The 236,080-nt window shown below is 44.7% G+C and overlaps 7 protein-coding genes across 15 annotated transcripts; 5 read left to right on the top strand and 2 right to left on the bottom strand.

Moving 5' to 3' along the window:
• Positions 1–6,228: 6,228 nt before the first annotated feature.
• Positions 6,229–22,411, top strand: LOC136655672 (protein FAM47E-like). Its single transcript, XM_066632270.1, has 7 exons — positions 6,229–6,591; positions 14,736–14,896; positions 17,651–17,801; positions 19,406–19,603; positions 21,091–21,252; positions 22,185–22,262; positions 22,391–22,411. The coding sequence occupies exons 1-7, from the start codon at positions 6,229–6,231 to the stop codon at positions 22,409–22,411; spliced, it is 1,134 nt and encodes a 377-aa protein (XP_066488367.1).
• Positions 22,412–25,556: 3,145 nt separating this feature from the next.
• JCHAIN (joining chain of multimeric IgA and IgM) lies at positions 25,557–30,925 on the bottom strand. Its single transcript, XM_066632537.1, has 4 exons — positions 30,768–30,925; positions 28,064–28,196; positions 27,419–27,499; positions 25,557–26,329 (listed from the first exon to the last, which is right to left on the bottom strand). The coding sequence occupies exons 1-4, from the start codon at positions 30,829–30,831 to the stop codon at positions 26,134–26,136; spliced, it is 474 nt and encodes a 157-aa protein (XP_066488634.1). The 5' UTR covers positions 30,832–30,925; the 3' UTR covers positions 25,557–26,133.
• A 10,960-nt stretch (positions 30,926–41,885) lies between these two features.
• On the top strand, positions 41,886–44,421 carry UTP3 (UTP3 small subunit processome component). The gene has a single exon (XM_066632349.1). It carries the CDS (start codon positions 41,946–41,948, stop codon positions 43,368–43,370), a length of 1,425 nt encoding a protein of 474 aa, XP_066488446.1. The 5' UTR covers positions 41,886–41,945; the 3' UTR covers positions 43,371–44,421.
• Positions 44,422–47,659: 3,238 nt separating this feature from the next.
• RUFY3 (RUN and FYVE domain containing 3) lies at positions 47,660–100,620 on the top strand. Of its 6 annotated transcripts, none has more exons than XM_066631821.1 (19): positions 47,660–47,757; positions 59,116–59,303; positions 74,755–74,928; positions 75,770–75,887; positions 78,364–78,465; positions 79,919–80,042; positions 81,173–81,234; positions 82,713–82,778; positions 82,884–82,953; positions 83,376–83,468; positions 83,966–84,049; positions 84,753–84,920; positions 86,694–86,791; positions 91,205–91,324; positions 92,803–92,905; positions 95,633–95,712; positions 97,568–97,595; positions 98,455–98,529; positions 99,232–100,620. In XM_066631821.1, exons 2-19 carry the CDS (start codon positions 59,126–59,128, stop codon positions 99,373–99,375), a joined length of 1,887 nt encoding a protein of 628 aa, XP_066487918.1. In that variant the 5' UTR covers positions 47,660–47,757; positions 59,116–59,125; the 3' UTR covers positions 99,376–100,620. The 6 variants fall into 6 exon arrangements, with proteins under 6 accessions (XP_066487918.1, XP_066487916.1, XP_066487919.1 ...); XM_066631819.1 differs by having other exon boundaries at positions 92,803–92,920; XM_066631820.1 differs by lacking the exon at positions 47,660–47,757 and adding an exon at positions 58,751–58,770 and having other exon boundaries at positions 92,803–92,920.
• Positions 100,621–105,162: 4,542 nt separating this feature from the next.
• Positions 105,163–120,264, bottom strand: GRSF1 (G-rich RNA sequence binding factor 1). 2 transcript variants are annotated; one of them, XM_066631776.1, is made up of 10 exons: positions 119,979–120,264; positions 118,342–118,495; positions 115,565–115,720; positions 114,169–114,312; positions 112,940–113,075; positions 111,543–111,721; positions 111,290–111,405; positions 109,533–109,668; positions 108,880–108,966; positions 105,163–106,916 (listed from the first exon to the last, which is right to left on the bottom strand). In XM_066631776.1, exons 1-9 carry the CDS (start codon positions 120,225–120,227, stop codon positions 108,905–108,907), a joined length of 1,332 nt encoding a protein of 443 aa, XP_066487873.1. In that variant the 5' UTR covers positions 120,228–120,264; the 3' UTR covers positions 105,163–106,916; positions 108,880–108,904. The 2 variants fall into 2 exon arrangements, with proteins under 2 accessions (XP_066487873.1, XP_066487874.1); XM_066631777.1 differs by having other exon boundaries at positions 111,299–111,405.
• Positions 120,265–124,973: 4,709 nt separating this feature from the next.
• MOB1B (MOB kinase activator 1B) lies at positions 124,974–163,651 on the top strand. Its single transcript, XM_066632166.1, has 6 exons — positions 124,974–125,049; positions 150,891–151,057; positions 154,077–154,170; positions 155,948–156,081; positions 158,517–158,680; positions 159,795–163,651. Exons 1-6 carry the CDS (start codon positions 125,036–125,038, stop codon positions 159,870–159,872), a joined length of 651 nt encoding a protein of 216 aa, XP_066488263.1. The 5' UTR covers positions 124,974–125,035; the 3' UTR covers positions 159,873–163,651.
• A 4,386-nt stretch (positions 163,652–168,037) lies between these two features.
• On the top strand, positions 168,038–181,235 carry DCK (deoxycytidine kinase). 3 transcript variants are annotated; one of them, XM_066632123.1, is made up of 7 exons: positions 168,038–168,100; positions 171,938–172,053; positions 175,226–175,419; positions 176,524–176,671; positions 178,540–178,655; positions 179,137–179,236; positions 179,685–181,235. In XM_066632123.1, exons 1-7 carry the CDS (start codon positions 168,088–168,090, stop codon positions 179,709–179,711), a joined length of 714 nt encoding a protein of 237 aa, XP_066488220.1. In that variant the 5' UTR covers positions 168,038–168,087; the 3' UTR covers positions 179,712–181,235. The 3 variants fall into 3 exon arrangements, with proteins under 3 accessions (XP_066488220.1, XP_066488221.1, XP_066488219.1); XM_066632124.1 differs by lacking the exon at positions 168,038–168,100 and adding an exon at positions 169,324–169,734; XM_066632122.1 differs by lacking the exon at positions 168,038–168,100 and adding an exon at positions 169,548–169,756.
• The last annotated feature ends 54,845 nt before the right edge of the window (positions 181,236–236,080 follow it).

The raw sequence follows: 236,080 nt of genomic DNA, 5'->3' as shown, positions 1-236,080 counted from the left end.
GTAGTTAAAAGCACACTTGTAAACAGTAAGCTCTGTGGGTCCCCCTACTCCTAATGCGATCAGATCCTTTCTGCCTGCCGTTAGATCAAATTGATGGAACCTTCAGAGCACAAACAGCTCTGCTCAGGTGTGCGACTTAGGGCACATTCCAAAGCAGGTCTACTTAGAAGTATGTCCTATTGTGTTCAGTGGGACTTACTCCCAGGAAAGTGAGGTTAGGATTGCAGCCTTACTGAGCATGTTCCAACGAAGTGGCTATGGGAGAGAAGCAGGGTGGTGGGGGAGACTGCTATACCCCACATTGGTAGTTGCAGGTATGCTATCTATTTTCAACATTGTTTTTCTTGACAAGCACCACTGCTGATAAAAGTGGCAGCAACAGCAGGTGTGACATACATAAAGTTGGCATCCTTCAGTCTTGGAAGACTATGGTGTCACGCTCTGAATGGTGGTTCTGCAACAGAGTGTCCTCTCCAGTGCGCGAAGCCTGGGTAAAGCAGGTATGGAGGATAGGCTGTTTCCCATGCAGCAAATCCCCCCTCTCCACGTCGCTGAAATGGTCCAATGGAAAGGCAGAGGCCAATACGGTTGGTTCCAGCGGCGTCGCAGGAGTTGCCAGAACGTGACTGTGTTCAGCCATGAACTGCCTCAGGGACTCCGGCTCCTGATTTTGCCTCGAGGTTGACTCCTGAAGCCTTTTCCACAACTGGATGTAGCCACAAGGCAGTGGAGGTTTGGGATCAGAGTTTTCCTTCTCTCAGATGAGCTGCCTTCCCAGGCTGATGAGTCCCATCTACCAGGTGGCTGTTTAGTCGCCTCTTACGACAAGTACAGCCAAACTGAGGGCCTATTCTTATCCCCAGCCCCCAGGGGAAATACATAAAGTATTTCTATATGATAAGGAGTGCAGAAGGTTGATTTTGGGATGGTTGCGCACTGAAATCCATACACACTGCAAATATTTTCACAGAAATTAGCAGGAGAGCACATCGCCAAGCCAAATTCACAGTACACCCAGAAGTAAATCCCATTGATGTATGCCCAGGTAAGTGTGCTTAAGATTGCAGCCTGGATCTTGTGCAAAAGCACCTGACCTGCAGCCAAGACTGAAGAAAATATAAATAACTAGCTCAGATACGTAAGGCACGATCAGCGCACATTAAGATTGCCACAGGCACCTGATGGCTATGTAAGCTTTAGCTTAGTTCAGATAGCATCAGGAAAGCATTCGCTCTGCATCAAAGCATAGTTCAGCAATGTGAAAACACCTGTATTAAATACCAATTTTTAAAATGGGAATTGGTTAATCTACTCCCAGTGCTGTTAAGTGGGTCCTGAAAGGAATACATCTATAAATAAATTTTGCAGGCTGACATATACTGTCTTTTTTATTTGAAACAAGGTTTGGTTCTGTTCCGGAAATAAGCCTATCTTTGGGTGAAACTACGCATGATACTCAGTTTCCTGTTTACCCCAAAGGAAGCTACATTCTGGCTTGGGTCATGCATCTGGGAGTGGGAACTCTGATCTCTGGCCTCACAGGTCATTTTCCTTGTCAGAATCGCCCCCTTCAAGCTGCTTCTTTGCCTTTGGGGACAACATATGTGCCAGTATCCAACCCAGATTGCAGCTTTCCACAGCTGCATTGAGTACAATACAAAACTGGGAGAGAGACATTCCTAGGATTGAGCATCACGTGTAGTTTGGCCCTCAGCCTGCTCAAACTTCCGGTCAGAAACCCCTGTCAAGTTGTACAAATGTGACAAAGCTGTGATTACATTCAGATCCCACAAACACGAAAACTTCCCCATTTGACTGTTCAGAACGGTCAGCACGAACTGTGAGTGCCTTCAACATCCTCTACTCTCTGGGACTGCAGGAAGCCCAAGGCAAGGAGGGATTTTCCCTATCAGGCAGTGTGTTCTGCTAAATGGTGGCATTATGAGAAATCAAGGTCACGGTTCTTTCCAGACAACTTAATTAAAAAGCGCAAGTGCTCTAAATGTAGCATTGATGCACTTTCGGTAGTACTCGTCCAAAGCTAGTGTTGGCAACCTTCAGTCTCGAAAGACTATGGTATCGTGCTCTGAATGGTGATTCTGGAACAGCGTCTAGTGTGGCTGAAAAGGCCGATTCGGGAGTGACAATCTCTTCCACACTGGGAGCAAGTGCAGTCTGTCCCTGGTCTGTCTCCCTGGCTATGGGCCTTCCTTCTTTGCCTCAGACTGTTGGCCAAGTGTCTCTTCAAACTGGGAAAGGCCATGCTGCACAGCCTGCCTCCAAGCGGGCCGCTCAGAGGCCAGGGTTTCCCACCTGTTGAGGTCCACTCCTAAGGCCTTCAGATCCCTCTTGCAGATGTCCTTGTATCACAGCTGTGGTCTACCTGTAGGGCGCTTTCCTCGTCCAAAGCTAACATCATGATATCTCCCACACATTGGTTAGATTGGGGAGGGGGAGTTGTGGACAAAGCTGCTGCCATATTCAAGACCAAAGCTTGAGGTTGCATTCTTCACTTTGGGTGTCCAAGGTCAGGTAGAGCTGAAAGCAGAATGCCTTGCTTCTGAAATAAAGAACACTGGGCCCAATCCTATCCAACTTTCCAGCACTGCTGCAGCCATAATGCAACCCCAGCGTAAGGGAGCAAATGTTCCTATACCCTGAGGAGACCTTTGTGACCTCTTCCCCACCAGAGGATACTGTGCAAGCCCAACTATCATCGCTGCACCAGCACTGGAAAATTGAATAGAATTGGGCCCACTGTTTCTTGGGCAAGGGGTTTTTCTTTGGGGGGGGGAGCAGTGTATTCTTCAAACAGCTTTAATTCTGCCCAGCCCACAGGTGTACACATTTGATCCCTGCTGTGTATGCAACATTGGGCAAAAATGCTTTAAAAAGGAGCCCTAAAACGACTAAAGTGTTACACGACAAGGCAGGGCTGAGCAATTTAACAGGGGAGTAGCTTTGTTTGTGCATGTCAGTCTGTGGCTCTGTGCTGGAGGGGCGCACTCAACCCCTACATAACAACAACAGAGTTGCAAAACAAGACATCTTGTTATTTTTTAGTTCAGCAACAAAACTCACAGTGTGGACACCAGCACAATTTTAATCACAGCTATGCCGGCTGTTTCATACTTCCTATTTAAGAAGCCAGCTCAGAAGGCCTCAGAATGAGACGGCCATGTGAGAGAGTGGGGAGAACCGTTTTAATTTTGCAACAGAAGCCTGCATGAGTGATTTGGTCTGTGTGATCTCTTCAGGGGCCTGAACAGTCCTTTTTCTTTTCCTTCATCAATTTGTTTTATGCCCTGGGCTTTTCCCATGAGTTGTTAATCCAAGCACAGATTGCTATGTGCTGCTGCTGTTGCATGTTGGATACAGTCTGGAGTTCTAACTCCAGAGTGGCGTAGGAATTGCAGTGGAGCCATTCTTTCTTTCACCGCTGGGGTAATAGGAGAGTACCAAAACCACATCAGCATCACTCTTGCTTTCCAAAGGCTTATATTCACATAGAGAATGTGTCCAGAGGCACTGTCCAGAGGTTTCCTTGTTAGCTGGTGTCCTGCACGGAATTTTACCCTCCATATATTCTTCTAGTGTTGATTTTATGCTGCTGTTGATTGTGTGTTTTGTTTTGATAAACTCTTGTTTTAATTTAATGTTAAGGTGCTTTCAAGGGCACATTGGTGTATGAGCTCCCTAGAAGGAAGGATGTGACAATGCTGACTGAAGCTATTCCTGGAGATTTTTTTTTCCCCAACATGATCTCATCTGGGAAATTCTCAGAATCCTTGTAAACCTCTCCAGAATTGCTTTTAATAGTCCATTGGCTATTTATTTATTTGTCTTCTAGATTAGATGCAGTCTTTTTTTCTATCCTGACAAAGTAAGCTGGTTCTGATAGGTGCTGATTTCTGCAGAATCTAGGCTGATTTTAGAGGGTTGGTAACCCTCATGTATGCATAAATAGTCAAAGGTGTGCATACTGTACATGCATAGACCAGAGCCATTTCACAAATTGCTTCTTATATCTCCTTGCAATTTCTAAAGAAGTCTGACACCTAGCATGAAGGCATACTATTTGAGACCCTTGATCCAGATAATCAAAACCAAGTTTTTTTCTTGTTGCTTTCACAATTCCATAAGAACATAAGATACACATAAAAAACACATAATTTTTTTTTACACAATTTTTTTAAACACTTAAAAGTTTGAGGAATTCTGTTTGTTGGTGCATGCGCAAAAAATGCTGCTGTAAATTACTTGCTGGACAGGATTTGGTTGCCCCAGCAACCAGTGCCAAACACATCAAAAGCACACACACACAGTGCCACTGGGAACACATTCAGCCATCCCTTTCCACCAAAGACAATGATTTGCTGTTTATGGAAACTCAAGAGCTAACCACACACTTAACTGGGAGCAACGTTTGATGCAAAATTTGCTCCCTTGTACCATCAATTCAGATTTAGCTGCCAATACCAGATTATGTGAGGAATTGGAGTATTTTTCTGGCTGGTATGTATTTTTCTTATTACAATTTTAGCTACTGATTGAAACGACTGCCTCAAAATTCAACTATGTAATATTGTTCTGTGAGACAATACACTGTGTCATGTTTAATTCTGCTGCTTGTAACCTATTGATTTGTTCTTTGTTTTTTAATTTTATTTTATTTAAAACAAAACATACAAAACACACACACACACAAAACACCTTAAAAATACTTCCTTACATCACAGCAATGGTGAAGTCACACACATTCTAGTTACTTATAATACATATCTAAATCTCCAGTTTTTTCTGTCAGTCACTCTTATCTCCCCTAATATCATCCTCGTCTATGTTAAATCTATATAAGATATCTCTATCAATCACCTTACCTTCTTTACTTACCCCTCTCATCTTATGCAGCAGGTTAATAAACACATTTCGTTTATTATCTATGACTTTCTCCATTTCACATTAAATTCTCTTTCCATATTGATCATATACTGACATGAAATTTTCAATCTTTACTCTAAACACTTACGTTTCAGAAAATGAAGACTTGTAAGGAAAAAGAAATTTTTTTAAGAGGCAACCTTCATCTTTATTGATTTGTTCTTTGGATGCATTATTAATATTTAATTTATAAAGAATGCATATACTGTAATATCTTTTTCCCCACTGGCATGCTCATATAGAATTTGAATGTTTGGCAACCTTCAGTCTCGAAAGACTATGGTATAAGCCTACAGCCCCCGGTATTCCCAGGCAGTCTCCCATCCAAGTACTAACCAGGCCTGACCCTGCTTAGCTTCTGAGATCATGGTATAAGCCTACAGCCCCTGGTATTCCCAGGAGGTCTCCCATCCAAGTACTAACCAGGCCTGACCCTGCTTAGCTTCTGAGATCATGGTATAAGCCTACAGCACCCGGTATTCCCTGGTGGTCTCCCATCCAAGTACTAACCAGGCCTGACCCTGCTTAGCTTCCGAGATCATGGTATAAGCCTACAGCACCCGGTATTCCCTGGTGGTCTCCCATCCAAGTACTAACCAGGCCTGACCCTGCTTAGCTTCCGAGATCATGGTATAAGCCTACAGCACCCGGTATTCCCTGGTGGTCTCCCATCCAAGTACTAACCAGGCCTGACCCTGCTTAGCTTCCGAGATCATGGTGTAAGCCTACAGCACCCGGTATTCCCAGGTGGTCTCCCATCCAAGTACTAACCAGGCCTGACCCTGCTTAGCTTCCGAGATCATGGTATAAGCCTACAGCACCCGGTATTCCCTTGTGGTCTCCCATCCAAGTACTAACCAGGCCTGACCCTGCTTAGCTTCTGAGATCATGGTATAAGCCTACAGCACCTGGTATTCCCAGGTGGTCTCCCATCTAAGTACTAACCAGGCCTGATCCTGCTTAGCTTACCATGTGCAGGTAATTACTTACCATGTGCAGATAAGCACATGTGCTTACCATGTGCAGGTAATTGTGACAAAAGCTCTTAGCTATCTTTTCCTCGAGAAATGGTACACCAGGCACTAGTTAAACATAGGAATGCCATTTTTTTAACCAGTTCCTGCAGTTTAGCCTTTAACATAAGGCTAATCGAGAAAAAGATTATTTCCCTGGCATGGACATGAGTGACGAGATAAGCGTCACTAGCTCAATTTTTGTATATCAGGCCACTGTTAAACAAACAAGATCACGAATAAAAAGGTTTTCTTTTTCAGGTTGAAGGAGAAAATGCCATTTAAGTACTTTCAAAAACACACCCGTAACAAGTCCAGGCTCTCAGATTCCTTGAACGGCCAGCGCTGGAGGTTCTTGCAAAGGGGCTCGGACGATTTCCACGAGGGCTTTCCTCCGCTGCACGACAGCTTCAGCACCCTGCGCTCCCGGGAGCCTCTTATTCTCCCTAGTAAACCTGAAGACTCTTGCAAGAGGCAGCAGAAATCCCAGAAGATGTTGCCCAAGCCCCTAAGCTACACCTCCAAGCTCAGTCCAATAAAGCAAGCTAGAAAGGAATGCATCGCTCAGGTGGAGTACTGCCTTAGCCAGCACCCTTTGGTGCTCTACTCTCATTTGGAAGAAAGCGTCCCTCCAGAGGTAAGGTATAAAATCTAAGTACCATTGGGAATGTGGCTACCATAGTAATGGTAGACGAACAGAGCATGGCACGTCTACTCAGAAATAAGTCCCATTGTGCTCAGTGGGATTGACACCCAAAAAAGTGTTTGTAGGATTGTAGCCTAAGTTTCATTTTCTGCAAAAATCACCATCACTATTTAAGCAGTGATGAAATTCATGTCTTTGATTTTGCCAGAGAAGAGTCCCTTAAAAAAAATCTCATTGCAAATAATGGGGTTCAACTAAGCTCAACAACAACAACAACAACAACAGTATTTATATACTGCTTTTCAACAAAAAGTTCACAAAGCAGTTTACAGAGAAAATCAAATATTTAATGGCTCCCTGTCCCAAAAGGGCTCACAATCTAAAAAGATGCCACACCAGCAGACAGCCACTAGAAAAGACACTGCTGGGGTGAGGTGGGCCAGTTACTCTCCCCCTGCTAACTAAAAGAGGAGCGCCCACTTGAAAAAGCGCCTCTTAACCAGTTAGCAGGGGTCAGCAAAAATGCTCCGCAAAAAAGCTCAGCAAGGATGCCTCTGCAGTAATGGTATCAAACAACCCTGGGAGGTTGGTGAGGCTGAGAGATAGTGACTGGCCTAAGGATACCCAGGAAGTTTTGTGGCTGAGCAGGGATTTGAACCTGGATCTTCCAGCCTGAGTTCAACACCACAGCCAGAACACGCATCCTGTTTAATTTGGAAAGTTCATCAGTTTGAACGGAACCTCCTGCAGTAAAGAAGGCTGACAGTGACTGGATCATTAGGAAGCTGAGAAAATTCCTTGTGGGAAATGCTCTTGCTTATAGGACTAGTTCACACTTAATAACAAGAGTTATCACCTTCTGAACTGTTAAGAGGGCACATAGCCAACACAAGACTAACTACCTGTCCAGCACTCACCTTTGCATTTAAAACATCCAAGACTGCACTGTGCAAATGAGTTCAAGACAAAGAAGACACCGTAACTACAAATATTATGTGGACCATACAGAGGGAGTCAAGCGTCACAATTTTTAGACTGGAGATTTTGTTCTCCTTAACCCATTTTTGCCACGCCCACAAGTGTACGCATTTGGTCCCTGTTGCATATATGTAACGTTGGGCAAAAATGGCTTGAACTAACCTGCCTACATAGTCACAGAAGAGCATTGCAGGTACCCATGTCCTTTGTCAGTTGTGGTCTTCCAAGGGGATTGAGTTGACCTTAACCAAGGAAAGATATCAAACATTTTCAGACTTACCAAGGCCCAGTGAGGAGCAGGCAAGGATGCTTCTCCAAGAGAGCTCTGATGAAGCTCTCTGTTTGATGATAGACAAGCCAAAGTTCCAGAATTTATGACACCTTCCAGCCCTCCCGATGGCTCTCTGATCTAGCAAAGAAGTATGCGATAAGAGAAGCAGCCTAGAAAATCTGAAGATTTTCAGATGCAAGGGAGGGCATCAGGATGCAGGTCTCTTATTGTCTTGTGTGCACCTTGAGGCTTCTGGAGGGCCCCTGTGAGATACAGGAAACTGAACTAGTTGGGTCTTTGGCCTGATCCAGTGGGGCTGGTCTTATGTTTTTAAGATTTTGTAACTGACTTTGATCAGAGTTTATTACTGCAATGCATTTATTTTGAGGAAGCAGGGTGTATTGTTCCTTCTAGTTGCAGTTCCTTCCTTACTTGTTTCCCATAATGTGTCCATAAGAGAGCCTTTGTAGGAAGTGAATGAGGAGTAGGAGTAGGGTGTCCTAGTGGGCAATCACATGGAAGGGACATCACATGGAAGAAAGAACAAATTTGTTCTCAACTGCCTCTGAGAGTAGAACTAGATCAAATGGGTGCAAACGGCAAGAGAGAAGATTCTGGTTGGACATCAGGAAGAAATTCTTGACTGTAAGGGAGATTCAGTTGGTGCTGAGAGAAGTGGTGGATTTTCCCTCATGCTTGACAGGTATCTGCTGGAGATACTAGGAGGATAATATCTGTCTGTAGTCCAACTACAGACAGGTGTTGGACTAGATGATCTTGTGGGAGAATAATCATGGTGGCAGTTCTACTGCTGTCTCCGCTGCCAAAAAGGTGGAGTAAAAAAATGCATAAGGGAAAAAAGACAGCCGCCACTGACAATGAATGATAAACCATATCTGAAGCTTTTGCAGAAATTCTCTTCCATGGGGGGGGGGGGGACGACCTGAATTTGCCCTATCCCCCCCAAATTCAAGGTTGAAAATTCTTCTATGATAACCACTGAAGTGCATACTAAGATAAAAGAGAGCCTCCAGCAACTATCAGAAATGCAAATATGGGGCCAAAATAGGGGTTTGGGGGAAAGGATCTGAAAAGAGGGACTGTCCTTGATCAGTAGGGACATTTGGAGGGTACCATAATATGCATGACCAGGGGCTGGACAGCACAGACCAGTGCAGAGATTTCACTGCTAAAGATGAATGTGATAGTGAAAGAAAGACATCCTGTGTCTACCCTGGGGGGATTCTCTGTGGGGTGAGAATCACATTGAGGGAAATTTATGTTTCTGGATCTCCCCTCATAAGCATACCGGGGGGAGGAGAATGATGAGTGCAGGGGATTTTTATTGCTGTTGTAACAAACAGAAAACAAAACTCAAGGGTGTGGGTATAACATCACCTGCTCATGATAGTGGTCTGATCTGATCTACAGCCTGTTTTTTATGCTCACTACTGCATTTTTCTCCATTTCGTGACAATCAGGCAACGTCCCAGGGGTCTGTGAAATTAAAAACATGGGTTTTGAATGAGTACCTTGAACCAAGAAACTCACAGCCCAATCCTATCCACACTTTCCTGGGAGTAAGCCCCATTGAAACTAATGGGATTTACTTTTAAGTAGACATGCATAGGATTGGGCTGTCAGCTTCCCAGTATAGTTCTGGGAATGAAGAAATTGACAGTGGCATTGTGTGAACCTCTGAGATAACTAATCAACTTCCACAGTTATGAGATGATTCTTTGCCCTGGGGTTAGGTCTCTTGTAATCTGGTGTGCTCCCTGGGGCATTTGGTGGGCCGCTGTGAGATACAGGAAGCTGGACTAGATGGGCCTATGGCCTGATCCAGTGGGGCTGTTCTTATGTGGGCAAACATACGGAGGGTTGTGAGGGTGGACTCTATAATAGCTGGAATTGGCAAAATGGCAGATAAGATTTTAGAACTTGAAATCCACAATCAACAGACCACAGCCCTACTAGCTCTCAGTGCAGAACCTACAGTCTAAGCCAGTGTTTCTCAAACTATGGGTTGGGACGCACTAGATAGTTTGTGAGCCAATTTCAGATGGGTCCCCATTCATTTCAATATTTTATTTTTAATGTATTAGACTTGATGCTCCCATGGTATGTGACTGTATTTGGGGAAATGTTACAGATCTGCACTTTTAATGGGCTACTATGTATATACTTTTAACAATGATAGTAAATGGGACTTACTCCTGAGTAAGGATTACAGCCTAGGATTGTTAAAAAAATTTTGTGTTTGATGATGTCACATCCAGTCGTGACATCACTTCTGGTGGGTCCTGACAGTGGGTCCCATTGCTAAAAGTTTGAGAATCACTGCTATACACAGTTACCTGTGTAACTGTGGGTGTACCATTGAACTAAGTAGGTTTACTTCTGAGTAGACATGTATAGGATTGTGCTGTAAGCTATTTTTGCAGAAATTACACCCCAACTTGTTGGAAAGGATATCTGGACAGAAGAATATAATCATATGTGATGGGCTTACCCAAAGATAGCAGTCTTTGGGGTGAAGGTATTAAAGGGAATTTCTCTATTAAAGGTAAGGGAAGGTATTAAAAGGAATATCCAGTTGTGGATATAGCTAAGCAACCATATTTCCTCCCTGTTTTTTTTATTGATTACAAATATTCCTACACATCTCACATCTTTTTAATTAATTTCAATTTAATTTTTTAATTTAAAAAAAAAAAATAATTAGCTTGATCAGAAATAGCTTTACACCGGAAGGTTGATGATGTGCTGTCTTTAAATTCTTGGTGAACTTTGCTTTGGCAGAGAAGCCAGGAGCAAGGCCAAACCAGATGTGTTCTGTAGTACTTGGTTCTCTTTATTTCATTTGTTATGCTACATCATGTCCAATTCCCCAGATTTTGGAGGGATATGATGGATTGAGTCATAGAAGGACCCAAATCCCATCTTTTTTGTGTGCTTCCTCCAAGCCATATATGGTACTATCTCTGTTTCTAATCACACTATGAACAGCTCTCGGTCTTTGGTCTGGATATTATCAGAACACTTTATTTCTCAGCTGTGTTTTGTATCTTATTTTCATAATTACAAATATTCAGATTTAATAGTTTTACAGAATGGGGTGTATTTGAAAGCTTCAGTAAACACATTTATTAAACTATGGGTGCAATCCTAGAAACCACTTCTAGGTGCCGGCCTGGGAGGGCCGCAAACATGCTAGAAGGTTTTGTTTATTTAGAAACGGTTTATGGGGGGTTTAAACAATCAGGATGAAAAACACGCAGGGGATAAATCACTAAAGCCCTCCTACTTCCCCACCATGGTTTTGTCCTGCTTTGCACTCTCTCCCCCCCACACACACACACTTGCTGTTTATAAATAAACCTAAGCCCTGATCTGCTAATCACATAATTAAGCGCACATCTAACTGAGCCTCAAGCTGTTCCTGGTCACTTTTTGTTTGAAGGGATTCTGTTCTTTGCTATAGGGCCAGTTCACAAATGATGTGGTGTTTCTGTATCAATACGCTTTCTTTGTATAGCATCATTTAGGAACAGAGTGGGATGTGTCAGAAGCGGTCCTAGAGGGGGGCAAGCGGGGCAAATGCCCCGAGTGCCGACCCTCTGTGGGCACCTCCACCAGCCTGGCCCCCCTGCCTGTTTGTCCTTTTTTTAAAGGGAAATGGACGGAGAAGGGGCACGCAGTATCGCTGCTGGAGAAGTAGCAAGATGCTCGTGGGTGCTCTAGTCAGCCCCCTCCTCTCCTCCGGCCTTGACCAATCCCTGGACGCCCAGGGCGAGGGGTGCGCTGTGAATTATAGTCCCTGGGGCAAGGACATGCATGGAGAGATGGGATAGGAAGAAGCGCTGGGCGCGAGGGGAAAGCAGGTGCCAGTTGTGTGAGGTGGATGAGGAAAGGAAGCTGTTCAGAACAGCCCGTGGCTTTGGGTGGGGAGACTGTGTGGGAGGCAGTCAGGAATTTCCACTGGCTGAGTATCAGCCAAGCAGCTGCCCTGCTTCTGCAGCCTTTCCCCCCTTCAGCCAATTTTTTTAAAAGCAGCAGAGTCAATTTGCAAGACCGCTCTGGTGCAGAGCAATATCGTTACAGAGAGAATGTCTACTCAGAAGTAAGTCCCATTGTATTCACTGGGTCTTACTCCCAGGTAATTGCATAGAGCAGTGGTTCTCACACATTTAGCACTGGGAGCCACTTTTTAGAATGAGAATCTGTCAGGACCCACCGGAAATGATGTCATGACCGGAAGTGACATCATCAAGCAGGAACGTTTTTAACAATCCTAGGCTGCAATTCTACCCAGGAGTAAGTCACATTGACTATCATTGTTAAAAGAATATACATAGTAGCTTCTTAAAAGTCCCAGTGTGTAACATTTCCCCAAATTCAGTCACATACCAGGGTAGCATCAAGTCTAATATATTAAAAATAATATATTGACGTGAATGGGGAACCACCTGAAATTGGCTCGCGACCCACCTAGTGGGTCCCGACCCACACTGGCATAGAGGATTGCAGCCTGAAAGTCAACTCCTTCCAATAAGAGCATTTTCTTCCCACTAGCTGCCTTCCTTGTTTGCTTCCACCCTTTCGAAGTAGTCATCCTCTGGAAGCAAGGGCTTGGGGCTATTAGCTGGAAAGGAATCCACCCCAGGCAAAGCCTAGGCAATGAGGGATGGGTAGTCTGGGGCAGCTTTTGAGAGAGACAGAAGTCCCTGGCATAGTGGAAAGCTGTTAGGCACACAACTGATACATATTAGAACCAACTAAAAAGTCAAAGCATGAACAAACATTCCTTTTCAGGTCATTATTGTGTTCGATGTTAGCACTAAAAAAAGGGGTGGTGGATGGGGAAAATTAAGGATGTTTCAGGTTGAAACTGCAGGGCGGGAGGAGAGGAGAGGGCAGCTCTTGAAGTTCTCTTCTGCTGCTTTTGACATGAGAGAATCCCAGCCTCTCCAACCTTGAACTTCATTAGATTCCCACCGCTTCTCCCTGGTGCAAAAAGAACAACTGAATTCTTGCCTGTCGTAGAATGTCACATGTTAAAGGCATAGGAGACGTGTGGGGATGGGACCCAAAGCAGGCTCCCACAGTAAGTGTGGTATGGCCTTGCTGGAGAAGCAGAAATTGTCCTGTTTGCCTCCTAGCCTAGGCTAGCCCTGGAGTTTCCTACCAATGTACTGTGTACATTGTAGGAAGCATGACCACTCTGCCAGTCAAAGCTGTCTGAGTGTGTTTGTAACTGGTTAGCTGCACTTTTGTTTTGTGTCTGATTTACATATCATATGAGGTCATGGTCATTTTCTGGGCATATTCCCAGAGGAAAGATCTGTCTTGATGTCAAATGCAAAACTAGAAACATAGGGACCTATACCCCAGAAAAGAAGGTTGTGTTTTATGACAGGCTTGCAGGATTAGATGCACTGATTTTAGTCCCAGAAAAATATCTTGTGCAAATGCACCATTCTGAGCTTTACAAATTTCATATTATAATGATGACAAATGGTATATCTAACTCTATGGACCCAAACACCTTTACCCTGTAAGTAAATTTAATTTACTTCAGTGTTGTTTCCAAATAAATGTGCTTAGCATTATGATTTTTGGGCAACTTCTTATGTTGGATTTTAAAGAGACAGAACACTTTAGGATGCAGTTGTCTCTGAGCGAATGCTTATGGTCAGATATTTTCAGAGTTCATAACGCGACTTAAGACAGAACTGCATGTGTGGGAGGTGTGCCAAGATTATGTAAAATATTCAATACCCTGAGACAACTAACAAAGTAATGTGGCACAAGTTTTTGTAAGCTGAAGTTATTTCATCTACCATTTTTACATTGCTATCTTCTGTCATACAATAATAATAATAAAAAAATTTAATTAATTAAATTGGGGGGCACTAAAACGTTTGTTTGCCCCGGGTGACAGATGGGCTAGGTACACTACTGGGGTGTGTTGCTTGTGAGGACCAGTGGGAGGACTGAAAATTTGTAGAGGTCATGGGGCAAAATTTACAGATTTCATTAAGGGCCTCGTGCCTTTCTCCCCTATAAGCATGGATATTCTCAACACTGCCCAACACAGCGTGATCTTAAGGTACAGATGCGTTTCATTGTCAGTAAGTGTAAAGTCATGCACATTGGGGCAAAAAATCAAAACTTCACATATAGGCTGATGGGTTCTGAGCTGTCTGGGACAGATCAGGAGAGAGATCTTGGGGGGGGGGTGGACAGGTCGATGAAAGTGTCGACCTAATGTGCGGCGGGAGTGAAGAAGCCCAATTCTATGCTTGGGATCGTTAGAAAAGGTACTGAGAACAAAACTGGTAACATTATAATGCCGTGGTACAAATCGATGGTAAGGCCACACCTGGAGTATTGCGTCCAGTTCTGGTCGCCACATCTCAAAAAGGACATAGTGGAAATGGAAAAGGTGCAAAAGAGAGCAACTAAGATGATTACTGGGCTGGGGCACCTTCCTTACAAGGAAAGGCTACAGCGTCTGGGGCTCTTCAGCCTAGAAAAAAAGTGCCTGAGGGAAGACATGATTGAGACATACAAAATTATGCACAGGAAGAATAAAGTGGATAGAGAGATGCTCTTTACACTCTCACATAACACCAGAACCAGGGGACACCCACTAAAATTGAGTGTTGGGAGAGTTAGGACAGACAAAAGAAAATATTGCTTTACTCAGCATGAGTGTGGCCTGTGGAACTCCTTGCCACAGGATGTGGTGACGGCATCTGGCCTGGATGCCTTTAAAAGGGGATTGGACAAATTTCTGGAGGAAAAATCCATTACGGGTTACAAGCCATGATGCGTATGTATCCCTGAGAAACACTTTCTGGTTCACATTTTTAATTCTTAGCTCTTCAAAGAGGTCCTAGGCATTCTGGACCCTGAGATGCTTCCCATTAGAGAAGAAGCTGATGATGCTGATATCGAAGAGAACCACCGTATTCCTTCTGCAACACAATCTCAGTTGGGAGTCAAAAGAAAGGAACAAAAAAGGGCCAAGTTGTTCAATTGGTGAGTGCCAAAATATACGCTGTGGAAGTAGGGGCAGTCCAGCCATGAGGCAGACCATAGTGCTTGCTTCATGCAGTGGGCTGGGGGAGGTAGCAAACTGGCAGAGGATGGTTTCTGGAGGAAAAATCCATTACGGATTACAAGCCATGATGTGTATGTGCAACCTCCTGATTTTAGAAATGGGCTATGTCAGAATGCCAATGCAAGGGAGGGCACCAGGATGCAGGTCTCCTGTTATCAGATGTGCTCCCTGGGGCATTTGGTGGGCTGCTGTGAGAAAGCTGGACTAGATGGGCCTATGGCCTGATCCAGTGGGGTGGTTCTTATGTTCCTGACACCTTGCCCACTCCAGCACCTGCCCAGCCATGCCACTCCCACATGCTTTTTGCTGTCTCTTTTTGGAAAAGCAAGTGAGATTGGGGATTGTGATTACCTCCTCCTCTAGCACCACTGCCAGAGAACTGGAGGAAAAGGTTAGTGGTTGTTGTGATCTTGTACCCAATGGCTGAACTGGAAAGAACACCACTGGGATGAAGATTGCTCCCTCCTTACCTCCTCCTTTCTTGATGGTGCATTAAAAAAAAAAAAGCTGGTGTGCAGAGAATCTTTTCCACGATCCCTTCCTGCACCTCCTGGTGTTGAAGACATGCCAGCAGGAGAAGAGGTAAGGAGGGGGTGGTGGTGATGGGAGGGTGTGCACATACTTGTGCATTTGCAACATCATGAAAGGGTGGCAAAATTGGGCCATCTCTGGCATTGCTCAATCTTTGATCAGGCCTGTGTGAAAAAGCACCATGAGCTTCCTGAAAACAATGAACTTAATGTAATGATGGTGCTGCAGCATCTATGGGTGACAAAAACGACAGAGAGATCTGTGACACCTCAAAGGCGAACAAATGTGTTAAGAACATAACACATTACACTGAGCACATCATTAACTGATGGAGTAAGCCAGAAGGGCCTTTTCCATGTGAAATAGCCATGTGAGACTAAGATCCATCCCAGGACCATGGCGCACGGGGAGAGGGAGTTAGCACTCGTTGAACCTAATTGAGTATCTGCCAACTTAATGTTCAGCAGGGCTAGGCAGGTGGGGGGATAATTTAAAGCACAGCTTTAGGGGTAGGGACTACATTTCCCTGTGTCTGTTTTATCCCCCCTTAAAGTTGCTTTGCTCCAGATATTTTTTATCCTGGTAGGGGTTTGTTCTTGGAACCACACTGAAGAAAATTAGTTGAGGCAAAGAATTTGTGGGGGCGGGGGGGAATTGCACATCCCTGTGATAAGAACATAAGAACAGCCCCACTGGATCAGGCTATAGGCCCATCTAGTCCAGCTTCCTGTATCTCACAGCGGCCCACCAAATGCCCCAGGGAGCACACCAGATAACAAGAGACCTGCAAGGCTTCCTGGGAATTGTAGTTAAGAACATAAGAGCAGCCCCACTGGATCAGGCCATAGGGCCATCTAGTCCAGCTTCCTGAATCTCACAGCGGCCCACCAAATGCCCCAGGGAGCACACCAGATAACAAGAGACCTGCAAGGCTTCCTGGGAATTGTAGTTAAGAACATAAGAGTAGCCCCACTGGATCAGGCCATAGGGCCATCTAGTCCAGCTTCCTGTATCTCACAGCGGCCCACCAAATGCCCCAGGGAGCACACCAGATAACAAGAGACCTGCAAGGCTTCCTGGGAATTGTAGTTAAGAACATAAGAGTAGCCCCACTGGATCAGGCCATCGGGCCATCTAGTCCAGCTTCCTGTATCTCACAGCGGCCCACCAAATGCCCCAGAGAGCACACCAGATAACAAGAGACCTGCAAGGCTTCCTGGGAATTGTAGTTAAGAACATAAGAACAGCCCCACTGGACCAGGCCATAGGCCCATCTAGTCCAGCTTCCTGTATCTCACAGCGGCCCACCAAATGCCCCAGGGAGCACACCAGATAACAAGAGACCTCATCCTGGTGCCCTCCCTTGCATCTGGCCTTCTGACAAGCGTGTGGCCTCTGGGAACCCAAGTGCCTCTGGGAACTAAGTGATGCTTTAAATTGCCCCCAAGCGGCTTTTGTGTAAAGATTTGACATGTTCACTTGCCATCTGCTGGACAGAGAGCCTTGATAGAGGGAGCAGAGGTGTCCTTTGGTTCTCAGTTCGGAGCTCTATGAGAGAGGAAGGGATAGTGGAACAGAAGTACACATATAGCTTACGAATGCCACCTTGTGGACTCCAGTGGTTGAGAGTTTTATCAGCGTCTATAAGGAACAGAAATCTGCCACTTTTTTTCCTACTGCTCTTGCTCCTGTAATGCAATCTGACAATACATTTTACTGGTGAAACTTCCTGGCATAGAGCTAAGTGGTGGAAATAGCTTCCCCACGTAATTTCTCTTGCGTAATATCAGGCTGGTTATAAACAGGATTTGTAAATAAAAGTGTGTGTGTGCGGGGTCCAATTGGCTTACTTTACAGGGTTTTTGCATTAACTACTCATGCAATATAATGTCCCTGAAGGCTTTTGCTAAAGCTAAACAGGTTTGGATTTTGTCAGGGCTTGGATGGGAGATTGTTTGGGAACCCTGTCTATATCCCACTTGGAGTTGCATCTTATTGTAAACCTAACATGATAAACCAATGAAGGTTAAGTTCTTTGTGCACTTATGAAAAGCAGTATATCAAAAAGAATTTGTCTTCTTTATTTGCATTCGAGGGCTAGAGGACCCTAAACTATACTGCCATGCAAATGTCTCCCACAGCAAAGACCCCAAAGGCCAGGACCCTTACACCTGGTTCTCCAAACAAAAAGTAGCAGCAAGAGAAAGGGAGGCCAGGCTGAATTACATTCCTCCCCTCGATGAGAATGTGAGGCAAGCCACCAAGGAGTTTTGCAGCTGGTTTGATTCTCTGGTGAGTAAAATGAGGTATTCTTGTTTCCAGCCCAGGTACGGTGCTGATTTAGGCTGCAGTTCATGGCTTTGGTCTTGTTGACTCTGTAATGAACACATGGAGAACTGTAAGAGCTGACCTGTTCTCTTTGGTCATGCTCTCCATCTCACAACAGTGATTCCCCACTGCATGTCTGGAAGACATTTCAGCACTGAGGGCTGAAGCTCAGTGGTAGACATTACATTTTGCATGCAGAGGGTCTGGGTTTAATCCCCAGCATCTTTATGTAGGGCTGGGAAAGACCTACCTGCCTGACACCCTGGAGAGCTGCTACCCACTAGAGTAGGTGGACCCGTGTTGAGACTTGCTATTAAGCAGCATGAAAGGTTGCAACAGAGCAGCTGCTCTGTGCTCCAGCGAACTTTTATGAAAGTTTGACTAAGGGCGCAGTCCTAACCTGTGATTTCAGTGCTTTCCAACACTGATATAAGGGCACTGCAGCTCCAAGGTAAGGGAACAAACATCCCCTTACATTGAGGAGGCCTCCGTGAGTGACACCCAACTGCAGGATGCAGCACATGTCCCATTGGCACTGCTACGCCAGTGCTGGAAACCACTGACAATCCTGGTGTCCTAAAATGCTTGGGGAGGTCCTGTTGTCCTCTGCTTGTGCCAGAAACTGCCTCTGCATTCATTTAGGTTATGCGATCGCACCTTGTCCTAGATGCCCTGTCCGCTGTGTAAAGTAAGAACACCAGCAGCAAGGAGCATAGCTTTGTGTTTGCCCTGAGGCTGTGGAAAAACCTCCAGGCTGAGGATTGGAACTATTTGAGGATTTGACTTCATCCCCAGAAATTGAGAGTGTTCTCATGCAAGACTATAAGGACATCCTTCTACTCCACAGACTTTAACTGGTTTAATAGTTCTCCCACATAAACCTGCATATCTCCTATGATCAACAGATAGGGCCCTGATCAAGATGCCGCTGCCATCTGAAGCCAAGTAGATGGTAGCAAGGTGCAGGGCCTTTTCTGGTGTGGCACCATATTTGTGTAATCAACTCCTGGAAGATCTAAGGACAGACCCCTCTTTATATGGTTTCCCTTGGGGTTTAACACATCTATTTTGCCTGACTTTTGAGTAGGGAGGATGCTCATAGAGACCCCTATATCAGCATGTATAGGCTTGACTCTGTGCTATTTTAATTACTGTTTTATATAGTTTTACCTGCTCCTGTATTGTTTTTAAATTATTTTTTATTTAATTGTATTTCTTTGTTTTACTGTTGTGTTGTACACCACTTTGAGTTTCAGGAAATGGGGTATATAAATCTTTTAAATAGATAGGTGGATAGATATTCATTCATTCATTCATTCATTCATTCATTCATTTTCTCTCTCCAGGGAGTCCTGAGAAAGGTAGTTCTGTAAGCCCGACTAGGAATCTCTAGTAGAGAATTCTCGGCAAACTCACCAAGTCCCAGGATTGTTTGGGGATCTTAATCAAGAAATGATCACCAAAACTCATTTACAATTGCGATTTACAAAAATGCATTCAAAGTGTTACTTTTTGCTGGAGAAGACGTGTATTGGATACCACCTCCTCAGTTTGGTTTATTGTTCCAGGGAGGAGAGAGATACAACATTGACGAAGCCACCATTATCAGCCTGTTTGATACAGGTTACGAAACCAAGCCTCCACTTTCCGTTCCGATACATGTCGTGGAATTGGACCATTTCCCTGCAGAGCTGAGGAAGTATATTGGAGTGCAACCTTCTCAAGCCTCCAAGGAAAGCACCTCTTGGCAAGTTGGCCCTTGCAAGGTAAGTGAACCTGGCTTTTACCTTTGATGGGGAGTGGCTGGGCTGGGTTTCATCAGAAGTTTTAAAAGATATCTGAGTTTAAAAGGATATCTTTTTTTTTTTCCTGTTAGTTCCTTTTCCTCCTCCTTCACCTGGGATGAGACACTAATGGTAGACCCCATCTGTACCATAAAACCAGTGGCAGAGACATTGTGGTTAAGCTTGCCCTAAGCAAATTTTAATTTTATTAAGGCTGAAATTATGTGCACCCTCTCCTGAGAGTCATTCCCACTGAACGCTGTTGGGTTTACTCATGAGCAAATAAAGCATAGGACTGCGCTGTAAGAAGAGGATGGCTGATATGAGAATGAGCTCATCAATTTGAGACTAATATTGCCAGGAGTTCGTCACTTCCATATACTTTTTCGGTTGCACCAATCCCTTACGTAGTTCCTTCCCTTCCCAGACCAGATTCTGGTGCTGCAACTAAGAAGGTCCTGTCCCAGCTCGTACCTGCTGTATTCCAAATACAGCAGCGGTTGGGTATGGAGCCAAGGCTTGGAGAAAGTTGGGGTATTTGTCTCTTCTCTAACTGCAGTTTTAACTGGTTCTCTCAAGGGGGCAGCACTACTTGAGTGGCAGCACGCATAGAGCTGGGAACGCCAGCTCAGAGGAGGGAGAGGGTGGCAATTTGCAGGAATAAACAGCAGGCAGGGATTGGTCGGGATGCTTAATGCTTTTTCCATTTTGCCACTGTTCCCATAACATCCCCCCCAGTTGCTTTTCCCCATTTGATGCAACAAACATGCACTTGCGAACACCGGCTCGTGGAGGGCTAGGATGGTATAGTGTAGTGGTTTCCAAACTGTGAGCCGTGGCTCCCCAGACAGTTGCAGAAACCAGCCAGGGGAGCCACAGAATCCTTGTGAAAAGCCTGTCGCCCTATACAATGTATAGATTTTAGCCCAATGGGGAGCTGCGGCCAATGGCTCAGTAGGTCAAGGGAGCTGCTAGCTGAAAATGTTTGGGAACCACTGGGGTAGCGGTTTGGGAGTTGAAACCTGAAAGAGCCGGGTTCGAATCCTTCAAATCTCCACTCAGCCATGGCGTTTCCTAGGTGAGCTTTGGGTAGTCACTATCTCTTACCCTCACCAGGGTTGTGAGGACTCTGTGAGGACAAAAGGAGGGACAGAACTATGTACACTACCTTGCGCTCCTTGGAGGAAGAGTGATATAGAAATGCAATAAGTAAATAAAAAAAAACTTTCAGGGGTTTCAAGTGGGGAAGGGTTAAGCAACTGCTTCTCCCTTCTTCGCTGCACATCACTCCTTCTTGTCTCACTGCTTTGCAGCAGTGATCAGGGTGTTTAGTGCCAGTCCGGTGCTGGCATTTAATTCCACCTCATATGCAGAGGGTCTGGGATTTTCAGAACTGCAAAGGATCCTGGGATGCCTGCCTTACAAGAGTCCAAAAGGAATTGAAGATGATTTGTTCACTGTACTATCAGGATTCACAGGAGTCTTCCCAACCTAAGTGGGAGAAGATCAGGTATGGCGCCTGGTACCTGGACCCAAAGTCTTGGAAAAAGCAGAAAGGGAATGAACCTTTGGAGGATCCAAGATCGGTGGATGCCAGAAGCAAGAATTCAAGGAGGGCGTTAGATGAAAAGGTATTGCCAGGTGCCTGGGAGGGTATTGACACTGGGTCTGCTTTGAAGATGCACGTGGGGGATATCTGTTGCATGTGCAGGGCCAGGTGCAGGGGCTTGTGGCACAGCTCACTTGTGCGGGGGCTTTTGGCACAGGGATGAGGTGGGCTACACAGAGGGGATGGGGCTGGAGAACCAGGGGTTATGCAGTAGCAGGAAAGGAGGGGGAAGAGGAGAAAGACCAAGGGCAATAAACAGAAGAAGTGGAGAATAGGGTTTCCAGGAGAAGGTGGCTGAATCTTTGCTGAAACAGGTAGGGAGTGAGCCCCCTGGTGGGCTGTGACACCCTTCCACTCTCCTATCGTGGGAGGTTTAGCCTCTTCTCAGCTCTTCTTAGCCTCCACTCTCAGCTGGCACTACAGGTGCTCAAAAGAGCACTAACCCTGGGTGTCTCCGTTGTTTGACGAGCTAAGTGATGGTTAAGAGAATCAACCCCAAAAATGAAGCCTGGGCTTAATTTATTTATTTTTCACATTTTGATACCGCCCTTCCTCCAAAGAGCTCAGGGCGGTTTACACAGCTGCTCCTCCCCTTTTTCTTGTCCTCACAACAACCCTGTGAGGTAGGGTGAGGCTGAGAGAAAGTGACTGGCCCAAGGTCACCCAGGAAGCTTTGTGGCTGAGGGGGGATTTGAACCTGGATCATCCAGGTCTAAGTCCACCTCCCAAACCACTACACCACCCTGGCTCTCTTCAGGCCTCCCCCTAAACTTGGGAAAGTAAACTCAGGCAGTTCTACTCTCACAAACCCCACTGGCACACTGTGTCTGATTTGCCTTGAGTTTCAAGACTTTATACGCTCCCGAAGAAGCAACCATTTATTTATGTCGGAGAATAAAAGGATGACTCGGGTGGATGAACCTCAGCCGTTCTGATCTCTGGGTGCTTTTGCAGGATGCTGAGATAATGCAGCTTCATGGAACGCAGGCCTTTAAAGAATTCCTTGATAGAAAAGGCTACAGAATCCCTGAGGTAAGATCAAATGCAGGTATCTGCCTATGCATCTATTGTCACTTTCAAAAAGCAAAATCTGTTGCAGGGCATGCACAGAAGGTGATGTTCATTTCACATCTGTTGAGGCATGTTTCTCTTTGTCCCAGGAGCATGAATGTCTAATGTAAAACCATTCTTTCTGCAACAGATGTGCTTAGGGTCAAACTAGATATGCATGCAAACACATCCTTTGCAATCCAAGAGTGCTTCCAATTGGAAGCTCCTCTTTTTTCCATTTTTGATGAAGACAGCTGATTGGGGGGGGATGACTCTGGACAGGACAGGAGGCACAGGGAGGGAGATTTTTATTCCTTCTCCCCATGCACCCCCAAAAGAGGCAATCTGATAAAAATTGGTGCCATGAGGCATGTTTGTGGCTTCTTGAGAGCAAACTGGGCTGGAGTGAAGGCTCATCCCAGCCTGCCAGCACCACATCCCATCCCTGCACCGGCCAGCTCAGGTAAGATTGCACCAGGTGGTGCAGGGGCATGGGGTGAGGGCATTTTGGGGCAGGGGGCAGGCACTACAGGGGACGAATCAGGACTAAGACTAGTGGAGCGGGCCTCCAACATATCCTAAACCCCTTCCCAGCCGGTCAGTCCAACATGGGGCTTCCTAGATTTGCACCAGCTATATAGCTGGTGCAAATCCAAGAAACCCCATAGGGGCAACTGGGGTTTTACTGCCTGCGTTGGCTCGGTCATGTCGTGAGAATGGATGATGGCCGGATCCCAAAGGATCTCCTCTATGGAGAACTCATGCAAGGAAAGCGCCCTACAGGTAGACCACAGCTGTGATACAAGGACATCTGCAAGAGGGATCTGAAGGCCTTAGGAGTGGACCTCAACAGGTGGGAAACCCTGGCCTCTGAGCGGCCCGCTTGGAGGCAGGCTGTGCAGCATGGCCTCTCCCAGTTTGGAGAGACACTTGGCCAACAGACTGAGGCAAAGAGGCAAAGAAGGAAGCCCATAGCCAGGGAGACAGACCAGGGACAGACTGCACTTGCTCCCAGTGTGGAAGGGATTGTCACTCCCGAATCGGCCTTTTCAGCCACACTAGACGCTGTTCCAGAACCACCTTTCAGAGCGCAATATCAGAGTCTTTCGAGACTGAAGGTTGCCAACGTTATTATTATTAAGGGGAAATATATCCCCTTACCCTAGGAGACTTCCAGCTGCCTCCTGTGCTACACTAGATGCAGCGCAGGCCATGTGTCCCAGCTACGCTAGTGCAATTTGGGATTGGGCTGCCCTGCATATATGAGCTCAGTTTAAAGGCTGTAATGCATATATTCTTATTAACATACTTCTTGACATTATATATTGGTATATAAATATTATATAATTATTTTTTGCCTCAGTTCTTGCAGCAGATGCTGGTCTTGCAAGAGGACACAGGTCCCAAAGTGGGAGCTTTGTGAATGCCAGGAATGAATTTCAGCCGTGCAAGGAGCTCAGAGAAGACTCACTGCCAAGAACAGGGAGAATGATATAAAAACTTGAATTTGTCGAGGGCCACAAGCTTTTCAACTTGGGTTTAATGGCTCGGTCAAGTGCCTTTCCTGATGAAAATATTTCTGGTGCAACAAGTTAAGCCATTTTTGCCCAACGTTGCATATACACAGCAGGGATCAAATGTGTACACCTGTGGGCCTGGCTGAAATGGGTCAACTGCCTCAGATCTTTTGAATCACCTCCTCAGGTCTGGATTGGATTGGTACAAAAGGTCCTTCCATTGACCCTCTTCCATAACAATATAGCTGTGTATGCTTGAAAAGCACAGAATTTAGAAAAAGGTGCAAAACTCAGCATTCATAGTTTTTTCAACAATAAAAAAGCAGGAATGCTTTACTGGTAGGCCCTGCACATGCCTGATCTCGTGTGATCTCGGAAGCTAAGCAGGGTCAGGCCTGGTTAGTACTTGGATGGGAGACCGCCTGGGAATACCGGATGCTGTAGGCTTATACCATAGTCTTTCCATGCCTGATCTCGGAAGCTAAGCAGGGTCAGGCCTGGTTAGTACTTGGATGGGAGACCGCCTGGGAATACCAGGCGCTGTAGGCTTATACCATGATCTCGGAAGCTAAGCTGGGTCGGGCCTGGTTAGTACTTGGATGGGAGACCGCCTGGGAATACCGGGTGCTGTAGGCTTATACCATAGTCTTTCGAGACTGAAGGTTGCCAACCAGATACTATTTATATCCCAGCCATCCAACAGGAATCTCAGGGACAAGCGTATGGGTGCTTTCCTCTCTTTTGTTCTCAACAAACTACCATGTGAAATAGGCTGTGGGATACTGATCTGGCCCGATGAGCTTCTTCCCTGAAGCGGGATTTGAACCTGTGCCTCACCAGCCCACCTCTGACCTTAGAACAAATACGCCATCCTGGTTTTCAATAAACAGATTATTTCAAATGTACAATGAATATACTGATTGACTGGACAGTTGTTATCCTAAATATGGCTACACAGAATGGGGAAGCACAAAACAGACTATTGATGGAGTAAACAATAACTGATTAGAGAGAAAGGAATAAAATAAAGGCCAGGGAGAAATCAGAGAAGTTTCAGGTTGTATCGTAGACTGCTGTGCAGGCCGTGGTGATAATTTTCCATCTTCATGCCAGGGGGGACGGGGACGTGGTGGAGCGCAAAATCCCAGAACAAAGTTGGCTAAAGACAGTTCTGGGAATTTCAGGTAGATAAAGACTACTCAATTATGCAAGAGATATATAGAGGGATGTTCTTTTCCCTCTCGCACAACACCAGAACCAGGGGACATCTACTCAAATTAAGTGCTGGGAGAGTTAGGACAGGCAAAAGAAAATATTCCTTTACCAAGCATGTAATTAATCTGTGGAACCTCCTGCCACAGGATGACGTTGTGATGGCGTCTGGCCTAGATGCCTTTAAAAGGGGATTGGACAGATTTCTAAACTAAAAAAGTTCATTACAGGTTACAGGCCAGGATGTCTATGGGCAACCTCCTGATTTTAGAAGTCAGCTATTTCAGAATGCCAGATACAAGGGAGGGCACCAGGATGCAGGTATCTTATGGTCTTGAGTGTTCTAAGGCAACTGGTGGGCAACTGGACTACATGGGACTTTGGCCTGATCCGGAGGGGCTCTTCTTATGTTCTCAGCATTATGATGTTGCTCTGTTACATTCCATGGAATGTTGTGAGTTTTTTACTTCTCAAAGATGCAACCAACTGTATCTAATTAGTAGTGCTGAATCCCAAGGAAGTGACCTGATAATGAGATATCATGAGATAATGAACGATATAACTTTTATTGACAAATGTGTCTTAGGAAGGGCTGTAGATAATAAGGGAGAATAGCGCTATAAAGTGGAAGGTGATTAAAGAAAGAAGGCATAACATCTGCTGACATTTGTATTAAGCACTGATAAAGGGGGGGCCTGTACTTGAAAATCAGGGGACACTATGAGGACATCTACACCCCAGACTTGAAATAGTTTGACAGTCATGAGGTCTGTAGTTCTGGGAGGATGCTTGGATGCTAACATGGAATTCCCAGCACCTCTACCAAACTACAGCTCTCAGAATTCTTTGGGGAGACTATGGATGCAATCCTAATCAACTTTCCAGCACTGTCATTGCTGTGCCGAAGTGGCATGCACAGCTTCCTGCAGTGGGGAGGCAGTCAAGGGGACCTCCTCAAGGTAAGGGCATGTTTGTTACCTTGGGGCTGCGTTGCAGCTAGGTCAGTGCTGGAAAGTTGGTTAGGATTGCGCCCTATGACAGCGAAACTGTTAAGGCCAATATAAGTTTTTGTGGTGTAGCTCATCTGCCCACAATGTCTTGCTTTTGCTTTTGCTCTCTCTGGTCTAATCAGGATAGCAGGAGTCGGGAGTTAGGGCTGTCTCAACAGTCGTGGTTTTCCCGGCATGGGAGAACAGGCATGTTGAGGTGTAGCATTTGTTTCTGTCGTAGGTGTAGCAGGGCATATCAGGATCATTGCACATGCTGCTTTCCCCAGCAGGAGATTGCGAGTTGCCTTCCTCTTGATCACACTTCTTGCAGCTAGGAGAGAGGTTGTAAGAGAAGAATGTTAGCTAATAGACACAACCAATGTGATTCCTCACCACTCAGTGGTGTGGCTATGGGGGGCCTGGTGCAATAAGTACTGCAGGAGCTGCAATGGACCTATCCAGTGTAAGTGCTCTCTCCCACTCGCCACTCTCCACTTGGAGCCACTTGGACTCTCCACTTGGACTCTTCACTTGGACCCACTCTCTACTTGGAGCCACTGGAGCCTCACTGTGGTGTGCAAGGGGCCCCTCCCCCTCCCTTTTGGAACCATTCCAGGTAAATGCCTCCATCTGCATGCTGCGGTGAGGCTCCCTCCAAAACTTGGTGCTTTGTCCCCCTCCTGGTTACGCCACTGCTGACACAGGTTTTTAAAAGATAAAGGGCACCATCCTAAGCAGGTCTACTCAAAAGTAAGTCCTATTTTGTTCAGTGGGGCTTACTCTCAGGAAAGTGTGGTTAGGACTGCAGCAGAAATGAATAACAAAAATGCTTCATCCAGCAAGGCGTCTAATGCCTGCTTTAGTCAGGACCCAGTCGCTTTGGATTGGAGTTGATAAGACCAGTGGCATTGCTAGGAGGGGGCGGGCCACACCGGGTGATGTGCAAAGGGGGGTGACATCACAGCACAGAAAAAAATTTTAAACCTTGGCATTTTCAAATAATAATGTCATCATGTTATATATCAATCAATGTGTAATTTCATGCAGAATGCAATGAAACAAATCCTGTTGGAATATCTCTATTCTATCAAATGTTATAGCCAAAAAACCAGCGGGTGTGGGGCAATGGTACATCACCACGCCCACCTCCTGGGACGTTGCCCTGCCCACTGCATGGGACGAGGTCCAACATAGGGTGACATGCTGGTCTCCAACACCAGGTGATGCAAACCCTAGTGATATCACTGGATAAGACTGACCTCCCTCCACTTGCCTTGGACAGAACATCAGTGCAAATGTGTTGGCAGAGAGCACAACCAGTGACGTTACACCCAGCTGCAGCTGCAAGTGTGCACTGAAATTATAACTACTTGTATTCCAGTGCTATTTAGATTTGTTGACTATCGAGAGAAGCCCTTACAGTTTGGAGAGCTTGTAGACAAATCTGGTTCTCACGGGTGAGGTGGGGTCCGAGATGTTCTCTCTTGCTGTGAGAGGAACTCTAGAGAAAGCAAATAAAAAAAGCTTACAAAGCAACCTGCTCCAATGAAATGCAATAGAAACTCAACATGTCACTTTGGAGTGATAGAGTTGGGCAGCTTTCCAGGCATTACTATCAGTGGCTGTGGATAAACTCCCAGCACCCAGAGGGGAGCCACTGCAAAAACAGCTGGTTGGCAGAGGAACTGTGACTTTATATATGAGGCTGCATGCACCATAGCATGTAGCACATGCCTCTATGACTGCAATGGTACTAGTGTGCAACCCAGACTAACCCTCTGAAATAGAGTATGGGAGAGAGAGAGAGAACCTGGGTGGGCTCTATATAGTATGGAATCTGGCTTCATCTTCCAACTTCCCTCTTTCTCCTCCTTCCTTCTGTATTGTGCTGATAGGGAAAATTAAAGGTTACAGAAGCTGCACCCAAAGGAGAAGGGAGATTTGTCTCTTTCCCCAAGTAAGGGAGGGACTGTGTCACCCTTGGGCTGATAAGTGTTTTGGTAGTACACAGAATATGTGAACGTACAGGCAGAAACAGGTAGGAGGGAGAGTGACTGCCACTTACATGATACGGATGTTTCTTTCCAAGACTTCCTGTTCAGGATTGTCTTTGGACGGGACGAATCGTGAAGTCACTTTTACGCACTGACACTTGTTATCCACCAGGACTTTCTCATCTTCACCCAACCCCAAAAATGCTTTAAAAAAAAAAATTGATTAAGAAATGACAATCAGAAAATTACTTGGGGCCATCTTGCCAGAAGTTAGAGCTCACATTGCTCCAGGTGATCGTGACCAAGCAATGAGAATTGAACCAGGGGAGGTGATACACACACGCATGAATGATACCAAGCAGGGCCTAGGAGAGGGGAATAAAGGGGGTAATTTGTACACGGGTCAAGGGTCATAAAGGGAGCCCAGGAGCCAAATTAGAGGGCTCAGAAATTTCCTGGGATCTGACATTTTCCTATCTACTCAGACTCGTCAGATGCAGTGTCAGAGAGATGATGTGGCCCTCCTGCCAAAATGTTTGGACACCCCTGCGTTAGAGACTTAGGAATGTGTTTGGTTTTCCCTATTACTGTATCTAGCTGCCAGTGACACATGGGTGGGCAGACCTGGGCTTGAGAGACTTTTCCAGCTGTCTCCACCTTCCCCTCACCCTGTTTCGTTCCTTCCTGCCCCCATTCTGTTTTACCTCTCCCCCTTTGCAAAGGGATCCAAAAGAAACCCTGATAACATTTGTCTTAGAGGCCCTGATCCCAAGATTAAGGGTTCAGGCTCACAATACCTTAAGGACCCCCTGCTGCTACACGAAACCACCCATCCTTTGGGATCTTTGGAGGAGGCCTTTCTCTACATGCCACTGCAGAGGCCCTAGGGAGATATGACTGTGAAAGGGTCTTCTCTGTGGTGGCCCCTGGGGCTTGGAATTTTTTTAGCAAGAGGGGTGTGAGAAGCCCCCCTTCTCCCACTGCCCACTTCTTGCACTGCCAAGAAGCTGCAAAAACTCCCTTGTTTCACCAGGCTTTGGCACTGTGATCATCACTGATGACTACTGCTCCTTAAGAAAGGATTAGTTTTTATGCAATCATTGGATTGCAGTATCAAGTGCTGTCCTGTGACTGTCCTTGTCTTGCTCCCATTAGAACTTGAGATGCCAGGGGCTGAACGTGGACCTTCTGCATACAAAGCAAGGGCCCTGTCCTGCTTCCTTTCTATTGTGTTCATAGTGTAGATTCTTACACTTTACTGTTGCAGAGCAATCATGAGCAGAGCTCAGGTCTCTTCCAATTCTACTCACCCCTCCCCATTCATGAATCTACTCCCTCCAGCCCAAGGTTGCCAGCTTAATTCTAACAGAACTTTTATAACAGTTCTGTATATGGACCAATGGACCAATGCAGAAATTTAGAGTCTCCCCAAGTCGCATTTCTGAATGGGGTGGGAGCATCTTAAGAACATAAGAACATAAGAAGAACCCCGCTGGATCAGGCCAAGGGCCCATCTAGTCCAGCTTCCTGTATCTCGCAGTGGCCCACCAAATGCCCCAACGGAGCACAAAAGACAACAGACACAATCTGTGTCCTGGTGCCCTCCCCTGCATCTGGCAATCAGAGGCAGCCTACCTCTACCTTGCACATACCATGACTTGTAACCATTGATGAACTTTTCCTCCAGAAATTATTAATTATTATTATTAACAGTATTTATATACCGCTTTTCAACTAAAAGTTCACAAAGCGGTTTACAGAGAAAAATCAAATAACTAAATGGCTCCCTGTCGCAAAAGGGCTCACAATCTAAAACGATGCAAAAGAATACCAGCAGACAGCCACTAGAACAGACAGTGCTGGGGTGAGAAATTTGTCCAATCCCCTCTTAAAGGCATCCAGGCAAGATGCCATCATTACATCCTGTGGCAAGGAGTTCCACAAACTAATTACAAGCTGGGTAAAGAAATCTTATCTCTCTAAGGCACATGAATACCATCATTTTGATTTGTCTTTTTTATGTGACTTGTTCTTTTTATTGTTAGCCACTTTAAGCACCTTGATTTTTGGAGGTGCACAAGCAGGATACAAATGTTCATGTAAATGAACGAATGAGCATGAACATTAAGGCACCATGCGCAGCCTGCCATTTCACACACAGAAGCTGCTGAGGTATACTTAGGACTGTGCCAGAATCTTGTCGGACAGTTAGGATTTTCTAATATAACTTTAATCAAAAAGCAAAGCACCATTTGGGTGTTTCAGCTGATGGAGGACCAACTACTGCAAAGTATATACATTCAACATACAGCAAACAGAGTGGAGCAATGTGGCTCAGGTCACAATCCTGACCACACTTACCCGGGAGTAAGCCCCATTTACTATAAATCTGAGTAGACACGCAAAGGATGGGGCTGTCGAATAGCAATGACCTTTGGTATGATATCAGGAATGCACTGCAAACATGGTTCTGTTTTCATCTATGAAGTTCAGGAGGCCAAAACACAAAAGCATCACTGGGCATCTGGTGAACACCATTTCAACACAGAGCCATGACGGTCCCCAAGTCAGCATACCTGATCATGTCCCTTATTTCAAAGCAAAGTAGCTAAACAGCACAAGAATCACTGGGAGGCATTCCTGACATTTTTAAAATGCCAGTCTGGCCACCCCAGGTAAGATGCCAAGGAAAACAAGGAACATTCATTCCAACACATCACCTTCCTAGCTTCAACAGGAATTTTCGGTTGCCTTCCTTTGACCTGTGCCACATACCTGCTCCGAGAACACCTCCCCAGAAGACGGCGAGGGCTCCAGAGAACACCCAAGAAGTCTTCATGCTCACTTCAGCCGTGCCCTGGTGTCAGCAAGTGGCAGAACAATGCGTTTCCTGAAAGACTGCGAGGGACAGCTGGTGCTGAACAGCAGTGTGCACTGTGGTCAGAGGTAATGAAACCACAGGCTAAGGTTGACTTGCTAATCAGGACAGAAAACCCCATTCTTCGAAAACTCTACAGGCGGGCCTATGATCGCGATGCTTGTTTTTCTGCCCTTTAGTTTTTGTTGTTTTACAGATTACAAAGATAGGAAAGAAATTAACAGAAGGCGCATGAACAAAATGCCCAAGGAAGAATAAATTTTACATATCACACACACACACACACACACACACAGAGGAGAGCTGTCATAACTATGATGCTGAGGTCTTGTCTCTCTCTGGATTTAAAAGGTGAATGTTGCCTGGTTATAGTCTGCAGGAGAAGCTAAGTTCACGGCTCTGCTCTGCAAGCCATCACTGGCTGAGCTCTGAGGTCTGGTTTGGCACGCACCGGTCCTAACAAGAAACCTCCTGCTGATGCAGCCACACCAATGGAGCACACACTGCGTCCTCCGGGAGCAGTCAGGAACATTTGCTCCCTTACCCCCCACTGGGCGAGCCTCCACTGCCCCAATGGGTCTTCACAGATTTGCACCATCTAGTTTGTTGGCACAAGGGAGAGAGGAGGGGAGAGGGAAAGGGATTAGGATCCTGGTGCACATCAAAGCTGGGATCCACTCCTCCCTCCCACCGAGTTTGGATCTAGGTCAGCCCTGGTCTCATTGGTTCTGGAGGTTTTTTCCCAACTTTATACAGCCTCTTTGCTGAAGACACTATCATTTCTCCCAAGACAACGCTATGAAAATTTCACTTCTGTTACAAGCGGGGGGGTGGGGGGTGGGTCCCTATCCCCATGGGACCCCCCCCATGGGAGGGTCATTAAAGCCATTAAATGGCATCAAAGCCATTAAACAGTAAGTTTTTTTGTAACTGTGTTGACCTATTTTGGGTTCTGTTTCTTACAGTGCAATCCAGTGTGCCCTCTGAGCTGGTGCGGGCATGTTTATGTTGACTCAAGAGCAGCGGCGTCACTAGGGTTCGCGTCACCCGGTGCGGGATGCCAGCACATCACCCCCCCATGCAGTGGGCGGGGCAACACCCCAGGTGGTGGGCGTGGAGTACCATCACTCCGTCCCCACTGGTTTTTTGGCAGTACCTTTTGACAGAACAAAGACAGAACACATTCTGCATGAAATTATGCATTGATTGATATATAACGTGATAGCATTATTCTTCCAAATTGTAATTTTACTGATTTTGATCACTAGTGGTGTCACATCCCCCCCCGGGCTGTCAACTTACTAACACCTTATTGCAGCAGTTCTCAAACTTTTAGCACTAGGACCCACTTTTTAGAATGACAATCTGTCCAAGACCCGCCAGAAGTGATGTCATGCTGGAAGTTACATCATCAGGCAAATTAAAAAAATAAGTATAAATAATTAAAGTAAAACAAATAATTAAATAAGGAGAAGCCAGCCCTGTTCCACCAAGTGAATTTCCTCTGTAGCCTGCCTGCAATAGCACACCCCCTCCAAAACCAGTAAGGTTTTCAGCCCTACCCAGTGCCCAGTTCAATTGAAGAACTTCTGTTTAAACCAGATCACTGTCAGGATACACCTGGCTTTGCAAGTCTCGAAAAGTTCACCTTATCAGCTGAAGCCTCTGTTTTGATCCTTTTTAGTGGGGGGGGGGGGGGAAGGCTGCCTTCTGGAGCGCTTGTTTAGCTGCAGGTGCATAGGATCAGGACCATTCTGGTAGCCTTGCACTCTCCTTCACCTGATCTTCCACACCAGCCAAGGCACGGTAGCTTACTCATAAGTAAACAGGACCGTGAGGCTTAGTTTCACTTTCCATAGGGCTCAAAACATTCATCTGCTTGGACGAAGGGACTTCCTTCTCAGGTGTTTTGGGGGGCTGCATTCAATGGATCAGAACCATTCTGGTGTTCTTGGATTCCTCTCAGCCTGCCCTTTCCAATGGACTAAGCCAGGTTCACCTACACGCGAGTAAATGGGTGATATGGCTCACTTTCACTTTCCATAGGGATCCATGCATTTTTTGTTCTTTTTTTGGCCATAACTTTTGATAGAAAGGAGATATTCCACTCTGTTTTTTTGCATTGCATTCCGCTTGAAATTTTTGCATCTGACGGTATATAATATGTTGGGGTTCCTCCTAACCACCGCGATTTTAGCATGTCACCTCCCCAAGTACGCGTCACCCCCCTGTGCGTGTCACCCGGTGTGGTCCGCACCTCCCGCACCCCCTAGCGACGCCACTGAGTAGGATGGGCCAGTGCAGAGGCTCACCCTAGCTCCCAAAGGTTGGATCTAGGCCCCACACATCATGGACAGGATACATTTCTGCTGGCCGGGACAAGTTGGCGTAGGGGGTGGGAGAGGCTGGGGGGACAGGGGTAGGGAGAGAATGGGAGGTGAATCGAGGGGGGTGGGATTGGATTCAGCAGTGCAGGTTGCATCATAACCCTGCTCCTTGTCCTAAGCAGCCTTACACGGGCTACTTGGATTTGTGCCAACGGATTCACTGGTGCAGATCTGAGTAGCCCCATTGGCATGACTGGGGCTCAACACAAGGTAAGATGAAAAATATCCCTTACCCTGAGTTGCCCTCCAGCCACCTCCTAACTTGCGCTGGATACAGTGCAGGTCAGTTGGTACGCTGCTAAAACTAAAAGTAATAATAGCAAATACACATAGAGCCTTAGAGTGTTCCTGCACAGCAGAAATTTCATTTATTTGGTCCTAACTTCTCTTAACAGTTTAATTTTGCCTGTTCATGCTCATGCAAGGCTCAAAACTCACGTGAGGTTTTTTCAGTTGAGCCTTAGAAGTCACAAGCACATAGATTTCATTCGTGCTTTCTATGGCCCAGCTGTCAAGTTCCATATAAGTCTTCAAGGACAGCGTTAAAAATACACTCCTTTCGACCACAGAGTAAATTTTGCTCTGAAAAATGGTTTCAGTGACTTTTTCGGTCATCAAGTTGATGCTTAAGAAAAACCGCAGTATGAAAAAAAGATCAGTAACAGAATATCTAAAGGAAGCAGATGCACTCTCAGGGGTTAATTTGTTCCTGGCTCAGCCCAGAACTTGCTTTTAATGTGGAGGCACATATCAGCATCACCTAGATTGGATTTCAGCTTTTGAGGCAAATAGCAGTCGCTGGTGGCCCCGATCTGGATTGGGTCTGTGACAGGTTAAACATAAGAACATAAGAACAGTCCTGCTGGATCAGGCCATAGGCCCATCTAGTCCAGCTTCCTGCATCTCACAGTGGCCCACCAAATGCCCCAGGGAGCACACCAGATAACAAGAGACCTGCAAGGCTTCCTGGGAATTGTAGTTAAGAACATAAGAAGAGCCCCACTGGCTCAGGCCATAGGCCCATCTAGTTCAGCTTCCTGTATCTCACAGCGGCCCACCAAATGCCCCAGGGAGCACACCAGATAACAAGAGACCTGCAAGGCTTCCTGGGAATTGTAGTTAAGAACATAAGAAGAGCCCCGCTGGATCAGGCCATAGGCCCATCTAGTCCAGATTCCTGTATCTCACAGCGGCCCACCAAATGCCCCAGGGAGCACACCAGGTAACAAGAGACCTGCAAGGCTTCCTGGGAATTGTAGTTAAGAATAAGAAGAGCCCCGCTGGATCAGGCCATAGGCCCATCTAGTCCAGCTTCCTGTATCTCACAGCGGCCCACCAAATGCCCCAGGGAGCACACCAGATAACAAGAGACCTGCATCCTGGTGCCCTCCCTTAAAGTTCCAGTACGCCCACACAATGGTCCCAATTTAGATTGGCTGCTATGGATCTTTGAAGGCCAAAGTGCTGTGCTAGTCCGGCCCTCAGAGCCTCAAAAGTAGAGCTGAAGGTGAACATGGGGTTTCCTTTCATGTGCAGCAGTATGAAGCTCTGCTCTAAGTCATGCGCAACATCCGATGAGTGCAGTGCGGCTCATAACTCGGTAGCCTGGCATGAAATGAGGAGGAAGGATATAGGTAGAACACGATGCATGGAGCCTTTATTGTGTGCACAGGAACTGGGAAGGAGCAACATGAAGATGATGAAATGCAATGTTAGACCCTGCACATGCCTGATCTTGTCTGATCTCAGAAGCTAAGCAGAGTCAGGCCTGGTTAGTACTTGGATGGGAGACCGCCTGGGAATACCCGGTGCTGTAGGCTTATACCATAGTCTTTCGAGAATGAAGGTTGCCAACCATCTCCCTGTACTGAACAGTATCTCCTGATCTTGTCTGATCTCGGAAGCTAAGCAGGGTCAGGCCTGGTTAGTACTTGGATGGGAGACCACCAGGGAATACCAGGTGCTGTAAGCTTATACCATGATCTCGGAAGCTAAGCAGGGTCAGGCCTGGTTAGTACTTGGATGGGAGACCACCAGGGAATACCGGGTGCTGTAGGCTTATACCATAGTCTTTCGAGACTGAAGGTTGCCAACCTAATGTTAGATCAAGGAGTCCAGGACTCTGACACAAACAGTTGCAACACTCACACCAAAGGAGGAAAGGATGGAAATCCTTTGTGTGTTCAGACTGCGTGTGAGAGAGACAATCAGGGGGTTTGTGGACTGATGATCAGGGCCAGGGTGCCAGAGGCCAGGGTTACCTATCCAATCAGACAACACAGAGGCCATTGGTGGATAAGCTCATCATGCACTGTTCTTCTGTACCTTGTTGCCTCTCAATCGTTCATGTCTGTTTGGGCCTAGGAAGGAGGTGGGCCTAGGAAGGCAGTGGTTTGGTAGCAGCCCTGATCAGGGCTGATCTGCCTTTATAGGTCAGTGCAGGCTTACAGAGGTCTGAGTTGATCCCCTGGGCATGCAGGGACTTACCCTGGGGGTAAAGTAACAAATATTCCCCAAGGAGGCCAATAAATAAGCATATTCAAATAGGATTGTATTGTCAAGTCAAGTCAAGGCAACCTTTATTAGGCATAAACATTTGGTAGGTGAAGACTCTGTACGGAAACCGTAGAGAGAATATAAACCTAAGTAGTACACAAATTATATGTGCAACCTTACGTGTACACACAGATACAAACGTACAATACATTTTACATACAAACATGTATTATTTAAAAAACAAAACAATCAGTTACTCTGCAGATGTTGCCAAAGATGTAATGTACTCAGTGATTACTTGCTACAGAAAGCTTGGCTTGATTCAAATTACTCAAATTTAGGGACTGTGCGACTGAGAGGGTTGTTTGCTCTACATCACCTGCTAGAAGGAATTGGATTATAGCTTTCTCAGAATGCCCTGTTTTAGCATGGAGCAAGGGAGAGAGAAATTGCTGTCTTAGTGCTTGACATCTGGGACAGTGCAACATAATGTGTGTGGATAGGATTGTATTGAATAAAATCCAGGGTGACTGGTGATTTAAACACCTTTATTTCAACCATCCTAATAATTGCACCTCCTTTCCTTTAGTCCCTTCGGGGAGAAAGGCGGTATTATTATTATTATTATTATTATTATTATTATTATTATTATTATTATTCAGTGAGAACCCCCAGAGTCAGTTACAGCCCTTCCTCCATCCTGCCCGAGGACAAGAGCTGCACCTGTTCTGCGGTGGTGTTAAAAATAAACTGGCACCTGCACATATTTTGCATGGAACCGTTGCTAGGTTTAGTGGGTGTCAGCCTGCTTGCATCAGATGCTTTCTTCCTTCCTACCACACTGGATGACTTTGAGTAATCAGAATATCCCTGCAAACTCTGCCGTGCTCCTTTCATGCGCAAGCAGCGAAGTGCACGATTAAAGAGAGTGGAGAGAGTACCTGGAAGGACACAACAGTATGTGACTGTTCATTCCAGAGGCATGTTGTTACCTGGGTTTCATTTAGGGGAGAAATATCTGGGGGCTAATGGTGTCTTTGTAATAGTGGCTTTGCTTACTTTATTTATAACATACAGGTTTGAACCTTGGAAGGAATTAGGTAGTGCATGCTCTTGCAAGATCTGCCTGGGTCTTCTAAACATGTCTGCAGCTGCTATCTGCCAGTTCCTTCTCTTAGCTTCCATTGCAGTCTCTCTCAGATCAATTTCTCTCCTTACCAGTGCAGGACTTTCATTTAAAGGGACAGCACAAGAGTTAATGCTGTCCAGAAGTCCCACTTTTCAAGGTTTCACGGCAGCACACAAGGAGCATGGTAAAGGTCTTGCTTTGTGCAGGGGTGGTCAACATGAGACGGCATCAGGTGGTGTTTCGGCTCACGCTGCCCCTTCTCCTGGTTCATTAGCTTCACAGAAACCTGGGCCCCATTCTCCCCTTGGAATTCCAGTCCACAGGATTTTTAGCTTAGCAAAAGAGCTAAACTACAATTCCATTGTCTAAGGGCACAATCCTAACTCCTTATGTCAGCGCTTTCCAGCACTGACTTAGAGGCAATGCAGCTCCGAGGTAAGGGAATAAACATTCCCTTACTTTGAGGAGGTCTCCATGAGTGACACCCAACTGCAGGAAGCTGCACATGTCCCATTGGCACCACTATGCCAGTGCTGGAAAGCACTGACATAAGGGGTTGGGATTGCGACTAAGACTAGCTGATCTAATATGGACGTTATAGCTCCCAAAACTCAATTCCCAATCCCGTAGCAATAGTGATTGGTGTAGAATATAGGAAAGGAAATATAAGCAATAAAAGTACACAGATTTTGTAGAATCCATAATGAAAGCTCCTTGAACTTATATCAGAAAATCAATAAGGTTACTGCTGAGTCTGGGAGCCTTGTTCAATGTGATACCTGCACATCTGCTCCTAGTCAATGGATAGACGACATTGCATATGGAGCTGCAACGCTGAGCTGGATCGTAAACCTTCTGATTGATTAAACATGTGACCCAGCAGATTGTTTTTAAAGGTACTTGCTTTTAAAAGAAAGAACATATAAAAACCCCACTGGTGACAGGTGCCATTTTAAAAGAGGCAACCCTGCCCCTTTTCTCTTAACCAGGAGGGAAAGAAGATGATGTCTGCTGTGACAAGTGTGTGCATCAACTAAAAAGAAGATTTTTCTTTACAATGATTGTTTTAATATGCATATCTATAGAGCCTGAATCAATTACTTAGTTGATTAAAACTTATATGATTATTGACTAAAGTGTCTTTAGCTTGGCTGCATTCCTAATGGCATTAAAAATGTAAGAACTGCTTTACTGAATCATCAGTATGCTGTTTCTATCAGTAGTGAGTCAGATGGAATTGCACTGGCACTGGAAAATTGGATAGGATTGGGCCCACAGTCATAAGAACATAAGAACGACCCCACTGGATCAGGCCACAGGCCCATCTAGTCCAGCTTCCTGTATCTCACAGCGGCCCACCAAATGCCCCAGGGAGCACACCTGATAGAGACCTGCATCCTGGTGCCCTCCCTTGCATTGGCATTCTGACATAGCCCATTTCTAAAATCAGGAGGTTGCACATACACATCATGGCTTGTAACCTGTCATGGATTTTTCCTCCAGAAACTTGTCCAATCCCCTTTTAAAGGCATCTAGGCCAGATGCCATCACCACATCCTGCGGCAAGGAGTTTTTGTGAGAGATTTGCCCGGTATTCTTCCCCTGACGTGCACGTCGAAACGGATCACAGCATGATCACTGTTCCCCAATGGCTCAGTAACATTTACATCTCTAGCCAGGCCCTGAGTACCTCACAATATTAAATCCAGAGTCACCAGTCCTCTGGTGGGCTTCATGACTAGCTGCTCTAAGGCACAGTCATTTAGCATGTCAAGGAATCCGGTCTCCTTTTTGTGACCAGAACACAAATTGCCCAGTCGATGTGAGGATAATTGAAGCCCCCATAATTTCAACCCTGTCCCTCCTTGTCACCTCCCTGATCTGTTTCCTCATGTCAAGGTTCCCTTCCGGTTTCTGGTCTGGAGGACGATAGTACGCTCCCAGTATTACATCACTCCTCAGGCCTGGTAATTTAACCCATAGAGATTCTATGGAATCGGACCCACCTTTGATCTCTACTTTGCTGGATTCTATCCCTTCCTTAACATAAATGGCCACCCCACCTCCAACACGTCCCTCCCTGTCCCTCCTGTAGATTTTATAGCCCGGGATTGCAGTATCCCACTGATTTTCCGCATTCCACCAGGTTTCCGTTATGCCCACTATGTCAATGTTTTCCCTAGTCACCAGACATTCCAGTTCTCCCATCTTTGCTTGGAGACTTCGGGCATTTGCATAAAAGCATTTGTACATGGAAAGCTCCAGGATGGGCTGCTTATTAGCTCCTTTATCCCTGAATCCTCTCATTGTGCCAAACTGTCTATCACATCCCATCACACTACCATTCCCAATTTTCTTCTCCTACTCTGCCTTTGCCTTGTTGTTCTCTAACCTCCCCATCCTCGTCCCATAGGGATGAGGAGTCCTGAACCAGATGCCCCTCGGCTCCTGTCGGCCTTCCCCCAGGGATCAGTTTCAAAGCTGCTCTGCCACCTTTTTAATGTTATGCGCCAGCAGTCTGGTTCCATTCTGGTTCAAGTGAAGCCCGTCCCTCTTGTACAGGCCCTGCTTGTCCCAAAATGTTCCCCAGTGCTTAACGAATCTAAACCCCTCCTCCCTACACCACCGTCTTATCCACACACTGAGACCCCTGATCTCTTCCTGCCTCACTGGCCCTGCGCGTGGAACAGGTAGCACTTCAGAGAATGCTACCTTTGAAGTCCTGGCTTTCAGCTTCCTACCTAATAGCCTAAATTTGGCCTCCAGGACCTCCAGGCTACACTTGCCCACGTCGTTGGTGCCGACATGCACCACAATCACTACCTCCTCCCCAGCACTATTCTACCAGGCTGTCTAGACGAGAAGTGATGTCCGCAACCTTTGCACCAGGCAGGCAGGTCGCCATGTGGTCCTCACATCTGTCGCAAACTCCCCTCTCTATGTTTCTAATAATTGAATCCCCCACTACAAGAAGCCCCCAACCCCCCCCCCCAAGGAGTATCCTGAGTGCGTTCGGATATGGGCCCATCTCCTGGAGAATGGGTCCCCCCTAGGGGATTGTTTCCCTCCTCTCCAGGATGACGTCCTCCAGCCCCAAGACTTCCCACCCAGGCAGCTGAGGAGCTGCACGCCTGAGGTTGGGACGAAGCCTGACCGTCCCCGTAAGTCTCCCCACGGTCCTTCTCTGCCTGCCTCTGCTTCTCCAGGTTGGCCACCAAGGCTTCAAGGGAGCGGATACGTTCCCTGAGTCCCTGGAGTTCCTTGCACCGAAGAGACACCCATGACTTATGCCCCAGAGGCATATAGTCATACATGTCATTAAAGTATTAGGACAGATTTGCTTGAAGAGTGATATAGTATACATACTATATACTATGTACATATTACTATAGTAATACAGTATTTACCAGAGAGTTGACAACAAGTTGAAGAATTCAGATGAGCAGTGCATGACAGTTTCTAAGGCCTCTCATGCATCAGGCTTCTCAGGAGTCAACTAAAAGCAGTACATAGAACTATCAGTGTCTAAGCCAGCCATTTTTAACCAGTGTGCCATGGCACACTGGTGTGCTGTGGATGATGTACAGGTGTGCCATGGGAGTTTGGGGAAAGATAATTTGTTAGTAGAGCCACTGAGGGATGCAGGCCCCTGCTATCATTGCGGTGTGCCTTGTCAACTGTCCAAAAACCGATACTGTGCCTTGACAATTTTAGTGCCTTGTCAGTGTGCCTTGACATGAAAAAGATTGAAAATCACTGGTCTGAGCCCTTATTAAAAGCTGAACTATCAACTGCTGCCACCTTGTGGCTGTGAAGTGAGCAACAAGTAATGAAAAGAAATACTTGGCTTGTTCTTGCAAATCAGTGACATTGGGGGATAAAAGAGTCCTGCAGGATCAGGCCCAGGGCCATCGAGTCCAGCTCTCTGTATCTCAGGGTGGCCCACCAGATGCCTCAGGGAGCACACAAGACAATAAGAGACCTGCATCCTGGTGCCCTCCCCTGCATCTGGCATTCTGCAGCAGCCTCCTTCTAAAACCAAGAGGGAACCTAGATAACTATCATGGCTTGAAACCTGTGATAGGACTTTTCTTCCCCTTTTCAAGGCATCCAGGCCAGATGCCGTCACCACATGCTGTGACAAGGAGTTCCACAGACCAACCACATGCTGAGTGAAGAAATATTTTCTGTGGTCCGTCCTGACTCTCCCAACACTCAATTTCAGTGGCTGTGCTCTGGTTCTGATGCTGTGTGAAAGGGAAAAGAATACCCCTCTGCCCATCCTATCCGGCATAACGTCTCCCCCTTATAATGTGGCAGGGAGTTCCACCGATTAATGTTTCCTTTGGTCTGCCCTAACTCCACACCCCCCCCCCATTCTGGGGGCTGTCACCTGGCTCTGGTGCTGCCCCCAGTACTTGGGCTGGGTGGGGGAGTCCATTGGGGTGAATGACTGTCCTGCTGGGGACAGCTGGTGGTGAAGGAGCTTCCTATTCCAGCCCAGCGTTGCATATGAGCAACAGGGATAAAATGTATACATTTGTGGCCGGGCAGGAATGGGTTAAAGCTTCCCAGGCTCGCCAACCTGACTGCGCATGCGCGCTTCGAATCCTTCGCAGCTTTCCTCCTCCCACAGGCAGGCCAGCCTGTGGTCTCTAGGAACCATAGAGAGGGGAGAGATAGAAGGGACCCATTTGCTGTGGACCATAGAGAAGGGAGAGGCAGAAGGGTCCCCTCCTCCAGGGACCATAGAGCGGGGAGAGATAGACGATGCCATTCGCCTGGGATCATAGAGAAGGGAGAGATAGAAGGGACCCATCTCTCATCTATATTGTCCCCGGCAAATCAACGCACCTGGAAGCGGGCGGAAGGAATAATGCGTTGCACACACATGGACCGGAAGTGCGTGAAACGCCATTAGAAAGCGCGGTCGTGACGCAACCTGTGCACATGATTGGCCGCTCTGTTTCGGGTAACCGAAAGTGGGGAAGGGAATGGGAGGCGCGCACTGACCTCCGACCCGGAAGCGGGGGCAGTGCCTTGCTGCCAGCAGGGGAAGCGCCATGGGGAGGCCGCGGCGGCGAGTGGCGCCCGGCCTGAGGGCTGCGGCGGCCCAGGAGGAGAGGATGGAGGAGCCGGAGCCCGGCGAGCTGCGGGTGGCCGAGGAGGCGGATGAGTTCCAGGAGCGGCGGCTGGAGGAGGCGGTGCTGGCGGCGCTGGGCAGCGAGCAGGAGAGCGGCGGGGAGGAGGAGGAGGAGGCGCTGCCCCTGCAGCTGCCCGAGGACAGCGAGGAGGAGGAGGAGGTGGAGGAGGAGGGTGAGGACGACGAAGATGATGCCCCAGACATGGACAGCGACCTGGAGGAGCAGCAGCCTGGTGGGGGCTCCGGCCTGCCCCACGAGCTGGCCTGGGGGCAGCGCAAGCAGCTCTACTACGGCGCTGACTCTGGTGGCAGGGCCCCCAGGCAGAGCCAGGAGGAGGCCGCAGCCGAGGAGGAGGAGGAGCAGGAGGCCCAGGCTGTGCAGAGGCGGCTGGCACAGGCCCTGGGCGAGGAGGACTTCGGGCTGGGCCTGCTGCAGGCCTTCGAGCGGCCCCGTGGAGAGGCATCAGGGCAGAGGGTCGCCCAGGACCTACAGGCCCTCTCTGCGAAGGAGCAGCTGCGGCTGCTGCGCAAGGAAGCTCCGGAGCTGCTGGAGCTGATGCAGGACTTCCAGGCCAAGCTGCGTGAGCTCAGGGACGAGCTGGAGCCGCTGCTGTGCCTGGTGCGGGAAAGGGCCATCCCCCGGGGAAGGGGCAGCCGCTACCTGCAGACCAAGTACCACCTCTACCTGAACTACTGCTGCAACGTCAGCTTCTACCTGCTGCTGAAGGCCAAGAGGGTTCCCGTCCACGGCCACCCGGTCATTGAAAGGCTCTTGACGTACAGGAGCCTCATCAACGACTTGGCAGTCGTGGACCAGAAGCTGTCCCCAGAGCTTCGGCTGCTCCTCGGTGGGTTGCGCAGCAAGGACGGTGGTGGGTTGACGGGCAGAAAGGAGTCCGTGGGGCCTGCCAGGAAGCTCAGCCATAAAGCCAGGCCCAGAACCGTTCCTGAGGTTGCTGGTGGTGAACTTGCCGAGGAGGCTGCTGACGGCTCAGATCTGGATGAAGAGGCAGCACTGGATTATTACAGGGAGATGGAGGAGAAGATAAAGCTCAAGAAGAAGAGGAAGCGCGAACAGGTGGGAGATGTGGAAGAAGTTGCTGTCGAAGAGGAAATGGAGGGTCAAAAGAGGGGCGCGACGTACCAGATTGTCAAGAACAAAGGCCTCACCCCCAGGCGGAAGAAGGTGGATCGCAACCCAAGGGTCAAGCACCGCGAGAAATTCAGGCGTGCGAAGATTCGCAGGAAAGGGCAGGTTCGTGAGGTCCGAAGAGAAGAGCAGAGATACGGAGGCGAACTGTCCGGCATCCGTGCTGGAGTGAAGAAAAGCGTTAAGCTTAAGTGATTCTTTGTATGATTTTTTACAGGTGGATGTGAGCACAATAAACCTTCCTTTGGGGAAAACAAATTCCACCATTTACTCACTTGATTTTTTTGGTCAAAGTTCAGGGTTACTTCCTTTCTGTTTAACTTCCCATTAACTCGTTTCTGCTCGGCCACCAGCTGTACACATTTGGTCCCTGTTCCGTATTTGCCACATTGGGCAGAAATTGCTTTGCTTTATCGTGTCTACCAAGTCACCCGATCTCCTTGCTTGTGGGCCCTCTCAATGGAACTTGGACCTGAGTCTTCAAGATAAAACTCATTCTGGCACACTGGGTCAGTCCTGTTTGCTAACAGATCCTTTGGACCAGGGGTGTCAAACATAAGACCCGGGGGCCAGATGTGGCCCTTGGAAGCTTTTTATCCGGCCCTCAGATGCTCAGCTGCTGAGCCATGCTGAGGTGTTACTGCTGAAAGGGCAGCCAACTTGAAAATTGAGCTCTCCCATATCTTGAATATGATCAAGATATGTATATTTTCTCTTCTATCATTTGCAGCTAATGATAGAATTAGCTGCTTTAATGACATTACTTCCTGCCTAATGACATCACTTTCAGACCTCAGCAGGCATCATGAATGCTATTTGGCCCTCTGTATGAAACGAGTTTGACATCCCTGCTTTGGACTGTGCTGGAGAGCATCCAAATATCAATAAAGCCATGATAACTTGAATTTTAAAGTCTTCATATAGTGACTGTTGACATTTTCAAAATTGGCTCTGACAAATATTGGCACGGGGTATGGAGTTTCATTGGCATAGAGGTCAATGTTTCATGCGTTCAAAATAAGTTGCTTTAAAGTATTTTCAGTGTGTAATGTGATCACTTTGTTTTTGAACAGCTTGTCTGAATGATATAATTCATATGACTCATGAAAGTGAGCCAAGCAGTGCTCCTTCCTCAACAGATTCTGGGGGATTCAAGCCCTAAATATCTGTATAATAGGGGTTCATTATCCTTGGTAGTTATATTGTATTTGGCTCACTAATGGAAATAAATTGTGTTTTGAAGGGATTGTGGGATTTTGTGTTTCTCCAGTATTTGAGATGATCAGAGAGGGACCACTTTGTACTTAGGATGCTAAATGAGCTTTCACACTCATTTTGTGCAATAGTATAGGAATCTTACTCCATATTTAAGTGGATCAACATGAAATGTGATTACTAGTTACTGCATTTATTTATATCCTGATTTTAAATTAGAAATATCAAAGTGGCTCGCAACACATTCGTAGGAATAACAATAAATCAACAAATTAAAAAAGAAGAGAGAAGGTAGGACCATTTCAAGCAGCAGAATTAAAAGCCTTATGGAACAGAAAAGCCTGTTCTCTTTTGCATACAGTGGCTCCACAGTTCATCCCCTCTACTGTTCTTTAACCAGTCTGAATGCAAGAATGACAAGTTCCTTAAAAGGAGTAATTAATCTGTATTTGGTGATTAATCGGTGGTTGGCATGTTGGATCTAGACTGAAGAATTTTTGTATACAATATTAAGTTATGAGGAAGATGGCAATTTGGGAAGTGAAGCTTTGTCATTTGGCTGGACACAAAATGACCTTATCTGCTTTCTCTTCATTTAAAGTACAAATGTGTTCCAGTGTAAATATTAGAAACCATGAGCTACTATATGGTTTATTTTGGATTCAATAGTAGTGCCTCCAGACAGGTTAGAGGTGGAGCCAAAATATACCTGTTCTTGATTTTCAAATATTGGCAGGTATGTTTTAAGTTCTTGATTACTGGTGTTTCGAAATACTTTTGTGGATGTATTAGGGCCTGTGCCATCATTAGGTCACAAGGCAGCCACCTAAGGCTCACGGTACTGCCCTTTGAAGTGCATAGTTTCATACAGATTAATTTGTTTAACCCATGTAAAAATGAAACTGAAAACTAATTTTTTATTTTATTTTAAGATAAATGCCACAATTGTGCTATGGAATATCATTAAGTATAAATCCTTATGAAAAATGCCTATGCTTATTTTATTACAAAATAGCCTGGCACCAGCCCTGGAAGGTATAGAAAATGGTTTATTTTAGGGATATTAACCCCTCAATATGCAGTTTCTGGTTTTGAAGTTTGATTTTTAGGGATGACTTTCAGTGCTGCAAGTGTAGCTGGGAGGGGGTTTATGTTTCCCAACAATTAGAGATTGGAAATTATTTTAGGTGGAAATGGTGTTGGGGAAACCAGCCACTCCAGAAAGGCAAGCCATGAATCTGATATTGGGGGAGGGTTACATATTGTTAGGGGGGAAGCTTAAATCCTCACTGGGTGATAATGCTTGAGAAATTCCTTTGGGAAGGAAGCGGATTAGTGGCTGGGAAAGGGATGCATTGTTCAAAATTTAGGGTTTGAGATTTTGTTTTGGAGAGGGGGGAAATTGCTTAGCAGAGGCATAACACTCTGTCTCAGAGCCTGGGGCAGTGAAGTCACAACACGTGACATCATGATGCCACTTCTGGGTTCTCCCCAGAGGATGGAGCACTTGCTGCAGCAGCTGTGTGCCCCTTTTCTGGAGGAGGCTCCTCTTTGAAGGAGAAGGAATAGGAGTGGTGTAAAGCTGCCACCATCTCCTCTGAAACAAGGGCAGAGCCTGAGTGGCAGTCATCTGTCGTCAACCCCTTGGTGTAGCACCTGGGGCTGGTGCCCTTCATGCTGCACTTTAGTTACACCTCTGGTGCTTACTGCTGCTGGGACTCAGTGTCTGGGTAGGTAATGCATTCTGCCATTTCCTAATCCTAAAAAGGAATAGGAACAGCAGCTTCCATGCAGTTGTCCTGTATGCCTGCAGCTTCCCGCATCTGAGCCTACACATACGATTTCCATATGAACCCACAATGTGCTGCATTTCAAAGATCCCAGTGATGTGTACAGGGGGATTCAAAAGTCCCATCACCCCCTCCCCATATGTAGGTGGTTCAAATGCGTGCCACCTATGAGTGTATCCGTTTATAACTGTATGAACAGAGGACAAAATCTAATGAAATGTGGCTGTTGGCAAGATGGGCAGCCCAGCCCTAAACTGCCTGGTACCCAGAGGAGCAGCAGCACCAAAATGGGTACTGCTTCAGGCAGCCACCAGAGTCTCCTTGGGGGAAGGAGACACTGGAGTGGGGGGGGGGGGAAGGTCCAAGCCCTGCAATGGGGCTACTCAAGTCTGTGCCAGCTATTTTTGCTGGCTCAGAGTTGAGGACTGGCCTGACGTTGAGGACTGGCATGTCTGCACAGAAGTAGGAGTAAGTACCTGGGGTTTACTCCCAGGTAAGTGTGGACAGGATGGCAGCCTCAGAGCCCAATTTTATGCATGTCTACTCAGAAGGAAGTCCCATTATAGTCAGTGGGGCTTACTCCTGGGGAAGTGTGGATAGCATTTCAGCTTTTGAACCCCATCCTCTGCGTGTCTACTCAGATGGAAGTCCCATTGTAGTCAGTGAGGCTTACTCCTGGGGAAGTGTGGCTAGGATTTCAGCTTTTGAACCCCATCCTCTGCATGTCTACTCAGATGGAAGTCCCATTGTAGTCAGTGAGGCTTACACCTGGGGAAGTGTGGCTAGGATTTCAGCTTTTGAACCCCATCCTCTGCATGCCTACTCAGAAAAAGTCCCATTACAGTCAAAGGGGCTTACTCCCAGGAAAGTGTGGACACAGTGGCAGCCTTGGGGCCAATCCTACTCAGAAGTAAGTCCCATTGTAGTGAATGGGGCTTACTCCCAGGTAGGAATGGAGAGGATTTCAGCCTCCGAGCTCAACCCTCTGCGTGTCTACTCAGAAGGAAGTCCCACTGCAGTCAGTGGGGCTTACTCCCAGGTAAGTGCGGAGAGGATGGCAGCCTGGGAGCCCACCCCTCTGCTCAGAAGGGAGCTCCACTGCGGTCGAGCGGCTTCCTCGCGGGTAGGAGTGGCGGGGCGGCCTCGAGACGCTCCGGAGCCTTTGTGGTCCCTTGAGGGCGGGCCCCGCGGAGCGCAGCGAGGCTCAGCAGAGGCGGGGCTCCGAGGGGGCGGGCGAGCGGCGCCAGCCAGCCAGGCGAGGGCGGGTCTATGGCGGCGGGGAGGCCGCCCTGCGGAGAAAGTTGCCCGCGCGCCCCGCCGCCGCCGAGGGGAGCCGGGGAGCGGCGGCATGGAGAGCCCCCCGGCCGCCGAGGAGCGGGAGGCGCCCCCCGACTCGCCGCCCTTCTTCCTCCTGTACCCGGGCCGCGGGGCGGGGGGCGCCGCCGCCTCGGCCGCCCGGCCCGGCCCGCAGCCCCAGAGCGCCTGGAGGGCCGCCCCGCCCGGCCCCTGCCCCGGCCCGCTGCCCGTCCTGCTCAGCTACGCCGCGCCGGAGCCGGGCCCGCGCCGCCCCTGCGCCCGTGAGTAGCGCGCCCCTCCCCTCCCCCCGCGGCCCCGCACCCCCACCTGCAGCCCCTCCCCCCAGGCGCCAGGTCTACTCAGAAGTAAGTCCCGTGGCTGTCGGTGCGCTTACTCTCAGGAAAGCGTGCGCAGGAGGCGGGTGAGGCAGAGCCTCCCCGCTGGAGTTCTTCGAAAGGCACCATCGCCCTGTGGGGGGAGGCAGGTGGGGCAGAGCCTCCCCACCACAGCCCTTCAAAAAGCACCGCCTTCGCCACCTGAGGTGCCCAGGCACCCACAAGCCACACGCTTGTTTGGGCACCTCACGCAGACTCTGGGGAGGCTCTGCCTCACCTCACATGGTGATGGTGCCTTTCAAAGGACTCCTGTGGGAAGGCTCTGCCTCACCTGCCTCTCCCCCACAGTGATGGTGCCTTTCAGAGGACTCCTGTGGGGAGGCTCTGCCTCACCTGCCTCCCCCCACAGAGTGATGGTGCTTTTCAGAGGACTCCTGAGGGGAGGCTCTGCATCACCTGCCTCCCCCCACATGGTGATGGTGCCTTTCATAGGACTCTTATGGGGAGGCTCTGCTGCCGCCCCCCACAGATTGATGGTGCCTTTCATAGGACTCCTGTGGGGAGGCTCTGCCTCACCTGCCTCCCCCCACATGGTGATGGTGGCTTTCATAGGACTCCTATGGGGAGGCTCTGCCTCACCTGCCTCCCCCCACATGGCAACCGTTCCTTTCGAAGGACTCCAGTGGGGAGGTTCTGCTCACCCCACATGGCAATGGTGCCTTTCAAAGAACTCCAGTGAAGAGGCACTGCCTCACCTGCCTCCCCATCCACCACATGTCCCTGATAGGATGGCAGCCTTAAGCACCAGACAGCCACACAGTCAGCTTGTGATCCCAATCCCTTGCAGCCTAACGTCTACATGCTTGCTTAGAAGCAGCCCCCACAGAGGCTTAACCGGAAGTCCAGTGCCAGGTTGCATGACATTATGTCACCTTTGGGTTCTCCCTGGAGGAGGATTCCATGGTTCCCCAGGCTTGTGTCCTCCACTCCCCGGCAAGCCACAGTTCTGTATGGGAACCACTAACATAGGGCATAATTAGTTTGTGGAATTTGCTGCCAGAAGATGTGATGGCCACTAGTTTGGATAGTTTTAAAAGGGGATTGGATAAAGTCTTTTTGATGTTTTTCACAAGGACGCTGCAGCTCTTCTGGCTGGTTTCCGTGGCTCCTTGGGGACCCATGGCTCACAGTTTCAGAACTACTGGCCTTACACATTGTGCCCACCCTGGCATAGCACCTGCGGCAGGTGCCTCTCATACTCCACCCTAGTTACACCTCTGAGCCCCCACATCGATGTAGTGTGTAACTGTGACTTTTTTGGTTCCCTTTCCTTTTAATTCATCATCTCCCACTCTCTTTCCTTTCTATGGAAATGTTAACACCACACCTTCTCATATTCAGTGATGACCCTGACACAGGAGTCCCATTTCATTCAAGCCACTCCATAGCCCAGTGACCTTATTTACACTGTGTGTTCATCATCCCTCTCTAAAAAAGAAAAAAAAGCACCCAAGGGTGCTTGACATCAGTGCAAACTAAGAAGCAGACAACTGTACAGCAAAGCAGTCTCATGCCCCTGACTGCCTGCCTTTTGCATGCTTATTTAGAGGTAACCTCCAAGTAGTTGTAGTTTGTAACTGTGATCTTTTTTCTTTTGGTTCTTTCCCTTTAATTCAGTGTTTTCCAACCTGTAGGTTGGGACCCACCAGTGGGCTGTGAGCCAATTTTTGATGGGTCACGAAAAGTTTCTGAAATATTTAAAAAAAATAAAAAACCACTTTGCAAGCACCTTTGTCCAGTTTGCAGAAGAACATTGCAGGAGTTGGCTGTCTGGATTGAGAGATTGGTCTTGCAGCTAGAATGCTAACCTGTACTATGAAATAACATTCAGGCCCACAAACTGAAATGCTGCATTTACAATCTTCTGTAGTAATTGGTGTGCCATAGATCTTGAGTGATCTCCCTCAAGCCTTAAGTCCCTAATTGCACATCTTGCACTCCACTTTTCTGGGCATCCTGGAATGACTGTAAAGGTTTGGGGGAACAGTCCTTGAACTCCATTTCTCTGGAGAGTAGCAAATGTCTATAGCATGTACTATACGGAAAGTCTCTAGCAGCCTCAGGAGCACAGGACCCTAATTATTATTAATATCAATTATAATTTAAAAAAAAATCACCAGATCACTTTTTTTGGTTTAAGAAAGCTATGTGGGTCACAATAGATTGTCCTTTTAAAAAGTGGGTCCTGGTGCTAAAAGGTTTGGGAAGCACTGCTTTAATTCATCATCTCCCACACTCATGTGTTAACTTGTGGAAAGGTTAACACAAGACCTTCTCATTCTCTGACCCCGACACAAGAATCTTCGTTTCCAATTCTCGAAAAATTGCTGCTTTAGAAGTTAAACCCCCTGCCCCCTATTGCTGAAAATAATAATAATCTTCTAAAATGTAAGCTTTACATTAAACTAGACTCGTGTCGCTCGGTTTGAACTTTGTGTCTGAAAAAAAGAGAGAAACAGAAAGGAAATTGTTCTGATTGTGTAATGCAGTGCATGGTGTGTAACACATGATGAATTCAAAGAACCAGAGTTTTACTTTGGGATTAAATACATACCTTTTGTGTTTGCTTTATTTTCCTCTAGCACGGGGAACTTATTTCAGGCAAGGGGTGAATTAATGTCAGAGAGAGATCAGTGGAAAGTTTAGAAAATGTGAAGGTCTGTTAACTGTAGAACTTAAACAAATCTGATATGTTAAATGTAAACATTAGTGCAATGTCAATGAATATTATCTGCTTTGAGCACTGTGTTTCACAATGGAAGGATGGGATATAAATATCTAAAATAAATAAAAACAAATGGACCTTTATACTGCTTTCTGTGACCCTGTTTCTCTCTTTAGAGCAGTGTTTCTCAAACTGTGGGTCGGGAAACACTAGGTCCTACAAGCTACTACATATATTATTTTAACAATGATAGTAGGTGGGACTTACTCCTGGGTAAGTGTGAAAAGGATTGCACTCTAGGATTGTTAAAAATTTTCCTGCCTGATAATGTTACTTCTGGTCATGACATCACTTCCGGTGGGTCCTGACTGATTCTGACAGATCCCAGTGGGTCCCAGTGCTAAATGTGTGAGAACTACTGCTTTAGAGGTTTGGGAGAGTGGGAAAATTGTTTGTGGCAAGGAAACAAATAGACTTTTCAGTGTCACTACATGGAATTGAGAGTCCTGTAACCATGAATGTACTAGAGTTCTGCCTTCAGTGTGGTTGTGATTTCTGTTGCCAGCATTCTTGGTACAGTGCCATCAATAGATACAGTGCTGTAGAATCTTGCAAGCAAGATCTGTCATGCCTGTCCTCCAAAGAGGTTATGGTCCGTCCTGTCATAACCTTTTGTTGTTTTTTGGCAGGCATTGCTTAAAGCTGTGGTTCATATGTGGAAGTTGGTAGTACAGTTTTTCTCCATGTTGATACCTCCTGCACTGTACTGTTAATGGCTCTCTAAAGATGGGGAAGAAATGGTGTTCTTCTCCTTTGCAGCTCTTAAGAGAAAGGGGTGTGTGTGTGTCTGTGTGTTTGTGAGAGAGAGACTCTCTCCCCAAAGGTATGTTGCAACACAGACTGTTCTTCCTACCACCGTTTTCTAAGAGTCCTCCTTTCATCCCTGCTAGCAAAGCAGTTCAGAAGAAAAGACAGACTCTCATTAAGTATGGAACATTGTTTCTGAAGATGTGTATGAGAATGGATTGAGAGAAGTGGGAGGATTAGTTCATGGTGGGCTGCGAAAGTGTGGAAGAAGAAAGCAGAGATTGACTGCAGTGCTGAAGTACCAGCCGAACTAGTCCAGTGCTGGGCACACCTTATTGCTTACAAATTCTTGAAGAGTTCATAAAAGTGTTATGTTAATCATACCATCCTTTTTGTGAGTCAGGCAATTATCTCTAATAAGCAGAGGAGGAAGGTGAGGCTTACTTGCCCTGTCTGAGGCATTCATGGGAGCTGACAGTTGCATTGGAACTTGGCAGCTCTTCTGTTGTCTCCTTTTCTACTAGGAGTGGCTTTATGTCAGCAGAATTGGACTCAGATTGCAAAATCCACAACAGATAAGAAGACACTCATTCATCACACTTTCTTAGTGTACAAAGCAATTCACATGTATTATTTTGTCCTTGCATCAATCCTGTAAGATAAGCAGGCATTGTTATCCCCAGGCTGAGAGGAAGCCGTTTGCTTGAGGCTCATCAAGCGAGTGGCAGGGCTGAGATTGAAACTGAGAAAGCACCAATTCACCATGGGCAGCCCAATCCCAATGGCACAGCTGTGCCAAAGCTGCCACCACTGTATCATGCTGGGGTAGAGAGGCAGCCAGAGGTCTCTTTCAACCCTGGCAGCCGCTATGGGTCTACCAGATCTGGACCAGCTGGTGCATATCTGAGTAGACCTGTATAGTGCTTTTAGGCCTGGAACGGGTTAGGATCTGGCCTCTGGTGAGGTGCTTTGTAAGAACCTTTTTGAAAGTTCTTATTAACAGCTGGATTGCCTCGATCGACATGCCTGTTGACACATTCAAATAACTCTAGGCAGGACAGGAATTATCTTCGCAGAAGCCATGCTAGTTCTCCTTCACCAAGGCTTCTATGTGCTTAGTAACTTTTTCTTATGCTTTTCACCAGTTTTTAAACGTCAGGCTGTTTTAATGTTTATTTTTATATTGTGTTATAATGAGGATTGTGTATTTGTATATCTGTCTTTGGTGTGGGGGAAAGGCAGGGTTTAAATAAATAAAATTACCCAGAACATGCATAAAGTTTGCCAGCTTGTAACTTCCCAAATGCCCCTTGGATCCTTTTTAAAATTTTGGTGTAACATTGGCTACCTTCCAGTCATCTGGCATAGGGGTTAATTAAAAGGACAAGTTAAGTATTTGTTGTTAGAAGCTCAGTAATTTCACCTTTGAGGCCCTTCAGAACTTTTGGGTAGATGATTTGTTAATAGAACCTTTTGCTTGTCACTTCTGACTCATTTCTTCAGATTCCTTCCCTCAGAAGAACAGGCATGGATACCTTCCTTATGTCCCCTGTAGTGGAAACAGATGCACATACTGTAATTTACTACATTCCTTTGTAATATCCTTAAGCTTTTCTTTTGTTCTCTCATTATTTAGTGGTCCAGTTGCTTCCCTAGCAGGTTTCTGGCTTTTGATGTTTTAAAAAAGTCTTTGTCTAGATGTAGTAAAATCATGCGCTCCCAATATTCTTTTTGTTTTGTTTGCACCCCTTAGTGTCCATTTACATTTCTGAGAGTAAGTGATGCAAAAAGAACATGAAGAATGCATGACTAAGAACAAGGAAGAGAACAAGAATATAGAATAAGTCTATACAAACAATGGTAGCTTAGTGATTGTGTAGCTGAATTATGCCCAGCAGCATTTTAGTGCTGAGGTCTTTGGACCAGTTTGTAGCCATTTATGACAGCTGTTGCCCCACAATAAACACCTGGCAGCTTCCTGAGGAGGCAGGTGACTGTTAGCTCTTGAAAACCAGGGAGTGAACATAGCTGTACTGAATCTATTAAAGATGCCTGTATTGCATTGTCTTCTGCAGGAGTGATTCTGTTTAACACAACAAAAAGAACATATTATATAGAAGAAGTTTCATGTTGCCTCCCCCATGCATACTGTTCTTGCTTGGGTATTGGCTCTGTGTGCAAATCAGAGTGACATTTAAGTACGTTTGACACTCTTGTATAAGAGCCTCCCCAGCCTTTTACACTTGTGTTGTGTTCCTTCTGTATAAAGTCTCTGGGCAATTTGTGTATGGTTCTTAGGTAGTCTTCTATCTTGATAACTTAAAGGGCCAAGCCTGCTTAGCTTCAGTAATATGTTTATGGCTATAGTTAGCAATTTTATTTAGGGAACATTTAAAAAATAAGTGAAAATTTATTTATATTGGCTTTATTAGTGATTTATTTCAATCAACCTTGGAAAGCAAAGGTTTTATTGCTGAAGATCTGATTGAGACCTTCTGATTGAGATTGCAGTATAAAACATCTGCAAACAAGTTATTTATTTTGAAAAATTTCTGTTCTCTTCTTACCAAAAGTTACTCAAGTTGGCTAACTATCAAAGCAAAATTAAAACTAAAAAATTCCGCAACTGAAAAAAGTTAGTTACATTAGGACATGCATACAATAAGATATTTTTGTGCTGACCTAAAGGAAGCAATTATATGTTGCTCATAATTGTCTGAGGGTCAGACTGTCCTGGATATGCTGATTGCAAACCACATTTATAAAATGTTTAAAAACAAAATTCACACTATTATGGGTTGAATCCAATGACTAAGCACCACTGATATTAAGAAATTAGTTGTCATAACTACCTGGCTTTGGTTGTAACCTTATAAGTTGCAATTTGGTGGTACCTCAATCACATTTAAAGAGGATTTATAATTTTCAAGGTGATTTCTGTTGGATATGCCTGGCCAGTGATGAGTATGTTTTGGTCATGTCTGAAAATGACAGATTTTGGAAGGACATCTTAGGCAAAATGTAAAGACATGACTATATATCTTTCTATGTAATCCTAAGGATAGTGTTTTGATCTTTGAAATTTAGTTCTGGAGGAAGATCTGGAGTTTTGAAAGTTTGCTAACTGCTGCCAGTATTGGATAGCTCCCTTTTGAAAATCTCATGTACCTGTATTGTGCGAAAAGAACTTTTACTCTGTTGTGCTGTGGGAAAAATTCTGTTTTGTTTTCTGTAACTTTTTATTTGTAGTCTTTTCTATGCTTTGGAACTTGTTTTAATCTTCACTAGATGTCAAGCTTAGAAAAGGGCTCTGTTTCAGGTGACCTCATCTCAGCCAGAAGACCAGGTGGAAACTGTTCAACTGCTACTGAAAAGCATTTGAAAAGACCATTGTCTTTTCCAGAGACTACCTTAGATACAAAATACTGTACACAGGCCTGGTAGAACCCTAGTCAGAAATCTCATTCAGAATATTATATTTCTCTTTGTAATTATCCTGATGACATATGAAAGATTTGTCCAAGAGCACCCAACTGAATCTGGAGTTGTGCAAGGGATTTGAACCTGAGACTGCTCTGTTAAGCACTTCCTTATGCATTGGTAAAATATTTTACCATTCACCTGTCATTTTGGCACTGATGCCATTGGATGTGCAAAATAACTGTGGTGGATTGCAGTAGTTTAAAGGATCTGTTGTTTGGGCATCAGCAAGATTTGGGAAACCTCCAGTCTGAAGAATGTCAGTTCTTCACCCTTTTGTCCTTCAAATCAGAATACTTGAAAGAACAAGGTAACTCTCCTTGGCCATATTTACACTTGCAGAGCCATTCTCTTTGTGTTTCAGTAATCTTCTCTTACTGGCTCTGTAAGCTCAAATGTTTCTTCTCTGACCAATTCAGAATCACCAGTTGCGACTACGTATATGTTTGGGGCAGTGCAGCCATTTGTGTGGCTGATGCTGGATGCTACACTTGTGTCTTGCCAAATTCCTGTTTTGAGCTTTGCCTAAAGGACTTATGCCCAAAACTAATAAGTTCCCCCAGTTTGACCACAGCTAGATCTATCAGACTGCAAGAACCTACCACTGTACCCCAGCACCAGCAGTAAGGAGACTAGTAGGTGACTGACTTGCCTGTAAGTCTGCAGGGTCCCTTCTTCAAGCAGCAGTCCTTTTGGGTATAGCAGCTCTGCCTCAGCTCTCAGCAGTCCATTTGACTAGTCCATTTGTGGGTGAGCCAGATCAGTCCAAAAGTCCAGGATGTCATTAGCCAGTAGCCAGGTAGATGGGACTCATTAGCCTGGGAAGGCAGCTCATCTGAGAGAAGGAAAACTCTGATCCCAAACCTCCACTGCCTTGTGGCTACATCCAGTTGTGGAAAAGGCTTCAGGAGTCAACCTCGAGGCAAAATCCAGAGCTGGAGTCCCTGAGGCAGTTCATGGCTGAACACAGTCATGCTCTGGCAACTTCTGCAACGCCACTGGAACCAACCGTATTGGCTTCTGCCTTTCTATTGGACCTTTCAGCAACATGGAGAGGGGGGATTTGCTGCATGGGTAACAGTCTACTCTACCCAGGCTTTGCACACTGGAGAGGACACTCTGTTCCAGAGCCACTATTCAGAGTGCAATACCATTGTCTTCCAAGACTGAAGGATGCCATTAGCCAGTCTCTTGGTTCATTAGCAGAGTCATGGGTCAGTCCATGAGTTAATAGCCAGTAAGTCAGTTCAAAGGGCAGAGCCATGTCAGTCCATGAGTTAGCAGTCCAGTTAGCCACAGCCAGTTCATTTAGTCAGCAAGCAAGTTTCCTCTCCCGCCTCCACTACAACCCACAAACCATTCCTGCATCAAGTACTCCTTATATCATTAGGGAACTCATTGCCTCTAGTGGCTGCAGCTGTGCAGCACACCCTCTGCTTAAAGCCCAGGCCTTAACCCTTAAAGGGACCACTGGTGACACCACATCCTATCTTCTTGTCAGATCTCCCTCAATTCCAATACAGCTTACCTTGTTAACAATCAGCAGTGTGGTATGGGGTTATATTTCTGACTTAGGCATAATGTTTTGGAATTCAGTCTAGATGAAATCCTCCTTGATGGAACGTTTGTGGAATATGTTATACCGCAGAAGTGTTTTCATATTGCTGGCAGTGTTTCTGGTAAAGACAGTGACCAGGCTTGCACTTAAGTGCTCCTCTTACAAACACCTTGGAATTACATGAAGGCTAATGCTAGGCTTGCAAGCTGGGTGGTGCTTATCTGGAGATACCATCTGACGGAAACAGCGTCTTCACTTGGAGCTGCTTGCAAGGTTTACCATGTTTTGTGTGATCACTGTGTGCCACCAGTTTTCACCCCCATATGGAAGTCCTGGTTTTAGACTATGATGGTTCTTTATGATCTTTACTTTGTGAACCAGGTGTTTTTTAGGGGCCTGTCTATTCATAGCAGTGCTTAAATGACCATTCTTCTTATTTTGTCTTTTAGATTTTTTTCATTTGTTTTTCTCTATGTACTTGCTTATTGCAGTCTTTATTCCCATTGACATGTGGATCTAGAATAGCACTTATTTTTGTCCTGTAGCTGCTACTTCTGCTATCTCAATCTTTGAGTGATAGATTCAAGTACACGCTGCTAAGGTTTTTGCATTCACACTTCCTGACATTAGAGGGAGGATTTCTCTTATCCTGGTTAATTAACTTTCAACCTTTTCTCCAAATTTCATTTCTCTTGTGGTATAGGGAACACTTTTCCTAGCTTCTAGGTCTGTGCTGTTTTTAGCTTTCCAGGGAGTTTCCAGCGCAGGGTAGCTGCTGTTTTTGGCTTATGTGAGTTAGTTCCAAAATGTTCTCCCTACGGCTGAGAGAGAAAACATATCTTTTATTGGTTACTTGTGCATCAAGTTATTTTCTCGTGCACCATGTTTTAATGTTAGTCCTTAATGCATTTCTTTGTGTTTACACAGTCAGTTGCTCATTCAGATCCTTCTGCAGTTTTGCCTGTAGTTTTAAAATGTTCCATGCTCTTCTTATCTTGTGTGTGCTGTACATACATCCACTCATTTGTGCAAGTTCTTAATTAAGATTTTTAAAAGGACCCAAGACTGATACCTGAAGAAGTTGATTGATACTGCCTGTCATCTATTAATGTCAGTCTGTTTAACCATCCAGATATTTATATCCTACTGTTAGTGCTGCCTCCAAGGAAGCTTACAATGGTTTAAAAGCACAATGCAATAATAAAACCCTCAGCCCAGGACTGGTCTTTATAGGATTTGGTGTCATAAGCGTCTGGGTTGGGTGGTATTTAGTAGTCTTCTCAAAACACACTTCTCAAAAGTGTGTGTTCTTTTGTATCCACCCAGTGCTAGTTTCTTCTTGGACCCAGCTTTCTTAACCCTTGGTTTTTGAAAGCTACACTCCAAGCTAGATGTTGCATGGCATTCATTATCTGTAACTAAAAACAGATGGGATATATCTACAAGAACTGAGAGAGACCCTGTTCACATAGTACTCTGCTGAGAAATTGTGAGTTGCATGAATAAATTATGAACCTGGCCTTATTAGATTGCATACTTAAGTGATAGTTTTGCTAGAGGATAATTGAGGCCTTCTGTAGAGACTTGACTGGCAATGTGGGGAAGATGTTGACAGATTTGCCGGGTCTTATCCAACATTTGATAGGCTCTTGAAAATCACAATGTACGACAATTGATAATGGTTTTTATGAGTGATTATATCGAGGTTTAAGATTTCAGGTAGTACTGCTTGTCTTATTATAAATCTTAAATGATTAGTGCTAGAAACATGTAGCCTGTCCCAAACCTTTGGAGGATTTCATCATGTTTGTGTCCTAAACATGTCTGGGGGAAAAATTAGCCCTTAGTAGCAGAAGTACTTTCTTCTGGGATTAAGATATTTGAATTTCTGGGACTCTTGCACTTATCTGAGGAACACTTTTGGGTGCGCTTAGCTTTGCTAAATAGTTGTGCTTAACTAGTGTTGGCTTTCCATACATGCCAACCATGGCTGGTTCTTACTTTGAGCTGGTCAGGAGTAGTTTTATTGTCTACCTTGCGACCGACCGGGGAGAAAAGAATGCATTGTGTTATGCCTCTGATGCCAGATTGACTAGCACAGTCTGAAAAGAGGCTGTGGATGCTGAGAGCCAGATCAGCTTAATTGCTCTTCCCTGCATCAGCAGCAGCATCTATGAAGCATCCTGGGAATTGCCTGCCCTACACTGAGAGCAAGCCAGTCACATGAGTCTGAATTTTCAGTTCAGTTCATTAGTCAGCCATTTTGGTCAACACCCTGCTTACTGCGCACAACCAATCCTTTTAGCACTCTGTACCTTGGCTTATCTGACGAGGATTGAGAGAGAGAGAGAGAGAGAGAGAGAGGCTGGCATATTTCAACCATTCTTGGGTACCTTTTCTCCTCTATTTTACCATTCTATGGATTCTTTAGAAAAAAGTCTCTCCGGGCACCAACAAAGAGAGCTGTTTTTCTGATGCAGAGGCCACATTTGCTGTGGTCTTTCAGGAGGAACGGCTTGTAGTCAAATTGAAGAAGAGGAAATAGGCAAAGAGACCACAGAGGAGAGGGGGTGCCTTTCCCCCTGCTTATCTTGTGCCTTTCTTTTCTCCAAACCGAGTGGGAGAATTGTCTGGGATTTGAGCAAATCCTTCCTGACCTAGCAAGGCATTTTATTTCTCTTCATCAGAAAGCTTTCCTTTTTTAGTTTTTATTTTCTTTTTATTGTTGTACCAGCTGAGTCATCATGTCTGCTCTGACGCCTCAAAGCGATATGCCAACCCCCACCACAGACAAGATCACACAGGCTGCCATGGAGACCATCTATCTTTGCAAATTTCGAGTGTCTATGGATGGAGAGTGGCTCTGCTTGCGAGAGCTGGATGACATCTCTCTTACACCTGACCCTGAACCTACCCATGAAGGTATGGTTGTGTTCTGTGTCTAGGGAGTCCTGCAGCCTTGTTGTTGTCTTCAGCCTAACGGGCTTGGGAGGGAACATGTATATTCTCACTGTTCCAGAGCTTTATGTAGGAGTATGGGAAGCTTTCACATTAGAATCACTTTGATACAAATTAACTGCATCTTCGTTATTAGATTCTTAAACAGCTGCTGGATTTCTTTTAAGAAGAATCTGTTTATTCCTTAAAAAAAACCCTTGCTCATTTTGAGTCCCTTTCCCTTAGGCTACCATCACTCGCAAAAAAAGAAAAAATGGGAAAAAAGAAAAAAAAAAAGATATAGCAGTATGAGATGGAAGTTGGGTATTTAATTCTCTTCCATTAATCTTAGCATTCTAATATATTTTGATCTTTCTTACCTTAAACACTGCTTTTAAAATGCACTTGTTTCATAAGGTGTAAAATACAGATGATATTTAAAAGATTGGGAAACTGCAAGGGCTCCGGTAGGTAGATATAGTCGCAGGTGATTCTTTAAAAAAACAAAATACTTGGAATTCAATTTTGGAATTCAAATGATACTTTATAGTGCTGGTTTGCCGAAGAAAGCAAAGTGGATTTACGGGGGAAAAGATAGTGGAGACAGAAAATAGAATGGTATGGTATGGGGGTACTGTAGTTCGGTTAACCTGCTGCAGGGGCTCTTTCTCATTTCAAAACAATGAAGCATCTGATATAGCTGGCTTAGAAAATCTAACTGTCAGTGGGGATACTGGCTGGTTTGCTGCTGAAGACCTTGCTGTGATCTAAAGGTGAGAGCATACACCATTTTGTAGGATTGTGCCCCAGCTAAATGACGACTGTGATGAGATGCTACTGCTAGTTGGCATTGTCACCTTTGGCAGCCTGAGTTCCAAGGCAAGATGTATTTTTCGTCTTGCGATACACAAACCGAATTGAGGCTGGTTCCCAAGACTTTCACTAGGGGGACTTGTCAGTGCATTTTTTTTTCTTTGTTCACATGTTGGTTCCCGTCTCTGACCCGGAAATGAAACACAGATGCATTATGCTGCATTGTCTCCATAATCCGCTACTGGCAGCCTTTGCAAACAGCCCAAAAGGCTTCTGCGACTTGACCTGCTATATGGATATTCAGTAGGATGCCACCTTCTTATATGGCAAATGCCCCAGTTAGGTACCCTGTACCTGCAGAGGTGTCTGGCCATATCGGCCTCCTGCTGTTGTACTTGTCATCTAAACTCCACTCTGCAGCACTTTGCAGGTTTTGAAAGAGGAAGTGTGGAAAACAAAGTAGAAAGTGGAGCACCTCCCTCTCCTCTTGCCCGTGCATCCTTTTTCATTCCCCCCCCCATAGGAGACCATACTTAGTGAAGCAGTGCACTGAGAAGGACAAGTGAAAGTGTGGTAGTGATGTCCATTGCAGAGGATGTCAGAATGAATGAAAGAAAGGTGAGTGGGTGTGAGGTGTGTGCATGTGTGTAAGAGATCCTTTGGGGCCTGGCCCTGCCTTGTTGGCAGCTACTTTACTGTGGTACTGACTGTTTCTTGTCAGAATTCCTGTGGCACCCACAGGCTCCACAAGTTGCTCTTTTATGTTTATATGACTTATACTTTTATGGAAACTAAAATAAGTCTTAAATAGTTGCCGCTTTATTATTATTTCTATAGTGTCATCAGCATTTGTGATACTGTATAGAATGCCTAAGCAAAAAAGACAGGTCCCTGCCATGAAAGAGAATCAAAATTTTGACCATAGAGAAGCAAGTGTAAGAGTGGGAGTGGAAGGGATAACAAAAAATATGTCATTTTCTATGTAGCACACATTCCCATTCGGATAACCAAAATTTTTTTTGCTATAGTGTGCTTTTCATAGAAAACTTGCAAATACAGTGTCGGGGACTGGAAAATCAGGTGGGCCATCTGATCTTTAACATGCGTTCTCGTCTAATTTTTGTTGGGTTGGCTGGATGTTGTACTCATTTCCTTTGCCTTCTTTTAACTTCCCTGCTAGTCATGCAGTAGTAGATGGTTTCTGGATCTTCCGTGACAATGTGGCATTCCAGCTAAGTTAGATGGGAAGGGTTAATTATTGCCAGCTTCTCTAGTGCTAAGAAAAAGGCACAAAGTCTTGGCTCTAAGTCCTGCTTGCCCCCCCCCCCCAGCACCTAATAAGATCTGAAATCATCACCAGTGTCCAGTAAATACTCATGGAATTCTCATGAGTCGTTGTGCTGTAGGAATCTATCACTTAGGACTTGTATACATGAGCTGATCCCAGTAGTGGCACGTTGAGGCTTATGGTGAGAGTTTACTCTTAATAGTCATTGCCTGTATGCGTGTTCTGCTCATCCCATTATGTGAGTTCCTTGTTCATTGATGTTTTCTCTTGTACACGACATTAATTGTAAGCACTCATATTACCAGCAATTCAGTGCACTGGTAGCTTAACAACCGTGTTTAAAACAAGGAAGAGGCTTTCCTTTCCCTGTTGCATGTACTTGGCTAATTGATAAATTGCTTGCAATGTTCTGCTCTGGGGGAGCCTTGATTGGCATATCTCTTTGTTCCTGCTCATTGTTTGCAGATCATATGGTCTGGATTATACTGGTTTAATCTTTGACATTTAGCATGTTTTAAAGGAAGAAGACTGGCCTTGCAAGCATTGGCAAATAGGTATTTACTAGGCTAGAGTCAATAGTAGACAGCTGAAAACTCTCTCTTTGTATGTGTGTGCAGTTCCCTCCCCCTTAAGAGCTCCTTGGTATTTTCTAGTTAGTCCAATTAGCTCTTGTTCTTCCATGATTAAATTACGTATGTTCAATGCATCCTTCAAAACACTGCATTTTGAAAACTGCTTGGGACTTTGGAAGAACTGACTTAGGGCCCAATCCAGATCTTCGTGCACCAGCTCACTGCCGGTGTGCACTGTCACAAATGTACTGTAAAGCATGTTTCTGAGCCTTACTGTGAGCCCATCGCTGGAGCTAGCCCAGTGCAAGCTCACGTTGGGCCCGTGGTCTGCCGCCTGGCACTCCGTGCAAAGTGCTGGGTGTTGGAGAGATAAGACAGGGTGGGGAGGAGGCGTTCCAGGGTGGGCAGAGGGTAGGGGGAAGGCACGGCAGGGGGAGGCAGTAGGGTGGGAGGGGGCTGAGACCAGCAGAGCGCTGGATCAGGAGCCAAATGCCGGGCCACATGACCCGACACATGACTTCTTAATTCTTCGCCTGCTAAAGAGCCACTGCAGAATTGAGTAGTCCCATTGTGGGGCTATTTTCCTTACCCAGGGTCGGGGGAAGAATGTCCCCTTCTTCTGAGGAGCTGCTGGCAGCTACCCAGTGTGCTCAGGATGCCACAGTAGCCATTTTGGCACGGCGGCAGCCCCATGCGCCAGCAACTCAGGATTATGCTGTCACATCACGGCACGAAAGGTTGCAGCGGTGTAAAAAATTGCTTCTGCGGCATCCTGAATGTGCTGGGCAGCCGCCAGTAACTCCTCAGGGGAAGGGGACCTTCGTCCCCTTCTTCAGGATAAGGAAAGTACACCCACAATGGGGCTACTCAACTCTGTGCCAGCTATTTAGCTGGTGCAGTGTCAAGATACCTCGTGTTTGGCCATGAGGCCCAACATGGGGCTCTGGACCCATCGGAGCAGAGCACTACCTTACCCTCTCTCCCCTGTCGTGCCTTTCCTCTCTTTCCTCCACCCTGGAACACCTCTCCCCAATGCTCCCACTCATCTCTCCACACCTGGTGCTTTTCAAATGCACCAGGTGGTGGTCCACCAGCCTCCAACCAGCACTGTCCCAGCATGGGCTTGTGCTGGGCCAGTGGTAATGATTGCAGGTGTGCCTTACAGCACATGACTTATGGTGAGCTGGCACACGCTTCTCAGGATTGGGCTCTTAGAGATTTTAGTGCATGTGCCACTGTCTAGCTTGGTGACAATCACTTTCAGTGCCCCACTAAATAACTGTGGCAGATCTGTGAAAAATGTTGGGCTTGGAAGGTGGCACTGAATAGAGAAAAGCTAATCAAAATGAAATCCCTATGGCTCCTCTCAGTAACTAATAACCTCTGAAGTGCATTAAAATTCCCTTTAACGGAATTTTGTGTTGATCTCGTTTAGGGAGAGTAAATATTTTTTTTCAGGAAATAACTTCCTTTTGCTATTGCCTTCATGCATTCCTTGTGACCGTTCTTGGTTGGATACTGTGGGAAGACGACCCTTAGCTATTATCCAGCAGGTCTCTTTTCATGTTCTTTGTGATAGCACTGCAACTCAGTCAACCAGTATTTAAAGAAACAAACTCCTTCTGTGTAATGCCCCAATTGCCTCTGATGTCAAAGATACAGTAGATATTTAGTCAAATGATCATTGTACCACTGCTCAATCATTTAGTTTTAAATGTGAATATATATTGATGCAGTAGTGATAGGATGTGAGCTATTGACTTTCAGTTGTCACTGCAAGTATTCGCCGTTCTCCTTTGGCGAATAAGCTCTAAACTGATAGTGGTCAAATAATTCAGGAGAGTGCCGAACTGGTTCTCTCGTCACACAAACTGAACCAGGCTTCCACAGTTAAACAGATGGATGTTGTGTGGGTCCTGCAACACCCTGAAGAGCAGTGTGTGAGAGAAGAGAGACACGTTGGGATATAAAGCGAGGCTCAGCACCACCAGTAGAAATTTAGGATCTGAAAGGTAAACAAAATAAAAGTGTCTTTAACCATTGCTGGAACAGTGTCAGTGGTGAAACGAGTCTTTTGTCCAGAGCAGGGGTGCCCAAACCCCGGCCCTGGGGCCACTTGCGCCCTCGAGGCCTCTCAATGTGGCCCTCAGGGAACCCCCAGTCTTCAATGAGCCTCTGGCCCTCCAGAGATTTGTTGGAGCCCACACTGGCCCGAAGCAACTGCTCTCAGCATGAGGGCGACTGTTTGACCTCTTGCGTGAGCTGTGGGATGATGGCTCCTTCCACTGCTTGTTGTTTCACGTCTGTGATGCAGCAGTGGCAGTGAAGGAAAGGCTGGCCTTGCTTTGTGCAAAGCCTTTTATAGGCCTTGAGCTATTGGAAGACCTTCATTCATTCATATAAGTTCATCTTTTATATATTCATTTATGTAAACTTATGTAAATTTATTCAAATTATAAATGTAAATTCTTTTTTCCCCCTTGGCCCCCGACACAGTGTCAGAGAGATGATGTGGCCCTCCTGCCAAAAACCTTGGATACCCCTGGTCCAGAGGCAGGAAGTTCCACAGATAGGGCTGTAGTGACAGCATTTTGCTGTATATCCTAATGATGACCCAGTCCTTTAATACTCCCTGTATGAGTTTGTGTTTGCAACAAAGTGTTTCAAAGGATGAGCTGTGGACTAGAGAATTTCAGTCTCAGCTCAGCTAGGAGCTTGCTGGTTGGCTTTAGACAAACCCAGGGTTGCTGTTTATAGAATGTGGTGTGTTGGCTACAGAATTCATCTTCTGATGAATCTCTACTTCTGTTTAAAGCTGGTAATATGATTGTAGTGCTACGCTTGAAGGTGTGTCTAGGTGTCTCAGATCAATTGAAGACAATTGATCTTAGAGGAGTTACTGAATAATGTTTCCAGTGAGGGCAAGGCCTTGTGCAACTCTTTGCCCCTCCTCTTGAGTAGACTGCAAAATAAGAAAAAAAAATTGAAATATGCAGAATTTATACAGGTTGCAGGATTTTGGTTACCTTGACACAGGGTTTTGGTTTTCATTTTGTTTCATACATTGTACCCATGACTTTATGATAATTCACTTTGTTAACCTTTGTTCCATACTCTGCTCATGACACAGGGATACCACTTCAAGCAGTTAAGAAACATGGATGGTGTGGTGGTTCTGGTGTTGAACCTGGAGGTTCCTGGTTCAAATCCCTCCTCAGCTAGGAAGCTTCTTGCTTAACCTAGCTTATAAGATTGTTGTGAGGACTGAAGGAAGGAAGGAAGGAATCACATACACCACCCTGAGCTAGTTGGAGGAAGGATGGTGTAAGAATTTGAAAAATAAAATAGTTAAGTCTTTGTAGTGGATACTGCTGTAGCTGTTGTATTGCTGTAGCCGACATGGAAGATGGGTGCAAGGCTCCTTGTGAGTTCTTGTTTATTCTAATGTTCCCTATCATGCAGGGTATTCAAAATTATAGCCACATTTAAAGTAGAACAGAACTACCGGGTTTAGTAGACCCTTGGAACATGAAAATGAAGTTGCGAATCAGTTCTGATGTATGGGAAGCCAGCTGCTGGTGAATGTGGAACGGTTAGGATTGTTTTCCAAAAGCCTACCGTTCTCTTTAAACAGAAGTGTCTCAGCTACTCACAAATCAACACGTGAGTGAGGACGAGATCATAAAGTTCCTGTGGGAGGGAAGCCACAGTGGGGTGTGTTCTTTGCTTTTTTTTTTCCCCCTTCCTGCTCTGCCTGTACTGGAAAGGAATAGTTTGACTCAGGTTTAGGACTCTACCTTCTTAATGCGTCTGAGTTAGGCCTTGCAGCAAGAAAGAAAATGTAAGTATGAATCCAGAATGCAAGCTAATGTTTGCCATAGTGGAGATTATGGAGCAGCACTGTCTTCTGTCCTCTTAGGACTTTTCTCTGTCCTCTCCCTCCCGCTTGATCTAATGACTGCAACACACAGTGATCTCTTGCTTGTGGAAGGGAGGCACACTGTGCAGTGTGGTGGTGTTTTGACCATGGCTGTGTAAATACATTTTGGCTGAAACCGAAGCACAAATGATACATTAAATTGTTCTAGTTTTACGCCTTACTCCTTTATTCTAAACATGGGAACAGATGTGTTCCTCTTCCTTGGGGGACAGGGATCCCTTTCTGGAAGATGACTCTGAAGAATAGTGTACAGCTTCCCCGAACACATTTTCCAGGCATGCAAGTTCTACGTCTAGTTAAAAGCATAGAAAGATAGACAGTTTCTCATTCTGCTTAAAATTATGTTTTTCTATTACTTAAAAAGAAAATTTTATTCTTTTTTCTTTCCTGAAATTCTGGTGTGTTGCTTTATTCAGACTACAACTGCTTTTTAGTTTTAAATCTCTAATCACTTTAATATGTATTTTGTACAACAAGCTCCCTTTCCGTTCCTTTCCTTAATTTTTCAATCTTTTCTTTGGATCGTGGCTTGCATGACGTCTTTTTCTTTCTTTTCCTTTCTTTTTTTGCTGTTTGCAAAGACTCTTGGGAGGATTTGACAGATTTGGTGGAGCAATTGCGTGATGATACAGAAGGTGCGTGCCACACCAACACCTTTCAGCTTTTATTTCCATTTCATTTTCATCTACCTTTTGTTGTCTTCCTTTGAGCTGGATCACCAGTTATTCCCCAGTGGTAGTAACTGTGGATCATACATATGCCTAACCATATTATGCTAGTTTTCCTTAGGTTAAAACATGCATTTTCTTTTGGCATCATATTTTAAAAGTACATCCGTAGTGTTGTGTTTTTTGTTTCTGTTTTTTTCATGATCTTTTCATAATTATCGGGTAACACATTCCATATCGCATCCCATGATCTTACTGTTCAGTGCCAACTTCTGGAGAATTTTGGGGTATTTGTGTAGGCACAAATGACTGCATCTCAAAGGTCTGAAATGCCCTGGAGCTGGCCTGGATGGAACTCTTTCACTGCTCTGCTTCACAGTCATTGTTTTGCATCTCCTCCTTAAGTAAAACAAACTTCAGAAGTTTGGATAAATGTGTGCCATTGTACCCATGCACCTGCTTACAACAGACATCTTACTAGTTGCTTTTGCTAACTTCTTTTAGCAGACACTAAATTTAACTACTTTGCAATCCAATCTCAGAGTTCCTCTGTTCTTTTTCCTGATACACTGCATCAAATTTTATTTGAATATGGATGGGTTAATTGAGTGCATGTGTACAATTGTGAATAATAAATATGGTTGTAGGACAAACTGCTGAGGAGGAGTAGTATGTATGGGGAATGCACAAAAATCAATTTGGATAATGAGGTGCATAACAGAAATAAAGTCAGCCTATGGGACCAATAATGGTCTTTTGGATGCACCCATAGTCTTGAACTAAGGGCCTGTTTACATATAATAGGAAATCACAGTTTCCTCCTATATGAAGGAGCCTGAGAAAATTGTGCCCTCCTTTTTTTTTCTCTCTTTCATTCTCTGATTGCACAGTTAGGAATTCTGGGCTATTAAGCCTAGACACATGTGAAGCTGGAAACTGTGGTTTAACGTTTTTTAATAAGCCAGAATGTTGAAACCAAGAGTAAAACCACAGCTTTGCATGAGCCGTGGTTTAAACAAGCGGGATGTTGCAGCTTTGTGATAGAAGGCCAGGAGAGAAATGCAAGTCTGTAGTTTTCCCTTCTGACAGTTGCAGACCTGTTGATTTAAACTAGGGGTGTCAAACATAAGGCCCATAGACCAAATGCAGCCCCCTAAAGCAAATTATCTGCCCCCCCTTTATAATTGAGCTCTCCCAGCTTGATAATGGGCTGTCTCTCATCTTGAAATTGGAACAAGATTTGCACATAATATCTTCTGTCATTTGCAGCTAATTGGTTTCTATGAGAACAAATTGCTTATTTGTGGCCATTATCTGCATAATGATGTCACTTCTGGATCTCAGCAGACATCATAAATGCTAGCTTTGGCTCTCTATATGAAACGAGTTTGACATCCCTGGTTTAAACCCTGCACTGACCTAAATTGGGTTGAATTTTTTTCTGGTTTTTAATAGCAAAAAGCAGGGGCTGTGTATTCCCTGCACCACATGAATATACCAACCATTGCCATCTCTGCTCACATGTGTCTTTGCACATCCTTTCCATGGATGGTGGGCAGGCAAATGAATGGGTGTACTTCCATTCCCTACTTACTAAGTGTGCACTATGTAACATCCTCAGTCTATGCCTTTCCTGTTTGAAATGAACAAGTGCAGGTATTGTGCTCTTTGCAGACAGCTTGTGTTCATTGCAAACTGAAGAGGAGTTGCATGCAGTGATCTGTGTAAATGCAGGGAAGGGGCTCGAAAATCTCCTGTCCTGACTACTTGGACAAAGCACCAATCAGGTTTAAAGAAGTGGTTTTGAGCTGTGGCTACCTTTTTCCTACTTCTTCCAGCAGCCACTGCTGTGATCCTTTACTGACTTGCTCCCTGCAAGTCTGAAGAGAGTGGAGCAGCAGAGAGATGGGTGGGGATTCGCCTGTGCTGTCAGTCCAAGGGTGCAACTTCACATGGACATTTCAGGTGGCCTCATGGGTGGATCTGGTAAAAAGGATGCACAGATAGAAAGGTTTGAACCCTCCTCCTGGCTCCTTGCGGCCGCTCTCCTAGATACTTCTGCCCTTCCACGTCCAGTTAAAATCTCTTTCCAGCTGCTATTTGACTTGCAGGTATCATATAGTTACCTGTAAGTTTTTCTCGACAGGTCATGTCAGCTTGGTGTGTATGAGGCTTTGAATCTGGAAAACAGCAGATGGGGGGGCGGAGTTTTACCTGCTTCACACAGTGCAGCAGTCTTGGTTGTTTTTTGGAGGGGAGGAAGCTGTCATTTGTTTAAACGAGTGATTCTAATCACAATCTTCCATGTCATATCTAACACTTTTAGTTGCCTTTAGACCGTTACAATTATAACATGATTTTTGCGCAGTTTATTTGAAAATAATGGCAGTTATTCACAGTACTTTGCCATTTAGAACATCACTTGTAAGGTTGAAAGGAGAAATGAGGATGTGTAGAAGAAGCAGAATCCAAGGAAGGAAGATGCAACATGTTCTGTGTCCCTTTCCTCACAAGGATTGTTTTCTAGGGCATCAAAATATATATCTGACTTAATTAAGGGAAGAGTGGTAAAAACATGATTCCCCCCCCCCCCAAAAAAAAACAAGGTTAAAACATAACCTTGAAGTGAAAAACTTAATGTCTTGGAAAAACTGTCCACCTGTTCCCACAGACCCGCACTGGGCCAGACTTGGCCCCAACTGAACACTACTACGGGGGCTTTCTGAAACCCGCAGAGGCAGTGAGGGTCTGCATGAGGCCTCTGCAGGCTTCAAAATGGCCCATAGGCTGAAAAAGCAACTTTAAAAAGGCATTCTTAAAAGGCATAAAACCAAGGGAAACCAGAAGTCGCATTTTTTTGACCCCATGGGCCATTCTGAAGCCCGCAGAGGCCTCAGGTGAACCTTCATGGCCTCTGCGGGCCTCACAAAGCCCTCTGGAGAAGACTGGAGCGCAGCTCACGAAACTGGAAGTTACGTTTTTCGGCCCTGTGAGCCATTTTGAAGCCCGCAGAGGCTGCAGGCAGACCTTCACAGCATCTGTAGGCATCAAAAAGCCCTCCGGAGGGGACCTGAGCTCAGCTCCCATCCCCTTCGGAGGGCTTAAGGGCTGAAAAGTTTGGATTTGCTTCTCTGCAATTTTCAGTATCTGCAGGGGGTCCAAGAACAGTATCTCATGGATACTGAGACCCCACCTGTAGTGACATACTCCAGTGCAAAAGAGTTCTTTAACATGCTTGCTGAGTCTTATCTGAAGATATGGTATATATGGAAAACCTGCAGGCAAATTATTGTTTAGATTTCAGGAACTCCTGGCAACAGCCTTCTCAGATGTGCTACTTAAAGATAATGCTGTTGCCGCAAGGGAAATCTCTGCATCTCAAGGCTGTCAGTCAGCTTAGACGTTCTCAAATCATGCACACAACTCAGAGAAGGCAGGGCCACCCTTAGTGCACAGCCAGTTTTCACTCACTTGGCCTGTCCCTCATCAGTTTTTTCACCATGGCCTTGCTGCAGCTGCTCAAGAAAGGGAAGTGCTGTCACTGGCTTCACTACCTCCCCTTTGTGGGATAACACCATAACTGGGTGAGGAACAAGGGTGTGAGTAGCCCCTTATGCTTCTCAGCTTAATCACACGCTAATTGGCCACTTTTCCCTCTTCCTTCTCTCTCTTCAAGTCATGGTGGTGCTGCTTATTGAAAAGTACATAACATTATATAGTGAATCTTATTTTGTTATGGAGAGTCTACTGTAAAGTGGTGTCATCATATGCTGAACCAATTGTAAAGTGGGGGAGGGTCTACTGTATACAATTGGGATACGATTTCATGAAAAATGTTGCCTCTTGCTTTGTGAAAATAAATGTTAAGACTCTTCAAAAGGTTTCCTAGTTGGGTAACCTTATACAGGTGGAGCCTATTTATCCACGTTAGTTCTGTTCCTCGGCGCGATTAACAAATAATGTGCTGTGCTAAATTCCATAGAGTTATGCAAATACATTGCAGCCTGACACTTCCGGATGGAAGGAAACTCAGGCAGCTGTTGTCAGTCCCCTCCCCTCAGTACTCAGCCCTCCCCGTTGCCAGCTGCCCGGCTTCTTTCACAGTTGGGGTGCTGATCTTTTAAGAGTTCAGCCCTATGCATTTCTACTCAGAAGTAAGCCCCATTGTAGTCAATGGGGCTTACTCCCAGGAAAGTGTGGAGAAGATTGTAGGCTAAATCTCATGCTTTGCTTGGTGGGAAGGCTTGCTTGTGTCAGTGATTGCCTGCACCATCTCAATGGGGGGGGGGGAATTTGGCAAACACTCCCTGGGTTTTTTAAAGCAATCCCCTCTGTTGCTACCACACCTGCTCCTGTGTGTGTGTGTGTGTGTGAGAGAGAGAGAGAGAGAGCGAGAGCGAGAGCGAGCGAGAGAGAGAGCGCGCGCGCGCGCGCGCACGTGAGCTCCAATCTTCTGGCTACAGAGATTTTTGGCCCCCCTTCCTCTCTTCAGCCTCTTTGCTGGCTCAGGGGTTCCAGGAGTGTTATTGTTCCTTTGCAAGGGGAACCTCTTCCAGGGCTATTTCCCTGCCTGGGTTAGGAAGAGAGTTTTTGCAGTGTTTTGGGCTGCCTGGAAATGGAGCAAGATGCCAGCGCAGGGCAAAGGAGGCAAAGGTGTGTGTGTGACTTTCGGTTTCCCACCCCATTCTAGTTGAGACAAATCCACAGATAAAAAATCCATGGATAAATAGGCTGCACCTGTAGTGTTTAACCAGACAGAATGATAACTTTTTTAACATGCCAATTTAGTTGAACTTTGTCTTCTGTGGTTTAGCTACTTGTATGACTTTGACTTCTCTCAAATCCCATTATGCTTTGTTTCATGTGCTTCACGGAAAGCCCCATATTCTTGCAGAGCAAACCCCCACATTTGTGCACTCCATCAGCATTTTGCTTGTGTGCTCACTGCATGTTGTGTGAACAAACATGGCTGCATTTTGGGTAAAATTTGACTCTGAAAAAGTGTGAAAGGTTGTACTCTCTTTACATGACCTGAGTCCTTGAAATCTTATCTAATCCTGTGATCCACTGCACAGCAACCTATAGAGTTTGGAAAGTTGGTGCAAGGCCACTGCTTGCTCTGTTACTTTGAAACGGTGCTCACTGCCAGAACTGCTGCCACACTTGTCCTTTTCTCTTTTCTTCTGTACACAAGAGGAGGGGCAACATGGGAATGAGGGACTCCCTTTGTGAAAGTCTTGTGGTCCTGGTTGTTTGCACTGATTTGAACCTTTGCCATGGATTTGGGCACGTTAAGTCAGTTTTAGGACTTAAAACTGTGGGCTGCTAAAATCATTCTGTCCACCTTGCCATGTTTATGAAGCTGTTCTGCTATCAAGCTAAGGTAATGGTAAAGTGATCATTTTGGAATTGCAACTCAACTTTGCTAAATAGAACACAACACTTTTAATGTACATTTTTAGTTAGAAAAGTCTGTTTTGTCTGCCTCATTCTTCAGGACCAGATCTGCTATAGCTGCCTTTTTCAACAGAGGGTATGTTCCTGGGAATTAAGCTAGAATCACTTGCTCAGAATGTAAAATACATGTCTTGCAATTTAATCAAATTAGTTTTACAAAGATATTGTATAGAGATTTTGCAGTAAAATAACATTGTAAAACAAATTGCTACCTTTTGTGGTAGCCTTTTTTTTTTTAAGACTAGTGCATTCATCTCAGCTATTACATTATATTGAATATGGTTGATTCCATTCTAGAGTCCTCCACTATCAGTTCTACCAGTGACTACAATATATTGTACTTGCAAACGGATTTGTAGCAGTATAACAGAATGGCTTCAGAAGGAGACTTGGTTAGGCTTGTTTGTCTGCTAGGAAATGTGTTACTGTTGCAGGACTATCCTCTGAGAGTCTCTTGCATGTACACATTTTATATCTGAATGTGACCTTGAGGCTTGGCTACAAATATAACTTCTCCCTTGTTCTAAGACTGTCCTCCTTTTGAAAATAGTTTGAATTGTAGTGGTACCAAGGAGATCCTGTGTTGGACTAGAATTTGGTAGTGGATGAGAACACTTTCAAAAGAGAGAACTATCTTGCCTTTGCATCCAAGCTCTGTATCGCTACAATATAGTAAAGTCACAATAAAGAGAGAAATAACAAAAGGGGCTAAGGCTGTTAATGAGGACAGATAAATTCTGCTTAAACGGACACTTTGCTTTGAGGGCAAAGTGTTGAGGGCAGATGTTTCATTGGGGTTCATTGGGTTCAATATATCCCATGTGGTGAAAAACCTCTAATTTTCTTCATTGTTCGTGTACCCCCCTCCCAATTTGGGACCTTTCTAGACCCCCCCCAGGGCCTTCTGTGATGCCTCAGAATCCTAAAAAAGGCTACTGAGGCATCCTGTTGCAGGAGCCATTGTCCTGGGAGGTATCCCTGAACCCCTTTGAAATGAATACTATGGTAGAAAGCCTATATGGTCAAATAGGTTCTTTTGTGGATTCACATCTTCTCCACTGACTTTCCAAGAACAGTTGGTCCTAGTCAAGCTGTATGCCAGCTGACTGGGCATTCAAGCCCACCAGACCAGGTCAATGAACCGATTGTCCCTAATCCTAGGTTTAGGATTATCCTAGGTTTAGGACGGTTCAGATGTCCATGAACCATCCAGTTGAATGGGCTTATGACTTCACCAAACCAAGGCTGTTTAAGGTAATGCACAAGGATGCCTAGGTGTGTTGTCCCAAGACCCAATCCTATCCAATTTTCCAGTGCTGGTGCAGCTGTGGCAATGGGGCATGCACTGCATTCTCCAGTGGAGCAGCAGTCACTGAGGCCTGCTCAAGGTATGGGAAGATTTGTCCCCTTACCTTGGGGTGTATTGCAACTGCACTGGTGCTAGAAATTTGGATAGGAGTGGGCTCCCAGTCCACTGTTGAAAGCTGCTACTTTGCAAAAACCTGAAACACTGTAATGGATAGGGAAAGTATTCGGCTGAATTAGCTGTGTCTCATTGCATCTCGTTCTTTTACTTTACACTTACCAGACATTTTATTCATTGATGTTTTTATATGTTCACTTGGCAAGAGGTGATTGATGGGATTGTGATTAATGTCTGAACTACCCTTATTTCTCTTCATTGTTCTTTAACTTGAATTTGGGAAATCAGCGGATCTTTTCGCCCCCTCAGTTCTGTTGATGTTTTGATTTCATGTATTACTTTCCTTCCTTATCTCCCAAAATGCATTTGTTGATGTAGCTTATGTGTCTCACCATTTTCCTGAATTATCCGTAACCTATTTCTGAATATGTATCTGACGTATGTAATGTTAAGGTATTTTCTGGACCGCAAATAGTTCAGGGTTTAAACAGATTAAAACAAAATAAAGAGAAGTTGTGTAGAAAATGTTTTGTTGGCTATGACCCCAAAAGTCACCAGAGATTCTCCTTAAGGGTAGAGAACTGTTGCTATAGTTTATTGAAATGAGCATATGCAAATGAGCATATGCAAATTCTGACCATGCCTAGTTGAAGCAAACTTGGAGAGTTTGGATGTGAACAAAGAGGTAAAGATCTGGATCAATTTCCAGTGAGGACACAAGGAAAACTGTGAATGAGAGATCCCTTCAACCAGCTGTTAAGATTTGCTCTATATTAGAATGTTCATTAGAATGGTCATTCCTAGTCAGGATCCTGCCCCCACAACCTGTTACTAAATAGTAACTAAAAGGTGGTATTAAATGTACTTGGCTTCACTCATAAAGAAACTTTTCTTCAAATTTAACATGGCATCTTTCTCTTGAATTTAATACTTAGTGCTGTAGCTGTACCTTAGTGGTATATCTGCTTTGTAACTGGAATACTCTATTGCTTAATACACCACTTGTGGAAAGGGTCATTTTGTAAGGCAAACTACATGTTATCCCCAGTTCACTCTCTGAAGAACAGAGCACTCCCCAAGAATATAACCCCCCCCACTCTACAAAGTTCCTGTCACCTTTTTTCATGATTAACCTCAAAACTTCTAATGAGTTCTTGCAGGTTTCACCTGTTTCTTCTCTAATCATAAAGAGTTTAAAAAAAAACTTTCTTGATTTGTTATTTATAAATTCTTATTCTTGCATTTTTCTTACCAAATTTTTTGCATATGTTACAGATCCCAACTATCTCATGGCTAATGAACGCATGAACCTGATGAATATGGCTAAACTAAGTATAAAGGGCTTGATTGAATCTGCTCTTAATCTTGGAAGGACATTGGACTCTGACTATGCACCCCTTCAGCAGTTTTTTGTAGTGATGGAACACTGCCTTAAACATGGCTTAAAAGGTGGGTGTAAGAAGATGATGTTGTTTTTATTATTTAAAAACAATGTGAATGATGACTGCACTATGAACAGTACAAACATCTGGTGAAATGGAGGATTCTGTGAGTTCCTCTCATAGAATAACACTTGTGAAAACCCCATTTTTAAAAAAATGGGGTTTTCACAAGTGTTATTCTATGAGAGGAACTAGTTTACGTAGGCAGGCTGACCATAAACCCCATTTTTAAAAAAAGGGGGTTTATGGTCAGCCTGCCTACGTAAACTACCTTGATTTTTACGTGACCTGAGTCTACAGGTCTTCAAGAAAGGCGATATATAAGTACTGTAATAAATAAATACCTAGCGTGGCTCACAAAGGTAAAACACAATCATTGCAAAGAATTGCAATAAAACAGAGAAGGCTGGGTGTCATCTCCATATTGATGACCACATAACTCCATAACTCTGGATGATCTTACCAAGCAGCTTACCTAGCTAGTAAACAACATGGGGGTAAAACAGAGCCTGTTAATCCATCATATGAACACTGCAACCACTATTCTTCCTTCTTATGGCAGTTAGTGTTGCTTTGCAGGCTTATAAGAGCAGTTGGTCATGGTTGCCTGCCATGTCCATGATTCACTGTCTCAAATAATGATACTGCTCACTAGAAAATGGGTATGGAATACAGCAGAGCATGGAATAAAGATAAAGGAAGAGTGTCCATATGTTTAAGGTTCTGGCTGGGCTGCTAACTTTTAGAATATGGACTCCAGAATTTGGATTTTTAACACAACCAGCACTATCCAACATGATTTGAGGATGTCACTTCCACATATAAGGAATAACAATGTTTTTCTCCAGCCAAGAAGACTTTTCTGGGCCAAAACAAGTCATTTTGGGGACCTCTGGAGTTGGTGGAGAAGTTTGTCCCTGAAGCTGGAGAAATTACAGCAAGTGTTAAAGATTTGCCAGGGCTGAAGTAAGTGAAGGTTTTGTCTATTTCTGAACAAGAGACTGGTCAGGGATGTTGTAAAGCACTGCCAAGCATCCAGCCGCAAACAGCAGCTTCTCCACTATTCTGCAGGTCCACGGTTTTAATTTTTTTTTTTACTAAAATAAGGTTGAATTTGCACAATGGAGCTATCCATGTGCACATCAATATATTTGGTGCATGTATAAAGAAGAGTTTGAGACAACACTGTGAGGAAAAGCTGGTGTAATGTAGCGGTTAAGAGTCTGGTCTGTGAACCACAAAGCTTCTCCCCATGACCTATTCAATTCCTCCTGCCATGAATTCACCAGGTGGCCTTAGGCAAGCCACGTTCAGTGCAAGTCTCACCACCTGAAATGATGGTACTGCTGATCTACCTTGCAAGTGTGGTAAAGATTGGGATTTTTCTGTCAGTTCCCCAGTTTGTGAAAAATTGGTTGATCTTTTAGAGTTCAGTATCTGTGTATTTAGATACTTGGAATATGTGGCACACGGGGCATGTCTAATTAAAGAACAAGTCACAGTTAAGAGAAGCTTTACTATAAATGAAAATTGTTTCATGAATGAATTGGGAAATTAGCTTTCCTAAATTCCTATTTGCCCACAGTGCTGCTTCTGTGTCACCCAGTATTTACCCTCAAAATGAGACTGGGCTAAGCTTTGGAGTGCTCTGGACAGTGTCCCAGAGGATCTCCCTTTGGCTCTGCGCTCTAGATGCCGTTGTCAATAAACTCCAACCAGTAAGAAAGGGGTAATGAGCCCCAGCTTCTTTTCTAGCAGTATCTATGCATTTTTGAATTAGAGGTATTTTCCTGGCTACGTTTTTGAAAAAAAAAAAGCCTGTATCAGATAAGTAGTGTTGTATACTTGGTCTCACACCCAGGGTTTTGGGTGCTCAGAGTTGTTGGTTCTGAACCCTAGAGCCCTCAAAGATCCCTGTTTGGTAGTACTGCCACCACCCTGTAAGAGCCAGTGTCTCAGTCCAGGGATACCGAGACCCTCTAGGCTAAACTATATCCCTTGTAGGCACTGAGCACTTTCTTTACTTAAGTTCTCAGTCCTCAAGTTTCTAGTCCACAATGAGGATTTTTGGTAGCTTACTGAACGGCTAGGCAGGATTCTGAACCTTTGTAAGAACATAAGAACAGCCCCACTGGATCAGGCCATAGGCCCATCTAGTCCAGCTTCCTGTATCTCACAGCGGCCCACCAAATGCCCCAGAGAGCACACCAGATTGTCTGTTTGTCCCCAACAGACAATGAACCAACATGGTAAAAAGATTTTCTACTTTATTAAATACATAGGGTTACAAAAGGTTACAAAAGGCAGCAAATGCTAGAGGCATAAAAAACTTCTAGGAAACATATCAGCATAAAACAACAAAGCTAACTTGCTAACTCTATTATTCTCTAACCCTCACCTGGGTCAGCTTCTTTTGTAGATCCTCAGGCCAGTTACCTATGGCCACATGGTCCTGGCGGGGCAGGATGTGCACCCACCACCTCTCTCACCAAGAGACAAGGAAAAAAGACCCTGACCTCTGGAAGTGGGGCTGGAAGCTTGCCCTCTCAGCTCTTCCCTCCCCCCTGGAGATCTGCAGCTGTATTCCTTCCTTGATGGGCGTCTTTCTGGCTGCCTTGGTGCTACATTATCACCTTCCATTGAATTGTAAATCCTGGCAGCTAGGACTGCAAGCCCCTTGCAAGCCCCTTCTGTGTTACTGGGTTACTGTGGTTCAGGCTTTGCAGTGCTACTAGGCCTAAGCTGTACATATTCATGACAAGTAGGAGGATGAAATTTTATAACGTATAGACAAATGAAAACTGCCCTGTAAAAGGATAGGGTGGAGAAGAATTCCTGTCTGAAAACTTGCTGAGCTACTGCCTGTCGTTGTTGATAGTACTGATTGTAGGTGGACCAATGATTTGATTCAGTATAAGGCACCTTCCTCTGACATTATGTATAATTCTGAAAAATTATTTCATAGAGCACCTAAGGGCCCAATCCTATTCAATTTTCCAGTGCTGGTGCAGTTGTGCCAGTGGGGTGTGCACTGCGTCCTGTGGTGGAGGGGCAGTCATTGGGGCCTTCTCAAGGTATGGGAACATGTGTTCCCTTACCACAGGGCTGCATTGCAGCTATACCTGGGCTCAAAAGGGCCCTAAGGGCCCAATCCTATCCAACTTTCCAGCACTGATGCAGCCACAATGCTGCCCTGTGTAAGAAGCTTGAGTAGGCTTTCATGATTGTCCACCCACAACAGGATGCAGCACATGCCACTTTGGTATAGCTGCATCAGTGCAAGAAAATTGGCTAGGATTGGGCCCTAAGTAAGCTACAGTCTGCACCTGTGACAGTAAACAAATTTGCCTGTTACAATTTTATTTTGGATGCAGAAGTTGGAATATAGATTATACCCAGACCTGTGTGTAAGAATATTTTTCTTTCTACCTCTGGGACTTAGGACCCCTGTGGGTAGAGGAAGAGCCTGGCTTCGCCTAGCACTAATGCAGAAGAAGCTTTCAGAGTACATGAAAGCCTTGATAAATAGAAGGGAAATTCTCAGGTGAGTAATTCGTCCTTTCTTGACACTTGAAGGCTTCGTTTCAAAGCATTTGTGCATTTGTGATGTAAACCAGTTATTCTTTATGGGCATCTTTTGGTATGTCTTTGTACGCACCCTTAAAATTGTGACTGTTCTGGCACTTCCAGTCTTCTGGTGTGTGCCCAGCATGCAAAGAACCCAACCATCCCTGTATGGTGATGGTTGGGAACCACCCAACCAGACTGTATGGTGATACAGTCTGCAGTTATCCCATGTTGCTGCTGATTCACTGACTGAACATGCAGGGAATCCAGATTTCCTTCTAGCAAGGTCATTGATTCGCTTGCCAAAACAGGACACATGGACTTACCCCCCTTTCAAATTCATCCAACCACCCTACTGTCTGCCCCCATTTGCCAGTCTTCTGCACTTTCTCCCCTCCTTTGAGCTGCATTCAGAGATGGATCCTTCATGCTACCAAAAGGCAGCTGTGGACAAAGCATCATTACTGATTTCAGCTTTTAAAAAATAATTATTAACCAGCCACCTTAAGAGTAACTATCAGCTCCATTCCTCATCACTCAGTGCTACACCAGTGGTGGATGGTTTCTCTCTGTCTTATCTGAATCAGCTCTGCTCTACTCCCTGCCAGAGCTGGGCTGGGTGCATGAAGCCTGACCCATGTTAATAGCCATAGCAGGAGACCTGAGGAGAGGAAACTTCCCACTTGGCTACTCTGATTGGCCAGGAGGTTTCCATTTGGTTCATGTGACTGGATAGCCAAGATTCTCACTGCCGCTTGGTCTCCCTGTCCACTGCCTGTACTGGCACACCCATCCCATGTTAAGGGACATTATATATATATATAAAACACACACACACACACACACACACACACACACGTGTTAAAACATTTAAAAATCTTATATAATTGCATTTCCTTTCTGTCATTTATTTTGTATTTCACTATGAAAAGATATTCCCTTACTCTTAATGTTAAAATCTTCTCTAAATCTGCATTCATGTTACTTATTCACTAGGGACTTGATTCAGAGAAGGAAAGGGGTGTGGAGGGGGGGAGGGAATCTACTTGTGCAGTGACACTCTCATTTGCTTTTGCCAAGTAGCTGCTCTGTGTCAGATTGCAAACAGCTCTATAAATTCTCTTGGATTGAAAAGCAACTGCTGGGGAGCTGTTTAGTGAAAGCCTCAATCTGATACCCGCTGAGTTATGTGAATAAATGTTGCTGTGTAAAAGACACCATAGGTTAAACGGAGATGCACATTAGACATCATGGAATCTCTGAATAACAGCCACTTTCAGGACCATTGCTTTAATGCATTCTTTGTTTAAGCCATTTCTGCCTATGTTGCATATATGCAACAGGGACCAAATGTGTACACGTGTGGTTCTGGCAAAAATGGGTTCAAGGATTTAGCAATTTAACCATTTTGATTTCAATTTGTTTTGTAGTGAATTTTATGAGCCTAATGCACTCATGATGGAAGAAGAAGGTGCCATAATTGCAGGCCTTTTAGTAGGCCTCAATGTCATTGATGCAAATTTCTGCATGAAGGGTGAAGACTTGGATTCTCAGGTACTGGATATTTAATCAGTATTTAAGTGAGAGATGAGCTGCAGTCTCCTGTGTGTTATTTTTAGACCATACCCAAAAGTTAATTTTTAAAATCTAGTTCTGTATTTTTGATTATATTTTGGTGAGTCAGTGTGGCTTCTGCACAAGGTAAAGTTCATTAAATTTGAAATACAGATATTTTTTTTTTTACTATTTTGCTAAAGGTTGAGCTTTCCTTGACTTGGCACCCAAAATTAATAAGCTCCAGATACTTTCTCAGGGTTTGTCAATGAAAAGGGATGTTTTATTTCTTTGACATGTTTCAGTTGAAATATGCACACAGCTGTTTAATAAACCATTTCTCCTACCCTTGCTGCTTGCACTTATTCGCTCGCTCCATAGAACTCATGTTCTACCCCCATTGTAACCCTCTTTCTTCAGTTTCTCTTCCTTTCACCTGTGTTGAAATTAAGGAGTAAATGAAAGCAGAAAAAAGGAAGACAGGGTCTTGGATCTGGGTGCGATTGCGGGAACTGAACAGTGTGGAAGTGAAAGTTTAAATACTCCCTTCAGTGGAAAGCTGCTGTGAATTCAAACTTAGTTTCTGTCATCTCTAAGTTACTTAACTCGGAGAAGTAATGTATTGATGTCCTTTTAAAAACATTGGGTTGGATCCCAACTAGCGTTTTAACAAACACAATAGTACTCCTGCTCACGTGTGTGGAGGGGGTGTGTGATTTCTGTTGATTTCCCTTGAGATTGGGAGCCCCCCATCATACCTGTGCTATTCTTTGAGGCTTCCCCAACCCTCAGGATCAACTTTTCAGAAGGTGGAAGGTGCTGCAGGACATGTTTGTGGCTTCCTGGATCCAAGCCGTTCTGGCCATGACCTAGCGGGACGTGTTTCTTGTTCGCGAGAGACATTGTGCCTGCACAACATTCTTTTTTTCAGCAACTTTCTGTGCCAAACAGAAAAATGACTCTAAAAGTCATATGAGGGATAGAATCACTGCTAAAGAAGAAACCAAAAAAACCCCTAAACATGCAGATCTGACTGATCGATTTGATTCATTGCCAGTGAGACACCCAGTTTCTGTTAATAAGAAATCTAGATTGTTCTTGACATCAAGCATTACTCTATTCTCTCTTAGGTTGGAGTTATTGATTTTTCAATGTACTTAAAGGATGGGAACAGCAGTAAGGGCAGTGAAGGGTAAGTACTTTCTCTGTACTGGATTACTGACTCAAATTGTTTTTTGAGGGTGTATTTTAATAGAAGCAGTTGGGCTTTTTTTTTTTTTTTTTTTAAGCTGTCCCTATAAGAAAGCCTTATCAAGGCTTTCTTTTTAAAACAATAGTTAAAGTTGAAACTATTCATAAGAAAAAAGTCATGGAGATTTAAAATGCAAGTGGATATTTTATGAAACTTCAGGGTTTCACTTGCCAGAAATATGGCTTGTGCCAAACAGTTACAAGGGTAATGGCCAAATCCTAACCAACTTTCTATTGCTGATGCAGCTGTAATGCAGCACTGAGGTGAGGGAACAAACATCCCCTTACCTTGAGGAGGCCTCTGTGATCTCCCCCCCCCATGCAGCCCATGTCCCATTGGCACAGCTGCATCTGCGATGGAAAATTGGATAGAATTGAGCCCTAAGGCTTGTAGTTTCAAAGTGTAGAGGTAGAGCTGGAGTGTGACAAAATACGCATGATCATTTTTGGCATCCTTCAGTCTAGGAAGACTATGGTATCACGCTCTGAATGTTGGTTCTGGAACAGAGTGTCCTCTCCAGTGTGCGAAGCCTGGGTAAAGTAGATATGGAGGATAGACTGTTACCCATGCAGCAAATCCCCCCTCTCCACGTTGCTGGAATGGTCCAGTGGAAAGGCAGAAGCCAATACGGTTGGTCTAATACCAACATCATCATATGTATTGTGTTAAGCACATTTTAATACAGGACTGCTTTGGTATGCCTTAATTTATGCAAAGGTGTATACTAATGTGTAAGTACAATAGTTGATAGAAATCCTAGGTTTGCTAATAATTTAATTTTTTCTACACTTCTATACCTTTTGAATTTTGAGTGTTTTCTTTTGCTTTTCTTGTGTTTGCTTTCCCGTGCAATGTAGTAGTAGTGATAATATTTATTATTAAATATTAAGAACATTTATATTGCTTTTCATCAGTAGAGAAATTCACAGTTTACATCACAACAATAAATGTAATTTGTTATTCCATAAATTTTTCAGCTGAATTCACATATTACAATTTAGAACTGCAAACCAGGATATGAGCTTCTAAACTTAAAGAACTCAAGCCATGGTTTTAGACTGTGCATCTGCTTTGTTTTCCTTGTTCTCAGGTTCATAAACCTTTTTCCATAGCGCAGCAGCTTTGGGAGTTAGAGTGAGGGCGTAGCCATGATTTGTCAATTCAGGCCTCATGCCAAACCATGGTTAGTATTAATACTAGTTTGCAAACCCATTTTTAATTCTCATTTTCTGGCTCACTATAAACAATTGTTTCTCAACTCAGAAGAATCACACCAAACCATAGTAAAACTTGCTTCACCATGGTTGGACATGATGTCTGATTTAAGCCGGTTTGTCTCTTGTGAGATCTTAGTGCAGTGGGGTAATAACTTTGGCTTATATATTATGACTTAATATTTAATTGCTTTGAATTTCCAGAGATGGTCAAATTACTGCAATTCTGGACCAGAAAAATTATGTTGAAGAGCTCAATAGACATTTAAGGTACAGGTTTTTTTCAGTTGTTTATTATCTAGAAAGTACTTCATTGGCTAATGCGGAATGCTTTAAGTTCAGTATAATTACCACAGGTCTCTCTTAATTTGTCAGTGCCACGGTCAACAATCTGCAGGCAAAGGTTGATGCTTTAGAAAAATCCAACACAAAACTTACTGAGGAGGTAGGTGAAAATGAAAGAAAAATGCTTTCTGTTCCTCTTTGGGGAAAATCAGAATTCCAGCATAGGGGAATTGAATGACTAATATGGGTATTAGACACAGGTAATCTAGAGCTGATTACAAGATTTGGGAAATAGATGAACATGTTACAGTACTCCTAGTCTCATATAGGTTCAGGCAGAATGATAGCATGCATGTCTTTGGGCCCCCTTTACTGCTGGGTTGAAGTTGTAGTTGCAAAGCCAGTCTTGTGGAGTGTGTTATAGATATTGACTATTGGTCAGCTTATGTAGATGAAAGATTAACACGTAGTCGTCATGCAGTAGGAACTCGTAGTTCTCCCAGGACTATGTCCAACCCTTGACACAGGTTTCTGTGAACTTACTTCTGTTTTACTACTTCCATTGTTCTTCTTGACACACAGCTTGCTGTTGCAAATAACAGAATTATAACACTTCAAGAGGAGATGGAGCGAGTCAAAGAAGAAAGTTCATATATTTTGGAATCCAACAGAAAGGTCAGTATTTATTGTCTGGTACCTGAAGGATCACCTTCTTCCACGTAAACCTGTCCACCATTTGTAGTAATGTATATAATTAGAGCAATGAGAACCGTTGTCTCTTAAATGAAACTGAAATGAAAATGAAAGGTCTCTTCTTGGATACTTCTAATCTGTTCACCTTAGAAAAAAAAAATCTACTAAGAATGTTTTATTCAGTTACAATATAGAACTATATTGTATCCATATAAATATAGAACTTACTAAGTGAGTTACAGGAAACTACCTCTTTTCATGTACTTAAATGCATTCAAACCTGAATTTACACAATTCATTATTGAAAGAAATACAGTGATGGCTAAATAACTTCTGTGACCTCAAGTTACCTACTAACTACACTGAAAAAATTATATTCTACCTTAATGTTGTATAGACAACAGACTAATGGCATTACTTACGATTTGTTGTGTGCCAGAAATCTCCACCGTACATACTTTTGCGTTGATTAACTGCAGGTAACTAAGCAAGACAGAACTGCAGATGGACAGGCCCTTACTGATGCACGAAAACATTTGAAGGAGGAGACTCAGCTACGATTGGTAAGCTGCTGAAGAAACTGATGCTCAGATTTTGAAAAGGTCCTAGATTTGGAGAAGGCACCCTAGATCTCAGCGGTTTTCATAGTAAAAAACGATTAAAAAGGTTTTCTGGTATAAGTAGGGATGCTGGTACAGCTATGCTGTGTTTGCTAGCAGAGAGAGGGCTTTTCTTATGTTACTTCTTCAGGGGCTGTGGCCCAGCAGCAGTGAAGATTAGACTAATAAGATCTTTAACCATAAGTCGATGTCCTGCTTCCTAGGAGAATGTCGGTTGTCTGTGTCACTAAATATTGAACTTCTGTCATGTGTAATGCTCTGATTAAAACTTTTGAAGTTTTTGAACGTTTAAAACAATAAAAACAAACACTTATTTTGGCATAAGCCTTTACGGAAGACAATATAAGGTCCTGCTCCTCGCTGTTAGATACAAGTATAATTTTTTTTTTTAGAAGGGGGAGAGTAACTGGCCCACCTCACCGCAGCAGTGTCTGTTCTAGTGGCTGTCTGCTGGTATTTTTTTTGCATCTTTTTAGATTGTGAGCCCTTTTGGGACAGGGAGCCATTTGGTTATTTGATTTTTCTCTGTAAACCGCTTTGTGAACTTTTAGTTGAAAAGCGGTATATAAATACTGTTAAAAATAATAATAATTCATCTTCTGAATTCTGGATTTCATGTGTGTTTCTGTGTGGTTTTCTGGCTTAGGATGTGGAAAAAGAACTTGAGGTGCAGATTGGAATGAGACAAGAGATGGAACTAGCCATGAAGATGCTAGAAAAAGATGTTTGTGAGAAACAAGATGCACTGGTGGCACTCAGGCAACAACTTGATGATCTCAGGGCCCTAAAACATGAACTTTCCTTCAAGCTGCAGGTAAGCAAAGCAGGACCTGGTAATTGTTGGGCTAAGAGGGGAAGCCTGTTTCTCATTGTGAAAGAGTGCCAGACGATAAACGTGGGAGACCAGAATTCAAACGTGGAGCTCCTCAAAAGGCCCTGGGCACATTACACTGTCACCTTTGTCTAGCTTGCATACCTGAATCCTTAGGTCATGGCAGTAGGAAAACATGCTCAGAAAAGAATGGTTTGAAGAAGGGTACCAGCCAGCACTTCTTTTTATCAGATTATTTTTGTGTGAAGAGTCTTCCTGTTCTGCAGTATTTTTCCCCCACATTAACTTATCTGGCCTGGTGCAGATAGACTGGTATCTGTCCCTTAACTATGATAAGCCATTGAGAATGGTTCGTGTCAGCTCCTTCTCACATCTCACAGATTCTCCCTTCCCCTCAAGCCCTGAACCATGTCTTCGCTTTATGCCTTTGTTGAGGTTAAGCTGGGGGTGCTCCTTATACAGCATATGAAGTGAGGTCCTGCATTCATTCACTTTCTTGTCTATTAAATATGGTTAAGGGATGTCTACCATTTATTTTAATGGATTTTATGTATACGGGCTCAAAAACCCAGAAGTTAAAGCTTTTGGTTTAAGTTTTCTAATGTTTACAAATATAACTCCTTTATCTGTAAAGTATACATCATCCTTTTAATGTTCAGTACACATGTTCTGCCTTCTGAGTCAGACCTTTGGTCTATCTAGCACAGCATTGTCAATACGAATCAGCTGGCGCTCTCCAGAATTTCAGCCAAGGATATTTCCCATCCCTACCCAGAGATGCCAGGAACTGAATTTGCAGAGCTGTGCAGTAAGCCTGGCACTCCACCACTGAGCTTACAGTCTTATCTCCGGTGTTCAGAGTGGGTTCACCATAATTTAATGATTTACTTTGCCATCTAAACAGTTTTATAAACTTCTTGTTCACTTAAAAGCAACACCTAAATATCCTTAGTAATAATTCAATCTGCTTCACAATGGTTTTGTAAAGTAAGCTGCTATAATTTCAGTTTTACAGATGAGGAATTGTGGATGTGTACTGTGGGCCAAATGTCCTCTCGGTGAACCCTGAAAATAAGGACAACTGTCTGTCCTCTGTGCCATTCCAGATTTCCACTTTAAAACAGTGGCCAGGGTTCATTGCCAGTGCCTGTTTCTGTCGAACTGACACTTTAAAATTTATTATTTATTCTGTGTGATACTGTGTTGCTGAATAAACAAACGTATGAATAAAATTATTGCTTATTGAAATTGGCATACTTCAAACTCTTGTGGCTTGAGGGTTCCCGGAACCCCTGTGGATAATCAAATTCATGGGTCTTGCCCTTCAAATGCGACCAGGGCTGTGCTCTAGAGCTGTGCACCATTGTGTCTTCCCTGACCCTCAGAAGGCAGGAAATCTGGGTTCCATCCAAAAACCAGAAGTGACTATTTTCAGCCTTCTGGAGGCCTTAGAAGGTCTTGTGAGGGTGGCCTCCCCAGCCCTCAGAAGATCCTCCAGATGCAACTGGAGAATAGCTTCGGTTGCATTTGGAGGGTCTGGGTCCAGCCAAATCTGTGGGTTTAAAACCTGTGGTTAGTTAAAACCACAGGTTCCAAATGTGCGGATAGGGAGGCATGGCCTGTACTCACTCAAATGTGGGAAACGGCTGGTGTACTTGTTAACTTTAGCAATCATGTTGCATTTCATTTCCCAGAACAGTCTTCTGTAGTTATTACTGACCGCTGAGGAGGAAAATGTGACTTTTTTCTTTCTAGAGTTCAGACCTGGGAGTGAAACAGAAGAGTGAACTAAACAGTCGTTTGGAGGAGAAGACAAATCAGATGGCGGCTACCATTAAGCAACTTGAGCAAAGGTAAGATTGAAACTTGCTCATTATACAGCATGTAGTTGTTGCCCTCTGTTGGTTTTTGTTTGTTCTTTAGAGGTTAAGAGTATCTAAGTAAGTATCTAAGAAAGGTTTTTTGGTAAGGTGTCCTCCATAAATCTGTTTTTAGAATATTTGAAAATAAGCATTTGAACATCCTGTAGTGGAACATACAGGTTTGTCATAGTTAAATCCACCAAAGGAAAATGACCCCCCCCCATAAGAAGCAAACAGTTCAAGATTTAAAGGTAGTTTATCTTGCATCTTTCTCTCCACTAGTTATTATAGTTTTCAGTACCACATAAAAAGGATAATGCTCGAAACATCAAAGGCCATGCTCACAGATTACACAAACAGCCTTTCTGAGCTACTCTAGGGTTAATCTAATAGTGACACCAAAAAGCATATGCTCATCATTAAATACAAGGCAGTGACCATTCCAGAGAGAGGGTATTTGTTTACAGTATATATGGATTTACATAGAATTCAGTCCATGTGAAGGGCTTCACAAAAATGTGAAGAAGCTGTCCAGAGCTAAAGGTGTAGCTTCCCTGAAGTTAGCGCCAACATTTTCCTAACTCTGCTTTTGGGTATAGTTAAACCTTGGATAATGTGGATTGATCTTCTGACATATAGCCTTAAAAGGTCAAAATTTAGGGACTTCTGGGAAATCTCCATTGGTGAAGAACATACCAGTTCTTGCAAAAAAGCCCGGTGCAGCTATTTAGAAATATCCCTTCTTGTCTCCAATTCTTGCTGAATGAAAATCAGCATTTTTTAACATGTGTGTGATTGTACTATAGGTTTAAAAAAACAACAACAACATTGTAATATATAGTCATTTATCTATTGGATTAACTGGTGTTTTCCTCTGCTCTTTATTTCCTCTTTTCCTCCCTCCCCACCTCTCCCTACATCATCTTTTTAACCTTTTCTCATACAGTGAAAAGGATTTGGTGAAACAGGCAAAAACCTTAAATAGTGCAGCAAACAAACTGATTCAGAAGCCCCATTAGGCTTTTTTCTTTTTCTTTTTTGCAGCTGGTCACCTCACAACTCTGACATCTCAACTCAGTTATGAGGGGAAAGCAAAATGAGGTTGAGAATTTAGACATCAGAGTTAAATGTTGTCACCTAGAATTGACTTGGAATTTAGTGGATTAAAAAAAAAAAGTTTTTGTTTGGAAGTATAAAAACTAGCATCTAGCCTTCCTTTCCCCTCTTATTTGTTGCTTAAAACTTTACTAAACTGCAAATGATTTCACCAGTAAGTACCCATAAAATCAGATTTGTGGCTCTGTACTTACCACTGATACAAAATGTATGCCCCACAAGCTTTGTGTGGGGTATTGGAAAGGTGTGACACTTCCCCCCCCCTCCCCGGTCATCACTTTTAAAGGAAGGCAGAGTGGTCCTCTCTCTGTTGCCTCGTTAAGCAGATGAAGAAAGTTGGAGTGTGAAGTTGGAGTGTCACAGCTTTCCAATACCCCATGGAGTTGAGAAGCAGTCAGGTGCTTGTGGAACCTGTGTCTCTTAGTGTTTGTTCAGGACAAGTGCACACCCCAGATGAATAAGTTGTCATTCTGAGGCTCCTGTTTTTGTTAACCAAAGGCTTGTCTGCAGTACACGCTTTTTTCTCTTGTGTGTCCATCCCAAATTAAGTGAATGAGAAGTGTGTCTGCGCAGCGCACATAGGACACACCAGTTCCCTGGTACCATACTTAAAGCCACCCCAACCGAAGATGAGTCGCTTCTCTCTTACAGTGGAACAAAATGCATTTTCTGCCCAATCCCTGGTTTTTTCTGTCCTTTTCCACGCTTTTTGGTGCAATTGCATTGTGCTGTCTCCATGATCATGGCACAGTGCTACTCATCCAAAGGTTTCTTTTTAAGGCTACCCACCTGTTCATCTGGCAGACTCCCATTATTTTGATATCATAAACTATGTGAGACACCATGAGACCCACAGAGGAGAGCAGAGATAACACATACAGTGCAAATTATGCTGACCAAAATTGCCCCATGTTGTACCTGGGATATTTTGCAGTGCAGGAACATGCCAAGGCAGCTTCTTTAAGCAAAGGCAAAAGTAGTTACTTGTATTTAAAAACTGTAAACCCTTCTTAACTTTGCATCGCCTTCTACCTCTGCCTTTATTTCCTAAAATGCTAGCATTCTTCTTTACCAGAAGGACTCTTGTGATTCGTGTGTGTGACCCTCTGTCCCTGTTTTAGGAAAGACATGACGGATTAAACCGTTCATTATGGTTTTTATCTTGTTTAAGAAAGCTGAATGGAACTGGTAGTTAATTACTGCTGGCCAGTCATTGACTCAGTGTGGCTACGGCATATCTTAACTTGGCTGTTGTTTAAAATTGCCTTTGGCTCTTGTTAACATTTTGTTTCTAAACATTTGGTTCAAATTGGGAGTTCTGGCAAACTAATGAAAGACAAGCAAAAACCTAGAAAGCCTGGGAGAATACCTTGCTGCAACTCAAAATAAAATTATGTTTTTATATTTAGGATGGACTTAGGAATCTCTTTTCTGTGGTTGCAAGAATTCAATGTACTGGTCCCTAAGCACGCTTTAGTTTGTAAATAGTCTATCAATTATAATCTTTGAGATACCCCAGTTTGTTTGTTCTGAGTTTGAATAGTCTGTCCTTTTTGTTTGGGTTTCCCTCTTATGCAAATCTCCTTTTGTGTTTTGCAAAATGGGAAGTAGAGAAAAAATAGGGCTGTCATTTAGTTGGGGGGGATTATTAGCTGATTCAAATATAAACAAGAACACTGGAAAAGTTGCACCTTGGTGTGATGTGTTCAAAATGGTCCTCAGTGGATTTGTTTGGACATCATATAAAATTCAGTCTTGAAGTAAAAATGTTTTCATCAAAACGTTCAGTTGGGCTACATGGATTACTAAAAACCCTCCTCCTTTTCAAGTTGGGATCTCAGCTTTCATAAGACCAGACTCCAGTGGACTGGCTCAATGTAGGGTTGTCCTATCTAGCTGATATCATTCTTGATTGACCACTAGGGTAAAAGAAGGGAGGGCCTTCACTGGGAAGGGGAGAATTATTCCCTTAAAAGACAGGCAGCTGCAAGTTCAGTAGTATCCCAAGAGCATTTTGAAAACATGTCTTTGTACGTGTTTTCCCCGGATACAGAAAAGTTTTTGAAATGTTTTGGGGGTACCAGCAAATTACACAGTTGCCTTTTTGTTCTTTGCCAGCCTTTCTACAGCAGTTTTTTGATCCCTTTTGGTTGTGGACTTGCCTGCTCTCAAATGGGATTGTGGGTTAGGATGTGAAGAAGTCCATGTGTTTAAAAAGCCCCTCAATGCTATGCTCTGATCCCAGGGAAAACACAGCTGCCTTGAGTGGGGAACAGAGAATCATTTTTGTAAGTGTAATCTGAGAGCGATTTGCTTCTTGTTGAGGGAGAGGAGGCCCCCTCAGAAATCTAATGTACCTGTACTGAGACTTTGATGTCTAGCCAGCGCCCCACCCTCTTCTCCCCATGCCATAGCCTTGGATTGCTAAGGTTCTGCCAACCCACACACTAAGAACTGACCAATTTCTGTGCGGAAATGAGTGTAGGGTACGCTGCTCCATGCTTTCCACATGATGAGAGGTTTTTACCTGTTGGTACTTTTAAACAAGTGATTCCCCCATATGCGGTCTTTAGTGGAATCTGGAGGGCTGTGCCCCATGCCTGCTTCAAATGTTTGTCCACGTCAAGATGGCCTTTTAGTGGTAGACAGACATGGGTGAAAAGCTTCACCTGGCTACCCTCTCCTTAAACCCTTATGCTGAATATCCGCTGCGTGGCTGGAGAATACGTCCAGCCTGAAACTGCTCCTCCCTCTCCCTTGTTGTAGCAAGGCCTCAGTGGGCCAGGAGACCTACATTCTTGCCCCACAATTCTTCTGTTTGGTTTGGAGCCTGGTGTGCTTAACCTGATGTAATAGTTGTCGAAGAGACCAGACAATGCACTAATTTCTTAAACTAGTAGGTATCCCATGATGCAAGTTCCAGTTACATGTGTAAAAGCTGCAATGTAACGTAATTTTTTAAAACAAATTGACTTACGATACTGTGTACTTGAGGTTTGCTTTGACTATGGATAAAAGTGATGTTTTCTGTTTCTCATCTAATGACTGTAAGCTGTAGTAATAGAATAAAAAAATTGAAAATATAAGTTCCTTCTGCCTGGTTCACCTACGTTTGGGTTTTGCTTTAGATTGCCTTGTTGTCTCCCTCACTTCCTGCTCCCATACATTCCCCTCCCCCATCTTCCATTGGGTTTGACTTTTTTTTTTTTTAATTTATGGTTTAAACTCAGTCTTCCTCCCCACCATGGCTTTTGTTTTTTATCACAAGTTCATGTGGCTCAAATCCAGATTGCAACAGGCAGAGAAAGAGTGTCAGTCTCTGGAGGAGGACAACCGGCTCTTCAAGCAGGAGTTTGGAGATAAGATCAACAGCCTTCAAGTGGAGGTGGAGCAACTCACCAGGCATCGGTGAACAGACAGTTGGGTTTTTTGGGGGAGGGGAGGGTGTCTTTGGGTGTGCTTTTCTCTCTTTCACGGAGCATTTTGCATGTATCGTGTACTAAGCCACAGAATACTTTCTTACTGTGGTTGTGAGCTTGCCCAAACCTGGGGAAGGCATTTTTGAGCCTTCCAAATTTTCCGTTCTCTTTTGTAGCCCTGCACATATAGGTGATCAGGCAGATGGGCAAACTGTAAGAGGCCATGACTGTTGCTTTATGATGTGTTTCCTCCATTCTGAGCAGGAACCTGCGTGCCTGCTGAACCTGTCATCCATGTGACCAGTCCTCTGTCTGCTGGTCACCTCTATCCAATACCTCTATCTGCTGGTCACTATAGAACAGTGGTTCCCAACCTGTGGTCTGGGGACCACAGGTGGTCCACGAGACCCTGAGAAGTGGTCTGCAAGGTCTCAGGTTAGGAAAAAAAAAAAAAAGATGATCACCTTTGGTCACTTCTAGTGTTTCTTCAAGTGAGCATTCCCCCACGGACCACTGAAATGTTGGCTGTGGCTGTAGGTAGTCCATTTGCCCTCTCTGGTTGTCCACCACTTGCTGATGTACCAGCTGTAGGAGGGTCCATTCTCCACCCTTTCTTGTAGTCTATGGAGGAGCATTCACTTGGCGAGATGCTTCCCCATTGACCACCAGAGAGGGTGGAGAATGGACCCCATCTTGCAGTTGGCATTTCCATTGTCTTGCCAAGTGCTCCCCCACAGGCTACCAAATTGGATTGTATTTTTTGGTGTGGTGGGGATGGAGGAGATTGCATGTGGTCCACGACAATTCCAATGTTTGCTTCAGTGGTCTGTGGGCTCCTAAAAGTTGGGAACCATTGCTGTAGAAGATAGAGGTATTAAACAATGATAGCAGTATTAAGCAATGCCTCTTCAACTGATCCAATGTCCATGTCAGCTGTGTACAGCTGGTGTGGATCCTTCCCTTGTTCATGCCATGGGCATAGGAAAGAGGAAGCGGAGAGGACCAAGAGGACTGGCAAGCAATGCTCCCTCTGATTTTTACACAGGCAGTGCATGGAGCCCACATGGAACTGCATAGGGGGCAGTTCCAGAGTGCTCAGCATTGATGTCATTGCTGAACTCCAGAGTGCTTGTGACAGAAGTTGTATGGGACTCTGATTTGAGCTGCCCAGCTCAGAGGGAATGTTGCAAGGTTTGGCAGCTGGAAGCAAGCATGTCTGAGTGCATGTACACCTGCCCACCCCTCGGTAAGCTTTGCCTTTTGCAGAAGCGGGGGGGTCTCCATCCTTCCTTTCTTTCAGAGTGTTTTTGTTCAGAACTGTAGGTTCTGAAACACGCATTCTGAAGATTCTTTTAAAGTGGTTAACCAATAGGAATTCTCTCTTTCTCTCTCTCCATTTTTTTAACTGGGGTCAGTAAATTGATGCTTGGCCTGTCTGCACATTTTCCCTTCCTGCTGTTCTTTCAGGAGCCAACTTGAGTGGGAATTGAAACGGGAACGAGACCGATGGTTACATCACGGAATTCAAGAAAATAAAAACTTCCACAGCCTGAGCAAGGGCTTCCAAAAGGCTGGGTCAAAAATGGTAATCTTCCCTTTTCTTTGAGCCTAACAGTGACTTAGAGAGCAATCCTAAAGTTGACTTGGGCCAGCCCAAGATGCGCCGATGTGTGGAGGCTGACATATGCCTCCACTACAGCTTCCCCACAGTCGCTTGCGACAAAGGTAGGCGTGGGGGGCGGGAAAGAGGAGGGAGAGAGGCGTTCCTGGGCGGGGGGAGGGCAGGCGATGGGCTGAAGGGTGCATGGGGAGCCGGAGGCGGGGCTGGGACCCAGCAGTTATGCCAGATCCCAACCCCCGTCCCTGGGGAGAACGGGCTACAAGCAGCTCTGCTCTCCTCAGGCTTGCGCCACCTCCAGAGGTGGCGCAGGTCCGAGGAGACCCATTGGGGCCAGCAGCCCTTACCCAGGGGTAAGGGGAAGAGTTTCCTCTTGCCTCTGGCTGAGCCGCTGCTGCCAATGAACCTGCGTTGGATGCAGTGCCAGCCTCCTGGCTTGCCTGCTCCAGCACAGGTTTGGATTGCTCTCTTAATTTTAGTGGGCTTTTAATTTCAGGTTCTTTGATTTCTAATTACTTTTTGTGTGTTGGAACTTTCCTCTGTTGTTCGTCACATTGGAGGTGACTGCCGCTGAAGTAAACTATAACAGCTTCCAGAGTTGATTCAAGTGTGTTAAATTTCCTACAAGCTTTCCATGTAGGAAAAAGCAGCATGCAGACCACATGTGAATCCTTGAATGTGACATTTGCATGTACCTGAATGGCTGCTTTCCACTGCGTGGACTTGCAGCAGAGTCTGTGGTCCCATACGGTGAGGCAAGTGCGACTTGCATGCTTTTTCTCCACATGGAAATTTGACCTGCCTCCTCAGTGAATAGTGGCCTGGGCTGATGGGCGGAATGGTTTGGTTTCTTTGGCCAGACATCTTATTTCTACCAGCTTAGGAGCTGTGTGCAGATTAAAGTTTTGAGAGGTATACCGTGAAATAGTTAAGGGGTGTTCTCCTCCTCATGATGGAACCTTTTAAGGCGATAATGCTAAGGAGAGTGGTTGTCACAGTTCACATCAGTCAAACTAAGCATTTCCCAGACTGTGGGCTGGGAACCACTGGTGGGTCATGACCTGATGCGCAGTGAGTCGCAACACAGTGCTCTCTGTCATGCTACAAAGCATTTTTGGGAGCCTCCAGAGGCTGCTTCTGGGTTGCACTGGGCCACGGTCTCCTCCATGGGCCCCAAAATGCTCTGTGAAAGCAATCAGAAGCCATTGGCCACCATGGGCCCATGGAGGGGTATTCTGGGGCCCATGGTGGAAAATGAGGTGCGTTGCAGTCCTGGCATGACCCCAAAGCGGCCTCCAGAGGCTTTCAGTCATCCTTTGTGGTGTGACAGAGAGCATCGCACCGCAATCCACCTCAGAGGACAAGGTGGATCACGGCACTAAAACGTTTGGAAACTGCTGAACTAGGATGTATCTGTTAAATATACAACTTTCCTTGGTTTTGAAAACAGATATATCTTAGTTTGTGTTTTGTTCTGTTTGTATTTGTATTGTGTTCTTCAATGATTTCTTTCACAACAGTGAAAAATAAAACAACCTATTCACATCAGTAGCAAGTTGAACCATGTTCTGTTTTCTTTGAAATTGTGCCTTCTCTGCTTTTATTGTTAAAATGTTTAATTTGATTTAGTTTTTTCACATGTCCTCATGCAAGGTAACACATGCACATGACAATACCAATTGTAATGCATTAAGATTTATTTACAAATCTCTTCCTTCTGGTAGTAAAATACAAAAGACAAAAGAAAATATTTCTTTATTTGGCCGGCATGTGGTTGGTCTGTGGAACTCCTTGCCACAGGATGTGGTGACGGCATCTGGCCTGGATGCCTTTAAAAGGGGATTGGACATGTTTCTGGAGGAAAAATCCATTATGGGTTACAAGCCATGATGTGTATGTGCAACCTCCTGATTGTAGAAATGGGCTATGTCAGATGCAAGGGAGGGCACCAGGATGCAGGTCTCTTGTTATCTGGTGTGCTCCCTGGGGCATTTGGTGGGCCGCTGTGAGATACAGGAAGCTGGACTAGATAGGCCTATGGCCTGATCCAGTGGGGCTGTTCTAATGTTCTTAACTACAATTCCCAGGAAGCCTTGCAGGTCTCTTGTTATCTGGTGTGCTCCCTGGGGCATTTGGTGGGCCGCTGTGAGATACAGGAAGCTGGACTAGATGGGCCTATGGCCTGATCCAGTGGGGCTGTTCTGATGTTCTTAACTACAATTCCCAGGAAGCCTTGCAGGTCTCTTGTTATCCGGTGTGCTCCCTGGGGCATTTGGTGGGCCGCTGTGAGATACAGGAAGCTGGACTAGATGGGCCTATGGCCTGATCCAGTGGGGCTGTTCTTATGTTCTTATCTACAATTCCCAGGAGGCCTTGCAGGTCTCTTGTTATCTGGTGTGCTCCCTGGGGCATTTGGTGGGCCGCTGTGAGATACAGGAAGCTGGACTAGATGGGCCTATGGCCTGATCCAATGGGGCTGTTCTTAGTAGCAGTTGGATCCATGGCAGCCAAAAGTCTTGATGGCACTCTGTGGATTGTGACTGTTAGCATGACCCGAACAGCATGGTGGGGAGGTAGGGAGGAGAAGGGGGGACTGCATATGTAGGAGGAGCACAAAGTATAGAGCCAGGGTTGTGGCATCCTGCTTTTGGTTCCTCAGTACTTTATATATTTTGATAGGATGCAGGAAGCAAACTCCTGGAGGCAGATTCTCGACAGAGAACACCAGGAAAAGAGGAGAATGCAGTTCTTCTGAACAAGTAACTAACTCCCATTTCTCTCTCTCTCTCTATCTCTCTCTCTCACTTCTTTCACCTCATTTTTAATGGTGCATTCTTTTGAATAATCATAAAAATATTAAGAATATTTTTTAATATGAAGAATGTCATTTTCAACAAAAAAAAAAGTTCATGAAGCAATTTACATAGCTAAACAAATGTTTCCCTGTCCCAAAAGAACACAGTCTGAAAAAGATGCAAAAGAAACCCCAGTAGTCAGGCATTAAAAAAAGGTGCTCTTCTGAAGAGGGATCTTTGCTTTTCTCCTGCTGTGTATAAAAGAAGAACCGCTTTAAGAAGTGTCTCTGCCCAATGACTAGGACAGGGATGTCAAATTCATTTCATACCGATGGCCAAAGTTAGCATTCCTGTTGGAGGAAATTAAAAATAGTTTCCTCTTTGGGGGGGAAGCAGAGTACCTTAAGCAGCAGGACCCCCCCTTTGGGTATCACCCCAGGGAGCCTCCCTCACCTGGCTGACTGCTAATCAATAAAAAAGACAAAGAGGCAATGGCTTGTTAAAGTTGCAAAAGAGAAGTTATTTACTTACAGTTCCATTCAGTGTATATTTACAGCATCTGATTAGGATCACAGGTTCAGCTAACACTTAGAGATAGCAAGGCCCTGGAGCTGCCTCACCCTGCATGCCTTGTGCTCAAGATAGCCTGGGCATCAGAGCCCTGGTGTGCATATCTTAACAGGTCAGAGGACAAGAGGAAGTGCTCAGAGGAGAAGGGAAGGATAAAGGGTTAGGGCCACACCCCACAAGGATCACAGAGAGAACAGGTAGAAAGGTCAGAGTCACTGGGTCATATCTTGACCCCTTCTGGACAACATCCTGCCCCCTCTGGACAGCAGACGGAGTTGCACCCACTCCAACAATTCAGGCTGCCTGCTGAGGACCAGAAGTGACATCATTAAGCAGGAAGTGACATCATTCAGCAGAAAGTGACATTGTGCAGATGATGGTCAGAGATAAGCACTTTGTTCTCACATAGAAACTCCTTAGCTGCAAATGACAGAAGAGAAAGTGTGCAAATCTTGTTCATATTTTCAAGATATGAAAGAACCCAATTAACAACCTGGGAGAGCCCAGTTATAACAGGGGTTGGATAATTTGCTTCCAGGGGCCGCATTTGGCCTTTGGGCCTTTTGTTTGACACCCCAAGAATAGATCTAATGACTTGTCTGCAGAATGTCATATAGCCTTAATTGGTGGTTTTCAGACTGGGGCATTGTGACGCCCCAGCCTGAGAGCCCTGGGTAGTTCTCCCTTAAGGGGAGGCGCGGGGGGAAGGCAGAGATGCTATGCTCAGCATAGCACCTCTGATCTGATCTGAACCACGCCTGCAGCAGCCTCCTGGGGGTTGGGGGAGCCCAGCGCCAGCCTCAGCAGGGCTCCCCACACTGCGCAGAGCCCTCCAGAAGACGATCGTGACCCTGTTTCATGATCGAAAAACAGGAAGTGGTCGCGATCATCTTCTGGAGGGCTCTGCGCTGAGTGGGGAGCCCTGCTGAGGCTGGCGCAGGGCACCCCCAACCCCCAGAAGGCTGCTGCAAGCAGGGGCACAATGTTGAGCATCGCGTCTGTGCCTTCCCCCTGCCCCCGCTGCCTGCAGCAAAGACTTAGTGGCTCTCAAACTCTCCCAGAGAGTTTGAGAACCACTTGTCTAGATGATTAGTGGATCTTTTGTCATCAGTTGATGTGCTTCGGTCATGCAAATACAATAAACTTTTGTGAAGCATGACTCTGTCCTTGATATGAGAATTCAGGAGATGTTTGATAGCCAGTTTATAACAGACACGAACGCAAAGTTAATATTTTGTTTCTGTTGTAGGGGAGCTCCAGGCATTCAAGAAGAGCATGTAAGTAAATTATTTTGCTTACTTTAGAATAGTTGCTGGGAATCTTTAATATATCTAAATCAGGGGTGCTCAAACTTTCAACTTTAGGGATGCTGGACCTTTAACAAGTGTATAGAAGAGAGAATTTCAGCAGGTGCAACTTGTCATCCCACAGATGACAAGCTGCACCTGCTGAAATTATCTCTCCTACACAATTTTAAAGGTCCAGCATCCCTAAAGTTGAAAGTTTGAGCACCCCTGATCTAAATGATATTTTATTAAAACAATGAACCTCTGAAGAGCCTGAGTAGCTTAGGGTGTGTGAACATTTTGGATTTGGATATGTTTTTATGTATGTGAATTATTTAGAAAGTTGGGAGCTTGATTTTTGTAATGTTGGGGTTTTATGAAATGAATGGCTTCTATGAATGCTCACGTTTTTTGTATGTTAAGATTTGGACTTTCTCACTACCTGTTTCTTGAGCACACACCCTGTAGCAGGTATGTCACAGCTGTGCAGTCTTTGATTTGCTGCTACAACCATGTGCTTACAACTTGTCTTTGTGCTAAATTAATATAGTTGCCCAATACATGCTTCTAAGAAGTGCTCAGGAAATGGCTGTTCTGTATAGCTGCAGTTGAATTTGCCTGTATGAATGTTGGTCATCAGGAGCTGAAAACATGGAACCTTTAGTGTGGAGGGGGACCCATTTCACCCCATGTTTGCCACTTTGAAATACTGTAGTGTATTCCAGGATCTTATGGAGGGGGGGGTTAGCAAATTTTAGGTTAGACATTTGTATGAAGTCGAAAGGTTAGCCAGAAAACTTGGCAGTCTTCTGTGTCAATGAGAATACATACATATATTTTAATTATCTAGGAGCAGCCTCCTGACACTGCAAAGTCAGCACTTTGCCAGTTATGTCAAGAAGAAAGCAGCCGAAGCAAGAAAAAGGTAAACTGGAATCCTGAGTGAATTTGCTTGCATTTTTATTCTGCTTTGGCTCAAAGATGCTCATGACACTATATGTAGATGTTTTCTCCACCCACATTTTATCCCTCAATAGCCCTGTAAGGTAGGTTAGGCCGAGAGGGTGCGACTGGTCCAAAGGCCTGTGACCTTCATCGCTGAGTGGGAATTTGAACCTGGCTGTTCGTAGTCCTAACCCAACACTACAGCTGTGGCTCATTTGTTTGACTTGAGGACATCTTTTTCTATTGGTGTTCTGTATTCTGAGACCTAAGAGCTAACTTGTACACAACACGTTTCCTGGGAATAGCAGATCCACACTTTTACTGTTGAGAGTTTCACTCCGGCATGACCCATGTTAGAGAGGGTTGTGTGAAGCACAGTAACTATCCAGTCTGAGCCTTAGGAATGAGATAGGCTTTAAACACAAGCCTTTCCCCCCCCCCTCCTCTGCTTTTCCAGCTACATAAAGACACATAATTCTGGTTTTATTTAACAACTATCAAGGGTTATCCCAGGTGGCAGGACACAGACATTACAGAAAGGAGTCTGTTAATCTATAGCTGAAACACGAGTTACAGAATGTTCTATTTTTCCTTTGCCTTCTCTCCAGTGCAAAATAAGTATTTGTAACTGGCTGAGCTCAGATTCCTTGTAACTTTCCTCCTCCTCCTCTCTCCCATTCAGAACATCTGCAAGAATTGTGGTGGAGTCTTCTGTGCGGACTGTTCAGAAAACGAACTACCCCTTCCCTCTAGCATCAACCCGGAATGTGTCTGCAACCTGTGTCACAAGCACTTGATACAGCAATATTCTGGAAGCCCCTCCTAGGACTCCACTGGTGATTGGTAGCGGTTCTGCCCGAGGTGGCTTATTTGCACCAGCTGGTAGCATCTATGAAATGCTGTTGCCTCTGAACATCTCCGGAGACCTTTGAAGACTTTTTAAGAAAATGTCTTTGCCTCCTCTTGCAGGATCAGAGAGTGATCACTGAGGGGCATTCTGTCATCACACTGACAGTCGATCGGAGCTGTACATGTGTAAGGGTCCTGGGCAAACCATTCTTTGAAGAGTTTTTATTTGCTGTCTAGATTGTGGACTTCCTTGCTCATGTCTTAAATGTCTCTGTTAGAAGTGAGTACTGTTCTTTAAGACTTGACATGTTGGCTTTTACAGGCAGGTGATAGTTTGTGAATTGGTTCTGCGTTAGTTAACTTGAGAGGCATATTCAATCATCAGTTATCAATGGCTCCTGCAGGGGTCAATTTTTTAGGTCAGGGACACAGAACCAGCCATCTGACCACCAAAGAATGAGCTGTGTGCATCAGCCCTGCCCATTAAGCTGTACAATTTGTAGTGCGAGCTGTGACACTGAGCCGTACAGCTTTCTCAAGGACTCAGAGGTGACTGTAACCAATGAACATCACACCACTTGCCCACATTTATATGCTAAAGAACTGGATTGTGCCTGCAAGAAACACAGCACTGGAATCAGCCCATCGAGAGACCCTGAGATTAAATTAAGTGGTGCATGAAAACAAACGTGATTTGTGCCCAGTCGAAGAGGAAAATGATGCAAATAGATTTATTTTTGCCCCTCATTTTGACTGTGGGGACACCCTGCTCTATACATGCTGCTTAAATGAAAGCTAGGTTTACTGACCTCTCTGAGGTCTGTGAAAGATGTATTGTGCATGAAACAAACTGCACTGAACTTTGTTGTTGATTCTCTTTCTGCACTGTTGGCCGGTTCTACTACAAGTTTAGACAAGAAGGCTTGTCATGGCTTTTGCCAACCTCTTCATGCAGCTCTCTGGCATTTGCTTTTGTAGATTGTCAGTAAGGGTAGGAATTGCAGGCAAATGCCTTGTCCCAGTAGACAAGAGCTTGAATATTGAGGTGATAAATGAAAATATACAGTGGGCCTTCCTATCCATGGGGGTTTGGTTCCAGACCCCTCTCCCTGCCTATAGAATCCTGCAGATGCTGGCATCCACTTTGGAAGCTCTCACAATTACTTACCTGGAGCCTCCTGAGGCCTCTCCTGTGTTACACTAGCCTGGCAACTCTCTCTATTGGCCTCCACAGGCTTCAGAATGGTCCGCAGAAGCCTCTAGAAGCCACTTACGGTTTTTGGAAGCAAACTGCAAATTGCCTTCCAGAGGCTTCTGCAGGCCATTCTGAGGCCTGTGGAGGCCAAAAGAATGGGTCACCGGCCTGGTTGTGACCCAAGAGGGCCCCCTGGAGGCTCCAGCTATGTAACTGCAGGGAGTCTTCGGTGGACTCTGTGTCCATGGATGGTTAGATATGACCCATGGATATGGAGGTTCCACTGTATCTACCTATTAAGGCTGTAGACATGAATGGCCCGATAGGTTTGTGTAAGCAATACATGTGTTACGTAAAGTTAGGCTGTTAAAATCTGAATTCTAGGAAGACAGTGTGTTACAGATAGAATATGCCGTGAAAGGCAATGGACAGGCTAAGTGGCGGCAATATCTCTTACTGTGGTGGCTGAAATTTTGTTCTAAAACCCTTTGATTCCCTTGGACATTAGTTATTTTTGTAAATGGTGTGGTTTATGGAAAGAGGACTGCTTGTACTGGAAACGAAATCACCAAGACCATAGAATGTATTTGGATTGGCAGATAACTGATGTATATTTGTACTGTGTAGAGAATCATTTTAATTAAAGCATTTGTACAGTACCTTCTGTTCCCAAAGGGACTATCAAGGTAGTTTACAACAGGATTAGTGTGAAGTACCTTCTTGTGTCTATACTGAACCCCCCACCAATCAAGTTTGAGTGGATGCTTCTAGTATTGTAAGAGAAAAACTTCTCGTCACCCTTTCCCTACCATGCTTAATTTTGTCAGTCCACTCCCACCCCCTGAATTGTAGCAAGCCATAAATGCTTTCAACTTTCTTTTAAGCCTATGTTCCCTGCCAAAATTAGTGATTGCACAGAGCTGGATGAGGGCAGCTCCAGTGCACTTAGCAATGATATCCTTGTCAGCTAAGCTCTGGAGTGCTGTGTGGGGGTCAGATTCTTGCTCCCCACCGGTGCAATTTAGAGGGAATGCTGGCTTCAGCCATTCTCATCATTAGTTGCCCATCTTTTCCAGCTCTGCAATATTTTTCATGGGATGTGACAATCAGAACACTACAGTTGAACTGTGGCCATACTGTAGACTTTTATAAGGGCACTATGAGAGTGGTCTTATTTTCAATGTTACTAGTTTACCCCACTTAAAGAGGTCTTTTTAGCACCGTTCACCCTCTGCTTTGGTTGTTAGTACCCTGACTAGACTGGCATCAGCTGTGACCATTGCCCCCTGCTGTGCACCCCTCACTAGGCAATTTGTGAACAAGTTCAGGAGCACCAGTCACAAGAGAAATCCTTGCCCCCACTTCTCTCCCCTGAAATAGTGCCAAAATGACTTAATGGAAGTTCAGCCAGCTACTACTGAGATTAGGAATCCTGTAGTATGCACCTAACATCTCTTAGCAAAATTACATTGCTTAAACATTAATCAGTTGCATTAAACAGGTGGTTGAACAGGTGAAAGGCATTGGTTCTTTTTCACTTTGAACATTAGTGGGATACTGAACGTGTATTGAACAGGTAGAAGTAGCCATGCTGGCTTAGTGTGTGTTAAGGATTTGATTTCAGATATGCCCTATTAAATTTTTGAAAAGTCCTCAACAAGTAATCTCAACATTTTTGGCCTAGAACAGAACACTAGTGGCTTTCTTAATGAGGGAATTACTTCATGTCAACTCATCCATCTGAACCAGTGGATCCCAAATGTTTTAGCATAGGGACCCACTTTTTAAAACACTATAATAATAACTATTTATATACCACCTTTCTGGTCATTGGATTACTCCTCTGACTTTATTCAAGGCGGTTTTACATAGGCAGGCATTTCTAAATCCTTCAAGGGGATTTTTACAATCATAGAGGTTTTCTCTTTCAAGAACCAACAACATTTCAGATGGATCTTCTTGGTTTGGTCTCACTTCTGGCCTCCAGTTCTCCCACGCAGGCTGACAAGCAGCTCCATCTCTCACATGGAGGGCAGCCAAGACGCTTCTTGCTCACACCAAGAGCAGGTGGAATCACTCAACTCGGCTTTGTCAGCTGCTTCAAGGTCTCGCCATTCTCAGCCCTTCAGGGAGCTGCAAGTGTCCTCGAACTTGCGACCCTCTGATGTTATCTTCGGGCTAATGGAGGCTCTACCCTCTAGACCAGACTTCCTGCCTCCTATCAGACCTCCTATCTGGACCAATCTAGGTTTACCAGGCTTGAGGCAATGTTATCTGATCTTTCCATCATCCTTTGGCAACCCACCAAAAATCTGGTCATGACCCATTAGTGGGTCCCAACCCACAGTTTGGGAACCACTGGCCTAACCTATTTGTAGGAGTGAGGATACTAGGATATGTGTGAGGTTCATACAGCACAAATAGTCAAGGCTACTATTAGCAGTATTGTATGACAGACATTATTGGATATATCCCGAGCTGTCCTGTACCTGTATACTGCAGAGAAAGATGAGTAAGGGTGGAGCAAGCTATCTTTTAGAAATGCTTGCATGCTGTGAATAAGCTTTTAGGACCCAGGGCCATTGCAGCACAATTTATCACTACGGTAAAGCAGCCATAGGTGCTGCCAGGAAGCAAATGCATTACGGGCTGGTTGGTAACCACACCACTCTTGCAACTGCACTAGGCTCAGAGTGGGTGTGTTTCATTAAAGTACACAGTAAACTACACCACCAAAAAGGTGCTGCAAGAACATGCTACTTAATGATATGTGATTATCATAGGTCAGATTTAAGACTTGTACGTTTGATGGCAGGTGCTGAAATCTAAATTAGACCAGTGTTTTCTAGCCAGAAGCCACAAAAGTGACTGATGAAAGGAAAGCAACAAGTAGCACTGCCAACATGGCCTAGTCCAAGCCCAGCAGCTGCTTATATTATTTAATAGTTTGAGCATGCTGTGACTAAATACTAAACTATCTACTACTAAATACTAAAGTTAAAATATTTTAAAGGGAACGAGGGATTGGGGTCTAGAGGAAATTTCTTTTCCCATTTGGGGTAGTATTTCTCCAATACCTGGGAACAGCACTCCAGGGTTTCTTACCGAGAAACGCCTTTCCCAGCCTTACCTTGAGATGGTGCTAGAGAGTGAACATGCATCTTCTGCAGGGCAAATGTGTGCTCCACCACTGATCTATGGCTCTTCTCTATAAGAATGACTATACATCACACTATAAGCCAGCTAAAAACTGCTGGTATATGCAGAAACTGACGACTTGATCCCACACAAGCAAGAAACACTAAGTAACTGTAGAAAACATCTGGTGGAAACATCTGAAAGGTGGGAACTATACAGCATATACCCCCTTCAGAAATCTAACATGATCTTGCCATCTTCTGATTGCAATACTAGTCCCCTACAACATTCTACCGCACACACTTCAGTACCTTTATTGGCATATTAAAAATTTACAGAGAATAAATAGCATTCTATGTGTGTAGATGGGACTCGTCAGCCTGGGAAGGCAGCTCATCTGAGAGAAGGAAAACTCTGATCCCAAACCTCCACTGCCTTGTGGCTACATCCAGTTATGGAAAAGGCTTCAGGAGTCAACCTTGAGGCAAAATCCAGAGCCGGAGTCTCTGAGGCAGTTCGTGGCTGAACAGAGTCACGTTCTGGCAACTCCTGCGATGCCGCTGGAACCAACCGTATTGGCCTCTGCCTTTCCATTGGACCATTTCAGCGACATGGAGAGGGGGGATCTGCTGCCTGGGAAACAGCCTATCCTCCATACCTACTTTACCCAGGCTTCGCGCACTGGAGAGGACACTGTTCCAGAACCACCATTCAGAGCGTGACACCATAGTCTTCCGAGACTGAAGGATGCCAACAATGCATTGTGTGTGTGTGCGTGCGCGCGCGTGCAACATTCTACCATTCGGTCCTTTTCACTTTCTAGTAAGACTGAAAAGAAAAATCATTACAAGCAAATTGTAATGACAAGCACAGACAGAAAGAGAAAAGCTCTCGGGGAATGAGCTAGCTGGCCTAATACATCACAGTCTGCTTCTCAAACATAATCTGAGGTGGAAACCAACCTAGACTATCATTTTAAGAAGCAAGGGGAGTGCTCATGATCCTTTATCCCTCCACATAGAACTTTAGCATGTTAGCAAGAAAGCTAGGTTGCACTTGGCCATTTTGATGTGCTAGTTTTCTATGTGTAGTGTTAAGTTTGTTCAGAGGAGCATGTAATCATGTGAGCCTCCATTCTGAATTCTAGTCTAGCCCAGTGGTTCCCAAACTTTTGATGGGCAGGTCCCTTGAGCTACTGGGCCATTGACTGTGGCTCCCCATTAGGGCTACAATCCTATACACTGTATAGGGTGGCAGGTTTTTGCAAGGATTCAGCAGCTCCTCTTGCTGGTTCCTGCAAGCCATGCCTCACAGCTTGGGAACCACTGGTCTAGCCAATGGTTCCCCATCGTATCTGGGAGAACTAGATCTTTAGCTTATAAGGACCCTGTCGTATGCCAGTGACCATGAACTATACACTCAATAAGGCACTTTATTATTCAAGCCAACATGTTTAATTCGCAGCACAATTTCCTGTTTTGCCTTTAGACAACAGTTGTTTTTTTTAAGGAGCTTAGTAAGTTAAAAGCACACACCCTTTGAATATTTCTGTTTTTTAATACATACCACAACTGTAGGAAACACAAGAGTGCTGGGCTGCTGAGGTTTGCAACTCTGAGGCGGTGCCTTCCCAGACAGAGTAAAGCAAGCAGCAGCACCTGTGAAAATTTCCACTGTGAAATTTTGTGAAAGACAGCTGTGAAAGACACAGGAGGCAGGAACCCCAGAGACACAACTGTTACTGTTCCCAAAAATGAACCCACACCTTTTAAAAGTGGTTTATATACCTACTGGAATAAAAGTGTGGTCCTTAAATGACTTGTGGTCAGTGAACTTTGCATTGAAATGTTTGTTAAAACAGGATCAGATATCCTGATGCAAACTGTCTTGCATTAAGAAAAAACCTCTCATTTATTAGGAGTAATAAGTTTGACGATGGTGATCAGACAGGATAAACAAATAAAGCAAAGCTTAACATCTACTTCTTGCAAAACAGAAGCAGTTGGCTTTGGGTGCTGGTGACAGCTTCACCAATGGAGCACATTAACTCCTGCTACTTACAAGAACACCACAGAATGGGCAATTTCTGTCAGCTAACAGACTGCTTTTACAAGACAGCACAGAATACAGATTTACAAGGAGAGCAGAGATGGGCCAAGACTGCCTGGCAAACTTCAGCTCCAGTCTGAGGAGGCCCCCCTTACCCAAGCTTGTTTATGCCAAGTCCTTGGCTACTGACATTTCAAGAGCAAAATGTCACAGTGTCAGCCACAAGCACATTTCAGAGCCACCCGAAACTTGACTGCCTATGTACTATGCTCACAACATTCATACTCTGATGTACGTTCTTTTCAAAGCCTTGGCAGAACCCAGCTCAAGCTAAATGTAGATTCAAACCAGTCAGGGGATAAAGATCACTTGGATTTGGTACGGTTCTCTTCTGGAAAATACCACTTTTTCCAAAACTGTTTTCAGATCAGGAATTGCTTGTTTGGAAGTACCACTACATCAAAACAGCCTCTTTGGAGAGAAACTTGAGAGCTAACATGTTTTCACAAGACCTACTCTGTTTGTATAGCTCAGGTTTTAAGCAGATTTTTAAAATGTTCTGGAGAATCAGCAGCTTTTCTAAAGTACTTTATATCCAGCCGGTATGCAGTACCTTCTCTCTCACGTACACACATCTCCCTGGTCAAAAGTCTGACCTTGCTCCGCTGGGTGGGGCTCCCCAGCGCCACTTCTCGAAGGTAAATCCCCTTGCCTTCCTCCTCAGTCTAACATCACTTAACAGCTGTGTAAGTATTGATAACAACCAGGGCTCCCACTTTAACCTGAGGATCTAAAACAGCAGCCTACTTCCAACTGATTAAATGGCAGCATTACATTTGCATCAGTCAGCAACAGGGTGACAGTCTGTGCAACACCTTTACATTACAGCATGACTCCCATTCTACCAGAACACACATTGTGGCAAAAAGGTCACATACGGAGAGCTTAACTTTTAATTTTGGTTTTACATAAGAGATCCTGCACAAACAGTTTGGGGTATCGGGTACAGCTGCTGGATTTTCTTAAAAGGCAATTCAGAAAAAAAAAAGTCCTTTAGAATACTTCCTTGCTAGTTACAGGAATCCCTGTACTCCAGCTCTAGGAAAGTGTGCAAATGAAATGCATCTTGATTTATCCTAGAGGGAGAGGGAGAAAGAAAGAGTGTTCAGTTAACAAATAAGCATACAATTTCTTCTGTTTCTTGAGCTTCCAGACATGCTACAATATAAGCATTCCAGGTTTTCTGCAAGGGCTCTGCACAGCGTGGTTTGGAAATATGTAACACCCAGCAATAATTTAGCAGTGCTCTAGTCCTTATGCCTGCCAATAGGCTTAAAAGATAGTAGACAAGTTCTAGTAAAATCCTCAGCTTTCAAGGAAAGCTCAAAAACACTTCCATTGTGGTCAGAGGGCGAAGCCTCAGGGGCCCAAACAATTCCTCCCGTGATTAGCCGGACATGCAAAATGTGCATGTTTGTTTTTATGCATATAACTTCTACAGATTGTAGAACTGAATTGAAGGAGGTCTACTCCACTCACACTCACCTTAATATGTGCACACAAGTCAAGTGAGTGGTTTACAGGTTCGTTAGTTTGAGGATGAAGCTGATGAACAAAAAAGCCTGAGCAAAAAGCTCCCCACATATCCAGTAATGCACAAAGCACCATGCACACATCTAAACATTTAGCTGGCTTCCTGAAGCTGGTCTCTATAAATCAGATGTTATAAATCACATTGGCATTATATAGTGGTATCCAGCATCTCCAGTGGTGAGCACAGTGCAACTGCCTACCTGACAGATCCCTCTCTAGTTTCACAAATAACGGAAAATATTGCTGGGGCTTCCAACAGCCCTGCTGGATCAGACCCAAAGTCTATCTTGTCCAGCAACCCAGTTCCCACAGTGACCAACCACCTGCCTCCAGGAAGCCCATGAGCAGGAGATGAAGACATACCCTTGTTCTGCCTTTGTCCAGAGTCTGATATTCAGAAGCAGCATGCAGCCATTATGATTAACAGTTAGTAGTAGTAGTAGAAGTAGTAATAGAATTTATATCCTGCCTTTCCACTCCAGAAAGGACGACTCAAGAGAGACTACAGAGGGACTAGTTCTCTTGTCTAATCCTTTTAAAGTCACCTAAGCAAGTGGCCATCACCATATCATGTGGCAGCGGATTCTGCAGATTAATTGTGCACTGTGTGAAGAAATACTTTAGTTTTGGCACTCAAGTGCCAAACCCCTGCTAATTGGGTAAGAGACACTTTTTCAAGTGGGTGCTCCTTTTTTTAGCAGGGGGAGAGTAACTGGCCCACCTCACCCCAGCACTGTCTGTTCTAGTGGCTGTCTGCTGGTATCCATTTGCATCTTTTTAGATTGTGAGCCTTTTTGGGACAGGGAGCCATTTAGTTATTTGATTTTTCTCTGTAAACCACTTTGTGAACTTTTAGTTGAAAAGCGGTATATAAATACTGTTAATAAATAAATAAATAAATAAATAAATAAATAAATAAATGATAAGTGCCTCGCCTGTCTAGGACCAAAATAGCCTCTAGGCCTCAAGCAATGGAGAGGAAGTCTGGGGTTGGTCACTGGAGCGCTGGATTGCTGAAGCACCCAAGCACCTTGCTCCCCTGAGAACTAAAGAAGCACCTACTCTCCCTCTTCCCCTGCTCAGAGGTGGGGGGGGGGGAAACAGATGGGAACTTGTTTCTATGGCTGCACAGGGCTTCAGAGACTCCAAAGCCCAGTGCAGCTGTAGAGATTATCTGTCTGTGTGCCTCTTTAGTTCCTGCTTGGGAGTTGTCGAAGGAACTGTCCCTGACCATATGGGGGCATAGCATGAGGTCAGGGACAGATAGCACACTCCTATGTGTTCTAGGCTGAAGCAAGTCCTGTTAAGTTCAGTGGAGTAGGGTGTGTACAATACTCCTGTTTAAACTACATTTTGATGGTGCTATCAGTTTTATTCAGTGTCTTGGGAGTTGTGCCATAATTAACTAATATCCTGGTGCCCCTGTTCATTTAAGTGTGTTCCCCTTTGACTGATCTGATGCTTCACCCATTAGGGTAAAATAGGACTCAGATTAACAGCACTCACCTAAACTTTGGGAATAATGCCACTGTCACAGGCAGCCATTCTTCCTGCTTGCTGTTGAATTCAGGAATAATTCAATGTATCTATGTTCTGTGGACAGAAGAATGTGATGTTACTTTCTCACTTACTAAAGAACAAGACATGATTACACAATGGCCTTGGGGATTAAAGGATGTACCCTAATGTGCCTTGTCATGATGAAGGGCTCTCCCTCTAGTCAAGAGCAGAGGCTGCAATTATAGATGAGATCTCAGAAAAATGTAAGAATTTAATCGGCTCAAAAGACAAAGATAATTACTAGAGGTGAGCTGAATGTAGGCACTGTCTAGTCAGATGTTTATTTCCAAAACACAGTCTTAAGTTTGTAGGTGCAACTAAGAGAGAGCATGTTCACACCTTCCATTTCAAAACCAAACAGGCTAGGAGCACATAGAGAGAGCATTCTGGATATTGGGATCCACGACTGCTCTTCTGGCTATCGAAATCATAAGCTCTCCTCTGAGATGAGTGGCTACACACAGAGGAGCCTGCCACTGCAAACCCTCAGAGTTCATAAGGAGAAATATGCCTTCTCAGAAGAACTCCTACCATGATTTAGCACTGCTTGGCTGCCTTCAGAAATCATACACGCTGAAAGAATGTACAAGCTTACTTACGCACGTGGGACCTGTTTTTGGCCATGGCTGCAACTGCATCCTCATGTGTCTCAAAGTGCACATCTGCCTCTCCCGTTGCTTTCCCATTTGAATTATATTCCATAGTGATCCTCACTGGCTTCAGGGGAGCAAAGAACTAAAAAAAGGGGCAGAAAGTGAGATTGAATTGCTTACATGACTATTGGCTCACCAAATCTGAAACAAGAGCACCAGCAGGAGCTGAGGAATTACTGGCTGAGAACATTGTAAGTACCAATGAGGAATTTAAGTATGAACGATGAGTTAAAAATATCTCAACTGCAGCCTGGGACAGTGTCATAAGCCAATGAATCTGTTACATAAAAAGCCAGGCACGTTTCACGGATCGAGGCTGAAACTACTTCAAGCAAGTCTGGTAGAATTGCTGGCTTTTTTTCTGTAAAGAGTAGCCCAAAGTACAACATCAGAAACTGCTTTTGAAAGTCTTCTCAGTTTAGAAGCAGATTTCCACATGAGGTGGGGGGATTGCTGTTAAGAGCAACACAGGCTCAAATTTTGGGCATGAGGAACTAAAGAGGTTCTTCAAATTATCATCTTCCGACACCTATCAATAAGGGTGTGTTATTTCTGGGGGGGGGGGGGTTGATATTTTTTCCAAAATTTCTGGCTTAAAATATCAAATTGTGGCATTATGTGTTTTTCTTCCAAGGCTGCATTTCAATAAATTATAATTATAAATTATAATTGTTTTAAAATGTACTAGGTAGGTATGTACAGTACTCCTATACTGTATGTCAGCAGTATACTGTATACTCAGCAGATACAGCCACAGCATTATTTCTAAATGGAAAAGAAATCTTTTTTTAATTTCCAGAAAATATCTTAAACACCAAAAAGGGAGTGTTTTGGGTTTTTATGCATTTTTAGCAAAATAAAAATAGACACCCCGACCTACCAAGTCACAAGTGAGTAAAGAGAACTAAAAAGTACTGTGCGAGAGTGACAGGAGAGTTGAAAAGCCACGTTCTAGGAACCAATCAAAGTGACATAAAATCACGAACAGGAAGCTTCTGAATTTTAACTAATAATTCATGTAGCGTAAGGAGTCAGAGAAAGAGCTGCCAGCCAGGACTTCCCTGATTTGACTCTCGCCTCTGACACCTCAGGAGTTCCTCAGGAGGCCTTGGGCAACCACCCCGTCCCCTGCTAGATAAGTACAATACAGTTGATATGGTTGTTGCATTATCCTGAGATAATCCTTACCTGTGAAGCTTTCTGCATACCTGGCAAGCACTCTACAAATATCAAGCATTAAGTTCATCCCTTTGTTGAGCCCTCTGTCAGGCTAGATATTCAGAAAATCAAAACAAAAACAGCAAAGGAAGAACCTGATGAAATGACTTGCAAAGGACTGCGTCTTAAGTAAAGATTCCAGAAAGGCAATCCCTGGGGCCTTCAATATCTATACTGAAGTGTAGCATTCCCTGTCCTTGGGCTCTCCAAGCTTTAACACTGGGACAGACACCTGCAGTTACACTCTCAAGCACAGCAGTTCTTCAGAGAGAAGCTTATTGGGAGGGAGGAATTGTGTAGCAACACTTGGGAGAGAAATGCAGAAGGGGTCAGTGAACTGTTTACAAAACCAGTAAACTCAGCAGATGTCTAATCATGTCATCCAATGCCTGATAACAAAGGTTAAAATTCCCATTATGAAGCTTAGAAGAAAAAAAAAAGAGACTTTCCTGGTAAACTTATTCAGAATATTGAAAACACCTTACCCTACGTACATTTATAATGTCTTGGGCAGTTGCTTGAAAAGGCAGACCCCTCAAGTGAACAAAGTGAAGTGAGGAGAAACTCCCAGATTCCGATACCTCCCGAGGCTTAAAAACATCTGCCGAGTGGAAAAGTCAAAATTAGCATTTGCAAACTATATATGTGTGCCAAGATTTGTCTGTCTCACTAACATGCTTGGCACCTTCTCAAGATAAAACAAAGATTCTTCAGAAGGTACACATTGTATCAACTCACCATTTTCTTTATCACTCTCATAAACTGCAGCAGGTCTTAAGGCATCACTTAACTCACTTTCTTCAAAAACTGATTCAACATCTTGTTTCACAGGAGGATAACCCATCATCTTCTTACCCCGGAAAAAGCCATTGTGTGTTCGAATTTCACTCCTCTGACTTGGAAAAATTTCTATGTATCTGTTTTGTTTTGAAGTTAAAAGGGTTAGATAAGTATTAGCATGTATCAAAACAACACTTTAGTATTTACAAAGACTCAATTCAAGTGGAACCATGGTTAAACTATGGTTTGGTGTAATATATAATTGATCAGCAGACCAGAATTAGAAGCCATGATCTACAGTATATTTGTAAACCATGATGGCAGATAACCATGGTATGAACCATGGTATAACATGGTATGAACCATGGTATGATCAACCATACTTTGTGCCATTGCTCTTCCTCCTTCAGAAGATGCTATATCATGTAAGTCAGAGTTAATTTATGAAGCAGAATGCTGAGAAAAATTAAAGCAGCCAAGGTTTGCCTATGGTATGTTTGGAATCTCAAACTAAGGTTTTGTATGATGTCCAAGCTGAGCCACAGTGTCTTCCTTGCATTTCATTTTCTCAACAACTCTATAAGGTAGGCCAGTATTATTCCCATTCAGGAAAAATAGAGAATTGGAGACGGGAACCATCTTGAACCCACAACTGAAGCAAAATTTGAAGTACGGTCTCCCAGCTTTACTTGAACAAAGTTCAGAACATGCAGATAGAAACCCTATTCACGTATTAGATTCCGTTCCCATACATTCTGTGCACAGTGTATGCAAGTTTGCACATCAGTGCATTGAGCTTTCGGGGTGACCTTGGGCCAGTCATTCTCTCTCAGCCTAACCTACCTCACAGCGTTGTTGTGGGGACAAAAGGGGAGAGGAACTATGTACACTATCCTGAGCGCCTTGGAGGGAAGGAAGCATAAAAATGTGAGTGAGTGAGTGAGTGAGTGAGTGAGTGAGTGAGTGAGTGAGTGAGTGAGTGAGTGAATATTTCACACTTAATGCTTGTAAGCAGTACACTCAATCTGTATAATTTACAAGTCTGTGCTGACTTTTAAAAAACATATACCTAGTCATTCACATAAAAATGTCTATATGCATATAGACATTTGTACTCATGAAAGGCTGAAATGTGGCAATAGCCTCTCTTTCTCTGTATGTCCTTTCCTTTACAAGTTTGAGCATCCCTCTCCCCGAGAACCTAGCATCAATTTTAGGGAGCAGAAGGCACAGAGTAAATAAGCATAAATCCACCTGACTTCCATATGCTTCAAAAAAAGGCTACATTTTTTAAACACTTAAGACAGCATGTTTTAAAAATAACTGCAACAACAATATAGCCACCCGACACATACCGGTTCCCAATTTCCTCTTTATGCTTCAACAAGGCTTGGTTAGCCATTTCAGGTGTAGCAAACTGCACAAATGCTTCTCCTGTTTTCCTTCTTCCTCTCTGATCCATGACAAATGTTATGTCTACTATATTTAAACCTGTAAGAGACAGGATTTCAATAGCACAGAGATATAATTTTGGGGTAACAAGGCACATTTTGCCCTCTGCAGCAAGAGAAACAGAATTCATGCATATCTTCCATAATCACATGACACCTTTCAAGTTACTTAAGTACAGTGGTTCAACATTTTAGTGTAATCACCCAACAAAATTAATAAATGCCCAAATGTCATTTTCAGAGCCAGAGTTGAAGTATGCTCACAAGGGTTAAACATGGTTGAAACCAAACCCTCTCCCATAGCCCTGTTCCCAGTTTAACCAACTCTGGTTAAAAAAATTCTTACATTTTGAACTGCTTTGTAGACTTTCAATCACAATGCACACTGAACAAGATTAGATAGAACATATGGGAAAGGTTGCATGCCAGGTGGTTCAGGGCACAATCCTAACCCCTTATGTCAGTGCTTTCTAGCACCGGCATAGCAGTGCCAAGGGGACGTGTGTTGCATCCTGCAGTTGTGTGTCAGTCACTGAGGCCTCTTCAAAGTAAGGATATGTTTGTTCCCTTGCCTCGGAGCTGCATTGCCCTTATGTCAGTGCTGGAAAGCACTGACATAAGGGGTTAGGATTGCACCCTTAGTTTATCAATATATCCACTTAATTCTATCATACCTCTGCAGGACCAAATGGCACTCTGAATTGCTTGTTCAAAAAGAGTGCAATTCTATTTTCTTAATTATTCTGTTACCCAGTTAATGTGATCAAATGATCTTTTCTTCTCTTCAAAGGCCAATATTCTTAATGATGTTTATTTATACAGTGCCAACAAAGTATAGGTAAGATTAACGTTTCCTGATGCTTCCTGTCTGGAGGACAGTTTCAATTTCCACTATTCTTTAAACCTTTTCAACTTCTTAAATTTGCTTTTGATTACATTATGTTATAATACCTCAATATTTTTTAACATTTGTTTTAAAAGGACCTGACTAAAAGTTTCCAACCATACCTGAAAGTGCTTCATTCTTTGACAAAATCCTCCCACAAATCCCCAAAGTGATATTTTATTTCACTTGATGCCCAGAAAGGCTAATTCATCCTGCAGTCACTAAATCATCACTCCATCATAGTCACCTGAGAAGAACTCCGAAATATCCATTTCAGTGCAACTATAAGGAAGGCCTCTCAGTCGTACTACGCCGTCATTGGTGACAGATGTTGAACTAGACTGCAGGCTCTTCATGATGGCATCAACATCCTCATTATGTATTTCAAAAACTGCAAAAAAAGTGAGATACTCCTGCTTCATTCACTTAAACATAACTTCAACACAGGAGATTTTTGGAAGACATCACAATGAACCACCTTAAGTTAAGGTTATGAACAAACCAACATCATATAAGCCTCTGTGTGCTTCTTGCCCAGTTGTAAGACTATCTCTGGGGGGAAAAAATGTGGTGCACGTATGAGAAGTGTGTGTGTCACACAATGGGGCATTATTGGCAGGAGGTAGATCGATACATAATATAAACACTATACATGAAAAATGGGCTAAGGAGAATCAAGGAAGAGATCATACTTCATGCCTGTTTAAATGAAACCCATCTCAAATGCAAGAAAGTAAAATTCAGAGTGGGAAGGAAAAGTGCCTGTTTTAATCTGTAACAGCAAAGATGAGTCTCATTTAAACTGAGATTATAATGAACAAGCAGTACTTGTTCACAGTACTTAGAGGTGAACTAATCTATTCCATCAAAAACCTTCATAAAGGATCAGCCTGTCCTGATACCTGCGTTAAGCCCATTCAGTTGCCATGTACACATGCGCACAGTGAATACTGATGCACAAACCAGCTAACCAAAGAACTAATGATGCCAGAAATACGAAGCGCACCCCAATCACGGGAGAACTACATAGACATGATTAAATAGTGAACTGCTTTATCTTTTTGAAAAGTTATCTTCCTTTATACTATTCCCTGTAAATTTTTTAATGCTACTTCTTCCCCCCCCACCCCCGCCCCAGCTTTCAGGGCTGAAAGGATATCTTTCACCATATAGCAGCCATTTTCAACCACTGGGCCATGGCACACTGATATGCCACGGATGGTCCACAGGTGTGCCTCAGAAGTTTGGGGAGGGTCATTTATTCGTATGGCCATTGGGGGATTTGAGCCCCCCAAAAGCAGCATGGTGTGCCTTGTCAATTGTCAAAATGCTGATGGTGTGTGTTGGCAATTCAAGCACCTTGTCAGTGTGCCATGAGATGAAAAAAGTTTGAAAATCACTGCCATATAGTGACGTCTCACTTGAAATCTCCTTTTAACTCTTGGACTCTTCAGGAAGCAAAGAGTTGTGGGCTTATTCACCCACTTTTGGATTTTTAAAAGTTCTGAATGCTGCAAACTTCTGGAGTTCAGCAAGTACCCAAAAACTTCATGGCTTTGGGGATGGTCTCACTTTGTCCATAATCTTATCAGTACAGGGCCGAGGACCCCAGAAACAGAGGGAATGCTCTGAATATAACATACCTTCCACATACCGCTGGCCAAGATACCGTCGGTGCTTCTCTAAGGCGTTCTGCACATCTTGTTCAGACTCCAATTCAACCAAAGCATCTCCTCTGCGTTTGCCATCTCGGTTTAAAAGGAAGTGTATGCCATTCACACCATTTCGAATCTTGCTGCCTAGAATGTTGAAAGAGAGGCGATAAAGAGAGAGCGGCTATTTTCCTTTTCCATCATTCTGGTTCACCCCCAAGAAGTCACTTTGATGTTTCGTAACGTTTTATTGAAGCAACATAAATCAGCTCAAGGAGGCGAAGACTTCCCAAGTCAACCTTCTGGTCAAGCACGGCACACCCTCTATTGGCAAGCAAAAGGTACCTCTATGCAAGAATTAACATAAAAAAACACATGGTTTGTAATGTACAATCATGTGTATTGTCTTGTGACAGGAAATGAACATCTCAAAGACTGAGTCATCATACATTGCAATCCGGTCCCAGGCTTCAAAGCAATTCCTAAATGCCTATGGGCCCAATCCTATCCAACTTTCCAGCTCTGGTGTAGCCACAATGAAGCCCTGTGGTAAGGGAAGACATGTTCTTAAGAAGGCCCCAGTGTCTGCCCCTCCACCACAGGATACAGCGCACACCCCACTGTTACAACTGCACCAGCACTGGAAATTTGGATAGGACTGTAATATCTGTATAAAAGTTGGCACTATCCTTACAATTAAGAATGATAATAATTAGCGTTATATAGCACTTTTAGTGTACAGTATCAAAAGCACTTCCCACAAACTAATTCATCCTTAGATCAACCCTATAAGATAGCTCAGTACTATTATTCTTTTACTGCAGATGCAGGGCTGAAACTGAGTGAGAGCACTCACCAAAAGTCATGCAGTCAATTTGTAGCCAGGGAAAGATTTCTGGCTGATAGATTGGACATGTGTTTGACATCTCCTCTCTTATTTCTTTAAAATCCTTCCTCAAGATCCATGTTTTCTGAAAGGTCTAATTTCTGGAGGAAAAATCCATCATGGGTTACATGATGTGTATGTGCAACTTCCTGTATGTACATGATGTGCATGTGCAACTTCCTGATTTTATAAATGGGCTATGTCACAATGTCAGATGCAAGGGAGTGCACCAGGATGCAGGTCTCTTGTTGTCTTGAGAGCTCCCTGGTGGGCCACTGTGAGATACAGGAAGCTGGACTAGATGGGCCTATGGCCTGATCCAGTGGGGCTGTTCTTATTTAATGAACACTTTTCATTCTATTCAACAGGGTAGATATGGAACCAACCATATTGGCTTCTGCCTTTCCATTGGACCATTTCAGCAACATGGAGAGGGGGGATTTGCTGCATGGGTAACAGTCTATCCTCCATATCTACTTTACTCAGGCTTCGCACACTGGAGAAGACACTCTGTTCCAGAACACTATTCAGAGTGCGATACCATAGTCTTCCAAGACTGAAGGATGCCAACAAGATATCAAAGCAGAAACTGAAGAGTTCATATGTCACGCTTTGGGCCAGGGCCTACAAATTCACTTGTCACAGTGATTGTTCCTCCCTAATGTGGGCAGTGTGATAAATCCCAGCTCTCCTTCAGAGGAAGTGGTACATAGCTGCCGTAACTCTGCACTTTTGAGGTGCTCTAAGTACCTAAGAGGTACTGACTATAGGGTCACACTATAGTCACACTAACAGTGTGACTATAGGGTCACTTCCCTGCCTACTACCTTTCTAGCTCAAAACTCAAGATTCCTTGTTGCAGTGGGATATTTACTGACCACACAAAGGTAGGTCTAAAGGTCTAAAAAAGGATCCCCAGCAGATTCCTTCTTCCTTGCTTAAATTCTCCAAGACATGAAATTCCACAGCCCCTCTGAGTACATTTTCCATGCCTGAACTGCTCTTATAATTAGGATGTTCTTCTCTGATGTTTAACCTTGCCTTCCTGAATTTACGTTCATTACTTCATGTCCTACTCTTAGAGAATTGGACAGATCACTTACATTTACCACTCAGCTTCCTAATCTGGGCATTACTGGGATCCTGGCTGAACCCTCCTCTCACAAAGGGACAAGGTTTAAATTAGTCCATCAAGCTGACCAGCCAACATTCCCAAGGTTGTATCTGAACTTCAAGGATTTGTTTAATTTATCCAGTTATAATATTAGGAGTTCAGCTTGTTGGCAAACCTGTATTCCATACAACTATTGCTTTTAAGAACGCTCTTCTAAGGTACACTAAGCTATTTATAAGTCTATGTCACCTCTTAAAACATTATGAGCACTGAATGTTTTAGCCAATGAATATCTTTAGACAAATTATGATTTACTGCAAAATAGCCATTTTAGAGCCCAATCTTATCCAATTTTCCAGTGCCAATGGGGAGTGCACTGCATCCTGTGTTGGGGATGCAGTCACAGAGGCCTCCTCAAGGTATGGGAACATTTGTTTCCTTACCACAGGGCTGCATTATGGTTGCACCTGTGCTGGAAAGTTGCATAGGATTGGACCCTTATAGGCTATAATACAATTTTTAAAAAAATTCTCTATAGAAGAGCTCAATAGTCCCGTTCAGGATGTGATTCATGTCAGTGCTGCCCTATAGAAAAACATTTCTCTTAGTTCAAATGTAGAATTATCCACAACTGAGCCTAAGGATGCTCAGATACTCAGAAAAAAAGTCCTTCCAACTTCATTGAGCCTTACTTCCAGATAAATATTAAGACTGGGACTTTAGACACTCCCAGTCTTTGCAGGAAAGTTTAAAAAAAAATGAAGTCACCTGCAAAAAAGTTGAGAACATCTTCCTCAGTACAGGAGTAAGGCAGACCTTGGGCACGAATAAGATACACATCATCTTCCTCGCCCGATTTGGCTGAAGGTGGCATATATTCTGAAAGAGGGGGGTACTCATCTGGAAATGGTGCACTGGGTTCCTTCAAAGAAAAAAGTATTTTGTTTCATTGTTAATACAGTAACTGTAACCAAACACATCTGTTGTTGCAACTTGAAACATGGGCAGATACTCACAGTCCTGGTTGGGCACTGAAGTTCCTGCCCAACCAGGAACACAGAAATAACTAAGCATTTCTCTGGGAAACCTGTGTGCTAAATATGTGGAACTGGGTGTCACAATCCTTTCTAACTACACAACAGTCCTTGTTAGCAGTCTGGCCAAGTCAGAGACCAGCGGGGACTGAGGGCCCAATCCTCTCCAACTTTCCAGCTCCAGTGTAGCCTCAGTGAAGCCCCAGGGTAAGGGAACAAAGAAGACCCCAGTGACTGTCCCCTCACCACAGGATGCAGCGCACACCCCACTGACACAACAGCACTGGCACTGGAAAATGGGATAGGATTGGGCCCTCAATCATCTCCTACATGTTCATTTCAGGGATTATAGTGCTTAAATAGCACACCTGATCCTCCACTGCAGGGGTGTCCAAACTTTTTGGGAGGAAGGCCACATCACCTCTGACTCTGTGTTGGGGGCTGGGAAAAAATTAACATTTAAACTTTGAATAAATCAAATAAATTTACATAAATGAACATATTAGAGATGGAATTTATATGAAGGAATGAAGGTCTCAGGACAGTTCAAGGCCCCACTCTCAAGGTCACCCGCCTTGCAGACAACCTGAGAGTAAAAGGGCATCATTCCCACCTGCTCCTGGGAGGAAAGGAGGGGTGCACAGATGACAAATGACCCCCCACACCCACATCTCTGCCATGAAAACAGCTGGTTGACCCCTGGCCTGGCTAGTCCCACTCTCAGGGCCACCCACCCTGCAGACTTGATCTGAGGATAAAGGGACCTCATTCCCATGTAGTGTTCCTGGGAAGGAAGCTGGGGGGGCACAGTTGACAGGTGACCCCTCCTCCACATGTCCCTCAGAAACGCTCTTTTCTAATTCAAAAGGGGTCCTCATTGGGGAGGAGAAAGGGTCCTCCTTGTGGGAGGGAGGAAAGGGGTCCTCCTTGTGGGGTACTCCTGGGGGGAAGAGAGGTCCTCTTTGGGGGGGTCATCCTGGGGGGAAGAGGAAGGGTCCATGGGGGGGTCCTCCTGGGGGAGAGGGGACTTCCTGGGGGTCATCCTGGGGGAAGAGGAAGGGATCATGGGCGGGTCTTCCTGGGGGGAGATGGGACTTCCTAGGGGGAAGAGGAAGGGTCCATAGGGGGGGTCCTCCTGGGAGAGAGGGAACTTCCTGGGGGGAAGGGTCCAGGGGGGTCCTCCTGGGGGAGAGGGGGCTTCCTGGGGGGGCACCCTGGGGGGAAGGGTCCAGGGGGTCCTCCTAGGGGAGAGGGGACTTCCTGGGGGGGTCATCCTGGGGGGAAGGGTCCTTGGGGGGCCCTCCCGGGTGGAGGGTCCTTGGGGGTGCCCTGGGGGAGCTCCTTGCGGGGGGAGGGGCGCCCCTCCCCTACCTGGCTGAAGCGCCTCCCGGCGAGGACGGGCGCGGCCAGCAGCGAGCCCCGCAGGGCGCCGAGGCCGGGCGGCGGCGGCCCTGCGTGGCGGCCCCTCTGCGTGGCGGCCCCGAGCAGGAGCAGGAGGCGGCGGCCGGAGGGGCCGGGGGGGCGCGCGGGCAGGCAGGCGGCGCCGGTGTGGCGGCAGCTCCCGCAGGCGCAGCCGCAGCCCCGGAGCAGCGCGCCCAGCAGCCAGCGCGTCCCGGCCATGCGCGGCGGAGGAGGCCCCGTGCTGGCGGGCGCGGGCGTCGGGCCTGGCTGGGGGCGGCCGGCTGCGCAGCCGCGGCCGGCGGGGAGGAGCCGCGTCGGCGCCCTCGGGCTGCGGCCGGGCCCGATCCCCTGCGAGCGGGGCGGGCAAGAGCCAGGCCCCCGCAGGCCCAGGCTGCCGTCCTGGCCACGCTTTCCCGGGAGTAGCCCCCTGACTGCAGTGGGCCTCCTTCTGAGCAGGCACGCACAGGATCGGGCTCTCAGGCTGCCATCCTCGCCACGCTTACCCGGGAGTAGGCCCCACTGACTGCAATGGGACTTCCTTCTGAGTAGACATGCACAGGATGGGGCTCTTAAGCCAGAACCCTAGCCACACTTACCTGGGAGTAAGCCCCATAGACTACAATGGGACTTTCTTCTGAGTAGACACACACAAGAGTGGGTTCTGAGGCTGCAATCCTTAGGCTGTGCGAGCACAATCCTATGCATGTCTACGCAGAAGTAAGTCCTATTAGACTCAACGGGGCTTACTCCCTGGGAAGTGTGGATAGGATTGGGCTGTGAGAGCACAATCCTAAACATCTCTACTCAGAGAAGTAAGCCCCATTGAATTACTGGGAGATACTCCCTGGTAAGGGTGTAGGATTGCAGCCTGAGAGAATGACTGGCGCAAGCTCACTTGGCCCCAATCCTGTCCAGCTTTCCAGTGCTGATGCACCCTGAGGTAAGGGAACAAACCTTCCCTCAACTTGAGGAGACTCAGTAACTTCCTTCCTACCACTGCAGGATGCGTGGCTGCATCAGTGCTGGCAAGTTGGACAGGATTGGGCCCTCCTTGGTCTTCTTGATGGCTGAGTGGGGATTCGAACCCAGGCCTGCCCCATGGCAGACTGGCCTAAAGACAAGGACAGAGCACTGTTTTGTGGGAGTGTAGGGCTAAGGCAGTGGTTTCCAAACTTTTTTGACCGGCAGATCTCTTGACCTACTGGGCCATTGGCCATGGCTCCTTATAATGGCTACAATCCTATACATTGCATAGGGTGGTTGTTTTTCTCCATGATTCTGCTGCTCCCTAGGGACCCATGGCTCACAGTTTGGGAACCATTGGGCTCAGCCGGCACTGTCAGTGCTTAAATTAAAATGGCACAAAGGGAGGAGAGGCCCTATGTGAAACCTGCAAGCCTCATTCACTGGCTTCCTCCTGGTGTAACAAACTCCTGGTTCTCCATGTAACCCCTAAAAGCAGTAGCCAAGGCTTGTCCTCCTAATTTGAGCTCTCAGCACTGGCCTGCTGTCCCTCACTTGCTTCTCAATGAGGCCCTCCAGAAAAACCAGCTGCAGGCCAGCGGCTGAAGAGCTCCTTCACAGGAGGACACTAAACACTGGGTTTGAGTCTTCTGTGTTTGTCATTTGTTGCGAGCTGCATTGTGCCCAGGCCGCTCCGGTCTGCTGCTGGAGCTCCATCAACAGCTTGGCATGGCAGACAGCTGCACAGCTGTTGTTGCTTCTGTACCTCAAGGCCTAAGCACTATCACCCCCGGCGACAAGGAAGACTCAGAGGCAGAGGTTCTCCACCACACTCCTCCTCTACTTATGTACAGATATTTACAAAGTCCAAGTACTACAAACGGTACACGATCCACTCTCCAACCAACATAGCCTCAGGCTCACAATGCTCTGCTTCTCCCACACGCTTGCCTCTGCTGGACATTTATACTTCCTGCAGCCAATCAGTGCTTAGGAAATACTGCACAGTCATGCTGACTGTGCAGTTGCTGCCACACACGCACACACTCACATGAGGTCACATGATGCACATCACCCAATGTTGCATCAGCTTGAGGCTCCCAGGATGCTGTGCAGTCCTGGTCTGGCCAAGGCTTCAGGCCTGTTACTGTGCAGCCAGCAAATTACCTGTCAGGACTGGGGATCAACCCGTGACATCATTGGAATTCAGGGGGACATGTGGGGTTTTGCATCCTTGTGTGAATGAAGGGAGAGGTTATAGGTGGTTTAAAAAGAGATTGTTTCTTGTCATGGGCATGCTCTCATCTGTTCTATTTTTGTCTGTTGTGTAGGTTTTTGTACATGCTTTGCAAGCTTGCAGGAGCTGTTTGACCAGAGATGTTGAAAACAAGTGTGTATGTATGCAATAAAACTACAGTATTCCTTCAGCCCCTGTTTTATTTGTCCATTTCCTTGACAGCCACTCCTCTGTTCCCTGACACTATTTCCTCATAGCATAAGTATTGTCAATTTACTATAAGTCAATCCAGTACATGCTGATTCCCACCTTCAATGAGTGCAGCCATATAGAATTGTAGTCGAGAGGTTGGCTGTACACCTGCTTGATTATAATTCTCCAGATAAAAATGCTCAGTAATAACTAAGGGCCCAATCCTTTCCAATTTTCCTGTGCTGGTGCAGTTGCACCAGTGGAGTGTGTGCTGCATCCTGTGGAGAAGGGGCAGTCACTGGGGCCTCCTCAAGGTGTGGGAACGTGTCCCCTTACCACAGAGCTGCATTGTGGCTACACTGGAGCTGGAAAGTTGGATAGGATTGGATCCTAACAGTGCAAACCCATGTATATCTACTCAGAAGTCTCATTGTATTCAATGGGGTGTATACCCAGGAAAGTATCTACTTAAAGCACAACTTAAAGCACTCATTACTTTCATATCTATGTTATTTAGTCCATCATAGTTTCCTGGCTCCCTTCACTCCTGAATAGATCTAGGATCTTGGGAAGAAATATGTCCAGGTCCTGATAGAGATGGGGTTCAAGGGACACAAAGATTGTGTAGGTTTACACACAAGTAGGTCCTACAGAGTTAGATTTACTCCAAAAGCTGTAAGTCCACTTACTTGGACGTCGGCCCACTGAACACACTTCCAGGAAATGTGTAGGATCAGGTTGTGCAGGGGATTGACTGAAAGAGGGGTGCATTTGCATTCATGATGTCCATATCCATCTATAAATTTTTAAGTTATTAATTTCCATCTCACTTCCCTACCCAAATTCTTAAAGCAGGTGTTGACTGAGAAGCACACACTGACTAGATGTATCTTGTGCCAATGGCAGGATCTCCAAAGTTAGGATACCTGCCAGGTCAGAAGTGGTGACTCACTTGCTCCAGAAGGTGCTGCTTCTGATTCTGCAGGTGTCCTGGGGCCCCTGCATTATAGTAGAGGGCTCTGGAGCAGCCATCCATTTTGTAAGCTATGCCTGAGTGAAGTCACCTAAGCAATGTTTTTCTGGTCAGTGGCTTCCAACTGAGTGGGATGACTGCTGTAAAAATCCCAGTGATCCAGCTCGTTGCTGCTAGTCAATGGGGCTAACTCCCAGCTAAGTGCAGATAGGATTGCACCTACAGACACCTTACTTCAAGTGGCACTGATGCTCCTCTTAGTAGGAGATGGTGCCTGGCCTGCTATGCTGTCCCCTTTTGCTATTTGTATGAGAAGTCTTGCATGTAACTGGCAGGGATGTGCTGGAGCCACAGTCATCTGAGTCTCAGCGCATCTCTGGTAACTGGCCACTCTGCTCCTACTTGCCACAGATATATGACAGAACAGGCCCATTCAGGCAGCAATCCTTTAATAGTGTTTCTCTGCTGTACCACTTCACAGTGTCCACCTACTCAAAGTACCACTGGAAGTAACTGGTGTTACTTCTGGGTTGGGAGGCCAGAAGTGACACAACAAACACCAGTAAGAGTCTAAGGGTGGACAGAAGGGCTTTTTGGAGCATGGAAAAGCATGCTTTGGAGCTATGCCTGCCAAGCTGATACTCCTATTGCTGTTGTGTTCTTGGTCCTGCTACTAGGTGGCAGATGTCTAGGGGTTCCAGGAGTACCACCAGACAGGTACCACTGGTTGAGGTATAGCACTGCTATAGCACATCCCTGGGAGAAAGTCCCATTGAACTCAGTGGTGCTGCTCCTTTTGAGAAGGCGTATATAAGGCTTGCACTGTCAGAAGGTTTGGCTTTCCCTTGGCATGGGGATGTGCTGACCCCACGGGGATGCCCTGGCGGGCATAGAGAAGCAGCACAACCAGTGGCGGGAGTATTTTTTGTTCCTGTCATGCAGGTGCTCCAGGCAAGGCCAGAGCACAATCCTATCCAGACTTAAGTGGGAGTTACTCCCATTGACTATAATATGACTTACTTCAGAGTGACATGCATAGGATTGGGACCTCAGAAGCCTGAGGTGAGAAAAGGATAAGCACCCAATCGTCTGCATGTCTACTCAGCAGGAAGTTGCATCACAGTCAATGGGGCTTACTCCCAGGGAAGTGTGGACAGGTTGGCAGCCTCAGAGTCCAAGCCTATGCCTGCCTACTCAGAAGGAAGTCCCACTGTGCTCAATGGGGCTTACTCTCAGGAAAGTGTGGAGGGGATTGCAGCCTCAGCACCCCAGCCTATGCCTGCCTACTCAGAAGGAAGTCCCACTGTGCTCAATGGGGCTTACTCTCAGGAAAGTGTGGAGGGGATTGCAGCCTCAGCACCCCAGCCTATGCCTGTCTACTCAGAAGGAAGTCCCACTGTGCTCAATGGGGCTTACTCCCAGGGAAGGGTGGACGGGGCCTCTGCCTGCCTACTCAGAAGGAAGCCCCTTGGGGTCAGCGGGCCTCCTCCCGGGCGCGGAGGCTGCGCGGAGAGGGCGGCCTTGGCTGCGGCGGGGGGCGGAGCGGCGGGGAGGCCCGCCCGGCTGGCCGGCTCGGCCGCCCCTCAGTCCCCGCCCTGCTTCCTCCGCGGGGCGCCGCTGCTGGGATCGCGCTGAGGCCGCCGCCGCTCCTCCGACGCCGCCATGAGCTTCTTGTTGTGAGTGCGGGCCGCGGGGGGAGGCTCTGCCCTGCGGGGGCCCAGGCTGGCGGCCCGGCCCGGCCCGGCCCGGCCCTCGCCGCCGCCTCGTGTCCCGCCTGGCTGCGCTGCCGTCCTGAGGGGGGAGGCCGCGGCCTCCTTTGTGCGCCCCTCCCGGGCTGGGCCGTCTGGCTCTGCACCCTCCCTGGCCCCCCGCCCACCCTCGGCTTCCCCACCCCGGCTTCCCCACCCTCTTCACCTTGCCAACCCGTGACCCCCACCCTCTTGCTTACCCTTGACTTCCCCCAGCCTGTTCTCCTTGCCTACCCCTGACTCCCCCTTCCCTGTTCTTACTCACCCCTGACTTCCACCCTCTTGTTTACCCCGACTCCCTCACCCTGTTCTTCTTGCCTACCTTGACTCCCCCCACCCTCTTCACCTTGCCAACCCGTGACCCCCACCCTCTTGTTTACCCCAACTCCCCCATCCTGTTCTTCTTGCCTACCCCTGACTCCCCCACCCTCTTCACCTTACCAACCCCTAACCCCCACCCTCTTACCCCGACTCCCCCAGCCTGTTCTTGCCTACCCCTGACTCCCCCCACCCTCTTCACCTTACCAACCCCTGACCCTCCACCCTATTGTTTACCCCTGACTCCCCCACTCTGTTCTTCTTGCCTACCCCTGACTCCCCCACCCTCTTCACCTTACCAACCCCTAACCCCCACCCTCTTACCCCGACTCCCCCAACCTGTTCTTCTTGCCTACCCCTGACTCCCCCCACCCTCTTCACCTTACCAACCCCTGACCCTCCACCCTATTGTTTACCCCTGACTCCCCCACTCTGTTCTTCTTGCCTACCCCTAACTCCCCCACCCTCTTCACCTTACCAACCCCTGAACCCCCACCCTATTGTTTACCCCTGACTCCCCCACTCTGTTCTTCTTGCCTACCCCTGACTCCCCCACCCTCTTCACCTTACCAACCCCTAACCCCCACCCTCTTACCCTGACTCCCCCAACCTGTTCTTCTTGCCTACCCCTGACTCCCCCCACCCTCTTCACCTTACCAACCCCTGACCCTCCACCCTATTGTTTACCCCTGACTCCCCCACTCTGTTCTTCTTGCCTACCCCTAACTCCCCCACCCTCTTCACCTTACCAACCCCTGAACCCCCACCCTATTGTTTACCCCAACTCCCCCACTGTTCTTCTTGCCTACCCCTGACTCCCCCCACCCTCTTCTTCTTGCCTACCCCAAATCCCCCCACCCTGTTCTTGCCCCTGACACCCCCCCCACCCTCTTCTCCTTCCTTACCCTTGATGCAAGCACCAGACACCCTCTTGGTGTTGAAATATCTGAATACAAGCACAAGGCACCCCCCCTTTTGCAAGACACCCCCTTTTGGGGTTTAAAATATCCAAAAAAACCCAAAAGTCTGCATTTTTTTTCCATTTAAGGTATTTCCCAGAAATTAAAATAGATTACTTTTCCTGTTAGAAATAATACTGTGGCTGAATAAAAACATATAACACCATAAATTTATTATTTAAATCAAGAAATTTTTGGAAAAAATCACCAAAAAACCCACACCCCTACTTATTGTATGTACACCCTCTCCCCCCATCCACTTCCTTGTGTCTTCTTCCAAATTACCAAAAAATCACCAAAAAACCACACCCCTACTTCTTGTATGTACACCCTCTCCTCCCCCCCATCCACTTCCTTATCTCTTCTTCCTCTCCCCTGCAGGCTTAAATAGGGAAAGTGTTTTTATGTTTGTGTCTTAAGGTTGCTGGTTTTCTTTGAGGTGCTTGTGTGTGTGTGATGGATACAGGCAGCAGGGCCATGCCACAATGGGGGTGGAAGCTTCCGGTGGGTGGTGTGCTGACATGGTTGGTCCTGGACTACTACTTAATCTTAAAAATTCTATGTGATGTTGTTCTGGTCTGTAGTGATCTTATGAGTAGAGGTGGATGAAAATGGTAACAATGAATTAAAAATCACTTAACACTGCTTTCTGAACTTCTAATTTTTGCAAAAAAAAAAGAAAAGAAAAGCCAAATCTGCACAAAACCCTGTTTTATTTGTTTTAAAAAAATTAATGGAGGTGCATGGGTAATGACTGTGACTGCATCTGCTGACACTGTACCAACTATATCACCTACCTAGTAGACTTTTAAAGGAATTATAATTTATAGTTATAATGTAAATTTTGAATAAAAATGCATAATTCTGCTTTTTGAAGTTTGGAAAAGATTGAACTTCGCCAAAAAATAAAACTTTTAAACTCACCTGTACTTATGAGCTTAAAAAGTGTGGTGTTATTACAGGACAGTGTTGTCTGAATGGTTCCCATATATCCTATTTTGTTAGGGAAGATTATATTGATTTCCTTTGAGGAAAATGGGGCTGGATGGGTGATAATTGGGGGAGATTGTAATTGTGTAGAACACCCATATACATGCCTGTTCTTGGTTTTTTGTTTTGCTTAGACAGCATATTGGAGACTCCCTAGTGGTTTCTTTTCTTAGCCATGAAATGAAATTGTGTCCCTGTGTTTGCTTCTCCCCCCCCCCCAATTGCAGGAGTTCTGCAATCAATCACCCTTTCTCCCCAGCAGCCTCTTCCACTTCTTAAAGATGTGTTCCTTTCAAAGAACACCAAATCTCTTTCTGTCTTAAGTGGTGCTTGTGATTTGAGTAACCTTTTTTGTCTCTCAGCTGTGTAAGTATCCAACTGTCAGATAATTCCCCCCTTTGCCCCCCCCCCACTATCAGTGAACACAGCTGGCCATGTTTTGCAGGGGGCTAGACATCTTGGACAATAACCCAGAAAAATCCCCTTCCTCCCTTCCTACACTTGCAGTTGATTCTAGCCACAATGTTGTGTTGACCTTGTTTTCTTAACACATTTTTAAGAAGTTTCTGCTGTGGTGAGAGCAGACATGATTTGGTTATAAAAGAGGAAAACTTTAAAATAGTATGTATCTAAATTTAGAAGTTGATTGCATAGTATGTGACAACCTGATAAGTCTCTCTTGGGCATGTGAAGGAAACTCACTGTTTTATAGTAGAAAATAAATTTGCATTTTTGTCCAGCAACCTGCATATGGGGCTGGGGCTTTCTTTTGTGAAGAGTCTTTTGCTGGGAAGGGAGGGGAGGGGAGAAGGTCTAAAGGGGAGTCTCCTGCATGATTGAGAAAGGAGATATTTCCTTCCTCTCCCCCCTCCCCCCACCATATTAAACTGCTGCAAAACAATGAAAGATGTTTATAGGAACATCATACTGGTTGAGGCTACAGTTTTGTATACAGCACATCCTCAAGCAACAGCAAGCCCCATTGAACCTAGTGGATCTTTACTGCAAAGTACAGTCAGTCTATATTAGAATCATATGAAGGTAAATGCTATTATTATTATTATTAAAAAGAATATTATAAACCACTTTTCAACAAAAAAAGCTCACAAAGCAGTTTACAGAGAAAAATAGCTAAGGGCCCAATCCTATCCAGCTTGCCAGTACCGGTGCAACTGCAATGCAACCCTGAGACAAGGGAACAAATGTTCCCATACCTTGAGGAGGCATCAGTGACTGCCCCTCCTCTGCAGGATGCAGCACTTGCCTCATTGACACAGCTGCACCAGTACTGGAATATTGGATAGGATTGGACCCTAAATGACTTCCTGTCCCCAAAGCGTTTGCAATCTTACGGCCTATACTTGGTAGTTTTTTTTTAAGTCTTTCAAAAAGCTCTGTAATAGAATTCCCTTATTATGAACTGTTTTTACTGTTATGGCCTGTCTTCTGAAATACTAAAAGTTAACTGTTAGCACTGATTGATCTCTGTATGGCATTGTTGTAGTAATCACGTAGTTACTACATGGATTGATTGCTGCAGAGATTGATACAGATGCTTACTGTGTGGGGAAATGTTGGTATGATATAAAAAGTCTGTAACTGACACATCAAGAATGTCTTGGGCCTGTGTTTCTGTCTTTTAGGTTCTTATTTTGAAAGTACTGCCTGATAATCTTCTGTCCTCCACTAGGTGGATAGGAGCAGAGGCAAAGTAATGGAAGTACGTTCCATTGGGTTGAATGAGGCCTATTCCCAGGACAGTGGGTATAGGATTTCAGTCTCAGGCTGTTCTCCTATGCACAGTTTTCTGGGAGTAAGCCCCACTGAACACAGTACAACTTCTAAGTAAACATGCATAGGGTTGTGCAGTACCATATGGATTGAATGACTTAACAAAGTGAAAAACAAATGTGCTTCTGTGAAAGGGGAAGTGGGAGACTTAATAGAACCACATGATTTTATTGCAGAAACCTTGTTTTAGTCCTGTAGGGAAAAAAATGTGTTTAATCATTTTTATTCTGCCTTTCACAAATAATTCCAAAGCAGCTAACAAAGACTATAATGACAATTTACAATAAGAACAGATTCAACAATTTAAAGTGCTCAGAGAAAGGTATAAATGCAGTAATGCAAATACAGAACTTCTGTGTTTTGCAACTCCAAAGCCTGGTATAATAGGTATATGAAATAGGGAGAGGAAGCCTCCCACACTCCCTGAGGCATGAAGTTCCACATGGGGGTAGGAGCTATTGTGGGGAAAGCTTTGTATTGCATGCATACCAATCAAACCTTGTTCAATAACTCACAGAGCCTGCCCTGAAGATCTAAATAGTTAAGCAGGCAAAAGTGGTTCTTAGGAATCAAGAGCCCAAACCACTTAAGACTTTAGAGATAACAATCAACCATGAATTGAACTTGGAAGTGTGGGGAGCCAATGTAGGTCCTGCAGCAAAAGACTAATGTGCTCTTCCTGCAGGACCCCTTGCAGCAGTCAGGCTGCAGTATTCTGAACCAGCTGAAGTTTCTGAATCCTTTTCAAGGGCAACCCTTCGTGGTGTGGGTTTCAGTAGTTCAGTCAAAATGTGACCAAGCATGAGTAAGGCCCAAATCCGAACCCACTTTCCAGCACTGGCATAGCTGTGCCAGTGGGACATGGGCTACATCCTGCAGTTAGGGGACACTCACGGAGGCCTCCTCAAAGTAAGGGAATGTTTGTTTCCTTACCTCGGAGCTGCATTGCCCTTATGCTGTTGCTGGAAAGTAGGTTAGGATTGCACCCTAAATGTAATAACTATGAGCAGTAAGAAAGCAAATACTGTATATCTGCTTTATTGAGATGTGGCTGCAACTGGTCCACCAAGCAAAGCTGAGTGAAAAGGCACCTTGCAATGGCTGCCTCCCACTAGGAGCTGGGCTGTATCCAGGAGCGCCCTGAAACTGTGCACCAGCTTTTTGGAGAGAGTGGTACCCCATTAAGAAAAGGCTGAATTCCCATTCTGAACTGGCTCTCCTACTGACTGTGCTGTCCCATTGGGAGCCGCAGCTGCTGGCGGAGTGCAAGTAAGCACCAAGCCCCATGGGGGAGTGGGGAGGGTGAAGGGAGGGCAAGGAGGAGGTGTTCCTAGATGGAGGGACGGCAGAGAGAGGGTGGGAGGGACAGGCCTGTGAGGGGTTGGGGTTGGGACCAATGGAGGCCTCTGCTGAATCCTATCCCCATGTTGAGCTCAGAAGCCTGACATAGGGCTTCTTGAGTCTGTGCCAGGGAAATAGCTGGCACAGACTCAAGTAGCCCCATTGAGCCGGCTGGGGCGTTACTTGGGGTAATGGGACAAATGTCCCTTTCCTCTGAGGAGAACTCATGCCTGCTCAGATCCAGCACTGGAACCAGCAATAACTGTTTAGCGCCGCTGCTCCTGTGCTGAATAGGATTTCAAGTCTCTAACAAATGGCTAATAACTGGCAAATCATAGTTACTGTTCAACCAAATAAAAAACTCCTGAGCTTGGCCAATTAATTGGTCCAAGGTAAATATTGCTTTCTGTCCAATTTTTCCACAAAAAAGTCTCCTTATTTTTAAATAAGGGTTAGCTAAAAGTGTTAACTTGACGTGAGTAAATGGATCAAATTTATACTTGCTAGAAATTGTGGTCCTCAAATATCTAACTGAAGAAATTGTAGGTGGAACTCCATCCTTTTTTATGTGGATCCTAATACCATCCATTTAAAAATAGGTGCCAAATAAGAGGCTTTCAAAATAGTCCTAGATGGCTTGCTAAAATTTGAAAAGTGATCCCAATAATTAATGGAGGTTAGAAGGTATGTCTGATGATATAAACTGAGATCTGGAAATCCAAATCCTCCTCCAATATATGGAAGTTGTATCCTCTTAAGGAAATTCTTGGTGGGAAGAATCCCACAAAAATTCCTTAAAAGCATAAAATGTATGTATCTGTTTGCTTTATAAAGGAATTGCACATGGTACATCTATAATGTGAGGAATAATATTAATTTTAAAGTATTAACTTTGCCCCAAAGGGACAAATTTAAAGGAGCCCATCAGTCTAAGTCTAGTGCTGTTTCATTTGTGAGTTTATTAATGTTCAGTGCTATAATCTGCTATATATGCCTAGGAATCAATATTCTTAAATACTTAATGACAACTGGGCACCATTGAAATAGCCAAGCACTGTATATACTGCACACCTTCTTATCACCAAGTGGAATCAGATCAAGTTTTGTCCAACTGATCAGAGAACCATATAAATTTCCAAAAAATAATTGGAAATAATTTTCCAGATAAATTACTTATTCTACAATAGAAGATCCTGGTTCAGAAATAAATAGTAAAATATAATCTGTATATAAGATAATCTTAAATTCATTAGAATAATATATAAATTTATAGATATTACTATTTTGTCTGCTAACACAGACTAATGATTCCCAACATAAATAAAAAATCAAAGTTCAAATAGGACATCCTTGCTTAGTTCCCCTTTTGAGAGGAAAGGCAGGAGAAAGATGACTATTGGTCACTACCCTCGAACTTGGGCTAGAGCAGGGGTGTCCAAAGTTTTCGACAGGAGGGCCGCATCATCTCTCTGACACTGTCGGGGGCCAGGGGAAAAAAAGAATTAATTTACATTTAAAATTTGAATAAATTTACATAAGTTTACATAAATGAATATATTAAAGATGAACTTATATGAATGAATGAAGGTCTTGCAATAGCTCAAGGCCTATAAAAGGCTTTGCACAAAGCAAGGCTGGCCTTTCCTTTGTTGCCGCTGCTGCATCACAGATGTGAAACCAAGCATTGGAGGGAGCCCTCGTCCCACAGCTCTCGTGAGAGGTTAAACAGTCCCCCTCATGCAGTTGCGTTGGGCCAGTGCAGGCTCCAACAGATCTCCAGAGGGCCAGAGGCTCATTGGAGACTGGGGGCTCCTTGAGGGCTGCATTGGGAGTCCTTGAGGGCTGCAAGTGGCCCCAGGGCTGAGGTTTGGGCACCCCTGGGCTAGAGTATAAAATTGTAATTCATTTAATAAAATTATTAGGAAATCCAAACTTGCTCAATATAACAAAAATAAATTTTCATTGCACCATATCAGACGCTTTTCCAGCATTTAATGACGAAACTGCTCACAAATGGGCAGCCCAATCCTGAGCTGCCCGGGGCGCCCAGGCTCGGCGTCACCGAGAATGGCTGCCGCCGGATCCTGCACCTCCCGGGCTACCGTGGGAGGCGCCTCAGGAGAAGGGGACTTTCATCCCCTTCTCCTGGGTAAGGTAAGCAGCCCTGCAATGGGGCTTCTCACTTTACTGCCGACCAAAAGGTCAGTGGTAAAGTAAAGGCGCTCGTGTAGGGTGCGGAGCACCTGAGCGCCTTGGATCCTGCGTAGTAGAGCTAAGGATCTAGTAGAGTAGAGTAGGCGCCTGAGTAGAGTAGAGTAGGCGCCTGAGCGCTTTGGATCCTGCGTAGTAGAGCTCTGCGGACCCACCTCCCTCCCTCCCCCCGCATGCCTCCCCCGCCCTCTCTCTGCCCCCCACTGGCCTCCCCCTCCCTGGAACACCTCCTCCCCTGTCCCCGCCTACTGTGCCGCAGCACGGCAATTCAGGAGACCTCTGAGTCATGGAAGCTGGGCGACTGCCCCGCACTAGCCCAGCACCAGCCAGCGCTGGGCTAGCATGGGCAGGAGCCCAGTGATGAGACTCGCAAACGTGCCTTACTGAGCACAGGATTGGGCTCTGAGTCTCTTGTTTTTTAAAGCCACTAAATCAGCCACCAATATAAGATTATCAGCACCTTGTCTACCTTCTATAGTTTCATATAGATATTAAACAGTTTAGGGGGACAAGATGGAACCCTGTGGGTTTCCAAAACCCATAAGTCTAAGTAGTGCTCCTTCAGCAACACCATCTGCATCCATCCTTCTAGGTAAGCATTCCAGAAGGTTCCCATGCTTGAGGTATTGAATTCCATTGAGCATTCTTGCAGAACCAGTTGGGATGTGCTCTCTTCCTCTTGACCTCAGTGTCATGCAGGGTGTCCAAGGCAGTGTTGGTCCTGAACCCAGGCCAGAAGCTAGATTGAAATGGGTCAAGATAATCTGTTGCATCCATCCTTCTGGAGCGGAGTCCCCAACTTACACTTGGTCAGCTTGCCCTAAAGGGAAAGATTAAAAATAGACCAGTAGTTGTCAAGATCCAGCAATCTTGAGAAGCAATCATAGCACCACTTCCTTCAGAATAGTTTACATCTTGTCCTGTCTGAAAGATGCATTTACACTGTCCTCCACCTGTAAGGGGTCTTTCCTCTGGTAGCTTTCATCTGTCAGGATAGTCAACTGTCAAGCACAGTGGATGAATTCTCACTCCTGATGATCTTTCCTTCATCTTCAGAGTCCACACGTTTAAAGGTCTTCAATATAGCAGGCCAAGTTGGTGCTTTGAGCAGCATCACCCATTACTTCAAAGAACCTAGGGTTCAAGTCAATGTGGATAGGAGCGTTTACCTGAGAACATAAGAACAGCCCCACTGGATCAGGCCGTAGGCCCATCTAGTCCAGCTACCTGTCTCACAGTGGCCCACCAAATGCCCTGCCCTGCAAAGTGCTGAGGAAGTATTATTTTTATCAGGTGATAGTGGGCCGCTGAGCACCCTTCCTTAGTCTACTAGGAGGCAGTATGTAACCACAGCCTTGCCACTCAGAATAACTCTGCTGGCCTGCTCTGAGCATACACAGTGGTCTAAGCACGTAAGTTTGCTTTGCTGTTTTTTACACCACACCACAGCTGTTACTGCTATGAAGTAGGCCCTAAAATGGGCTTTAGCCTGTATTTGGTCAGATACATCTTGAGTCTTCTTCCTTCATTGCTGTAGTTGTTGTCTAGTTTGTTTTGCTACCATTAGTTCCTCAGAAAATGGAAATTGTGCATACATGTTTTCAAAGACCAAGGTAAATGTATTCTTCACTCATGTTGGAATATCCCCGTCTTTTGTTTGTTTTAGCCAAAGTAGTTAAGATCCTATGCTGTACAAGGCCTTGCTCCCTTTCTTACTAGTACAGGTCCAGCCTTTTTATACACGGATTTTCTTATACACGGATTTAACTCAACACGAATGGCCCCTGCAAATGAGAAGGAATGTGCTGATCCCTGGAGAAGGGGAAAAATGCATCCCTTTAAAATCAGTTTAAAAAAACTGAACAGTCCTTTAACAATAGCCTCCTTAATGAGAGAGAGAGAGAGAGAGAGAGAGAGAGAGAGAGGACAGCTAGCTGACATTCCATCAATCCTTCTCTCTCCAGGAGACCCCTCCTTCCCCCTGAGCATGTGAAAGAAAGGTGATCACTTTGCATTGGTGAAGGGAGGGGCTGAGTGAAGCACCTTTCTAAGAGCTTGGAGGAGGACTGATTGATGGATTGTCTTCTTAATGACATATCTTACATCACAAAGGTCAGCTAGGCTGTTTTTAAATCACTGGAGCAAAGAAACTTTGTTTTTTAAATTGATTTGCTATTTTTGCCATCCAGGTGAGTGCTTGGAAGGGAATAATGAGGCTCAACCTGTAACAAAATAATCTGGTACAGGGTTGTAGCTGCTGTCTCAGATCCAGAAGGTTCCCAGGGAGTAATAATAATTATAACAACCTGAAGGAAACCCTTTTTTTCTGCCAGTCCTATAACTGCCTTTCTACGCAGCATTGTGTTTTCTGGGTTGCTGCCAGCGGTCATGCTTTTCAAGAATACCGGGAGTATTAATATTCCATTGCCTGTGCCCATGTCATTGTCTCTTCTAGGCAATTCTGTGATCTACCCTCATCCTAATGCATTTGGAGTATATCTAGGAATGGTAGTTGGAATGAACCCCCCCCCCCCAAAATGTACAAATTAATGGTTTGCTTTTTTTTTTTAAAAAAGAAAAGTATTGTTGTCTTTCTGGAATAATGATCTGTTGTGGATTGATGTTATATTGTACTTAATTATGGTAACTTCTGACTCCAATGCAAGCTTCTATTTTCATTTTATTCACCGAAGCCAAGCCTAAACCCTGTCACCTGAAATGCCAAGTGTATTTCAGCTGCTGCCTTGAGCATTCTGTTTACTTAGAGGGAAAGGTGGGTTTGTTTATTTCCTGCCTTTCCCATGCTGAAGCAAATGCCCAAGGCGACTTTCAAAGCTCCATAATAAACGTACCGTATATCACAACAATTAAGGAGAAAAAGCAACATCAAAACATTAATTTTAACAGTTAAACACTAAAACATTAAAACAAAATTAAAAAGTAAGCAAAACCCAACACACATCTTCGAGTCATTGGGGAGAGGAACAAGTTAGTTCAGGAAAAGTAGACTTGTGCTTGCTCCTGTTTTCAACCAGATAATACCCCCTAGTTGCTCACTGTATGTACATTTCTGGATTGTGGGACTAGGGTAGTATGCCTATGGCAGAACTTCAGCTGTTGTGCTTGTGCAGTAGCTTGTAGGATTGGAGTACTGGGCGCTAGGGACTCTTTCATTGGAAACAGGAAATGCAGACCTTCAGATAAGTCCATTTGGCAGTGTTTCTTTAAGAACAAATTACTGTAGAGTTGCGCAAAGTAGAGCCTGCAATTCCCAGGAAGACATTAAAGACAGTTCTGGTAGGAGTACCATATGTCTATATAGCACTACTTTAGAATTACTGGAACTGCCTGCAAAAGAGAGCCTAATTGGGGAATATTACCCACCTACTTTTCTTAATTTTTAATAGCCTGCTTTGTAAAAAAAAAAAAAAAAATCTGATAGAAGGAATGACCTTTCAACCACATTTACTCCATGTGCTAGTGGCTAGTGGATTGGATTGCACCAAAGCAAGCTGCTAACCACTCACGGATGTACTCTTGCCTAAACCACTGGACAACCCCCCCCCCACACCTAGTGACACCACTGGTTAACTGGGATGCCTGGTTACCATTAAGGACAATAGCCATAATGGTTATCCATGTTAGAGGTCCAGCTGATGAATCTGGTATACAGTAATCCAGTTTAAAGCTTTGCCCTGGTAAGATTTAGGAAGTACTGTATAACATTCTTTGCTACAGTATATGGTGATGGTAGTTAGAATAAACTTTAAAAGATGATTCAATAACTAATGAGAGCGAAGAAAGAACCTCTGGTTTTAGAGATCCTGTATCTCTAGTTTCCTAATACTAGGGACAAACAGCAGGAGGTTATGGTCTCTATAATACCTTTTAGAATCTATAATGCCTGTTAGAATCTATAATGCAGCATTTAGCTAGCCACTGATGGAGACAAAACACTGGGCTTAATATATTTTTATTCTGTTCTAGTAGGCTGTTCTAATTTTCTTTTGATGAGACCTGCATATGCTGGAGAATAAACTGTTGCTTATCTGAAGAGGTGAATGGGCGGTTTTTAGAAAGCCAGAAAGTGGAGGGAGTCTCTTAATTTAGGCCGTCTTTACTCTTTAGCATTTTTAAGCAAGGGCCTATTTGTTAATTTGTTGCATTGACAGATAATTTCTATTCCTGGTTTGTACTCTTTAGCACAGGGGTGTCAAACATAAGGCGGGGCGGGCCCCCCCAGATGCGGCCCCTGGAAGCTTTTTATCTGGCCTTCAGGTTCTCAGCTGCTGAGCAGTGGTGAGGTGTTACTGCTAAAAGGGCAGCCCCCACAAAAATTGGGCTCTCCCATATCTTGAAATATGATAAAGATTAGCGTGTTTTCTCTTCTGTCATTTGTAGTTAATGAATTCCTAAGTGAGAAAAAGTGTTTTTTGTTATGAGTTGTTTAATGACATCACTTCCTGCCTAACGACATCACTTCCAGCCCTCAGCAGGCATTATGAATGCCATTCGGCCCTCAGTATGAAACACGTTTGACACCCTTGCTTTCGCAGTATGAAGCAGGAAATAGAGATTATTTGTCAATGTAACAAATTAACCAATAGGCCCTTGATTAAAAATGCTTTCCTAGTAAAGAGGTTCTGGAGTACATTCTATAGATTCTCTAACTAGATTCTATAACAAACTGGTTAAAATACACTAAATGGGCTTGCATAAATCCAGGTTCTACTGTTTTATCCTTTATTTTATTGTTTTCTCATTGATTTGCCATATGTCAGTATTTTACAAAAGGTTAAGTGTCCAACCATTAAAATCTAAGGATTCAGAACTGTTATCAGTATTTTAGGGTGTGTGTACACTTAGCAAACTCTGTGGAATTATCAATTAAGTTGGCAGTACAATATCTGCTTTTTAGGCATCTGTTCTTTTTACGGCACTAGAGTGGAACTGTCTAGTATTTCATTAGCATATGTTTCATGGTACAACTAGGACAATGGAGAAAGGACTTTTGAAGAAGAACATGTTTGCAGCTGTCCTCTTCTGGGAGGAGGGGAAATGTGTGGGTAAAGAACTAGAGCTCCCAGCTGGGAAAAAGTGATACCGTACATTTTTCTTTAAAATAAAATTAAAATCAAATTTGATAGGAGCAGTTCATAAATGCAGGTTGTGTCACAAAATATATATGCATATTAATGAGTTCTAATTCATACATCATTGTAGAAAAACTGCAACACAAAAACACCTAAGGCTGTGGTTCCCAACTTTTTTGCCTGGCAGCTCCCTTGACCTACTGGGCCGTTTTAGTCATGGTTCCCCGTTAGGGCTATAATCCTATACATTGTATTAGGGCGACAGGTTTTTCATGAAAATTTTGTGGTTCCCATGGCTGGTATCTGCAGCTCCCAGGGAAGCGACAGCTTACAGTTTGGGAACCACTGACTTAAGGGAACCCATTTGAAAAGGTGTGAAACCATCCCAATTCACATGGTAGATGTCTGCAAATCCCTTAGTCAACAGTGTCAGCGTTGTATAGATCCCAGTGGGGAATATTGCGAGCACTTGGTCTAATTCACTAATTCGGTGGTTCTTAAACTGGTGGATCGTGACCCGCCAGCTCTTGTAATGCTCCCCTTTAACGGTCCCTTTAAGGGGCAGGGGAGAGGGCAAAGACAGCTGCATTGCTAATAGGGATGGAAGGGGAGTGCTTTTGCTTACTGACGTGTGCAGGACATTGCAGGAGGAGTGGGAAGCCCCACACAGCCTTTTGCAGGGCTCCCCAAGTCTTCGAATGTTGGAAAAATGCGTTCACAATGAGGAAGTGCTTTGTGCTCACATTTTTCTGACGTAAAGATGTTAAAATATTTGAGTATTTTAGTTTTGAAAAAAGCAACTATGGAGAGCAATAAGAGGCTTGTAATGTGTAGTATGGAATAATTGGTTAAATTTTTCCCCCAGATTCTAGCGCTATAGGATTTAAATTGAGTGAATAACAGCAGAGTCAGAATTCACTTACAACTGCTTATCTTTCCATATGCTGATCTGGTTATAAAAACCAAGCACCTCTGTTGTAGCTAAGGCGATCCATGGCTTTTTAAGCTGGCTTCTACCTACATGTCACATTCTCCATTAGGACCTGAGGTTGTAAATTGGGTGAGCATTAGGATGTGCCTCAGTGCCAGTTCCAGTGTGCATTTCCATCAGCATTCAGGCACAGCTATTTGCATGCAGCAAACACAGGAAAAGCTTTGCTGGATCAGACCAAATCCAGCTGTCACCTCTGAGAAGCCTGCCAGCGCAAGAGAAAAGTGTACCTCTGTAAACACAAGACTACAACTGGACTCAGATGTATACCTTCTGATCTTTTTTCAGAATTCCAGTCCTGCTTTTTCTGACATCCACTACCATGTAAAACAGTCAGCAGTGCTTTTAAATTAGCATGTTCTGTTTCTCCTGGCTTGGAAGCAGAAGGTATCCAGATGCTCTGACTTGGTTCATGTAATTCCAAAATGTGGTTTGATGCTGCAGGAATCAGCCTTGTGCTTCTGCACAATTTCCTTCCTTTATGCCCTTGGCTTAGTTAGCCTCTTCCTGATGTGTGGGCATTCGTAATTTTCTAATATGTGTAAATCAGCAAGGTATAATTTAAACTTGCAAGTCTGTTTCAAACTGGTTTGGAGGGGAAGATCAAATTATTGTTTGGGGTTCCCCATTGGATGTATCTGTAATAAGCAAGGTACAGTATAATTTGTTGCAAACCAGGGAAGTAGCTAATTCAGTGGAATATTTGAGGAAAGAGGAAGCATGTAAATATAGGGCTTGTTTCTGTAGTACCAGACCATGCTTTGCTGTTGCATGTCAACCAGTAAGTGGCATTCCTAGGGAGTCAGGGGGGAAATGCCCCAGGGCACCACACTTCTGGGGTGGCACCATCATTCTCGCCACCCACACCCCTGTCCAGGGGCCTTTGGAGAGGCAAGGAGGCTGTGCACTGCTTCCCCAACACTCTGAAGGTCTTCTGAGGCCTCCAGAAGGCCAAAAATTTCTACTTACAATTTTCGTCCTTCTGGATGCCTCCGAAGGCCTTTGGAGATGGTGTGCAGCCTCCCTGGCTCTCCAAAGCCCTCTGGAGAGCGGGGGGTGGCACTTGGTGGGGGGTGGCACCCTGTGGTCTTGGCACAGGGGCCAGGATCGCCAGTGTACACAGTATATAAAGGAAATATGTGTGTTCTCAAAATTCCTTTTGTAGGCTATCCATACAGAATTGTTATGCAAATACATATCTAGGGATGCCTGAAAAGTTATTTCACCCATTATATCAATTACTACACATCTTGTCACCACTCCAATTTTAAAAAAGATCAGGAAACATAAGAGAAAGTATGAACTCAAGGGTCCAAGAAGTGAAACATATGAAATTTTTGTCCCCTAGGCCATGTTTAAGTGCTCTCTGTGGAAAGTAATATTTTTCAAAAGCGCATTGGATGTTAATAAAGCAAATCTGGTTTGTCAACAAAGAGTTGACAAGGGGGGATGAAATAAAAAAATACATATATTGTTACAGGTCTCTTTCATTTTCCTATCCAATGTTTAAACAACTTTCAGGTAGTGTCCTTTGTTTTGTGTCTGGAAGCTGAATAGATTGAAACTGGAATGCTGTAGTTTCTAAACATATCCTAATGCTTCAAGGGTTATGAAGTGGCCTACATGCTGAGAAATATTCCCTCTTCAACCTTTGTTTTGGGCATCAAGTCAAGTAGGGAAATATAGTTGTGACAGCATAATTGCAGGGGAAGAGTGGGTAGCAAGGAGACTCATTTCCTGCTCATATCCATGTGGAGAGGGACCAAGTAGTGTCTTCAGGAAGCAAGCACTTCAAGGAAAATCTTGGAAAGACCTCTGCAGTTGGCACAGCAGCATCTCAGCATGGATGGAAACTAAATGTGCACTTCTCTCTTAGTCTGAAGGCTGATTTGTTAAAAGCTGAAAACAAGATGCTTCAGCTGTGAAGAACTTTTCATTTCACCACCCCTCCACCCAGAGGGGTCAGCAAGGCCCTCTCCGAGTAAGGGCGCACTGCAACGATGGCTACTTGTCTGCATTGGCTATTTTTGGAGAAGCTCCATGTTGGGCTTTTTCAGCCCTACACAGATGATAGGATGCCTACTACTTTGTGGCAGGAAAGGATTAAATACTCCCTCTGTCTATGCCATGGTCCCAATTCTGGTTTTGGCACTTCCCATGACTGCTATTTAATTGAACATGCAAGGCCATTTAACATAGTACTGTATATAGTTTGGCCCTTCATATTGAGGGCAAACATCAACCTTATTTTAACCCATTTCTGCCCAGCCCACAGGTATACACACTTGATCCTGTTGTACATATGCACTGTTGGGCAGAAATGGCTTAAAAGGGTTTTTACTGCTTGCTGCATAAACTACAAAAATAACATGCAGGTGGAAGGGTATAGTTGCATACTAAGCATGTTGGATGCTGTGTGTCTGCAATACTGAATTGAAATTTCTTGCAATGGTTTGTAGTGAAATATGGGAATTTATATTTCTCTTTTGACCAATTACATGCTGTGGCACTGTCTGGTATGTGTTCACGCAGTGTACAGTCACTGTGAATAAGAAGTGCCTGGCTGTCTGAGTGACTCTTCTCCTGTAAAGTCATGTGAATACACTTGCAGGTATAAGTGGGATTAAAGGGGACAGATCCCATTGTCCTTGAACTGCAGCAGAAGATTTCTACAAAAAGTCCAGTGCCCCTTGAACCATGTACTGTGATTACTACAAGATACCTCCATTTTGGAGTGAGGCATCTCCTGTTCCCAGTTGCCTTAATTCTCATTTCTGCTACTTCTGAACTCAACTAACATTTCAGTGTAGGGAGCCAAGCAGACTTGGAATGTGTTTATTCTGTGTTCCTGCCCTCTTTGCCTTTTCTCTGTTACCATTGCCTATTCTGCCTGACTGTATAACAAGCAAACTTGCTCTTCAGCTAGTGTCATGTTCTCACTTGGCGTGGGGGTAGTTCTGTACAATTATATGGGTCTTGGGGAGTGTTTTTCTCCTTTGATCTTAGTTCAGGACAGACTCTTTTAAAGAGCAATATGTGAAGTTGAAAGACTAATAAAACTTCTGCCAGAGGAGTTATGGAAAAAGGTGGTGGAATGAGAAGTTGGGTGTTTACATAAGAGCTGGTTATGTACGGAAAGTGTGTGTGTTGCGGGGGCTTCTTGGTAATTGCTGCTTGAAAGTGCACAGTTTGTGTAAAATTGTCAGTGATTTAAATAATATAGAGTTGGGTACAAGTGAAAGAGATGTGGTGAGCTAAAGTTTAGACAGAATCACAAGCTATTTATTCGCATAGTAACTTTGGCTCAGAGAGTAGCTCAGGGGTATCAATCATAAGGCTGGGGGTGAGGGGCAGGACGCGGCCCATGGATGCTTTTTTCCAACCCTCAGGCTCTCAGCTGCTGATTGGTGCTGAGATGTTACTGCTGAAAGGCAGCCTACATGAAAATTGTGCTCTCCTATCTCTTGAAATATAATTAAGATTTGAGTAATTCCTCTTCTGTCATTTGAAGCTAATGATTACTAAGTGAGAAAAGGTTCTTATTTTTGGTTATGATCGTTTAACGACATCACTTCCTGCCTGATGACATCACTTCCGGCCCTCAGCAGGCATCATGAATGCTATTTGGCCCTCTGTATGAAATGAGTTTGACACCCCTGGAGTAGCTGTTGGGAGATATCTTTGTATGGCTGTGGTGAAGGGTTAGCATTGCAGACTGCTTTGAAGCAGCTATTTGATGTGGAACAAAAGGAAGTGAAATGGGGGAAATGAAATCTATACTAAGATTAGAAGCAGGATAAATCAGCTATGGCTTGTGAATTGCTGCTGCTTTTTGTAGATTGGGGGGGGGGTTTGCCTTATAGGGATAGTTAATTCCATCTTGGCCAAATTAGTCACTTTGATTCTGACAGTTGCTAAATTGGCAACATAAGAACATATGACTGTAAGAGAATCTATACCTGCTGTTTTCGTAGGTAAGTGTCATTTGCTGGCTAAATACCACAGGGTGACTGTGAGATATGAAGCCTCGAAGAGAAAAGTCACATGTTTGACTTGCTGTATGCTGTTGGCAGGGTTCTAAATACTTGTGTTCAGGGAGGGGCGGGGCCCCAGCATGCTTTGATTGTAAAAGATCCCAGGTTAAATCCCTGGTCTCGTACAATGAAAGGATCTCAGATATGAAATGCTAGAAGAGACCTCTGGCTGTCTTCTTGAAGAGCTAAACTGGATGAATGAGTGATTTGACATAATGTAAGCAGTTTCAATTGTTCATACTTTCCTCTTTAAAATGATACCAGGATGTCAGTGACTTAGGCTGCAATCATATACACACTTACCTGGGAGTAAGTCCCATTGAACTTAGTGGAACTTCTATTGAGTCGACATATAAAATTGAACTGTTTGCTAATAGCTTGTTCCTTGAAGTATAAATTATACACTTTTTTAACCAATGTGAAGTGAGCTGGCTTGATGGACATTTGTTCTATTAGTATTAGTTTTCAGGTGAGGAATAGCAGGTAGATTCTTCACATATCCAGCAGGAAGCTTGTGAGGATGTGGGAAAAATAAAGCTTTGTCAAATAAATCAAAGTTTGTGGATGAAATATGCTCCTTTACTTCCACCCCTGTAAATGCATACAACTTTTTGTGTATACATACATAGCTCATTCCTTAGGCATACCTGAGGTTTAAACATTCATAAGTCTGCGTAGGATTGAGGTGATTCAAGAAGTTAGGGGGGGGGGAACTTCACTCGATTAGAAATAAGTTCTACAACTTGATCTACCTTTAGATTTAAAGAGGGAGCTGTAATCTAATGATGAATGGAAATGCAGTCTGTGTGGCTGGGAGAGTACAGTATAATCGAACTGTATTATTTGAATTAATTATTCAATTAAAAATTAATTAATAGGACGCACTATGATCACCCTGTTATAAAGGTCTAAAGTTATAGTGAAATTGCCCAGAACTTCAAAGGCTATCGAGGACTTTTGTTAAGGTAGGTGCTGTTACTAGAACCTAGTATATTAAAATTCATCCATCAAACTGAGCAAGAATGACCTTTGAGGGTGGGAGGACTGACTGAAACATTTCAAAATAGTGTATGGCCTAATCCTTCCTGATCTGTACCCTTCTAGAGGACTGGTAGAGAGCATGTTTGGATGGTTTCCTGCATATTAAACGCACACATGCACTCGCACTCTTACATTGGAAGGCCGGTATATGAGAGAGGGATTTATCCTGCATTAAAACAAAACTAGTCGTTGCTTGTGGGAAACGTTTTTCCTCTATAAAATGTCTAAATAACTGATCATTAGGTCAGCAGATCCCAAACTTTTTTGACTAGCAGCTGCCTGCTGGGCCATTAGCCACGGCTTCCCCTTAGGGCTGCAATCCTATACGTTGTCTAGGGCAGCAGTTTTTTGTGAGGATTCTATGGCTCCCCAGGGAGCCACAGCTCACAGTTTGGGAGCCATGGATGTCCCAAGGTTGCATAAAGTTGTTTCTCAGAATATGGGGATGGTACTGAGGCATCATTGCATCTGACCTCTTGTAGGGAGTTCCCTTTTGGCAGAGGCTGGTGTTTACCAGTGCCAGAGTTCAAATTCTTTGGTACTGTGTAATAATAATGGGATACCAAAACCATGCTTGTTTGCTTTCCTTTTTATGTTTCAAGAGCTTCTGAGTTTTGTTTTCTGATATTCCGAAGACTGTCTATTCCTTTTTTTGATCTGATAATAATAAAGCAAGGGAGGCAAAGTCTTCAGGAAGGAAATGTGTCATTGTGGGTTGCTTGTAACATAGGAACTGTGTGATGTGCATACATCTCTCTTCCTGAGAACATTGAACATACAGTGTATATATTCAAGGAGGTAAAAACACTTAAAATTCTTAAAGTGGTAGTCCTGTCAGACTTTAACAAATATTTCAAAATCCTCTGAATCCTTTTATTTTTGTTTGGCTTTCCTGGTCAAATTTTGCAGTGATGCTACAACAAAGAAGATATCCTTAGTGCAGGGGAAGACCGTTTTGTTTTGTATCTTGGAGCAAACTCATAGATGTAAGAGCCTGACAAATTTTTTTTATTTAATTTCTAGTCACTGTGAGTTGGGGGGCAGAGATAAAAGGCAAGCTTTCCATTTTGTTGCTATCTTAGCATGATTTTTTGTCTCTCTCCTCACATGTCTGGCTAGATGCCTGCCCTTTCTCCAGCTGATCTTGCAGCTGTTTCAGACTGGGCTCTCAACAATAAATTTGAGGAACTAGCAACTGGCTGCAAATGGTGGCTGTAACTGAGACAAAAGAAGCCCCTCCCTCATCCACGCTTCTCAATGCAAAATACTCCTACCCTTGCCTCTTTTGCTTGCTTCCTTGTTGTGGGGTGCTTGGCAAGATTGCAGTGTGTTTGGTGGATGAGCATCAACCACTGGAAGTTAAAGAGCATGCTTGCATTTAACTTTACCTCAGACTAGCAGCAGATTTGAAAACTGTGGACTTAACACATTGGTTTAACACAACTTGGTGGACCCAGTTTCTCAGGAAGAGAGATTGGGGGGGGGGGGTACTTGGTTCCTCTACTTGTGTCCTTGATGGCTATGGACTGATGATTCAAGGTGTGGTAAACATGTTGTTCCACAATTTGGGCAGGAGAGTTGTTGGCTGAGAAGAGGGGAGACGAGACAAGTATTGCCAGTGAACAGGATGGACAGCACAGAGGGGGGCTGCTGCACAGTTAACAGACACAAGTCCCCTCTGCAGATTCTTTCTCTCTTTTTTCTTCCAGATACCAGTAAAGCACTATATACATGTGTTTGTCTTGTCCAACTGGCCTTTTTCTCAGGCAAAGGCAGGGCAAAAGACCTGAAACTGAAGAGAAAAATGGCCACCCGTCCTGTCCGGGCACAGCCTCAGAAAGTGGATGATGTTATGGGAGAGATGTGGGGGAAGGAGAGGGCAGGTGCAGACCCAAGAGACAAATTGTGGAAGAGGGGCCACTGATTGGGTGGATAGGACACATGGTGTTCACTTACTTGCTGGACAGGAGAGACTCCAAGAACCACAGAAGGAATGCGGTGCAGTAGACTTTATTAGCGCACCCTATCGGTTTCTTATGACTTGTTGCCGCAACTGACAGATACACTGGGTCCGTAGGCAGTGTGCGGATACGGAGTGATCTCCAAGGTTCAAGAAGTTTAGCTGCAGGGGTGGGGTGGGGTGGTGGGCTTTTGCATCAGAGCTTTGCCCAAGTGATGCAGTGGCAGCAAGAATTGTAGTGCAATGGAAGCAGCAGGGAGAGCATTGCCACATGAGGTGACTGGCTCACTCTGCCTCATGGCAGGTTCAAAACTAGGCGTCTCAAAAAAATTACAGGTGCCACAGTGACCTGGCACTTGTGTGGAGCCTCGCCTTAGCAGACATAAAAAGATACAGTGAGGGAGGAAGTTGCAGTAAGGGAGGGGTGTAGCGCTCCGTTTTCAAAAAGTAATGGGATTTGGGCATGGATTTCCCCAGGACACTTTCCATGTGGTTGGATGCTATAGGTGTTACAAGGATGAACCTTAGATTGTAAGAACATATTTAGCATGAGTGCTCCGTCATGTAGTAAAAAGGCAGGATATGAACAGTGAAATAAAAATTAATTGAGGTGGTATGACCTGAGAATTTAGACTTTGAAGGAAAGTTGTTTGGGTTAAATGTGTTGAGTCAAGATTGGCAGTGGATGATCAACAACTGATGGAGCCTTCCACTGGCTTTCTTGCAAGAGCCCAGGACCTAATTTTCTGGTCGCCTAGACAGTGGGAGTGCTGGAGCTGAGTCCCACACAACAGCTCATGGAAGGGGGAAGTTGATTGGATTCATTCTGACTTTAGAAATCCTGGGAAGTGCTGTTGAGAATAAGCCAAAGGGGCATCTCTGCTGAAATCTTGATCCTTGGAGGAATTCCAGGGAAACATTGCATAGAGGAGTAGAAATTGAGTAGATGGTAAATTCTCTCCTCCTGCACTACTGGAATGCTTGGGGTGGAAAATGGGGAATAGGCCAACCAACAGGGATATTCCTTCTCCCTAACATGTTAGAACCAATGTCTGGTAGTAGTAACCGTCTTCACCTGCAGCAGCAAAAAGTCTTGTGGCATACTGTAGGTTTATTGCTATATGTATTGTTCTGCTAGTGCAGTGATTTTCAACCAGTGTGCCATGGCACACTGGTGTCCTGCGAATGGTCTCCAGGTGCACTGCGGGAATTTGGGGGAGGGTAGTTTATTATTAGGGTCATTGGGAGATTTTAGCCCCCCACCAGCAGCAAGGTGTACCTTGTCAGTTATCAAAAAGCTGATGGAGTGCCTTGACAATTTTAGCACCTTGTCAGTGTGCCATGAGATGAAAAAGATTGAAAATTGTTGTGCTCGTGTCATGCCACCTGGGGCTCATATACCTAGGTATTCTAAAATACAAAGGAAGAATAGGATTCTGAAGGAGTTGATATGTGTGCATTGCATGTCTCAGTGATCCAGACTGTATTTGTTGACTAGATTGCACTGTTAGCCCAGTATTGTTATTTATTATTATTATTTACTACATTTGTATACCGCCTTTCTCCCCGAAGTATTTCTGTTTGGGGGAAAAAGGAGCTCCACTCAGAACAGCTGATTCTTTCTTATGATTATTCCCTGTGCGTGGTTTTAGGAGGAAATCAGAGAGAGCTGGCTTATTCTTCCGATGTAGCATGGAATTAATGCACTGATCCTTGCATGCAGCATCAAGCTGTATGCACATAACATTGTGCAACAATTTCTGCAATCTCACCTTGAACCAAATTGCTGCAGGGCTGAGTGGGTCCCAAAAGGTAGAGAAAGTTTATAAAGGGAACCCAAGTAGTTTGGGAAACACCAACATAAACTTTTAGAGCATGTGATTATCCAGTCTGAAAGCACATGATGCTGCTACATCAGTAAGGCTGAGCTGGTTTCCTCCTTTTTAGTGCCGGGATAGGAGGCTGCATGAAAGCTATATGTAAGTCCACCCCAGTATTTCTTTTCTTAATGTAATTTTGGATGTGCCATGATCATTGTGTGACTTTCAATTCAGATACGTTTTTACCCCAGGTATTTCTAGTACTTTCCCCAGAATTAATTTTTGGTTCCAACATTAAAAGATCAAAATTACCCTGATTTTTTGCAGTGATTTTTATTCTTAAAAAACAAACTGAATTGTTGACAGTAACAAACTGTTTTGCAGTTATGGCTTTCAACCACTTGTAGAGGTTTTTAAACAATTTAGGTATTCAAGAATTTATAGCCACATGGTGACATTATCACCTGGGAACATACCAGTCTCTGTCACTGGTACTGAGGCTCCAGGATCAACATTGTCAGGTGAACCCTGAATGATCTGTCCACCTATTGATGCCATTCCTGGAGTAAACAGAGTTTCCCATATTGTAACTTTCACAGGAGGTTGCAACTCTTAACCCTTTCCTGTGATCAGCAACAGAAAAAGAATTGAGGTTGTACATTCCACAGGAACAGGAGAAGAGCCTTACTGGATCAGATTATCTAGTCCAAGAACTTGTTTCCCACAGCAGCCGACTATGTGACTGTGGGAAGTCTATACATGCAAGCATCACCCCTCTCCTCTCATTGATCCCCTGGAGGGTAGCACACAGCCATCATGATTAGTAGCTATTGGCAGACTTGTCCTGATTTTGACCTAATCCTCTGTGTAAGCCATCCAAGCTTGTTGCACTGACATATCTTGTGGCAGATGATTTTGTAGGCTAATTATGCATCGTGTTTAAAAAGTACTTCTGGCTTGAATTTTCTGCAAGTCAGTTTCATTAGATGGCCCCAGGTTCTAGTGTTGTGGCTGGGGGAGGGAAGAAAACATTTTTCTGTCCACATAATTTTATGATTATAACTAGCAAATGTTTCTAAATTAAAAAAAAAATTTTTTAATATGCTTCTCGAACATATTTTAGATTTGTGTAGCTCAATGCTGTTCTACTGCGATCCTAAGTATGCACTTACTGAATGGGACTATGTCTACTTCTAAGTGTCCAAATTAAGATTTCCTGTTCTCTGCAACCAGGGCAACTTGTGAGCATGACCTTCAATGGACAGTGCTGTTGATGATAATTTATTTCAATGTAATTTGCCTACGGGAGGAAGCATCTCATCATCAGGTCTCAGTTGGTCAGTATGTTCTGTGGCATTAGGAGACATCAGGAAATCCCTACAAAATGCGAGAAAAGCGTTTGTGGTCATTCACAGATCCTTTTTTCCTGAGAAACATCAGCAGAGAGCATTTTCTCAATCAGCACTAAGGTTTTTCACCTAGATGTTCATCCAGTTCCTTCCATTTAATTTTTTAAAAAGCACAAACTGGTAATGAAGAACATAGGGATTCCCAGAGCTCAGTATGCAGAAGAAGGGGCATAGAGAGAGAGAGAGATGCTGAGATAGACAGTACATTTTAAATCATGTTATCAAAAGAGATGTTCTGAAAAACATGGTATGGATTCTTCCACATGCTCTTCTTGAATTTCTCAGACCAGTTACCTCTTACTTTAGTTTCCTGTGTTATAATGGACTTTTCTTCCCACTTGTCCCTTTTCCTCCCCAATTGCTTGTATACTTTTTCACTTTTTCAACCCTATTTTAATATATTATCCTCTCAACAGCAATGACACTTTTTTTTTTTAAACCAGGCAGTATACCATACTATCTTAAATGCTGAATTTTTCTCTCAGGACTCATAATCTGGGGGAGTAACCTTGTATTGAAGCAGATTCCTTCCCACACGCAAGCCCATCTGTTGAATTTTTTAAAAAATTCAAGGGTGTATATTCTGGGTCCAGGTACACAGCAGAATAGTGTTGCAACAATTCTATTTGCTATCCAGTTTTAATCATTTGTGTTAGTAATGGTGGGGGAGAAGAAACTTAATTGCATTTTGGAAAGAGGAACTATGCTCTGATAACATAAGACCCGCTGAATCACACCAAAGACCCATCTAATCCAGCATCTCATTTCCCACTGCGATCCACCCAGGGGCAGCGTGTGCCCCCACACCATCTGAATCCCTTGCCCACTGCTGTCTGTGGGCTTTCTTCTCCCATGGAAGGCAGGCAGGTGAGCAAATAAGTTGGCACACCCCATTCCTTTTACTTACAAAGACCACACTATGCAGCCTTCGATGCCCTTTCCATTTAAAAATAAACGAGAGCAGGGAATGCTGGGAACTTGGCATCCCTTGCTCATGCTGATTACAAACAGAATAGGTGTAGAATGGGGAGGTGGCTACATGGTGCTGTCTGTAAAAGAAGGGCAGGCTCCAGTTCACCTGTCCCTGCCTACCTGGTGCTATGTAAACACCAAGTAGATGGGAAAAAGCTATTTGGAGTCTTGGGGAATTTGCTTTTTTCCTCTCTCCCTTGGTGGCTCCCTTTCCAACTTGCTCCCAGCAGGCTGGAGAAGGTGATGGACAGATGGGTGAGGGGCTGCCTATGTGTCCTGCCACTCCTCACTGTGCATAATTTCATAAGTCTTAATCATATCTTCCTTACTCCCAGTTTGAAACCCACCCCACCCCCGCTTTTGCAGCAGTGATTCGATTGTGGGAGGGCTGCTGCTGCGAGGTCACCATGCCCCTTTAAGGGGTAACAACCTGTTGCCCCTGGCTGGTGCGTCACAGTGCCCCAGTTTGGGAGACATTGCATAAAGGGATTCCTCTTATGTCCACGACATACCTTTGGTATGTCAAATACCTTTGGTAGGGGACTTGGTCAAAAAAAATTTGGAAGTCTAGTATACAATGTTAGCTGGATTGCTTCTGTCTGCGTGCCTGTTGACACTGTCAAAGACCTCTAGAAGGTTAGGCAGGACTTATCTTTGCAGAAACCATAATGATTCTCCTGTAAGGCTCTTCTTTATATACTTAATAATTGTATTCTTAAGTATGCTTTTCTACCAGTTTACCTGGAACAGTCATAACATGACCAGCTATGAAATGTTTTTTTCCCCCTTCTCCCAGTGCATGAGCTTTTCTGAAGCCAAAATATTTGTCTCCTTTGCAGTGGTAGCCGTTCTTCTAAAACATTTAAACCAAAGAAGAATATTCCTGAAGGCTCCCACCAATATGAGCTGCTGAAACATGCAGAGGCTACTCTTGGAAGTGGCAATCTACGGATGGCCGTTATGTTGCCGGAAGGTGAAGACCTAAATGAATGGGTTGCCGTGAACAGTAAGTAATGTGGTCTTTATTCCTTTATGTTTTGGAGCACTGATATGGGCTGATAAAAGATTGTGGGAGGCAGGGGGAGACTTTGGCCCGGTGAATTGTTCCCAGTGCTTGTCAAAATATTTGATACCTTCTGTGTTGTTAACTGCATATTTTGTGCTAGCTGTTACATTTAATTTTAGGTAGCTGCAAGCCTATCCATAGCAGTCAGTGGCAAGAAAACTTTTTTTTAGAGATAAGAGAATGTGCCAAGGTAGCAGCAACCCACCTTGTGTATTACATAGGAACAGATGGCAGACTAATCAAATTCAAGGTGAATATGTGCAAAGAGTGTATCTTAAGCCATTTCTGCCCAACATTGCATATATGCAACAGGAACCAAATGCGTACACCTGCAGGCCGGGCAGAAATGGGTTAAGCTCTACCTAAGTAATGCTATAATGTGTGTTCTGTTATTACTGCAATATTGGCTTGGCTAGTACTGGCTAGTTCTTGCTTGTGGTTGCCACCAACCTTTCCGCTTTGTCTCCTGGCACACAAACGGGGCTTGAGAGAAAGGTGGAAGCCTTCACTTATTAGGGTGAGAGAGTGGGATCTTGTCCTGCTGCTGTTTGGAAGAGACTCCTGTTGTTTCTTCTCAAAGTGTAGCACAAATGAGAGCTCTGGGTGATGGATCTAACATCCTCCTTCCCAGAGCACCAGGGATAGTGTTCTTGTTAAGTGGATTTCAGGATGTCTCAATATAAGGTATTTATAGCACAGGCCTACTTGCAGCCTATAAGACTTTTGATAAACATTCTAGTTTTGATGCTTGCCTCTGACTGAAAGTGGGGTGGGGTCTCAGGCACCTAGTAGGTCACAGTGCATAGCTATTGGGCTATCCAGCTGTTACAGTGTGATCAACTGTAGTCTGTGTTCTCCATGGGTAGCTGCTGAATTGACAGCACTAAGATGCAGCAGCAAGTGTGTGTCGAGGCTGAAAGACTTGCCCTCTTTTCTGGGGATTTTCCACAGCCGTTTCTTCTCATTTCAGCTTCTGTTCTTGAGCAAAATGTCATCACTGTTTTTAGCAAATGTTAAATGCTGATAATAGCACTGTACAGTCAATTCCTCCAGATTCTAACCACAGCTGATTTGCTTTACATACAAGCCCTTCCCCAGAATTGAAGACATCAGTCGTAGAAGTAAATTGTTACAATTGGAAAAAAGCTTTCTGTCAAGATACTGAAGGAAAACATGGAGTAAAGAAACTTAAAATTAGGACTGTAAAACTGATTAATCAGATTAATTGATAAAAAAAATAACCTTATACTCACCTATATCCTCTCTAGTTATAGAGAGCCATCAAAGGATCCTTTCCTCCAACAGAATAAAATGCCAACTTAAAAACTACACACAACAAATTTGACATGTTGTCTTTAGTCTCAAGAACTATCAGTTAAATCAACATTATTTGATTAAACCAGTTCTTCCTTGCAACTCCAATGCACAAAAAAAGCTTTTCAGTCTTTTACACTGAAATCCTATATATGCTTTTCTGGAAGTAAGCCTCACAGAACACAGCAGAACTTACTTGTGAGTAGACATGCATAGGCTTTCACTGTTAGTACTTTCAAATTCTTAGCAGTCTTCCAGATTTACAGGTGGGGGAACTGAAACTGAGAAAGAAAGCTATCCTAGGCCATCCAAGTGACCTTGACTGGTAAAGATTTCAGCTCAGGTCTTTGGTTCCAAGTATATCCCCCTCCTGTTCATGGCACACTGTAATATCAATAATATGATCCAGTCTGTTAAATATCAAAACCAGTGACAGAGGCAAACGTGAACCAGAGACCTTCAAGGAACAGAGCTAGAACTCAACCCTGGAGCTCCTGTTCAACTAGATTCAATAAATCTTCTGGACCCAGATAGCTTTTTGCCAGCGCCAGCTCTTTTCCATCTGTAGATACCCTGGAAATATTTATAATTGTGAAAGGCAGGGTAAAATGGGTTAATGTTCATACAATCAACAAGTTTGAAGCTGGAGCATATGCTGTGATTTGGAGTATTTTATTCATCCTGACTCTCATAACGTCTTTCTCTGTCTGCAGTTACAAGGTTTAAATCTTGTTAAAGGTTTGTAAAACCAAGTTCGCGAGAATGTGGTTAAGTGTAAGCATGGCCACAGAAAGAAAAGGAGAAATTACTCATGTATCCCCTGTCAAATGTATACATTTTCTTAGAGGTCATATGAACCATACTTGTAGTATATCATCATCTTGTATGCAGTAATGCTGAAAATATAATTTTTGGTGTCAATACCAGCCGTGCAAATATGAATTCCCTGGAGAATTGTTGATCAGATTTTTGGACTGAACATAGCGGGGCAGAAATAAATAACAAAACATAAGAGCTTCCAGTTCTGTGTTTCTTGACTGAAAGTGCATGGAGAAACCTGTCAGTTTTGCTGAATTGAGAGCATGATCTGAATAGTATTTTAATGAGTGACATTGAAATTGTTATAATTTGATTTCTCAGACATTGCCCAGTTATCTTGTGGAAGGTCACAAGTCTCTTAGAGCTGCTGTTGTGTCTGCAGACAGCTGAAACAAGAATAATTGCACAGCTCTTCATGTTTTCAAGGCCAGTCTTCAAATCCAGTGTCTAGTACTGTAATGGCATTTTGAAATAATCAACAGTTAGATACTAGAAAATGAAGCAGACCTATTTCAGGAAGAAACATTCATTTACTGAATGATTTTTAAATCATTTATACCCCACTTTTCAAAGGACAGTTCCTTTAAGAATAACAAACTTAATTTTTTTAGTGCAATTAAAAATTATTACAACAATAAATTTAAAACATGGAAAAGAGCAGAACAGCAGTAAATATTTCAGATTATTTTTGCCTTCCTCCTTTTGGATGGGATCGTGTTGGGTGTAGTTCTTATTGCTGGTATTCTGGTAACAAAGAAAAGGAAGGAGGTTATCAATGTAAAAACAGGAATAAACTTCAAAAATGTGTTTTGTTTTTTTAATGTAGCTGTGGACTTCTTCAACCAGATCAACATGCTTTATGGGACTATAACAGACTTCTGCACAGAAGAGAGCTGCCCTGTAATGTCTGCAGGTCCAAAGTAAGTTTTTATATGCTTCACTCAGTCAGTGAAACCATGAGACAGAAAACATTGTGTCTGTTTTCTTTTAACAAATAATGTAGTGTGAGATGTAACTGGGCCTGACAAGGTGGTGGAGAGAGAAGAGCATCCTTCTGGGTGGCAGTTCATGCGGCAAGTGAAATTGTGATCTAGCCAGTCAGCTAGTTGGTGGAAGAGGCAGCCGGAAGGAGCAGCATCCAGTAATGTCACTGGCTATCTGCAGGACAGATGGATGGTAGCTGGCAGCTGGCCTTGAAGCAGGGTTTGGCACCATCCCTATAAGGAGACTCCCTGATGAGAGGAGGAGAGAGCAAAGAAAGGAAGAACCAAACAAAGAGGGCTACAAGGGTATAGACAGAGGTCATAGACAAAGGAGAGAGGAGGGGCAAGGATGGAGGGTGAGAAGTTTTGTTTTGGACCCTGGAGAGGGAAAAGGCTGGCACCCAATCAGATTTCTCAAGGAAGAACCAAGCCCACTCTCAGTGCATGAGGGCAACAGGGCCTGTGAAGGAAGGAGGAATGGGCAGGAAACCAGGAGGATGAGAACTGCACTTTGACAAGTCCCTGGTTAAGAGCCCTGGGAGTGGCTGCCTATAGCCACCCTGATCAGATGCCCAAGTGAGGGCAAGGCCCAGGGTAGATTTTATTGAGACCCCTCATCACCTTTCCCAAAGGGATTGGACAGAACGGATACCCAGCAAATAGCCTGGGGCCTGAGAGACCCTTTCCGGGACTGTACTGAGGTACCCCCTGAAAGGCCTTTTCCATTACTATACTGTAGGCAGAGAGTCTCAACAGCAGCAGGAGAGAATAAGTACTAGGGTTGAAGAAAACATGCAGTTAACTTGGGGAGAAGAGTCAACCCTTCCCCTTTTTTTGTTGGGTCTGATAAATTGCATTGCACTGCAGGTCCAGACAGATATGTCAAATAATTTTACAAGCTCCTTGGCGCTAGAGTCACTCCACAGAGGTGGAGGACGTGGAGATTACCCATTCCCTGGGAAGCTAGTAGTGCCTTTTATTCCTACCTTTAAAGGTTAAAAGCCTAGAATTTTCTTTATTGAAGTACGTACATACTTATCTGTTACGTTCTTTTTTTGAGAAACTTGGTTGCATGATGTGCATTGTTGACAGGGATACATGTCTGCAACTATCAAATCAGGAACTCCTTTGCTTGTCTTGTGATTGGGAAAGGGCAGTTAGTGGCTTCTCATGGCCAAAGGATTACCTGTTGGTATTCTTTCTAGGGCATTGGTTCAAGAATTGATTTGATTTTGATGGTCCATCTTCAGTGGCAATCTTCCCAGTGTGGCCCACACTCGCTCCATGTTTTTTGGTCTAGTGCGACTGTTGTCCAGTGCACCAGTCCCTGTTGTTTAAATGATCTGGAAAAAGTATCTGACCAGTGAGTAGCCAGTTGGCTGGCAGTTCTTTTGACGTGATACGGGATCCAGTGCGTGATTCTGGTGCTCCATCAGTTGTCTGTTTGGCAGATGACATGTCCTGCCCATCTGTGCTTTGCAGAAGAATTGATATTGACAAGTATACAATTTCCTTGCAAGATGAAAAACTAGTTGTGATATGGCAATGTGTGTGTAAAATAGCTGTACTTCAAAAGGGGGGATTCAAAGTCTTTATGAATGCAACATGAAGTAGGTCTTTGTAGCGCGTTCCATTAGAAAGAATCATTTGTTCAGTACACGTAGACCTGCATCTGTTTAAAGATAATACTTCTTTCCTTTCTGTTTTATTCCAGGTATGAGTACCATTGGGCAGATGGGACAAACATAAAGAAGCCAATCAAGTGCTCAGCACCAAAGTACATTGATTACCTTATGACCTGGGTTCAGGATCAGCTGGATGATGAAACGCTATTTCCTTCCAAAATTGGTAATCTTAAAATGTGGACTTAATTTACAAGCGTGATCAGATGTTATTTCTGAAGCAATATGAAAAAAATCTGATTCATCTTTAACTTCAAGGGAAATTTACACACAGTTCTTAAAAATAGCAATCACAACAGCTGTTGAATTTTCATTGTTTTTACAGGACTAATTTTAACTGTGCATGAAAGACTCAGTCAGTGGACCAGAACATAGATAATTTTTAACCCTCTTTAGTTAAAAGGAAGAGATATTTGAAAATGAGCAATGTTTGCTCTACCTTAAAAAAGCAAAAATGTTTAGTTTCCTTCCTAGAAAGAAAGCAGTAATAAGCACAAGAACCATTTTATCTGAGCACTGCTATTCTCTTGTTGACAGTAATTGCTAAATAGTCTGTTAAGGAACTGCTGTATTCCTTAGGGGAAAATTGCTGTTCTGGCTTAGTATTGCATCAGAGCTCTCATCTTTACACTGTGTTCATTCTTTTGTTAAAATAATTGCTTTATGGTGTAATCCTATACCCAAGCGGCACTGGTGTCCCCAGTGCTTTTTTTGTAAAAAAGATTTTGTAGAAATTTTTATTTTTTTTTAAAGTCCCAGGTAGGACTTAACCCACAGCCTCCAGCAGGGGGCTCACTCCAGGAGCTTAACTGTGGGTTAAGTCCTAACTGGAACTTTAAAAAAAAAAAAAAAAGGTCAAAAAAGAGCCTGCCTGGGACTGAACTTTGAGGAGTTTTGCAGCCTCAACTGGCCCCCCTTTTGGCAACTAGCAACCAACCTTTATATTTTGCAGCCATGGAGCACCTTCCCACCTAAAAAAATAAAAATAAATCATTCCTCAGTGGGATTTGAACCCCAAGCCTCTGGCTCCACAGACCTACAGTTTAACCACTGAGCCACCAGAGCTCTTAGGCTCAAAGTGTTTGGAACTAGTACTTGAGGCACTGATAGCCACCAGCTGGGCTGAAGACCTTACATATTAGTTCTGAACACTTTGACAATAGGCTTTCCTATAGCCCAATGGAAAGAGTGCTGGGCTGTGGAGCACAAGGTTGGAGGTTCGAATCCCTCCCTAGCCAGCAGTGCAGAGCGGGGTGGTGCAGGCAGGGGAAAAAAGGTGGGGGCAGAGAGGAGGGGGGAAAAAGGTGCCGGAACGTGCGTTCCATTACAAAAAAAGCCCTGGGTGTCCCTGCTGTGTCAGCACAATATCTATTGTACCCTAAGCCTATTCAGTGCAAAGCAGGAGGGGAAAACGAGCAAACAACTCTGGGGTATAGCCCTCTCAATAACTCCACCTCTGTCCATGGAACCCCTGATATCATCCACTGATCATGGTACAGCAGTCCAATTTTGGTCTCTCGTTCAGGGAGCTGATCATCACAATTAACCCACCCCAATGTTGGCAGCCAGGGAAGTTCCATCAGGGTGAACCAAGCAGGGGGCGGATGTAATAGACACAGATCCATTGAGTAGGCAGCTCCTTCTTCCCTCCCTCCCCAGTGGCCCCAAGAACAAGTAATAAGGTAGCAGCTGCTATCACAGACCACGCAGATGACACACAGATATTGCAGCACCTCTCACTGCAGGAGTTCCTCTGGCACAGACAGCAGGGCAGCAAAAGCAGAGAACTGTCAGGAATCCCAACACCCAAAGCTTAAGTTATCACACAACTCACACAAACACACATTTCTGGAAAAATACTGTTTTGACTGCTGCAGACTAAAGGGGAAAAGATGGCTTTCAGCCAAGTGAAATAAACATACAAAGCCTGCCCAAGGCAAGAGTTTGATTCCCCATTATGGAGTCCACCAGCTGGAAGGAATCCTTTTGCTAGGTCTGGAATGAGTCACAAGGGGAGCCCCCAATAGCACTCAGGCAAGTCAAGGTGCTGGTATCCCACTGCACAGAGACCCAGGTTGGAACCCAAGACACGTTCTTGCATGATGGCTGGAATGGAGTGGCTTTATCACATCATATGTGGGTTAACACTCCACAGACAGGCAGCAGGACAGGATGAAGGTGAATCGGGAAGTGGGTGAACAAGGAAAGAATAACATGAGGGTTTAGTGACCCAGACTTTTATAGATCCCCTCCCCAGTCCTATGCATTCCTGTGTGGGGTGAGCTAATCAATGGGTTGAGTACCTAATCAGGTGCTCTTGATCTCTACAGTCGAGATGCGTTGGTCATTTTACCCCATGCTGGTCTCTGTCAATCCACACAACTAATAGGAACTCTGTAGTCCTCATGGCTGAGTTGTCATGCTCACTGCAGGACTGCCCAAGGGCAAAGTATTTACCTTTCTGCAGATCATGTTCCATCCTCCTGTACATTGCAGCTCTGAAACAAGAACTTGGAAAGCCATCCTCTGGATGAATCTTGAATATTATTGCAAGTGTGCTTATCTGTGTCACAATTAAAGACATGCCTTGTTTGTTTCTAGGCGTTCCTTTCCCAAAGAACTTCATGTCAGTAGCCAAGACCATACTAAAGCGTCTCTTCAGAGTTTATGCTCACATCTACCACCAGCACTTCGATCCAGTCATTCAGCTGCAAGAAGAGGCACATCTCAACACATCTTTCAAGCACTTTATTTTTTTTGTTCAGGTAAATAAGTACACAAATGCTGTGACTTAGTATTTGCTTGCTAGATGGAATAGCGTCTCTTAAGTGTGGAGTCTTCTGGCACACGTATTAGTGAAAGGTATTTTTATATTTTTAAAACTGTTGACATTCTTCTTGATCAGGTTCTTAATGCTGGTAACATGCCATTTGTCTTGTGCCAAATTAAGTTACATTCTGTGTCAAAGAATCACACAGGTTTTTTCAAACTGTGTGCGCGCGCATCGAAGATACACAAAAAATGGTGTAGATGCCTTATAGTGGAGACAGAAGAACCTGGCTGCTGCCATGTGATCTCAGCTTGTTTTCCACAGCCATGCGGACTACATCTTTGCATCTTCAAAATGAAATCCACCTTCTCACATGTGCGGTGTATGTGTTTGAACAGAGAAAGTACATAAACATCCACCATTGTGCACATTACCTGGAAGTTGTGGAGAATTCGCAAACATGATTAGTGCAGTAAAGAAAAACAGTTATTTCTGAGTGTATCTTCTCGAGAATGTTTTCCACTCTCAGTATGAAACTGGAACACCTGTGAGGTTTGGAACTAAGCCCCTTTACACTGTATGTAGAGTACAGTAAATACTGTTTAATAAGAGAAGCTTTCCATTGTTAGTGGAGTTTGCTAGTATTGGATCCCAGCTCTTCATAGTTCTGTGTAGTCCTGTCTATGAGTTTTGCACTTCTTCAATGCAGCTTCAGGATCATCCTGGAATTCTAGACTGGTATTAGTGACCCTGTGTTCCCCTCCAGGGGAGACTTGTGATAATCTGCACATGCCTTAAAGCGGTATGTGCAGACCTGGTTCTCTTCTGACCTCTGCATGAGCGAAAGGAATGGTTTCTGTGTTGTCTTCTCCACAGGGTGCTTCCTTTTTATCCCTCAGTAGGGATCCCTTTTAAGTCTTTGTTCAGCTGGCATTGCCCTTGTTTATATTCTACCATGCTAGATTAGCGGCTTTTCTCCCTAGCTTAATACATCATTTCAGGGAGCCTATAGGATAATTTGCTTACAGTTCCTTAACAAAGCTGTTTAACTCATGAATTGCCTGCTAAATATGCAACTGAGATGTTGGCTTTATTTCTGCCTCCCACAGGAATTTAATCTTATAGACAGAAGAGAACTTGCTCCACTTCAAGAACTGATTGAGAAACTCACTTCAAAAGACAGATAAGCAGAAGCGGATTTGTGCAAATTATTTGTTTCTTTAAGCAGGCATGTGGTGTGTTAGGGATTTGGACTGCAATCCTCTGCACACTCATTGAGATCAATGGGACTTACTCTTGAGCAAGTGTGTAGAGAATTGCAGCCTTAATTTTTTTTTTTTAATATAGAAACAAAAGGAAACTAGTTCTGTTTTTGTTTAGGCAACCTAGATTCATTCTCTGTGCTTTTATTAGAGTAACTCCTTTGTCTTTTAGTGACACACACAAACACAGTAGATGGCTTTTTGTTATTGTTCATTGTGTAATTTTCTTAGCAGATGTCGAGTGATTCTAAAGGAAAAAAACCATGCTTGTTGGGAAATGTGACACTGCTGGTTGTATGGGTTCTTCATTGCCCATTGAGACCCTTTCTCAGAAAGTCCTTAAGAAACTTAACGTTCTCTAAGTGCCTTGGCAGACTTGCTTCTGAGGTACAAAGCACATACAAAGAACATTGCTGGAAACAGAAAACACAAACTGCTACCCAGGACACTTAGTAACACTTGTTATGTGTAAAACTTTTTAAAAAGCCATAACTTCTATCAGTGATCTCCAGCTTTTAATACAAAACCATTGCCTTTAGAGATGAATGTGGGCTATGGAGAGGGGAAAAAGAGAGGTTGTCATTCCTGTATCTGTTATCCCTACTCAGCAACCCAACTTTCAAATTTTGCGTTAGTCAAGAACAAAGAATAGCGGGACTGGGGGGGGATTGACCACTTTCTTATATTTGTTCTACAGATTATCATTCAGATCCAGCAGTATTACTGTTTTGATTGTCCATTCAGGTTGCATTATCTTGTAGCTTTCCTACCCAATAAACTGTCAGTCTTTCAGGAGCATCAAGTGAAAACAAAAGGGGAAAGCAGTTTGGAAATTATGTCAAAAGGAACTCTTTGCTTATTTCAGTGTTAGGTGTCTCAAAGAGATGTTGCTATATGGACCTCTTGCTACTCCTTGCATCTTGAGCTCACAGTCTCTTTGCAATTACAGTTTCTCATGCTGAAATAACTATATCTGCTTATGTGAAACATAGCAGCAAGTCTATATAACTTTGTCTCTTGCGCATGCGTCCATGCATGCATGTACATGCCCTCATTTAAGTTAATGTAGCCAGTCATTGAAGTGACCATTGTCCAGCAATGAACTTCCTCCCTGATTCCCATAGCTTATATTTTATTTAGAGTTCTATGCACAATTAGATCTTTTCTGGGCATCTGAAACATCCCTGAGCATATAGATGTTAAATATCATGGAATGTTTGTTGTCACATCCTAACTTTCCCCTGCTTTTGCATCACTGACTTACATATGATTGAAAGCCATGAATTAGTCTACATAGGCTGGAGAGCTATCCATTATTAGATGAAGCTCGTTTGAAAGTCATGTCAACCATTAGCATTGTGACGAATAAACATTACAGACATGTATTGTACACCTATTGAAACCATAATTTTTCAAGTGCATGGATGTTCTCTTTAAAATCTTGTCTATATCATAACCTCATAGTATGTTTTGTGAGTCCACATGAGATTACATTCATATGCAATGCATGATTTGAATATTACTGTTTTAACAGGTATACAATATTGTCTGTAGCTTGTGAAGTGGTCCTGAGTTATTCGTAACCCAGTACTACAAGTAATACCATGATTTTGCTATCTAGCTCTATTTTATTTGTAGTTTTTGGCCTTGATAATTAGGTAGTCCTTTATAATTGTAGGTGGTGCATGGAGAATCACTGTTCTGCGTGCAGAATAGCACACATGAGACTAAGTTTCATATGCCAATTTTGTCCATGCTTGATTTTTAGAAGTCAGGTCAGGTTTATAATCTTGAAATTGGAAATACTAAAATATGTTTGAGAATTAATATCTTTTTCTTGCTGGGGTTTATAGATAGGCAGTTTTGAAATAAGGACAGCTATAATTTGAAAAATCTTTTCTAACAGAGGACTGTTTAAACATTTGCCATAGACACATTCTTGGATCTGAGAATTTGTAGGAGTCTTAAATAAACATTTTTATTTTAGGGTTGTGGTGAGTACTCTGGCCATATTATTTGTGTCATATTTATATTAAATAATTTTGAGATTACATGCTTCTAAAAACTTATCGTGAACCTTTCTTAAGGATATGAACAGAATGTGTGAAGTTCCAGATACTTACTGGCCAGGAAAATAATTAATAAAAACGTTGATTTGCTTTCATTGCTGACTCTGGTCAGATAATAAAAGTCTGGAGATCATTGAGAGTACTGTTTGGATAAACTCTGAGTGCATTAAACTCGAAGACAAAAGCACTGAAGATACTAATACTGCATTTAAAATTGGTATCCCTTTGCAGTTTTTTTTAATTTGTAAGTTTTTCAGTGGTTTTTAAGGCCCCCCAATGTACTGTTTTTTAAGAAGGGCATGTTAAAAATTCTAATCCAAAAGTCTTTTTTTGACTGAACAAGTGAAGTAGATCTTGAAAAGTAAAGCCTATAGTATCATTTTAAAAAAACAAAACCCCCACCAAAATCACAGTTTGGATCTGGGATTTAGTTTTAAAGGGATATTCTAGTAGATACTGGATTGCTTTCTGATACTAAACATTGGCTGTTATTCAGACATAGTGAACACTGGGAGCAGGCTATCTTTCTAGTCACAACCAGTCATTTATTAACATTGTTCTCCTTCCACTATAAAGGAAGATCCTTAGCTTCAAATCATTCTGAACCAGTTTTGCTACTGTTTCAGCTACCTGTGTATTCTCTCATTGCAACTGATGACTTCAAGAGGTCATCTACCTCGGTTAGATGAGACTGCAAAACTGTTAGCAATCATAAAAACAGGGGCAAGTCTATTGAAACCAGTCCTGTTGTGCTATCCTAGGCCAGTAATTTAATTTACTTCAGAGAGTTTACCTTGTTAGGACAGAATATTTAAATTCTGGCCACAGAAATTGTACGTCTGCATATTCATGTCAGGGATCCATGTTAATTGCACAAATGAAAAAATGTCCCCACAGTCTGCTGTTGGTATAGCTGAAGCAACATTCAAAAGAAGAGATGTCATTTTCTTTTCCTGCTTACTATGCAATGTAGAATTCCGAGTATTTGCAGTTACCTTGAGTTTGAATGCAGAGGCTCTGTCAACATATTAGGACTGAAATCTCCCTCTGAAGCTTTCTTGACAGGCAAAAGACCTATTTGCCTTTTTGATTCCTTTACATATTGATTCTTCACATCTTTTCAGGTGTTTCCTTTCTCTTCCTTAAGCTCTTGCTTTGAATTTGCCACACAAAGTTTTTAATTTTGTTTTATTAGGTAAAGTCCTGAACCAGCTGACTTTGTCCCCTGGAATACTATATTGTATGCAAAATGCCAGCTTTCATATTGTTAAATCATAACATGAACATGGACCTGCCAATTTTGCAATTGCAGCACATTGCTTAGTACATTAATTTTTCTCTTTGCATTGAATTTCTGTTAATGGGAAAGATCTTTTTGGGTATTCTTGACTGCATTGCTAGAACCACTAGCCACTTTAGAAGAGAGATTAATATGTAAAAGTTTAGTTGATGACCTTACTTCTGTCAGTTGTACACAGTTTCCTTTTTTAAGAAAACAGTTTCCTCTTAAAATTGCAAAGTAACTCAGATTTTAATATGCTTCATCTGTTTGCTTGGTTCTCCCCCTCCCAAGAACTGCCCTTTCACTAGTTTTTCATAGATTACCCTATTTTTAGGGGAAATTAATTTTTATAGCCACTAAACTGTACTCATTATTTTTGTACATGTATAACTAGGTCATTTGGGAACACAAATCTTTTGAAAGGTCATTTGGTTCCATGCTGTTTTGAATACATTTATTTGCAAATGTTGTGTTGCTAAACATTGCCACAAGAGACAATACCTTTGACCTGCAGTGGAGTTTCTTTAAAAAAAAAAAAAAAGGCTTGAATAAATACTCCTCACTGGTAATCCTGATATCTGGGGACTGCAAGCAGATCCACCTAATTCCTGCTCAGTCTTAGATGCAGTGTAGGGGAAAGAAGGCTAGAAAAGCACTGGAATCCCTTGCTTGTGCTCTGCTTTGACAGAGGGAACACTCAGGATCATATGGTCTGCAGAGTAACTTGCTGTGGCCGCCGTCTCCAGTCTGACAGAGTACTAGTTTTATGCATTCAGCAGAATCAAGTACTAAACCTTTCCTTGGACTTCTCCATTTTGAACTGCAATTTGTGCTGATGATGGGAATGGTGTGTTTGAATGAGGAAAAATAAATCCTGCAGCAAAAGAGCAGCACATTGAGAAGAAAGCTGACTTGCATCCATGTCCTTGACATGTTAATTATCATTTGCAAAGAATTTCCGTGTGTCAGGTGTGCTCAGCCTTCCCTGCTACCCTGTCTGCAATTGGAAGCGAAATGGTTCAGAATAAGCGTAACAGTGGATTCTGCTGATTGTATAAATTGGCTTTTCCTGTGCTTTACTTAGCTCTTCTCCCCCCCCCCTTCCTGTTTTTATGTGCTGTGTCTGGGGAATGTGCCTTTCTGCATGAGCTCATCAGGGACTCCCAAAATCTGGCACTGGGTCTGCTCACCAGAGGCAAAGGTATTGCAGGTACAACACTGTAATCTTGATGTCTGCTTCTTGAAATACTTCAAAGCAGTTGGAAAAAAAGGCTTAAAATATGTAATGTAACACAGAGACCTGTACTGTAAGCGGACTGTGCCAATATTACTTCAGTTTGTAGTCATTATTGATCAATACTTGTTTTAAATGCAAACAGCTTTTTGATTAGAAAAAAGTTGAATGTCTGAAATTCTGCAACACATGTATTGGAGAGATGTAAATAATGTATACAGATTGTTGTAAGTGATGGGATGAAAAAAATATATAAATTCTAGGCTTTTTCAGTAAGGAACTGAATGCTGTTTATAAGGAAAAAAATAAATAGCTATGTTTGACCATGATGCCTTTTTTCCCTTTTCATCCTAACTTAACAGTTTATATTTCTGGATGGACCTCCATTATCTGTCTGTACAATGTACGCATCTCAGCATTCCACATACAAATTAGCTTGTGTAATTGCCTCACCTGAATGTCTTCATTATTTGTATTGCAAGCAAATCTAACAGCAATAAAATGAACCGGATGTCCTTCCATTTCCTTAACCTATGACCCTGAAATATTGGGATAGAACTGATTAAAATGGGAGGCAAAGTTACATAGGAAGCTGGCAGCCAATTGTGCCAAGTAAGGCACAAGCCCCTCTTGTGCCCCATTTAGACAAGGCTCTTTCCTCCAATCCACTGCCCACCAAATGCTGTGCTGTGGCTGTCAGAGGAAAACAAAATTGGTATTATGAATATTTCTGTACATGTTTTCAACAACAGAAATACCTCACAGAGTAGCTTACAGAGCTTGATAAAATGAACTACACATTCATTCATTGCTGAAGAAAATAGAGCTTTTTGCTTAGAAAAACAGTTGAATGTTTAAAATTTGCAACACAGGTATTGGAGAAATGTAAATAATGTATACTAGTGTTTCTCACACTGTGGGTCACAAGCGAATTTCAGGTGGGTCCACATTCATTTCAGTATTTTATTTTTAATCTATTAGACTTGATTTGGGGAAATGTTACAGACCTGTACTTTTAACAGGCCACTGTGTATATTTTAACAGTTATAGTAAATGGGACTTACGCATGAGAAAGTGTGGGTAGGATTGCAGCCCAAGATTGTTAGAAATTTTCCTGCTTGATGATGGTACTTCTGGTCATGGCATCATTTCCAGTGGGCCCTGGCAGATTCTCTTTCTAAAAAGTAGGTCCTGGTGCTAAATGTGTGAGAAACTACTGATGTATACAGATGGAGAGTGTATTGGGGCCAGGGCTCATCTGAAGCTGGAGTTGCTGTGAGCAAAGAGAGAAGGCCCTTTCCGGATCATTGCATGCATGCAAACTGGGATTGTGGGCACAGCCTCTTAGTGATTTTAGTTGGCACCTGTGGGTTTCAGAATGCATTAGGTGCCTGGAATCCGTACACTGGTACGTACACCTGCAACACTGCCCTTGGTGGGTACAGAACCTGCATGGCACATAATGACAGAAATTCACTTCACAGGAATCCCAAGGAACAGAGAGAAGCCACAACCTCTTACAATCTGATTCTAGAAAGGGGCTCACATCAGCCTGTGAACCCCAACATGCAGAGATGCCAAGCACAATTATTTATGCTTTGCAGCTGGGGTAAAGAGCAGCATTGTTCCACCTGTATCACCAAAGGAATCTCCTTACTCCCCAGGGAACTCCAATGGGAACGAACCTTTCCCTTCTTTCCCCAAGAAAGGTGCAACCTCAAGCACTCATTGACCTGGCAATGAGGACACATTTGCAACGAAGTTGCCTTCATCTGGTCATCTGTGCAAGCATAGTCTATGGCTGGAGGTTGACAAGTGGAAGGACTCCTCCTTGATCCCTTTACAGACCTTCTGCTGTGTTCCATCTTAATGGAACACCCAGCATACGCGTGTCTCTTCAGAAGTCCCCTTATAGTCAATGGGGCTTACTCCTGGGTAAGTGTGACTAGGACGGCAGTCTTGGAGCCCCATCCTCTGAATGCCTACTCAGAAATAAAGCCTCTTATAGTCAGTAGGACTTGCTACCAGGTAAGTGTGGATAGGATAGCAGCCTCAGAGCCCCATCCTAGGCATGTCTAGTCAGAAGTAAGTCCTATCACAGTCAGTGGGTCACAGTAAGTCCTATCACAGTCACAGAAGTAAGTCCTATCACAGTCAACTTACTCTGTTGTAAGTGTGGCCAGGATGGCAGCCCTAGAGCCCATCCTGGGTGTGCCTACTCAGAGGTAAGTCCTCTTGTAGTCAGTGGGGCTTACTCCATCCACATTTACCTGGGAGTAATCCCCATTGACTATAACTGGACTGACTTCTGAGTAGACATGCATAGGATTGCACTCAGAGGTAAGTCCTCTTGTAGTCAATGTGACTTACTCTGCTGTAAGTGTGGCCAGGATGGCTGGTACAAGACTCTGGGAACAAGCGCTGTCATGGCTGCAGGGCAGCTGCTTTGCCCCCCCCCTGCGGCTACGCCCCTACGAGGGTGTCAGAATGAGCCCCGCCCACATAGTGGAGGGGCCTAGTCGAGGGAGACTGTTCATTCTGACCGTCCTAGGCCACGCCTGCTGACAGTTGAGGCCGTCAACGGCCACTTGAGGCGGTTGAACGCGCGCTCTCTCGCCTCAGAGGCACGCCCCTCTGCCTAGGCAGCCAGTCGGAAGCAGCGACAGCCGACTCCCACCAATCACCAGCCGGGATGGCTCCTTTGGGCGGGAGCAGGTCCCTCTTCCGGACGCTCCTCCATCTGCTCCTCTAGGCGGCGCCCACCGACACTTCAGGCCCGCCCCTCTGCCCAAGTAGCCAATCGGAGGCTGTGACAGCCGCCTCCGCCAATCGCCAGCCCGATTGAGCTCTCCGCTGACCTCAGAGACAGCGTCGCCCCTCTCTGCCCAAGCAGCCAATCGGAGGTTGCCACAGCCAAGCTGCCAACAGCGACTCCTTTTGGCTCTGTTGAGTCATGACAGCTTCATCCGCTTGCGGTCTCCCATCCAAAATTCAACCAGGACCGTGCCTGCTTAGCATGATTCTGGCCAAACCACCAGGCCCTGACTCCTGCTCCCTGCAGTGAGCAAGCAAAGGGAGGAGCCTGGAGGTGCCTGGAGACACGTGCTGAGTGTCAGGCTGTTGGCTGACTTTGGGTAGGCCTGGAAGGCCTCAGAAGGACCTGGGTCAGTACCCTGGAGATGGCATCAGCCTGCCAAGGAAAAGACAAGCAATGACTCCTAATCTGTCCTCCTGGAAGAACTGGAATGCGGTGGCGTAGCTGGAGGGGGGCGCAGCACCCGTGCAGGGAGAACCACTGGCTGCAGTTCAGCACTTACCCTTTCCTCTGTGGCTGGAAAGTAGTGGGGAAAGGACAGAAAAGGGGAAGCTCAGCAGCCCCTGGCACGCTGGGTTTCTCATTCCAATTTCAGGGTCCCAGCACAAAAACCATGCCTTGAAGAATCATGGAACAGTCTGTCATCCCCTAGAACTGGCAACAACAAAAAATGCCTGCTCATGGATCAAGTGTACAGCCTGTCTTACCAATATCCTGAAGCTGCAGGTTCTGAAGTGCTGATGACATTGTGGGGTAATGAGCCTTTTCTGGTGTAGCTTTACAAAACCAAACAAAAAGCACCCTCTGCCTTGGCAGTGTCAGCAAAAGGGCTTCAACAGCTGACCTTAGTGGCCAGGCTGATTCAGAGGGAAGGATGTGGCTCTGTGGCCCAGCACGTACTGGCTGAAGCCAAGGCCTCTCCAGGGAGGGCTGGGGAAGACCCCAGAGCTGCTGCCAAGCTTTGTGGCCTGACTCCATATAGGGGAACTTTATTTACTTGTGCATTTTGATGCCATCTTTCTGCATAACTCTGCAGCGCACCCCTATGCATGTAAGTTCCATTATAGTCAATGGGGCTTACTCCCAGGTAAGTGTGGATAGGATGACAGCCTAAGGGCGCAATCCTAACCCCTTATGTCAGTGCTTTCTAGCAGTGCCAGTGGGACATGTGCTGGATCCTGCAGTTGGGTGTCACTCATGGAGGCCTCCTCAAAGTAAGGGAATGTTTGTTCCTTACCTCAGAGCTGCATTGCCCTTATGTCAGTGCTCTCCAGCACTGACATAAGGGGTTAGGATTGCACCTAACAAACATATACTCTAGTCCAGCGTTTCTGTGGATTGGGACCCATTAGGTGGGCCAGGAGCCATGCCCTTTTCAGAAAGATTGCTTATCACCTAGCTCAGCCGTCATTGAAAATGCAACGCTGAAAATCCAGGTTACAGAGCTGCTGGGCAGAGTGGACTCCTGGTGGGGCAGAGGCCTGGGGTTTTGTCCTGAATAGGTGGGGAGATGGGACACTGGGCTGTGTGGTTGCAGAAGTACCCAAGTCTGGGTTCTGCTTTGACTTCCGAGCTGGAATTGTTGGGCTCTGACTACGCAGAGCAAAAGCACAAGCACACTGTGCAATGGGGCACTTGGCTAACCGTGGCTTAGGTTCGAAGCCAGAACTGATGATGTCACTTCCAGCCGTGACGTCACTTCCAAGTTCATGACGTCATTCCCAGTGAGTCCCCACAGAATGCCACTCTAAAAAGTGGGTGTTTGATAGTGCAGAAAGGTTTGAGAACAGCTGTCATCATAGAGTGCTGCTGTCTTGCTTTACAAAAAAACAGTGTTGAGGGGTGAGGTGCCCTGAGCATGTGCAGAGTGCAGCACTAATTAATTCCACAGGCACAGTGAGCAATCGATGCGCTCGCAGCTCTGCAAGTTTCCCCTGCCTCTTCCGATCCGTAGCGCGATGTGCGGTTAAGCTCCCCTCTGCCGCTGAAGCCGGCGCCGGCTCCTCTCAGGCGAGCGCTGCCGTCGGCTTTCCGTTCACGCAAGCCGAAGCAACGTTTGGGAGATTCGCGTTTTTCCGAGGGATGTTTGACCTTCTCGGGCACCCGTAAGGTCGAGTGCGGATGCAGGTGCGAGGATCAGATTGGAACTGAAGCCGGCACCGAGGGAGGGGGAGGAGCCGCCGGTGGGCGTGGCTCCCGTCGTTGCGTCACCGCGCGCCACAGCCAATCCCGCTGCACCCCGCGCTCGCGTCGTCGCGCGCCACTTTCGAATGCGCGCGCCGGAGGAAGGGGAGCCGTCTCGAGCAGTCACCTTGGAGGGACCGGCGCCGGTGGTCTCCATGGCAACCCCACCCAAGCGGAGCCGGGCCGGGAGCAGCATCAAGAAGGTCGCCATCGAAGGCAACATAGGTGGGTGGCTGAGGGGGCGCTGCTGGGTCAGGCCGAGGGCTCATCTAGTCCTGTTCCCTGTGGCAAGGAGTTCCACAGGCTATACATGCATGAGAGCATAAGAAGAGCCCTGCTGGATCAGACCAAAGGCCCAGCCTATCTAGCTTTCTGTGGCAAGGAGTTCCACATATTAGTTACATACATAAGGACATAAGGAGAGCCCTGCTGGATCATGCCATTCAGTCCAGCTCCCTGTGGCAAGGAGTTCCACAGGCTAATTACATGCATAAGAACAGAGCCCTGCTGGATCAGGCAGGGCTCATCTAGTCCAGCTTCCTGTGGCAAGGGGTTCCGTGGGCTAATTGCATGCATAAGAACCTCAGAAGAGCCTGCTGGACTGGCCAAAGGCCATCTAGTCCAGCTTCCTGTATCTCACTGTGGCCCACCAGATGCCTCAGAGAACACAAGGCAACAGGAGACTTGCATCCTGGTGCCCTCCCTTGCATTTGGCCTTCTGAGGTAGCCTACTTCTGATATCAGGAGGTTGCACATACACATCATGGCTTGAAAGATGTGATGGACTTTTCCTCCAGAAATCTGTCCAATCCCCTTTTAAAGGCAGCTAGGCCAGACACCATCACGACATCCTGCAGCAAGGAGTTCCATAGAGAGAAAGTGGGTCAAGAATAATCTCTGTTGGAACTGGGATGGCATAGTTGCTCATCTTTAAGAAAAGAAAAGAAAAAAATGAAATGGGAAGCACCAGTTTTAATAGTGCAATTGCATAAAAGGAATGGCGAGAGAATTAGAACAGACAAAAATAAATATTAATTTACCCAGTGTGTAATTAGTCTGTGAAACTGCTTGCCACAGGATGTGGTGTGGCGCCTGGCCCAGATGACTTTAAAAGTGTATTGGGCTGATTTATGAAAGCCCTCACAGGTTACAAGCCATGACTATATCCAATGTCAGGGTTTTAGAGGTAGCCAATCTCTGAATGCCAGGTGCAAGGGAGTGGCAAGAGGATGCAGGTCTCTTGTTGTGCTCATCCTGAGGATCTGGTGGGCAACTATGAGATACAGGAAGCTGGACCACATGAGCCTTTGGCCTGATCTAGTGGGGCTCTTCTTATGTACACATGCAAAGAAAGTATTAAAGCCCCAATTTTTTAAATATTGTGCTCTGAAAAGAGGCTATATGATAGGCTGGTCTGTCTCTTCCTCAGAACTAGATGGTTTTTGAAATAGCTATTGCAGTTGTAGCAGCTTGCCTCAGCTGTCTGTGTCAATCCCCTGTAAGTGATTATGCAGTATTCAAGTTTATAACGTGGGGTGCAAGGGAATATAAAGTGCAGGAGGAAAAGACTGATGCAGTAGCTTGGGGTGTGCTCTTTAAGATGTGGGGGGAATATGTGTCTGAAATGACGCCATATTTGCCCTTAAAGCTAAACTTGAAGAAATATAATACATTTTTAAATATTTATTTTAAAGTTTATTAAGATTCTGTTATTTGCTTATTATTAAAATAGCTGCCAGAGTCATTGATCTGCTTTGCAGGGATGTGCTATAGTTTTTTGAGCCTTGCCCTCCCTTGTTGCATTCACACATGGGTGCTCTTCACTTTCCTGTCTCTTTTTGGCCTTCTGTATCTTCAGAAAGAAACCTATAGTTATTATTATAAATGCTAATGCAGCATTTCCTGTTTGTCAAGTGAATTATAGACTTGGGCATGTCTGTTCCTGCAATGACTTTACAATGGTGAGCTAAAGTAAAGACATGGGAGAGGCAGGCTCATAGGTGTGAAACTGGGGTAGTGTTACCTATGTGCTGTACAATAATTAAGTTAAAAAGAAGCCAGTGGGCAGTGTTATTTTAAAACAAAGTACAGTGTACTTAATGTTGCTTTTCTCAGTTTGTACAATCATGGTCATAATATTTTGGGAAGAAGCTGCAGAATAGTATTGGGACGCTTACTATCTGCATTGGAAATTTTATTTTAAATTGAAAAGTCGACTGTAAATATTGCAGATAAAACAGACATTTGTTTAGTAACCTTTTTCTTATTTCTTAATTAGAAGTGTATATTTAATTGCAGCTGTTGTCCCATCAGTATAACCTTCTCTCAAACTGTCCCTTAGCAATTTCTAGCAAACATCCCTGCCAGAATTTTACAGTGTGACGAATAGATTTCTCCCCTTCACAGCTGCAGGGAAGTCTACCTTTGTGAATATTCTCAAGCAAGCCAGAGAGGAGTGGGAAGTTGTTCCAGAGCCTGTAGCAAGATGGTGCAATGTTCAGAATTGCCAAGATGATTGTGAGGTATGAGGAAATGTGATTTTTATATGATCAAAGAAAGGAGGAAATGGACCCCTTGGGATGCAAGGCTCAGGTGCAATGGGGTGAAAAGACGAACTGTTACATCTTAGTGTTACAGTTGTTTTGTTTGTTTTTCATATTTTTATACTGCCTTGCCTCTGAGGAGCTCAGGGTGGTGTACATGGTTCCTCCCCTCCTTTTGTCCTCACAACATTCCTATGAGGCAGGTGAGGCCGAGAGATGGTGACTGGCCCAAGGTTACCCAGGAAACTTATTGGCTGGGCAGGGATTAGAACCTGAATCTTCTAGGATTAGTCCAACACCAGAACTACTGCACCATCCTGGGTCTCAGTGACCTCTCTGTTAGATTGTTCAAAACACCCTATCCCAAAAGCTTAAACTGTTTTCAATTTTTGTACAGCTTCAGGTTTTGAAATCCCCGTATCTGATGAATCTAATGCAGCAATTGAAAGAAGCTCTATTTTGAGGTCACTAACATTCAATTCCTGCAGTGCAAAGTAAAGGTTGTTATTATTTAGTTTAGTAATAACATTATTAATGGGTTGAGTGGTGAGGCAAGCTACCATAGATACTCGCCTATAAGGAGAGAAATTTCTTCCAATAAATCACCTCCTCAACTTATCTCTGAGGTCACTGAGGGTCAGAGCTATTTCAGACACATCACACAGCAGCTGGGGGGGTGACGTGCTGCCTGCTCCCCCACTGTGTGAAGGGGAGAGGCGAGGGGGGGATGCTTCCACTTTCCACCGAGTTAGGACTGCAGCAGACTCCAGGAGGTGCGAGGAGCCCTGCGCAGCCCTCCACAGGGCTCCTCATTGTTTAGAATCTTCAGACAGAGCAATCGCAAAGCACTTCCTGTTTGCAGTACCTATCATGCCAGTCTGAGGGAGAAAAGCAGGGCTATGGGGCCTTCATATGTGGGAAGTATCGAGGAGCCCCAGAGTGCCAGTGCAAGTGTGGAATGGTGCAGTACTGAGCAGTTGGTATACTTGTGAACCCCTAAAGGTGTCTCAGGGAGCCCCAGGGGTCCTAGGAATACAGTTTCAGAAACATTGGTCTAATCTATAATTGGTTCATTCTGTTTTGGAATGAACGCTACCACTTCACTGTTGTCATGTAGCAATTGCCCACAATATTTAATTTTGGGATTATAGTGATTTATAAATATATTATTTATAATATATAAATTAATTTATAATTTATAATTATTTATAAATCATTTATAATTTATAAGTGATTTATAAATATATTTGCGATTATATTTCCTGTACTGGTTTATAAAGCATACAGTGACTTTTTATTCAAGTTCAACAATATTGAAGTCTCATGGAATGAGAAGGTAAAGCTTAACTTCTTCAGGCAGAAATACGATTCTTCCTCCCCTTCATCTCATCAGAAACATTTATTATTCAGCTTTCTTGTGCTCAAGGTGGCTGGCCTGTGGTTAAAAAAAACAAAACCCTAAGTATCAGTATTGGGTTTTTTTCTCTTTTGTGTACTTAGAGGACATGTTGCCAACTGCTTTCAGGCATTGGGCCAACAGCTGTTACTGAATTGCCTCAAACGCAACAGATGGCATGGGTGAGGTCCACTGAACTTGAATTGGAATTCTCAAACTGAAGGATTAAAAGAGGTGCACTCAACAGTTTGGCAATCTCTGTTCAGTTAGATTGTTAGCTCCTTGAGGGGAAGTCTCCTGAAGACCAGTTATGTGTGTGTTTGTTTTTAAAACTTCTTAGGCTGAAAGTATTTCAGTTAAGCCAACTTTCTGGGATATTTTAAGTCTTTTTACTCTTTAATTGTTGCACTTTATTGCTAGTATTCTCTAACACAGGGGTGCTCAATAGGCAATCTACCGGTAGATCGCGAGGCAAAATGAGTAGATTGCGGAGTGCCGACCCCCCCCCTTCAGGTGCCTCTGGGAGGAAACGCCGGGAGTAAGGCCCATTGTACTCAATGAGGCTTACTCCCAGGTAAGTGGCTAGGATTGCAGCCTCACAGCCTAATCCTAGGCATGTCTAGTCAGGAGTAAGTCCTGTTATACTCAGTGGGGCTCAAGGTACACCAACATACATTGTACACATAAATGTTATGATGGCGCGAACATTGTAAAAAAAACTCTGGTAGATCTCCAGGCCTTGCTGGGTTTCAAAGTAGCTCTCGAGCCAAAAAAGTGTGAGCACCCCTGCTCTAACACATTTTATATTGATGTCATTTCCCTCATTTCCCTTCCTCTGTGAATGTAATGCGAGAGGAGCAAATATATGTACTGTTTATGTATTCTTGTTTCTGTATCCTTGAAGAAAATATTGCTAGAGTAGGGCCTTCTCTGTCCCTTTCTAGGTGGGGCATCTGTGTCCAATGCAGAGAGAGAAATTTTCGGTGGTATATTTCCAGTGTGTGTGTGTAGGAGAGTGTGTACTTGTTTTGGGGAGGATTACAAGAAAATCCTACAGAGAGCTTTGAAATGCTCCAAGGTTTCACTCTTGACTTAAACAGAAAGATTCAGTTCACATATAACACCAAATCATAATTTGAATGTGGTTTCCAGTTCTGGTTTGGAATGCAGGTGTAAACCATAGTTCTCCATTTCAGAAATAACAGCAAACTGTGGTTTGCGGAGAACTTGGAAATTAGTGAATCAAGTGCACAAGGTGGGGGAAGCATATGAATCTGGGACTCATTCATGTCAGAACATTGTTCAGAAGTGTATGTGTCAACTCATAGTGAAGAAAGATTCTAGAAGTAGCCAACTTCTGCCTAAATGTTGTCAACAGATATAGTATCCAATATTCCTTTACTGGGCTGACTGCTGTGCAAGTCTTTCTTCCTAAAGGTCTTTCTGCATATACATTTTAGTAAATATACTATTTTGCATCTTTGGCAGAATTTCTAATTAGTATTCATACATGTATGAGGATGTATATACTGGCAAGGTGGTAAGTAGGTGGGTAGTAAATATCCATTGCTTCCACAAAGCAGATTTTCTGCCTTTGTGGTTTCACTGTTGTCAGAGCATTTGGCACACTGAAATGCAGCTAACGAAGCAACTCTGTTCAGATATTGGAACAATCTTGGAAAATTTACAGGTTGCAGTCGTTGTAAATAAAGGTGCCTTTAACAAAGTGTGTCTTGCTTGTTTTTTTGTAAACAGGAGCTGACAACCTCACAGAAGAGTGGTGGCAATTTGCTCCAGATGATGTATGAAAAGCCTGAGAGGTGGTCCTTCACTTTCCAGACCTATGCCTGTCTGAGCAGAATTCGGGCCCAACTCAAATCTCTTGATGGGAAGCTCAAAGAGGCTGAAGACCCTGTTGTCTTCTTTGAAAGATCTGTTTACAGTGACAGGTATGAATGTTTTGCGCATTCTTTCCTCTACACGTTTGCTTGTTATGTCCATTTCAGTGTTGCTGAACTGAGTTCTTGATACTGAAAAGGGCTACTTGAGAGAATGATATATCTTTTCAGAAGTTGGTATGAATTGAAGCAGATGTGTCTTTATTTACCACACTGATGTCTTCAGTCTCAGTTCGTGCAGAACAGTTCTGTTGCTCTGCTGAGTGTAGCATAGGCTGATATATTTGTATCTACGTATGTATCTAGGGTTCTTTTAAGCCATTATGGTAGAATCTGGGAGCTGCTGACCATTATTGCTTTGGAGAAGCAGAAAAGTACATCAGTGAGTAATAGCTAACCTTTGTAGGTATAACTGCTCTTCTGGGAGGTGCAATTTATAAGCTAATTAGGAATAAGATGGTTGTGTATCATAGACCATAAAAAAAGCACTAACCTAAGAGAGAAATTGTAGTTTATTTACTAACAATTTTATCCCAGTCACCTTCCAAACATAAAGGTCTTGTAGCAAAAATGGCACTTCCTTTATCCCTGAGCGCTGGGTTCTCTCTAGCTAAAATTTGTCCCCTCTTCCCAATTGTGATGCTGCCCTGCTTCCTTACACATTGGTCAAGGTGAGTCCACAAATATGCTTTCAAGGAGAAAGCAGCACTAGGAGAGAATCCCGCTGTTTTCTGCCTTGAAAATGCTTTCCCTTTCTGGACTTTAGTCATTCCTTTACTGTTGGGCATCTGCTGAACTACCTCCTCCCACCAACTTTAGCTCGCAAAATTTAATATCTTTAAATTGCTGCTTTTCCTAATCTACCCTTCTGTTATTCCAGTACTCAAGATGCTTTTCAATTCAACAGGTAAGCTGTTTAGTTCTGTGACCAACCCTAAGTGTTGTGTGTGTAATATTTTTAAGTGCTTCTATACCACGCTTCTCCCACAGGATCCATGGTGGTTCCCAACAAATTAGATACTATCAAACAGTAAAACAGTAATCATAATCAATTATTCTCTTCTCTCACCATCCTTTCCAGTCCTGCTGAATATGTATATGTTTCAGGAAGGGTACAGAATGATATTGAACTTGAATTCCTTGTTTTTTTGGTAGGTACATTTTTGCATCTAATTTATATGAATCTGACTGTATGAATGAAACGGAGTGGACTATTTATCAAGACTGGCACAACTGGATGAATCAGCAGTTTGGATCAAGTCTTGAACTGAATGGCATTATTTATCTCCGAGCAACCCCTGAGGTAAGAAATGAAAGTTGATGGCCGTGACGGAAAATAAAGCATATCAGCTTATTGACTTCACATCACTTGCTGTGATATGAATTCTAAACATCTACAAATGTTTTTCAGCCATTATCTCCCACTTCCTCAAGAAGCTCAGAGAATTAAAACATGGGGTGGCTCACAATATCTTTGATCTGTTGGCAATACACATTTAAACTTCAGGCTTTTGTAAAAAAAACCAGTATTTTTATTTGGCTAGGGTGATGCAGAAACAATAGTTAAATTGTTAATTAACCAGTTTATTAACTGGTTAATTGTTTTGAACCAACAAAATGAGAAAGCAAGAAAAATGAAAGTTGAGAATCTCTATGTGACCGCCTGGTCACTTCTTTTCCCAGGATTAACATGTCTCATTTTTCTGCATGTCCTAGAAAGAAATTGGCAGGGTTTCGTTTGTTTTAGGCTTGGGGCTGTGCCTTTCCCGTTGCGTGTTCCTCCCATATCTGTGTGGCTGCTTTCGAGAACTTTGATTGTACTGAGTGATGGAGAAGATTAGACACAGGCATATATGTTAAAGTTGGTTCCTTTCTGCTTTCAGCAAATACTGGGCTGAATGTTGTTTTTGTTTTGTTTTTAAAAGCGTGACTACAATCTGAACTATGATTACACAGGCCTACAAAATTGAGGGTCAGAAAAATTTTCCCCAAACTTTATGGTGTTTTGATATGAATTTGGGGTGCTGATTCCAAAAATGGCATCCATCTTGCCCTATCATGTCTAGTTTTGGAGACACGGCATAGCCTCTTTAGTGAATGGTTCAGGCAGCTTCCTCATGAGGAATTGGTGTAACATTGTGTTGTGGTATAACATTGGTGTAACATTGGTGCAAAATGTGTGTTGGCCTGTGTTACTGGTATGGTGCAACATTTCAGGCCATTCAACTCAAAATCTTTCAGGCTGGTCATTTTACTTTAGTGTCAACAGCGTGGGGATAACACATAAACTTTAACATTTCCTTGTTCCACGGTACCTTCCATTATGATTTTACCTAACTCAGTTGAAGGGACTGAAGTGTTCTGGCTTCTAGTCTACATAAGATAAGAGGTGGGAAAGAAAAAGAAAGGACCTTAGTAATGGTGCTGGTCTCTTGCTGCTGATGTTCTGAGGGTGTCCCAAAAAGTTGGGCTATGCAGGTAAGTTTAATAAGTCTGATCTGAAAGCTGGAGTGTGAAATAGTTTTTTAGCCTGTAGTTTACGAATTTGTGGACATCCACCAAATTCATTGATTGGGAGGCTCTTTGGTTCTAAAACTATGAGCAGATTTGTCACCCAAGCAGGTTTGTTTATGTAAGGTCCACAAGGAGCAGCATGGAATGTTGAACTTCTCCCCTTATAAATTCAGAGGGACTAAAGATTGATTTGTGGTCTTATGTACATTCCGTAACTAGATGATGTAATGGTTGGAGTCTTGAGCTGGGTCTAGGGAGTCTGGGTTTCAAATCCCCACTTGACTGTGGAACTCTATGAATGGTCTTGGACCAATAATACTCTTTCAGCCTAATCTGTCTCACAGAGTGGTTATGAGGACAAAATGGGCAAGGCAGAACTTTCAACACCATTCTGAGCTTATCTGAAGGAAAGAGTAAGATAAAAATTTGGGAAGTAATAAAAAGTGTTCTCCTCCTGTACACAGTACACACAGTTTCAGGGTATATGATAATGCAGACTCCTGTTTTGGGGAATGTAGCGTGTATTTTTTATTTTGTCTTTTTAGCATCTCATGCTGCATCTCGGCTCAGGGCTTCTTGACATTTGCTAAAGCAGCTTAATAAGGCTTTTATGTTCTATTTGAGTACTTCAGTCTTGCTGGGTGTTCTTATTTCTAGAAATGCTTGGATAGGATTTATGTTCGTGGCAGGGACGAAGAACAAGCCATTCCCATCGAATATCTAGAAAAGCTTCACTACAAACATGAAAGTTGGCTCCAACATAGGACGTTACGGTAATTTTCTCTTAATGGTCGGTTTCTCCTTAAGGTGTTTCTCCTGCCTGCCAGTGTTCTCATGAAGTTTCTGATAAGGCACACACTTCTCTGACTTAAAAAGTTTCTACTTCTGCTACATAAAACAGCTGGTACTTCTGCTTTCAAATGCAGGGTGACTTTCATTTGCCTACATCCAAATTTTGAAGCTTACATTTTCAGCACCATGCTGGATTAGAGCCGTTTTGATCTGTAGATTGAAGTTTTTAAATCACTGGATATTACTAGCAATTCTAAAAATATAGACGTAGAACATAATTTTAGAATTATTTTTATGAATCCCTGAGATTCTAGTTTCTTTGGCTGTAAAGGATTCTTAACCTGGGCAGCTGTCTTTGTTAGAAATCCAGTTGTTAAGTCCCAGTAGGTCATTATGGTTTTGTAATAAGTACTCCTTGCCCTCTCCATGTTTCCAGGCTCAGTGTTCAGTTTTCTTTTACAGAACTGATTTTGAATACCTCCAAGAGGTACCTGTCCTAACACTGGATGTAAATGAAGAGTTCAAAAGCAACAAAGACAAGCATGAAAACATGATTGAAAAGGTAAAGCTTGCAGAAAGTACAAAACACTTTAAATTTTGAGGTGACGACACTTAACGGTCAAATCTTGTGTTCATGTAGCCGTAGAACTCTTGAATGGACATTCTTTAATTGCTTCAGTGGGGCAGGCAGAATTTCACACGTGCAAAGCAGGGCATATGTAGAGTGGTTACCAAGTAAGTCAACATCCTGCTTAAGTATGCTGTTCCTGTGGCCAGTTATATTGGGAGCTTTGTTACTGGTCACTAGAATGAAATTTCTGGTGACCCTGCTGGCCACAGTTATGAACTTGTGCCCCACACATAGAAGGCTGCATTCTGGTTCACCTTCAATGCTTATGACAAGTTCTTTTAGTATATTCTGTTGGAGATGTTTTGTAGAATTACATTTAATAATCTGTTTTAATCTTGCCCAGCTGATATTGTGCATGTTCTCTCTCTTTTTATTTCAGGTCAAAGAATTTTTGAGTACTCTATAGCCATTCTGGAAAGTGCACTGAATCCAAGCATTCCTCAACGTGCATATCCCCAACATGCATATCTGTTTATCACTTCTGCTTAAGGTCTCCACGGACAAGGGACAACTTTGTTGCTTTGTTGACTATTGTGTTGGTTTTATAATATCGCTTAGATGAAGAGACTGTAGTGCTTGGGGAAATCTCTACCCTCGGTTTAGGTGTCTGAGTGAAATACATTACACATTCCTAGTCTGTAGTGCTATTGGTGCAATTCAGTAAAACAGTTAACTTTCTAGAACCACTTTATGGGAAACTGGAGCTGGAATTTCAGGACCTTCTCCACACACGTTCCTAGAACTTGCTTGGAACATCCACATTCCCCAGTGATCTGGGATCACACTGTGGGGAGGGAATTTCTACCATACAGGGTGCACTGATATGTGTCTGTGAAGGGGGATGTTGGGCCTACACTTCTTACACAGCAGACTGTTTATGTAAGGGTGCTGGATTTTTTTAAGTCACACACAAGCCCCCCCCCCCCCCCAAAAAAAGACCATTATGGCTAGATGGAAATTAAACCAGAGATAAGGTATTTCACCCCAGCAGGTTTTCTAAGATTTAGCTTCTGTAACTGTAAGCACTTATCTTGTTCTACCAAATGAAGAGAATCAGCCATACATGATTGCTTCTTGCTGACCTGAAAACTCAGTATATTTTTCCTCTCTGTTTAAGCCAAGACCATGCAGAGAAAACCAGAGGGGCAAGTATTTGCTGGTTTAGGATAACCATCCTAAAGCACACATGCACATATACATACATTTTAAATGAAGTCTTTCTTAGGGGGTCCCATTTAGTGACACTCTTCATTGTTGGAAGCTTCTGAATTGTCCCAAAACATGATTGTGTAACAGCCTCTACTGTCATTTCTCATTAATGAAATGACAATCTGTTGTAGCTGAATATGTAATGTGCAAAGTTGGCAGTCAAGAAACTGTGGCAGTTTGCTGGTCAGGAGGCTGAGTTTGCTTTGCAAAAAGTTGTATATTTATTAGCATGTGTACTTCCCTACAACCTGCTTTGCACTTATTGATGTTTGCATATTGCAGAATAGTCATTATGAGTTTATCTAAGGTATGCTTTTTACAAAATTTAATACGTTTCCTTTTCCACTGGTTGTTTGACGAAAGGGCAAAGTGGACGAACATATTTTTAATACCAGTATCCCACCTGTCTCTGGTGGGGATACCCTCTCATTAATTTTGTAGCTACTTAGAGTAGTAGAAATGGAAACTATTGGGTAACTGAATTAAATGGTGAGTTGGAGGGTTTTTGCCACTAAGTCGTCCCGTCCCCCTGCCGTGGGGGACAAAGAATGAAACACATGGTGTGTCCATCTTTTAAATAAGATTTTGTATTTCTTTTAGTATTTTAAAGTTGGAATCTTCACGGCCATTCTAGCAGCCAAAGATTTTGTGATGTTTGTACTGATTGTCAGTGCTTGTGTGATCATGTTGGAAACTTTGAAATAAATACAAAAGTGTCTGAGTTCAGTGCCATTGCAAGCATGTATCCTGGGTCTTCATGATTTTCCAACCTAACCATTGTCCTTTAACTGTTGTGCCTGTGTTGCAGATTTCAGGTTTTTCAAATGAGCATTATGCCCTTGGAAACACTGGCTTGAGTGGGGTACCTTGAGTGGGGTAAAGGAGGTTGGGACCAGGCCAACAGTTTTAGTTGCTGTCTGTCATTCTGCATGCATTGCAGCTTAAAAAGGCAGCTGCCACTGGATGTTGTGGTTATGAAATTGGGGAACTAAGAGCAAATAAACATTGTTTGCAATCACTGCAGCAGTTGAAGCTAACGTTACAGCAGCAACTCTGTCCAGATGCTTTCAAGCATATCTTAAGTGCTAGAAAATAGGTTTTTAAAATGAAAACCAAGATTCAGAGGAAGTCAGAGCCTTGTAGCCAATCCACTTTCTCCACATACACATGGGCAGACCCACATATTCCCATTATTGGGTGCCAGATTTTTTGACAAAATTTCCTACTCATAGGGAATATGCATAAATAAGATCCATCCCAATAGTAGTTCCCTTTTAGTATGTTATGAAGCAACTCCTACTGTATTTAGTAAAGCTTTTCTCCAGGAAAATGTGCATAAAGACTGGCCAAAAGTTACAAGTACAATACAAATCTGTTTACTCAGAAGTAAAGTTTACTCACCTTGCATTTGGTGAGGCTTACTACTAGGGTTATGTGTCTAAGTCTACTAGTAAGGTTATGCACGTATGGTGCATAAGCCTGCAGTCTTAGATTGTGACTCTGAGTCTCAAGAGTCTGTGTTGAGACTTGCATACCACTGTAAGAGTGCTGAGAAATCTTGGAGTCAAGGTTCCAAAAAGTAGTGCTTGGAGTTAAATTGGTTTGTATGCAATTATGAGCCCACCCATCCCCAGAATTTAAGGTGAGAGCAGGTGGTAAATTGAAGGCCATGCACTTGCAACTGAAGATTAACCCTTTGTTTCCTTGGCACAACCACTTGAGAATTTAAAACAAATTATCTTGCATCTTAGAGTCGACCAATCTTCCCCTCTCCTGCACCCTGTACAAACTCTTAAAATGAGATCTTGTCCTGGCAGATGTGCAGTACAAGGTTAGCCCATTGTTTCCTTGCTCTTGCAAGAGGTCATTATCTTGAAAGGGGAATCTATTGCTGAAATGAAGCTTTGCAATTCCTTAATGGTTTGCATGGAGAGCTTTTTGCAAAGCTTTTTTTCCGTCTATTAGGCGTTTGCTTAAGAGATGGAGCCAGAGGAGGTGGAGACGTGGATTCATTTAATTTTGGAAATATCAACAGTACCTAAAAATAAAACTAGCATGAGCAGCATTTTATATTTCAGCTGAGATTTTCTTTATCTCTTCAGAAACTTTAGAGGTGATTCAGCGGACATCTGATACTAAGGTACTGAACTGCTCACAAAACTGTGGTGGAATTAAATTTGTACCCTGCCCTTCAATTTTTCAGATTGGTTTATACAACAAAAATTAAAGCATGCCACATAAAGAAAACTAAAGCAGCAGCATAAAACCACCAAACATTCAAGAGAGAGTTTTTAAGTCCGATAATATTAAAAGTGTAGAATGGGGAGAGCAATTTGAAGGCTGGATTTCATCCCTAAAGAAGGCCTTCCTTTGGTAAGAGTATCTGAAGAGGAGCCTTCTACTTGGGCAAGTAGACCCAAGAGAAGCTATCCAGCATATTTTATATGTTAGGCCACTGTGTTTTATATGGGACAAATACACCTGTATCATATCATAGGCTTGTACTCACCACTGTTGTTCTCTTTGTTGTGGTGTTGCATTTGTGTTATGTATGCCAATAAAGGTCTTATCTACTATCTAATGATTTTAAAATGCAAAACTTCATGAGAGCTTCAAAAGTTATCCAAACTGGGTGTCAGAATGATAGATGGGATTCAGTGGAGTTATGTACATAGTGATACATCTTTCGAGTTGTGTCTGAACTTTAAATTATTACTCAGGACATTCTTCAGGATTACTGTATAGTGGAGCACTCAAAACATCACCTCCATGTGTTGTGGCAGTGAGTAGTTCAGTCTTATGAATTATTTGGGATGTAGCTCAAAATAAAACACTGTTGCAGTGCTGTTACATGTATCAATAGTGTGACCCACTTTTAAATAGAGTATGTGGTTCTGGTTGCTCTTAAAATGGATATTGTAATGCTGGAGGAGAACTAAAATTGTCATGGGAGAAGAACTATGGTCTTTATGAAGGCAGAATTAAGAAGGGGCTTATTTTAGCTGAAAGAAGGGGATAGCCAGGAAGGCATAATGGAAATCTTCAAAAGATCATGTGATGAGTGAATGAAGGAAAGCTGTCCATTACATGACTCTCAAAGTGTCCTAGTGAAACTGCTTGGTAGCAAGAAAATGTGATTTAATTTGATTTTTCCCAATGATCTGAGCTGTAGAATGCAGCAAAAACAGTGCAAGGCTAGAGTCCTACTGTGAGATACTTCTGGGCTTATCTAGGTTTGCACTGTAAAATTTGCAAGTGTTTATTGTACTGCCTTTTAAAAGGTAAAACCTGTGAGCCAACAGGTTTTAACTTTTATCCAAGTGGTTTTAATAGTTAGTGTTTGGACTTGAATTTAAGCTGGCTGCCTTTTGCATGTGTGCAGGGCCGTTCATGTGTCCAAGAGTGCTTCTACGATCATCATGGATATAAAAACATTTTTCAAAAAATAACTTGATAATACAAGTTATTCTGCAAGGTATGAACTTGCTGGACCTCTGAAGGTACGTTTCTCCCCCCCTCCCCACAGATACTGTTTTTAGGTCCACCTTTCCTTTCTCAGATATTTTAAAAAGCAGTATCTTTAAAGGGAAGTTTTGTTTTTAAAAAAGGTCAATACAATACTTTTAGTGCCAGCAGGGAAATGACAGTCATTTCAAAGTCATGGCCAGGAGAGATTACTTATTTGGGTTTAAATCAGATTATAAAAATCCATCCCTGAAAAATCTCATTTTCATCCAGTTTCATTCACTGAACATAATTGACCTTGGAACAAAGGCTCTGTCAGCAGAACTCTCTGGCAAGGAAAAGCTGTTACACTCTGAAACATTGGGGTTACTACATTCATGCTGCAACTTGTACCAGAGATGAGATGTGGGCCCTGAAAGTGTGCGCTTGTGGCTATGCTCAGCTCTGCCACGTGAGGTCACTGTCTGCTCATTCTAGACAGGCTGTGAGAAGTATTAATCTCTCTAATGAATGGCTTTAGACAAAGGGACATAGGAGTTTGCTGCCTCCCTGTCCCCCAAAGCGCAGGCATTAAGTGATTAATAAAGACTCTTCTGAATGGGCCACTTTCATTTTATGAACCAAAAGTAAGCCACAGTGGCTTAAGCAAAAGGCTTCTGCAAAGACTGGGAGCTATTTTGGACACCAGAAGGCTTTCTTGCTGGCTCCCAGCTGTTTTGGCTCTGCACGAGATATTAATGCTCACATAATACTAATCCTGGTATGACTGTATGAGAACCATCGTCCAGGGCTGAATCTCTCAGGCTTGAATCTGGGCAGCTGGCAATTTTGAAGCTGGCAGGCTAGCAAAAAAAAAAATAAAAAAAATCAAGCAATTAGGAGTCTTTTATTAATAGAGGTCGCTGTTTGTTGCGGCAGGTCAAATACAGTTGATAAAAGTTGACTATGGCTACACTATGTGTAAAGAATTCTCTGACCTGACAACTATTGCCAGTCAATGTCACTGGGTGAGTCCAAGTTGGAATATTTCAAGCGTGAAAAAGGCTTTATCTTCTCCCTGTTCATAAATTTGCTAACCTTCCCACATTTACCTTGGGGTATCTTCCTGTTGTGCCATTCCCCCCTCCAAATGCCAACCACTTCAGCCTATTCTTTGATGGGGAAGGTGCTCTAACTCACTGATCATTTTAGTTGCCTTCCAGCGGTTCCCAGATTGTGGGTCTGTTGCCCACCAGTGGGTCATGACTCAATTTTTGGTGGTTCATGAAACTGACTGGGTAGATTCAGCTATGTGCATCAAAGATTAAACAACCTGCTGCTTGAGGGAGCACTGCCGTCCAATCACAATTACAGCCAGAGAAGTTTGAACGGCTGGTAAAGTGAAACTTTTTTTTTATGGTTCCTGATGCTAAAAAGTTTGGGAACCAGGCTGCTCTAGCTCTCTGAAACTGCTTTAGATTTAGAATTTGGACAACCAGAATTGGCTCTAATTCCAGATGGAGGTGTTTGAATTTTCAAGGATTGGGGGGAAACATTTTTCCTTATAACAGATGCTGAATCCGAGAACTAAAAACTGTTCAGCTCTGCTTAAATTAAGCCTGGCTGGAATGACTTGCTTTTCAGTGCAATTTCTCTTCCCTGACCAAAACTTGCTGGACATGGCCTTGTGTCATTTCTTTGTCACTTAGTCAATGGAGGAAAGACAATGATTCTGGGGCAGTGTTTCTCAAACTGTGGGTCGGGAGCCAATTTCAGGTGGGCCCCCATTCATTTCAATATTTTATTTTTAATATATTAGACTTGATGCTACCATGGTTGTGATTGCATTTGGGGAAATGTTACAGACCTGTACTTTTAACAAGCTGCTATGTTTATTCTTTTAACAATGATAGTAAATGGAACTTTCTTACTCCTGGGTAATGTGGGTAGGATTGTAGCCAAGGATTGTTAAAAATTTTCCTGCTTGATGATGTCACTTCTGGTCATGACATCACATCCAGGTTAAAGACATCACTTTCAGTGGGTCTGGACAGATTATCATTCTAAAATGTGGGCCCTGGGCTAAAATGTTTGAGAACCACTGGGAAAGATGCCTTCTTAAGCAAAAATGCAGCTTGCTTAAATATCCAAAGGTTAAAATGAAAGATTTAACTTTTAGGAAAGAACGAGTGAGGGGGAGACCCATAGGACCATGAGAAAATAAGCAATATGATCCTGAGGATAATCATAATACATCCTTACTGGTTATGAAGGTGTGGATAGAATCTCTGAAAAATGCCTGGGTTGCAGCCTTAAAACAAGCAAGCCAGGAGATGCCACCACACGCCTGCCTATATATGCTGTTGAAAGTCCAGCTGGAAGGGAACAATTAGGGAAGATGCTGATTGAAAATGAAAAGCACTTGCTTATTCAGCTAGCCTTGCAATGACTGCAGTCAAGCAGAAGGATGGTGCTCTCCTTGCCCTGAGCAGACCTGACCTAGTATTTCCGAAAGCACAAGGAATAACTTCTTACGAGAGGAGTGAGCAGGTGGGTGCAGAAAAGAGTGCCGGCAAGGGAAGACTAGCCTGGTTCCACCTGGATATCAATGCTAATTTGTATTGACCCGCCTTCTATCTTTTCCCTCCAGCTCCCTCCCTGAAGCAGCTTTCACAAGAAAAGCCCTGCTGGATCAGGCCAATGGCTCATTTAGTCCAGCAGCCGGTTTCCCATCGTGGTCCATAAGCTGCCTCTGGGAAGCCCTCAAGCAGGAGAAAAAGCCAGACATCTCTCCCAACAACGCTCCCCTGTAAATGATATTCAGAGGCCTGGTCTCGCTGAACCTGGAGGTGGTACATTGTCATCCTGACAGGTAACCCTTGATAGAGCTGTCCTCCACGAAATGGTGCGATCCCCCTTTAAAGTCATCTAAGCTAGCGGCCATCTCCACATCTTGCGCCAATGATTTCTTCAGGCTAATTACGTGCTCCCTTCATCCCTCCGAAATCTCCTGCTTGCTTTATTTCCTTTTTAGCAGGTGCGTTTGCTTTAAAAAGTGTGTGTGTTTACTGTTGGCCCTTGGCATCCACGAGGATTCCATTCCCAGAACATCCGTGGATGCTGAAACCTGCGGATAACTGAATCCATGGGTCAGGGCCTTCACCTGACCTCAGGATGTGACCAGAAGCGCCTTCCAGTCCCTTCTTTTTAGAAAGGCTTCTAAAGTGACTTCTGATCACATCTCGGATGCTTTCTGAGGCAGCACACAGACTTCCCAGGCCAAAGAAAGCCTCCCAGATGTGACTGGAAGCAGCTTGCAGTAGAATCCAGGAGGTCACGCGGGGCCCTGCTCCGCAGGTTCAGAACCTGCAGTTAGTCAAATCCGCATGGTCGAAATCTGCAGCTAAAAAGGACCCACCTGTATTTGATTGACTAAGGTTGCAGTTCTATACACACTTTCCTGAGAGTAAGCCCTACTGAAAACAATGGGACTGACTTCTGAGTAGATATGCATAGGCCATTGTTGTAAGTGTGCATTTGATGCTTCACCCTGCCTGAAGCTTGACAGGAAAAGAAGCAAGACAAACTTCTGAAGCAGTGTTCCTTTTGCTGCCCCAGAACACAACAAAGGCTTTGCAAAGACTGGTGGAAAGACAAGCTTGTGCTGTGAAAAAAAGTCACAATGAGTCTTTTCCTATTAAAATCACACCTCCAATTCCTTCCTTCCAAACCTGTCCCTTTTCTGTTTGAAAGAGAAAAAGTAGCAGAGTATCTTGTCACCTTCCTTCCTCTACAGGCCACCAATGGGTGATGGGAGGGTTGCTATGCTGCCCTGAGAACTGGTTCACCACTCACCACCTGACCTTGACTGCTTCTTGGTAGGGCCAGTCCTGCTCACAAGCCTAGAGTGTGGTTTCTTTTGTTTTGGCAACAAGCCGGGCAAGAATACTAAAAGCACAGCTGGGAATCTGGCTTGGGAAGCAGGTGAATGCTGACTTGCTGGGTGTTGCGTGGGAAGGACTTGAAAGAAGCTTCCTCATGAGAACAAGGAAAGGAGGACTGCAGCATTGGAGGGTTGCCTAATGCAATTCTGCTAAATGAAAGGCTATTCCTGGGAAGCGGAAAGCATGTGCCAGCAGAGCAGGCCTGGGGGAGGCAGTACTGTTAACCATTCATATCGGACTTCTGATCTACAGGCATGTGTCACTTATGTTCTGTTAAACCCTCATTAGGTGCATTAATCATTGTCTGAACAACATGGAGTGGCAACCAGAATGCCTTGCAATGGAACAATCTCTTCTGCGCACTGCTTTACAGGCAGATCATTGATGCTCCAGGTTTACATGAGAGCTGTACTTTAGCCGTTGTGCAGTTCTGATGCACAGTTTGGGAACTGACCATTGCTTAGGTGGTTTGACAAAGTCCTCAGAGCATTGGCATTCCGAACACCCCATGGTGGTCACTGTTGTGTATGATAGCTGTGGTTGACCAGAAAGTTGTTATGCAGGACATACCTGTATATAGTGACTTGCAATGCTCATCCTCACTCTTGGTCCAACTATGATGCATTAGGGTGAGTGGTGGATTGGGCTGCTCTTCACCCTGTGTCTTTCGCCACACCCCTCTAACCGGCCACAGACATGAGCTGCCATCTCACTCACGTGAGAATAGAATCGTCCACCTCCTTAGTGCGTTCCTTGCATGGTTTCCCTCCAAACCAGAAATGCAGGACTTGTTTTATTTAAAGACTGGTAAAGTGGGACTGAGAGCGGATCGACACATTTCATTTCTATGATCTTGTATCGAGTCTTCTTTCTTCCTTTCCATCACTGTATGAGGCTTTTTGTCAAGGAAACAAGCCAGAAAGAGAGGCAAGGATCTTACAGTCTGAATGCTGAAAGCAGAAGATGGAGTCCAGAAAAGTTAGAGGAGGGAAGAGAAAAGCAAGGGGAACAATAGAGGCAGGAGAAACAGAATTGACATCTAGAGTGGGATATGGTCTATATAGTGCACTTTCATGATCCTATGGGTCAGAGTAATGCATCCTGTGTATGTAGAGCTCTTTCCAGACTCAACTTCATGCTCTCTCCACCTATCCCAACTCCATACTCTGCAACAACCGCATTGTGAACCTCCAGGAGTGTGGGATAAAGTCAGATATGCACCTGTATGAATACATACATACTTAAGTAAGAAACCATAAGCGTCCTCCTTTTGGGCCCTGTTAATGCTCTTTATTGCTCAAACACACAGGTGTGAACCTTTAGGGTTGTTGGCTCAAAAGGCACCTGTTTGCACTAAAGCAACTGCCACATTAGGAGGCTTTATGCTTTTTCCCTTTGGCAATGAGGGTGAAAACAGAAATAAATGTTTTCATCTCCAATAGTTGTGGGAATCTTCCGTTTAATTAAAAATTCCTGACACCAAAGAGCTGAAGCGTTCGATTTCTGTTTGTGTAAAGAATTTGCAGAAGCCAGGTTGTGTTCTTCATAGCCAAAGACATGGAAGGGACTTGAGGGGAGGCTACAGGCTCTTCGGTTTAGAAAAAAAAGCATTTGAGGGACATGATTGAGATGTATAGAATTATGCAGAGGATGAATAGAGTGCATAGAGGGGTGTTCTTTTTGCTCTTGCACAAGACCAGAACTAGGCGACATCTGCTAAAACTGAGTGGCAGGAGAGTGAGAGCAGAAAATAAAATAAAGAAAATAAAAATAAAGAAAAAATTTCTTTAGCCAGCATGTAATTAATCTGTGGAATTCCTTGTGCCACAGGTTGTGGTGATGGCACCTGAAAGCCTAGCTGCCTTTCAAAGGGAACTGGACAGATTTAGAAAGGAAAAGTCCATCACAGGTTACAAGCCATGATGACCATATGCCGCCTCTGGGTTTTAGAGGTAGCCTGCTTCTTATGCCAGATGTAAGGGAGTGGCACCAGGATACCAGTATCTTCTTGTCCTGAGTGCTTCCTGAGGTATCTGGTGGGTCACTGTGAGAAGCTGGACTAGATGGGCCTTTGGTCTGATCCAGCAGGGCTCTTATGTTCTTTTGAGGTGGTTCACAGAATAAATTTCTCTTTTTTGATCTTCTTGAGCAGGCAACCTTATTTTCCCCAGGTTTATACACACATGGGCAAATGTATCATTGTGGCTACCGTCAGAAGACTGTTGCGTTGATCATGTGTTGACTATTGTGTTAACCATGGCTATTGAGTCAGGCTCCAGTCTGGTTATATATTTATCTAAGGTGCCTAGAATTTTCTGTTGAGCATAGATTTAAAAACTCACAGGAAAGCAGGGAAAAGTGATATGCTTGGGAGGGGGGTACAAGGCTAATGCACAAAGGTACAAAAATTTTCAGAGAACATAAGGGCCATTCGCATGTTAAACTGCGCTGGGGTACATCTGAATAATTATTGTTAGCCTGGGCCTGAGTTCAGTTATTAAATCAACATGTTCCATTCAATGCCAATATAATTGTCTACACAGTGCATTTGTAAAAATGAATTCAGATGCAGTCATTCATAGAAATATATACCTGGGTTCCGATACCTGTACCTGGCTACATATGTTCGAAATCTGGGTGCAGCGTAACATGTGAACTGCCTTATAACAATCACTAAGTGTGGAAGAGTCACTGGGAGCAGACTGTTCTGGGAGAGGAGGAGCTAAATGGCAGCTAGTTCCATTGGTTCATAACAGGTTTATCAAACGGGGTTATGGGCAGCTTTCTGGTAGGTTTTAAACATGGCCCCGAAATAGGATTTCTCCACCAAGAAAAAGAAGCAGTTTATGCTATACTTAAAGAGGCAATGGGGGGTTAATTCACTGTGCCTGAACCCTGAAAAGAATTCTCTTTCTTGTATAATTAATTGCCCTGATCCAACTAAGGCACACACATCAATGGAAAAACAGCTCAAGCTGGATGATGAACTGCACATTGCTCAAACACACAGGTGTGAACCTTTAGTACAACTATTTCTTAGTTTAGTCGCAGGTGTGAACCAGTGGTGTACCAAGGTCATTTGGCACCCGGGGCCCATAAATTTTTGGCACCACTCATGACAAAATGATTGTCAGTCATAGTCATGACATGAATCATAATAACGGCCAGAGAAGAAGTGCAGTGAACACTTCGTTTTATTGAAGTTTGTGTGTGAACTTTGCAAGTTTGTATATTTATATAGAACTTTCTAACTTCATATATATAATCGTACCAAAAATAATTGAAAAATAAGCTTAAAAGAAACAAGTTTTCTTCTTGAAAAGGAAGTTTAAACATATTGGGACAGCCTCTCGGACACCTTCGCGCGGTTTGGCACCTGGGGCCGGTGGGGGGCTGCCACCATCTTCGTACAGTGTGAACACTACAGTTCACCACCAGTGTGAACCTTTGGTCCAGCCTTTAGTTCCTCTGCAGTCCAACTGCTGAGACTGGGCACACGAACCGCAATCAGAAATCAGCAGGGGTGCCAATCGACCTGTCAGGTGGGGGATTAAAAAGGGCTTGGTTTCTGCTTCTCCCAAACAGTTAACGAGACCCAAGGTCAATGATATGACATACACGCAGCTATGAGCAGAGCCTGTACGGAAAGCTGTTTCTTCTGTGGGTATTGATACCTGCTTACTTACTTAAATGAGGATTGGTGGCTTGTTGATTGGTGGCTACTTAGCTATTGAACTCAAAGATGGTGCCGGCGGGCAGGTCAACAGAGCACATTTTGGGGCTCCTTGGCACCAGTGGGTCCTGCAAAGTTGATGGAAACATTTAGAGTCATGTCATAGCTTGAGATTTTCTTAATGTCGTGTGCAAGGCATACAAGTGGTGTCACTGGGGGGGGTGGGTGCAGGCCGCACCATTTGACGCGCACAGGGGTGTGTGTGACACCACTACTCACCAATTTTAAAAAAAAAAATCTTTGTATTTTTGAATAATACCATCATGTTTTCTATCATTCGATGCACAATCTCATGCAGAATGCAATAAAACAAACCACGATGAAATTATTCTATCAAATATGATAGCAAAAAATAAAATTGTGGGGTGGGCCGATGGTTCATCACTACGCCTACCACTCAGAGCATTCCCCTGCCATGGGAGGAAGTCCATCAGAGGGGTGATGCCCTGGCATCACCTGCCCCCATTGCCACCTCATTTCTCCCTCCTCCCACCCTCCTAGTTTTTTACCTTTGGCAGTGGGCAGCTCCAGATGTGGTGGCACGGGCAGGAAAGCTGCGGTCTTTCCGGCAGCGCAGTACTGAGCACGCTGCCAGAGTGCCTTTTTGTAGCAGGCGCTGACTGCTTTACAAAGGTCAGCACCAGCGGAAGAGATGTGCCAATGATGGGTGGCCCAGGTAGGCTTGGGCCATAAGCTTTCTTTGGCGAGGAGCAAGCAACTGGTTTACCAGTTTAAAAGTGCGTTTGATTAGGTTCAGCTGCTTCATAGCTCCTGACTCCACTACGAGTGTATGTAGCTGTGCACCTGGCCAGACAGGACTCCACAAGTTAAAAGTCTTCCTCCTGCAATGATCTGTGCTGTTCCCAACTAACCACCATGCTAGAGGTGGGCCTTCCTTTGCCAAGAGTTTGGTCTGTCCTTGGCCTTTGCCATCTATCTCTATTCATTGCTTCTGACCTTCTTTAGCTTGGCACTTGGCATTTCTGGATACAGTTCCTGACTCATGCTTTGGCTCTCAGTGCCAGCTTGCCACCTGATTCTGAGCCATGCCCTCCGGCTGGGCTTCAGATATGCAAACTTTCTTCCCTGGTTTCATCAACTGGGGCAGGCAAACGGCATCTCTCCCCCGATGACTACTCCATTTTCACAATAGCTTTTCAATTTCTGGCCTTCAGCATCAAAGTGAACCCTGAAAATGTTTGTGTGAGTTTCACCTATTGCACAGGTAAATATAAACCCCCACAGCATTCAACATGAGGACCTAGAAGTATGCCTGGGACCGACTGACTCACTAACAATTCTCTCTTGTTAGGGATTTTCCCAACCATCTACAAAGTTGAAATCTGCTACCTCCTACCTCAAGGCATCCTGATCACCTGGCAGTCAGAAAATAGGAGAGCTGCGTCTTTCTTCCTTGAAGGAGTCAAGGTGTATCCAGAAATGCTTAAGGTGTTAGGCATATTCTGAGGGCGTATGATGCAACAATCACCTTGCTGAAGCTAAGCAGGCCTAGGTTTAGATAAGAGACTGCCTGGATGGAACCCCTCTGCCTTTCCTTCCCTCACTTTTCTAAAAAATAAATAAATCCCGAATTGGGGGAGAGGGTGCAGTTTGTCTGAACAGCATCTTTAGATGCACTGCTAAACCCACAGGTGTACACATTTCTGCCCAGCCCACAGGTATACACATTTGATCCCTGTCGCGTATATGCAACATTGGGCAGAAATGGCTTAAAGCTCAGGGCCAGTTAGGGATATTTTTGAGGAGACAGGGGTGGGACATCCATGCATCAGTTAACTCAAGGGGTCCATTTGGGCTTAAACATATCATCCAAAGCAGCCCATTGTGTCTTCTGGCTTATATGTAGTTGGCAAACTTCAGTCTCGAAAGACTCTGGTATCGCGCTCTGAAAGGTGGTTCCGGAACAGCGTCTAGTGTGGCTGAAAAGGCCAATTCGGGAGTGACAATCCCTTCCACACTGGGAGCAAACGTAGTCTGTCCCTGGTCTGTCTCCCTGGCTATGGGCCTTCCTTCTTTGCCTCTTTGCCTCAGTCTGTTGGCCAAGTGTCTCTTCAAACTGGGAAAGGCCATGTTGCACAGCCTGCCTCCAAGCGGGCCGCTCAGAGGCCAGGGTTTCCCACTTGTTGAGGTCCACTCCTAAGGCCTTCAGATATGTAGTGGGCTATGTTGATATCATGAAGGTGTCTCCCGGTCATGTCATTTAGCTTGAATAATTCAGCTTGAGTAATTTAGCTCAAATAGGTAGAACTTGAAAAATAGTGCCAGGGTTAGGCCCATTGTCAGTTGTTAATGCAGTCATTGAAGCCTTCTAAACTTTAATTTTATAAGAGAAGTCAGCTCCTTTTATTGGAAAAAGATAGAGGGAGGCTCTGGGGAAGGAAACTATTACAAGCATCTCTTCTTAGTCTGTTTCCGTAGCCCAAGCCACAGAGACTTCCAGCTGTATGCTAGAATTTCCCACAGTGCTCACACATTGAAATAGTGCTGGTGGTGGTGGGGTAAACCCAAGGAAGGGTCTTGAAGCACAAAACCCTTGAGAAGCATTGTATGACGTCCAAGGGCAGTGATACTGAACGAGGCAATCCATCCTGAAGCCTTCCAGCGTCACGATTTGATGAAATTCATTTAGCTCCTGCCTCCCCGCTATCTACCTGGCTTCGTCTTGGTCACATCTCCAAGGGTTGCAGAGCGTTTACCAACTCTTATTACTTCGGACTCCGAGGCGCTTTATGACTTCTATTATCCTTTCAAGGAACTCAATCGGAGGAGCAAGGTTCATTTTTCTCCTCTTTTTAATTGCTTGTGGTTGTGTCAACCAGTCCCCCACCGGAGCAGTAACATGAGACATCCTTTGCGAAAATAAAGCGTGACTCACTGAAAGGGCACCTAAGGTCGAATAAGGGGGAATTACTGCAGACTTCCAATAATGGCATTTCTCTGGCGGATCCAATATAAGCCTGTGGCACATGGTTGCTCAAGTTGTAGTTTTCCTTACCCCTCAAACACTTCCAAATGTTAAAGCTGGTCCCCTTAAAAACCTTCAGGTGTTAAATCTTAATGGCCTGATCCTGTGAACTGGTGGGGCCAGTCCATCCACAAGACCAGCTGAGGTAGTGGAACTAGCACCCATCTCTGCTAGTCCACTCATCTCTGCTACACCTCCTCCCACTCCCTAGACTGGACACTCTAGCCCAACACTCTCCTCTCCTGCACTTTTCCTCTTCCACTCTGCCCGCCTTTCTTTTCCAAACTAGAAAGTGGATGGAAGAGAGGCTGGCAAACCAGCAGGTTAGTGGGGAAAAGCATTTGGCATTCTGCCTCAGGTACAGGGAAGTCTTGGGCCAGCCTGAATGGCAAGAAGGATGCATGGAAACAACAAATGTCTTGTCACTGGAATGCCATTATCTATGACATGGATAGTCTAGGATTAGATATCTATGACATAGATTCGATGTCATGGTGTTAGCAATGAGTGCTGCCCTGTCTACCTCCCCCACCTGCAGCAAAGAAATACTGAATAACCAGGATCAGGAGTGTGAGGAGTGTAGATAAAGGGAACAAATGTTTTGGCCATTGTCATTATAAAGTATTACTGAAGTACACACACGCAGTGGCAGACCCAGTCTGGAAACCTCTACTGAGAAATGATACCAGAACGCTGTGGATGGAGTCTCTAGACAAGAGATATAGAAATAGAAATGTTGGGGGGGGGGGAGTGCTGAGCTAGAATATTGGAGAGTGGAAAGAGCAGAAGCTGGCTCAACATCGGGTAACACGGTTAAGCAATTGGCCTCAGGCATCAAGAGGTCTTGGGCTGGTGCTGGCGCAAGTCCAAGTTGATCTGTGCAGGTTGATCAGGCCTGGGAAGAGGATACAGTGCATGCTGGTGCCTCCAAAGCCACCCCTTCCCGGTTCCCCATCTCCTCCCAGTTCCATCCCTCTGTGCCCTCCTCCAACTCCTGCCCTGGACCTACTTTGTCCAATGGGCATCCCAACAGCCACTGGCATGTCCAGGAAGGCTCTGGTCTTCCTGCCAGCGCACCAGCTACGAATGCCGTCACAAAGTGCCTTACGGTGCTTTTGTGACAGTGCGTGATGACGGAACTCATGTTCTGCCATTGTTAGCCCCGAATTGGATTGGGCTGATAGTCACACTATGATGATTTTGCATGTCGTGGCAACTCCGAAAGAGGCTGCTTCTGATTGGTCAGCAAGAATGATCCACACAGTGCTTTTACACTTTCCTTGCAGCTCTGAGGCGTGATTGTACTGATTAAAATAGGTTCAACTGTGACTGACTCACAGAAAGGTGCTACTTTGTCGTGTCACGTACAACAGTTCTTCAAATAACTGTGTAGAGATTTCCTGCCCAGAAACCAACTCCAAAGACCTTATTTCAGACCATATGCAAATGGTTATTTGTTTTGATGGTGACACAGAAGTCCTTCTCTTCATGGAGGGCCATCCAGTGATGGGGTGATATCGTGCAACCTTAATATGTAGGTGTCCAACTGCAGCTTGACAAGTTATGGAACCAGGAAGTATATGGGTAAGGCAAGGTCACTTGTCTAAGTACTCAGGGCTCTTTTCAAAACCGCTTAATGGTCCGCTAAAGTTTATGCACTACAGTCCCTAGCTTCCTTATTCTCTGTGTTTTCCAATATGTTGAGGCTCTACACAGTAAGAAATCTTTCACTAGTGCTTGTACAAAACTTCCCGGAACAGAACTAAGCTGTTTTCCCTTCTGCTTACTGTCCTTTAGATCAGGGGTGCCCAAACCCCGGCCCTGGGGCCGCATGCGGCCCTCAAGGCCTCTCAATGCAGCCCTCAGGGAGCCCCCAGTCTCGAATGAGCCTCTGGCCCTCCAGAGGTTTGTTGGAGCCCGCACTGGCCTGACGCAACTGCTCTCAGCGTGAGGGCAACTGTTTGACTTCTCGCATGAGCTGTGGGATGAGGGCTTCCTCCACTGCTTGCAGTTTCACGTCTGTGATGCAGTAGCGGCAGCAAAGGAAAGGCCAGCCTTGCTTTGTGCAAGACCTTTTATAGGCCTTGAGCTATTGCAAGACCTTCATTCATTCATATAAGTTCCACCTCTAGTATATTAATTTATGTAAACTTATGTAAATTTATTCAAATTTTAAATGTAAATTAATTCTTCCCCCCCCCCCCCCGGGACCCCTGACACAGTGTCAGAGAGATGATGCGGCCCTCCTGCCAAAAACTTTGGACACCCCTGCTTTAGATCAAAGCCACTGCCTGGTCTTTCTAAGTGTACATATTTTGATATCCCCCCCAAATAGTATCTCAATCTGTTTTTCATGGAATTCTTATGAGCATGAGCAAGATCTGGCCAAAGTGAAGCAGGAATTTAACTCTTCTGTTGAAATCAATAGGACCAGCACGCTCACTTACTCTCTACAGATCCTGCATTGTACTCTCGATTTCAGTCATCCTTTTCTTGTCCTTGTTTAGTGTTGAGTGGCTAATTTAGCCAGAATGCAGGTAATTTAGCCCAAGCCTTTAAAATTAATCTTCCCCTTTAGGGTCTTGCAGTGATGTTTATTTAATGTATTTATTCATCTATTTAAAATAGCTGTGCCCTGCCTTTCTCTATAAAATAAAAGCAACTCACAATAATTAATGTATGCACCTAAATCAATTTCACCTAATAATTTATTTACACACCTAAAGCAAAAAACAAACAAAAAAACACAATACAGTTAAATTACAAAGGACGCAATCCTACCCAACTTCCCAGTACCGAGGTAAGGATTCAGTACATGCCCCACTGGCACAGCTATGCCAATGCTGGGAAGTTGGTTGGGATTGCACCCAAAATCATCGTAAATAAAGCAGAACTAACTTCAAAGCTTGCAAGAACTGGAGAAGCCTTTTCAGCTTGCATCTCCCAGCTCTCATTCAAACGTCATAATCTTTCAGGAGAAAAAAATGTATATTGTAGAGATATCCGCTGAGTGGGTGCCACATTACCCATGATCTCAGTGCAGTGTTCACCCATGTGCTCCATTTCAGAGGGCTCACCTGATATCCACTGCAAACAATCTGGAGTTTCTACGACACAATCAGTGGAGATCGGATGGCAAACAAACATTGCATAATTTACCAAAGAGATCAAAGCAAGCAATTAGCTGGGGAATGGAACTATTAGCAGCAGAGGGGGAAATTAAAAAAAAAAGGCCTGTGAATAGATGCCAAAGGTCAGAAACCAGAGTAGAGATTAGTGAACAGCTCTTAAGATTCTTGGGAGCGACTGTGGTGACATTTTTAAGCTGGCACTACTGGTGATCATGACTCCATCACTGGAAAAGGTACAGTAGGGGCAGTAGCAGCTGTGTGCTGAAGGTTTGAGCAACGTGATCATGGACCAAAACTGGGGGTGGTGAAGCTGAACCTGCGTAACCTTCTCCCCTACACTGCCAAGGGAACTTAGGGACTGATGGCAAAGCAGACACGGAAGTGATTCATGCGTGGATTTGCATAAGCAACAGTTACAGATACTTTTTGCGTTACACTGTCTCATTCAAACATCCGTAAGTGGCAGAATAAAATGCAGCTCTACTTGCCACGGCTGGCCCGTGCGTGATATGACTAATGTGGCTCGTGCAGAGCAGCAGGTAGCGGAGAGCAGCAAACACACTCAGGGTGCCTTTCACATCAAGCCTGCCATCTCATCCCTCCAGCCCTCGGTGGATGAAGCTGCTCTGATCTGCTTTGCAGTCACTGAAAGCGAGAGGGAAGCAGATCTCCAGGTGGTAATCCCAGGCGGTAATCTGGCCCTTCCCACTTCACGTTGTTCTTTCCTCTGCGGACTCTGTAAACAAAATAGGAAGTGTGGTTGTCACCAGGGCCCAGTCCCAGTGTAAGTGGCAAGTACTGCCCGGACCGGGCCCCCAGGCAGAGTATCTTCTTGAGAGCAGGGCCCAAGATCTCATGGTATCACTGGCCAATCGCATGGCTGGAAGGGTTGGGGGCCTGCCAGGCCAGCTGCTTGTTATCTGGTGTGCTCCCTGGGGCATTTGGTGGGCCGCTGTGAGATACCGGAAGCTGGACTAGATGGGCCTATGGCCTGATCTAGTGGGGCTGTTCTTATGTTGGGTTCATAAGTGGCCTGGCAGGCAGAGGTTGCTCCTCCTGGGGCTCTAGCTGATGAGGCCTGGGAAAGGACCAGCAACCCTTTGCCCTTACCTCTGCCTCTCCCTGGCCCTGAAGTGGCTTAAAGGGCCCCTAATTGGGGCATTGGTCCTTCCCTTCCAGGGGAGGCATGCCTGAACCAGAACAGCATGCTGCAGACCTTGGGGGTCTCCAGGGACCCTGGAAGCCAACCCAGGGGGTTCCCTCAGTGGGGAGTTGACCCCAGTTCCTGGGAAGAGGGTCAGACACCCAGTTGTGGGCTGGCACCACCCAGCCTAACAGCCCTGGACCCTCTGTAGGGAGCCCCAACCTTGCCTGTGGGAGCCCTGACTGGCCACACTCACCAGCCCTGTCTAGTCTTCCCAGCTAGCTCCTCTCAAGGAGTGCATCCCCTGGGGCAACCAAGCAGCCAGGCAGTCGATTAGCAGGGGGTAGCCCACACCGCTCAACCTTCCTGAGAGGTACAACTCCTGTTGAACACTATATACCGGGCCCATGTGGTGCAACAAGGCCCTGATGAATGTAAAGACTTTCACCAGATTGAACTGTTTTTGTAAGCTGATCACCAGGACTCAACACTGCCTTTCTCTCCTGGGTAAGTCAGCCGCCACCCCACGCCAACCCTGAGCATGGACCACACAATGGGACATGTTTGCAGTGTCCACAACACATTCTGCACTTCCTGGTTTGTTTAAAGACCCAGTGTGAGGAAGGACCAACTTGAGGAGGTAAGGAGCTAATTGTGGTGGGTCAGGGACTCCAGGTCAAGTGGCAGATCACCCAGGACTGCCCCTGCAACTTGCAATACTAAAATCTCAACACTTGAATCAAGCCTCTTCTTTTGGTGTCAGTACAGAGGGTATAGAGCTATTTGTAGCTCAGATTGTTCAGAGCAGTGTTTCTCAGACTGTGAGTTGGGACTCACTAGGTGGGTCCCCATTCGTTTCAATATTTTATTTTTAATATATGAGCCTTAATGGCATGTGACTGCATTTGGGGAAATATTACAGATCTCTACTCTGAACAGGGTACTCTATATGCTTTTAACAATGATAGTAAATGGGACTTACTCCTGGGTAAGTGTGGGTAGGATTGCAGCCTAGGATTGTTAAAAATTTTCCTGCCTGATGATGTCACTTCCAATCATGACATCACTTCTGGTGGGTCCTGACAGAGTTTCAATCTAAAAAGTCCAGGTGCTAAAAGTTTGAGAACCACTGGTATAGAGCAAATCTAAAGCTCAGATTGCCTCTCACTGGCTGGTTGGCTGGCAACCTTCAGTCTTGAAAGATTATGGTATAAGCCTAAAGTACCCAGGATTCCCAGGCAGTCTCCCATCAAAGTACTAACCAGGCCTGACCCTGCTTAGCTTCCGAGATCAAGCATGTGCAGAGTAACAGTTGCTGCCTCTGGCAATCTCTTCCAAAATGCCAGCTGCCAAAACACCATCATCCTTGGAGCCCAAGATTATTGTATTGCCCCTATTACAAGAAGATGGCAGTGCCTGGATGAACTGCTGTTTAGCTCACCTCCACTGATTATGTCTGGCTGAGGACCAGTAGGGAGGAGGAGGGAGAAGGGTTGTGCTGCAACATTTGGCAGGCCAAAGGTGAGCCAAATTCCTTTCTAGGAATCCACTATTGGTTGGACAACTCCTCATGTTCAAAGTAGTGACACTAATATGGATACAAGGTTATGGAGCAAGGATTGCTGGGAAAAATAGTAATCATTATACTAATTACCTGTAAAGAGCCTCAAGGGTGTACGTAGACCAAAACACAACTCTGGTGCTTTCTCACAATCTAAAAGGCACCGAAGGAAAGAATAAGGGATACATGAGATGGTTTTCCAACACTCCAACAGCAGTGCTTCCCAAACGGTGGGTCGCTACCTGATTTTTGGTGGGTTGCCAAAGGGGGGATGGAAAGATCAGATAACTCACTGCCTCAAGCCCTGAGGCGATTGAAAAATCAGCTGCTAATCACCCTGAAAAGAGCTCAGCTCCTGCAGTTTGCAAGGCAGCCGCTAACTGTTCTGCACAGAGTTGAGCTCTTGCAGTTTGCAAGCTGGGGTAAACCTAAGGAGATAAATATTTGAGAGTCTTTTTTTCTTTGTTGTTATAACCCATGAATAAATGAATAAAATATTATTTCTTTCTAGATCTCCTTTTTTAAAAAGTCTGGTAAACCTAGGTGGGTCCCAGTACAGTGTCATTTTAAAAAGTGGGTCCTGGTGCTAAAACGTTTGGGAACCACTGCTCTGCAGAAATCATAGTGTCATTACAAATGAGAAAAGCAGACTACCCTAAGGCTCGGCTAATCCCACTGTGGGGCATGTTTTGAGTGCTCAGCTCCTGGTGGTGGCATCTCCTTTTCCTCCTGCAACGGGAGGGGGAAGAGAGGGGGAAAATGGGGGCATGTCTGTACCGTCACTACCCTTGGCAGGACTTCGTGTTGAAAAAGGGGGGGACGACGACCCAGCCTGTTCCTGGTTGTGTCTGGCTGCCTTTATGCCCTGCCACTGGACCTGTGCCTCCTGTCCTGCAACCCCCCAGCCCTGGATGTGACATCTCCATCACTGCGGTGACCAGAGCATCAGGCACCAAATTCCTACCTGTCACTTGTCTGCCTCATTCTGTATTCCTGGAGGGAGATTATATGCCAGTCTTTGGTTGCATCAGGACCCATTAACAGAAGCCATAGAGATATACAAGCCTAAGGCAATATTTGCCTTGTTTTTCCATCTTGCTTTGTGGAAACGTGGTGGGATACCAACAACCTGGTGTGGGCAGAGCAGCTTGTCTTCTCATTTGGGGGCCTAGCTCTGCATGTGCCAGAAGGTGCCGGAATGAGAACTGCTGGTGCTTCCAGTACAGGCTGAATGGTGGCCTTCAGTCTTAATTGTAAATGTACAATTAATATGTGCATTAATTACATATTAACATATTTTGTAATTTTGTTTATCTGTTTATATGCCAATAAAGGTATTATTGATTGATTGATTGACATATTAATGTAATAGCAGTGTGACTCAGTCATACTGCCTGACACCATTGTGTAGCAACCTTTTGCTCCAATTGTAACATTCAAGTGGTCCTCAATGGGTCCACATGCTGCATGTGACAGTAGTCTAAGTTTTAGGAAACCAGTGCATGGATACACATATGGGTAAGCTGTGGGGGACAGGAAAGCGTTCCGTTGGTGCAGCAGCTTAAGCCTACAAAGGCACCCTGAGCCACAACTGCCATGTGAACTTCTAGGAGCAATGCTGAGTCCAGGAGCGAACCCAGCCTATGAACCTGGCCCTTCAAGGGGGTGTAGCCCCATCTAGGAAAAACTGATAGTCCATGAACTGAATTGTAGGTCTCCTGAGTAATAGTATCTCTATCTTATCCAGATTCAACATTTTAGCCCGTATCCAGCCGATTCTTGATTATTTTTTTATTCTGAAGGTAATTCAGGGTGTTCATAGCCTCTCAGCATAAGATAAGCTCGAGGCAAAATCGGGAGCCGGAGTCCCTGAGGCAGTTCATGGCTGAACACAGTCACGTTCTGGCAACTCCTGCGACGCCGCTGGAACCAACCGTATTGGCCTCTGCCTTTCCATTGGACCATTTCAGCGACGTGGAGAGGGGGGATTTGCTGCATGGGTAACAGCCTATCCTCCATAACTACTTTACCCAGGCTTCACGCACTGGAGAGGACACTCTGTTCCAGAACCACCATTCAGAGCGTGACACCACAGTCTTCCGAGACTGAAGGATGCCAACAACAAGGTGCGGGCACTTTCCCTCATCCCCTTACCTGACTGCTTGATTGGGGCAGGGGCATGGCGAGGGATGGTCATGTTGTACCCACCAGCAGTTGAATGAATGACAACTCCTCCTCCTCGAGCCTCCACTTTTTAATAGAGGAGGAGGAAGAAGTGGTGGGAGGACAGAAGAGCATGCCGTTTCAGCCTAGAGTGAAGTTAGCGCTCCCTGCCCCTTGTGATGCTGCTGGAGACCAACTCCCCTTCCAAGGCAGCTTGCTTCATCTTGCCGCATGGCAGGGCTGGCCCTGTGTAGACTGCAGCCTTAATTAACCTGCAGAGAAACATTTGCAAAGCAATTCAGACTTTGCAAACTCGACATGGTTGTCAGCATCACATCACATTACTGAGGGCAGTTGCCTTTATCTTGGTAGATTAAAAAAAAAATGAAAAGGAAAAAGAACTGAAGTGTAGGTAAATTTTCCAAAGAGGGCAGATTAGCCATACTGATAGCAGTTACTTGACCACAGTTTTTTTGTTGCTCCTCTGGCCAACAGACCAGCAGTGGCAAGAGACCTTCCCCTCCCACTGTCCTACAATGGACAATCCAGCCCCTTCTGCTGGTCTCTTGCACAGTTAGACAGCAATGGGCAAGTTTCACTAAGATACTGGATCTTACTCATCTATGAAGTTGTCTTCTGCTGAGTCAGACCATAAGAACATAAGAACAGCCCCACTGGATCAGGCCATGGCCCATCTAGTCCAGCTTCCTGTATCCCACAGCGGCCCACCAAATGCCCCAGGGAGCACACCAGATAACAAGAGACCTGCATCCTGGTGCCCTCCCTTGCATCTGGCCTTCTGACATAGCCCATTTCTAAAATCAGGAGGTTGCACATACGCATCATGGCTTGTAACCCAAAATGGATTTTTCCTCCAGAAACTTGTCCAATCCCCTTTTAAAGGCGTCCAGGCCAGATGCCATCACCACATCCTGTGGCAAGGAGTTCCACAGACCAACCACATGCTGAGTAAAGAAATATTATCTTTTGTCTGTTCTAACTCTCCCAACACTCAATTTTAGTGGATTAAAATTAACCATTAACCCCTCTAGTTCAGTATGGTTGTCACTGACAGGCAGTAACTCTCCAGATGTTTCAAATGGGTGATTTTCACAGCCCTACCAGGAGATGCTGCCAGAGACCAAATCTTCTGAATGCAAAGCATGTCCTTGACCCCTGAGCTATGATTCCAGCCTTTAGCCCCATTCAATGGGCCTGCAAAATTCATGGGTCTCAGGCAGACTGGCTGACCTTATCTGCTGCGGGTGTACTTACTGGTCTAAACTGAGCATGGAATGAGAGAAAATCATGTTTACAAAGGCTGGGTTTTCAGAAGTTTGGGAGCCATCCTTCTCCATGCAGTCATTTTGATGCTGCCTTGTCAGCCAGCTGCCAGAAGCCCTTTGTGTGAAGCATGGTGTGAACTTCAGTTCCACACTTCCTGCTATTTTAGCAGCAGGGAACTGAGACTGCCACAAGAGCAATTAATTGCTTGTGCTTTGTCTCACTGCAGTGGTAGCCTCCATGGTGAGTGATAGAGTTCTGATCTTCTCTTTTGAAATATATTTTAGGTCATAGATCCTTTGCAAACAACCCCCAATCTACCTGAATCTGAGCATGTTAGGCTGATGGCTCAACACCAAGGTGTGAAAACAAATACTAGCCAAGTAATTGCCATCCATTCTAATTTGACGCTAGATTCCCTGACACTTCAAGAGGTAATAAAGAAACTCAACTGTCAGTTAGCAGCGACGAAGACCAGGCTCCAAGGAGCTGCCTTGGGTGAGCCAAGATCTTGTGCATCTTCAGTGGGAAGTTTTACTTATTTATTTGAAATTGTTAAGGTGCCACAAAATGTTTTGGTGGGTTCCATCCTTGCATTTATTGTACATGGTACATAGTATGACATAGCACATGTGTATTAATGCACAACTGGGGATTCAAAAACAGATGCAAGGACCAGATCGGTTGGCTCATGTGATATCTCAATGGAAACTGACATTTAACAAGAATTGGAGAATGGAAGATATAGGTGGCGGCGGCAGCAGTGGTAGTTATGGGGTGGTAGGATAAATGTACAACAGGAAGGAAGGAAAACCAAGGGCAATAAATACACAAGAGGATCTGTTTCTAATTCACACAAGCATACTTACAGCTGCTACCTGTGGAACTCCTTGCCACATGATGTGGTGATGGCATTTGGCCTAGATAGTTTTAAAAGGGGATTGGACAGATTTCTGGAGGTAAAGTTCATCATAGGTTATAAGCCCCTTTATGGGTATGTGCAACCTCCTGATTTTAGGAGTAGGCTACCTCAGAATGCCAGATGCAAGGGAGTGGCACCAGGATATAGGTATCTTCTTGTCTTCTGTGTTCCCTGAGGCATCTTGTGGGCCACTGTGAGGTGCAGAAAGCAGGACTATATGGGCCCTGGGCCTGATCCAGTGGGGCTGTTCTTATGTTCTTACCTAAGCATCATTACATGCTAGGGAGAAATGTTGGTGGGGGGGGGAGTGCAGCTTCCTAAGAGAGGAGGGGGGATGTAGAGATGTAAGCTGAGGAAGGAACAAGGGGAAAGGCAGGTCTCTACAAACGAAAGATGGATCCAGCAAATGCACACAGATAAGGTGCACTGACTTAAGGTTGGGAATAAAACACAGGTGTCTTAAAGTTACAGAACACTGAACTACACCACCAGTTAGGCAATGCAAAGGAAAAAGACAGCTATATATGGGCTTTGTTGCTGAGTAGACCTCTCCTGCATCTGCTCTGATGGCTTCTTGAGTGCGCCACCAGGAAGAAACCAAGGGGCTAGGTAGCCAAAACTTTGCAAACTCCTGGTTAAGGAGAAGAGTCCAAGGGAAACGGAAGAGCTATGGATGGTGTACACCACTCGGTAGACTGGCTATTCTTAGGAGAGGGAAGTGAGATAAGAGAGTCAAGAACACTTTCTCAGGGGAGGGTTGAGGAAGAGTTTGTGGGCAACTGGGCAGGAGGTCCTGTGCTGCGGTTTTTCAGAGGGAAAGTCCTGGGAAGAAAGGAGAAGGAAACAAAGCAGAAGAAAGGGTAGAAAAATTGGCTGCTCTGGGTGCCTGGAGGCAGGTTGATTCCTTGTAAACCAAATGGGATGGGAATGCTTAACAGAGAAGAAATGGGCACCCCGGAATCAGGTGGAGAAAGAATGAGCACTTTGGGGAAAGATAATTTATTGAGGAGGTTGTGAGAATGGACAATATCTCACCGTGGAGGTGAGTCTGGCATCTTGTCTTTCAAGAGCCTGGATGGCAAACTGAAACAGGAACAGGTCTCTTGTTGTCTAGAGTGTTCTCCGAAGCATCTGGTGAGCCACTGTGAGATACAGGAAGCTGGACTAGATGGGCCTGATCCAGTGGGGCTGTTCTTATGTTCTTAACTACAATTCCCAGGAAGCCTTGCAGGTCTCTTGTTATCTGGTGTGCTCCCTGGGGCATCTGGTGGGCCACTGTGAGATACAGGAAGCTGGACTACTTAGGCCCTTGGCCTGATCCTGCAGGGCTGTTCTTATGCATTGCCTTTTTTCATACCTGATTTCTAATGGTTTTTTTTTTTTTTTAAATTTAAAACACAGTTGCAGTGAAATCCTGTTCAGTGTGTAGTGACAAAGCCCCACCAAAGCTTTTCAGGGCTAGTGTGCCTTCAGCTTCTGTTCTTGCTTCCATTAAGGGGTGGCAGCACCATGGCTGATAACTACATTGGCCCTAATTATTTTTATTTCATAGATTTGTATGTTATGTTTCTGTCACAGTAATAAAGATGGCAAGTTCTTGCTCCCTGCAGGGTGATGAGGAGTTTTAATTATTTATTTTCACTCTTCCCCCCCCCCCCTTTCATTTCCTAGTTGCTTAAAAGGTACTAAATAATGAGAGAAAACTGGTAGTTAAAGCCCCGGCACTATGGGGAATAGAAACAGATTCATTAGGGGGAAAGTTAAATGCTATTCATGTTTTAATTGATATTTATTTTTCTCTGTAAACAGCTTTGTGAACTTTTTGTTGAAAAGCGATATATAAATGCAGTTAATAATAATAATAATAATTCATCAGTCATGCTTTTGATGCACTGAACAGGAAGCAATAACGGGCAGAACCTGCAAGGAGAAAACTGATAATTAACATTGCAGAGGTTCTTTGAATGAGACCTGAGTAAACATTATAGAAGGCTCTTAGCCACGGGGATCGGGCAGATATTTGCATGAACTGGCAACAATTTCCTATAGTCTTTTTTTCCGGATAGCTGTTCTATAAGAATCTTTATCTTGTTGACTTGGTAACTGTATCATTAAGATGGCATGCCATGAAAGTATATTAAGCTAGCAGTGTTTTGCCTTGGCCTTTGAAAGGAAAACATCACTGGAGAAAGAGTCAGCTTCCTCTAATGCTGATGAGAGGACTGTCTTTGTCTCAGGAGTCCATACCAAAGGGAATGTTATAAGAGTAGATTAGTGAAAACAGATCTTGAGTTACGTGGCTAACCCATCCCACCTGCCATGTTGAGTTAGCTGATGGGAAATAAAGTTTCCAACACACTCAGCAAAAGGACGACTACATTGACATGACCTAATTACACCGGCAGTGTTTAAACGGAAGCCTGCTGTGAATTATCTGGCACAGAATTTGGATTGCTGAGAATTGGAATTCATTAAAACAACACCCCAAACAAGTTTCGAGACGTCATCGTAATGGCGATTCCTGGGAAATGCAGGCTTTGCATAAAAAAATGAACAGTGTGTGCTAGTGTTCGGCTGTGAGAGTGACTCTAACCTTCACGGCTCCCAGAAAGGATATCAGGCATTTCGAATGTCCTTCTGCTACCATCCTGTTGCTTGTGTTAAAAGATGCAAATTGTTTGTTGGCAACCTTCAGTCTCGAAAGACTATGGTATCGCGCTCTGAAAGGTGGTTCTGGAACAGCGTCTAGGGTGGCTGAAAAGGCCAATTTGGGAGTGACAATCCCTTCCACACTGGGAGCAAGTGCAGTTTGTCCCTGGTCTGTCTCCCTGGCTATGGGCCTTCCTTCTTTGCCTCTTTGCCTCAGACTGTTGGCCAAGTGTCTCTTCAAACTGGGAAAGGCCATGCTGCACAGCCTGCCTCCAAGCAGGCCGCTCAGAGGCCAGGGTTTCCCACCTGTTGAGGTCCACTCCTAAGGCCTTCAGATCCCTCTTGCAGATGTCCTTGTATCACAGCTGTGGTCTACCTGTAGGGCGCTTTCCTTGCACGAGTTCTCCATAGAGAACAGGTAGCAGTGCATCCATTCTATTAGCCTACATGCATTACTTGGAGGCAGAATTTGGACCTCTCTTGCATCCCGGTGACTTCAATGACATCTCTAAACTATAGCTAAGCCAGCATACATTTGACTGATTTGGGTCTTGTCTCCTTCCCCTGATGGTCTGCTGGCTTTTCCCACTGAAAACATTCCAGAGAGTTTTCTGTACGCAGAGACCATCTCCTGACAGTCAACTCCCATAAAGGCACACTGTTGGACCATTAAGGAGCATTAGGGTCCAACCCTATCCAATTTTCCAGCACCATTGCAGCCGCAATGCAGCCTAAAGGGAAGGGAACAAATGAGTCTACAAACACACAATGATATGTATTACTTCTAGGGCAGCACCAGTATCAGCCAGCACTGTCCAAGGCCCACCTGTCTGGGCGGACCTAAACCCTCAGTGCCAGACACAGTGAAAACACTCAATGCAACATCAGGGATTGGGGGTGCCATGGGGCAAAGTTTTCCCCCAAGATTCCCAATCCACCGGCATTGTTCTAAGATAAAATAAATGTTTGTGGCTGTTTGAACCTCCTTGCTCACTGAAATCATTGCGGGGCACAAGAGGCTGCTCTGGACTCCATACCTGCAAGAGCTTAAATCTATGGGGACAGGGCTTTCTCTATGGTGATGACACCATTGCCCAGTGTAGCCATTGGGTTACAGATATGCAGCCATGAGGGCGGACAGATCAGGACCAATTCAGCAGCAGTGGTTTCTGCTGCATCCTCACTCCGTTCCCAGCCTTGACCCCTCAACCTGGATCCAAGCAGACTTGCACCAGTGATATTTCTGAGTAGGTCTGAGTAGACTTTGTAGCCTGGCATGGGCTTATCCTTGGGCAAGGGAACACGTTCCCTCACAGGAGGGAGGGAAACCTTCCTGAGGAGGTTTCAGGAAGCCAGAACTCCCCTGCAGGAAACAGTAGGTGCTGTGTTGGCACAGCTGTATCACCATATAGGGAGTTAGGATTGGGCTTCCTGTCTTCATGAGGAAGACATGAGTCACCAGGGTATTTGTTCCTGACAACCAAGTATAGGTAGCTGCCACATGGAAGAATTAAAAACTGTCCTGCACATAGTGGCTGCAGTGTGTGTGCTGCCCTTTAAGGTTCTACTCAAGAATGTTTTTGCTTATTCAACTGTCACTGGCTTGGTATATTGATTCAAGCAGGCAGGTTTTCTGTTCAGACAGTTGGTTTTGGAATACAGCAATGTGGAGATTGCTAATTCACAGGCATTCCTTTTAGAGATGTTGTGCAACTTTTAATTTTAGAACATGGGTGGAGAGGTTAAAGGCTGAGCAGCCTTTTTAGGGAGGGAGTTCAGCCACAGGTGAAAGGCTGTTTTTGTCTCCGGTAATGATGAGAATTTGTTCACCAGGACAAGGACTCCTCAGTTGGTTTGTTCTGTACCCATGATGCGTGTGTACCAGTGTGTACCATGGGGCATGTGCACCAGTGATGTGCAGTGAGGTCCAAGCCTGGGAGGTGCAGCCACATGAATACTTGCTCTCCCTTCCCCTTAAGTTCCATCTCTCTCAGTGGATCTTACTGTCCTTGAAAAATACACGCTCGCCTCCCACCCCGGAAATTTTTAAAAAACTCCACCTCTTCTTCCCCCACTCAGAACTAGGGAGAGCTCAGTGACATGCCCCCAGAGGCAGCTTGATAGCTGCCTCACCTAGTGCTTTAGAAAGCTCAGTCCCTTCACGCGGGTGTCCTGGTGTTTTCATGGCTTTCTTAAGAACAGGACTGAGGCACATTTGCCTGCTGCCTCCCCAGAGCTTGCTGGTGATATTGGTCTTCTTTCAGGCTGGTTACTTTAGCATGTAGGCTGTGAGTAGAGTGTGAAGTATTTTGAAGTTCACATTGATAAAAGTTTAATTCCAAATGAATTTGCAGAGTTGATTCCTGCCGTTCCTGTATGTGAAAGAAATCTAACTGGATAAAACATGCAGTCACTTTGTCTGTAGGTCATGGTTAAAACAACTCTCTCTTACCCTCTCGCACCCAGTGTCTCTCCCTCTTTTTCAGAGCATGATGATGGGAGGGTAGGAGCGAAGAAGTCCTCCGTCAATTGGTTGGTGTAATCTTCTACAATGGCTGCTGCTCTCCAGTTGACCACATGGAGCAGTAGTAGACTGATTCATCCTAGTTCAGTATTGCCCATACTGTGAAGCTGAATGAAATCCTTGATGCCTCTCTATGTAGAGGTGCTCCAGTGGTCGAGCACCTCTATTTGGAGATACATCAGGGATTTCATCTAGCATCTTCTGAATGCATAGCATGTGCTCCACTATTGAGCGACAGTGTCCTTGCTCCCCACCCAAGTAGAGACATAGCTATTGTTTCTTTTTTGCCTTTGGCAATTTTCTAAGTGTTACTGTCCAGTTGGTTTAGTGGCCCATTCACACTACTTCCTGAAAGGCTTCACCTCAGTGCCTCTAGGTTATTGGGTCAGTTTTCCAGACTGAGAACACAAGTGAAATGGACATGACCCAGTCTCAGCCGGTTGAACCACCAGGTGGCCTTCTGGCTGAGCGAGTGTGTATCTAATGGTCAAACACCGCTTCTCCCATATCCTGTCTGGATTTTTCTGCTTGATTCACCCAGAAACTGTTTTTAATGACGAGGTGCCTCGCTGAAGGGGCACTCCCAAAGAGGGATGGCCAAGCCAAGCATTTATTTATGGACTGCTCCCACCATTGTAAGCTAAGGAGAGGAGTCTGCCAAAAGCAATGTTGCAATAGGCATTGGAGACTTGGTTAACCCTGAAGACAAAGGAAATAAGACAAATGGTCTTGGGATCTCTAGGAAGAGGGCACAGCAGGATACCTTCAGTTGATAGCTTGCTGCAAACAGTCATGGAAGAATTGATCAGGTTTAACCCAGCAATTATTACGAAAAACCACTTAACTGTTTGAATATGGTTAGAAGATACCATTTAATGTTCAGGAAATATGGCAGCAACTGTTACCTTGCACATGCCCAATCTTGTCTGATCTTGGAAGCTAAGCAGGGTCAGGCCTGGTTAGTACTTGGATGGGAGACTGCTTGGGAATGCTGGGTGCTGTAGTCTTATATCATAGTCTTTTGAGACTGAAGGTAGCCAACCATAGTTCAGTGTTTCTATTGGGAAGTCCTTGTTTTGTTGAGTTCTCTTGCTAGACAGACTTCTCTAGGTGAGGGGTTCACACAATCAAATAGACATGTTTGTAGTGTTCACACAATCAGTTCACGCAATGAAATAGACATGTTTGTAGTAGTATTCTTCAGAAATACTCTTAGTTGCCTCAGTTGATGGTGAGAACTGAGGGGTTATGCCAAAGCTTCAGAGAAGAGGCTGGTTTGAGGAAGCATTTGCAGAGTTTCAAAGCAGTGAAATTGAAATAATAATAATAATAATAAACTTTATTTTTACCCCGCCTTTCTCCCCGAAGGGACTTAAGGCGGCTTACAACAGGTTAAAACAGATTTAAAACATAATTTAAAACAAATAAAAACATATTAACACATATCATAAAAACAGCAGTCAGATAAAAAATAGTCAGGTAAAAAGAGCATAGAGCAGCAGCAAATCATAAAAGAATCAGGTCTGTAAAAATATTAAAAGATATTAAAAAGATGTTAAAAAGGCCGAGAACTCAGAAGGCTTGTATAAACAGAAGGGTCTTCAGGCCTCGCCGAAAGTCTCAAGAGAGGGAGCCATTCTTAAGTCAAGGGGAAGGGAGTTCCATAGCATTGGTGCCACTACTGAGAAGGCCCTGTTTCTTGCCGCCGCCCCACGTACCTCCCTAGGTGGCGGCACTTTGTAAAAAGGCCTTCTCTGATGACCTAAGAGGACGAGCCGGATTGTACGGGAGTAGGCGGTCTCTAAGATACCCTGGCCCAGAGCAGAAAGATTTCAAAGCAGTGAGCAAGCAAATGTGATATCCTTAAAGAAAGCAGAAGACCACCTGATGATTAAGGGTGATAGGGCAGAAGAAATGAAATAGACCTGCATGGAAATAGAAGTCAAAAGACGGAAAGGGGTGTTGCCTGATGTGTTAGTTTTATACCTGTGGACATGGTGCTAGGTGCATGCCGGGAAAGCATGATGTAGGTCAGTCTCATGGCCTTTCAGAAGTGGGTGAGGGCAGGAGGACTTGGGTCCCACAGTCTGTGGGGGAAAAGGTCAAACTTAGGTTTTTAAAGCAGTAGCATCACAATGGGGGTGTGGGCGGCGAGGACTGCAGCAGGTAAGGGAAGGGGAGACCCCAAAATGACCGGCTGTCAGCTCCCCCCACTGCGGAAAGCCAGCTTGTCTGGAGACTTTGAAGGCAGGCAATGGCACCAACCCTGGCAGGAGCAGTGAGAGCAGAAGCAGCAGCCTCGGTTTCTACAGCACCTGCCCCATCAAACCTCTTCTCGTGTGTGCAACTGGCCGTGTGGAGCCCCCATGGTTGCTACTCCTAGTAGCTGCTGCCACGTCAGATGAGATGAAAGTGGCCCTATCAGGCTGGCCTCCTGCCCCCCTCGTCCTCCCTCTTCTGCAGAGATGGCACCCAGGATGGGTGAGACCAGAGAGAGTGGGGCTGTAGGGGTGACACCAACTGCACTGGATGACCCCAACCCATGACGCCCCTGTTCCAGAGCAATCTCTCCCACCCCGCCCTCACTGTAGCTGGTTGGGAGATGTCTTTCTTTTGCATGGTGGAACATTCCACAATCAGCCACGCCTTTCTCTGGTCAGCAGATTTGGACCCGTAAACAAGCCTCATCCTGGGAGCTTCCTGATTTTAGAGTAAACAGATTTGTTAGTGTCACAAAAGAGGTGCCTTCAATCTTAGCTTCCCTCTCCAACCTCCTTGTAAGCTTAATCAAGACATTGTATGATAAGTTAGGCAGGGCCCTCTTGAGAATCAAGGTTGCCACACCCTTGGCAGGGTGCAAAGCAATAGAGGCACTCCTATCGAAATGGGAATGGACCATCAAGGGACACCAAGCAACAAAGGTGGTTAGTTTATCCAGCAATAGAATCTGTGCTTCCCTATGGGGTTTTAAGATATTAAAAGTTGGGTCACACACACCCCCACCCCAGTATGACTTCATCCTTTTGTCTCCCCCAAGTGCCCTGTGCTACCAGAACACAATCAGGGCAGCCATAGGATTGGGCCCTTAATTGATTGTGTTTTTACTCAGAAAGAGAGTCTGGTCCAACAAGAAGCTGACGGAACATACCAAGATCCAGGTCTACAGAGCTCGCATCCTGAGTACACTTCTGTACTGCAGCAAGTCATGGACTCTTCGCTCACAACAGGAGAGGAAACTGAACGCTTTCCACATGCGCTGCCTCCGACGCATCATCCTCGGCATCACCTGGCAGGACAAAGTTCCAAACAACACAGTCCTGGAACGAGCTGGAATCCCTAGCATGTATGCACTGCTGAAATAGAGACACCTGCATTGGCTCGGTCATGTCCTGAGAATGGATGATGGCCGGATCCCAAAGGATCTCCTCTATGGAGAACTTGTGCAGGGAAAGCGCCCTACAGGTCGACCACAGCTGCGATACAAGGACATCTGCAAGAGGGATCTGAAGGCCTTAGGAGTGGACCTCAACAGGTGGGAAACCCTGGCCTCTGAGCGGCCCGCTTGGAGGCAGGCTGTGCAGCATGGCCTTTCCCAGTTTGAAGAGACACTTGGCCAACAGACTGAGGAAAGAGGCAAAGAAGGAAGGCCCATAGCCAGGGAGACAGACCAGGGACAGACTGCACTTGCTCCCAGTGTGGAAGGGATTGTCACTCCCGAATCGGCCTTTTCAGCCACACTAGACACTGTGCCAGAACCACCATCCAGAGCGCGATACCATAGTCTTTCGAGACTGAAGGTTGCCAACTACCTTTTACTACCATTTATAGTCTCCATTTGGATATTCTGACTGAACACCAAAAGGTCTTGGGACTTCTGGAAGCCAGTGTAGGAAGGAATCGAAGACTGAATTTTCAGAGAGGTGAATGGTGTTTGCCAGCATGACATTTTCTAGCTTGTCTCCAGATCTACAAGGTCTAGATGTTTACCCTGGGAGAATCCATTGGTGTGACCCCTTTGACCTCATAAATATATTATGCCTGTCAGTGCAGTCAGTGGCTGAATTATCTTTCTGATCTTTTGCAACTAGGAATGACATAATCTCTGTAACAATTGGGCAAACTGAACACTTTATGTTCAAATGAAATAATTTTTGCTTTTACTCGGCTCCTTCCACCTGGTGTTTTGGGTTTTTACAAAGAGAAATAGAATTAGGATGACAATTGTAATAAGAGAATTAGGACATTATTTAGGAATTCTTTAATTCTTTAGATTCTCTCCTCTTCAGATCATTTTGTTTGCTCCATCCCAATTTCTTTTCAGGAAACTTTCCTGGCAGAGTGGTTTGAGGATCGTGTACAGACAGAACTTCATGATTCTAACCTGTAATTATGAAACATAAATTTTGCCAATGTACGTTAGAACTGACGTGCACAAGTACATAAAAAAATAGTTTGAGGCAGATGGGCGATTGGCCATGTGTCTTATAAGGTGATCATCTGGTATGTTGGATGGTTGAAGGCTAACGTCCAGGATAAGAGCTGACTTCCAGTTCACCTAAAGCAAAATCAGAAGCACACTTGAATGGTGCTGTTTGGGTGTGACATCTGGAGGGGTTTCAAGGAAAGATAAAAAAAAAATTCAATAAAGTCAGTGAAATTGATTGGGATGGTTGTGGTTGGGTATTTCACACACCTCTAAATCAGGTTTACCTGGATCTGGAGATATTTGCCAGATCGCAACCCCCCTCCCAACCATACAGCATGATATAGCACAGGGGTGCCCAAACCCTGGCCCTGGGGCCACTAGTGGCCCTTGAGGACTCCCATTCTGGCCCATGGGGAGCCCCCAGTCTCCAATGAGCCTCTGGCCCTCCGGAGACTTGCTGGAGCCCGTGCTGGCCCAACACAACTGACCTCTCACATGAGCTGTGGAACGAGGGCTCCCTCCATTGCTTGGTAATTCATATCTGTGTTGCAGCAGCAAAGAAAAGGCTGGCCTTGCTTTGTGCAAGGCCTTTTATAGGCCTTGAGCTATTGTAAGACCTTCTTTCATTCATATAAATTCCATCTCTAATATATTCATTTATTTAAATTTATTTAAATTTAATATGTAAATTAATTCTTGTTTTTCCTGGCCCCTGATGCAGTGTCAGAGAGATGATGTGGCCTTCCTGCCAAAAAGTTTGGATACCCCTTATATAGCATAAGGTCTTGGGGGTATACGTACTATTCGGAAAGGCAACCAAAGGAAGGAGAAACCGCAGTGTGGGGTGATATAAAGAAGAGTGTCAAATTCATATCAATCAACAGTATTTATATACCGCTTTTCAACTAAAAGTTCACAAAGCGGTTTACAGAGAAAAATCACATAACTAAATCGCTTCCTGTCCCAAAAGGGCTCACAATCTAAAAAGATGCAAATGAATACCAGCAGACAGCCACTAGAACAGACAGTGCTGGGGTGAGGTGGGCCAGTTACTCTCCCCCTGCTAAAAAGAGGAGCACCCACTTGAAAAAGTGCCTCTTACCCAATTAGCAGGGGTATCTTTATCTTTAGCCATGACAGACAAGAGCCTTTAAAATGACTGAAAAGTGGCTATGTCCGTGTGTCAAGTTGGTTTTGCCCCCTTGGATTATGAATCTGCAGATCCATAATCTTCTTTGCTCCCAAAGTGTCAGGGAAAGGGACTCCTGGGAGAAGGAAGGTTGACCAAGGAGAACAGCACCTAATGGTTAGCACAAGTGCACACAACCTCCTGCTTCCCACTTTCCCCAACAGCTGAATGGGGAAAAACCGTTGGTTGATTGTATCCACTGCCACCATCCCAGGCAACAGAGACTAAGCAGAAGAGGGCTGTCTGGGAAGAAGAACCCTCCCAGGAAAGCACTGAACTTCAGGGGAAAAATCAATTCCCCAGTAGCATCTGCAGGGTAAAGAGATGTGATAATCCACTGGATTTACCCATGAACAGGCAAAGGGCCAGAATGTGACAAGTTTATTAAAAGTCCAAACAACAAGGGATTAAACAAAACGAGAAAAGAAAGTAAAAAGTACAAACAGGTGGAGGGAAAGTGCCTGAGCCTGGCATGAAAGCATAAAGAAATGTTTTCACCAAATGGGTGCAATAACTATTAACATCCAGCAGATGGAGCTGGATGCTACTCAAATGTACTCAGCCCACTATCCCCCACCCCCCAGTCATAACAGCCTTCAACCTGGGGAAGGCTGTAATGGCTGGAGGGACAATGAAATGAAACCAAAACCTGATCGTACTCTAGCTAGACAGTCCCTAGCTTATGTTACTTACATGGGAAGGGATCCCCAGTCATTGCACTCATGACCTCTCTCTCTCTCTGAACTCTCAGGAACGGGTTAATCAGGCAACTCGTAGAGAATAATACTTACAGGGGGCTGTGAAATTTATAACTTTGGATTGATGATGTAACCCACAATGAGTGACCCACCTGGTCACCCTCCCACCCCTTTAACCTGGATGGACAGGTTTGGCTTCCCAATCACTGAGTGCATGCCCAACTTGGGAGCCATCTCAGACAGGAAGAGAAACCTGAATTCAGCACATGGCTGTCTCAGAACGGCATTTGCAAACACAGGGCAAAGACTACTTGCAAGAGCTGCTTGTGGGTAATGCATTTTACAGGGGCTTCCAAGTGTCCAAAAATAAAGGAAAATAGGCCCCCCCCAAAATTTGCAGGGGTGGAATGGGATTCATCACAGTAAGTTTGCAGCTGTTGAAGAAACGGCACCAGAACTACAACACCTTTTTATTTTCTCCATTCTAATAAAGTGTAACACAGAGATATGTATCCCTCCGGTTCCTGCCTTAAATACTCCTTATCTCCCAAATTCACTGCCTTCTGCCCAGCATAGAGGATTGTTTTCTTTCACAGCTGGAAGATAAAAGATCTGAGTTAGATTTGAGTAATTATCTTAATTTGAGGTCCAACTTTCAAAGTAAGAGAAGTTTGTAGAAGTGTTGGTGTCCATGGCTCGATGGTTGAGTGTGTGTATTTATTTATACCCCACTTTTCCTAAAAACTTCAAATTGTAATTTAAATTACAATTAAAATACTGTAATATTGAATACAATATTAAAATACATAATACATGGCATCAAAACTTGCATACAACGTTAAGGCTGCAATCCTAGCCATGCTTACCTGGGAGTAAACCCCATGAACTATAATCGGACACTTCTGAGTAGACATGTATAGGATCGGCTCTGAAATACATAAAACAAGCACCATTAAAGAGAGCCATGACGGTGTAGTGGTTTGGGAGCCAGACCTAAAAGATCCAGGTTAAGATCACTGCTCAGCCATGAAGCTTCACCACCTCTCAGCCTCACTTGCCTCACAGGGTTGTTGTGAGAAGGGGAGGAGGAACTATGTACCCCACCCTTGGAGGAAGGGAAGTATTAAAATGCGGAAAATAAATAAATAGGTAGTGAAAGTAGCAACCAGCATGCTTAATATAATCAACAATAAATCGTAGTAGCAGAGCGTACCGTTTAATTAACTGAATGCCTGAACTTCAATCCCTGGTTTCTTCAATTTAAAAGGATCTCAGGTAGCAAGGCTGGGAAAGTTCCTTCTCTGGTTGAGACCCTGGAGGAGTTCCTGCTAGTCAGAGGAGAGAGCATTGTCTGGGACCGAGCATGGTCTGATTCAGTGTGAGCCAGTATCTCCCTGTGGTCATCTATGTTAAAATGCTTTGGGGTTTACTGTTGCACAACAAGACCTTCCATTAGGACAGGTAAGGTGTTGGCAACCTTCAGGGCACCATTAGTGGTCACTGAGCAGCCAGTGCATATCTGCAGGGGGTGCATATCTGCAATATCTGTATGGGGTGCTATTTCTGCCTAAGGCACCAGCGTGTTTTGGCCCACGTCTGCTGATGTGTGGTCTAAGACGTCAGCCACAAATCACACCTGGTGTTCGTGACTCTCACTACAGAGAAGCTCCCCAGTTTCCTGCTTCACATGCCGTGCAAGGTGGCAAATCAGAAGCTCACAGCCTTTGCCACTTGAGTGCCTGACAAACAGTTGAATCAGCCCAAGTGATATTTTTTAGCTGCACTATTATTACCAATTCAGTGTGATTCGCTCTGCCTTTCCTAATACGGCTTAGCAATCCATTTGCCGTTTTGGCCGCCGAAGCACACTGAGCAGATGGTTTCAATGAGTTACCCACAATGACTCTCAAATCTCTTTCCTGAAGTAGTAACAGTTAATTATAACCCAATTTGTGTGTGTGTGTGTGTGTGTGTGTGTCTATATTTCCATCTATTTATATGAGTCTTTGAGTTAGCTTGAGGCTGCTTCTCAAGTTCTGTTTATTAAATCACAGGATGGCTCCTGAGAATCACTTCCATGTCTATATACACACCCAAACGTCTTGTTTAAGAATGTGGCAACAGCCCTGCTGGATCAAAGCAAGGGCCCATCTAGTCCTGCGTCTTGTTCCCAAGATGGACCAGCCAGATGTTTCCAGATAGCTCACGACAGTAGCATAGCTAAAGGGGGTGCAAAGCATTAAGTTGTGCCGTGCCTTTTGGAGCCATTCTGTGAAATGGGAGCAAAACGGAGTGGCCCGGAATGGCTCTGAAGGGGAGGGGGAGGGGCTATTTGCATGGTGTGTTGAGGCTCCCTGCAAAACTTAGTGCTTTGCACCCCCTCTAGCTACACTACTGGCCCACAAGCAGGGCATATGAGGCAAGAGTGATGGTGTTGGCTATCACTATAGCCTGCAGCAGTGGTTTCTGTAAATTAGCTAAGCATGGTGTGATGACGTAACTTCCTTTTGTCTCTCCTCAGTCTTCTGCCAGTCATTGGCTGACCCCAACTGCTGGTGTTAGGAAAGATGGGAAAATGTCCTCTCTCTCTACCCACTGCGAAAGAGTATTCTGCACTTGCAGTTGTGCAAAGGTTCTGTGCCACTGGCAGATTCAGGCGGGGGGGGGGGCAGAATCAGCTCAAAGAGGAGGAAAAGGATGAGACCTCTTTTTGTTGGGCATGTCGGACAGATTCGCCTAAAGAAAGCTCAGTCGGCTCTCGTATGCCGCTGATAGAGACACAAGGGCTTTCTTTGCTAGTAAACTGCTGTTTCCACCGCACAAATAGGGGAATGATTTGTTTCAGGTTTAGGCACATTTCTTATTAATGAGGCTGTTGTGATGCAATAAAAAGCAGGTTTCATCAAGCGTAAAGCTCAGCAGTGTGCAGTTGTATGGTTGCATGTTCTTTTGAATGACTCATACGCCATTATTTGGATACACTATTACCCAAATGTTTCCTTTGCCATTCTAGCCTAAGTCAAACCCTCAATGTGCCTACCACTGTCTAGCTGTTTTTGTCCCTCTTTGCTTCCTTGCACTGTCCGTTGCTCTCCATCTTTATCCTCTTTTGTCGTTTTCTTAAAAGGTTTCATAAATGATAGAAAATGGTGACTGTGACCCTGGTGAGACCCACCTGAGGTCAAGTCATGACCCAACTGTGAGTTGGGCTAAAGACGTGGAAGTCCAATGTCTTAGAGTACCTTTATAATGCTATGGGCATTCCCAATAAGGAGTCTTGTAGCTCAAAGGCTATCCAGTTTATGTCAGAAGAAACTTTTGTGAACTTCATGCATCTGATGAAGTAAACCACAGCCCAGCAAAGTTAATGCTGGTTAGGTTATTGTAACGCGCTTTATGTGGGGCTGCCCCTGAAGACGGTTCGGAAACTGCAATTAGTGCAGAATGCGGCGGCCCGTGTGGTCACTGGAGCTAGGCGGTTTGACTCTGTCAGTCCACTTCTCCAGGGGCTACATTGGCTGCCCATTCGTTTCCGGGCCCAATTCAAGGTGCTGGTTTTGACCTTTAAAGCCCTATACTGCTCTGGGCCAGGATATCTTAGAGATCGCCTACTCCTGTACAATCCGACTCGTCCTCTCAGGTCATCAGAGAAGGCCTTGTTACAAGTGCCGCCGCCTAAGGAGGTACGTGGGGCAGCGGCAAGAAACAGGGCCTTCTCAGTAGTGGCACCAACGTTATGGAACTCCCTTCCCTTTGACTTAAGAATGGCTCCCTCTCTTGAGACTTTTCGGCAAGGCCTGAAGACCTTGCTGTTTAAACAAACCTTCTGACTTTATGGCCTGTTTAACATCTTTTATACATCTTTTAGTTGCTTTTTTACAGGCCTGATTCCTCTAAGAACTGCTGTTTTATGCTCTTTTTCTTCTGACTTTTATCTGACTACTGTTTTTATGATTTCTGTTAATGTGTTTTTAATATGTTTTTATCTGTTTGTTAAATTATGTTTTAATCGGTTTTTATATGTTGTAAGCCGCCCTGGGTCCCTTTGGGGAGAAGGGCGGGATAGAAATAAAGTTGTTTATTATTATTATTAATGCTGAAATAAATGGTTCATCTTAAAGGGGCTACAAAACTCCTTATTGTTTTTGCTGGAATAGTCTACCACTCTGGAAATGGTCAGAAGTAAGGATCACCCATGGAGGTGATGCTTCCAGCAACTCCTTAAACCAGGGCCATGTACATGAAATATAATAAAGGGGAAGAAAGGAACAGTGACCTCACTAGGATTTCCGTCACCTGATGTGGGAGTCCAGCACATCATCCCTATGAATGACCTCTTCCCTTGCAGTGGGCATAGTGATAAACGATTGCCCCACCCCCGCTGGTTTTTTGACTATAACTTTTTATAGAATAGAGATATTTCAAAGCAGTTTATTTCATTGTGTACTGCATGAGATTACACATCAAATGATATATATCATGATGGTAGTGTTCAAAAATACCAAGATTTTCACAATTTTGGACAGTAGTTGTGTCACCCCCCTTGGACGTCACCCGGTGTGACCCACATTCCCTAGCAACACCACTGGAAAGGAGAGAGAAGACTTCATCAGGATCCAAGCAGAAATTGGAGGGCCTCTTCAGCTATCTTACCCACAGATACCCCAAAGCCAAGTGCCCCAGGTCCACGTCCCCACTTCCTCCATGCAATGCTTCATTACCTGAGAATTCCTTGCAATCTTACATCATCTTATGCAAGGGATTCTGGTCTATCTGAAGACATCATTGCAACCTATACATGATATAGAGCATCTGCAGGATGTGGTCAATCTAAAGAGGCTGACATCCAAGCATCCCTGGTCTCAAGAGAGGTTCTGCTGTGCTGTGGGGTCAGGATTATCCCACACATCAGAAATAGTTCTGATGGCTGTCACTCAGTAACCAGTCTGTCCCAAAGAGGATGCATCTCAAAGAAATGCATCTGTGATGCAAGACTTTGAAGATTTCTGGGAGAAGCCAGCCCAGATGTGGCTGATCAGCGCATGCATGTGTTTATCCAGCCGAAATGATGTGTGAGATCCTCCAAAGGAAATATTTTATCCTGGTGCTTTGAGAGCCTGAAATGAAAGTCTGCCCTTTGACAGTACAAATGTTTTCATTCAGCATGGAAGCCCAGAACACTCTGTCTTCTCTGCGCACATCAGTATCCCGTCGCGCCTTGTTCAAACCCCGTAAAGTCAATGGAACATAACGGCCGCACCAAGACAATGTCCCCCTGTTGCTGTGTAAACATGGAGGTGAAGCTCTGGTGTTGATTCTGTTGGAAAGGCAGGAGACATTCATCCAGCATCTTTTTTGTTTTACCATTTCATATGTCTGTTATGCCAGCTGACCGGGGTGGCCTTTAAACTGGTTTGTTTTTAAAGGTATTGGTGGAACTGGATCCAGATGCTTGTCTTAATGATGAACCTGCAGCGAGCTCATCTCTACTTAAGCCCCACTGAAGTCAATAGGATTTAGGCAAGTGAGAGTGCCATCAAAGCCGAGCACTCTGCTGGCACAAGTCCTTTGCGCTGACCTGGGAGGATCGCAAATGCGCTGTAAAGCACGTTTGTACCTCCTCTGCTGGGTTGGGGCAGGGACATGTGCCGGCCTGTGGAGGCTACGCCAAGCGAGACTAGTGAGTCTGTGCAGACTGACCTTGGCCGGTGTGGGCTTGGCTGGGAGCATGGAGAGGGTGGGGAGGAAGCATTCAGGAGTGGGGGGGTGGGCGGGGGGGGCAGTGGGAGAGCAAGGGGTGGAGCCAGGACTCGGCAGCTATGCTGGATCCTGATCCCGTTCCTGGGCGGCGTGGAGTGGCTCCAAGCTACCGGTTTTGGCTTGTGTCTGCAGCACCTCTTGAGGTGGCACAGATCAGAGTAGACCCATTGGAGCTGCTGCGTCTCTACCTGGGGTAAGGGGAATTATTTCCTCTTCCCTCGGGCAGAGCCACAGCCAGCCCCAAACTTGCGCTGGATACAGCGTAGGCCTGTCGGCCTGCCTGTTCCAGCACAAGTTAGGATTGCACTGTGAGTATCCTTTCCGGTACCTGCGGTGGAGCTCTTAATACCGGAGAGCTTTTGCAGGGGGTGGGCAGATGACTCTTCCGTTTTGTACGTTCTGTGCCTTGGAATTTCCTGAGATTTGACTCTGCCCAGGAATGCAGAAGATTCCCATTATCCAAACATTTATGTGTTTAAAATAGTTCTATAGTACTTTCTCAAAATAGCTCAAATGTTTAGAAAATGCCAAACATTTGCAAAAACACGCCCCAACCCAATTATGAAATGAATGAATAATAAAAAAAGTAAATCATAAGAACATAAGAAGAGCCCCACTGGATCAGGCCATAGGCCCATCTAGTCCAGCTTCCTGTATCTCACAGCGGCCCACCAAATGCCCCAGGGAGCACACCAGATAACAAGAGACCTCATCCTGGTGCCCTCCCCTGCATCGACATAGCCCATTTCTAAAATCAGGAGGTTGTACATGCACATCGTGGCTTGTAACCCGCAATGGATTTTTCCTCCAGAAACTTGTCCAATCCCTTTTTAAAGGCGTCCAGGCTAGACACCATCACCACATCCTGTGGCAAGGAGTTCCACAGACCAACCACACGCTGAGTAAAGAAATATTTTCTGTTGTCTGTTCTAACTCTCCCAAAACTCAATTTTAGCGGATGTCCCCTGGTTCTGGTGTTATGTGAGAGTGTAAAGAGCATCTCTCTATCCACTCTGTCCATCCCCTGCATAATTTTGTATGTCTCAATCATGTCCTCCCTCAGGCGTCTCTTTTCTAGGCTGAAGAGGCCCAAACGCCGTAGCCTTTCCTCATAAGGAAGGTGCCCCAGCCCCGTAATCATCTTAGTCGCTCTCTTCTGCACCTTTTCCATTTCCACTATGTCTTTTTTGAGATGCGGCGACCAGAACTAAAGGTCACAAAATAACGCTGGAAAGGCCCAAATCAGCCAACTACCAGCTGCAAAAATGAAAGGGCTTGACAGTCTTTCTGAAACCCTAACTAGGAAGTTGCTTTCCTATGCCCAGGGGCTGAGTGCCTCCTTCAGTTGCAGACAGTCTCAGGCTCTCAGTCCTTGGCATCTCCAGTTAAGCAGGTGGCAGGTGTCAAGGATGACCATCCTCTGTCTGAAACCTTAGACTGCTGCTGCCAGTCAAAGTGGGCCCTACTAGGCAAGATGGACCAGTGGGCAGACTCGGTATAAGCCTGCAGCCTATTTAAGAATTGAGGGGGGGGGTCACAACTGATAAGGCCCTGCTTTAAATTGTCATGGATACTGTCTCAGCCTTCTGTAAAGAGTGAACCTGCTAACTACACCTTAGCAGGCAGTGGGTAAGAGAGCTCATACGAGGAGTGGTCTGAGGTTCTTTGGCCATGAGATGCTTCAACGCAGGAGCAGAGGGTCAGCACATTGGGCATACTATTCAATGTTGGCATCCTTCAGTCTCGGAAGACTATGGTATCGCGCTCTGAATGGTGGTTCTGGAACAGAGTGTCCTCTCCAGTGCGCAAAGCCTGGGTAAGGTAGATATGGAGGATAGACTGTTACCCATGCAGCAAATCCCCCCTCTCCACGTCACTGGAATGGTCCAATGGAAAGGCAGAAGCCAATACGGTTTGTCGCAGGAGTTGCCAGAGCGTGACTGTGTTCAGCCATGAACTGCCTCAGGATTTTGCCTCGAGGTTGACTCCTGAAGCCTTTTCCATAACTGGATGTAGCCACAAGGCAGTGGAGGTTTGGGATCAGAGTTTTCCTTCTCTCAGATGAGCTGCCTTCCCAGGCTAACAAGTCCCATCTACCCGGTGGCTGTTCAATGAAGAAAACACAAATATATAAGTCTTCCTTATGGACTGCATGTAACGTGTAGTTTGATCACAATTAGAACCACACAAGGTCAGCTAATGACGTATAATGAAAACACCATCTTAAAACTAAGCAATGGGAGCAGGCAGATAAGAAAACAAGCAAAAACTCAAAACAACTAAACAGGAGGGGTGTGAGATAAAATCAAGCAACAGTCAGGCCAAATAACTGTTGCAATAGAAAGGTGGCAGAATGCCATCAGGGACAGGTCTGAACAAATCTCTTGGGGCAGAGAGTTCCAAAGGCAGGGCACTGCAATCCGTCAAGAACGGCATTCTCAACAATTGTGCCTCAGAGCGCACAAGCAGGTTCCCCTCCCCCAGCTGATTTCACTGAATGGACAGGACTGTATGGGAGGACACGATCCTCAAGAAATCCTGCTCCCAAGTTGTTTTAGGATCTCTAGAGCCACACTTTCTGATGATCACCATTAGTATGCCATTAGCGTTATCTTAGACTTGTGTACCAGGTGCGGTTGTAACTCCCTTCTTTTTGATCCCGTGAAAGTGTATGCATGATTCATGAGCCAAAGACATTACCCCTTCGATTCCCTTACAATCAGGTGTATTTGGTTGCATAAATGGAGCCCAAGTTTATAGTGGCTGTTTGCTAAGCGCGCAGAGCTGAGTCATTCGAAGGAAGGAAAAGCCTCCCCACATCCTGGTATGGTGTGGAGAAAGTGACTAGAGAGATGGTTTTCTCCTTCTCTCATCCTGCTAGATCAGGGGTGCCCAAACCCTGGCCCTGGGGCTACTTGCGGCCCTCGAGGCCTCTCAATGAGCCTCTGGCCCTCCAGAGATTTACTGGAGCCCACACTCAGCCTGAGGGCGACTGTTTGACCTCTCACATGAGCTGTGGGATGAGGGCTCCCTCCACTGCTTGTTGTTTCACATCTGTGATGCAGCAGCGGCAACAAAGGAAAGGCCAGCCTTGCTTTGTGCAAGGCATTTTATAGGCCTTGAGCTATTGCAAGACCTTGATTCATTCATATAAGTTCATCTTTAATATATTCATTTATGTAAACTTATGTAAATTTATTCAAATTTTAAATGTAAATTAATTCTCCCCCCCCCCGGCCCCTGACATAGTGTCAGAGAGATGATGTGGCCCTCCTGCCAAAAACTTTGGCCACCCCTGTGCTAGATCCCAGGTCACCCATCAAAACTTCTTTCCAGAGCACATTGTTTGTGAAATTCAACTCTGCAAGAAGTGTTAGCTTAGGTGCCTTGGAAAGTGGGCTTTAGACAAGTTCACAGGGTCTATCACCAGCTACCAGCCATAAGAACAATCTATGTGCCACCTCCCAGCCCTGGAGCAGTGTGCCTCTGAGTACCATTTTGCAGGGGAGCAATGGCGGGAAGAATGACTCTTTCCTGTTTGTGGGCTTACCGGGGCAGCTGGTGGGCCACTGTGGGGAACAGGATGATGCTGGACTAGATGGGCCTGTGGCATGGTCCCCCAGGGCTCTCCTTATATTCTGGTGCAGCTTCAGTTCACTTCCATTCATGCACAGGAGACCTTCACAGCAGAGAGTGCTTGAATGGCCTGATTCTATCCAGGGCCTGCCCTGAGCGTGCAGCGGTGCCAACATCACTGCATGTTATGGGCCGGCTGGGGACTAGGCAGCAGCAGAAAGGTGAGTAAAGAAATGTTATACTTACCCACTCCATCACTCCCTGGTCTTCAGTGGGCCTCCTCTGATTTGGGGCCATTTGACATGCGTTCTACCAGCATTCTGCCGGCTTTCCACTAGCGCTGTGTACCTTACAGCAAACGTAAACAGCCTTCCGACCATTCTTGGAAGGCGCATTCACTGCTGGCACACTGGTGATCTTGCACATGCCGGGAGATTCCCCTGGACCTACCAAGGCAGGTCAGTTGGCAAGGGAGGAAAGACAGGGTGCAACATTGGAGGGTGGAATGAGGCAGGGTGAATGGGAGGCAATGGGGCATGGGATGGGTGGATTGGGTCCAAGAAAGGGGCAGGTTTGATGGTAGTGGTTGGCAACCTTCAGTCTCAAAAGACTATGGTATAAGCCTATAGCACCCGGTATTCCCTGGCGGTCTCCCATCCAGGTACTAACCAGGCCTGACCCTGCTTAGCTTCCGAGATCATGGTATAAACCTACAGCATGCGGTATTCCCAGGCGGTCTCCCATCCAAGTACTAACCAGGCCTGACTCTGCTTAGCTTCCAAGATCATGGTATAAGCCTACAGCACGCGGTATTCCCAGGCGGTCTCCCATCCAAGTACTAACCAGGCCTGACCCTGCTTAGCTTCCGAGATCAGACGAGATTGGACATGTGCGATGGCAGTAGTGCAAGCTGAATCCCAACCTCCTTCTTGGGCCCAATCCACTGCCCCTGGGCAACATGGACTTGTGCCACTGCCCCACTGTTGCAGATCCAAGCAGATCCCCTCCCAGTGGCAGAGCCTGACCACAAATGTTTCTTTACCCAGAGGAGACCTCTGACACTGCCGGGATACAGTTGTAGCCTTTCTGGCGCTGCTGCATTGCGGAAGAGGGGAATGGATAGGATTGGGCTCTAAGTTCCCTTGAAACCTAATTCCAAATATTCTACCTAAGGCTACTTAGCTATACCCAGTAGAGAGTAGTTGCAGATTGGATTAAATGATTTATGGATTCCCGTCAAGATACATTCAACATGCCCCACTGAATGCAGTGTTTACAAGGAAGTAAGTCCCACTGAACTCATAACAACTCAGAAAGTTTTCCCATACCTTTTTACAGCTTTGGCAAGCAGCATATAAAAAAAACAAGAAAACAAACCAGAGTAAGAAAGCAGATCAGTGCAAAATATGTGATAAACGGTTACACAACCCAATAAAGCAACAATAATAACAGTAATTAAAAAAAGACAGAACATTTAATAAGAACAACGAATTCCTGAATCATTATTTACCAGACTGAGGTAGGCCATAATAAATAATCATAAACTTTTTAATACAGAGGTAAATCTTCAGAAGAATACGAGATAGAGCTATAATGTTGCAAAATAAAATGGAAACATCCTTTAAAAAAAACACAAAACTCTTTTCTCAAACCACCAGAAGGGGGCACCCAATTAAGATTCAGAAGCAACTGAAGATTGTACAAGGATGTCAGTTTTAAAAACAGAAATAACTGAGTGTGGTCATCTCAGATGGTGACCAGGTCAGAGGGAGCTTATAATACTCGCTTCGATGGAGATCAGCATTGACCTGAGAGGACTCTGAGTCAGTGGTGTAGCTAGAGGGGGTGCAAAGCACTAAATTTTGCAGGGAGCCTCACTTCAGGGGAGCAGCCCGGACCCTTCCCCTTTGGAGCCATTCTGGCATATACCTCTGCTTTGTTCCCACTACCCAAAATGGCTCCAAGGGGAGGGGCTGCTTGACCACCGCGGTGAGGCTCCCTGCAAAGCTTAGTGTTTTGCACCCCATCTAGCTACGCCACTGCTGTGAGTGCGGCCCCTTCCCCACCTTCTCAGATCTGCATGGCCTGGGGAGAAAGAAGAAGACGAGTTGTCCTTGGCAGATGGAGCTTATAACACCAGCCATACAGAGACCAGCACTGGCCTGAGAATTGTAGTTTCTAAAATGTTGTAAGGCACCTTGGGATTATTTTCAGAGGTAGAAAGATATAAATGTCTAGATCAGTGTTTCTCAAACTGTGGGTCGGGACCCAATTTCAGGTGGGTCCCCATTCATTTCAATATTTTATTTTTAATAGATTTGATTCTATTATGGTATATGACTGTATTTGGGGAAATGTGACAGACCTGTACTTTTACCAGGCTACTATGTATATGTTTTTAACAATGATAGTAAATGGGGCTTACTCCTGGGTACGTGTGGGTAGGATTGCAGCCTAGGATTGTTAAAAATATCCCAGCTTGATTGTGTCACTTCCAGTCATGACATCACTTCTGGTGGGTCCTGACAGATTCTCGTTCTATAAAGTGGGTCCTAGTGCTTAAAGGTTGAGAACCACTGATCTAGATAATAAAATAGTTGAAGAGTAACATAGCTACATTATCATCCCCCCATTTTTATATCACTGTGGATCTCAGGGTGCTATAGATGGGTCCTTCCCTCCTCACGACAACCTTTGAGGTAGGTTAGGTTGAGATATCTTGAATTGTGCGAGATCCCCCCAGGAAGTTTCAGGGCTGAGCAAGGACTTGAACCTGGATCTTTTAGGTCTAAGTCCAACAGCAGAACGTCTACACACCATCCTGGCTCTCTGTGTATTGGAGTATATCAGCCATGTATCCTAAGATGCTGGGAACTGAGTCTGGACTGAGTGCGGGGAGAATCAAACGCACTAGATTACTTGCCCATGAACTAAAACAGGAAATGTGATATACAAATAAACCAGGACACTGTGATGAGTAGACTTTTACAAGTCTCTCCATCAAAACAAGAAGCATTAAAACGCACCCTAAAATGGGTACGGTATTTCTGTATTAGCTAAACAGCTGAAACCTCATAGGCGGTGACTTCACGAATTCTAAAGGAAACCAAGGTAATTATTTTCATGCCCACCAGACAACCGAAACATTGTTGGAGTTTAGACATTTGTCGCACATGTGGGTTCACTTTATAACTGAGGCCAGCAGTCAGCACAAGGGTGGAGCAACATTCACTAGTGTCAAGGGGTTTTAGCTACTATGCAGAATACAGCATTTCACTTTAGATAGGTGTCCCTGTTTTCTACATCTCTGTTGTGAACCTAGCAGAAATAATCATTAATAAGTCAGGATAATCTTTGTTGGCACAAATTGATTTTTTAAAATGAGAAATTCTGCATGCTGTGATGTAATTTCCCATTAGAAATGCTTTGTATTCCAAATTATATAAGAACATAAGAATAGCCTCATTGGATCAGGCCTAAGGCCCATCTAGTCCAGCTTCCTGTATCTCACAGCGGCCCACCAAATGCCCCAGGGAGCACACCAGACAACAAGAGACCTGCAAGGCTTCCTGGGAATTGTAGTTAAGAACATAAGAACAGCCCCACTGGATCAGGCCACAGGCCCATCTAGTCCAGCTTCCTGTATCTCACAGTGGCCCACCAGATGCCTCAGGGAGCACACAAGACCACAAGAGACTTGTGTCCTGGTGTTCTCCCTTGCACCTGGAATTCTGAGCGATAGTTGGAAATGATTGCTGGACTGAGGTCAATAGTGTTGGTCACTGTGGTGGCTCAAGGTCCAGGTGTGAGCAGATTGGAGAAAGAAACAAAACTTTTGGGTACGTCTACCTCTCTTTTTCAGTTTGGGCCACTTTCCACTTTAAGTCGTCTGTTCTAGTGCGCATTTTTCTACTTTTCTTGCTGATGGAGTCAAAGGATCAGCCGAATCACATGGCACATCTCTCACTGAGACTTCAAACACCAGGTAGGACCTTCCATATCTGTAGGTATTGTATACTTGTATTGGCAACCTTCAGTCTCGAAAGACTATGGTATCGCGCTCTGAAAGGTGGTTCTGGCACAGCGTCTAGTGTGGCTGAAAAGGCCAATCCGGGAGTGACAATCCCTTCCACACCGGGAGCAAGTGCAGTCTGTCCCTGGTCTGTCTCCCTGGCTATGGGCCTTCCTTCTTTGCCTCTTAGCCTCAGACTGTTGGCAAAGTGTCTCTTCAAACTGGGAAAGGCCATGCTGCACAGCCTGCCTCCAAGCGGGCCGCTCAGAGGCCAGGGTTTCCCACTTGTTGAGGTCCATCCCTAAGGCCTTCAGATTCCTCTTGCAGATGTCCTTGTATCGCAGCTGTGGTCTACCTGTAGGGCGCTTTCCTTGCACGAGTTCTCCATAGAGGAGATCCTTTGGGATCCGGCCATCATCCATTCTCACAACATGACCAAGCCAACGCAGGCGTCTCTGTTTCAGCAGTGAATACATGCTAGGGATTCCAGCACGTTCCAGGACTGTGTTGTTTGGAACTTTGTCCTGCCAGGTGATGCCGAGGATGCGTCGGAGGCAGCGCATGTGGAAAGCGCTCAGTTTCCTCTCCTGTTGTGAGCGAAGAGTCCATGACTCGCTGCAGTACAGAAGTGTGCTCAGGACGCAAGCTCTGTAGACCTGGATCTTGGTATGTTCCGTCAGCTTCTTGTTGGACCAGACTCTCTTTGTGAGTCTGGAAAACGTGGTAGCTGCTTTACCGATGCGCTTGTTTAGCTCGGTATCGAGAGAATGAGTGTCGGAGATCGTTGAGCCAAGGTACACAAAGTCATGGACAACCTCCAGTTCATGCTCAGAGATTGTAATGCAGATGTAATGTATCTGTACGTATACGTAAGCATTTGAATAGAGTCCCCCACCCTATGTTTGAAGTGATCTAGTCCAACAAGAGTGATATGACTTGAAACTGCTATCTGTGAATACCAGTTCCTGAAAGTAGAGTTTGTATCGGTGCCTTCTCTTCACAAAACACTTGGGATTTGAAACTGGGACGTGTAGACAACCAGTAGTTTGGCTTGTGTGATCCAGAAGGTCACAAACAGGCGAACATAGCACAGACCCTCTTGTGGCATTCTTATTTATGAGATAATGGAAAAAAAAAAAAAACCATAAGCTGTTCCTTCCTGCTGAATTGTTTACAATCTGGGAAGGATGACAAGGAGCGTGTCTGCCTGGAAAGACGCCTGCAAAGCTAGTCGTTATTCAAATGATTTGACAATTTGCACAAAGTATTGATTCATGTCCAATTTACAGTACTAATTAGGGCATTTGATTTTTTTAAAAAAATGTTTAAACAAGTTTCAAATAACAAGGAAGATTTTCAAGTACTTTTTCTGCATCTTAAATGTCTTCTCTTTTCTTTTTAAAGCCCTTTTGCGGTTGCTCCTTCATAGATGTACAAAATTCCTCTATGACAGTGTTTCACAACCTGGGGTACATGTACCCCCAGGGGTACTTGCCAGGACCTTTAGGGTTACTTGAAAAAGAATTGAATAATGGTGGGAAAAGGCAGGTCTGTATTAGAATGCCTTGCGGGGCTGGCAAGGTGGGAAGGGCATCAGGTAGCTGGCTGCAAAATCCCCAGCGACTGCTAGTTTATTATCATCAGTTTGGGTATTATCAGATATTGATCAGTAATGGAAAACATATGGATTTTAAATAATAGCAACTACATTAATTACTGACATCTTGCTAATATGGGGGTACTATTTCTAGAAATGGGTTGCTAAGGGGTACACAATTGAACCACTACTCTATGAGATGCTTCATGGTTGGCAACCTTCAGTCTCGAAAGACTATGGTATAGGCCTACAGCACCCGGTATTCCCAGGCGGTCTCCCATCCAAGTACTAACCAGGCCTGACCCTGCTTAGCTTCCAAGATCATGGTATAGGCCTACAGCACCCGCTATTCCCAGGCGGTCTCCCATCCAAGTACTAACCAGGCCAGACCCTGCTTAGCTTCCGAGATCATGGTATCAGCCTACAGCACCCGGTATTCCCAGGCGGTCTCCCATCCAAGTACTAACCAGGCCTGACCCTGCTTAGCTTCTGAGATCATGGTATAAGCCTACAGCACCCGGTATTCCCAGGCGGCCTCCCATCCAAGTACCAACCAGGCCTGACCCTGCTTAGCTTCCAAGATCATGGTATAAGCCTACAGCACCCGGTATACCCAGGCGGTCTCCCATCCAAGTACCAACCAGGCCTGACCCTGCTTAGCTTCCCAGATCATGGTGTAAGCCTACAGCACCTGGTATTCCCTGGTGGTCTCCCATTCAAGTACTAACCAGGCCTGACCCTGCTTAGCTTCCGAGATCATGGTATAAGCCTACAGCACCTGGTATTCCCAGGCGGTCTCCCATCCAAGTACTAACCAGGCCTGATCCTGCTTAGCTTCCAAGATCAGACATGTAACAGTTGCTGCCGAGAGAGCTTCAGTGTACTGATGAATGGAGTAGCACAGGGGTTTAAGCATGTAAGTTAGGAAATTTCCAGTTCATATCTCACCCAGCCACAAACTCCTATGTTTACACTGCATTAATTGCCATGCGATCCATCGAGGTTTTCTTCCAAGTAACTGTGCACAGATTTGTAGCCTACATTGCTGCTGGTAAACTGATATTTGTTCAGCCTCTTGGCAACCTGCAAGAAAGGGATAAGAATGCTGGCCTGTCTTTTAGGGGTGTTGCTTAGATTGTGGAGATGACAGCCATTAAGTGCTTTGAACACTGGAACCCTGTTATGCACATGTCAAGTATTTTTACTGAATAGCAGAGCTGTGGCTCAGTGATAGAGCACCTGTTTTGAGCGCAGAAGGTCCCCGTTCAATCCCTGGCACCTCTAGTTAAAAGATAATACATACAGCCTGATCCTTACTAAAAGACTTGCTGTTGGAACACATGTTCCCGCCAGCACACGGCGATGCAAAAGTGCTGTAAAGTGCTTTGCGACAGCATAGGGAGCTGGTGCACCAGTGGGAAAGCTGGAGACTTTCCCACTGACCAAGTAAGTCCACTGCAGGGGGGAAGGTGGGGAAGGGGGAGAATGGCAAGGAGATGAGAATGGAGAATGAGTGAATCAGGTTTGGAAGGAGGACAGGATTGGCAGCACCAGCGCACATTGGATTGAAACCCCCTTCCTGGGCCTGATCCACCTGCACTGATCAATGTTGGAAGGAGGCATTTATTTCAGTACACTCAGGCCAAGGTACGCTTAGAAGATGGGGATAAACAAGAAGATCCTACTGCCCTATGTGGGAGCTTTCCAGGGGGCAGGTCACTGTAGGAGCCTAGGTGGAGCTTTTACAGCACCCCAAGTCATCTCAGGTTCCCAAGTTCAGCCTTTGATTTGCATAATCACACCTTGTGTATTGCACAGGTTGAAACAAAAAGCAGGAGTTGACCTCAAAGGCAGGCTAGGACCAATTAAGACTGATCCATGTTTTGAGTCACGGGGAATTTTCTTGTGGGTTCCCCCACCTCATCCTCTCAAGTGAAAACAATCTTGTGTGCCCTGTGATGGAACAACTTTCTAGGCAGCGCCCAGCGAAAACTTGGATAACTGTAAGTACAACACAAGCTCCTGACGGGAATAAAATCTGGTATTGAATGTGTGCTCTGATTCTCCAGAAGAGGGCTCCAAAATAGTAGAAGCCAAGCTCAAGGTAGTAGAGGCCTACTACTCCTATAGGTCTCCTATAAGCATGGGAGGAGAATATTGAGGATCTTTCTCAGACAGCCCTTATCTGACAGCCCGCAACAGATCTTTACAGATGCTGCATATTCTACCTGATCACCCTCCATGCTACATAAGAACTAATCTGACCCGTAGCTGAACTGAAATGTCTATGTAGGTGGAGATCGTCAGGAAACTGGTATAGGATTTGGCTGTTGCCCACAAATATAGTTGAAATGCACTTCAGAATGAACCAATCTTCAGAATGAGTGTCTGTTAGGGTCAAATTATATGGAGATGTTTTGACCCCAATTCCTAATGTAATTTTCTTCTTGTATAGATAGCTTTGCCCCCCCCCCCATTTTGATCAGGTTCATGGTGTCAGAAGAGGGGGGACTTTAACTTTTTCTTTCTGTGCCAAAGTCCCACTCCAAATCCCAGTGATGTATTCAAATCTTTTACTCCAAGTCTCAAATCAAGCCTCTGTTTTCAAGTCTCAAGTCATATCTCAAGTACTTGCAAGATACATTCAAGTTAAGTCTCAAGTAAAATCTAGAGTCTGGGAGGCAACTCTGAGACCAAGTCGAGTCACTGAAGTGACTTGAATCCCAGTCAATCAACTTGAGTCTACATCACCGCGAAATACCCCCTCAAATCTGCTGTGAGCTGCAGATGGGAAAATCAGCTGAGGAGGGGAAGAACTGTGATCCACCAAACTGAATGCAACTTGCCAGGCACATGCAGTAGGGAGTTGGGGGGGGGGCGGGGAATTGCAATACAGTGTGTGCAGCCTGGCTTGCATTCATAGGTCTGTGGCGCTCCTGCATTCCATAGACAAGGTTCCACAGGCAAAGCAATGCACATTCTCTTATGTGGTTTCATGCATCTGCCTACAAGTCCTGGATGTCCGTTTCAGGGGCAGAAATGCAACTCAAATGTGGCTATGACTGCGTTTATGAGTCCCCAGTTATGAGGATAGCAATGTACCCTGAGCACATGGCTTGAGCAAAGAAAGCCAATTGCCTGGGATTAAACAAAGGGAGAGCAGATTTCAGTACCTCTGCAATATCAAGCACAACTGCTTGGTTAGGTTACACAATACCAGGAATGTAGCAATTACGGCAGAGGGTTGGCTTGATGGTTCGTCTCCTGCCGGAGCCTGTCTTGGTCAGCAAATGGTCCAGGCTGCTTTAGCAACATAGTGCACCAGGTTGTCAAGTAATGACCTCCGCTCCAAGGTGCAATTTCTCCCTTTCTGCACGAGTTAGAAGCATATCTATGTACATAGATGTGAGTTACATGGCCATCTTAAATGCCAGGTTCTGTCCGGATTAGCCATAATTGTGAGAAAGTGATTGAGAAGGGTTCCCTTGCTGATGCTGTATGTTGGACAGATTGTACCATCTTTCATGTGGCTTTGTTCATTACATCTTGACTAAAATGGATTGGAGTCTGAATCCATTTAGTCTGTGCTCAGTACTGTAGCACACCCACTGTTATTTTTCACACAGCTTGCTTGGTTAAAAAAAAATTTTTTTCTTCTCTCTGTATGCAAAGTGTATTCAGAGGTGACCACCTCTTGCATCTGAAGAAGTGGATTTTGGCCCAGGACAGCTTAGGTCACAGTACCTTGGTAGTTCCCACAAGACTCTGTGGTTTTCCTGCTGGGATTAAACTAATCCTGCTGGGCTTCCGCTTTGAAACATGTACATGGTACTTCCATTGTTCACTTTTCTTTCTTTACTGGGTGATGAGAACAAACACACTTTTTCCAGTGTTCCTGATTGGGAAGGGCTGTCTGCCTCCTCACCTGTTCTCAGTTGTTTTTAAAAGAATTGTCCATCCCTTCATCACTGGGCTTTAAAGTTCCCTAGAACTCGAGTCCCTTGAAAAATAGGTAGAGCCTTGGCCAGAGAAATCTGTTGCCAGGTGCAGGAATCCGGGAGTGTTTCAACATAAGTTAGTTGCCCTTCAACTGGCTGAGATGGGTGCTGGAGCTAGTAGTCTTTATGTGCTAGTAAAAGGAATCTCTGGCGCCAGCGGTGTCGCTACCTTTTCTTAGTGTGGTGACTTAAGGTGTCACCCCATTGAGTGTACAGACACAGAAGTAATTGGCGGTGTAATCCTCAGTTGGCAGACATATGGGTACCAATACATATATTTGATGTAAACAGTGGGGCTTACATGTCATTAAAGGCAGAAGGTAGGCCTGTGATATTTCTCAGAGCCGAATGTATACAGCAAGAATAATGGTTCACTCACAACAGTAGTCATTGGGGATAATTCTTCACACTTCCCTGAGTAGTAACAAGTTGCAAGGCAGTGTTGCTGGGTTTAGTTTCCTTTGATTGGCAAAGCACTAGAGACTTCTTTGACTTCTTTACAGCCCAGTCCTAAACCCCACCATTGTTTGTGATACAGCATGTGCTGATGGAACTGCATCTAATTGGGGGGGGGGGGAACCAGAGGCCATTCAGAGATAAGTAAAAACCTTTTCACTTACTGCTGGGTAGGCCTTCTGGTCACCTATGGGTCTCCTTGGATCCACACCAGCTATGTAGCTGGCGTAAGTGCAAAGAGACAAAGAGGTTGGGTTGGAAAATGGGAGATAAGATCCTTCATGTCTTTTGCAACCTTTGAAACGTTGCCATGAGGCTTTGTGACTCCACTGGGGGCCTCGACCCACAGGTTGAAGAACACTGCTGTAT

The sequence above is a fragment of the Tiliqua scincoides genome, chromosome 6, assembly GCF_035046505.1.
Source record: "Tiliqua scincoides isolate rTilSci1 chromosome 6, rTilSci1.hap2, whole genome shotgun sequence".
Classification (NCBI taxonomy): domain Eukaryota; kingdom Metazoa; phylum Chordata; class Lepidosauria; order Squamata; family Scincidae; genus Tiliqua; species Tiliqua scincoides.
This window is presented reverse-complemented; position numbering and strand designations above follow the sequence as displayed.

What these genes read in the sequence shown, in the direction of transcription:
- LOC136655672 (XM_066632270.1), top strand. Translation starts at nt 6,229, where the DNA reads ATGCCATTTAAGTACTTTCAAAAACACACCCGTAACAAGTCCAGGCTC. An exon ending in AGGGCCAAGTTGTTCAATTG is followed by an intron (nt 14,897 to 17,650) that starts GTGAGTGCCAAA and finishes TGTCTCCCACAG; the next exon opens with CAAAGACCCCAAAGGCCAGG. An exon ending in GGAGGGCGTTAGATGAAAAG is followed by an intron (nt 21,253 to 22,184) that starts GTATTGCCAGGT and finishes GTGCTTTTGCAG; the next exon opens with GATGCTGAGATAATGCAGCT.
- JCHAIN (XM_066632537.1), bottom strand. Translation starts at nt 30,831, where the DNA reads ATGAAGACTTCTTGGGTGTTCTCTGGAGCCCTCGCCGTCTTCTGGGGA. An exon ending in GAAAGAAACATCCGTATCAT is followed by an intron (nt 27,500 to 28,063) that starts GTAAGTGGCAGT and finishes TGCTTTCTCTAG; the next exon opens with AGTTCCTCTCACAGCAAGAG. An exon ending in GTCTACAAGCTCTCCAAACT is followed by an intron (nt 26,330 to 27,418) that starts GTAAGGGCTTCT and finishes CCTCTCTCCTAG; the next exon opens with CTGCAAGAAGTGTGATCAAG.
- UTP3 (XM_066632349.1), top strand. Translation starts at nt 41,946, where the DNA reads ATGGGGAGGCCGCGGCGGCGAGTGGCGCCCGGCCTGAGGGCTGCGGCG.
- RUFY3 (XM_066631819.1), top strand. Translation starts at nt 59,126, where the DNA reads ATGTCTGCTCTGACGCCTCAAAGCGATATGCCAACCCCCACCACAGAC. An exon ending in CCTTAAACATGGCTTAAAAG is followed by an intron (nt 74,929 to 75,769) that starts GTGGGTGTAAGA and finishes GTTTTTCTCCAG; the next exon opens with CCAAGAAGACTTTTCTGGGC. An exon ending in TTTTGGAATCCAACAGAAAG is followed by an intron (nt 83,469 to 83,965) that starts GTCAGTATTTAT and finishes GATTAACTGCAG; the next exon opens with GTAACTAAGCAAGACAGAAC.
- GRSF1 (XM_066631776.1), bottom strand. Translation starts at nt 120,227, where the DNA reads ATGGCCGGGACGCGCTGGCTGCTGGGCGCGCTGCTCCGGGGCTGCGGC. An exon ending in CCGGGAGGCGCTTCAGCCAG is followed by an intron (nt 118,496 to 119,978) that starts GTAGGGGAGGGG and finishes TTTTCTTTGAAG; the next exon opens with GAACCCAGTGCACCATTTCC. An exon ending in ACATTATAAATGTACGTAGG is followed by an intron (nt 109,669 to 111,289) that starts GTAAGGTGTTTT and finishes CCCTTTTTTTAG; the next exon opens with TTCTTTGCTCCCCTGAAGCC.
- MOB1B (XM_066632166.1), top strand. An exon ending in GCTATTTCCTTCCAAAATTG is followed by an intron (nt 156,082 to 158,516) that starts GTAATCTTAAAA and finishes GTTTGTTTCTAG; the next exon opens with GCGTTCCTTTCCCAAAGAAC. An exon ending in ACTTTATTTTTTTTGTTCAG is followed by an intron (nt 158,681 to 159,794) that starts GTAAATAAGTAC and finishes TGCCTCCCACAG; the next exon opens with GAATTTAATCTTATAGACAG.
- DCK (XM_066632122.1), top strand. Translation starts at nt 169,618, where the DNA reads ATGCGCGCGCCGGAGGAAGGGGAGCCGTCTCGAGCAGTCACCTTGGAG. An exon ending in CGCCATCGAAGGCAACATAG is followed by an intron (nt 169,757 to 171,937) that starts GTGGGTGGCTGA and finishes TCCCCTTCACAG; the next exon opens with CTGCAGGGAAGTCTACCTTT. An exon ending in AGATCTGTTTACAGTGACAG is followed by an intron (nt 175,420 to 176,523) that starts GTATGAATGTTT and finishes TTTTTTTGGTAG; the next exon opens with GTACATTTTTGCATCTAATT.